Source organism: Neovison vison, chromosome 12 (genome assembly GCF_020171115.1).
Source record: "Neovison vison isolate M4711 chromosome 12, ASM_NN_V1, whole genome shotgun sequence".
NCBI lineage: Eukaryota > Metazoa > Chordata > Mammalia > Carnivora > Mustelidae > Neogale > Neogale vison.
The window spans coordinates 100446354-100698532 of record NC_058102.1 but is presented as its reverse complement, the minus strand read 5'-3'; the positions used below and the strand labels follow the sequence as shown (position 1 = coordinate 100698532).

The window sequence follows — 252179 nt, the reverse complement described above, 5'->3', positions numbered from 1 at the left end:
GGACCCCAGCTTCCAGCCCTGTAAAAATCAGACTCCCTCTTTGGTACTTGCTTACCTTCTCAGCTATATGGCAGCCACTGGCCAACTCTCTTAATCTTTAAGTTCTAAGGTAGGCACCCATGGTGTTCCTCGGGGTGGCTCCCAAGCATTAGTTACCATCCCAGGCAATCATTCATGGCCTCTCCCTCACCCCAAGTTTACTACAGTGAGACCTAACTGAAGAATTCACACTCTTCTCAGGGGAGTAATGAGCAAAAAGTCCCAAAGACGACACCCCAGAAATAAGAGATTACCAAAAGTAATCTCCATTTGATCATGAACTCGTTCTAGCCCCTGCTCATGAAGGGAAGGACAGAGTAAAGCAAAGAGGTGCACTGGATGCCTGTGCCCTTGCTGAACCGTGAAATTGTGAGGTAGATGTGTCACAAGGACAAAAGTTCTGGTACAGGTTTGGAGTAGCTATGGCAGGTAGAAAGAGTGATGGCAAGGGGCAAGAGGGCACCTAACTTTCTCACGAGCGGTCATGTGCGGAGCACCCCTGCTGAGGTCAGCAAAGATCAGAAGGATGACAGCTCACAGGCTGGCCTTGGTGGCTGAAGGAAGACCCTCCTTAAAAAATAGTGGGAGATGAAAGATGAGTAAATACGAGGGCTCTTCTCAAGCTTGGCAGGTAGAACAGAAATCAAGTAGTTGGTCTAAGGAGGACTCAGTGTGAGCAGGCACTAGTTGAACACCTAGCCCTTCCACATCGGCTTTCATAACCCCTACCCTCATCTCTGACGCTGGTTTAGCAGAGCCTGGGGACAAGTTTAGACCTGATCACTGACCTCGGTTTACTGCCACGGGGTAAGATCAACCCATTCCCTGGAGGGTGTAGTGCTGCTGCTCTCCCGGAAGGTGGAGCACGTGCGCAACAGAGCAGCCATGATTCCTTCTCTCCCCGGACCCCTGAAGATTTAACTTGTCAGAGATCCCTGCAACATTACCATTCAGCTCTGCCTCTCAAGTACCTCCTGGTGCAAAACGACAACCCATAATTTGGTAGGCACTGAAGGAGCAGGGAGTGAGCCCCGCTGGCACCAACAGGGTGAATGAACTCACTGACCAGTAAGTGAAGAAAGAGGAATGGAGCTGGGCTGAGGCAGCCCAAGCCAGGAAGGGCTGGAAGAGCAGCAGGTCTAGTCTTCACCCTCCAGGAGTGTCATGTCCTCCTGCCACCTCTACCTACGTATTACTGCCCAGGGCTCTTGCCTCTTCAGAGCTACCAAGCTTCCCAGTCTTGGCAGCTCTTCAAATTCTTTAACAACAGTCTTAAAAAATAACATCTCTTCTTATCATCATTCCCACATCTTCCTTACCCTCTACCCACACCCTCCTCTGAAAAATCTAATCAGCCTATAGGGTTTGAAAATCATCTCACAGCGTGAAGGAACAGTAAGAACACTGACCTGAGACGGGACAGCAGGCTCTGAGCCTCGGAAAGAATTAGATCATCGGAGGAAAGGACTCTGACATACTTTGACTGGAAACAAAAACACCAAGTTTTTGAAGAGTGTAACAAGCATCTGTAATGGGTGGGGGTGAGATGTGACGTGCAGACAGTACGATCTTAGCTCCATGAAGACAATGGAGAAACCGCTAAGCACAGCGTCTCAAGAGCCCCGCCCCAGGCCCCCTACACATCCTCTGGCATTACTGCCACCAGTAGGCTATTTCATGAGAGAAAAAGCATCCCTCATTCCTTTCTCCCCTTTCCCCAATCACTCCCTCATGTTAGCAACTAACTGTTAGACATGAGCTAACAACTAGGGGGAAAACAACATACCCCCCAAAAAAACTAAAAGAAGTTCTACAGTGCCATTAACTACTACTACATAACTTCAGGCTCCCCATCGTGTCCCATGCCCTAACCTGCCCAAACCAGAAACATTCAACAGAACCCCTAGTTAGATTCACATGAGAAGAACACACAAAAGTTAACTCCATTATTTAAAACAAAACAGAGCAAAATCCTGGCCATTTGAACATTTAAAAAAAAAAAAAAAAGGATCAAGAGTTCTGGGGAAAAAAGAAGTTAAAGGGAAAAAAAAAGTTTTGGGAGGCAAAGGAGAGGCAACCGTCATATCAACAATAATTTCCACACTGAGAGGCCCCCATCCTGCTAAACTGCCCACCCAGCAAGGCTCCTCCAAACTAGCGATCAAATGAACAGGATTCTGCATTTGTTTTCTTCTTCAAGGTCACTATGGTATACTTTCCTGGAGCCAGAGACTCGGAAACAAGAGCCACTTACCCAGCCACACCCATCTAGAAAGTGACTGGATTTAGGGCTGCTTTACAAGGGATAAGCCCTTCCTGAGGTTGGAAGTGTCCATGAGAAAATGAATAGTGGGAATTCTGTCCTGCACACTTGACACCCTACCCGTACCCACCTCCCCTACCTCCAGGACTGCCTCCAGGCAGTCTACAGGCAGGGAACAGGGGACTCTCACTTCAGGGGTGGGTGAAGTGAGGGGAAAGCTGGCTGCGAGCTCTACGTCCAAGAACTGCTACCTCAGCTTCTTGTCCCTCCGTATCCTCTCCCTCCTCTCCTGACAGCCAGCCTCCCCAACACCCGTTTCTCCATTGTCTCTCTTTGGCTCTCTGCCTGTCTGGTGAAAAACACCTGACCTTGAGGTGCAGGGGAGCAGGACTGCCAGGGCACGAGGGAGGGATTGGAAGAGGACAGCTGCGGGGAGCTGTCATACTGTCACATACTGTGCTTCCAGGAGATGGGTGAAGGCTTCCTCCTGTCTCCACCCTCACAGTGTCAGGGCTCGAAGGACGAGGAGGAGTTCAAGAGCAAAATACAGGTTTTAAAGGATTGCTGACCTTGTAAATAACAAGATGGGGTTTATTGCCCTTTACTGTCCTAGCTCCCTGTTAGCCTTCCACAAGAAGGAACATTACTTTTGACGTCCTGGTTCCCTGGAAAAGGGATCCAAACACATCAGGGGAGAGCAGGCCACTTGGCCAGTTACAGAGAGCTCCTCTCCTTCCCACCCTGGCACAGCACACAACACAGAACAGTCCCCAACCTTGACCCTGCTGTGTGTGCATGCATGTGTGTGTGTGCGCGCGCGCCCATGGCACAGGCACCACAGCACAAGCCTTTCTAGGACAGCTCAGGCAGTATGCGGAGGTATCCAAGGTCAAAGCCTGGGGAAAATTCAGGACCTCAGTCCTGTCTCTCTCAACCAGTTACACTGAGTATCAAAAGGCACTGGGCGTCCAGGGTTAGGGTGGGAATTTACCAAGACCTCTGGCATCAGAGGACTAACAAAACTGTCTACATCAAGGTTTCGCAACCTTGACACCACCGACATTTGGAGCCAAATAATTCTCTGGGGGGTCAGGGGCGGGGGTTGGGGCTGTCCTGTGCACCTGCAGGATGGTTGGCAGCATCCTTGCTGCTCCACCAGCCACTAGATGCCAGCAGCGCACAGCCCTCACCCCCAAGCAAGACCATCAAAAAAACGCCTCTAGAGATTTCCAAGTGGCCTCTAGGGGAAAAAACCCACCTTCCTGAGAACCACTGGTCTAGATGAAGCAGCTGCTCTTCCACAGTGCCGAAAGAACCTGAGTGAATTCGGCGCGGTCATAACTGCAAAGGCTCCTCTGAGCACAGCAACGTGATGGGGGAGGGCAGGGGCCCTAGGACCCAGGGCAGGAAAGGAGATCCTCCAGGAAACAGGAAAGCGGGGATTCCTGAAAAGCTGTCGCTGGAGAAGACACTTACTCAGATGGTGCTGGCTTCAGCAGTGAGAAAAATTAGTCAGAAGTCAGAAAGTCCACCCTTCTGGAACTTGCCAGGGAAGACCTAATCTTCATCTAAATTTGGCTCAAGGATGGCTTCCAAAGACTGTGGGAGTGTCTCTTTAATGAAGTCTACAGCACAGCTCTGCTTGAAGGCAAAGTCTGGTCTCTTCTCTCAGGATGTGACTAGGCAGAGGGAGGAAAAGCCACTTCCACTGCCTGCTTAGTGTTCTACGTGTTCCTTGCCCAGCCCCCAAAACAGTCTATACAAAATTTCATTCAAAAAAGAAATTCACAAAATTAAAAACTGTAAAAAAGGCAAAGTAGGCAGGCTCTGCTGTATAAAAAGAGAAAAAGAACAGTCCGGATGAGAGAAAGAAGGCATAAAATGTGTAAAGAAGAGATGGGATGTGTGAGCTAAGAGCTTTATAAAACAAAACTTGTAAAATCTGTATATTCTCCTATACACACACACACACATACCCCCCCAAAATAAGCCTATAATTAAACTCCACATAAGGGCCCATAGTAGGACTCCCTCATCAATGTTCTATCACTGCACTTTTTTTTTTTTTAAGAAATAACAAAAAATTTTAAAGCCTCCCCAGATAAATCCAACACATCAAAAACTGTTTTTCATAAAGATGAGAAGAAGCTCAAGGCACTATGTCTCTTTGGGATACAGAAAGAGTATATTGCAGTTAAAAACAAAATATAAAACTTTCTTTGCAAAAGAAAGAAAAAAGTTCTTTTGATCTCCTTGAATGCAGCACACATACAAAGTTACAGTTCCCCCCTCAACCCCCGGCTGCCCCAGGAATGGAGGCAGAAGCAGAGGGCGCAAGTGCAGAGATCTCTTTCTCCAGGACCAGGCCTGTGAAAAATGCTGCCCAAGTGTTAGTCCTTAGCAGGGCCCACAGCGGGGCTGTAATCCCGGTCAGCCCCCAGGAGTTCGGGAGCATCAGCCTTTCCAAGAGTCCATTTGTCCAGGCACATCTCAGAGACATGGCGGGTTCGCTTCCAGACCACTGCAATAGAGCAAATATCACAATAAAGCAAGTCAAATGAAATTTTTGGTTTCCCAGTGCATACAAAAAGTATGTTTACACTCTACTGTAGCCTATTAGGTGTGCAACAGCAATAGGTGTAAAAATATAATATGAAGACCTTAACTCAAAAATACTTCATTGCTGCATCGGGCTCTCTGCTCAATAGGGAGCCTGCTTCAAAAAAAAAAAAAAAATAGGGAGCCTGCTTCCCCCTCTCTCTCTGCCTGCTTCTCTGTCTGCTTATGTTCTCTCTTTCTCTGTCAAATAAATAAATAAAATATTAAAAAAAAATACTTCATTGCTAACACTGTTAACTCACTGATCACAGATCACAATAAAAATGCAATAAAAAAATTGACATTTCTTTAAAAAGATTTTATTTATCTGAGAGAGAGAACAGGATCATGGGGAAGGACAGAGGCAGAGGAAGAAGCAGGCTCCCGGTGAAGCAAGGAGCCCAATGTGGGACTCAATCTCAGGACTCTGGGGTCGTAACAGTTAACCGACTGAGCCACCCAGGTGCCCCCAAATTTAACCGTTTTGAGAATTACCCAAATGTGACACAGAGACACGAAGTGAGTAAATACCAATGGCACTGACAGACTTGCTCAAAGCAGGGAAAGCAGGGTGGCCACAGACCTTCAATTTGTACAAAAAAGAAAAAAAGCAGTATTTGCAAAGCTCAGTAAAGTAAAGCACAAGAAAAAGATGAAGTCTGCAAAGATGGGGAGAGGAACCCTAAAGGAGGCATAAACCAGAGGCTGGCTGCCTCCGTGGGGGGCTCTTACCGCTGCTACTTGTTGAACTGGAAAGAGTAGAGCCCGGGGTCTGAGGGAGCCTCCACCGGCACTTGAGTCTGCTGGCCGCTGCTCTCCTGCAGCACAGCCCAGGCAGGGGAGTCAAGGTGTATGTTCCTTCGGTCTCTTCCCACCCAGGGTGGAGTTTCCTTCCCGACCCATCCCCTCCCCCACGCACACAACATCACCTCCCGGCCACCCAGGGTGCCATCGCCTCTTCCCGAGACACGGTCAGTGCAGCGGGCCTCAAGGAGCAAGGGCCTGGTCCAAGGACGCAGACAAGGTCCTCCCCTCCTACGTTCATCCGCATACCTACCAGCTGCCTGTAGCCCAGAAGCAGCATCACTGGTAGAGGAAGATCTTCAAGTGGCGGAAGGGGGCGTGGGAGAGCTACCTCGGTTCCCTACCCTCCATGCAAAGAGTCGAGAGCTCTTACCTCGGATGCAACACCGGAAGAAGGCGCGGGGGTGTACGGGGAGAGGTAAGCTCCGGGCACGGGGGCGGCCGCCGGCACGTACTAGAAGGAAACCCAGCCACAGGCTTAGAGCAGTGAGGGGACTCCTGGCGACATTTAAAGCACCCGGGAGCTCTAAATCTAGGGATGCCTATGTCTCATCGCCAGAAGAGTCAAACAGCTTTGTCCGGAGCATTCCAGGGGTGTTTAAGATGGGGCGGGGGGGTGCTTGGAGAAACTGCTGCCTCCGGGGCTTCCCTTCCTTCTCCTCCTTCCCCGCGTGCACACCGCGGGGGGGCCAGGGCCACAGACCTAGGAGCAGCCTGCTGAGCGCCCCCCACCACGTTCTTCTTGTCACCATGTTGGGAAGGATTTCTAGGAAATGTGTGTGAGCTCCTGGGTAAACTGCTGTGTAGACAAAGCACTGTTTAGTTTCGTAGGTGCAGATCAGTTAAAAGGAGTGAGCCGGGAGCGGAATGGCTACGTTCTGTGGCTTTCCTACTCTGCGTCTGAATGTGCCTTCCAGGACCCGGACACGGCTGACACCCTCCATCACAGGCATCTCCACTACAGAGCACCGCACAGGTACTCCTTGCTCCGTCAGAGTCTGGAGTCAGAAATTCCGCTTTACCGTGCCTGGGCTGCTGAGGGAGAGGTGCCCCAGCTGCTGGGTGAGGGGTCCCATCATGGAGGCAGGCTGGAGAGGAATGGGGTGATCCATCCCCGGCGGCAGAACGGAACCCTGGAGGCAGCAACAAAGGACAGGGTTCGCTGGCAGCACCAACAGACCTGCAGTGAGTTCTGCCTCTCGGGGCCCCTGAAGACAGACATTTCAAAGTCCTGGGAGAGGACAGGGGAGAAGCAACCCAACTGTGCAATAGAAACAGGTGCTCTAAATCTAAATGACAAACTGACAGGAGTTCAGGTCACTCCGCTGGGCTGCACAAGGGACTGAGCCAGAGCTCACGCCCACATCATCTATCGTCAGATCCCACGTTTTTCTTTACATCACACCGCCCCTTTGGCATCTGCCCATGCCGTGACACTCACTGGAGGCTGCACGAGGTACGACTGGGGATGCATCCAGGACGGGTTAGGTACTTGCAGAGGAGATGTCTGACTTACTCTCTAGTGCAAACAAAAGACAGACAAAAACAATAATTGCCTAGAAACTACTGTTTCTCCCAGTAACCTAATAATGTTCAGCAAAACCCCAAAAAAGTGCCCCCTCACAAAAGAGAAACACGAAGAATAAACTCTTTAAAAAATATTTGCAACCCATACACGTCAACAAATAACCCAATTTAAAAATGGACAAAAGATAGGAATACACTGAAAAGAAATTTTAAAAATTAAAAATTAAAAAAAAAGATAGGAATAGCTTCTTCTCTAAGAAGATACACAAATGGCCAATAAGCACACGAGAGAGGCTTGACATCACGAGTAACCAGGGAAATGAGAATCACAACCATGATGAGATCACTTCACACCCACCAGGATGACTGTAATTAAAAGGACAGAAGAGGGGGGACTGGATGGCTCAATGGGTTGTGTCTGACTCTTGATTTTGATTTCGGTCATGCAGGGTCGGGGGATCAAGCCCTGCATCAGGCTCCTCACTCAGCAGGGAGTCTGCTGGAAATTCTCTCTCTTCCTCTTCTTCCCCCCAATTCTCTCTCTCTTTCCTTGCTCAAAAATAAATACATCTTGTAAAAAAAAAAAAGGACAGAACAAACGTCATACACTGTGGGCAGGAATGTAAAATGGTACGGTGTGCCATTTCCTCAAAAAGTTAGACACAGTTCCTGTGTCACCGAGCAAGTCCACTGGAAGTGTATATCCGAGAGAAGTCAAAACATGTGGGGATACAAAAATCGTACACAAATACTCAAAGCAGCATTATTCTAATAGCCAAAAGGTGGAAACAACTCAAAAGGCCATCAACTACTAAGCGGAAAACAAACAGGTATAGTCACACAGCGGCGGGAGATGGACTCAGTCCTGCTGTGTGCTACAACATGGATAAACCTCGAAAGCATGTCAAGTGAAAGCAGCCCGACCCCAGAGACATCCACTGCACGCTTCCATTTACACAAAGTGGCCAGGGTAGGCAAGTCTACAGCCAGAGTACATATCTCAGTGGGTGCCCCAGGGGTGGGGGTCAGGGAGAATGGGCAGTGATGGCTACTGGGTACACAGCTGCTTCCTGAGCTAACAAATGTTCTGGGATTAGATAATGGTGACAGCTACATAACTTGGCAAAATATGCTTGAAACTACTGACCTGGATACTTTAAGTAGATGAATTTTATGGTATGTGAATCATCTCAATTTTATTTATTTATTATTTTATTTATATGACAGAGAGCGAGAGTACATGCAGGGGGAGCAGCAGAGGGAGAGGGAGAAAGAGAAGCAGACCACTGAGCAGGGAGCCCGATGTGGGACTCCATCCCAAGACCCTGGGATCGTGACCCGAGCCAAAGGCAGACACATAACTGACTGAGCCACCCAGGTGCCCCAGGTGAATTCAATAAAGGAATTAAAAAACTAGTGGAAAAACAGAAATGTTTAACTATATACAAATTTTAAACTTTTGTGAGGTTTTTTTTGTTGGGGAAAACGAGCGATTCCCAAAGTGTGGTCCCGGGACAGGCAGCAGGAATTAGCAGCAGCATCTGGGAAACAGAAATACAAATTCTTGCCTCCTAGCCTAGACTTACTGAGCCAGAAATTCTTTGTGTGGTGCCCAGTAATTTGGGTTTGATAAGCTTTTCAAGTGATTCTGATAGCTCAAGCTTGAGCACCAGCGCACAAAGTCAATGGACAAAAATTAAACCTGGAAAAAGACATTTGTAAGAAAGATAACAGTCAGAAGATTAATACTTTAATAATATGGAAATGGTTTTTGTAAGTTAAGGGAAACGAATAACCAAACAGAAACATGGGCCAAGTGTATGAAGAGCCACCAGAGAAGAGCAAATCAAAATACCACAAACACACACAGACACGCTTCAACTAGGCTGCAGTTAGGGAAGGGCAAATTACAGTAACAATGCACTTTATACCTGCTGAGATTTCAGGAAAAACTTGAAAACACCACTGTCACTTATGGCTGGAGGGAAATGGCCACTCAGACATCACTAGTGGAAATGTGAACTGACGTGGCCTTTGCGGAAAGCGATGGACAACACCTGCAAAACTCAATGGCCAGATACTAGCCAACCTGGCAATCCCATCCTCGGATTCCAGCCCCCAGAAACACCAGTACTCCTATCTAAGAATGTGGGCATGAAGATCTTTACATATGCGTGGTTTTGTTTCTGGGAATTAGAGCCCAAGGAATGGGACTGTGAGTTGAATAATATATGGATGGAAGTAGTATTTGTACCAGAAAAGCCCTGAAATCCAACTGAATGCCCTTCACGGAAGTAGGGTTGAAGAATCCTGATCTCTCTGCTGCATGAAATACAGTGCAATCATTAAAAAAAGAAACAATCAGGGCGCCTGGGTGGCTCAGTGTGTTAAAGCCTCTGCCTTCGGCTCGGGTCGTGATCTCGGGGTCCTGGGATCGAGTCCTGCATTGGACTCTCTGCTCGGCGGGGAGCCTGCTTCCTCCTCTCTCTCTCTTTCTCTCTCTCTCTCTGTCTGCCTTTCTGCCTACTTGTGATCTCTGTCTGTCAAATAAATAAAATCTTTAAAAAAAAAAAAAAAGAAACAATCAGGGGCGCCTGGGTTGCTCAGTGGGTTAAAGCCTCTGCCTTCAGCTCAGGTCATGATCCCAGGGTCCTGGGATGGAGCACTGGAGCTCCTCATTGGGCTCTCTGCCCAGCAGGAAGCCTGTTTCCCTTCCTCTCTTTCTGCCTGCCTCTCTGCCTACCTGTGATCTCTGTCTGTCAAATAAATAAATAAAAATCTTTTTAAAAAAAAGAAAGAAAGAATCTGAACAAAAAATCTCAATATTAGCTACATCAGAATCACCTGGAGGGCCTATTAAAAAAAACTCAGCTGGCTGGGGCAGGGGTGAGGATGGTGAGGGGAGCACGTGGAATACAGGAGGGGATTAAGAGGTACAGAGTAGCAGGTACAAGATACCTGAGTTACAGGGATGGAAAGCACCCCATAGGGAATACAGTCAATAATACTAGAATAACTTTGTATGGTGACAGATGGTGACTGCAAAAAACAGATTGCTGGGACCCATCCCCAGAGTTTCTAATTCAGCAGATCTGGGGTGGAGTCCAGGAATTTGTTTTTTGAAATTCCCAGGTGATACTGTTTGTCCCGGCACCAAACTTTAAGAATCACTGGTTTAAGATACTGTTAAGTGAGAGGAGTAAAGTGTAAAAAATATATTTAATCTGGCCAGATTTTTGTAAAATAAACAATGGCTTCCAAAATCGTATACATATATGTATATGCACATGAAGAAAAATCTGGAATTTTCTGAAATATAAAACTAAAAATCTAATAATATAGGTTTACTTGTGGGGTGGCGGACAGAGTAAAAGGATACTACCACGACAGTCCGTCATGTGATCAGACATTATGCTTTCAAGTAAAATTATTTGTGAGCAATATGGATAAAGGAAAAACTAAAAAATAAGAAGTTTCCAGCCTTCCACTCCTTTACCTAAAGCACAGTGACAGGGGAAAACCCCACACCCTTTTCTGGGCACGAACATACCTGATAGGAAGACACAGGAGATGGAAGGTAGGGGGAGAGGGCGGACTGAGCAAGCATCCTGTTGGGGGTGATGTTATAAGGAGCCGGATAAAACCTGGAGGAAGGAACCTCATCAGTAAGGAGCCACAGGAAACCACAAGGTAAGGGCCCCCCTGATAGACACAGCCACTTGCCACTAACTGCTCTTTAAAAACCAAGACGAAACATCCCAGTGTCTGGACAGGCTGTTGACATTTTTCAGGTACCCCAATTCTATAAAACACTCTTACCCATTCTGAAGAGCTGTGGTGGGGTCATAGGTCAAGGCCATACCACCCTGTAAAGGAAGAACACAGTTCATATTGCGAGCCCTTGGGGAGAACAGGAGGAAGGCCAGAGTGTCAAGACTGGGATGTATCTGACTCAACAGATTAAAGTGAATTATTATTATTATTATTTTTTAAGATTTTGTTTATTTGACAGAGAGAGATCACAAGTAGGCAGAGAGGCAGGCAGAGAGAGAGAAAGGGAAGCAGGCTCCTTGCTGAGCAGAGAGCCCGATGCGGGACTTGATCCCAGGACCCTGGGATCATGACCCGAGCCGAAGGCAGCAGCTTAACCCACTGAGCCACCCAGGCGCCCCAATTAAAGTGAATTAAAGCAGAATTTGTCTGGTTGCGTGGGCTACAAAATCCCATTGAAGACCATGCTAAGCAGCCAGCCGTCTCTCAGTTACTCAGTGTAACTCTCACTCTTGCCACTTAAACTCACAGAAATTGGGCCCTAGTTATTTCCATTCCACATCAGTGTCCTTAGCACTGTCTCCTCAGAGGTCCTCTTACCATATCTCCATTCCTTGGCCAGGCCCGTCCATTTTGCATATATTTCCCTTGGTTCTGTCGTTTCTTTGGACCACCATCAGCAAATTTGCAAAGCAAGGGATCAGATGGGGCTGCCAAGAAAGAAAGCAAAGACACAGCTGAGTCCCACCTCACTTAGTCCACTCACACTCATGCAAAGCGCCTCCAGAATCTTCACTGGAAGTAACAACCTATGGCTCTCTCAGCCTGATTCCCAGAAGCCTCACCTGGTACTCCAGCAGGTGTCTTAATGTATTTTCCATTAAAGTGGGTGATGATGGCTTCACACTTCTCTGTGGACTCCATCCTAAGGAGCACAAGAAGGGTTAGGCTCTAGCTTCTCTAGGATCTGTGCTCCCCCTACATTCAAAGAGAAAACTCTAAGTTCCCAGCCCACAAGTGGTCCAGAAGTTGTGACTATAAAAACACAGTCTCCTCCACACAAATTCAAGATAACTTGAAGAGGCAACCCTAGCTTCTATGCAAGTTCCCTCAACTGGCTCCTGCTGGGCTCCTGAAAGGAAAAATGAAGCTATGCTATTCCAAAGACACTAATGGATGGGCCCACTATTAGGTCTAATTCATTAACAAGAAATTAGAATACATAGTGGTTGTCATCATCATCTTTTTTTTTTTTTAAGATTTTATTTATTTATTTGTTTGACAGAGAGAGAGAGAGAGAGAGAGTTAGTTCACAGCAGACAGAGAGGCAGGCAGAGGGGGAGAGGAGGAAGCAGGATCCCTGCTGAACAAGGAGCCCGATGCGGGGCTCGATCCCAGGACCCTGAGACCAGGACCGGAGCCGAAGGTAGAGGCTTAACCCACTGAGCCACCCCAGCACCCACATCATCATCATTTTTTAAAGTAAGCTCTAGGGATGCCTGGGTGGCTCAGTGGGTTAAGCAGCTGCCTTCGGCTCAGGTCATGATCCCAGCGTCCTGGGATCGAGTCCCGCATCGGGCTCCTTGCTCGGCGGGGAGCCTGCTTCTCCCTCTGCCTCTGCCTGCCATTCTGTCTGCCTGTGCTCGCTCTCTCCCTCTCTCTCTCTGATAAATAAAATCTTTAAAAAAAATAATAAAGTAAGCTCTACACCTAATGTGGGGCTTGAACTCGTGACCCTGAGATCAAATGTCCCATGCTCTACCCACTGAGCCAGCCAGGTGCCTCATGTCACCATTATTTTTTATTTAAAAATTCCTCATGGAAATTGTTCCCTCACTCCAATAAAATTGTACAAGCTAAGAACTTGCCAATGTTTATTTTTTGCTTCTGATTATCATTATCAAGGTCTAATTAGCTACTGAGAATATTAGGATTTCATGAAACTGTAGGAAGAAAGAGTAATAAGATAGAGTTCATGGTCTACAGTGACAGAAACAGCGGAACTATGGAGTTAAAGTATCTTGTTAGAGAAAGACAACTAACTGAGTAAGGAATCAGAAAATCTAGATTCTTGTTCCAGGTCACTAACCCAAATTCTCTGAGTTAGGACCTGCACAAAACCCCATTGGACCCATTTTTCATTTCTGCATTAGACATAACATCCATCTACCTGCTATAAAGCAAATAAGAAAATGTATTTCCATGTGTTCTAAAAATTCTAAGGGTCTATATGACACAAGGCACAGTATCTTCCCCTCCTCCCCTATTTATTATTTATTTATTTTAAAGCTTTTATTTACTTGTGAGAAATAGAGCCCATGAGAGAGAGAGAGAGAAAGAGAGAGAGCGCGCCCGCGCACAAGCTGGGGGGAGGGGCAGGAAGAGAGAGAGAAGCAGGCTTGTGAACTGGGGTGGGGTCCTGGGACCCTGGGATCAAGACCTGAGCCAAAGGCAGACGTCTTCAGTTGGGTTACTTCTACTCCTTAATCTTCCAAGAGCATGAGCAGGCCTGGGGAGTTTTACGAGAAGGGCTCACGGAACCTCTGCTTCCTCATAAGCTCTTTCCTACAACTGAGGAACAGCTGTGTTCCTGCCTGAGGACAGCTCGTCCTCACAGAAGGTCCAGGCCCTCTCACTGAGCCACGGCTTTGCCTTTCCTCCGCATGTATCCCTAAATTCAACAGGAGGCAATGATGCCTGACTTTTTTATTTATTTATTTATTATTTATTTTCAGCATAACAGTATTCATTATTTTTGCACCACACCCAGTGCTCCATGCAATCCGTGCTCTAATACCCACCACCTGGTTCCCCCAACCTCCCACGCCCCCGCCTCTTCAAAACTCTCAGATTGTTTTCCAGAGTCCATAGTCTCTCATGGTTCACCTCCCCTTCCAATTTCCCTCAACTCCCTTCTCCTCTCTAACTCCCCATGTCCTCGATGCTATTTTAAGTCTTTTACTAAGTCAGATGTTTCTAATTCTTTCAGCAAGCTGGACAACTCAGCAGGTTGTTAACTAATGCAGAAAAAAATCAGTCTGTTTTTTTTTTTTAAAGGTTTTGTTTATTTTTTGACAGAAAGAGAGAGATCACAAGTAGGCAGAGAGGCAGGCAGAGATAGAGAGGAAGGGAGGCAGGCTCCCCAGTGAGCAGAGAGCCCGATGCGGGGCTTGATCCCAGGACCCTGGGATCATGACCTGAGCTGAAGGCAGAGGCTTTAACCCACTGAGCCACCCAGGAGCCCGAAAAAAATCAGTTTTGATGGATCGGCCACCTTGGTTCTTGGCTTATAATTGAGTAGGAATTCAAAGAATTCCTATTTTAACAAAACTCTTCTTAGTCCCATTTACTTATTTATATGAACAAGGTTTCTCAGCATGAAAACAAACAACAGATACAGAATTGATATTATAGCAATAAACAATAGTCATTGTTGGCTCCACGACCTAATTAGAAAAACCTAAACATAATGAAACTTATCCATGTCATAGGAGTAAGCTTCTCCAATAAAATTTACTTGATGTGTAGTGTCTCACAACTGCAGGAAAAAGGTCTCATTAATTGTATATACATATTTTTGATGCGGAGAAGTATGACAGGATGATCCATAAAAGACTTACAACTATAAAAATACTCTATACTAGGGGCGCCTGGGTGACTCAGTGGGTTAAAGCCTCTGCCTTTGGCTCAGGTCATGATCTGAGGGTCCTGGGATCAAGCCCTGCACTGGGCTCTCTGCTCAGCAGGCAGCCTGCTTCCTCTTCTCTCTCTGCCTGCCTCTCTGCCTACTTGTGATCTCTGTCTGTCAAATAAATACATAAAATCTTTAAAAAAAAAAAACCTCTATACTAGAATGCAATTCTGTAAGGAAATGGAATGAAAGTTCAAGATTAAGAACAAGGAACACTGTAATAAAAATGACATGAATTATGACTATTATAGAAGAAATGCTCCAAGTATTTTTGTTTTAAAGTAGGCTCCACCCTGAGCCTGCGGCCCTACACAGGGCTTGAACTCACAACCCTGAGATCAAGAGTCAGAGGCTTACCCTCCTGAGCCACTGGGATGCCCTGCCCTAAGTATTTTTATTTTTATTTATTTATTTGTCAGAAAGAGAGAGAGCACAAGCAGGGGTAGTGGCAGCAGAGGGAGAAGCAGGCTCCCCGCTGAGCAAGGAGGTACATGTGGGACTTGATCCCAGGACCCTGGGATCATGACCTGAGCTGAAAGCAGATGCTTAGCTGACAGGTCCCTTAACAGTCCCTGGCCCCAAGTTTGGTTTGTTTCTTTTCTTTTCTTTTTTTTTTTAAAGATTTTATTTATTTATTTGACAGAGAGAGATCACAAGCAGGCAGAGAGGCAGGCAGAGAGAGAGAGAGGGGGAAGCAGGCTCCCTGCTGAGCAGAGAGCCCGATGCGGGACTCGATCCCAGGACCCTGAGATCATGACCTGAGCCGAAGGCAGCGGCTCAACCCACTGAGCCACCCAGGCACCCTGTTTGTTTTCTTTTTTATTTGACAGAGATACAGTGAGAGAGGGAACACAAGCAGGTGGAGGGTCAGAGGGAGAAGCAAGCCCCCTACCGAGAAGCCCCCACCCCTGCCAAGCAGGCAGCCCAATGCGGGGGCTGGATCCCAAGATCCCAGTATCAAGACATGAGCCAAGGCAGCCCCATAAGGACTGAGCCACCCAGGCGCCCCGGCCCTAAGTTGTTTTTTTTTTTTTTTTAAGATTTTATTTATTTATTTGACCGAGATCACAAGCAGGCAGAGAGGCAGACAGAGAGAGGGGGGGAAGCAGGCTCCCCGCCAAGCACAGGGCCAGATGCGGGGCTCAATCCCAGGACCCTGGGATCTTTTTTTAAGTTTTTTTTTTTTTTTTTAAAGATTTTATTTATTTATTTGACAGACAGAGATCACAGGTAGGCAGAGAGGCAAGCAGAGAGAGAGGAGGAAGCAGGCTCCCTGCTGAGCAGAGAGCCCGATGCAATGCGGGGCTCGATCCCAGGACCCTGGGTTCATGACCTGAGACGAAGGCAGAGGCTTTAACCCACTGAGCCACCCAGGTGCCCCAGGACCCTGGAATCTTGACCTGAGCTGAAGGCAGAGGCTTTAACCCACGGTGTCACCCAGGCGCCCCCTGGCCCTAAGTATTTTTAAATGGGATGATTTTGTGAATCAAATTGCTATGACACTTAGATCCATTTGGATGCATTTACAAATGACATGACAGTTTTATTTAAAATGTCAATATTTGTAATTTTCTGGAAATTAGACTTCACAAGATCTAACCGCATGAAGAAAATGTGTAGACTGTAGCATAGGCACATGCAAGAGATTTCGCAGGTTTTCAAGTCTTCGAAGCCAGTTTCCAACCTGGGCTCTGATGTACCTCATGCCACCGTGGTGAGCTCACAGAGACACATGCAGGGGATTTTTTTTTTTAACTTTCTAAGGAAAATATGGCAACATCTATTAGATACTGTGTGGAGTACTAATTCTAAACAGGTCACCATTTTCAACACTGGATCACCCTACGATCCTTTTAATAACATTATTTTTGCAAAGCTGGTTTTTCCATGGTTGCTACGACAAACGCAAATACTGTAGGAAAACCTATGTGTGACAGGAAATGAGAGTGTAAGTGTCCAATCTGATTCCAAGGTTCAAGAAGTTGTGCAGTGTTCAATAGGTTATTGGTACATCCCATTGGTAAATATTAGCATGTTTAAGAATGGAATAAAAAATCTTTTTCTGGGACGCCTGGGTGGCTCAGTTGGTTAAGTGGCTGCCTTCAGCTCAGGTCATGATCCCAGCGTCCTGGGATCGAGTCCCACATCGGGCTCCTTGCTCAGCAGGAAGCCTGCTTCTCCCTCTGCCTCTGCCTGCCACTCTGTCTGCCTGTGCTCGCTCTCTCTGGCCAAAAAAAAAAAAATCTTTTTCTAAGATTTTATTCATTTAAAAGATTTTTTTTTTTTTTTGGCCAGAGAGAGCGAGCACAGGCAGACAGAGTGGCAGGCAGAGGCAGAGGGAGAAGCAGGCTTCCTGCTGAGCAAGGAGCCCGACTGCTGGGCTTGATCCAGGACGCCTGAGATCATGACCTAAGCCGAAATCAAGAGTTGGACGCTTAACCAACTGAGCCACCCTGGCACCCCCCACCTTTTTTTTTTTTAAAGTAAACTCTACTCCCAGTGGGACTCAAACTCATGACTCCAGGATCAAGAGTCACACGCTCTACCAAATGAGCCAGGCAAATGACCCTTAAGTATTTCTTTTGGTTTAGAGCAAAAAAAAAATGCTGACACAACTTAAGGTGCCATGAACTGAAAAGGACTGAGAACCTCTGCTTTAAGAGAGTGTCGGAGCCAAACACAGTGATCCAAAGGGTCGCCTGCACCCCAATGTTTATATAGCAGCAATGACCACAACACCTAAAATGTGGAAAGAGCCCAGATGTCCATTGACAGATGAATGGATAAAGAAGATGTGGTATATATATATATATATATATATACACAATGGAATAATACTCAGCCATCAAAAAAAGAAATCTTGCCATTTGCAATGATGTGGATGGAACTAGAGGGTATTATGCTAAGCGAAATGAGTCAATCAGATGATTTCACTCACATAAGAAATTTAAGAAACAAAACAGGATCATAGGGGAAGGGAGGGAAAAATAAAAAAAGATGAAATCAGAGAGGGAGGCAAACCATAAGAGACTCTTAACAATAGGAAACAAACTGAGGGTTGCTGGAGGGGAGGCAGGGGATGGGGTAGCTGGGGCCTGGGCATTAAGAAAGGCACATGATGTAATGAGCACGGCATATTTAATAATTTTTTAAAAAAGATTTTGTTTATTTATTTGACACAGAGAGAAAGATCACAAGTAGGCAGAGAGAAGGGGGGAAGCAGGCTCCCTGCAGAGCAGAGAGCCCAATACCTAACCCACTGAGCCACCCAGGCACCCAGCACTGGGTATTTACAAGACTGATGAATCACAGAAGTCTATCCCCGGAACTAATAATATACTATATGTTAACTGAATTTCAATTTAAAAAAAAGTGTGGGAGCAAAAACAGTTTGATGAGCACTAGCCTAGGAACTCTCTTTTAGTTATACTTGGGATTGCCAGCAGGTGGTGCTCCCCGGACTGAACTGGCTAGGGAAGAGACCTCCCCATTCCTTGTTAGCAAGACATGGAGAAACACTCCAGAGTAAAGGAGTGCTCCTGGACCAGAAAAGGTATTATAAAACAAAAATGCAACCTTCAGATCACATACTCCAATCGTTTTTCAAACTTTCAAGCTTTCAGAAAAAGCAACAGAATCTCCTTTCAAACAAAATCTTAAAATAAAAGCGAAAACATTTCTTCAATGGGCTGGGAGAAGCCAAAGCCCTGCAGTGACAGGTAAGCTCTGAACTCCAGGGCTCTAGGGAACACCTGAGGAAAACCACTCATCTCTGTCACTCTCCACTTCACAGAGTAAACCAAGGCTTAGGAAAGTCTGATATCACAGGGGCAGTTAGTGGCAGGGTTAGTTCCAGAATCTAAGTCTCAACAGAACTGAAAAGGAAGACCAAATCTCCTACTTCATCCCACTGATCTTGAAGCCAGAGGAATAGGGGCTGTTCTACTACCCACTGCTAGGGGACCCTGGGCAAATCCCTTCACAGTGAAGACTCTGGTTACATAAAAGGATACAGAATTAGTTTATTCTGCTTGGGTTTGGATCAAAGGAACAAATGCTAGAGTTGCAAGAAATGGTGAGGAAAGGATAAAGAACTGAGGGCAAATGGGTCTTTAAGTATTGGGACCTATAGTTTATTTTTTTTTTAATTTTTTTATTTGTTTAAAGATTTTACTTACTTGACAGAAATCACGAGTAGGCGGGGGAGGGGGAGGAGAAGGCTCCCTGCTGAGCAGAGAACCCAATGCAATGCAGGCCTCCATCCCAGGACCTTGAGATCATGACCTGAGCCAAGGCAGAGGCTTTAACCCACTGAGTCACACAGGTACCCCTACTGTTTATTTTTTTAAAAGATTTTATTTATTTATTTGACAGAGAGAGAAAGTGAGAGGGGTAATACTTGCAGGGGGAGCGAGAGAGGGAAAGGGAGAAGCAGGCGGAACATCGAAGAGCTCAATGCAGGGCTCAATCTGAGGACCCTGGGATTACCACCTGAGCTGAAGGCAGAAGCGTGATGATTTAGCCACCCAGGTGCCCCATGACCTACAGTTTAAATGTACTTCTGATTCACTGTCAAGTACTTTAGTTTGGTCCCTTGAGGGAGGGGGCACAGATTTTTTTGGTGACCTTCTAAGGGACTTTTTTTTTAGGGACATTCTTCATTAACCTCATCCTTTCCCATTCTGGCATCCCTCACCTTGCAAAGCCAACCCCTCTGCTGGTCCCACTGGTATCTCGGAGGATTCGAGTGGAGATAACCTGGCCAAAGGGCTTCAGCATCCCCTCCAGTTCTTGCTCATCCATTGAGAGTGGAAGGTTTGATATGTATAAATTTGTAGGGTCCTGCTCCTGTTGCTGTGGGAAAAAAGTGAGAAAATGAAGCTCACATTTCTTATCCCTCCCCCACCCTTGGCAGCCCTCATTTCAGAAAAGACATGGTAGGAAGGGGCCCACATAAACAAAAGGAATATTAACTATTTATAACACCTAGTCCCACTACCATGGGCTGTATGTTGAGTCCAGGCGAAAAAGAAAAAGAGAGAGAAAAAAAGCAGACTTAGTATCTCTAGTGCTTTACAAGCCCACTGATGAAGTCCTGGCTGTCTCTTTAAGAACCAGGCAGACCAGCGCTCCTCCCTCGCCGCCGACAGCCTATTCCGGGGCTGGAGGCTGGATTCTCGCGACTTTGCTGCTCCCCTGCCGGACTGTTTTAAGTAATCCCCCTCCCTCTTCTCCCCGCCACAGCAGAATCCTCTGGGTAGGAATGCCTGTTCGTTCCCCAGTGGAGAGAGAGCAGGAAGAGGGAGAAGGGGAAAGGGAAGGCAACGTGCTGGGGGTGTGCCCGGGGCCAGATGTAGAGTCACTGGGTCGCCGTGCAGGCCGGAGAGCTCTAGTCTCATAGGAACTCTGAAAGCTCCGGCATTCCACTGTCAGAGGGCTCTTCTCCAGAAAGAAAAGCCCCTCTAGGGGGCAGAATGTGCAAAATGGCAGTAACTTCCCAGAGCTGTATTTTTAAAAACTGAAGCAGTCCCTGCCCCAGAGAGTGGGTCACCGGCAACTTCACCCCTCAGGGCTTAGTGTCTCTTCCACCAGACGGCGAAGGGAGGTGGGCAGGCCTGCCTCATCAGCTCTACAGAGTAATCACACTGATTTCCAGAAGGTGATGGGGGCAATCCCACCTCCAAAGAGGGACAGAAAAGCCTCGAGTTTTCTAGTAGTTTGGATTAAAAGAAAAGCTCCAAGGAGATGTGACAAGGAGGGACAGTTTCCTTCCTTGCTGTGGCTTCCCTCTCCCCCACCCCTAACAACTCTCCTACCCTACCTTCCTCCTCCCCCAAAGAGGCAGCCAGAGGCTCTGAACTTCTGAGTTGCACAACTGGCTTCTTCAGAGAATGTTGCAAAACTACCACAAGCTGCCTGGCAGGGAAGTGGGCCAGGGTGGAAATGGGGAAACAGCAAGAGAAAGGGAAGCCTTTTGACCCTCTCACCTGCTTACGTTAAAATATCTGATGAGAGGAACAGAGTCTCCAGAGCTACCACCACAGAGTTTGAAGAACTTCCTCTGGCAGCCAAGGGGTGCTCAGTGGGACCCTGGCCCAGCCTGTCTTTGGCCAGATAGAGTCAAAAAGTACAACAGATAGCCTGTGCCCATCAAATTCATGGCCTTAGGCCCTATGGAAGCCCTAGAACTTGACCTCTGCTAACCAACACCCCTCTGAGGAACAGACGCGGGGCAGAAGGCTCACCTTCGCCATCTGTGCCTGTACACCACTGGCTTTCAGCGCCGCGACAGCTTTCTGCGCTGCTGAAGGACTGTCGAAGTCCACAAAGCCATAGCCTGGAACAGGGAAACAGCATCACTGGGGGGGTGGGGTATGAGGGAGGTGGGAGGCCCAGGCTTTTCAGGAGACAGAGGAAGAGTTAGGATCCATGGAACAGACGTGGTAGGGAGAGAGAGAAATTAAGAGGTTTCAGGTGGTTATCTGTGTGCTCTTCAAACCCTGGGATATTTGGTCTGTTTTACGGCTAAGAATGCCAAGGGCAACAAAGTCCTTGTGAAATTCCTGCCTTTGCCCTTCCCACTAAGAAATGAGAGGTTTCAGAAAAGAGGCTCTTTTAACAGTCCGCAGCCCCCACTCCTAACAGAACGCTTCCCTGCTTTCTAGCCACTTCCCAGGAACGCTAGCGTGTTGGGAATAAGGCCTCTCTGCTGCAGACTAGCCAGCCAGCCGCCTGATAGAAGCCCCACCCCGCCCCAAAGATCTCCTTTCCATCCTTCCTCTCTTCATCCCCACCCAGAGCTGCTCAAAACCTCAAAAAGCTATTCATCTTCACAAAGTAAGACCCATCAGAACACCCCACCACTGTCACCACCACAAGGCATTTACAAGGGTTTACTAAGTAGAAATATCTTACCTACCCACACCCACCCTCCAGTCTGGGGAAGCTTCTTGGAAACAAGAAGTCCAAAATAAGCCCAAGGAACTCACTCTGTGCAGGCTTCTAGCACTGGGTCCCCAGAAGAGCGTTTTCAGCTCCAGCTGTCTGGTCTCCGAACAACCTAAATATCTACTAGTCTTTAAAGTCTTAAAACCTCAGAGACTTCTCCCTGGCACTGGGTCCTAGGAGCACAGAGCAGTAGAGCAGAGGCTAGGCGCAGCCTCTCTCGAAGTCACTCTCCATCACCCAAGACAACTGTTCCCTCACCTTTGCATTTGTTCGTGCTCTTGTCCAGGATGGCCTTAGTGGAGACAATCTTGCCATATCTGAGGGAAAAGAAAAGGCTAAGTGATAATGTAGGGGCAAGGATTTGGAACAGGACAGACACTGAGATATCTGGACGAGTCCATGCCCTTTCTTCACAACTGTTCCCACTTAAACCTTAACAAAAACAAGAAGAAATGAATTTAAAATGTCATACTTATCATACAAAATCTAGTCTCCAAAGGTGCCTACAAGAAATAAGGTAATTATAATTCTTTTTTTTTAAATTTTATTTATTTATTTGACAGAGAGAGAGATCACAAGTAGGAAGAGAGGCAGGCAGAGAGAGAGGAGGAAGCAGGCTCCCTGCTGAGCAGAGAGCCCGATGCGGGACTCGATCCCAGGACCCTGAGATCATGACCTGAGCCAAAGGCAGCGGCTTAACACACTGAGCCACCCAGGTGCCCCGGTAATTATAATTCTTTACGATAACAACACAGTTCTCTCTTCTTCCCCAACTAAGACTCAGGTGTGAGTTGGAAAGAGACTACTATCTTCTGGAACGAAGCTTGGTGGTGTCCACATAGAGTGCGTACGGGCAGAGCTCTGGCCCTGGAGTTCCTTGCAGACTAACTATAATCCTTGATAACTGTTTTCTTTTGGAGAAATACCATTCCTCCTAGGAAAACCTGTAGACATTTCTCTTCTCTGACACCCTGTTCCCCACCCCTGGGCAAAGGTTAACCTGTGTCAAACTGTTCAAACTCTGGTTCTGCTACTTTGTAGCTATCCACCATCCTGGATTCACTTTCCGGGGCCTCAGTCTCGTCATCTGTAGAGACCGGATCATTGGGAATATGAAAAGAATTCATGAATATAAAGCACTAATGTCCACCACTTGGTAAACACTTAGAAGTTCTTAATGTCATTATTATTGTTATTACATATATATAATATATATACATATATATAAATTATTATATTCAAGGAATCTCAACCTTAATGCAAACGGTTCTCTCTCCTGCTTTGCTTTAGTCTAAGACTTCTATTTCTCACTGTCAAGACCTAGGCATGTTAGGGAGATGAATGGGTATAAGACCAGGTACAACAACAGTGTAAGGAAAATTGCCCAAAACGTAACAATAAGACAAAATGAAGATTGTGCATCCTTTCAATGTCATTCTGGAACACTATCTCAAAGGCCTATTTGAAATATATTTCTTTTTTTTTAAAGATTTTATTTATTTGACAGAGAGCTCACAAATAGGCAGACAGGCAGGCAGAGAGAAAGGAGGAAGCAAGCTCCCTGCTGAGCAGAGAGCTGGACATGGGAATCGATCCCAGGACCCTGAGATCTTGACCCGAGCTGAAGTCAGAGGCCTAACCCACTGAGCCACCCAGGTGCCCCATGAAATATATTTCATTATCTAAGGGGAATGTTTCTATATTTACTACCAATAGAATCCAGACCTTGCGAAGATACACATTAACTTGCAGATTTTGTCCAGGAGAAATGCAAGTTTTTTTTTTTAATTCTTAAAGAAGGTTTTATTTATTTGGGGGAGGGGAGCAGAGGGAGAGGGACAGGCAGATTCCATGGTGAGCAAAGAGCCCATTGTGGGCTTGATCCCATGACCCTGAGACCATGACCTGAGCCAAAATCAAGAGTTAGAGAATCAGGGCATCTGGGTGGCTCAGTGGGTTAAAGCCTCTGCCTTCGGCTCAGGTCATGATCTCAGGGTCCTGGGATCTAGCCCTACATTGGACTCTTTCTGCTCCACAGGGAGCCTGCTTCCTCCTCTCTCTCTGCCTGTCTCTCTACCTACTTGTGATCTCTGTCAAATAAATAAATAAAATCTTTAAAAAAAAAAAAAAGAGTTGGAGGATCAACCAACTGAGCCACCCAGTGCTCTGATGCCAATAATTTCCGTCCAGTAGAAAAGAGAATCCCAAAGATTACTGTTTTATAATGTCCTGTAGGAGATGAACCAGTTTTGTATATAACCTAGCAATCCTATTCTAACATTCTTTCTTCAGTACCTACACTCAATCCTTCAAGTGCTCTTTGAACCCATTTTACCATCCTATTGGTTCCCTTATTAAAGAATGAAATAAATCTTGAGCATGTGTTTACCTATATTTGTAGGAATCATGTTTGTCAACTTTCTGAAATGTATACTTTGGCAGCAGAGTCATGTGGAGTTCCCTGAACTTGAGCAGGGCAGTACCACAGGTCAGGACTATACTAGAGGCGTTCCACTAGAAAGAAGTCTCTACATTCTGCTCTAGGAAGGTGAAAATATTAAAGATTCAGGACAGAAATCACTAACAGAATCAGAAGTACAGGATTTAAGTGAAAACAGCTGGCAGGGACTGAATACGAGACCAATACCCCAAACAAGTGTTGTGGGTTTTTTTCCCCCTTTTACCTCTAAAGAACATATGATGATTGATATATTTGTTTTGCTCCTTGGCAGCCTCTCATGAACTTTTTTGGTGGGGCTTCTGTCACCCAACAGATTAGACAGGCTAAGCCAAGCAGTGGTCTGGAGGTTGGGGAAAAAACACATTACAAGAGGGGCACCTGGGTGGCTCAGTGGGTTAGGCCTCCACCTTTGGCTCAGGCATGATCTCAGGGTCCTAGGATGGAACCCCGAATCGAGCCCTGCATCGAGCCCTGCATAGAGCGCTGCACTGGGCTCTCTGCTCAGCAGGGAGCCTGCTTCCTCCTCTCTCTCTGCCTGCCTCACTGCCTACTTGTCAAATGAATATATAAAATCTTAAAAAAAAAAAAAAAAGAACACATTACAAAGGCGGTGGGGATCAATGTGGTGACTCTAGCCCTTCAGGGTCACCTTTTGGATTCTTCCCCGGATGTAGGCAAGAGAAAGGAGGTATGAGAGCAGCGGGAGAACATGCATGCTGCTGCCCTTACCAGGGCACCCAGGTGGAGCTTGATGTGGTCTGAGCAGGGTGAGACTTAGAGCCCAGAGTTTCCATGGCAACTGGCAACAGCTGGGTTGCTGCTACTTCCTCCGCAGAGGAAGGAGCCCCTCCAGAGAATGAGGGGTTCCAGTCCCAGAATCCATGCCTCTCTGGCCTGCCCAGCAGAGTTTAGCATCCAGCAACATTCACTTCCTCTCCAACCTGGAGACACAACTGGGCCCAAACAGGAAGTCCCTCTATGCATGGTAAGAACCTTCTTAGAGAGGTTCCAGTTCCAGGATGCTCAAGAGCAGCCATAAGGGTTCCAGCCTTCTCTCTTCTCAGTCTCCTTTTTTGTCATAGTTCATCTACCACCTAGTCTTTCCCTGCCTCATTTCTACTTCTCTGTAGTCCCCTATCGGGGTCCTGGTTTCTAGCCCACATCATGACCTTGACTACTCTTATCTCTTCAGATAGACTCAAAGGTAAGGCAACTGATGGGAAGAGCAAAATGAAAGTCTAAAAGCATAGTGAAGTAGAAATGAGTTTCTGTCTGTCTCATGGAGTGAGAGAATTTTTGTAGCCCATTATATTTAGTACAAGAAACACAGGGTGTAGAAATCAAGGAACTAGACACATATGAGAGTCTTTTGCCTCATCAACCAACATTTCTGCCAATTTCCATTTCCCTCAAAAATTACCAGTCCTAGACTAAGTCCCCTCACTTCCATTGAAATACTTTTCTAGCAAGGTGAGCTGAGGTAAAGAAACCAATTTTACACTAATGCCTAATGTTTAGAGATGGAGTCTGTACAGCCCAGCACTAGCAAAGTCCATGTGATTTGCATGGACCAAACCTCAGAAGAATAAGGGACTTACAAAATATCTCTGATAACTCCCACAACTACATTTTGGGGGGCAGAATGTTCTGCCTTTCCAGGATTTGGAACAGTTAGAATTTACATATACTGTTGTGGGAGTCTGGATTAGTTTAACCACTTCAGAAAATCATTTAGTAGTATCTACACAAGCTGAACATATGGATATCCTGTGACTCAGCAATCTTATTCCTAAGGATATACCCAACACAAATGTGAACACATATGTACAAGAAGCCATATACAAGTTCATGACAGCATTATTCGTATTGACAATAGTCACAAACTGGAAACAATTAAAATGTCCAGCAACAGAATGGGTAAATAAACTATAGTATATTCCTATTAAGGAATTTTTTTTAAAGATTCTATTTATTTATTTGACAGAGAGAGACATAGCAAGAGAGGGAACACAAAGTGGGAGAAGCAGGCTTCCTGCTGAGCAAGGAGCCTGATGTGGGGCTCGATCCCAGGATGCCAAGGCGCCTAACGATTGAGCTGCTCAGGTGACCTGACCGAATTCTAGAAAGCAGTAAGAATAAACAAAATTTTGTGACGTGCAATGATGTAGAGGAATCTCACAAATAACACTGAGCAAAAAGAAGCCAGACACAGAAGAGCATGTACGCTCTAGCGCTGTCTTTCCATGAAGTACAAGCAAACCACACCAACCAATTATTTAGAATCCAAACGGTAGATTGCTTGGGTGTCGGGGGTAGAAACTGAGAGGTGGGCTTCAGAAGAGCTAGTAATGTTCTATTGCTTGATATGGTTACCAGGGACTCTTAGGAAGGTCTGTTCACTTTGAGACATCACTGCTGTATATACATTTATGATTTGTGCACTTTTTTTAATAAAGATTTTTATTTATTTATTTGACAGAGAGAGATCACAAGTAGGCAGAGAGGCAGGCAGAGAGAGAGGAGGAAGCAGGCTCTCCACGGAGCAGAGAGCCGGATGCGGGGCTCGATCCCAGGACCCTGGGATCATGACCTGAGCGGAAGGCAGAGGCTTTAACCCACTGAGCCACCCAGGTGCCCCTGATTTGTGCACTTTTCTATACGTTTGTTACATATCAATAAAAAGTTTTAAAAGATGGTAATTACACAGTCTAAGGTTTCTATTTCTTTCCACCATTCATTTACCCAAACTCAATTTTCTCCCTCCCCACTCCCAGACTTCTTCCTCTAAGCATCCCCCCAAATGTATCATTCGAAACACGTATTTTTCTGGGGCACCTGGGAGGCTCAGTCATTAGGCAGCTGCCTTCAGTTCAGGTCATGATCCCAGAGTTCTGGGATTGAGTCCCGAATCCCGTTCCCTGCTCAGTGGGAAGCATGCTTCTTCCTCTGCCCATCCCTGCTTGTGTTCCCTCTCTCACTGTCTCTCTCTCTCTGTGTCAAATAAATAAATAAAATCTTAAAAAAGAAACACACACACACACACACACACATCACACATTTTTCTACCCAGTGGAACTGAGCTGGCATCTTTGGACTCTTGCCATTTTTCCACCATTCCCAACGGGACTAATTCCACAGTAATTCTCTCTACCTCATGACTCAAATCTACTGTGAAGAACACCTAGAGGTCTGTAGCGGGGAGATGCTGAGCGACAGCCTCTTCCTCCACCTTCTCCTTTATCCACTAATTCGAGAGCTCCTCTGGGTCACTTGGATTATCTCTATCAGCAGAAACACTCCTCAGTATACAATTCAATTGGCTAGTTCCACTTTCTTCTATCCCTACTGCCTTCTAATCAGTATCTCTAGGGACACTGAGCATTTTTAAAAAGATTTTATTTGTTTGTTTGTTTATCAGAGAGAGCATAAGTAAGGGAAAGGAGCAGCAGGCAGAGGGGGAAGCAGGCTCCCTGCTGAACTAGAAGCCTGATTTGGGACTTGATCCCAGGACCCTTGGGATCATGACCTAAGCCTAAGGCAGACACTTAAGTTACTGAGCTACCCAGGTGTCCCAGGACATTGAGTATTGCTATTTGAGGCATAAGGACAATACTCTTTCCACAAAGACCATCAATTCTGGGAGCACACTGGAAACAGTCACACTAGGCTCCAAAGGCCAGTCCCATCCTGACTTCCCTCAGAGTAACATATAAAGGTTTTATATATTAGTAGCAGGTAGAATTTCTTTAAGAGGGACTGCTAAGAAATCTTGTGACAAATAGGACTGCATTTCAGGACATGAGTATCTGGCAAGAAGCCAGTATCACCAAATCCTTACTAGCACTCGAAGCCTACCCACATGTTCCCCAACTTACGACTGGCACAATTTGACAAGGTCCTGGTCAGTAGTGCCTGGTTGCAATCCCCGGATATAGAGGTTGGTTTTGCTCAACTGGTCATTTCCATTGCTCCCACTGCTGTTGTTCGGGGTACTGTTGCTGGGACTAGGTGGTGCCATCTGCTGAGACAATGACACATATGGCTGCAGAGAGACAGGAGGAATAGAAGGTCAGAAGATTATACCTATAGATACCAGAAAGTGAGGAAGATCCTGGCTTCTTGGAAAGAATGATTCCAAACTTAACAGCAATGAACTCAATAAAGAGTAAAACCAAAACAAACTAAAGGAATTCCTCTCTGCCATAGAATAAGAACACATGTAACTATCTTACCTCTCTTTCATGAATAATGAGAGGCCAAAATCAGCTTGTTAAAAGATTTTGGAAAAAGGCACTTTGTTACAGTAGAATGCTTTTATCCTACTGATACTGGAGAACACAGTGTATGCCTCTTAAGTAACCTATGTAATGAGACAGGGCTAATAAAATCTAAGTTCTATTTAAAAATGATGATGATGAGGGGCGCCTGGGTGGCTCAGTGGGTTAAAGCCTCTGTCTTTGGCTCAGGTCATGATCCCAGGGTCCTGGGATCCAGCCCCATATCATCAGGCTCGCTACTGAGCCTGCTTCTCCCTCTTCTTCTACTGCTCCCCCTGCTTGTGCTCTCTCGCTTTGCCAAATAATAAATGAAATCTTTAAAAATAATAATGCAAATACTAGAGGGCTCAGGCCCCCTCCATTATCATTACTATCCTAATTGCACCACCTGATTTAAAGTACATTCAAGACTGTGACCTGTATTCTAATCATGATTGTTCCCAAGGTCAGAATAAGAAGATTACTGCTAAAGATCATTCAGTAGTATATGTCTTTTCTTGTCTCTAAAGAATTACTATTATTTACCCTTGGCTGAGAAAGCCAAAATTTTCCTCCTGAATAGGAGATTCTAGGCCTGGGGTGATGATGATGATGACAAATGGTCATGATGACATGAACTACAACAGTGGCAGAAAAAGCATCTCCAGTAGCATGAGACCATTTGCCTGAGTTTATCTAGCCCCTTTCCCAGTGTGAGAGAACATCTCTAAGAGAAAGTATCAAAGACGCCAGGACCGTCCAAACAAGAACACAAGCTTTACTGAGGAAAGAGATATACTGAAAAGACATTACTGGTTTGCTACATAGCTATAACCTTGGCTTTAATACTAAGGTCTTAGCTATTAACTTAAAAATTAACTTAGTTGATAATAAACTTATTGCAAGTCCAGAAAAATTCCTAGGAAAAAATATATGATTCAGGGGCACCTGGGTGGCTCAGTGGGTTAAGCCTCTGCCTTCGGCTCGGGTCATGATCCCGGGGTCCTGGGATCGAGCCCCACATTGGGCTTTCTGCTCAGCAGGGAGCCTGCTTCCTCCTCTCTCTCTGCCTGCCTCTCTGCTTACTTGTGATCTTTGTCTGTCAAATAAATAAATAAAATCTTAAAATATATATATATATATGATTCAAAATAACCCCTTCTATCTCTTGATATTCCTATGTATGGCTTCTGCAACTGCCACATAGGTTTGGCTCCAAGGAGAAAGAGTATTAATCAATCAGTCAAGGAAGCCCCTAAGTAAAGCCTATCTGGCTTCACAAAAGAAAGTATTTGGACAGACATAATAACAAATGTAAACTAAAAATCCATGTTTATCTATGTATGTAAGAGAGAAAAGAGGAGTATGTACAATGGTACAGAGAAATGAAATATTCTTATGCGGGGAGGGAAGGATAGGGAAGTATTGTCTTTCTTAGCGCCTACCGAAATGGTTCTCTGAGGTCACTGGTCCTCTGCCAGGGCCTAAAGCTAGAAATTGAAGAGCAAGATATTCCTTTAATCATCCTGTATTATGGTAGATTTCATAAACCAAAGCAGACTCTAAATATTAAAGCTAATAAGCTTTTCATCACTTTGTCCTAAAAAATGTCATTTTCATGTAAGGAACACAGATAGGGTTATTAGAGAAGAGGAAATGGCTGAGTTATTACTACATGAGGTTCTTTTCAGGAAGGGACAGAAATCTATTATGGCATCTATTAGTTAACTACATTCCTTTGAATGACGTGTAGTTTTGTTTTGCTCCTAGAAGAAAAAGAAAAACTGGCAGGATTTTATGTATAACCTTGGCTCATATTCATGTAGGTGGAACCCCTGAAGTCATTTGGATTAGTGGCCATTGAGAACAGGACTGGGAGGGGCACGTGGGTGGCTTAGTTGGTTAAGTATCTGCCTTCAGCTCAGGTCATGATCTCTGGGTCCTGGGATCCAGGCCCGTGTCGGGCTCCCTGCTCAATGTGGAGTCTTCTCCCTTTCTCTTTGCCCTTTCCTTGCTCACGTGTACATAAACGCATGCTCTCTCCCTCTCAAATAAATAAATAAAATCTTAAAAAAAAAAGAGAGAGAGATAGAGAGAGAGAACAGGACTTGGAACTGTCCAATGCCCTGTAATTCCAAGATGTGAACTCTCTAAACAAGGGCCCTCACATTCGGCCTAGAATCTTAGATGCCTGAGATTATTAAATCTGCCTTCAGAAATAAAGGATGATAGCATATTATGGCTCAAAGGGATATGTAAAGTTATCCAGTAGAAGAGTACAGGTATCAGTGTTCTTAGGAAGGAGATTTAATTCTGGAAATGAATGGGAAACATGAGTGGGTTTATGAACAGAGAAAGGATGCCACGGATCTCAGCTACATCATCAAAGCTGGTTCAGAGAGGTGGGAGACCAGAGGTGGTGAGACCATTAGGAGATATGAGACATGAAGGGACAAAGGAAAAAGCCTAAAGATTGGTGGGGGAGTGTTTAAACAATGTGCAGAAAATACACTGTGATACATCCCAGAAGAATGCCTGGGGATAAATACCAGGGGAAGGACTGGTAGGATCCAGATACAGAAATGTGTAACTCCTTCATCTCCATCCAGAAGAAAAAAATCAAACTCCCTTCTTGCTGCAGCAGGAATTTTATGTTTCCTGTCTTGCTGAGTTAGAGGAAACTGGGAGACACGACAGTGTTCTTCCTCTTGTTCTCCTTCAAGAGAGCGTAATGGTAGAGATGATACAATGCCAACTTTCCAATCACTAAGTTTTCATCAGCTCTTTAAAAGAATGATCTAGTCATATAAGCTACTTATTAATTAAATTATAATGTAATAAAACATTATCTTTATTCTGAAAATTAGATTCTGATCAAGTGTTCATTTTACATGGTTTAATAAAATTCAAAAATCCTGGATCCATTCATTTGCCATCAAGGTCATCCCCATCCTGGGCCCTTAGCTTTATTTATTACCATCAGGGCAGGAGAAAACCCCATCCCACGTCTATTTCCGAGCTAGCTAAATTCCTGGTATATAGTATACAGGCATGAAATATATTTGCTAAAACAAACTCAGGGGATTTGCTAATTGTGTATCATTTTAATAAACCCCTAAAAACAATCTCACAAATATAATATCCAGTGGCCTGACATCAAAATTTCTATTGCAACATGAATATGGATGATCTAGGCAACATATTCCTGGAGCCAGTGGTCTCTTGGACATACAACACATTGGAACTTATTTAAGATTTTATTTATTTATTTGACAGAGAGAGAGACAGTGAGAGAGGGAACACAATCAGGGGGAACTGGAGAGGGAGAAGTAGGCTTCCCACCAAGGAGGGAACATGATGTGGGGCTTGATCCCAGGACCCTGGGATCATGACCTGAGCCGAAGGCAGATGCTTAACAACTGAGCTACCCAGCACCCCCATATATGAACTTTTCAAAAAAAATCCTTTTCTTTTTTTTTTTTTTAAGTAAATGTTACTCCACACATGGGTCTCGGACTCACGACTCCAAGATCAAGAGCCACATGCTCTCCCGACTGAGCCAGCCAGGTGTCCCCATATCTGAACATTTTTGTCTAAAATATATTATTCCCCTGGTTTCATCATAATACATCGTAACAAGAGAAAGTCCACTTTCCCTGAGAAATAACAGATCTCTTAATAATCACTCATGAGACCCTTTGCACTATTTGAGTCATTCAGTAAATGTCTGAATACCGGGGCACCTGGGTGGTTTGGTGGGTTAAAGCCTCTGCCTTCGGCTCCAGTCATGATCCCAGAGTCCTGGGATTGAGCCCTGCATCGGGCTTTCTGCTTGGCGGAGAGCCTGTCTCTCTGCCTACTTGTGATCTCTTGTCTGTCAAATAAATAAATAAAATCTTAAAAAAAAAAATGTCTGAACACCAACTATGTGCAAGCCCTATGTGATGCGATGGGGACTCACAAATGCGTAAGAGTAGGAGTGAAATATTTCATAATAAATTCAAACACACACCCACAAGGAGCCATTAAGGAATTCACAAACCAGAGCTTACAATTTAGATAACTACCAGAATGAAATAAGTGTGCTAATGGGGATCCAAGCAAAACTGTATAAGCGTACGAAAGAAAAGACTCTTCATTCCTGAGAGAAAGGTTTCTCCAAAAAACTGGCTATATCTTGAAGGATGTGTAGGATATTAACCTTTTAATGGAGAGCCATAGGGAAAGGCAAATCAAAATCATAATGAGTTACCACTTCATAACCACTAGGATGGGTATAATAAAAACATTATGGTTTTAACCAAAGGTAACCTGGATGTTATCTATAATCAAAAATAACAAGGCTGGCAAGAATGTGAAGAATCTGGAATCCTTCTACACTGCTGGTAGGAACATAAAATGATAACATCTGGTTTGAAAAACAGTTTGACAGTTCCTAAAATTGTTAAACACAGTTATCATAGGACCCAGCAATTCCACTCCTAAGGATGGACCCGGGAGAACTAAAAACCTATGCCCACACAAAACCTGTACAAATTTCTTTTGGCTAATTATAATAGCCCAAAGTGAAATCAATCCAAATATCTATCAACTGATGAATGGATGAAGTGTTGTATATTCATACAGAAAATTACTATTCAGCTATAAGAAGGGATGAAATACCGATACATGCTATAACACTGATGAAACTTCAAAACACACAGTGAAAGAAGTCAGTCACAAAAGAGCACATATTGTATGACTGGATTCACATGAAATGTCTAGAACAGGCAAAGTCTATAGAGACAGAAAGTAGATTAGGGGCGCCTGCGTGGCTCAGTGGGTTGAAGCCTCTGCCTTCAGCTCAGGTCATGATCTCAGAGTCCTGGGATCGAGCCCTGCATCGGGCTCTCTGCTCAGCAGGGAACCTGCTTCCCCTCCTCTCTCTCTCTGCCTGCCTCTCTGCTTACTAGTGATCTCCACCTGTCAAATAAAACAAAACAAAACAAAACAAAAAACCTTAAAAAAAAAAAAAAGGAAAGTAAATTAGTGGGAGCTTGGGTGGCTCAGTTGTTTAATCATCTGCGTTTGGCTCAGGTCATGATCCCAGAGTGCTGGGATCAAGTCCAGAATCAGGCTCCCTGCTTGGCAGGAAGCCCACCTCTCCCTCTCCCACTCCCCTTGCTTGTGTTCCCTCTCTTGCTGTGTCTCTCTCTGTCAAATAAATAAATAGTATCTTTTTAAAAAATGTGATAGGAATGGGTGGAGAGAAGAGGGCATTCCAACCACTAAAAACATCTTAAGATATTAGACAGCCACAGGCTAGCATGAACTAGCACAGAATTCAGCTTACGTGGGCATCAGCCTACTTCATTTCTAGATAGAAAAGTTCTAAGATTAATATATTTTCTTGAAATTCAAGTAGAAATATAGAACAACCATTAATCATATCAGAGCAAGAAAGGGATATTTCCAGGGTGTCTGGCTGGCTCAGTTGAAAGACCATGTGACTTTTGATCTCAGCATTGTGAGTTCAAACCCCATGTTGGGTGTGGAGATTATTAAAAAAAAAAAAAAAAAAAAAGAGCTTTTCCAATCAAGAAGTGGGCAGAAGACATGAAGAGACATTTTTCCAAAGAAGACATATCCAGATGGCCAACACATGAAAAAGTGCTCAGCATCACTCAGCATCAGGGAAATACAAATTAAAACCACAGTGAGATATCACCTCACACCAGTCAGAATGGTGGTGTGCTAAAATTAACAAGTCAGGAAACAACAGGTGCTGACAAGGATACGGAGAAAAGGGAACCCTTCTACACTGTTGGTGGAAATGCAAGCTGGTGCAGCCACTCTGGAAAACAGTATGGAGGTTCCTCAAAAAGTTGAAAATAGAGCTACCCTATGACCCAGCAACTGCACTACTGGGTATTTACTCTAAAGATACAAATGTAGTGATCCAAAAGGGGCACATACACCCCAATGTTTATAGCATCAATGTCCACAACACCTAAAGTATGGAAAGAGCCTAGATGTCCATCAACAGATGAATGGTAAAGAAGTTGTGGTATATATATACAATGGAATATTAAACAGCCATAAAAAAACCAAAATCTTGCCGTTTGCAATGACATGGATGGATCTAGAGGGTAGTATGCTAAGCGAAATAAGTCAATCGGAGAAAGACAATAATCATATGCTCTCACTGATATGAGGAATATGAGAAACAAGACAGAGAATCATAGGGGAAGGGAGGGAAAAATGAAACAAGACCATCCAGAGAAAAAGACAAACCATAAGAGACTCCTAATCTCAGGAAACAAACTGAGGGTTGTAGGAGGGGAGGGGCATGGGAGGGAAAGCACGGCTGGGTGATGGACACTGGGGAGGGTATGTGCTATGGTTGTGATGTGTTGTGATATGCTGTGAATTGTGTAAGACTGATGAATCACAGACCTCTACCCTTGAAACAAATAATATGTATTAATTTTAAAAAGCTTAAAAAAAAGAGGAATATTTCCTACATTCCCCCTTTTCTAGAAAAATAAACATTAACAATATTAACAGCAAAACAAAACAAAAAGGCATTTCTGGAAAATGCAGAGCCTGAACCAGAGAACACATACCATGTGTCTACCATAGCTGGTTTTAAAAGCTGACTCAGCACTTTCTACTATTTCCTCTTAACTCAAGTAAACCTGACGCCATCTCCAGCTCATCTCCTCCTCCTCTTTCATGGCTCTCACCATTAAAACAGCAATCTGTTTCCTGGATCCCTTGAATACCAAGATGGTAACAGTAAAGTGCACAAACCATACGGCCTCCAGGGAGTTATTTATGTTTATACATAATATAAGGTGGTGCTCAGATTGGGTCTCAAGTATACGACTGATATTTAAAAACCCTCAGCCACAGTAACTACAGAATCCACAGTTAAGCATATACCACTGCATGCTGCCCAGGAATCCATTTGCCTTTCCAGATCTACTCACCACTCTTACCAAACTTGCTTTGTGTACCAGGAAGCTGACCATATAGAGTACATGCACAGGCTCCCTTGCCTTCTGGCTTCCAGCTGGATTTGGCTAACCAGATGTACACCAGTAGCAGATCAAAGAGTAGATGGAGAATGAGATCAGAGTATTTATTTCCCTAGCTCTTGCCAAAGCACCATGATTTGGCTACGTACTACTGAAGCCCACAGTACTTTCCATACAGCTACTCTCAGATTCTGAGATAATCTCTCTCAGTATTTTCCTTTATTAGATCTAGAGGTAATGAGGTAATATAGGCTCTGTAATTGTTGGCCATAGGGTACTCTGTTCTCTCTCACTGGTTTCCTTAAACCCCTTTGTAAATAGTCTCTTTATTAAATCTTTCTCAAATTACTCAATTTGGATATGCCATCTATTTCCTTTTGGGACCCTGAATGATGAACCAACCATTCTACCTTGAAGGCTTGGGTGGAAGATTTGTGTCAGAAGCTCTTGAGAAACTCTGCTTTCTTTAAAACTGAATAAAAACCTTCTCACTGTGCAAAAATCCTCAAGACACAATTTAGCACAGAATTCTGTTCTCTATCAATTTGTCTAAACTTTAATAGTGTTTTAAACCCTTTCACACTTAACGATTTCATTTGATCTTCCTGACAATCTATGAGGTAGAACAGGGGATGTGTTATTCTCTTTTGACACTTAGAAACTGAGTCTCAGTCTTATTTCACCACTCCCTCTGTGATATCACTTTGCTTTTCATTTAGCAGAACCAAGGTACAGAAAACCCAAATACTAATAATGAATACTGTTTTTCTGAAAATAAATAAATTGGGGAAAAAAAAAAAAAGAAAACCCAAATTCTAAAAGAATCCAAACCAGTGCAAACAGCTGAGTAAACACATAAAGCTGCCTTTTACATGACCTTATATCCTCTGTTTCTCTCCTTCTGGAATGAGAACAGTTCTAAGTTCCCAGGCAACTCATAATGTCTAGTCAGCGTAGAACATTTAAGGAACAAAGGTATTTGAACTAAGACTCAAATACGCTAGAGGATAATCTCTTATATAGACTGGTGCTTACAGAAACCAACTAGAGCCACAGCCCTCAGCTGAAGTATATGGACGGTTCTGTGGTGGGCAGACCCCTTTAGACACATTGGTTTTAAGGAGCACAAGCCCATGCCTGCAACCCAAGTAATAACCAACCATGTCACCAGTTTGTGGGTACATGTCAGTGTGGCAATACCTCATATGTACCAGGAAACACACAGCAAAGGGTTTAATAACTTCTCAGGATGATAGAGGGATCTTTAAGGGTTAAGCAGCTGAAGTCAGAACATGACAGCCAGCTGCTTGGGGAGAATAGGTGTGGAACACAACTCAGCCCCCACTGAGTGTTATTCTGCATTACCCAACGCCTCCACTATTCAGCTTAGCTGGTGCATCATCTCTGTTCAGGAGAGTATTCAGCCTGGGAAGGAACTGCAAAGTGAGCCAGAATAGCAGCATTGTTGGATCTCTGTGGCTCAAAGAGAAGTGTATCTGGCTCTGCCACAATATGGCTTTTTCAGACAGAGAAAAGACAGGAAAAGAGAATGCCGGCCGATAGTCCGTTTTACCCGACCTCATCATTTGCCATATAGTCATCATTTGACACACAATTTCATTTTAGCCAGAAATAAATCAAATAAACCCACAGGAAATCAGGAAACACCTGCACTCCTCTTTTCCACCCTCACAGTACCTGTTCAAGGAACACCCAGAATACCCAAAGAATACTGGGGATCTGGTCTTACTAAGACTCAAAGTCATGAAAAGATTCTGCTCCTCTGTTCATTATAGAACTTTTTTTTCATTACAGAAATACTTTTGACTCACCAAACAATAAATACTGGCAATACTACACACCTGAAGGAACTGGCCTAACCCAATGATATGAAAGGTACATGTGCCTAGTCTATTTCCAGATCAAAATAAAATGTACATATACAACCAGTCTGTAATACATCAGGTATATCAAGTCCTTAACCTTGTTCTAGCTTGCTTTTTACAAGTCACAAAGATGTCACAAAGTCTAATGTAATATTCATACAAGTATCTCTAAAAAGATAGAAGAGAAACAGTTGATAATTATGGCTACTAGAAAGGAACTAGGTATATGGAGGATGGGGTGAAAACACAGACTTTTTCTGTATTTCTTTAATACCCATTTGAACATTTTGGGTTTTGGGGGGTTTGTTTTATGGGGAGGGTTTTTAAAATAAATTTATTTATTTTTTAAAAAGATTTTTATTTATTTTTTATTTTCAAAGATATTTATTTATTTATTTGACATACAGAGATCACAAGTAGGCAGAGAGCCAGGAAGAGAGAGAGGAAGGGAAGCAAGCTTCCTTGCTGAGTAGAGAGCCCAATGCGGGGATCAATCCCAGGACCTTGAGATCAGGACCTGAGCTGAAGGCAGAGGCTTTAACCCACTGAGCCACCCAGGCACCCCAAGGGAGCTCTTTTCTTTAAGTTGAAATTCAATTAATTAACATATAGTGTATTATTAGTTTCAGAGGTAGAGTTCAGTAATTCATCAGTCTTACATAGTACCCAGGGCTCAGGGGCACCTGGATGTCTCAGTCGTTAAGTGTCTGCCTTTGGCTCAGATCATGATCCTAGAGTCCTGGGATCAAGTCCCGAATCAGGCTTCCTGCTCAGTGGCGAACCTGCTTCCCCTCTCTCTCTGCCTGCAGCTCCTCTTGCTTATGCTCTCTCTTGCTATCTTTCTGTCAAATAAATAAATAAAATCTTAAAAAAAAGAAATACCCAGTGCTCATTCCATCAGTGTCCTCCTTAATGCTCATCACCCAGTTACCCCCATCCCTCCACTCCCAAACCCTTAGTTTGTTTCCTATGATTAAGAGTGTCTTATGGGGGGCGCCTGGGTGGCTCAGTGGGTTAAAGCCTCTGCCTTCAGCTCAGGTCATGATTCCAGGGTCCTGGGATCGAGCCCCACATTGGGCTCTCTGCCCTGCAGGGAGTCTGCTTCCCTCTCTCTCTGCCTACTTGTGATCTCTCTGTCAAATAAATAAATAAAATCTTAAAAAAAAAAAAGAGTGTCTTATGGTTTGTCTCCCTCTCTGGTTTTGTCTTATTTCTCCCGGATTTGTTTCTTTTACCAACCAGAATCATGCCGTATGTATTGTTCTTTAATGTGCCATTTGGAGATGTTCTCAGCCTAGCACACTCCCTTTTATCCATTATATATTCCACAGAATTAGTGTCACTGTTTGGGTTGCTTCATTCCACTGTTATAATTATGCCTACTTTTGTGCACAAACTTGAGAACAGTGGCTGGAATTTGAGAAGAGTGTCAGTTTGAGCCCTTGTCATTCTGAGGTGAGGGCATGCTGACTTGGCATTGAGCAGGTGGCAGGCCGTGCATGCTGACTCGGGCAGGAGAGTGGCTGGACTGTGAACTTGGGACCCACAAGCCAATGGCATCAAGTGTAATAGGGACGTGGCTGGTTTTGTCCCTGGTCATGAATTCCTTTGAATTCTGTTTGTCTGGGAAACTCTCTCTCACCTTATATTCTGAATGAAAGCCTTGCTGAATAGAGTATTCTTGGCTGCAGATTTTTTCCTTTCAGCACTTTGAATATATCATGCTGCTCTCTTCTGGCCTGAAAAATTTCTGCTGAAAAACCCACTGATAGCTTTATGGGGTTTCCCTTGTATCTCATTGCTTTCTTTTCTCTTGCTGCCTTTAAAATTCTCTCTTTCTCACTACTTTTGGCCAGCTTATTTGTATCTTGGTGCAGACCTTTCTGGATTGGTTTTGTTGGGGGCTCTCTGTGCCTCCTGGATCTGGATTTTTCTTTCCTCCCCCAGATTCAGGAAGTTTTCAGCTATTATCTCTTAAAATAAATCTTCTGCCTTCTTGCTCCCTTCTCCTTCTGGGATCCCTATATTATGACTATTATGCTTGACAGTGTCACTGAGTTCCCTGGGCCTATTCTCATTTTGTATTCCCCCCGCCCCATCTGCTGAGCTTGATTACTTTCCATTACTCTGTCCTCTAGGTTGCTGATCTGTTCTTCTACTTCCTCTTGTTTGCTATTTATTCCAGGTGGTCTATTTTTATTTTCATTTAATGAGTTCATTATTTCTAATTGGTTCTTTTTTAGATCTCCTGTTTCTTAGTGAAGGATCTCATGGAGGTCCTATAATCCTTTCTCAATTCTACTGAGTATCTTTATGAGCATTACTTTAAATTCACTATCAGATATATTACTTGTCTCCATTTTGTTTAGGTCTCTTGCTGTGATTTTGTTCTGCTCTTTCATTTGGGACATATCCCTCTGTCTTCTCATTTTGTCTATTGCTGTATCTGTTTCTCTGTGTTAGGAAAGTCAGTTACATCTCCCAACAGTGGCTTTATAAAGAGGTCCTGTAGTGCCCTGCAGTGCAATGTCTCCTTTTCACCAGAAAATGGTGCTTCAGGGTTATCTCTTTATGTGTTTGTGCACACTCCTATTGTGGCTGGGATGTATTTGACTTCGGTTCAGTCTGCAATGGCTCTCTTTGCCTGTTGCAGGCAGAGTCTGGCGCCGGTGGTGTTAGTGGGTTGGTCCCAGGTAGCCTTGGGCTTGAGTTCAGTAAGACCAGGTGTTTGCCAGAGATGAAGTAGCACCAAACTGCAGGCACTTTCCCTGTGTTGTTCTCTGAGAAGCTTTTATTGGTCAGGGGTGGGGGTCCTGCAGTCAGACCAGCTGTCTGCCCCCAACCCACTGCTGGGGTCACAGTCAGACTGGTGTGTGGCTATCTTCCCCTCTCCCTGGAGCAGGACTCACTTTGGAGTGACACTGACCCTTGTCTAGGCTTTGCGCACACCTCCAGGCTTGTGGCACTGCTCTGATGGGATCTTGTCAGGAGCAATCTGAGGGGGTGATCTGTTTCACTATGGCCTCTTCTCTATGTCTGGCTGCAGAGAGTCTATTCTGCCAGACTCTGTTCAGGTCATTTTCTGGGTTATTTATGCCAATGAGTGTGTTCTCTAGGTTGCCACATGGCAGAAGGTGAGCCAGGGTCCTTCTACTCCACCATCTTCCCAGCAGCCTCTGCTGAAACTTTTGTTTTATACCAAGTTCAAACATCTATTATATATTTAAAACCAAATAAAAGTTGGGACACCTGACTGGCTCAGTCAGTAGAGCATCCAGCTCTTTTTTTTTTTTTTTTTAAGATTTTATTATTCATTTGAAAGAAACAGTAAGAGAGGACAAGCAGAGGGGCAGAGGGAAAGGGAAAAGCAGACTCCCCACTGAGCAGGGAGCCTGACAAAGGACTCAATCCCAGGACCCGGAGATCACAACCTGAGCCAAAGGCAGATGCTCAACCAACCGAGACACCCAGGCACCCTAAATATCCAGCTCTTGATCTCAGGTCTTCAGTTTGGGCCCCATTTAGGTGCAGATATTTTCTCTTAAGTTTATATTTTTAGTAATCTCCAAACCCAATGTGGGGCTTGAACCCGAGACATCAAGATCAAGAGTCAGATGCTCTTCTGACTGAGCCAGCCAGATGCCCCACAATTACTTTAAAATAAATAAATTTTTAAAAGTCTCTTAAAAATCTGACATACTAGGGGCGCCTGGGTGGCTCAGTTGGTCAGCTCTGGTCATGATCCCAGAGTTTGGGGATCAAGCCGGTGTCGGGCTCCCTGCTGAGTTGGGAGTCTGCTTCTCCCTCTCTCTCTCTGCAGCTTCCCCTACCTGTCCGCTCTCTCTCCCTGCCCCAAATAAATAAATAAAATCTAAAACATACAAACAAACCCGACATACTATTTTTTAAAGTAGGATAGATTATTGGGGTACCTGGTGGCTCAGTCTGCCTTCCACTCAGCTCAAGATCCCAGGGTCCTGGGGATCCAGCCCTCTGCCAGGCTCCCCCCTCAGTGAGGAGTCTGCCCCTCTCTCCAAACCCTGCTTGTGCTCACTCACTCTCAAGTGAATAAATAAAATCTTAAAAAAAAAAGTAGGATAGAATATTAAAACACTTGAGTCTATATAGCCTAAGTCCTGGATCCATGATCTTCTACTTCCTAAAATACTTTAAATCTCAAAAAGACAGTGATCTGAACAAAACTAATTCTTAGGAAAAGTGTTAACCTACTTTATCAAAATCAAGATCTTAAACTATAATTGGAATGGGGCAGAGATTGGAGATAAGGAGTGAAGGTGAAGACTTGCTGCTAAATTGAGCACTAAATACCAAAAACCAATTACATCTGATCCTTAAACAACGGGTTTGAACTGTGAGGGTCCACTTACATGCCGAGTTTTTTCGATACAGTACAGTACTGTAAATGTATTTTTTCTTCCTTATGATATTCTTTTTTTTTTTTTAAAGATGTATTTATTTGACAGAGAGAGAGAGAGATCACCAGTAGGCAGAGAGGCAGGCAGAGGAGAGGGGAAGCAGGCTCCCAGCAGAGCAGAGAGCCCGATGGGGAGCTCGATCCCAGGACCCTGAGAACATGACTGGAGCGGAATGCAGAGGCTTTAACCCACTGAGCCACCCAGGCGCCCCTCCTTATGATATTCTTAATAACATTTTCTTTTCTCTAACTTTATGGTGAGAATACAGCATATAATACATATAACATACAAAATATGTATTAATCAACTATTTAGGCTATTGGTAAGGCTTCTGGTCAACAGTAGGCTATTAGTAGTTAAGTTTTGGGAGAGTCAAAGGCCATACCTGGACTTCCGAATGCACAGGGGTTCCGTATCCCCAACACTGGCACTGTTCAAGGGTCAACTGTATAAACAAAGGGTAAGGTCTCCAAAAAAGGAGGACAAAATTCTTGTTTAAATTGTTTATTTAAATTCAATTTAGTTAACATAACCGTATTATTAGTTTCAAGGGTAGAATTTAGTGATCATCAGTTACATATAATACCCAGCGCTCATCACGTGCCCTCCTTAATGCCCATCACCCAGTTACCCCATCCCCTCATCTACCTTCCCTCTAGCAACCCTGTTTGTTTCCTAGAGTTAAGAGTCTCTTGGGGCTTGGGGCACCTGGGTGGCTCAGCTGTCAAGCATCTGCCTTCAGCTCAGGTCATGATCCCAAGATCCTGGGATCGACCCCCACATCGGGCTCCCTGCTCAGCAGAAAGTGTGCTTCTCTCTCTCTCCCACTCCCCCTGCGTGTGTTGCTGTGTCTGTCAAATAAATAAATAAAATCTTAAAAAAAAAAAAAGAGTCTCTTGGGGCACCTGGGTGGCTAAGTCGGTTAAGCATCTGCTTTAAGCTCAGGTCATGATCCCAGATCCTGGGATCAAGCCCCACATCGGGCTCCTTGCTTAGAGGGGAGCCTGCTGCTTCTCTTTCTCCCTCTGCCTGCCACTCGCCCTGCTATACTCTCTCTCTGTCAAATAAATACCTCTGTTTGTATGTTATCTTCTTTTCCTTCCCTTCCCTATATTCATCTGGTTTGCTTCTTAAATTCCACATGAGAGAAGTCATATGGTATGTCTTTCTCTGAAGGAGAAAATTCCATCCAGTTCCTGGATAGCAATGTGTAAGATTATGTAGGAATTTCTGCAAGGTCCAGTATCCACTCTCTCATAAATATATACTATATACATAACAGCTATAATATAGTAGCATCTATAAAGAATATAGAAAAAGGGGAAATCCTTACTCGCTTAAGCTGATATATTAAAACAAAAGAGCTATTTTTCTTATAGAACAGAATCTCAGGTTCCTACCTAACTACTAAAGGTATCAGTTAGAGGTGAAATTAGAAAAAAAAAAAAAAAAAAAAAAAAAGAATGAGAGTAAGAGACTTACACTTTAAGGCAAACTTCCACTGTCCCTGACTTCTTTCCTTTTCTCTAGTCTCCCTCTTCTCTCTTACTTATTTCCTTTCTTCCTCCATTTTTCCCCTTCTTTTCTATCTTTGTTTAGGCTTACTCCTGACAGTTTTGTTCAGTGATATTCTTAAGTAATAACTAGTCTGGTTGTGGTAAAGTTGCTCACATCCTACCTATTAAGAAAAGAGGATAGAAAGCAAATTCCGGGCAGAGGATAGAAAGCAAATTTTTTTGTTTTTTAAAGATTTTATTTATTTACCTGACAGAGAGAGAGATCACAAGTAGGCAGAGAGGCAGGCAGAGAGAGAGAGGAGGAAGCAGGCTTCCCGCTGAGCAGAAAGCCCGATGCGGGGACCCGACCCGAGGACCCTGGGATCATGACCTGAGCCTAAGGCAGAGGCCCAACCCACTGAGCCACCCAGGCGCCCTGGAAGCAAATTTTAATAACAAGAACTGTTTTACTTTTTATAATGGAAAACATATACAAAAGTAAACAAAAGAGTATAATGAATCCTTACATACTTCTTACTTAGCTTCAATAATTATTCATGGACAAATTGCTTCATCTGTAACTACCTATTTCTCCACCGCCCACATGATTTCAAAACAAATACTAAATATACCATGTCATTCGAAAATATTCCCACATATAATCCAGAAAAATTCTTTTCTTAAAACGTTATTTATTTATTTATTTGAGCAATCCTAACATTCAATGTGGGGTTCAAACTCCTGACCCTGAGACCAAGAGTTGCACATTCTTCAAACTGAGCCAGCCAGCCCTGAAGAAGAAAATCTTTTTTATAAAACAAAGCACAATGTCACTATATCACCTAAAAAATTAGTATTTCCTGGGGTGCCTGGCTGGCACAGGTGGTTGAACATATGACTCTTGATCTTGGGTTTTCAGTCTGAACCCACATTAAGCAGATGCTTAACCAACTGAGCCACCCAGGCGTCCCTAAATAAAACCTTTAAAAGAAAAGATTGGCCTTCAATGGGCATAAAACGTAATGCAAAAATAGAACAATGACATGAAAAAAAAAAATCCACCACCAAAAACTCACAGTAGCAAAGTAAAAGTGCCCCTGACCTAGTTTTTCAAAAGTAATTACCCAAGATAATATCAAAAACAAACGAACAAAGTAGAAAAGTAAACACAAGATAGTTGCAACTGTCCTATTATTTTATTATCTTTCTGTCAGGAAAAGAGAAGGCAAAATAGCATTTGCTGGCTACCTACCATATTCCAAGTCCTAGAGGAATTTGTTATCTAACATAATCCTTACAAAGAAGATAATAAGACAAGTATCATTTCCATTTTGGTATTGATTCAGAAACTGAGATTCAGAGGAGCCTGCTGCTTTCTCAAGTTCACATAATAAATAAATAAATAGTAGAATCTTACTCTTTTTTTTTAAGATTTTATTTATTTACTGGACAGAGATCACAAGCAGGCAGAGTAGCAGGCAGAGAGAGGAGGAAGCAGGCTCCCTACTGAGCAGAGAGCCCTATTTGGGGCTTGATCCCAGGACCCTGAGGTCATGACCTGAGCCGAAGGCAGAGGCTTTAATCCACTGAGCCACCCAGGCGCCCCTGGAATCTTATTCTTAACTCAGGATCATCTGGCTCCCTCAACGACAGCCTTTCCATTGTTAGTCTTTGAGAAAGCAATGGCTTTCTGTCTACGGCCATACCACCCTGAACGCGCCCGATCTCGTCTGATCTCGGAAGCTAAGCAGGGTCGGGCCTGGTTAGTACTTGGATGGGAGAAAGCAATGGCTTTCATAAACTATAAACAAGGTCAATAATTAATCCCAAGTATTAAAAAAAGAAAAATCAATTTCTAAAACATCTTTAAGGGATGACCTGGTGGCTCAGTGGGTTAAGCGTCTGCCTTCAACTCAAGTCATGATCCCGGAATCCTGGAACCAAGTCCCACATCAGGCTCCTTGCTCAGCAGGGAACTGCTTCTCCCTCTGCCTGTTGCTCCCCTGCTTGTGCTCTCTTTCTCTCTCTCTGACAAATAAATAAAAAAAAACAAAAACAAAAACAAAAAAAACCCTCCCTCCTCCTCTAGGTGTCATTTTTGATTCTTCACTTAAAGACATTTTATTTACTTATTTGAAAGCTTAAAGAGAGGGAGAGAGATGGGGAAGAGCCAATGAAGCAGTCAGATCACACACAACATTTATCAGTTAAGTTCACCGTCTTACATGGGTTCATGGCACCCCAGAACAATTAAAATAGTAACAGCAAAGATCACTGATTACAGATAACCATGAACAATATAACAATTTAAAAATTTTGAAATATTGCAAGGATTACCAAAATGACACGAAATGAGCAAATGCTGTTGGAAAAATGGTGCCAGTTTGCTTAACACATGACTGGCACAAATCTTCAGTTTATAAAAAATACAGTAACTACACAGCACAATAAAGTGAAGCATGATAGGATAAGGTATGCCTATATACATTCAGCACTGCTACTCCACAATGATTAAGTCTTTTGTTTGTTTTAGAGAGAGAAAGAGCGTGCATGGGTGGGGAGAGGGGCAAAGGGAAAGGGGCAAAAGCATTCCAAACAAGGTTCCACTCTCATCGGGGAGCCCGACACGGGGCTTGTTCTCAAGACCCTGAGATCATGGGCTGAGCAGAAACCAAGAGTTAGTCACTTAACCAACTGAGCCACCCAGGTGCCCCTTCAAACTGGTTAAGTTTAAAAGGGTAAGCCACCAGACAGGGAAGTCCATAGCTTTCCATTTGCTTTTTTTTTTAAATCACTGCTATATCTAGGTAGATAAATCTGTCAATTCTGGGGTAGTATTAGAAATCCACTGGCCCGAGATATAAGCTACCTTCTTGACTATTAGTTTTATTAATAATAAATGTTTTGTTTTGATTTCTATCTCTCAAACTCTCTTATTTCTCATGTGGACTGGAGGAAGAGGAATGCTTCAAACTGAAACCCCTCAAACCCCAACATTCTTTAAAGGCAAGGCAAGTATTATCTTTGGTAGTTGAAATGAGGCAGGGGAGGGGTAAAATGTTAGCGTGCCTGGCCCTTTCAGTTTGTAAATCCTATAATTACAAAATAAAATAATGATTTAATAATAATTCAACTTGGGTTAACAACAACAAAAAATCATTTTATTTATTTTACAAATGAAGAAAAATCAGATTCAGTTTTCATTTTTTTATTATTTTTTAAAGATTTTATTTATTTATTTCACAGACAGAAATCACAAGTAGGCAGAGAGGCAGGCAGAGAGGCAGGTGGAGAGAGGAGGAAGCAGTCTCCCTGCTGAGCAGAGAGCCTGATAAGGGGCTGGATCTCAGGACCCTGGGATCATGGACCTGAGTGGAGGGCAGAGGCTTTAACCCACTGAGCCACCCAAGTGCCCCGGATTCAGTTTTTATACAGGCATTCAATTATTCACTACTCGTTTAGGAATTAAGTAGGCAATGAATCAATGTTTACCAAATGTTTCTTCAAAAGTATCTTTCTTGATTACAGATCCTATTAGTTAGCAGAAAGTGGTTAAAACACAGGCTTAAAAAAGAAATAAAGAAACACAGGCTCAATAATTACAAAGACTTAGATTTAATTCTGTCACCATGTACTAGCTGTATGACTCTGGATAAGTTGCCTAACCTTACTTGTAAAATGGGGACAGTAATAGGACCTATGCAATAGAATTATTATGGAGATGAAAATAAATACATGTAAAGCTCTTATAATGGCCCCTGAGATATAAAAAGAGTTCACATCTGTTTATTCAACAAATACTGAATTCTCCTTTAGAGTACCAGACAAGGACAGGTACCAAGAACAAAATCCTAAACTATACGAGAGATAGTCTTGGTCCTAATGAAATTTAGCATTTAGCAGAGATAAAGACATTAATCAAATAATCATAAAGCAATTGCATAATTACCCAAAATGATAAATGGGCTAGAAAGAAAAAACAGGAAGCTGTAACCCACTTTAGTTAGTCTGGTCAAAAAGGTGACATTCATTTATTTATTTATTTATTTATTTATTTGTGTCTAAAGATTTTATTTATTTATTTATTTAAAGATTTTATTTGTTTATTTGACAGAGATCACAAGTAGGCAGAGAGAGAGAGGAAGAGAAGCAGGGGCTCGATCCCAGGACCCTGGGATCATGACCAGAGCCAAAGGCTGATGCTTAACTGACTGAGCCAGCCTCGTGCCCCACAAAGTAGGACTTTCAAATGGATCTAAAAGGAACGGAAGGGCAGTGAAGCTAGAGTGTAATGAAGGAGGGAGAGGGATACAGAAAGTTCCAGCCTGTGTTGAAGTGCTTGGTTTTCATTCTGAACACATTAGACAGTTAATGAATAATTTTATGTAAGAAAGAAGTTGTAAGGTCTGATCAATGTTTTGAAAATATTACTGTGGCTACTAGGGGAAGAACAAATTAGAGTGAGGCAGAAGTTGAATGTGAATATCAATTAGGCAGTCACTATAATACCCAAACAAGACACAATGCAGTCTATAACTGGAGAGATGGCAGTAAAGATCAAAAAACAAAAAAAAAAAAGGGTGGAAAGATCTGAGATTTAGCTTATAAGAATCAACAGGACTAGTTTATTGATTGGACGTAGGAAAGGACAGTGTCTAGCTTGAGTAACTGGGTGGACGTCGCGATATCATTAACAACATTGTAGAGATTAGGGGACTACTAAGCAAGCATTAAATTTTGAATATGTTAAATTTGAGAGGCACCTGGCTGGCTCAGTCATAGAACATTTGACTCTTGATCTCAGGATCACGGACTCAAGCTCCACAATGGGCCTAGAACTTACTAAAACAAAACAAAACAAAACAACCAACCAAACAAATAAAAACAAAACCTTGAATAACCTGTCAGATTTCCAGGGAAAAATACCAATTAGGCAGTTAGATACACAGAGGAGAGGTCTGGCCTAGCAATTATAATGTGTAATCTGTTAGCATAGTAATAACTAAAATTTAGGAAAAAAGTATATTTAGAGAGAAGGTAAAGTAAGAAGACCTAAAGAACTTTAAATAATCAAAAACTGAATAAAGTAGCTGACAAAGAGACCAAAAGAGAAGGGTCAAAAGGGCAAGACTAAAAGTGGTTGTATAACCGGAGACAAGGAGAATATTTCAAGAAATGGAGAATAGTCAACTCTAGCGAATGATGCTAAGACATTACGTAAGATGAAAACTAAACCAAAACCAAAACCAAAACCAAACCTTGTTGGATTTGGCAATTTACAAGTACCTCATGGATTAGATCAAACAAAAGAATCAGTGAGCCTGAGGAGTGATCATTTGAAATTACCCAGTCAGAAGGGAAAAAGAGAATGAAAAGGAAAGAAGAAAGCTTATGGAACTTATGGGACACATTAAGAGAAACAATTTCTGCATCCCTAGAATCCCAGAAGGAGAAGAGAAGTGGTAGAAAGTTTATTCAAAGGAATAATGGTTGAGAACTTCCCAAACCTGGAAAGCGTTTTGGACACCCAATTCATGAAAGTAAATTCCAAAAATTCCAATCCAAAACAATGTTCTCCAAGATACATTATAATAAAAGTATCTAAAAATCAAAGATAAAGAGAGAATTTAAGGGGCACCTGGATGGCTCAGTCAGTTAAGCATCCAACTCTTGATCTCAGGTCTTGACCTCAGGGTCATGAGTTCAAGCCCTGAGCTGGGTTCCACACTGGGCATGGAGTCTACTTTAAAAAAAAAAAAAAAGAGAGAGAGACAGAGAGAATTTAATTTTTATTTATTTATTTTAAATATTTTATTTATTTATTTGACAGACATAGATCACAAGTAGGCAGAGAGGCAGGCAGAGAAAGAGGGGGAAGCAGGCTCCCCACTGAGCAGAGAGCCCGATGTGGGGCCCGATCCCAGGACCCTGGGATCATGCACCTGAGCTGAAGGCAGAGGCTTTAACCCACTGAGACACCCAGGTGCCCTGAGAATTTAATTTTTTTTTAAGTAAACTCTATCCCACTGTCCAGTATGAACTCATGACTCTGAAATCAAGAATTACATACTTCACAGACTGCACCGGCAAGGCATGCTGTAAAGAGAGAATTTTTAAAATCAACAAGAAGGAATGTCTGGCTGGCTCAATGGAAGAGTGTGCAACTTCGATCTCACGGTCATGGTCGAGCCCCACTTTGGATGTAGGGGTTACTTAAATAAATAAAATTTTATTTATGGTTCTTTTTAAGAAGATTTTATCCACCTATTTGAGAGAGAAAGAGAGAACACAAGAAGGGGGAGCAGCAGGTAGAGGGAGAGGGAGAAGGAGGCTCCCACTGAGCAAGGAGCCCAATGCAGGGCTTAATCCCAGAACCCTGGGATCATGACCTGAACTGCAGTCAGATACCCCAACAAACTGAACCACCCAGGCACCCCTTAAATAAATAAATTTTTCAAATCAATTAATTAAATTTAAAAATCAACAAGAAAAAAAATTCTCTCATACAAGAAAACCTCCATCAGGCAATTGTGGACATTTTAGCAAAAACCTTGCAGGGCAGGAGATGATAGAATAATATATTCAAAGTGATGAAAGAAAAAGAAAAATCCCAACCAAGAATAATTTACCCAGAAATTTTGTTTTCAGAAATGAAGGCGAGAAACACTTTCCCTAACAAAGAAAAACTAAGAAAATTCATCACCACTCAAGCTAACTTGTAAGAAATGCTGAAAGGAGTTCACTGAGCTAAAATGAAAGGATGCTAACTGGCAATATGAAAACATGAAAATACATGTCACACTGGTAAAGCTAAACATATAATCAGATTCAGAATATTCTAATAGTGCAATATAGCCATTTAATCACTTAACTCTAGCATAAAGTTTAAAGAACAAAAGTACCAGGACACCTAGCTGGGTCAGTTGATAGAGCATGGTGATTCTTGATCTTAGGGTCCTGAGTTCAAGCCCCACGTTGGGTGTGGAGCCCACTTTACTTTTTGTTGTTATTGTTTGTTTTTAAATTTTATTTATTTATTTGACAGACAGAGATCACAAGTAGACAGAGAGGCAGGCAGTGAGAGTGAGGGGGGAGTAGGCTCCCCGAAGAGCAGAGAGCCTGATGCGGGGCTCAATCCCAGGACCCTAGGATCATGACCTGAGCCAAAGGCAGAGGCTTTAACCCACTAAGCCACCCAGGTGCCCCCGGAGCCCACTTTAAAAAAAAAGTATTAAAAATAGCTATAACTACAATAATTTGTCAATGGATACACAACATAAAAAGATGTAAATTGTAATATAAAAACATAAAATGTCAGGAGGAGGCTAAAAGGATAGGTTTTGTACGTAATCAAAATCAAGTATTATCAGCTTGAAAAAGACTATACTTTAGACCAAATGGCCCTAACAGACACATATAGGACATTCCATCCAAGAGCAGAATACACATTCTTTTCAAGTATACATGGAACATTCTCCAGGATAGAGTATGTATTAAATGATGAAATGCATCCTGACAAATTCAAAAATACTGAAATCATACCATGTATTCTTTTCTGGCCAAAATGGTATGAAACTAGAAATCAGTAACAGGAAGAAAATCAGAAAATTAATGAATATGTGGAAATTAAACAATATACTCCTGAAAAAGCTAATGAGTCAAAGATGAAATTTTTAAAGTCTTGAAGCAAACATAAATGGTAATGCAACATATGAAAATTCATGATATGCAGCAAAACAATGCAAAGAGGGACGTTTATAGCAATAAATGCCCACATAAAGAAAAAAAAAATCCCCCCAAACCTCAAGGAGTTAGAGAAAGAATATGTTAAGCCCAAACTTAACAGAAAAAATGAGAACAAAAATCGGAGCAGAAATAAATAAAATAGAGAAGAGACAAACAAATGCTGGTTTTTTGAAAAGATAAACAAAATTGACAACACAATTTTGAGAACTCAAAATTATACATAAAAGAAGAGACATTACAACTGATACCACAGAAATACAAAAGATCTTAAGAGATTGCCATGAACAATGATATGCCACCAAATTCTATAACCTAGAAGAAGTAGATAAACCTAGAATTCTATAACCTAGAAGAAATAGATAAATTCCTAGTAACATACAACCTACCAAGTCCTAATCATAAACAGAGACAAACAAAATATACAGAAAATCTGAACAGACCAGTAACAACTGAGGAGATTGAATTAGTAATCAAACACCTCCCAATAAAGAAAAGCCCAGGACCACACAGCTCCGGGGAGAATTCTACCAAACACTGAAAGAAGAATTAACATGAGTTCTTCTCAACTCTTCCAAAAACTGAAGAGGAGGAAACATTTCCAAACTCATTTTGTGAGGCCAGCATTACACAGATATCAAAGCCGGACAGGGACACTATGAGAAAACAGCAGACCAAAATCTCTGATGAATAAAGACACAAAAATTCTCAACAAAATAGTAGCAAAATAAATTCAACAGCATGTTAAAAAGTCTATATGCCATGATCAAGTCAGAATTACTCCTGGGATGCTAGGATGTTTCAACATACAGAAAATCAATAAATGTAATAAACCACGTTAACAGAATGAAAGACAAAAATCATACAATCACCTTGACACAGAAGAAGCAACTGACAAGATTCAACATCCTTTCATAATAAAAATGATCAACAAATTGGATATAGAAGAAACATAACTCAACATAATAAAAGCCATATATGAAAAGCCCATAGCTAGTATACTCAAAGCTTTCCCTCAAAGATCAGGAACAAGACAAGGGTGCCCATTCTGACCGTTCGTATTCAATATAGTACTAGAAGTCCTAGCCACAGCAAGTAGGCTAGAAAAAGAAAGGTATCCAGGGTGGCAGCAGGCATACCCTCAACATGCAGAATGATGCCAGCAAATTTATGGAACTGTACATGTCTTGAAACTGCTCCTCCAGCAACCACATCATCAGTGCCAAGGACCACGTGTCCATTCAGAAGAACAAGGTGACCGGGAGGTTCAACGGTCAGTTTAAAGCCTACACTATCCATGGCGTCATTTACAGGATGGGTCAGTCAGATGACTTCATCCTCTGGCCACAGCTGAGAGCATGGCTTCACAGAACTTCTGACTGGGACGCCTGACTGACTCAGTCAGAGGAGCACACGACTCTTGATCTCAGGGTCTTGAGCTCCAGCCCCATGTGGGATGCAGAGATTACTTAAATAAATAAAACTTTTTTTTTTTTAAATTTTATTTATTTGACAGAGAGAGAGAAATCACAAGTAGGCAGAAAGGCAGGCAGAGAGAGAGGAGGAAGCAGGCTCCCTGCGGAGCAGAGACCGACATGGGGCTCGATCCCAGGACTCTGGGATCACGACCTGAGCCCAAGGCAGAGGCTTTAACCCACTGAGCCACCCAGGCGCCCCAAATAAATAAAACTTAAAAAAAAAACCCACAACTTCTGACTGGAGAGGATCATGAATGTGGAATATCTGTCATAAAAAATAGCAATCCCCCCACGAAAAAAAGGAAATACAGGCAGCCAGATCAGAAAGGAGGGCATGTAACTGTTTGCTGATAACATATCTTCTATATAAAAAATCATGGGGTGCCTGGGTGGCTTAGTGGGTTGAGCCTCTGCCTTCGGCTCAGGTCATGATCTTGGGGTCCTGGGATCGAGCCCCACGTCGTGCTCTCTGTTCAGTGGGGAGCCTGCTTCCCTTCCTCTCTCTCTGCCTGCCTCTCGGCCTACTTGTGATCTCTGTCAAATAAATAAATAAAATCTTAAAAAAAAAATCATAAATCTCCACCAAGTGAGATCTAATGAATTCAGTAATGTTTCAGCATTAATCAACAATTAATCAAATCAACATTAAAAAATCAGTTGCATTTCTATATACTATCTAAAAAAAAAGAAAGAAAATAATTCCATTAACAAAAACATCAAAACCAATAAAATGGTAAAAATAAGATAAAGAAGAAGGTGAAAGATCTGTACATTGAAAACTATAAAACCTGTTGAAAGAAACTGAAGGAGACACAAGTGGAAAGATATACCTGTTTATGGATCAGAAGAATTAAGATTGCTGAAATCTGCATCAAAAGCCATCTATAGATTCGGTGCAATCCTTATCAAAATTCCAATGGCACTTTTCACAGAAACAGAAAAAACAATTCTAAAATTCATATGAAACCACAAAAGATCCCAAATAGTCAAAATAATCTTAAGAACAAAGCTAAAGGCATCACACCTCCTGATTTCAAACTATTTAAAAAGCAAATACATACATACATAACTATAGTAGCCAAAACAGTTTGGTACTGGCACAAAATGGACACGCAGATCAGTGGAACAGCAGAGACCAGAAATAAACCCATGCTTATATGGTCAATTAATCTATGACAAAAAAGGCAAGATTATACAGCAGGGGAAAGACAGTCTCTTCAATAAATGGTGCTGGAAAAAATGGACAGCTACATGCAAAAAAAATGAAACTGGATCACTTTCTTAAACCCATACACAAAAATGAATTCAAGGGACACCTGAGTGGCTCAATCGGTTAAGCATCTGCCTTTGGCTCAGGTCATGATCCCAGGATCCTGGGATCCAATCCCACATCAGGATCCTTGCTCAGAGGGGTGCCTGCTTCTCCCTCTGCCTGCTGCTACCCCTGCTTGTGCTCTCTCTCTGACAAATAAATAAATAAGATCTTTGTTTTAAAGGATTTTATTTTTTTTTTAATTTTTTTTTTAAGATTTTATTTATTTATTTGAGAGAGAGACAGTGAGAGAGAGCTGAGCGAGGAGAAGGCCAGAGAGCAAAGCAGACTCCCCATGGAGCTGGGAGCCTGATGCGGGACTCGATCCTGGGACTCCGGGATCATGACCTGAGCCGAAGGCAGTCGTCCAACCAACTGAGCCACCCAGGCGTTATGTGACAGAGAGAAATGCAGCGAGAGAGAACACAAGCAGGGACAGTGGGAGAGGGAGAAGGAGGCTTCCCGCCAAGCCGGGAGCCCAATGCGAGATTCCATCTCAGGACCCTGAGATCATGACCTGAGCCGAAGACAGAGGCTTAACCGACTGAGCCACCCAGGCAACCCTAAATAAAATCTTTAAAACAAAACAAAACAAAACAGGGGCGCCTGGATGGCTCAGTGGATTAAGCCTCTGCCTTCAGCTTGGGTCGTGATCTCAGGGTCCTGGGATTGAGCCCCACATCGGACTCTCTGCTCCGTAGGGAGCCTCCTTCCCCTACTTTCTCTGCCTACCTCTCTGCCTGCTTGTGGTCTCTCTCTCTCTCTGTCAAATAAATAAATAAAATCTTTAAAATATATATATATTAAAAAAACAAAACAACAAAAACAAAAAAAGTAAAAATAAATTCAAAATGGATTAAAGATCTAAGTGCGAGACATGAAATCATAAAACTCCTAGAAGAAAACACAGACAGTAATTTCTTTGATATCAGCCTTAGCAGCATTAAATATATATATATATATATACATATATATGTGTGTATGTATATGTATATATATATCTTCTGCAGCAAGGAAAACAAAAGCAAAAGTAAACAGTTGGGACTACACTAAAATAAAAAGCTTTTACACATAGAAGGAAACCATCAACAAATGAAAAGGCAATCTACTGAATGAAAGAAATATTTGCAAACTATATAGCTGATGAGGAGTTGACATACAAAATGTATAAGGAACTCATACAAATCGAGAGCAAAAAAAAAAATCCAACTTAAAAAATGGGCAGAGGGTGCCTGGGTGGCTCAGTGGGTTAAGCCACTGCCTTCGGCTCAGGTCATGATCTCAGGGTCCTGGGATCGAGTCCCATATCGGGCTCTCTGCTTGGCAGGGAGCCTGCTTCCCTCTCTCTCTCTGCCTGCCTCTCTATCTACTTGTGATCTCTCTCTGTAAAATAAATAAATCTTTTTTTAAAAAAATAATAATAAATAAATAATGGGCAGAAAACTTGAATAGACACTTTTCCAAAGAATACATACAAATGGCCAACAGCTACAGGTGCTCAATGTTACTAATCCTTAGGGAAACATAAATCAAAACCACTACAAGATATCATCTCATACCTGCGGGAATGACTATCATAAAATCAAGAGATAAAAAATGCTAGCAAGAGGGCGCCTGGGTGGCTCAGTTGGTTGAGCAACTGCCTTAGGCTCAGGTCATGATCCCAGAGTCCACGGATCGAGTCCAGAGTCGGGCTCCCAGTTCCATGGGGAGTCTGCTTCTCCTTCTGACGTTCTCCCCTCTCATGCTCTCTCTCTCTCTCTCAAATAAATAAATAAAATATTTTTTAAAAAAAATGCTAGCAAGGATATGGAGAAAAGAGAACTCTGGTGCACCACTGGTAGGAATGTAAATTGGTACAGTCATTACGAAAAACAGTATGGAGATTCCCCAGAAAATTAAAAATAGGGATGGATGCCTGGGTGGCTCAGTTGGTTAAATGTCTGCCTCTGGCTCAAGCCATGATCCCAGAGTCCTGGGATGGAGTCCTGTATTAGGCTTCTTGCTCAGCAGGGACCTTGCTTTCCCCTCTCCCTGCCTGTGCTCTCTCTCTCTCTGATAAATAAATAAATAAATAAAATATTTTAAAAAATAAAAATTAGAAAAAAGAAAGAAAATTAAAAATAGAAATGCACGGGGTATGTGGGTGGCTCGGTGCATTGAGCCTCTGACTCTTAGTTTCAGCTTAGTTCATGAACTCAGGATTGTGAGATCAAGCATCCCATCGGACTCCACGCTCAGTGTGAAGTCTGCTTGAGAGTCTTTCCCTTTCCTTCTCTCTCTGCCCCTCCTCCTGTTCATGTGCGAGCGTGCTCTCTCTCTCTCTCTCTCACACACACACACAAATAAATAAAATCCTAAAAAAAAAAAAAAAGAAAGAAAAGAAAGAAATCCATTAGATCTAGCAATCCCACTTCCAGGTATATATCCAAAGGGGATAAAATCACTCACTTTCTCAAAGAGATATTTGGAGTCCCATGTTCACTGAAACATTATTCACAATAGTCAACATGTGGAAACAATCTAAGCATCCACTGATGGAGGAATAAAAAAACGTCGTATATATACACAAAGGAATATTTTTCAGCCATAAAAATGTAATTTGATTTGTGACAACAGGGACGGACTTATATGGCATTATGCTAAGTGAAGTAAGTCCAACAGAGAAAGACAAATACTATATGATCTCAGTTTATGTGGAATCTAAAAAACATCAAAGAGAGGAGAAGAGAGGAGAAGGGTGGTTGCCAAGGGTTGAGGGGTGGGCAAATAGGGAGATATTGTCAAAGGGTACAAATTCCAGCTATGAGATGAGTAAGTTCTAGGGATCTAATGTACAGCATGGTGATTACAGTTTAACACTACTGTACTGTATATTTCAAAGCTGCTAGGACAGTAGTGTTTTCATGTGCTCACAGTAATAATACAACAAAAAGGTAACTAGGTGAGGTGAAGGATATATTAACCGATCTTAGTTTGGCAAACCTTTTGCAATACAGATCTGTAGCAAATCGGCACATTTTATACATTAAACTTACAGAATGTTATATGTCAATTATATCTCAGTAAAACTGGGGCGGGGGAGAACATGATTACTATGATGACCTATTTTAGTAGGACAAGAGAGACAAAAACCAGACTAGAGGGGGATGAAGCATGAATAGGAGATTCTGAATTGAATATATCTAATTATCTCTATAGCCTCTCAAATCCCAATAAAATTATGATAAAGGTTTAAAAAAGACATAGGTGCCTGGCATCTGAAAAGCATGCGACTCTTTATCTCAGAGTTGTGAGTTCAAGGCCCATGCTGGGTGTAGAGATTACTAAAAAATAAATAAAAACTTTAATTTAAATAAATAAATAGGGGCGCCTGGGTGGCTCAGTGGGTTAAGCCTCTGCCTTCGGCTCGGGTCATGATCCCAGGGTCCTGGGATCGAGTCCCGCATCGGGCTCTCTGCTCAGCAGGGAGCCTGCTTCCCTTCCTCTCTCTCTGCCTGCCTCTCTGCCTGCTTGTGATCTCTGTCTGTCAAATAAATAAATAAAATCTTTTAAAAATAAATAAATAAATAAATAAATTTCAAAAGACATAGATTTCAGAGGATATAGAAAACAGATAACGGATCTCCACAACATTTTTTTTTAAAGATTTTTGATCTCTCTCTCTGTCAAATAAATAAATAAAGTCTTTAAAAAAAAATAAAAAAATAAAGAAAACCTCTGAAGTCAAAGACAAAAACAAAAAAGAAACTCAAAAGAAATAGAGACAAAAGAGGAAAACTTAATGAATAGTCTCAAGAGATTTAAACAAAAATATTTTATCTATGAAGCAAAAACAAAAGTCAATAAAAAAAGGAACATACTCGGGGCACCTGGGTGGCTCAGTGGGTTAAAGACTCTGCCTTCGGCTCAGGTCATGATTCTAGGGTCCTGGGATCGAGCCCAGAATCAGGCTCTCTGCTTGGCGGGGAGCCTGCTTCTCCCTCTCTCTCTGCCTCTCTGCCTACTTGTGATCCCTGTCAAATAAATAAATAAATAATATTAAAAAAAAAAAAAAAGAACATACAGAGATTTAAAAAAAAAAGCTCTTAGAAATTAACGATATGGGGGGCACTGGGTGGCTCAGAGGGCAGCTCAGCTCATGATCTCAGGGCCAGGATCGAGTCCCGCATTGAGCTCTCTGCTCAGGGGGAACCTGCTTCCCCCCTCTCTCTCTGCCTGACTCTCTGCCTACTTGAGATCTGGGTCAAATAAATAAACAAAAATTCTTAAAAAAAAGAAAAATAAATTAGCAATATGACAGCAGATAACAAAAAAATCTATAGAAGGGCTAGAAAATAAACAGAAGATAGAGGAAATATCACAGAAAATAAAACTTTTAAGAAAAGGGAAAATAATAAAGAAAATAGAAGAAAAATACTGATGTGGAAAGTCGGATACAAGGGCTTTAGGGGCACCTGGCTGGCTCAGTTGGTAGAACATGGGACTCTTGATCTTGGTGTCGTGATAGTAAGCCCCATATTATGTGTTGAGATTATATAAAAAAATTTTTTAAATGTTATTCCATATAAAAACAAAACAAAAACAGGACTTCAAAAAGAACACATAGAGAAAAATAAAGGGAATAAATTACAACAAAAACACTACAACCGCAGGATACATATTTCCAGGTTGAAATTGGTATACAACTCTAAATAAAGAAGACCCACAAAAGGTTCATTATCATGAAATTTTTTTAACACTGGGATAAAGATCCTAAAACTCTTGTAAGGGAGAAGAAAAGGCAGGCTTCTAACAACCACAGTAACAAAAAATCAAATCCTTATCTTCCACAGCAGAAAGGCAACATACATCTAAAATTGAAAAACCATGGGATGCCTGCGTAGCTCAGTCCATTAAGCATCTGCCTTTGCCTCAGGTCATGATCCTAGGGTCCTGGGATTGAGTTCCACATTGAGCTCCTTTCTCAGCAGGGAGCCTGCTTCTCCCTCTGCCACTTCCCCGGCTTTTGAGTTCTCCCTGACAAATAAATAAATAAAATCTTAAAGAAGGAAGGAAGGAAGGAAAGAAAGAAACTATTGAATATATGGTCAAATGATTTCAACAAGAGTATCAAGACCATTCAATGTGAAATGGACAGTCTTTTCAATAAATGATATTGGGAAAATAGAATATCCACCTGCAAAAAAAATGAAGGTAGATCATTACTTAATACTATATATAAAGTTAACTCAAAACAGATCAAATACCTAAACACAAGAGTTAAAATTATAAAACTCTTAGAAGAAAACGTAGGAGGGACACCAGGATGGCTCAGTTGGTTAAGCATCTGCCTTCAGCTCAGGTCATGATCTCAGAGTCCTGGGACCCAGACTCCTGTCTGGCTCCCTGCTCAGTGGGGAGCCTGCTGCTCCCTCTGATCCTCCCCCTGCTCATGCTCTCTCTCTCAGTAAATATTTTTTTTTTTAAGATTTTATTTTTTTATTTGACAGACAAAGATCACAAGTAGGCAGAGAGGCAGGCAGAGAGAGGAAGGGAAGCAGGCTCCCTGCTGAGCAGAGAGCCCGATGCAGGGCTCCATCCCAGGACCAGGACCTGAGCCGAAGGCAGGGGCTTTAACCCACTGAGCCACCCAGGCACCCCTAAGTAAATCTTTAAAAAAGAAAGAGGAGGGGCACCTGGGTGGCTCAGTGGGTTAAAGCCTCTGCCTTCGGCTCAGGTCATGACCAGGGTCCTGGGATCAAGCCCCTCATCGGGCTCTCTGCTCAGCAGGGTGCCTGCTTCCTCTCTCTCTCTCTCTCTCTCTGCCTGCCTCTCTGCCTACTTGTGATCTCTGCCTGTCAAATAAATAAATAAAATCTTTAAAAATAAATAAATAAATAAATAAGAAGGAGGAGGCAGAAAAGGAAACAGGAGAAAAGCCTCATGAGATTGGATTAGGCAATTTCTTGCCCAAAGCACAAAAAACCAAACAGAACTAAAGAACAAAAGAAAAAACAGATCAGTTGGACTATATCAAAATTAAAAACTTCTGTGCTTCAAAGGACACAATCAGCAGAGTCAAAAGGCAGCTTACAGAATAAGAGAAAATACTTGCAAATTACATTATCTAATAAGCAGTTAATAACCAAACTATAACGCATCAACAAAAAAATAAACAATCCCATTAAAAAAACAGGCAAAAGATTCAGGCATTTATCCAAAGAAGATATACAAACATCCAATGAGCATGTGACAAGATGTTCAATATCACTAACCATTAAAGAAATGCAAATCAAAACTATTACAAGCAGCACCTGGTTGGCTTGTCCCTAAAGCACGTGAACCTTGACATCCAGGCTCTTGATATCCAGGTCCTGAGTTCAAGCCCACAATGGTTACAGGGCTCACAAAATAACAACAGCAACAACATATTAAGGTACCATCTTACACCCATTAGGATGGCTACTATCAAAAAAACAGGAAGTAGGTGTTGGCAAAAAAAGCTGAACTCAGAATCCTTGTGTACTGTTGGTGGGAATGCAAAACAGTAAAACTGCTATGGAAAACAACATGGTGATTCCTCACAAAATTAAAAAATAGGATTACCATATGCTCCAGCAACTCCACTTCTGGTAATATACCCAAGAAAATTGGAACCAGAGTCTTGAAAAGATCTTTGTACACCCATGTTCACATATATTATCCATAATGGCCAAAAGATGGAAGCAACCAAGTGTCCCTCACTTGGATTGAATGGATAAATGGTTGAACCACAACACATTCTTTTATATATATGATGAAATATTATTCAATCTTAAAAAGCAAAGAAATTCCGACATATGTTTCAACATGGATGAACCTTGAAGATATTATGTTAAGTGAAATAAGCCAATCACAAAAAGATAAATACTGTGTGTTTCCAAATTGTACAAGAGTCTCAAGAGAATTCACAGAGACAGAAAGTAGAAAAATGGTTGCCAAGGTCTGGAAAGAGGAAAGAACTGGAAATTGTTTGTTTGTTTGTTTGTTTGTTTGTTTGTTTTTTAAAGGTTTTATTTATTCATTTAACAAAGAGAGACACAGCAAGAGAGGGAACACAAGCAGTGGAAGTGGGTGAGGGAGAAGCAGGCTTCCCGCCAAGCAGGGAGCCTGATGCAGGGCTCAATCCCAGGACCCTAGGATCATGATCTGAGCAGAAAGCAAATGCTTACGACTGAGCCACCCAGGCACCCCAAGAGTGGGAAATTGTTTAATGGGTATGGACTTTCAGTTCTGCAAGATGAAAAGAATTCTAAAGACTGGTTGCACAACAATGTAATAAATTACTATTACATACTATACAATTAAAAAATAGGTAAGAGGGATGCCTGGGTGGCTCAGTAGGCTAAGCTGCTGCCTTCGGCTCAGGTCATGATCCCAGCGTCCTGGGATCCTTTTTCCGCAGGAGCCTGCTTCTCTCTCTGCCTCTGTCTGCCACTCTGCCTGCTTGTGCTCTCTCCCTTTGACAAATAAGTAAATAAATCTTTAAAAAAAAATAGGTAAGATGGTAAATTTTATGTTATATATATATTTACCACAGTCAAAAATAAAAAATACAGGGGCGCCTGGGTGGCTCAGTGGGTTAAAGCCTCTGCCTTCAGATCAGGTCATGATCTCAGGGTCCCGGGATCAAGCCCCGCATTGGGAATTTCTGCTCAGTGGGGAGCCTGTTTCTCCGTCTCTCTCTGCCTACCTCTCTGGCTACTTGTGATCTCTGTCTGTCAAATAAATAAATAAAATCTTTAAAAAAATAAATAAATAAAATAAAAAATATAGAGTGCCTGGGTGGCTCAGTCATTAAACATCCAACCTTTTGCTCAGGTCCTGATTGGGAAGAAGTCCTGTATAGGGCTTCCTGCTCAGCAGGGAGCCTGCTTCTCCTTATCCCACTTCCCCTGCTTGTGCTCCCTCTCTCGCTGTTTCTCTGTCAAATAAAGTCTTAAGAAAAAATAAAAATACAAAATACAAAAATAAGAAAAGGAGGGAGAGGTAAAGAAATAAAAACTCTACAGGAACTGCTCTTTCAATAAATTTTGGTTTTGTTTTTATTTTTTTTTAATCTCCACACCAAACATGGGGCTTAAACTCACAATCCTGAGATCAAGGGTCACATGCTCTACCTATGGAGCAAGCCAGGCACTCCAGGAAGTTTGATTATGAAAGAGATCAGAGAAATGGGCAGTACTGGCAGGAGACATGGGATCAAAGCAGGATATGGTTGCTTTTATTTGTTTGTTTAAGATGGGAAAATTATAAACTTGTTTATATGCAGATAGGAAGAGGGGCACGTGGCTGGGGTTGTAAATTTGAGTCCCACATTGGATGCAGAAATTACTTTAAAATCTTAAAAAAAAGTAAGTTTTGAACAAACTGAGGGTTGATGGAGGTGAGATGGATGGGGGATAGCCTAAATGAGTTATGGGTATTAAGGAAGGTACTTGTATTGAGCACTGGGTGTTATATACAAGCGAAGAATCACTAAATTCTACTCCTAAATAAAAACTTAGGGGGAGAAAAAATTTTTATATGCAGAGAGGAGTAGAGAAAATGGAATCCTATTTTCACAGGTAGTTTGTTATAACTACTAACCTTAATGATCATCATTTACTGTGTACCAGGTATTAAGTATTAACAGTCCAAACAATACGTATGAGTATTACACTATTAGACATGAGGCTCTATGAGAAAAAGTCAAGTATAAGTCAAACTTTTTTGCCTGAGCACCTGGGAAAATGAAGTTACCATTTACGGAGACAGAGAAGATACTGAAGACAGTTTGGTGGGAAGGTAGAAAACAGGCAGGAGCTCTGTTTTAGCCATGTTAAATTTGAAATGTCCAATAAACATCTAAATGGAGATATTAAGGGTGACAACAGATATACGAATTTGGAATGCCAAAAGGCAGTCTAGGTCAGAAATATAATTTTAGAGTTCCCGTGATATGGGTGATATTTAAAGCTATGAGACTGCATAAAGTTATGAAGGGAGAAGTAAAGAGAGACAAGAAACTCAAGGGGTACCTAGGTGACTCAGCAGATTAAGCATCCCACTCTTTTTTTTTTTTTTAAGATTTTATTTATTTGACAGACAGAGATCACAAGTAGGCAGAGAAGCAGGCAGAGAGAGAGGAGGAAGCAGGCTCCCTGCTGAGCAGAGAGCCCGATACTGGGGCTTGATCCCAGAACCCTGGGATCATGACCTGAGCTGAAGGCAGAGGCTTTAACCCACTGAACAACCAGGCGCCCCTAAGCATCCCACTCTTGATTTCAGCTCAGATCATGATCTCAGGGTTATATGATTGAGCCCTGTGTCAGGACCATGGTGTCTGCTTAAAAGTCTCTCCCTCTACTCTTCCCTGCCACTCCTCCTATGGGCACACATGCACCTGCATGCATACTCTCTCAAAAAAATTAAATTATATATATATATATGAAGATTTTTTATTTATTTGACACAGAGAGAGCAAGAGAGGAAATACAAGCAGAGGGAGAGGGAGAAGGAGAAGCAGATTTCCCATTGAGCAGGAGCCTGACATGGGGCTCAATCTCAGTACCCCAGGATCACGACCCAAGCCTAAGGCAGACACTTAATGACTAAGCCACCCAGGCACCTCTAAATTAATTTTTTAAAAGAGTTTATTTATTCATTTGACAGAGATCACAAGTAGGCAGAGAGGCAGGCAGAGAGAGGGGAAGGAAGCAGCCTCCCCACCGAGCACAGAGTCCAATGCGGGGCCCGATCCCAGGATCCCAAGACCACGACCCAAGCCGAAGGCACAGGCCCTAACCCACTGAGCGACCCAGGCGCTCCTCTAAATTAAAATTTTTTTTTCAATTTACATTTTTAAAAATTTTTTTATTTTTTATAAACATATAATGTATTTTTATCCCCAGGGGTACAGGTCTGTGAATCGCCAGGTTTACACACTTCACAGCACTCACCATAGCACATACCCTCCCCAATGTCCATAACCCCACCCCCCTTCTCCCAACCCCCCTCCCCCCAGCAACCCTCAGTTTGTTTTGTGAGATTAAGAGTCACTTATGAGACTGGGGATAAAAATACATTATATGTTTATAAAAAATAAAAAATTAAAAAAAAAAGAGTCACTTATGGTTTGTCTCCCTCCCAATCCCATCTTGTTTCATTCATTCTTCTCCTACCCCCTTAACCCCCCATGTTCTAAATTAAATTTTAAAAAAAAGAAAAGAAAAGAAATTCAAGGACTGAATCCTGGAGAACTGCAAGATTTAAAGAGGAGGAGAATAAAGAGGAACAAGCAAAGGAGTTTTTTGTTTGTTTTAAAGATTTTATTTATTTATTTGACAGAGATCGTAAGTAGGCAGAGAGGAAGGCAGAGAGAGAGGGAGGGAAGCACGCTCCCTGCTGAGCAGAGAGCCTGATGCAGGGCTCCATCCCAGGACCCTGGGATCATGATCTGAGCTGAAGGCAGAGGCTTTAACCCACTGAACCACCCAGACGCTCCAAGCAAAGGAGTTTTAAGAGGAGAGGCCACAGGTAGTAAAGGGACAGGAGAATGTGGTATTCTTATTTTTTTTTTTTTTTTAGATTTTATTTATTTATGTATCAGAGAGAGAGGGCGAGAGAGCAAGCACAGGCAGACAGAATGGCAGGCAGAGGCAGAGGGAGAAGCAGGCTCCCTGCAGAGCAAGGAGCCCGATGCGGGACTCGATCCCAGGATCCCGGGATCATGACCTGAGCCGAAGGCAGCTGCTTAAACAACTGAGCCACCCAGGCGTCCCGAGAATGTGGTATTCTATAAAACAAACGAAGAAAGTGTTCCGAGGAATAGCATGATCAATTGTATCAAGTGTTTTGACAAGAGATTAAATAAGATGAGGATATGAACTGACCATTCAAGAACATGAAAGTCACTGCAGACCTTTCTAAGAGCAATTCTGGTGGAGTGGTAGGAGTAAAAGCCTAATTAGATTAGGTTTAAGAGAAATGAACAAGTAGAGAGGATGTGAATACACAGTAAATTTTATACAATGTGGAGAGGAAGAAATCTGGTACACTTGGTGGAAAGCAATTTAGTATTACCTCTTTAAGGTGAATATTCACATACCTTATGACTCAGCAATCCAACTAAGTACAAACACAAGAGAAATTCTTACACCAATGTACTACAAATATGAGAATGTTCAGTGCAGCAATGTTAGTAATAGGACACACAAACCTGAAAACAATCCAAAAACCACTGGCAAGAGAATGGATAAATTACAGTATATTCACAAAATGAAATACCATACAGCATTGAAAAATGAATAAACCATAGCTATATAGAACATGGATCATGAAAATATAATACAGAATGGGGGGGGCCAGAAGACTATGTATTGCAATAAGGCAGTATGGTAGTGGTTGAGAACATAGACTAGGAGCCAGACTCTCTGAGTTCAACTCCTAACTGGGCCATTCACTAGTAATGTGATTATTAAACTCTCTATACTTCATTTTTTTCTAATCTGTATAAATAGGGATCATCTATAAATAGGGATGATGATGATTAAATTGTTATAAGGATTAAATGAGATAATATGCATATATTGTACAACCATATACATAAAGCACTTAGGACAATGTAAATAAGCAGATTAACATGATTTTTAACTGTGTTTTTTAAAAAGCAACAGAATGATAAATATAAAATTTAGGAGAGTGGTTACCTCTAGAGGGGAGGTAGGGAAAGGAACAGGGAGAAACTCCTAAGTATATGCAATTTATAGGAAATTATTTTAGTTCTTGAGTTGAAAGGTGGATTTACAGGTATTCCTCTTATTATTATACTTTATAATTGCACGTAATCTTTTGCATTATCAAGTGATATATTAAAGATAATAAAAGAGGGGCGCCTGGGTGGCTCAGTTGGTTAAGTGTCTGCCTTTGGCTCAGGTCATGATCCAAGGGCACTGGGATCTTGCCTTTAACTTCTCCCTCTCCCTTTTCCAGCCGCCCCCCCCATGCTTGTGCGCGCGCTCTCTCTCTCTCTGTCAAATAAATAAATAGAATCTTTTAAATAAATAAATAATGGGGCTCCTGGGTGGCTTCATGGGTTGAGCCTCTGCCTTCCGCTCGGTCATGATCCCAGGGTCTTGGGATCGAGCCCAGTATCAGGCTCTCTGCTTGGCAGGGAGACTGCTTCCCCCTTTCTCTCTGCCTGCTGCTCTGCCTACTTGTGATCTCTGTCAAATAAATAAAATCTTTAAAAATAAATAAGGAAGTAAATAGTAATAAAAGAAAAATGCAAGGAAATAAATGAGAGAAAGTATATACAACTCTTGAATAAACAACTCTTTCAAGATATTTTACTGTAAAGGGAAGAAGAGAAATGGGACAGCAGCTGGGGGAAGAAATGCCATCAAGAAAAAAGAAAAAAGGCTTTTTTTGATAAAAGAAATAACAGTTGGGGCACCTGGCTGGATCAAGTCAGTAGAACATGCGACTCTTAATCTTGGGGTCCTATTCAAGCCCCATGTTAAGTGTAGGGCTTACTTTAAAAATAGAAAGAAAATGGGGCGCCTGGGTGGCTCAGTGGGTTAAGCCGCTGCCTTCGGCTCGGGTCATGATCTCGGGGTCCTGGGATCGAGCCCCGCATCGGGCTCTCTGCTCTGTGGGGAGCCTGCTTCCTCCTCTCTGCCTGCCTCTCTGCCTACTTGTGATCTCTGTCTATCAAATAAATAAATAAATAAATAAATAATAAAATAAAAATAGAAAGAAAAGAAAATAGTCCATTTACACATGCTCATGCATGATTATAAATATTATCAAATATTACTGATTTTCAAAATAACCAATAAAGTATACCTGTACTTTAAGATGAAGAACTCAAGGTCAGAGAGCCTAAGAAACTCGCAACTAGCCACACAGCTCATAATTGACCAAAGTCACAATTAAAATCAGGTCTAACTCCTTATTTCACGTTTTGTATAGAATATACAATGCTGCCTTCCTTCATTTAACTTTAATTTAATGCCTAACATCGGCTTAATTACATTTATTAGAATACATACTTTTCAGTATCTACTAGATACGGTTAAGAAGCTGTTATCAGGTGTTTTGGAGGATAACAAACTGAATGCCATTGTCTTACCTTTACAGAGTTTATATTCCAATGAAAATAAGACAATCACCTGATTCCAAAACAACGCAAAATTATATAAACAGTCATATATAAAATACAAAATATTATAGAGGCTCAGGAAAAGTCTTCTTGAGGGCTGGGAGGTAGAGGAATTAGAAGCTTGATAGAGGTCACATTTCAGCTGAACTTGAGGGTTAGACAGGATCTCCCAAGAGGGTTTGAACTGTGAGCTACTGAACAGCCACAATCGTGCTTTAGCCCCCGAGCTGTTTAATGAATGTGGGTGCAGGGAACAAACAGAAAGGCCATTCCAAAAGGAAGGTATGGCAACAACCACAAAGGATCAGAGAGGCTGAATACTTGAGGCACAACAAAAGCAAAAGGATCAGAGAGAAGAAGGACAAGAATAGGAACATATATATTTGGAAAATAAGTATCAAGTAATTCACCATAATTCTTTTTACATTTTGGCTCCCATTTTCATTAAGAAAATTCTCTCAATATCACCCCATCCTCTTTCTGCCTTTCTCTCACTTCTCTGTTCCCCATCTTTTTTTCCCCCATCTTTTTATTTTTTTTAAAGATTTTATTTATTTGTCAGAGAGAGGGAGAGAGAATGAGCACAGGCAGACAGAATGGCAGGCAGAGACAGAGGGAGAAGCAGGCTCCTTGCCGAGCAAGGAGCCCGATGTGGGACTCGATCCCAGGATGCTGGGATCATGACCTGAGCCGAAGGCAGCTGCTTAACCAACTGAGCCACCCAGGCATCCCATTCCCCATCTTTTTAAAATAACAACTTTATTGATATATAATTTACATACCACATAATTAGCCCACTTAAAGTATAAATTTAGTGGCATTTAGATCACAGTTTCACAGCCATTATCACAATTAATTTTAGAACATTTCCATTACCCCAAAAAGAAACCCAGTACCCATTACAAGTCACTCTCCATTTTCCCCCAACCATCCCCTTCTCCCCCAGACCTAGGCAACCACTAATTTACTATCTCCATAGATTTGTCTATTCCAGACATTTCCTTTTTTTTTTTTTAAGGTTATTTATTTGACAGACAGAGATGACAAGTAGTAGGCAGAGAGGCAGGCTGAGCAGAGAGCCTGATATGGGGCTCAATCCCAGGACCCTGAAATCAGGACCTGAGTCGAAGGCAGAGGCTTAACCCACTGAGCCACCCAGGCGCCCCTACTCCAGACATTTCATATAAATGGAAGCATAAAATATGTGGGCTTCATGAGGGGCATCTTTGACCTAGCATAATGATTTTCAAGGTTCATCCATTTTGTAGAATGTATCAGTATTCTATTCCATCTTATTGATGAATAAAATTCCAAAACTTCCATTATATGGGTACATACATTTTATTTATCCATTCATCAGTTGGTGGGTATCTGGGATGTTTCCACTTATTTGCTATTATTCTACCATAATGTTGCTATAAACACAGGTGCACAGATTTTTGTGTGGGCATGTTTTAATTCCTCTTGGGTATATACCTAGGACCGTTTTTAACCTTTTTTAAAAATTTTAATTTTTTATTTATTTGAGAGAAAGAGAGCAAGAGGAGGAGGAGCAGGGGGGACAAGCAGACTCCCCACTGATCAGGAGCCCGAGGCAGGGCTGAGTCCCAGAACCCCCCTCCCAGACCATGACTTGAGCTGAAGTCAGAAGCTGAACCCCTAGCCCACTGAGCCACCTAGGCGCCCTGACTGGTTTAACCTTTTAAGAACAGCCAAACTGTTTTCCAAAGCAGTCGCATCATTTTACATTCCCACAGTGTATGAAGAGTCCAATTACTCCATGTTATTACCTGTCTTTTTGATCACAGGCAACCTAGTGGGTGTGAAGTGGTATCTCACTGTGGTTTTTTGATTTGCATTTCCTTGATGGCTAATGATGCTGAGCACCTTTTTCATGGATATTTGTAGATCTTCTTAGAAGAAATACTTGTTCATATCTTTTGCCCATTTCTTAATTGGGTTCTACTCTCTCTTTTACCATTCTTAAAAGATCAGTCTTTACATACCATGTATACTTCATTACTTTCTTACAATCATCAACCCACTACAACCTCACTTCTGCTCCCCACTCTGAAATTGCTTGTCAGAAGTGCCAACCACCTCTGCAGTGACAAAAACCAATGGGTACTGGGGTGCCTGGGTGGCTCAGTCAGTTGAGCGTCTGACTCTTGATTTTGGCCCAGGTCATGATCTCGGGGTCATGGGATCAAGCCCCAAATGGGCCTTGTGTTCAGCAGGGAGTCTGTTGGAGATTGTTTCCTTCTTCTCCCTCTGCCCCTTCCCACCCCCCCCCACTCTCTCTCTCTCTCATAAATAAATCTTATAAAAAATAAAATTAAGGGTGCCTGGATGGCTCAGTGGTTTAAGCCTCTGCCTTCGGCTCAGGTCATGATCTCAGGGTCCTGGGATCGAGTCCCGAGTCCAGCTCTGCTCAGCAGGGAGCCTGCTTCCCTCTCTTTCTGCCTGCCTCTCTGCCTACTTGTGATCTCTCTCTCTGTCAAATAAATAAAATCTTTTTTTTAAAGATTTTATTTATTCATTTGACAGAGGGAGAGATCACAAGCAGGTGGAGAGGCAGGCAGAGAGAAAGAGGAGGAAGCAGGCTCCCCGCTGAGCAGAGAGCCCGATGCGGGGCTCAATCCCAGGACTCCAGGATCATGACCTGAGCTGAAGGCAGAGGCCTCAACCCACTGAGCCACCCAGGTACCCCCAAATAAATAAAATCTAAAAAAAAAAAATTAAGAAAAAAAAAAATCAATGGCTACTCTTCAGTCCTCATCTTCCAGGATAAAACTCTATGGTTTGTACATCCACATTATAATTCCATCTGACCTCTTAATCTATACTTTATGTCATCCTGTTTCTTGTCTGTATCCTTCTGTCTTACAGCATATTTTCTTATGGAATTAGAAATGTAAACCAGTAATCCAAGGGTATATCCAGAAAATTGCTGGTAAAAACAACTGCATAAAGCAGAGTGAAGGTAACGGAATCAAGGGCGGCGGGGTGGGGGTAGGTGCGGAAGATAAGGAAAGGCTGGATAGGAGCACCTGGGTGGCTCAGTTGGTTAAGTCTGACTCAATCTCAACTCAGGTCTTGATCTCAGGGTGGTGAGGTCAAGACCTCCAACGGGCTCCATACTGGGCATGGAGCCTACTTTAAAAAAATTGAAAATAAAAATTAAGGGGTACCTACGTGGCTCAGTCAGTTAAACACCTATCTGCCTTTGTCTCAGGTCATGATCCCAGAGTCCTCGGATTGGGCCCCGTATCACATTCAGCTCCCAGCTCATAGGGGAACTTGCTTTTCCCTCTCCCTCTGCCTGCCACTCACCTGCTTGTTCTCTATCTCACTCTCTCTCTCTCTCTCTCTGTGAAATAAATAAAATCTTTTAAAAAATAAAAATAAATATTTTTCAAATTAAAAAAAAGACTGGATAAATAATGGGTATTGGGTTAGGATTTTGGCTTTGTTTAGCAGGTAATAAATAGCCATTAAAGATTTTTATACAATAAATGCTCAGTACTAGACTTACTGCTGGGATGCTGGAAGACTGTCATGGCAGCAAATATAAAGTTACTGGGTGGAGGGGGGAGGAGGGGTTACTAGTTGGCTCAGTCAGTTAAGGGACCAACTCCTGCTTTGGGCTCATATCGTGATCTCAGGATCCGAAGATCCAGCCCCAGGGCAGGCTCCCTGCAAAGCACAGCTAGGCTTGTCTCTCTCCCTCTGCTCCTGCCCCTGCTCTTGTGTGTTTGCTCCTCACTCACTCTCATAAATAAACAAAAAGTCTTTAAAAAAATCCTTTAAAGTTATCTGGGGGTCAGGGGCAAGGCCAGGAGAACCAGGAGGCAAGGAGATCATGTAGGATACTTATTACAGTAGTAAAGATAATCAGTAATGAGTGCATAAATTAGTTTGGTAGGGCTCGAAAGGTAAAAGGAAGGATCAAAGGAAAGATGCTACCACTAAACTTTAACCAACTGAGTCAACTTTATTATGGACAACAAAAGAGCTGCCCCCAGTCAAGAGATGTTGAACCTAAAAGTCCTTAGTCCTCAGTTTTAATAAAGTTTAATTTGATGGAAACTAGCTGGAAGTGTAGTAGACACAGAAAAATCATCCTTCCCTGTTATAAGCATAAAAGCTTATAGCATTGCTTCCCACTTTCTTCTCTCCTAAGTAAATACTAAAAACTTTCAGGTAACTCCTGCTTCTCAGAGTGAAGATCTGACAGTGCCCACCAGTTAGTTCCACTCCCAACCATCACTGCTTCCAACCCCCTCCCTGTACTGCTCTTCAGTCTGTTAAGATCAAGAGGAAATAGAAATTTATGCAAAGTAGGTTAGGCAAGGCAAATTATCCCAAGTTAAACACAATCTCTTTTTTTTTTTCCACAGGAAATAGTTGTTGATGCTCTGAGGAGTTAAATTATAATAACACATGCCAGGAAGATGATGTCAGGGAAGGCGTGGTTAGGCCCTTTACAAGTCTGAGATTCCTTCAGTTCCAAATATTTCCTCTTTCAATTTCACCTTCACTCAAGTCTCTCTACCAAGGCACCTCTTTCAAACACTGAAGTGTTGAGACCCTAGAACTCTGATTCTTTTACTTTTCAATTTTTAAAAAATGAACCAAAGAGTAATTGAAGCCCATTTAAACAGATGTTTTTAAAACATGCACTACATTGTGTTTCAGAATCAGTCTTTGAAATCCATATTCCCCCTTTCTATGACTATTTTTAATTCCAAGAAAAGAATGGATATTCAACACTACATCTTGAGAAAGAATCTGCCTTTATTAGGAATTATATATTCGTTGGTTGTATTCCTGCATTTACCACAATGAAAAACAGTAAGAAAACTATGTCATGGACTCCTCAGGTAACAACTTCCCTGACAAGTGAAGTATACAAATATGCTTCTGAATAAAACAATCCTACTTTTTAAAGTCAAGTAAATAAAATTAACACTTTCAAAAAAGTCACAACACTGGTATACAAATAGTTCTTCTGAGCTCCCTGGCAATTATTTCTACTCCACAAACTAGAAGTGATGACTACAATAAATTATGATGTAAAAATCCTCCTTCAAGAAAGCAGATCTCAGGCGCCTGGGTAGCTCAGTGGGTTAAGCCGCTGCCTTCGGCTTGGGTCATGATCTCGGGGTCCTGGGATTGAGTACCGCATCGGGCTCTCTGCTCAGCAGCGAGCTTGCTTTCCTCTCTCTCTCTCTGCCTGCCTCTCTGTCTACTTGTGATCTCTCTCTCTCTGTCAAATAAATAAATAAATAAAATTTAAAAAAGAAAAAAAAGAAAGCAGATCTCAGGGGTGCCTGGGTGGTTCAGTGGGTATAAAGCCTCTGCCTTGGGCTCAGGTCGTGATCCCAGGGTTCTGGAATCAAGCCCCATGTCGGTCTCTCTGCTGGGCAGGGAGCCTGCTTCCTCCTCTCTCTGCCTGTCTCTCTGCCTACTTGTGATCTCTGTCAAATAAATAAATAAAATTAAAAAAAGAAAAAGAAAACAGATCCACAAATCTATTATACCTAGATTTTTGTAATACATAATGACAGTTAAAGCAGATATTGAGAATTTGTATTTTTTAAAAGTTTAAATTTTGATTGTTCTTTCAGTGTTTTAAACATTTTGGACAGGTCAAAGAACTTCATCACATAGACTTGATCTACTTGGGAAACTGAGTTCTTAATATAAACGACAAGCCAACATCAACGTTAAAACTTAACCTTGTCATAGAAAAGTCTGGTAGGATATATACACCAAATTGCTACCAGTTATTTTCCATGAGGGGTAGGATTTGAGAAAGGAACTTTAGGACAAGAAAGGAAGACTTAACTTTTTATTTTATATACATCTTTATACTTACTTTTTTTTAGTGAGCATGTCTTAAATTTATTACTAAAAACAAAAGTTACTTAAAAATGTAACCTTGGTTGGGGCATCTGGGTGGCTCAGAGGGTTAAGTCTCTGCTGTCAGCTCAGGTCATGATCTCAGGGTCCTGGGATCGAGTCCCACATCAAGCTCTCTGCTCAGCCAGCAGCCTGCTTCCCCCTGTCTCTCTCTACCTGCATCTCTGCCTAACTGTGATCTCTGCCTGTCAAGTAAATAAATGAAATCTTTTTAAAAAAATGTAACCTTGGGGGTGCCTGGGTGGCACAGCTGGTTAGCAGCTCTTAGTTTTGGCTCAGGTCTTGATCTCAGGATAATGGGATCAAGCCCTGCAATGGGCTCCACACTCAGGGCAGAGTCTGCTTGAGACTCTTTCTCCCTCTCGCTCTGTTCCTCTGCCCTCTACAAACGTGCACACCTGCACGCTTGCCTCTCTCTCAAGTATAAAATCTTTTAAAAGAGTGTGAAAAAGTAATCTTGAATGTAAAAATTTACAAATTGCATGAACAAATCCATCTAAACACTCTTCCTAAAAGAGAAACAAACACATTAAGTATTACATGTCAACACAAACACAGAGCAATGTCGTAATCCTTTAAATATACCCAATATTCACCAACCTATATGTACACACACGAGTCATATACACAGCCACAAAGTGATGTTGTCATAACACTGACCTGTAAAAACCCACACGATTCTCGATTGCTTCTCAAACCTTACAAGTTATCAGAAGAGATATGAGATTTGAATCCTAGTCCACAATTATACCTCTTTGTCCCCTACGGTATCCCAGATTTAGAAGCTGGTTAAATGCTTCCTACACTACAAGATGGAAAGGGAGTAAAGTCAGGTAAGAGAAGATTTTAGATAGCACTGAATACGTGAAGCCCTTAAGAGGAAAAAACCCTAACTTTTAGAATTTATTTTTAGTTTATTTTAATGGGTCTGGGTAACGTGAGAGACTTGGAGGAAAAAAACTGGGGAAAGTTTCATATAGTACTATATAAATTTTGAAAAGAATAAAAACAAATGAAATATCCAGTCACCTAGTGCCCGGGTGTTTCAGTTGGTTAAATGTCTGCCTTCGGCTTGGGTCATGATCTCAGGGTCCTAGAAAGGAGCCCCACATCAAGCACCCTATGGAGCACCAATCCCTCTCCCTCAGCGCCCCCCCCTCGTGGGCTCCTTATCTAAAATAAAATCTTAAAAATATATTCTTATATATATATATAATATATATATTCTTCTATATATAATTTCTATATATAATATTCTTCTATATATAATATTCTTTCTATATATATAGATAGATATCTGTATATATTCTTTCTATATATAATATTCTTCTGTTCTTCTATATATAATTTCTTCTATATATAATAATTTTTATATTCTTCTATATATATATTCTTCTATATATAATTTCTATCAAAAGTATATATTCATATATGTTTGTGTATTATTGATAACTAACAATCATATATGGACCCATATTTCTTAAGGATATAAACAGAATGAATACCATTACAAATTGCTACTAAGTGTTTTGGGTCTAAATATTTATCCACTGCCTTGATCAGACACTTGGTTTAAATTACCTATAACAGGGGCGCCTGGGTGGCTCAGTGGGTTAAAGCTGCTGCCTTCGGCTCAGGTCATGATCCCAGGGGCCTGGGATCGAGCCCCGCGTCGGGCTCTCTGCTCCGCGGGAAGCCTGCTTCCTTCCCTCTCTCTGCCTGCCTCTCTGCCTACTTGTGATTCCTCTCTCTCTGTCAAATAAATAAAATCTTTAAAAAAAAAAAAATTTAAAAAAAATTACCTATAACAATATCTTTAGATATATGAGAAAGCACCAGGAATCCTTCCCAAACCCTCCAATGCTCCATCAGATGGGTAAAAGATCCCTACACATCCATGGTATCTTTTTTTCTTCAAAGAACAGCTACATAACAGAAGAGAGGGTAAAGGGTCTTTCTCCTACACCATGAAGTTCTTCCTAATCACCACTGTGTGCCCTGAAATGCCAAGAAACTGCCAAGGATATTCTCTGTTGAATGTGGGCATGACTGTCCACCTCTTGTTAGACTGCCCATGCTTCCAAGCATACCACAATTCTCTGGCATCTGCAGGTTAATCACAAAGACTCTGAGGATCCCTGCTGGGCCTGGCCATCACCAGAGGTCCAAGCACCAGCTCAGCAGCAGAACCCAAAGAATCAGAGACTGCGGCCTTAATTCCAAGGGATGTTCTCTCTTAGGACTCCTTCCCTCGGGGCTGGGTGGGACAGGGTCTCTACCTAGTCTAGAAGAGTATATACCCAGTTCTTGATGAAGCTGTCATGATTTCACAGACTATATAGTTCAGGTACCTGATAATGCTGGTGAAGTGGGTAGAAAGGAAGGGGTGGGGAGCGTAGAAACAGCTTATCAAAAAGATAAAAATAACCTTGGAGGGAGTGAGCAGGAGACCAGGGTTTGAGATGACATATTATCCCAGTGGAGATTGGCTATATCAGCAGGAAGTCAAACTAACTTCATTTCACAAAGATACAAACTTACAAGCTTGATTTGTTTTTAATACCCCTGCCTTCTCCAGCCAAACAGGCAGGGACTATAAACTGCTGGAACTTCAAAACCAGGTGAGAAAAGATGTCTAAAGAAGTGGTGGAAAGGGAGAGGCACTGAGTGGAGAGAGGAATTCCGATCCCCTCTAACTAGGAATGTTAAAGCCAAGGGCACTCCCGGATCCCCAGGAAAGGAAGTCGCTGGATTCCAAAAAGCACTTTTCCCTACCTTCTTGTTGTTCTTGTTATAGCCAAAAGTCGAAATCCCAGGCCTGGAAGTAACTGATAGCAGCATTTTCTCTTTAATATAAGGGAGCTGAGAGAGAGAAGAGGGAGAGGGAAAGGGAGGGGGAAGAGAGGAGGAAAGAGAAAATGAGAGGGAAAAGGGAGGGGGAGGAGAAAGGGGGAGAAAAGGAGCAAGAGAGGGATGGGGGGGCGGGTAGAGAATGAGCTAGGGCTGCTTGTTTACGTCACTGAGAGAAGTTAACCAAGAGTCTGAATGAGGCACTTCCACTGGGTCCTAATGCCCCAGATGTTATTTTATTTTTCACAGTCTTGGTAGTTAAAGCAAAAAGAAAAGTTCTTAGGTCTACCTGTTTCAACTCCATCCCTTTTCCAGTAAGAACAGGTTCTGATTCCCTCCTAAAAGACACTGAGGATTTTTTTTCCTTTTTTTTTTTTTTTTTTTGCCTTAGAGCTATAAGATTTAGAAGCTTGACTTTTAAAGGGACCACTGGGACACACTGCCCCAGAGAACACGTGAGGACAACTATACTAAGAACAAATATGTGAGATGAGCTCAGGACATTTCCCACACTTTGTACTTAGAGTGATCTTCATGCAGGAAGAAAGAACAGACAGAAGAGCGGGCCAAAGAGCAGAGACAAGAGTATGGGAAGTAACTAGTTTCAGATCCTTGGATAGTTCTATTCCTCATTCCTCTTGGGTCATGCTGTTGGGCTCAGCCTCTCACTCCTTTTCAGATTCCCCCAGGCATGATTTCATACTTGAGAAGGAATTATCAGACTGGACTATGTCATGAAATTTGGTGTCTGGTGGTTTCTTTTCTTTCCCCTCAGCTTTACCAGATAAAACTGCCTACCTAGCAGTTTCTTCAACAACTCCAAACTATTTGTTTGACTCTTTATCCCACCATTTTCTGTCATCAAGGTGCATGAAGCTCAAACAATCAAGATTACTCACCAAACGTGGAATTTATGCCCAAACTGAAGTTCAGAGTTGGAATGTTTGCTTCAAGTATCTCTGAGCTGTAGGAAAAAATTACTTTTAAAAGCATATGCTTCACAGAGAAGAAAATACAAAGTTCTTAGGGAAGAAGAATCTAACACAGTTGAGACAACACTCACCTCAAACAGTTTCAAAGTGATGGCTTGTAGAAGTAGCTTTAATAAGAAACTTGTAGGAAACCAAAAATTCAAGAAGGATACCCAGTAATTGCTACCAATCCAAATGGAACAGGGATGTAAAATCAAAGCCTTCAAATCCCTTCTTCAGGTCACCTTGTGCCATCATAGATGTTCTGTCAAAACACAAATTAACCTTGTCTGCAGGGTTGTTGCCCCAACAAACCTTAAGCCAAAACCCTCCCTTAAATGAAGCTCCCTTCTCCCTTCTAGTTTTCAGGCCACCTTTTTGCTAGGATAATGCTACAGACAGGACTAACTATCAGCAGAGTAAATACTCGCATACCACACACAGCCCCCAATCTCTAACTTTCATTTCCAACAGGACAGGAAGTGCCTGCTCAGCTCAAGGGACACAGGAAGGGTGGGAACAGCCTCAATGTGGGAACTATAACACAGACTGGAAGAACAGTGGCCAAATGCAATAAATAAATTACTAAAGGCATCTCTCAGTGCTACTGTATTTTTTTAAAGTCCCTTTTCTGCCCTCAGAGATTCTCATTCATTATATGCCAAAATATCCTTGCCAGTTAGGCCCTTGGTTTTCTTCTTCCTTAGCTTAACAATGTGGTACAAAAATCTTGATCTCTAACACCTGATTTAAAATGGAATTTATAAAGCCAGTCAACCTATTTTAATTTTTTAAAAAATTCTAACATTCTCAATGTGTTTTGTTCTCCTCCTTTATTCCTTAATGCTCAATGATATTTTAGAATTTAAAATAGGGTCCCCTGGGTGACACAGTCAGTTAAGCACCTGACTCTTGGTTTTGGCTCAGGTCATGGCCCAACACCCCCACCTCCAACTTGGGTTCTGAGTATGGAGTCTGCTTGAGATTCTCTCTCCCTCTGCCTCTGATGCTAACTCTCAAATAAAATAAATAAATCTTTAAAAAAATAAAATCTAAAATAGTTAAAACCATGAGTCTTAGAGAGACACAGCCCATGAATTCAAATGCTGACACCATCATTATTACTTATGTGACTTTACATCAAGGTACTTAACATACCTAAATCACTCATTTGCAAAATGGAGATAATACCTACTTCATTAGTCTTTGGAATCAAATCTAAGTTCTAGTTCAGTTCTATCACAAACTAGTGACACAGAAAATCTCTCACAGAAAATCACCTTACATATCTGAATGTTTTCTCACCTATAAAACAGGATAAATAAAGAGTATCTCTTTCCTAAAACTGTAGTGAAATAGGACAATACATATAAAGCCGTGAGAAAAGGGCGCCTGGGTGGCTCAGTAGGGTTAAAGCCTCTGCCTTCGGCTCCGGTCATGATCCCAGGGTCCTGGGATCGAGCCCCACGTCGGGCTCTCTGATCGGCAGCAAGCCTGCTTCTCCCCCCACCTCGCCCACCTGCCTCTCTGCCTACTTGTGATCTCTGTCAAATAAATACATAAAATCTTAAAAAAAAAAAAAAAAAAGAGCCCTGAGGAAAGTCTTCGGCACTTGGTGAACACTCAATAGATATTAGCTCCTTTATGACTAATTACTCTACTATCTCCTAGTGTGTATACTTTGTGGGTACTGTATAGTCCAGATTGGATGATGTGAAGTGAATATTTCAAAAAACTAGTATCTTAATTACATTCAAAAGATACTAGGACTAGGCAGGCTAAACTCTAATGGGAAATACTGGATAAGAAGTTTCAGGAATCAGGGAGCCTGGGTGGCTCAGTGGGTTAAGCCTCTGCCTTTGGCTCAGGTCATGATCTCAGGGTCTTGGGATTGAGCCCTGCATCTGGCTCTCTTCTCAGCAGGGAGCCTGCTTCCCACTCTCTTTGCCTGCCTCTCTGCCTACGTGTGATTTCTCTCTCTGTCAAATAAATAAAATATTTTTTAAAAACCCCACAAACAAACAAACAAGAAGTTTCAGGAATCATCCATCCAACTTTTTTTCTTTCTCTATATTGTATAAGCTAACAATCTGATCATTCAGAAATTCCTAACTTTGATCTGGAAATTGGTAGAACATCTCTTATCCCTACAAAAAATGAAACAAAATAATACAGCATCAAACCTTACTAGATATGACACCCAGCTCCCATTTCTCTAGAGTCTTATTACTCTAAGAAATAGAAATAGATCCAGAAAAAAGAAAAGGGAAAAAAAAAAGGATTTTCAACCATTCTAAGATTTAATACCCTTTCTCTTCTCTAAAAGTAGACCGTATCAGGAGAATGGAAGATGGTGGCAGAGTAAGAAGACCCAAGCCTCAACTCATCCCACAAATGCAACTAGATAATTATCAAATCATCCAAAGTACCCCAGAAATTGTCCTGAAGACTGGCAGAATAAGTTTTACAACTAAGTTCAGTTCTGTCACAAACTAGTGACACAGAAGGGTAGAAAAGGAGCCACATCGAAGAAGCCCCCCCCAAAAAAGGGGGGGGATAAAAAATGGCACTCACATATATTTAGTATTCATAAAAATTTTCAAAAATATAAACTAAATCCAAATGAATTTCATGTTCATATGATCTGGGAAAATATTGGTATTACAATAAATTTGAGGATATTGATTTAATTGACATTTTCAGGGGACGGCTGGATGGCTCAGTGGGATAAGCATCTGCCTTTGGCTCAGGTCATGATCCCTCGGTCCTGGAATCAAGTTCCGCACCAGGCTCCTTGCTCAGCAGGGAGTCTGCTTCTCCCTCTGCTTGTGCTCTCTCATTCTCTGGCAAATACATAAATAAAATCTTTAAAAAAAAAAAAAAAAGAAGTTTTCAGGGATACCTGACTGGTTCAGTCGGTGGAGCATGACTCTTGATACTGGTGTTACAAGTTTGAGCCCCGTGTTGGGTGCAGAGATTACTTAAAAAAAAAAAATACAATCTTGGGGCACTTGGGTGGCTCAGTGGGTTAAAGCTTCTGCTTTCGGCTCGGGTCATGATCCCAGGGTCCTGGGATCGAGTCCCGCATCGGGCTCTCTGCTCAGCAGGGAGCCTGCTTCCCCTCTCTCTCCGCCTACTTGTGATCTCTGTCAAATAAATAAAATAAACATTTAAGACTTTTACTGAAGGGAAGGGAAAAGAAGGGAAAGGAACGGGAGTGGGGGAACCTGGCTGGCTCAGTCAATAGAGCATGCAATTTTTGATCTGGGGGGGTTGTAAATTTAAGCTCCACACCGGGTATAGAGACTACTTAAAAATAAAATCTTTAAAATATATAAAAATAAAGTAAAAGTAGACAATCTATCAAATAGAAGGAAGATAAAGAAGAATCCAATTAAATAAACTCTATTTTATGTGAGCTAATACAAAACCCTAGGTTTTTATAGTCTGTCTTCTCAGGGCCACAGAAGTAAAAATGATGTAGGTTTATGAACTGATGCTAAAGGCTAATTATGTCAAATGGCACTAACAAGACTGTAAACTACATCCTTTACTCTGGTAAGTATTTTTTAAAAGAAGGTTATGGAATTTTGTGGAAGTGATAGAAAATGCAATAACAGAGTTCCATGGTTAGACTCAGGAGACACAGGAGAGGAAGAAGAATCCTATTTCTTCAGTGTGTTTCACACCCATACCCACCTGCTTTGCCAATTATATGGCCCACATTTTCCAAGATCTACTCAATGCCTCTCCACTTCTTGATTCTCATGGGCCCAGCACTCAAAAGTTATTCTGAGGGGAAAAAGTAAAATGGGAGTTATTAGAGATTTGTCTTGGAAAGAGACATTTGCACCTCTGATTCAATATAGCCTCCTTTTTTTATTTCTCCAGAAAAACAAACTTTGAAATAAGTGTCTCAAGTAAAGGATCTAGGGCTAGATCCGATGTGATTCGTATACTGAAATATGTTTGCATGCAACTATCAAGCCCTCCACATCAGGGTAGAGAACTCAAAAGAACCTATCACCTGCAGATGTGCTAGGCCCTGTGAAAGATATTCACCTGGAGCCAGGATGATGGAGAACATGCATATGAAAGCAGGGAGACAGGGACAGTTTGCTAGAAAAACTCTGAGTTTGGTTCAGAAACCTGAACAAGGTATATTAGGGCCAAGGATCCTTTTCCCCCTGTTGCTGTTAGTAGTCTCCTGTGGATTATCTTTCCTCCCCTTGATTAACTTATGTGCTCAGAGACTAGAAAATGGAAAGATACCAAAAAATTTAATTTATTTCATGGTAAAAAGATGAGGTAATACCTCAGGAAGAAGTAAAACAAAGAGTTATTTAACACATCACCTTCCTTTTTTTTTTTTTTTTAAGATTTTTTTTTATTTATTTGATAGAGAGAGACACAATGAGAGAGGGGAACACAAACAGAGTGGGAGAGGAGGAAGCAGGGTTCTGGCCGAGCCGGAAGCCCAATGTGAGGCTTGAGGCTCGATCCCAGGACCTTGGGAACATGACCCCAAGGCAGACGCTTAATGACTAAGCCCCAGGCACCCCAACACAACAGCTGTCTTAAGAAGGAAAACTTAAGGGGCACCTGGGTGGCTCAGTAGGTTAAGCCTCTGCCTTCGGCTCAGGTCATGATCTCAGGGTCCTGGGATCGAGCCCCACATTGGGTGCTTCCCCCTCTCTCTCTGCCTGCCTCTTTGCCTACTTGGGATCTCTCTCTCTCTCTCTGTCAATTAAATAAATTAATTAAATATTTTTTAAAAAAAGAAGGAAAACTTAAGGAGCTGAATCAAACAACAAAGAAAAGTTTACCTCCACCCCCTTCTGACAGAGGATGGAATGACAAAATTGCCTTTAAACTAGAAATTGGGGAAGTCTGGCATCTTAACTCCTTGAGTCAGTCCACTGGAAAACAGGGAAAAAGACAACTTTGAAAAATTATTTACCTCAGATTCAATATCAGTGCCTATAGTATATTCTCCTCTCCTACAGCAACAGGTAGTTTTGGCCAAAAATTACTATAGGGAATATCCTACCAAATTTTCAAGTAGACTTTTCCTTTGCCAGACACTAAATAAATACAGGAGTCAAATCATCTAGAATCACTGGGCCATAAAATTAGCATAATATAGAAAAAATAGACTAGACTGGATTCTATGTGTACCCAGAATGAACTACATTGATTACATGGTAATATTATATCCTCTAAATGTATATTTCCTTTGCACCTGACACATTAATCTTACTTGGCCTCAGCTATCCTTAAAATAAATAACTCAGATGATCCCCACAACTGAATTCAACAATTAGGCTGAACAAATGAAATGGTTGTTTCTTTTTTTTTTTTTTTTAAAGATTTTATTTATTTATTTGACAGAGCGAGATCACAAGTAGGCAGAGAGGCAGGCAGAGAGAGAGGAAGGGAAGCAGGCTCCCTGCCGAGCAGAGAGCCCGATGCGGGACTCGATCCCAGGACCCTGAGATCATGACCTGAGCCGAAGGCAGAGGCTTTAACCCACTGAGCCACCCAGGCGCCCCGAAATGGTTGTTTCTTTAGGTCAAATACGAATGTCTTCAAACAGGTCAATATTGGCAATTTCATATAGTTAAATCTAACACTACAAAAAGTGTGAAACTGTGAGGATGATACAGAGTCAGAATACTAATTAACTGTATAGTTCCTTTCCTTTCTCCTCTCTCAATTTCAGAGGGAAAAAAAAAAAAAAACCTAGAAGGGTGCCAGAGCAGCGCAGTTGAGAGTCTGACTCTTGATTTCAGCTTAGGTCATGATCTCGGGGTCCTGAGATTAAGCACCCAAACAGGCTCCATGCTCATCATGGAGTCTGCTTGCCCTCTCCCTCTGCTGCTCCCCCCTGCTCTCTTTCCTCCCTCTCAAATAAATAAAATCTTAAAAAAAAAAAAAAAAAACTAAAGAGGTAAACTCACTTGCAAAGACCATGGCAGTCAAACAATGGCATAACTGACACCAGAATCCACACTTTCTGTTTCTCAATTCAAATTCCTTTCTAGGGATGCCTGGGTGGCTCAGTGGGTTAAGCCCCTGCCTTCGGCTCGGGTCGTGATCTCAAGGTCCTGGAATCGAGCCCTGCATCAGGCTCTCTCCTTGGCAGGGAGCCTGCTTTCCCCTCTCTCTCTGCCTGCCTCTCTGCCTACTTGTGATCTGTTAAATAAATAAAAATATTTAAAAAAAAAATTCCTTTCTATACCGGGGCACCTGGGTGGCTCAGTAGGTTAAAGCCTCTGCCTTCAGCTCAGGTCATGATCCTCGGGTCCTGGGATCCAGCCCCGCATTGGGCTCTCTGCTCGGTGGGGAGCCTGCTTCCCCCTGCCTCTCTACTTGTGATCTCTCTCTCAAATAAATAAATAAAATCTTTAAAAACAACAACAACAAATTCCTTTCTATACCAATCTGATTTGTCTATAAAATTAAAAATTCTGATGGGGACCCTGGATGGCTCAGTCTGTGGAGCATGAGACTCTTGAACTCAGGGTCATGAATTCAGGTACCCACTTGGGTATGGTGCCTACTTAAAATATATATATTTTTAATTAAAAAATAAAAATAAAAATTCTGATGAAGAATCTAAATAATAAATTTTGGGAGGGTGCCTGGGTGGCTCAGTTGGTTAAGTGCCAGCCTTCAGCTCAGGTCATGATCCCCCGGGTCCTAGGATCAAGCCCCACACTGGGCTCCCTACACAGCAGTGAACATGCTTCTCCTTCAGCCTATTGCTCCCCCTGCTTGTACTCTCCCTCTCTCTCTCTGACAAATAAATAAAATCTTAAAAAAAAACCACACACAACAAAAGAAAAAACCCAGAGATCTATTTTGGGGTCAAAAGTAAAAAAGGAATAATCCTATGGTTCCAGAAGTGAAAGTTCAACTATTCTCCTCAAACCAGCTCTTTATGTCAAGTAGCAGTGATGAAACAATACTTTGGCCTATTATTAAATTGCATAATGGACAATATTTCTAGGACTACACTTATAATGGAAACAACAAGATTTGTAGAAAACTACAGCTGTTGGATAGATACACAAAAAGATGCTCAATATCACTAATCATTAGGAAAATGCAAATCAAAATCACACTGACATATCACCTTCTATCTGTCAGAATGGCTAAAATAAAAAACTCAAGGAATAAGTGTTGATGAGGATGTGAAGAAATAGGAACCCTCGTGCAGTTGGTGGTAATGCAAACTGGTACAGCCACTGTGAAAGAGTATGGATGTTACTCAAAAAGCTAAAAAATAGGGGCGCCTGGGTGGCTCAGTGGGTTAAAGCCTCTGCCTTCAGCTCAGGTCATGATCCCAGGGTCCTGGGATCGAGTACCGCATCGGGTTCTCAGCTCTGCAGGGAGCCTGCTTCCTCCTCTCTCTCTGCCTACCTCTCTGCCTACTTGTGATCTCTGTCTGTCAAATAAATAAATAAAATCTTAAAAAAAAAAAGTTAAAAATTAACTACCCTACAATCTACTAATTGCACTACTGGGTATTTACCCCAAAAATACAAAACACCAATTCAAAGAGATGCATGCACCCCTATGTTTACAGCAGCATTATTCACAATAGTCAAATTATGGAAGAAGCCCTAAGTATCCATAGACTGATGAACGGATAAAGAGAAGATGTGGTGTATGCATATACAATGGAATATTATTCAGCCATAAGAAGAACGAAATTGGGGCGCCTGGGTGGCTCAGTGGGTTAAGCCGCTGCCTTCGGCTCAGGTCATGATCTCAGGGTCCTGGGATCGAGTCCTGCATCGGGCTCTCTGCTCAGCAGGGAGCCTGCTTCCCTCTCTCTCTCTGCCTGCCTCTCCATCTACTTGTAATTTCTCTCTGTCAAATAAATAAATAAAATCTTTAAAAAAAAAAAAAAAGAAGAACGAAATTTTGCCATCTGCAATGACATGGAGAGAGCTAGTGAGTATAATGTTAAGTGAAATAATGGGGCCCCTGGGTGGCTCAGTTGGTTAAGCAACAGTCTGCGGAGTCCTGCGGAGTCCTCCACAATCCTGGAGTCCCAGAATCAAGTCCAGAATCAAATCAGGCTCCCTGCTCAGCAGGGAATCAGCTTTTGCCCCTGACCTACCCTCCTCATGTTCTCTCTCTCAAATAAATAAAATCTTTTTAAAAAATGTTAAAGGAAATAAATCAGTCAGAGAAAGACAAATACTATATGATTTCATTAATATGTCGAATTGAAGAAACAAAGGAGCAAAGTAAAAAAAAAAAAGAAAAGAAAAGAGAGAGAGAGACACATACAAACGAAAATCAGACTCCTTAAGCTATAGAGAACAAACCGATGGCTACCAGAGGGGAGGTGAAAGGAGGGCTGGAGAGAAAAAGGTGCTGTGGATTAAAGAATATACATATGATGAGCACTGAGTAATGTGTAAGAATTGTATAGTCACTATATTATACACCTGAAACTAATATAACACTGTATTTTTTTATAACACTGTATGCTAACTACACTGGAATTAAAATACAGAGCTTAATAATTTAAAAAAAACCTACAGTTGCTGGGAAGTACTGCTAATTAAGTGTTTGAGATTCTACTTAAGGTCTGATTTACTATATATTTGGAAAGTAATTTGCTTGAATTCTTCTTTCCTTCTGGGGATAACTTGTATCATATTTTGAAACTCAGATGAAACGTAAGATTTGAATATAAAAAATTGTTCTTAAAATATCAATCTACATGGGGTGCCTCAGTGGTTCACTGGGTTAAGCCTCTGCCTTCGGCTTGGGTCATGATCTTAGGGTCCTGGGATCCAGCCCTACATTGGGCTCTCTGCTCAGCAGGGAGCCTGCTTCCTCCCCACCCCACCCCCACCTGCCTCTCTGCCTACTTGTGATCTCTGTCAGATAAATAAATAAAGTCTTTTTTTTTAATCAATCTATATTATTTATAAGGACACTAGTCACTTGGAGGTTTTACCAGAAGCATAAGCTTGATGAGGACTGGGACCATTTGGTGTACACTACTATATCCCTAGCATATAACAATATCTGGCTAATTTATTCTTTTTTTTTAATATTTTATTTATTTATTTGACAGACAGAGATCACAAGTAGGCAGAGAAGCAGGCAGAGAGAGAGGAAGGGAAGCAGGGTCCCTGCTGAGCAGATGTGGGGCTTGATCCCAGGACCCTGGGATCATGACCTGAGCCGAAGGCAGAGGCTTTAACCTGCTGAGCCATCCAAGCGCCCCTATTCTTTTTTTTTTTTTTTAAGATTTTATTTATTTATTTGACAGACAGAAATCACAAGTTGGCAGAGAGGCAGGCACAGAGAGAGGGGGAGGTAGGGTCCCTGTCAAGCAAAGAGCCCAGTGCCGGGCTCGACCTGGGATCATGACCTGAGCCTAAGGCAGAGGCTTTAACCCACTGAGCCACCCAGGAACCCCTGGCTAATTTATTCTTTTAAGATTTTATCTATTCGAGAGAGAGAGAAAGAGCAGCAGAGGGGCAGAGGGAGAGAGAGAAGCAGACTCCCCACTGACAGGGACCCCGGTGTTGCAGGGTTCAGTCCCAGGACCCCGAGATCATGACCTCAGCCGAAGTCAGACACTTAACCAACTAATCCACCCAAGCACGCTTATCTGGCTAATTTAAAATTAAAACATAATTTATGTTCAAGAATTAGCTGAAAGACCCCAATGTTTATAGTAGCAATGTCCACAATACCCAAACTATGGAAAGAGCCTGTATGTCCACCTAGAGATGAATGGATAAACAAGATGTGATACACACACACACACATACACACACACTCGGAATATTATGCAGCCATCGAAAAAGTGAAATCTTACCATTTGCAGCAACATGGATGGAACTAAAGGGTATTACACTAAGGAAAATAAGTCAATCAGAGAAAGACAATTATCATATCATCTCACTGATACGGAATTTGAGAAACAAGGCAGAGGATCATGAGGAAAGAGAGGAAAAAATGAAATGGGACGAAACCAGAGAGGGAGACAAACCATGAGAGACTCTTAATCTCAGAAAACAAATTGAGGGTTGCTGGAATGAAGGGGTCAAGGGATGGGGTGGTTCGGTGATGGACACTGGGGAGGGTGTATGCTATGGTGAATGCTGTGAATTATGTAGGACTGATAAATCACAGACCTGTACCCCTGAAACAAACTAATACATTATATGTTAATTAAAAAAATAAAGAATTAGCTGAAAGAATACAATTTCCACTTCATTTAAGTACATCCACTGGGTAAGTGAATTCTCAATGAATACTAAGATAACACTGCCGCCTCCTGGGTAACATAGGTCATGCAACCTCTTGCAAATACAGGGAAAACAAAGCATAGCATTTAGGAAGATCAGAAGTTTGAAATTTAAACCCAGTTCTACCATTTTCTGTATTAAACTGGAAAATCTCAATCATTTTTTAAAAGATTTTATTAATTTATTTGACAGAGAGATCACAAGAAGGCAGAGAGAGAGGGGGAAGCAGGCTCCCTGCTAAGCAGAGAGCCCAATGATGCGATGATGCTGATGTGAGGCTTAATCCCAGGACCCTGAGGTCATGACCTGAACCAAAGGCAGAGGCTTAACCCACTGAGCCACCCAGATGCCCCAAGTATTTTTATTTTAAATAAAAAAATGTGAACCATCAAAAACCCCCACAAACTGCTAGGGTTGTGTCAAAAGATTCAAGAGTCAACTTGATGGAACTTTCAGTATCTAAAGATAAGACAACTTGAGCATTAAAATATTTTTTTAAAAAACTATCAACTATGTAAACACATCAAAATTATTAAAATTTATAAATTTATAAGTTTTTAAAAGTCTAACTGAGCACCTTTAAAGGATATTATGGAACCAACTTACTCTGAAAATTAGCAAGAGAAACAAATCAAATAGCCTATCTTTTCTATATGAACTATTATCCCTAGTTGATAAAGCAAAATCCTTTAAAAGAAGAATTCAAAATAATAAAGAAATAAGGAATGACAGAAGAGCACCACTTACTCTGCAACCCTTTAGTGAAACAATTGATCTAGGCAATGATTGTCAAAGATTACGAAAACCAGGAGTTCCTGGTTGGCTCAGTTGGTCATCAGACTCTCAATCTTAGGGTCATGAGTTTGAGATCCACATTGGGTGTAGATTACTTAAAAAGAAAAAAAAAAAAAAAGAGGGGTGCCTGGGTGGCTCAGTGGGTTAAAGCCTCTGCCTTCGGCTCAGGTCATGATCCCAGGGTCCTGGGATGGAGCCCTGCATCGGGCTCTCTGTTCTGCAGGGAGCCTGCTTCCTCCTCTCTATTTGCCTGCCTCTCTGCCTACTTGTGATCTCTGTGAAATAAATAAATTAATTTTTAAAAAATCAACAATATGCTGGGAAAGGTAACTAGTAAGACAAAAAGGTTAAAGATAGATGAATACTACATGCTAAGAATATAGGGAGAAATAGGTAGAAAACTTAAGAATGGTAAATATTTAGAGTAACTATTGTGGAGACTAAGAGAAAATTCTAGAGTCCTATAGGATTGTTGGAAAATACTAAGAGCCTGCTGAGATTAGAAGATTTGTAGTTTAGACATTTATGCAGAAAATAAATACAATAATTTTATGTGGGAGTGCTATGAAACATTCAAAGAATAGATAACCCCAATTTTATGCACTTTGTTCCAAGAAATTAGAAAAAAAGGGAAACTTCACAACTTGTATTGTTAAATTAGCATAGCTGTTGTTACCTCTACCCTCAACATGGGGTTAGAATTTATGACCCCCGGAGCACCTGGGTGGCTCAGTGGGTTGGGCCGCTGCCTTTGGCTCAGGTCATGATCTCAGAGTCCTGGGATCGAGCCCCGAGTCGGGCTCTCTACTCGGCAGAGAGCCTGCTTCCTCCTCTCTCTCTGCCTGCCTCTCTGCCTGCTTGTGATCTCTGTCTGTCAAATAAATAAATAAATAAAATCTTTAAAAAAAAAAAAAAAAGAATTTATGACCCCAAGATCAAGGGTTGTATGTTCTACTGAGTGAGCCAGCCAGGCACCCCACTTAGTATCACTTTAAAACCAAAAGCACATAAGGATAGTATGAGAAAAAAAAATAACAAAGATACAAATGTAAAAGTCATTAAAACATATATTTATGGGCGCCTGGGTGGCTCAGTGGGTTAAAGCCTCTGCCTTTGGCTGTCATGATCCCAGGGTCGAGCTCGATCCCAGGAATCGAGCCCCGCATCAGGCTCTCTACTCTGCAGGGAGCCTGCTTCCTCCTCTCTCTCTCTGCCTAATTGTGATCTCTGTCAAATAAATAAATAAAATCTTTAAAAAAACAACAACATATATTTATGACCAAGTAGAATATATCTGAAGGATGCTAGAATGTTTTAACGTTGGAAAATATGCATAATTAACCACATCAACAGATTAATAGAGGGAATCTATTTGATGTTCCTGTTCATTGCAGAAAAAGTATCTGATAAAATTAAATGCCTTTTCCTTCCCAAAGCAAAACAGACAAGAAAAGGAACGTGGTCATACACCTGATAAAGAGCTTATCAGGGAGGTTCCTGGCTGGCTCTGTCTGTACAGCCTGGGACTCTTGATATAGCGCTGGTCAGTTCAAGCCCCGCCTTGGCTGTAGAATTGACTTAAAAAAAAAAGTTTATCAGGGAACAGGGCCAATAGGTAACAAGTTCTGTTAACTATTTTATTGGACATCTTATTGCCCAATAAGAAAAAGAAAGAAATGGTATAAGGATTAGAAGAAACAAAAGTGTCATTCACAATGGTATTCATTAGGAAGATGAATGTACAGGTGAATTGTTGGGGCTAAAAAGAGAATTCAGGGGCGCCTGGGTGACTAATTTTTTTTTTTTTAATAAAAACAGGGGCACCTGGGTGGCTCAGTGTTTTAGAGCCTCTGCCTTCGGCTCAGGTCATGATCCCAGGGTCCTGGAATGGAGCCCCGCATCAGGCTCTCTGCTCAGTGGGGAGCCTGCTTCCTCCTCTCCCTCTCTCTGCCTACTTGTGACCTGTCAAATAAATAAAATCTTTTAAAAATAAATATAAAAAACATACATACAAGTAAAACAAACAGAAGCACTCTCCCTGAAATCTAGGTTCTCCTCCAGCTTTTTTTTTTTTTTTAATATTTATTTGAGAGAAAGATGGACAGAGAGCGCACAAGCATGGGGAGGGGCAAAGAGAGAGGGAGAGGGACAAGCAGACTCCCCTCCAAGGGAGGAGCTCAACCGAGGGCTCAATCCCAGGACCCTGAGATCATGACCTGAGCCGAAGTCAGAAGCTTAATCGACTGAGCCACTCAGGTGCCGCAACCTATTCTTGTTCCTTTCATTTTCCCCATAGTTTAGAGCACCTGGCTGGCTCAGTTGGGAGAGCATGTAACTCTTTTTTTTAACATTCAAATCTTGATCTTGAGGTTGTGAGTTCGAGCCCAACATTTGTAGAGATTACTTAAGTAAATAAAACAAAAATAATAATTGTCCTATAGTTAGAGTAATCTACATTTACTAAGTGTCCTCATCTCTCATTGTTTTTCCCCATATGTTTTTGTTTGTTTGTTTTTTACTGTATTTTATGTTATGTTAGAGTTGGGAAATCATTAGTGGGTTATATAAAAATACAACATTTGGGGCAACTGGCTGGCTCAGTCAGAAGTGTGTGTGACTCTTGATCTTGGGGTTGTGAGTTCAAGCCCCGCTTTAGGTGTAGAGATTTCTTCAGTAAATTTTTTTTTTAAGATTTTATTTATTTATTTGACAGAGATCACAAGCAGGCAGAGAGAGAGAAGGGGAAGCAGGCTCCCTGCAGAACAGAGAGCCCAATGCGGGGCTCTCGATCCTAGGACCCTGAGATCATGACCTGAGCCGAAGGCAGAGGCTTTAACCCACTGAGCCACCCAGGCGCCCCAAATATTTTTTTTTTAAAGGGGAAAAAAAAAATCCTTACATGGCAAAAACCACAAAAGGAAAACCAAAAGTCAAATGATAAACCAGGACAAGGAGAGGCATCATCTTATATAAAGCTAATTTCCAAAATATGTTTAGAGTTCTTCTAAATCAATATCAAAGTTTTAATACCCAACAGAAAATGGGGAAATATATAATTCATAAAAAAACAAATAATTCTTAACCTTAGAAAAAGATCCTCAATCTCATAATTTATAAAAAGTTAAAATAAATACAAACACTTAGAAATGATTTAATATGTATTGGAATGGGAAACATTTTTTTTAAGATTTTATTTATTTATTTGACAGAGAGAAATCACAAGTAGACGGAGAGGCAGTCAGAGAGAGAGAGAGGGAAGCAGGCTCCCTGCTGAGCAGAGAGCCCGATGCGGCACTCGATCCCAGGACCCTGAGATCATGACCTGAGCCAAAGGCAGCGGCTTAACCCACTGGGCCACCCAGGCGCCCCCCACGGGAAACATTTTTAAAAAGGTGATAATCACCTGAGATGAGGGCAGAAAAACAAGCATCTCCCACACTGCTGGTGAGACTATAAAATGATATGACCAATAGGAAGCAATTTAGCAACATCAGAATTACGAACATATATACCTTTTGACTCATCAATTCTAATTCTAGGAATTTATCCTCGAGTTATATTTGCAAACCTGCAAAATGACAAGATATTTAGTATTATTCACTGCAGCACTGTAATACCTAGGGTAACCATAAAACATATTGTCCAAATTGGGACACCTTTTTTTAATTTCAAAGAGAGAGAATGCACAAACAGGCAGAGCAGCAGGCACAGGAAGAGGGAGAAGCAGACAGAGGGAGAGGGAGAAGGAGAAGCAGGCTCCCTGCTGAGTAGAGAGCTCCCTATGGGGCTTAATCCTAGGACCCTGAGATCAAGCTGAAGGCAGAGGCTTAATCGAATGAGCCATCCAGGCACCCCCAAATTGGGACACTTTTATAAGAGAAAGGGGGTACTAGACCCTTTTGTACCTTCTAAATTTTGAACCAAAATTCAGATGAGTAAATAAAATCATAAACTAGTCCCAGCAATGAATTTTTTTTTTTTTAAGATTTTATTTATGTGACAGACAGAAATCACAAGCAGGCAGAGAGAGAGGAGGAAGCAGGCTCCCCTCGGAACAGAGAGCCCGATGCAGGGTTCGATCCCAGGACCCGGGGATCATGATCTGAGCTGAAGGCAGAGGCCTTAACCCACTGAGCCACCCAGGCGCCCCTCAGCAATGAATTTTAATTTATAAGTTTTACAATCTGTATTTTCCCCCTGTTTGAGCTGCTATGCTCAATAATAAAAATGCTGTTAAATATTGTGATCCTATAGAGTTTCCTAAGTTTTGTTTTTTTTTTTTTTAAGATTTCATTTACTTGAGAGAGAGAGAGCACGAGAGCATGAGGGTGGGGAGGGTCACAGGGAGAAGCTAACTCCCTAACAAGCTGGGATCTCAATATGGACTCGATTCTAGGACTTCAGGATCATGACCTGAGCCAAAGGGAGTCGCATAACCAACTGAGTCACGCAGCTGCCCTTAGTAACCCAGTTTTTAAATCATTTTAATTCTGCTATAAATAACATGAGAACTGTGCAAAACAAAAATACTTAAGAACAACTTTAAATCAAGTACCACTATTGTCAGTAACTATCACAGAAATATGTATATGTATTACTTTTTTCCAATTTCTGTGTTTAATAATCTCACAATTATATTAATTATTTTCATACATCATAAATTGATTTGGCACCTTTTGCACTTTTTCATCTAAATTAAACTGAAGTAAACTGGAATAATAATAAATGCAAATAAACAAATAAATACACTTTCCCTTGAAAATCTCTTACCTAAGTGGTAGTTACTATATATATTACCTAATAATCTAAAATTGTTTTACGTAAGGGAGGTAGGCAGGGGGATGGGTTAAACAGGTGATAGTAAGGAGGACACTTGTTGAGATGAGCATGGGGTGTTGTTAAGTAAAGAGCCACTAAATTCTACACCTGAAACTAGTAACACACTGTTCGTTAACTAACTGGAATTTAAATAAAAACCTGAAAAACAAAAAAATAAATAAATTAAAATTGTTTCCTCTAAATTTCCCAAAATAAGAGAGTTATAATAGCAGCTTTAGCAAACTGAGAGGCAAAATAGGATAATGTAAAATTTTTCAAATTACATAAAATCTTGAGAAATTATAGTTTACGGAGTGTTAAGTAGACGAATGTGGTTAAAATTAACTTTATGTAGTTTTTTAGAGAATGGTTTTGTTTATTGTGTGGTAACACAAGATTCTGAAAACATCTTTCATGCTCTTTAGGTTAAAAAAACAAGTATTAAAATGTTACCAGGGGCGCCTGGGTGGCTCAGTTGTTAAGCCTCTGCCTCCAGCTCAGGTCATGATCCCGGGGAACTGGGATCAAGCCTCGCTTCGGGCTCCCTGCTCGGCAGGAACCCTGCTTCTCTCTCTCCCACTCTTCCTGCTTCTGTTCCCTATCTTGCTCTCTCTCTCTCTCTCTTTCAAATAAATAAATAAATAATCTTAAAAAAAAAAATGTTACCAACCACAACCATCCACCAAAGGTTTTTTCTTTTTGCTGTTTCAAATTCTTTCAAATTCACTTTCGTCTATTAAGAGGTTTTTTAGGGACGCCTGGGTGGCTCAGTCAGTTAAGCATCTGCCTTTCGCTCAGGTCATGATCCCATCCTGGGATGGATCCCACACTGGGCTCCCTGCTCAGGGGGAGGCTGCCTCTCCCCTTGCTTATGCTCTCTCTCCCTCTCTCTGACAAACAAAATCTTTAAAAAAAAAAAAAAAAAGAGTTTTTAAAAATCTTTACATTCTCTTAGCATATTATAATGATTCACACTTGCTATAATCTATTCTACGGCCATCAAAGAAACCAATTTACAGAGAGATTATTTGGCAAAAGAGACAATATGTATTAGGCATTGTAAATTTGACCCAGTGTGGTGATATTATGATTTTTTTCACATCCTCTTGTGTATATTTTTTCAGTCTTATAAAATTTAGTTCTGTAATTATTAAACTGAACAGGAATTAGAAACATACACTGGGATAGATCATAGATACATCTGAATTTATATGAAATTTCATTTACTCCATGAAGGTTTAACATCAAGTTATTTATGTATTCAAGAGAGAGCAAACCAGCATGTGATTTGGTGGGGGGGGGGGAGGAAAAGAGAGGGAGAGGGACAAGCAGATTCTGCACTGACCTGGACCCTGACCCAGGGCTTGATCCCACAACCCTGAGATCAGGACCTGAGCCAAAATCTAGAGTCAGACCCTCAACTGACTGAGCCACCCAGGTATCCCAAGCACTGCTTTCTCATTTCTTTCAATAGTCAGAAAATGGTTTTGTTTATTTTTGCTTTACATCTGGATTCCCTGGCTCCAGGCCAGCACACAATAGGCCAATGAATAAATACTCAATGAATGGAAGATGATGTTAGAGCCCCCAGGACTTATATTTTAACCAGTATTATTTTATATATGTAATATATATACATACGTATGCTATATATATAAAATATAATATTTAACCAGATTATCTTTTGCAAATGGAAAAACTAAAGCAGGAAGGCATGTGCACCAATAATAACATTAGCAGGACAAAGATTTATGAAAAAAAAGTTTATGTGAAATCTTTCATTTGCACTAATTAATAGCCTAGCTACAATCTAAAGAGAAGAACGAATGAGAATCTCTAAATCATAACAAACACATTCTCCAAACACAAACCAAGTTTCCAATATTGTACCACAGAGGATTTAGCTTTTCTGATTTAGGTTCAAAATCATTAAGACCAATCCTCCCGGGGCGCCTGAGTGGCCCAGTGGGTTAAAGTCTCTGTGTTCTCAGGGTCCTGGGATCGAGCCCCGCATCGGGCTCTCCGCTCAGTGGGGAGCCTACTTCCCCCTCTTTCTCTGCCTGCCTCTCTGCCTACTTGTGATCTCTAGCAAATAAATAAATAAAATCTTTAAAAAAAAAAAAAGACCAATCCTTCCCCATACACCACAAAACTCTGGCAGAACCAGGGACTGACCTAAAAACCTACTATTAGACATGACAGAGGATTTTTTTCATATTATCGAAAGCCTCATTTCTAGCTGGTCATGTCACAGTTGGCTAATACTTCTGTACAGATTTAACTAGAAGGGTCTTTTTCAAATCAAGAACAAAAAAGGGATCTGATACTACCAAGCTTTAACCACCTGGAATGACAAACTTGTTCTTCTTGAATATTTTATACTTTACACAATATTTTGGGTGTCCCAAGTCACTAGTTCATGCTCCATCCTCATATAAATTTAACAATACTGTAGTGGAAGAAGAATCACACCGAAGGTCAAAGGGCAGCTGGAAGCTAGTTCTCTATGCTAAGAACCTCCCTTTCTACAGGTAGATTTACTTCACTGCTCAACAGGTTCCTCTAGTCAGAGAGAACTGGGAAGAAGATTGAGGACCTCATTACTGACTATAATTAAGGCTAATTCATAAAAGCAGGGGGAGGAAATAAAAGGAAGCATATAACTTCTAGGTAATGTTCAGAAATACTAACATATGGTATCACTTTCTTGATAGCTTAAAACGCTTCAGAGAAATTACATTCCTGTGAGAAAAGGATAAGATTAGCTTTATTATATTTGGAAAAACTAATGCTGGCTTGAGTTTATACTACCAGAACTCTCTTTTAAAAAGAAAAATATTTATTTATTGAAGGGGGTGGGAGCACAAGCAAGTGTTGGAGGGAAAAGGGAGAGGGAGAAACAGACACCCTGCTGAGCAAGAAGCCGGAACTCCTGCTCCATCCCAGGACCCTGGGATCATGACCTGAGCTGAAGGCAGACGTTTAACCAACTGAGCCATCCAGGTGCCCCTACCAGAACATTCTTAAAGTCATGGGCAAAGCCACGCAGGAGGCAGCTGAGAGCAAGTTAGAGTTCCTGAGTTAGAGAGAGTCCCAATAGAAGATAGGGCAGATATGGTATGACCGCCAGAGGGAAAAACAAACAAAAGAAAGGTCACTCTATCTGGTTTCAAACCCAAAAAAAACCCTCCATCCCTAACCAAAGCAAAGGAGAACTGCCTTTCTACAAAACACACCAGAAAATGGTTTTGATATTTATTCTCCCAAATGCCCCTGATGCTCATTTTAATCCCTAAATGAAAAGTGAAGGTAGTGTGCAACCTTGATCTCAGGGTTGTAAATTCGAGCCCCACGTTAGATAGAGAAATTACAAATTTTTTAAATTTTTATTTATTTATTTGACAGAGAGAGCACAAACAGGCAGAGCAGCAGGCAGATGGCCAGGGAGAAGCAGGCTCCCTGCTGAGCAAAGAGCCTGACATGGGGCTTGATACCAGGACCCCAGGAGCATGACCCCAGCCAAAGGCAGTTACTTAACCACCTCAGCCACCCAGGGGTCCCTTAAAAAAAAATTTTTTTTTTTTTAAGAAAAGGGTTTGTGATACAGCCTCTAGACAACTCCCAGTTACTTACCATAATGTTTCTTACATAAAACCCTTCCTTTAGGGATAGGATCATTTCCCGGGATAATCCAATTCAATGGGTTAATTTTGGGAAGAGCTTCATGACAAAGAAAGCCTTGTAGTCAGAGACTTACCTGAGTCTGATTCCTGACTGATATTAAATTACAATGATATCTCTGATATTAAATTACAACTGGGTTACCTTATTCAAATAAGTCCTAGTTCTGAGTCTTAGTTTCCTCATCTTCCAAATGGGACTAACTGTAACTACTCTGAAGTCTCTGGTAAGTGGGAGTGATAGACCATATAAAATCCACCATAAGCACTAGATGGTAGCTAATATTTACAGAGTTTCTATTACACACAGATGCTGTGTTAAGCACTGCGAAACCACAGATGAATGTTTTTCTAGTTGCAAATGATAAATTTCCTTAGTTTTCCAAATTTCTTTTCTAGATCACCTCTTTTCCGTAAGGAATACAGGGGCAAGCAATTAAAATACCTAAAATCTTGGGAGCATGTAAAGGTTTATAAAATGTGTTAAGGGCCCAGTCAAGAACATGCAAGTCCTAAACAGCCGCCAAATGACTGTCAGAGTTGAAATGAGAACCCAGGCAACCTAGTAACTAACCATCAGGATGACCTTTTCATCCAGCTCAGGCCCTCCCTGAAGTGCCCAGGGCTGTTTCTGGTCGGGCTATTTTCCGGCAGGCCATCTGAATCCTCACTCACCAATGCCGCGTGCCGGAGACGAGGCGTTCATTTGACCTCCATGCCGCACGCAGCGGGTTACTGTGTTCGGGTCTGGCCTTCGAATGCTGCAGGTCACTAGGCGGCCTCTTGAAAAGGGCTCACTCTTATCCAAGTGTAGACAGGTACTCCTCCCCTCTCTCTCCGAGAGCGCCATCGTTCTAACGCCGCCGGGTCCTCCGGGAGCTCGCCTGGCTTCGCAAAGCCCCAACCCTCGGCTTTCCCGCCCTCAACGTCCGTACGCAAGGCCGCCGCAAGGTGCCGGGGGACGAAGGAATTCACGGAGCTTTCGCGGACGGCCCACCGCCTTGCTCTCATTGGGTAGCCTCCTCTTTTCTCCGCCCCCAAGGTCTTTGCTTCCCCGATGATTGGACCTGGACGTTGTCCTTCCCACCTTCGGGCACCGCCCTTTTTTAACCACCCACTAAACGCCCCTCCACCCCCATTTTCTCTCCTATCTATTGCTCGCCCATCCCCTGTCTAGGGGGGCGTGAGTGCATTTCGCAATGGTCCGAGACACTTAGGGACCGGCCCCTCCCCCTGCTCCGGGACCCCACCCACTGGGCCCCTCCCCACGCCTCCTCTCCACATCCTAGGCTCCGCACTCCAACACCCAGCTCCCCCCACCTTGCGGCGTTCGCGATTCCTCCCGCCCTCCCTCCAACCAGCGCTCAGACTCCTCGGGCGCTCGAGCCGAGCGAGAGACGCGCTGGGGGGATGCGCTCTATGAGGGCTCTGCAGAATGCGCTGAGCGGGGCCGGCAGTCACTGCTGGCTGGGAGGCTGGGGTCACCTGAGCCGGAGCCCTCTCCTTGGCGGGGGCGTCCGGCACCACCTCAGTGAGGCCGCGGCGCTGGGCAGGGAGACGCCGCACAGCCACCAGCCGCAGCGCCAGGATCAGTAAGGCTTGCGGGACAGGGGCAGGGGACAGGCTCGCTCGCTACTCCCACTGTCGTTGTCGCCAGCTCCCGAGTCCCTTTACCCCGAGAGCGCATCTCATCTCCCCTCTCTTCTCCTCGCTCACTAGCCTGCGATGCCTTTTCCTTTAGATTTGGGGCTTTGGGTCCGCCGCGCTCGGGCGGTAACACGCCGTCCGCCCGGGAGGGCGTTTGGGCAGGTCGGTCCTCGGGATGGTGCCTGTCCAAGGTGCGTACTTAACTGGGAACGCAGATGGGCGCGGAGTGTTGCTTGGTGCACGTGTCTGAGTGCAGGGCCGTGTGCGCCCCGCGCATCCTTACCCTCCCTCTCTCTTCCTAGGTCCACGGATGTATTTTAGGGGATGAGTGGGTATGGAACAGCCTCCCGTCTCGTGTCTTGGTGTAGTTGGGTCTGTCCAGCTATATGGTGTGTCTGTGTTCGGCATGTCCTCGGCGTGTAATGTGTGATGCGCGTGTATTATTAGTGCGCAGGTATGTGCGTGTATCGTTTGCTTATGTGTTGGATGTGTGCGTTGTCAGGGCCCTCAAATCTGTAGAATAAGGGTAGTTTCCAATTGGCTGTTGAATGAGGAAAGTCGTAATAGGGAAAAAATCGCAAGATGCAGATTTCTCAAATCAGACCCAGTCAGAGCCGTTGTTTGTGCTGCTCAGGCTCCCCGATTTAAAAGGTTCTCTTACAAGGAAATCATAATAATAAACGGTTTGCTTCCCTTGGGCTATTATTCTGTCCCAGAGGCTGCACCTCTCTCCACCACCAGGAACACTTGGTGGCTGAGCCTCTTTTCTCCGAAATGCAGACAGAGCTGAGCAGGAAATTTTGTCCTTTCCAGAAGCCAACGTAGACACTGCCCAAGTAGCTCTTGCTCTGTTATAGCAGGAACAAAAAATGGACCACCTCCCTGTCATTGACCTGTACTGATGACATTCAGAAAGACATGTACATCATAATTAAAGTAGCCAGACAGACACAGCACTGACTGTGTCACCACCACTGGAGCCTCTGTCCTGACAGGTAACAGACCAGTAAGGTATGATTTACTTATTAATTTTTAAGCTATACGTGCCTCTTCTCAAGGAAACGTGGAACATTGAACTTTCAAAAATTAGCCCTCTCTCTTCCATTCCACTCTCTATTCCAACTTTTCCCAAGTAATCACCATGGGAGAAATGGTGGGATAGCGCAATGCCTTAACCTCCCTCACCTTAAAACTTTCTGCGAGATGGGGAGCGAGGGGTATCCCTGATTCCTTACACACACTCTTCCTTGTCCAGTGGAATCAGGTGATAGACATGTTCTGGCCTCCTTGATCCTCCTGCCTCTGACTCTCTGTGCTCCCAGGGAATTCATGGTAAGGGCCTTGATCTGGTGTTCTCTTGGGCAGAAGGAGTTGAAAGGACTGGGAGGGCATGGGCTCTGGGAGTGTGATACCATAATGGGGAGGGGTTCTTGTGTTTGAGGGGGGAAAGGAAAGGAGAAAAGAGAAAATGCCCTGTTATTCGGGTTCTTGTTTGTTTTTTAATATTTAGCTTTCTTATTTTTTGTTATAAAAGAAAAACAAGATAGAGTATCAAGAAGAAAATAAAGGATCCCAATAATAGAGGTAACCCAATATATATCCATATATACCTTATATATGTATATATAAAATTTAACACAAATAGGATCATAGTATTCATATTTTTGGTAACCTATCTTTTTCATTTACGAACAGCTTTTTTTTTTAAAGAGGGAGAGCTTTTTTTAAACAGGGGAGCTGGAGAGGGAAAAGTGGGCTCCCCACTGAGCAGGGAGCCTGATGAGGGGCTCGATCCCAGGATATGAGCCGAGGGCAGATGCTTGACGACTGAGTCACCCAATAGCTACAAGCAATTTTTAATATTGAATATGTATGTGTGATATCATCATTTTAATGGTGGCTATTTAACCATTTTGAGATTATATTGTATGAGGCATCATAATTTATGTAATCAATTTTCAGTCTGGTTACTGCAAATTCTTGTGCACCTACTCAATTATTTCTTAGAGTAAATTCCTAGGAGATTTTGCTTCCCAAAGACAACTGTCATCAGTATCTTGTATAACCTTTTAGAGATATTTTATGCATATATCAGCAAATACATGTTGATATTATTTTCTGTTCATCATGCTGTACCCATTGTCCTGCACCTTGTCCTCCTCCAATATTATATTATAGATCAATCCATATTTGAGCCAAAGGGTATGCAGTTTACTTAAGGCTTGTGATACCTTAGTGGTATGGCATAATTTCCTGTCTTCCTTCAGCTTCCAGGCACAGAGAGGCCTGCCCTAAAGTGTTCTACATAATAGCCTTCTTGACTTATTCCTCAGATAGCTTTTTCATCCTTTTTCTATCACTGCATGGATCCTGTCCTCCCTAAAGTCACTGGCCTCATGTGACAACTGGATTTCCTCAGAAAAATGCCCCTCTCCTGGTATTCTCCTGGCCCTAAATATGCACATACATCGTCTATGCCAAGTTTCTTGAGAGACTTGTTATTTTTCTAATGCATTGTTTTAATAGATAGTATGCCCATATTCATATATACCATATTCAATAAATACTGTATACATATTCATATGGTTCAAAATTCAAAATATGCAAAAAGATATGTAGTGGACAATATCCCTCCTACTCCTTTTGCCCAGCACCTGCTTCATCACCCTAGAGGAAGGTAAATCAGACTTACAAGTTTCTTTCTTTCTTTCTTTTTTTAAATAGGTTTCTTATATATCCTTCTAGAAATATTTTGTGCCTGAAGAGGGAAGTATATCTTTTTCCTTTTAACATAAATGGTACCATACTATGAACATGGTTCTACAGCTTGCTTATTTGAGTTAAAATGACATCTTATTTTTTTAAAAGATTTTATTTATTTGACAGAGAAAAACAGCAAGAGAGAGAACACAACCTGGAGGAGGGAGCCTGATGTGCAGCAATATGAAATCTTAGATAACATTCCATATCAGTACTTAAGGAACTCTCTCATTTCATTTTTTTATACTGCATAATATGTCATTACATGAATATACCATAATTTACCTAGCTAGTTCCCTGTTGATGCACATTTAGGTCGTTTCCAGTCTTAACTATTACTAACAATACAATAAATGTGAATATGTTACTTTGCAGGTGTGTAAGTATACACTTACAGGATAAATACCCAGAGTCAAATTGTTGGGTCAACGAGTTTTGTTTGTTTTTTTAAAAGATTTTATTTATTTATTTGACAGAGAGAAATCACAAGTAGATGGAGAGGCAGGCAGAGAGAGAGAGAGAGGGAAGCAGGCTCCCTGCTGAGCAGAGAGCCCGATGCGGGACTTGATCCCAGGACCCTGAGATCATGACCTGAGCTGAAGGCAGCGGCTTAACCCACTGAGCCACCCAGGCGCCCCGGGTCAAAGAGTTTTAAAGGGTCTTAATTTCAAAAACCTGTCATGTTTGGAATGATCTGAAAAAATATTTCCTCTAAATCTGTTGGCATATTCATAGCGGAATTCATGAAAACTAAGAAGTCTTCAGTACCTGGAATTTTAAGCACTATAAGCCAGCAAAAGAGAGATTTGGGGAAACAGGAAGCTTCCTAGAAATGTAAATTGGTAATTCTCTATTGAAGACCCACTATGTGTTAGGGACTTTGCTCAATGTTAGGAAGACAAAAATTTATAGAGGGATGTATATCTATATAGATCTATATAGATATATATTTAGATCTATATAGATATATAGATATATATAGAGAGATAAAGATGTATGAAGAGGGAGGGGTGGGAGAATGGGCAAAATGGGTGGGGGTGTGGGAAATAAAGCCTTAAAAAAATTGGGAGAATTGGAATTAGAAATCTTTATATCTTAAAAAAAAGAAAAAGAAATTTTTACGTCCTGGGGCACCTGGCTGGCTCAGTCAGTGGAGCATGCAACTCTTGATCTCCATATCACGAGTTTGAGCCCCACATTGAGTGCAGAGGGTATTTAAAAATAAAATCTTAAAAAAAAAAGGAAATTTTTACATCTTTTCTGAATTTAATCTATAATCCAAAATATCATATCTGTTTAGATTTTGCAATGCACTTCTAATTTAGAAAAATAATGAATGTAGACTCTTTAAAAAAAAAATCACAAAGACCTAACAGTGGAGCAAGGGAGATCCTTCTGTCAATAAGATGGTGGGTTGTGTCATACCAGCAGCATAAACAATATTGGGAGGTTTGAGGAAGTCTTTACGGAATTAGTATATTTGGTCTGGACCTTGAAGGATGAGCAGGACTGTCCCAAGTGAAGGAGAAAAAGGTCATTTCATACAGAAGTTGCAGCATAAGCAAAGGCCAGGAACGCTGACAATGCCTGGCCCATTTGGAAACTTACCTATTATCTGGCATAGCTGGAGTGTCAGGGCATGGTGGAGAATAGGAAAGGAAGGTTGGCAGGCCTGGTTTGTTTTTGTTTGTTTGTTTTTAAGAGTTATTTATTTGAGAGAGTGTGTGTGCATGTGGGGGAGAGGCAGAGGGAGAGACTCTTCTGGAAAACTCCCCACCAAGCACGGTGCCCAACTCAGGGCTCATAACTCATGAGATCACGACCTGAGCCAAAACCAGGAGTCCGACACTTACCCAAATGAGCCACCCAGGTGCCCCTGTTGGCAGGTTTTAAAGAGCCTTGAGTGCCAAACCAAGAAATAAGAACTTAATTTGTAGACACTGGGGAACTATCAAAGGTTTTTGAGTAGATAAATGATATTTGAGTTGTTGTGTTTTTTTAAGATTTTATTTATTTATTTGACAGAGTTCACAAGTAGGCAGAGATAGAGGAAGGGAAACAGGCTCCCTGCTGAGCAGAGAGCCCGATGAGGGGCTCAATCGCAGGACCCTGGGATCACAACCCGAGCTGAAAGCAGAGGCTTTAACCCACTGAGCCACCCAGGCACCCCGATATTTGAGTTTTAGAAAGAACTGGCACATGGTGGAAGATGGGTTGGAAGTCAAGGGAGTGTAGTAACAGTTAGGGAACAGACAATGTGGACTGCTAATAAAGAAACATGGTTTACTGAGCATTTACTTTGTGAAAGACTTTTTCGCAAAATGTTATGTTAATTAAGCCTACTTCACCCATGTGAAGTAGACATTGTTACCCTTATTTTACAGATGAGGAAGGAGGTTCAGCAAGATTAAATAATCTGACTTACTAACCCTATTAAGGTCACACAGCTTCTAAGGGGCAAATTCGGTTCTTTCTACTATACCATGCTGGCATAGGAGAAGAAAAGAGGGTGGATTTGAGAGACATTATGGTGGTTACCATAATGTGGGGGTACCGACTGAACGTGGATGTAAGGTATGGGAATTCTCCAAATGATTTCAAGTTTCCAGCTTGGCACCAGGGTGTGTGATGCCACTATTAAGCCAAATGGGGAGCACAGGAAGAGGAGCAGAGGGAGGGAGGTGAGATAACATCAAGTATGGACATTTTGAGTTGGCAGTGCCTATAGGACATCTAGAAATGGAATTGTCTAGAAGGCAGCTAGAAATAAAGGTCTGAAAGTTAGAAACAAAAGAAAGCTAGAGAGTAAGATTTAAGACCTCCCAGGAAAGATGTGAAAGCTGGAAGTATAGGGAGAGATCAAATGATTCAGGCAGGAGGGTTGAGTGAGGTAGAGTGAGGACACTTACCTATTTATTTGTTTGTTTGTTTATGTATTTATTTATTTTAAAGATTTTATTTATTTCAGACAGAGCAAGTGAGAGAGTGAGCACAAGGGGGAGGGGCAGAGGAAGAAGCAGGCTCCCCACTGAGCAGGGACCTCCCCCCCGCCCATCCCAGGACCTGAGCTGAAGGAAGGCAGATGCTTAACCGACTGAACCACTTTGATGTCCCTAGGACACCTACCTATTTATAAGGCCATGTTTGAGGAGGAGAAGCAGGGAGTTCTCATGTTCCTCTCCTCCTTTCCTATCTCTGCCCCCGAACAGTGACTCATCAGAGAGTGGCATGCTATCCCGCCTGGGTGATCTGCTCTTCTACACTATTGCTGAAGGACAGGAACGAATCCCTATCCACAAGTTCACTACCGTAAGTTCCTCTCTTATCTTCTCAGAATGCTGAGCCCTCAGGATCTCTGCAAAGCAGGAAAAGGAGGACAGGAAGTGTAGGGCAGCTAACACATTGCCTCATGAGGGTGAAAAGTAGGAGATGGCAGTAGATATCAAGGCTCATAAGGCAATCCCATCTCTGCTCCAGGCTGGAAAGATTAAACCCTCTGACTCAATCCATATTCTTAGTTTGAAACTTTGACCCAAGGGGTTCAGAAACCAGCTGCCTTGATGAAAAAGGGCAGGAAACTCTTATCAGCCTTCAACCCTGCACCATTCCTCCTTTCTTAGTCTGCAAACCCATTTAGTCCACTTGTTGTAGTAGCTGGGGTTGAGCTAATTGTTATCCATTGGGAAAGAAGGTTAGGATTGCATTACTGTCCTTGTAGTTGACCTTACCAGGCTTATTCTTTCCCCTAAAGGCACTGAAGGCCACTGGACTGCAGACATCAGATCCCCGGCTCCGGGACTGCATGAGCCAGATGCGTCGCATGGTTCGAGAGTCCAGCAGTGGTGGCCTCTTGGACCGAGATCTCTTCCAAAAGTGAGGGCCCCACAGTCAAGGGCACCATTCTCAGAACTGTTCTGTGGACATAGACTATGACAGCAGGGAGGGCTCCTGGGGACTGGATCAAGTCCAACTCCTCAATGTATTACTTATTTATTATACAAGTAACATATGAACGTTCACATACTCATTATTAAAAGTGCAAACAACATAGAAATACATGTTCTCCCTTCCCTGTCTCCCCAGCCCCAGTCCCTTTTCCTGGAAGGAAACATTGTTGACAGATTAGTGGGTATCTTATAGATAATGTCCTATGTATTTATGTACATATAGGAATATATGTAAATATACTTATATGATTTAGGAATTTTAAAAAATATTAAGGTGACCCACTGTACATATTATTTGGGTACTTATTTTTTTTTTCTCATATCCTAAGACACTGTGTCTTGGGCTATCTTTCCACATCATTGCCACCCCCTCATTTTAGGGGCAAAAGAAACTTGAGACCCCGAAAGATAAAGTAACATGCCAAAGGTCATATAACAGCTGTTGGTCCCAAACCTAATGGCCATTCACACTCTCCTTATTCCTGACTTCCCTGGCTCCGGAGTGAGTCGCAGCTGCATCTCTCCAGCCCCCTAACCCCATCGTGTCTGGGATCCAGGTGTGTGAGCAGCAACATTGTGCTCCTGACCCAGGCATTCCGAAGGAAGTTTGTCATTCCTGATTTTGAGGAGTTCACGAGCCATGTGGATCGCATCTTTGAAGATGCCAAAGAGCTCACTGGAGGCAAAGTGAGGGCCAGGGGACTAAGGGTGGGACAAGGGCTCTGGGCCAGATATACCTTGCTTCTTGGAAATTTCCGGGGGCTGGGAATCCATGATTGAGAGATGAGAAGCAGAATCTCTAAAAATGGGGACAAGGGTTTTATGTATTTCTATACATGTGATTTCTAGAGCAGAGGAGGGAAGCCAAAGTTCCAAAGGGGACAATTGGCATGAAGGATTCAATAGAACTTTGAAGGAGACCTGTAGGGTAATTAAGCCCAAGACCCAAAAAGGGAAGCTGACCCCCAAATTCTCTACTTTTTACCTTCTGTAGGCTTTACTGCCATCTCTATCAGGATAAGGCTACAGAAAGATAAAGCCTTCTTAGACTTAAGACTTGGGTGTCCCTGGGAACAACAGGCAGGAGGGAACCCTGTTGCCCTGCAGAAGACAGAATTCTCACTTTTATCTAAAAGAGTTTCCTGACCCTGAACCTCAGCTCTGTTCCCCTCTCTACATCCATATCCCTGTTCTGTCTGTTTTCTCTCCCCACTCACGCCCAGGTGGCAGCCTATATTCCCCAGCTGGCCAAGTCTAACCCGGACCTGTGGGGTGTCTCCCTGTGCACTGTGGATGGTCAGCGGTGAGATGCCTGGTGAGAGGACGGGGAGGCAGGGCACAGGTGCAGAACATAGGCTGACCCTTTTCGCGGCACCTGTCTGCTGCAGGCACTCCGTGGGCCACACAAAGATTCCCTTCTGCCTGCAGTCCTGTGTGAAGCCCCTCACCTATGCCATTTCCATCAGCACCCTCGGCACTGACTACGTGCACAAGTTTGTGGGCAAGGAGCCCAGTGGCCTACGCTACAACAAGCTCTCTCTCAATGAGGAAGGTGAGTGCCATCAGAGCTCAGGTCAAACTCATAGGTGTCCCCCTTCTTATTCCCACCTACCCCTGCAGCCCTATTTGTTTCCCTGACCTTCCTGGTCAGTTCTGTCGTTTTATCCTCCCCAGCAAAGAAAGATTTGTCTAGCCTGCAGAGTGGGCAGGCTGTAAAGGAGGCTTTGCACAGTGGCTAATAAGACTGGGTGGTTTGTATTTCCCCAGGAATCCCTCATAACCCCATGGTCAATGCTGGTGCCATTGTCGTGAGCTCCCTGATCAAGGTCAGTGCCATCCTAGCCTTCTGGAAGGTACTGTTCTCTAAATCCCCTTGTTTCTATATTCCTCATATCTGCCCAGCTCTTCAGGGGGATTACTGGGTCTTTGATTCCTTTGAGGGTCTCCAGGTGGCAGTGAGGGCACAGCAACGACTACATGTATTGAAGATGTTAGTAAAAGGAACTATACCTCTGCCCCCACCCATGAGTCTGGAGCCCAGAGCTTCCTGGCCCTTAGAGAAGTGAGCAGGTCTTGACCCCTGCCTAGGACCAAGGGCCACATGCCAGATACAGGGGGAGGACAGCACTACTGGGCACTGATTGGCCACTTCTGGGTGAGGGACACAGAAAGAAGGGTGAATGGCCAGGCCAGGGCAGCTATTCACGTCACCTGAAACTGTGAGTTGGCCTTGAGCAAGGGCATCAGGCTGGCCTGTCAGCTGTAGGTCTCCCAGGGCTTGAGCAAGAACCTGAGAACAGCGTGGGCAGCAACATTCCAGAGCCAATCACCGCCCCTCCTGAGGAAGGTGGTGTTAGGAACCCAGGGACTCAGGTGTCAGTGTCCCTATGGTGTTGACACTATAGTTGACATGTGTAGGAAGCAACAGGGTGTGGTGGGGGTGGGGTGGGAGACCAGGCTCAAGCTCTCCCTTGCCCTGGGTTACCTCTGCCTGCAGCCCTATAACCCGCACCTGCCTCATCCTACTTCCCATTGAAGTAGGCCTTATTGGACCTGACTCTTAGCTAAGATCTTCAACTTTATTTTGGTTATCAATATAATCTATATAACAATATTCTGTGCAACACACCTCTTATCCCATTCCTGTTAATCCCATTGGAGATAGCAATGGGAGTCAGGGATATGATAAAGTATGGCGCCAGCCTGGGCTGTAAGGGATGGGGATGGGGATCATAATTGGAGTGGGACTTGGGGACAGGACTGGACTCAGGACAATGGAAGTGAGAGGCCGGGATGAGGCCTGGGATTGAGAATGGAATTGGAAGTGAGACTCAGATGGGTGAGACTCATGGATGGGCTGAAGTTGTCTGTACTCATTACTTGATAATAAATTCTAAATGGTTTGGTTTTTAAGATCACTAGATATGCAGGCATACCCCCCATATATATATATATCAGTCGTAAAAAAAAAATCATCATTGTAAAATGTAAAATATTCCCAGTGGCAAAATCAGTGTAAGACATTATTAAACTCCACTAAGGCCTCCTGACACTCCCCTGTCATCCTAGGCTTGGAATGCTGATCGATCGATCGATCTCTCTCTCTCTCTCTCTCTCTCTCTCTGCAGATGGACTGTAACAAAGCAGAGAAGTTTGATTTTGTAAGTTCCCTTGCTACTCAGCTCCTGGCTGCTTTTCTCCATAGCATGTTGTCCCCTCCACCTACCCCAGTGCTCAGCTCTGACTCCACTCTGATAGTGCACCAGCCCATACTAGAAGCCTTATTTCCAGAGGCGCAGGAATCTATGGCCTCAGAGGGGAAAGCCTCCTGAGTCTCTGCTGGGATAATGACTTAGAAATCCAGAAGGCTTCATCAGGCTAGTATGTGTTCAGTAGGGGTCCTCACCCATGTGATGCCTTTCATGCCCCCTTTCCTCTTTCAGGTGTTGCAGTATCTGAACAAAATGGCTGGGAACGAATACATGGGTTTCAGCAATGCCACGTAAGGCCGTGTTTGCGGGATTGGCTGAATACATTGTGGGATATGTGCACTTGCCATAGAGAAGGGAGATGATAGAATCTTAAGAGGAGGAAATCCAGGAAAATTTTGGCTACCCAGCTTCCTCTGAGCCAATTCATTGATATTTGTTTACCTTGTAAAAGAATTTCTTCCATTTCTATTTAATATTTAGAGAGGCAGTGTGAGGGTTTATTCCCAAGCCCTTCTTGCCAAGCCTCTCCAAGCCAGAAACCTCATCAGTTTCTCCAAACTAGATGACTAGACAATTTGGGGGTTGGGAGTTTCTTTTTCACACTTAACAGTAAAGCTATGTCCAGTGCTTGCTCAGGGTCAGTAGTTTTCTTCATGATTTCTGTGAGGATTTATTTGGGGGCTGATTTAGTTTGACATGTGTGATCTAGTTCTGTCTCTCTCAGGGAAGGTATTTTTTCCCCTTCTCCTAAAACTCACCCCTCAACCATCAAGTACTAAATTGGGTGTTTGCTTCAGATTCCAGTCAGAGAAGGAAACAGGCGATCGGAATTATGCCATCGGCTATTATCTAAAGGAAAAGAAGGTAACTGGGAGAGGCTGGTAAAGAAAGTCCCTGCGAATTCTGCAGCTGGTGGAAGGGCACATGGGGTTGGGGACTTCGATTGAGATCCTGGCAGTGTGACAGGGTTTGCTGATGGCCTGAAAAGAAATGTTCTCCCTTCTTCTTTCTTACAGTGCTTTCCTAAGGGGGTGGACATGATGGCAGCCCTCGACCTCTATTTCCAGGTGAGCACACACTGCTGTTCAGCTCAGGGCCAAAGGAATAGGACAGTCCGCCATCCTTGCTCTGACCCACATGAGGGATGCGTCCTCTCCAGTGGTTCTGGTGTCCTTCAGAAACACCAAGGGAACTTTCTGAAAGATCAGGAGGCCAAGAACGTGGCTCTGTGCTCAAGAACATGGTGTTCATGGTCCACATTGCACCTACCCCTCTGCCTTGTCTCTACAGCTGTGCTCAGTGGAAGTGACCTGTGAGTCAGGCAGTGTCATGGCAGCCACCCTGGCCAATGGCGGGATCTGCCCCATCACAGGAGAGAGCGTCCTGAGTGCTGAAGCAGTGCGCAACACCCTCAGCCTCATGCACTCCTGCGGCATGTATGACTTCTCAGGCCAGTTTGCCTTCCATGTGAGTGCTTCCAGCCCTGCCATCGTTTGCTACCGGTCTGGAGCCAAGAAGTGAGGCCATGGAGTCTCTGAAGGTGGAGGCTGGAAGCTTGTTCCTGCCTCTCCTTCGTAACTCCTAGTCTGGCAGTTGGGCTGAGAGTGCTTAGGCGAGTCTGTCAAACACACCGAGTCCCTCAAACACATTAATACATGATGTTGTGGCTTCTGAACCCCACTTCTGCCACCCACCATGTACCTGGCACTTCTCTAGGCCTCGGTGTAGAGGTCCCTTCCTCAGAGAGGCTTTGCTGACCATCCTGTCTCCAGTAGGCCCCCCTCCCACTGCTTTCTCTATTGCAGCACTCTGCTTCTTTCCTCCTGTGTTATCTCATAAGCTGTGATTCTTTTTGTCTCTTGATCGTCTATTTCCTACCACCAGCATGAAGTCAAGAGACCATCCTAGTTCTAGGGCAGCTTCAGGCACAGCATAGACACTCAACAAGTATTTCCTTACTGAAGCCACGAGTTTAAAGGAGATAGGACAGAGGCGCCTGGGTGGCTCAGTGGATTAAGCCTCTGCCTTCAGCTCAGGTCATGATCTCAGGGTCCTGGGATCGAGCCCCGCATCGGGCTCTCTGCTCAGCAGGGAGCCTGCTTCCCCTCCTCTCTGTCTGCCTCTCTGCCTACTTGTGATCTTTCTCCCTCTGTCAAATAAATAAATAAAATCTTTAAAAAAAATAATAAAGGAGATAGGACAGGAGAGGAGTAAGGAAAGAAGCTAATTAACAAGCCAAGAGGTTGAGGTGGACATGACCTTGCCTGTGCAGTCATTTGGAATAGACGAACTTATTAATCCAGACTTGAGGGCACCACTAGCTTATCCTCAGTCTCAATTTTATCTCCAAGGTGGGCCTGCCGGCCAAGTCAGCTGTATCAGGAGCCATCCTCCTAGTGGTGCCCAATGTCATGGGAATGATGTGTCTGTCACCTCCCTTGGACAAGCTAGGGAACAGCCATAGGGGCATCAGCTTCTGCCAGGTGAGTTATTTTGCCTGAAGATCTTAATGATTTTGAATGAGTAAATGAAACAATTTTGAGCTCCTAGTGAGTGCAGGGAGTAAATAATCGATCTCTTTGGCTTACAATTCTAGAAGCTGGTGTCTCTGTTCAATTTCCACAACTACGACAACCTGAGGCACTGTGCTCGAAAGTTAGACCCACGGCGTGAAGGGGGAGAAGTTCGGGTAAGGAAAACCCTAGGTGGCTTGTAAGACTATTTCAGAATAGAACATTCCATTAGTGGTTTAGCAATACCCTTGGCTAAGCATCTTTGGAGAAGGGTCATAGGGCAGATCTGAGCATGGGTGAACCCAAAGTCACAGTTAATCTCAGGTGGGTATTTGTTTTCCAGAACAAGACTGTGGTGAACCTGTTATTTGCTGCCTATAGTGGAGATGTCTCAGCCCTTCGAAGGTACCAAATAAACACAGTAAAATACTCCTGATCCAAGATCTCATTAGGAGTCAACACCGCAAAATAGCTTTAGAGCCAGATAGAATGGATACAGACTGCATTTAAATGAGATTGTTTTAACTACAGTGACTGCCATGTGATATGAATTTAAATAATGGCAGCCATGTTATGATTAATCTGGGTGCTAAGAGCAGAGTCCTAGGAGGGAAGTAAGCACCCTGCCTCAAGTAGATCACCAACATCAACAAACATGTGCTGGGCACCTACCAAGGGTAGGCAGTGATGTTTCTGGAAGCATCACACCCCTGTCTGATTTGGGAGTAACAGTCTCATCTGGGTATGGAACATGATTATGCAGGGTCTACAGATCTTAGTGAGCCTGTTTTATTTTTTCTGAAACCTATCTAGTCGGAACCCCACTTCAGAAAAGACACTAGTGATTCTAGACTAATTTGGGTAACTCCAGCTGCTTTCCACTACCCTCAGGTTTGCCTTGTCAGCCATGGACATGGAACAGAAAGACTATGACTCCCGCACAGCCCTGCATGTTGCTGCAGCTGAAGGTATCTGAAGGTTAAATAAAAGGGGAATCAGAGCTTAAGATCTTTTTTTTTTTTCCCTCTTTAAAAAATATTTTATACCCCCCCCCTTTTTTTTTAAAGTAAACTCTACTCCCAGTGTGGGGCTCAAACTCACAATCCTGAGATTAAAAGTCATATGCTCTACCGACTGAGCCTGCCAAGCACCCCAAGACCATTTCTTTTCTATGAAGAGTACTCCCTATTGTATATGCCCATAAGGTTACAGGGGCAGCAACTAGTTTTGTCCAGATGCCCTGCAGTCTTCAGGCCAACTATTATTGGCTGCCACAGGGAGCACAATGGGAAGAGGCCTTTCCCCCACCCCTCTTGGTTCAGACTTCAGCTGCCAAAGTCTAATGTGGTTGAGGATCTATACCATCTCATTCTCCTTCTGCTCATATTGCTAGGACACATTGAAGTTGTTAAGTTCCTGATTGAAGCTTGCAAAGTGAATCCTTTCGTCAAGGACAGGTAAGAGTAAGCTAAAATTGGAGGTGGCAGGGGCGGGGGTGGAGTCTGGGCACAGCTTCTCTCCCTGTGCCCTCCAGCCACCCCAGTCATGTAGTGTGACCAGAGCACTGTCACTGTCTTCTTTCCCTGATCCCGACTTTGGTTCCTTTTAGGTGGGGCAACATTCCCCTGGATGATGCGGTGCAGTTCAACCACCTGGAGGTGGTGAAGCTGCTTCAGGATTACCAGGACTCCTACACACCATCGGAGACTCAGGCCGAGGCAGCGGCAGAAGCCCTGTCCAAAGAGAACTTGGAAAGCATGGTGTGAGCCTGGGACATGCACATGGTCCCTGCTCGAAGAAAAGCACGAGCTGGCCACACACTCAATCCATAACCACCAAACATGCTATGGACAGCCACACTGCTTCAGTGGGGACCAAGACTTAGGCCACCGCTTTCTGTGAGAGTGAAAATACCCCAATCCCTCGACAGACAGAGTCTAGAGAAGTGCCTTGGTGGACACATGCAGTACAGCAATCCATGGAGACGATGAGCTTCTTCGAGGTACAGCCTAATGGTTTGGCCCACTCAGAATCATCCCAGGTCCCCTCTCCCTCCCCTAAAGAAACCATCATGAGAGACAGAGATACTCTGGAAAAGGGGCCCTAGCCACCATGCACAGGTATATGTCCAAAGAGGAAGTAGGACAGCCATGTATCAGGTTTTAACAGTCTGGACAGGTCTGCCCTTCTTGGCTCGAAAGTACTGCTGCTACTGCTAATTTTATAGACAGAGAAAGTATTTTGTGCTCAAATAAACTTTAATTACACAAACTATTATTGTTGTTAAACCCAGTTCTTATCCCTCTCCCTTTGGGGTATCCAGCCGCATCACATCAGAAAGTAGGATAAGAAGGAACTGCAAGGTCAGAGCCTGAGAATACCTATTTCACATATATACTCACCCCACCATGTTTTCCTCAACCCTAAATATTACTGTAGGTTAACTGTATTCTCCTGCCAGAGGTCAGGTTGTGGGGGGGCAGGGAGGGAGAGGTGGCAATACATGAGGGTTTGGGACTAAGCAGGCCCCAAAATGGGTTGTGCAAGACCTCAGGCCTCCCTCCTCCCTCTGGAAGTTCCAACTGTGGCAAAAGTATCTTATCTCCTTTGATCACCGTTATAACTGGCCTAGTGATTCTAACAGATTGACCAAATGTCAGAGGTGTGCAGATTAAGGCAGACGGACTCTGGGTGGTGACAGCTGCAGCTGTGTGGGGCTGAGAGTCTGGCACTGAGGTACTGGGGAAGGAGGGCCCTATTTCATTCAGACACAGTAAAGCACTTCCTGAGGGATCCAGAGCCCAGACTCTATGTGCTATAGAGAGAAATGTCCAAGTCACTGACTGCACCACTCCTCCAGCCAGAGGTAGAAAGGATTTACTCTGGAGAGATCCTGTAGTGCCCCAAGGCTTGGGGGGGGGTTATATGGGGCAAAGGGAGGCAGAGGTATCACAGTGATGAATAAATTCAAAGTTCAAAGCTAACACCCCAGGACTGAATGCAATCTGAGAAAGCTCTGGGTACAAGGAAGCAGAGGAGCTGAAGGAAGCCAGTCAGGCAAAGTACACACATGATAGCTTGGGAAATCAGCAGTAATTTGGGGATGGGGAAGGGTGGCTATATGCCCAGTTTTCACAGGGTATGGGAGAGGAAGAAGACATATTGCACAGAGAACCCAACACTGCATTTCCAAAATGAGACACTGTGCGGTGGCAAAATTAAAAGGTTTCAGACACTTTCAGAGAATGATTGAGAGCATGATTAGGGACTCCAGCAATGGACATACTAGAGGCCTTCAGGCACCTCAAGCCCTGACTGGGTCAGCAGCTCTCCATCCCAAAGGGCAAAGGCAGGTACCACTGGACCTCGGAAATCTGTCTGAAGCGTGTGAACCACAGCAACCCTGCTCACATCCACCAGGCTCAGCTTCTGGGCCTCATACTCCAGCAGCAGCCCCACCTTCTCTGGCTGCCCGATGCCTTCAACAGGGGCTTTTTCGTTGGCCAACATGGTGTGCCACTTGCGCTGGGCATAGGTGAACACCCAGGAACGATCGTCAACACCAATGCAACTATCCCGGGACATGTCCACATCTGCCACTCCTATCCGGAACTGGTGGGAGCGCTTCACTGTCACCTCCCAGTAGTGCCTGCCACTGGTGACCGCTGTGTCTGCCAGCACCACAGCCCACTCCCGGAAGCGCTCCACATTCAGGGCCAACTTGGTGGGCTCCAATCCCACTATGCCATATTTGACACCTGTATCACCTCTGAAGAGCGCTAGACTGCTGTGGGCGGTTCTTTCGTCCAGTTTGAAGCTGAAGCCTGTGAGCAGAGCAGAGAGACTGGATGATGACGGGGGTTAGAACCCCACATCTAGAGATACATACACATTACGATCTGAAAGGCAGTCATGAGTTCACGAGTACATGGGAAAGAGAATGTCACGCGAGCAAAAGTGGGGCACTTTAATATGGACCTTCGGACCCCTCAGGATTGAAAAAAAAAAAAAATTGTGCCCCATGTTTGGACTCCAAGACCAACGCAAATGGGGAGGGGAAATGAACCAAAGGAGCTCCTGGGAATAACGGTAACCATTTTGGGGATAAAAGAGAGTAAAAGGAAATAATCTTACCTCTGCGGGCTTCGGCGGCGGCAACCCCCAATCGTTTAGCTCCCCAGCGGCATGAGCAAAACGAACGCGCAAAAGGCAGCGCCATCTTGCGCCAGGGATGAATAGGGCACGCCCCCCGGCCTGAGACCTCGCCATCTGCCTGCCAGCTCCTTTCCGACGTGGTGCGCGAATGGCCGCAGCGCAGTATGATGACGTAAGAGAGCCAGCGCCCGGTAGGGGAGCCATTTTAGTGAATTCTGCTCTAGGTCAGGACCTGGTAGGTACAGTTTGTTTAGTTTTTTGCTGAGGGGCTTGCTGCTCACTTTTTTACCAAGTAGGACCTTTAAAAAGATGGAGTAGCAAGAGATAAAAAGTATAGACTTTAGAATTAAGCAATAATCGGATTCGAACACGGCTTCGCTGTGTGACTTTGGGCAAATCACTTAACTTCTCCGAACCTTAGTGTTTTCATTTGTAAAACAAAAATAATAACCCTTTAGACCTTGGTAAAAATTAAATGAGAGAATAACTTAGACTACAACCTAACAAAAAGCGATTCCTAGGTTAAGTGACAGGTTGTTTTAATAAATAATAATATGTAAGTACTGTAAATGTTGGTTTTGTATTTTAAGGGTTGTTGGAGAAGGACTCAATCTCTACTGTATATTTCGTTCCTCATTGGCAGATTTGTATATTCAACAACCTATTAGATATTTCTACCTGGATGTTCCTGACCCCCACTCCCCCTGCTCCCAGGCAGCTAGTCACCTCAATTTAACATGTCTAAAACTTACTTTGTTCTAAAACTTACTTTGTCTTCCTAAACAAGCTTCCTCCTCTTCTTAGGTTCCCTGACTTCTGTGAAGTACAACCCATAACCAACCAGCTTTCCAGGCTAGACACCTGGAAGTCCTTGACTTCTTTGTCTCCCTCATCTCACATATCTGATTGTCCTTGAACCCCAATCAAATTATTTCTTCCCTGGATTACTGCACTGGCCTTCTAACTGGATTCCCCATTCTCCCCATTGCTGGGAAGAGGGAACATTTAAAGAGGCAGCTAGATAACTCATGTATTTGGTGTTTTGTTTTGTTTTAAGATTTTATTTATTTATTTGAGAGAAATAGAGAGTAGAGAGAGCATGTTGGGGGAGTAGGCAGAGGCAGAGAAAAGCCAACTCCCTACTGAGCAGGGAGCCCTATGCAGGGCTCAATCCCAGAACCCTGCCTTTATGACCTGAGTGCAAGGCAGACCCTTAATCACTGAGCCACCCAGGTAGGTGCCCCTTGCCTGTTAGGGTTGTTGTGTTTTCGTTTGTTGTTGTTTTTATTTGACACAGAGTGCACAAGCAGGGGACAGGCAGTCAGAGGAAAAGAGAGAAGCAAGGAGCCTGATCCAGGACCAGATCCCAGAACTCAGGGATCATGACCCCTGCTGAAAGCAGATGCTTAACCTACTGAGCCACCCAGGTGCTCCACCTGTTAAGTTCTTGGAAATAGGGATTAAAATGGGTTCTTAAGAATTCTTAGGAATTGGAATTAAATCCTTTGTTCTCTGTGCCCTAGGGCCTCAGTATTACCTTTATTTTTTTTTTTAAGATTTTATTTATTTATTTGACAGAGAGAAATCACAAGTAGATGGAGAGGCAGGCAGAGAGAGAGAGGAAGGGAAGCAGGCTCCCTGCTGAGCAGAGAGCCCGATGCGGGGCTCGATCCCAGGACCCTGAGATCATGACCTGAGCCGAAGGCAGCGGCTTAACCCACTGAGCCACCCAGGCACCCCTCAGTATTACCTTTAATACAGAGTAAGTGTACTGTTGTTTTTGAATCAATACATGAATGAGGATGAAGGGAGAAAGTTTTGTGCCCACCTTCTTGGAGTGCAGTGGCTGGCTCATTCTCCACCAGGGGTCAGCCTGGTCCAGCCTTTACATCCTGCCTAATGTGTGAGAAGAGATGTTTCTATTTCTCTTAATTCTAGGAGCAAAGGCATGGAGGACAGATTTCCTTCAGAAAAGTCCTGCTCTGTCAATACTTTGCATCTTGGTAGTAATGAGAGAAGAGTTCCTGGGTTCTGTTTCATAGTTTTTCTCCTTAGGTTCCATCCTAAATGCGAGAGCTAAAGCAATCACTGCATATTCCTCACACTGTCAGTTAGACACACCTTTATTACTTTATTCCTGTTCAGGAAATAGCTTCTTGCTTGTCATCTCTTGTGTTATTTCACTTTTGCACACTGACCTTCCACCCGATAAACTCACCTTATCGTTCAGATGATTTACCTACCTCATTGCTAATATACAATAATTAATTCCCTTTCTAAAAATATTTTATTTATTTTTTTGACAGAAGGAGTCACAGCAAGAGAGGGAACACAAACAGGGTGACTAGGAGAGGGAGAAGTAGGCTTCCTGCTGAGCAGGCTGGAGCCCAATTCAGGGCTCCATCCCAGGACCCTGGGATCACAACCTGAGCCGAAGGCAGCCGCTTAACCACTGAGCCACCCAGGCGCCCCACAAGTAATTAATTCTTAACATTTCCAAGCATAATCATTAAGAAGTGATAGAGTTTCACTGGAGAGAAAAAAAGGGGAAAAGAGATTTAAGGTAGGGGTGCCTGGGTGGCTCAGTCATTAAGCGTCTACCTTCAGCTCAGGTCATAATCCTGGGGTCCTGGGATCAAGCTCCACATGGGGCTCCCTGCTTGGTGGGAGGCCTGCTTCTCTCTCTGCCTGCCTCTCTCCCTGTTTGTGTTCCCTCTCTGTTAAATAAATAAATAAAATCTTTAAAAAAAAAAAAAAGACATTCAAGGTATAGGGAACAGCTTCTGCTAAAGCACTGGGTAATGAAATAGAATGAAGTTTTGAGGAGTGACAAGAAGCACAAAATTGTCAGGGCCTCATGCTGGGGAGATATGCTGAATTATGTTAAATTCAGTTAAAGCTGAATTGTGAAGAGTCACATATTCACAGTAAGAATGTCTTTCAGGCATTCAGGAACAGTTGAAGGGCCACAGGGAGATGACAAATTACAAGTACTTTTTTTTTTTTTGAAGATTTTATTTATTTATTTGACAGAGAGAGATTACAAGTAGACAGAGAGGCAGGCAGAGAGAGAGAGAGAGAGAGGGAAGCAGGCTCCCTGCTGAGCAGAGAGCCAGATGCGGGACTCGATTCCAGGACCCTGAGATCATGACCTGAGCCGAAGGCAGCAGGCTAACCCACTGAGCCACCCAGGCGCCCCTACAAGTACTTCTATTAAAGATTTTATTTGAGAGACAGCATGCACGCGCATGAGTAGGGGGAAGGGCAAAGGAAGAGGGAAAAACAGACTCCACAAGATCATGACCTGAGCTAAAGTCAGGTGCTTAACCAACTGAGCCACCCAGGCACCCCTACAGGCACTTTTATAAAGATAAAACTGGCAGCAACATGGAGAATGAATTGGAGGGAATGAGACCAGAAACAGGGTCAAATGGGGGCACCCATTAACTACTCAGTTGGTTAAGCAACTGCTTCGCCTCAGGTCATGATCCTGGTAGTCCCGGAATCGAGTAGTGCATTGGGCTCCCAGCTCCATGGGGAGTCTGCTTCTCCCTCTGACCTTCTCCCCTCTCATGTTCTCTCTCACTCTCTCTCTCAAATAAATAAAATCTTAAAAAAAAAAAAAAAGAGGGTGGCTGGGTGGCTCAGTGGGTTAAGCCACTGCCTTCGGCTCAAGTCATGATCTCAGGGTCCTGGGATCGAGTCCCACATCAGACTCTCTGCTTGGCGGGAAGCCTGCTTCCCCTTCTCTCTCTCTGTCTGCTTGTGATCTCTCTCTCTCTCTCTGTCAAATAATAAAATATTGGGAAAAAAGAAAGAAAGAAACAGTCAATGGGGTCTAAAGCCACTAGAATCCTCAGGTGAGAGATGGTGTTAGTTAAGCCATGTAAGAGGTAGAATGGGTCGAGTTTTGGTGACTGGTTAGGTGGGAGTGAGAGGATAGGGGAAGGAGTCTAAGCTGATTCATAGGTTTCTGATTTAATGGGAGAATACAAAAGGAAAATCATGTTTGAATGGGGGAAGATAGTTCATTCTGTTTTTTTCGTGGGTTTTTAAAAAAGATTTTATTTATTGGGGCTCAGTTATTAAGTGTCTGCCTTCAGCTCAGGTCATGATCCCAGAGCATGGGGCTCCCTGCTCTCTGGGAAGCCTGCGTCTCCCTCTACCACTTCCCCTGCTTTTATTCCATATCTCCCTCTCTCTGTCAAATAAATAAACGAAATCTTTAAAGAAAAAAAATATTTTGTTTATTTATTCGTGACAGAATGAGTGGGGAATGGGGAGAGCCAGAGGGAGAGGGAAAAGCAGACTTCCTGATAAGCAGGGAGCCCAATGTGGGGCTCCATACCAGGACCCCGAGATCATGACCTGAGCTGAAGGCAGATGCCCAGCCAACTAAGCCACCCAGACATCCCTCATTCTGTTTCAGGAAGGCTGTATTTGAGGTGTCTACAGGACACCCACGTGAAAATGTTCTATAAATATGTGGATATAAATTTTGAGGGAGAGTGGAATAGATGAAGTCATCTAAGGAGAGGCTGTCAACTAGAATAAGAAGGGTATAAACCGATGGTGTAATGCTAGTGAAAACCAGTATCTTAGATAACACATATACTGTTAAGTAAGTACTTAAAACAGGTTCTAACCATAGTGAGCATTAATTTGTCTGGCATGGAGTTATATATGACTCCCTAGGAAGAAAAGGGAAGAAGGAGGCAAGAACAGGATGTGTCAGTCTGTTTTCACCTTATTTCTTAGATTAGGCCATTTTTAACATGTGGGGGTCCTCATCTGACCCACATGCTAATTGGAGCTCTTAGCTATAGACACGAGAGGGATGAGGCACTCAGATGTTGGTGATTGTTCTGGACTTTGCCAGGAGTCAGCAGTCAGCAAAGCATAACCAGAGAAAAAGAGAGAAGGGGGGCCCTCAGGAGCTAGCCAAAGGGGCTGCTAGGCTGGCTTGTGCTATGCTGGGGCCTTTGTCCTATGAAACTGTCCACACAATGGAGCTGGGTTACATGCTGATGTGGCATTCTGAATATGGGTTAGGATAGAGATTCCATGTGGGGGATGCAGAGACAGATGCTCACCCAGCCCCTCAGGACCACATCTCAATTCAATTCACCCTACGTTGTAATTGCCACAGAGGATGTTCAAGACTTGATAACCATAAATTATGTGTATATCTGATAAATTCATGAATCACTTCATTTACATTTGAAGGCAGCTAACTTAACACATGTTTATTGCCTGGGTATATCTCATTTGATCCTCATAAAATCCTTTAAGATCAGCAAGTTAGATACTTCTATTGAACTCAGACCTAGGTTATGCTCTAAGTCTTGATCATACAGACTGTCTGTGCTTTGACTTCAGAGAGGTAGTAAGCTGGTGGATAACATCAGAGGTGGTGGTAATCACATGGGACCCACTGTGGAGAAATGAGACAAGACAAATAGCTCTACCTGCAGATTCCCTGAGATTTATGGATGTACTTACTCCCTAATATTATAGATTATGCTTCCTATGGCACCTTCTAGAGACTGAGAAATGGAGCCTTCTTTATTGAAGGGGGTACAGTAAATTTAGGATACCTAGCCCCAGGAGTATAAAGAGTTTGGAAGGCTGATTGTTAGTAATCAAGAGATAACTCAGTCTAGTTAGTGTAGAGATAGATGAGACTCCAGGATGCTCACTTCTACAAGCAGTTAATACTTAAAATAAGTTTGTAACTACTCCAAGTTTGTTGTTTTACAAATCCTTTTCCTCCACATCCATAGTTCTTAGTAGGAAAAAAAATTCAAAAACATGTGTATGCCTACTCAATGGCAGAAGAAAGAAAGGGAGAGAATCTAGAATTTAAAAATATGGCAACCCCTGGAAAGGACCCCAAATATAACGAAGTGGAGTGATAGAAAAAAAAAGAAAGAAAGAAAGAAAAAGAAAGTGACCAAGCCAACTAGAAGAGATGACAAGGATGAGTTGGGATGTGTCCCGGGTAATCCTAGAAGTGTTCAACCCCAGGAATCCCCTGCAGTCCCAGGCAATTCCTCAGAGGAACTTTGCTTTGCAGATTCTAGTGGCCCAGTTGCCAATTCAGCATTGGTACCTTCTCACTGGCTTGCTCTGTTTCTGGTGAGCAATGGAAATATCCTTACCTTGCCTTCCCTGGAATCCTCATTGTCTTCCAGATCCTTGCTTTAGCTTTCCTCTTCACTTCTCTGGCTCCTGAAACCCAGTTGTATAAAGTTGATTAGGAAGTGGAAGGATGAGTCCTACTTTTACTGTGAGCACTTCTGGTAGACAGAAGCCATTATAAGCTCATGCCCCTCCCATGGTGAGTCTGGGTTGGAGGGCTAAAGAGGAAGAAAGAGATGGATAGGAGAGGGAATGCACAAGGTTGGGGAGACTGAATGTTTAGGTGTGAGTATGAAAGTCTAAGGCTCCATTGGGGAGAGCACTGACTGGGTAGGGGTGGCAGTTTGAGGGATGAGCTTCCTCTCTATTGGCTGAAGGAAGAACACGAAATGTTCTCTAGTCACAGGAGTGGAGCTCTCCCCTGTCTGGCTACCTCCTTCTTCAGAGAAAGCACCTGAGACACTAGCCCCTCATCCCAGCTCCACTCACCTAGACCTAGAAAAGCGGTCTCCAAATCAGAGCAGGATACTCAACAGAGACTCTGAACCAGATTGGCGAAATGGTGTTCTAGAAGATGAGATTCCTGCAGAAAGGAGAAACCACCATCTTTTTCTATAGACTCCTTCCTTCTCCTATTGAAACTGAGACTTTTCCTCTTCTCCGCTGTTAAATCCCAGTAAAAGCAAATGGAGGCTTATTCACTGACTACTCCTTTATTCTGTCCTTCAGTCTTTCTCCCATCCTCTCATGACAGATGCTTCGGGAGCGGGGGGCAGTAGGTGCAGGATGAAGAGGCTGGAGAGTTTATTGAGGGGGAGGGGAACAGAAAGAGGAAGAGGAGGAGAGAGGTGGGAGACCAGTGAGGGAAAGAGTGAAGCAGACACTGCCAGCCCACACAGCCAGCCTGATCTTGCCTACCCCTCCCCGCCCTCTCCCCCAGGACCTATAGTGCCAACGGTTTGGGAGAGACCTGCTGGCTAAAGGCCTAGGCACCCTGGTCTTTGTAGGGGTTGTTTTTAGGGCCTTGTGCCCCAGTGGGAGCTCTGTGCCAGGCACAGTCCCTCAACTCTTGCCTGAAGAGCTGGTGGTGGTGAGTCTGGCACAGATTTTTGATGAGGTCAGTGGGGCCCAGACAAATCCTGCCCTCACTCTGGCACTGCACTGTGCCCACTGGCTTGACTTCCTCCAGGAGGTGTCCTATATCCTTGCCAAGAGCACAGCAGCCATCCTGGCCTAGGTCCTCTTCTACCTAGCACTGACCCAGGTGGCGACAGCCCAGTTACTCATCCAGGTAGGCAGCAGCCCCTCTTCCTGAGTAGGGTGACACTAGGTAGGTAATGAAAGCAGGTGGCTGATAGGACTTCAAGGAATAAACAAAAGAGGAGGGCCCCCTGCTTTGTGCATCCTCTCATTCAGCTACCTTCAGTATGATGCAAATAGGCCAAGGAGTTAGGCTCAGCCACTCAAGAATTTGGGTAACTTGTTGCAGATCCTTTGCTTAAAGCTGCTTGGTAGATAGGTGGTGGGGTCTGGGAGGCTGCCGGGAGCAGGGGGGTAGTTTGTGTCCTCCCACTCTGGTCCTAGCACCTCTGGTCTCATCTAGGTGAGCAGGAAGAGTCATAGGCCAGTCTCTGGGCGTGGAGTGTTTGTCCCTATCCAGCAGGTACTCACCACGTTTGCTGTGGCTCACTACAGTGCCTGGAAGCAGGTGAGCCAGCCAGCCCAGCAGTGGGTTGCTCAGTGACCACTAGAGAACTGGCATTGGTAAGAACCCAACCCATACCAAGCAGGGCCTTGGGGAAGCCTGGGTTCCACTCCTCAAGGGAGACACAGCTTCCCCCCACCCCCCCATTCGCCTTTTTTTTTTTTTTAAAGATTTTATTTATTTACTTGACAGACAGAGATCACAAGTAGGCAGAGAGGCAGGCAGAGAGAGAGGAGGAAGCAGGCTCCCTGCTGAGCAGAGATCCCGATGTGGGGCTTGATCCCAGGACCCTGAGATCATGACCTGAGCCGAAAGCAGAGGCTTAATCCACTGAGACACCCAGGCACCCTGCCTTTTTTTTTTTTTAAGATTTTATTTATTTATTTGACAGACAGAAATCACAAGTAGGCAGAGGGGCAGAGAGAGAGGGGAGGGGAAGCAGGCTCCCTACTGAGCAGAGAGCCTGACTCAGGCCTCAATCCCAGGACCCTGAGATCATGACCCAAGCCTAAGGCAGAGGCTTTAACCCACTGAGCCACCCAGGCGCCCTCCCCATCCACCTTTAAAGAGGCTAGGCTAGGGGTGCCTGGCTGGCTCAGTCAGTTAAGCGGCTGCCTTCATCTCAGTTCATGATCCCAGGATTCTGGGACTGAGCCTATGTGGGGGTTCCCTGCTCAGCGGGGTGTCCTCTTCTCCTTCTCCCTCTGTGTGTATGTAGTCTCTCTCTCTCTCTTTCACTCAAATAAATCATTCTTTAAGGGTACCTGGGTGGTTCAGTCAATTAATCATCTGCCTTTGGCTTGGATCATGATCCCAGAGTCCTTGACATGGAGCCCCACATCAGGCTCCCTGCTCAGCGGGGAGTCTGCTTCTCCCTCTCCCTCTGATCCTGAACCCTCACTAATTAACTAACTAACTAACTAACTAACCAAATCTTTAAAAAAATAAAATCAAGAGTCTAGGGTAATGGAAAATAATAGTTATTCTAGTTCAATGTAAATCTGTGCAAAAACTCAAGTGAGCTTTTGAGAGCTTATATTGAATTTGGAAGTTTGTCATTCAGCTAAGTGGCCAATGCGAAAGGAAATGGGCCAGTATTCAGTTTTCCATGAGATTCTAGTCAATGTTTGGTGAGGAATAAAGAGAAGAGATTTGTGTGTCTGTCTGGTTCAATCGGTGTAGCATATAATTCTTGATCTTAGGGACATGAGTTTGAGCCCCATGTTGGGCATAGAGATTACTTAAAAAAAAAAAAAAGTTGATCGCTTCAAATAAGGAAATCTAATAATTTTATTTGATGTAAACAAGGGGACTGAATTAGATGCACTTTGCTCTTCTGTTCCTTACTACAAGAGGTTATAGAATTGGTGGTTAGGGATAAGCTTTTGCTTTTAATAAAACCCTCATCAAATGGCTCCTATTTATTTTATTAAGTGCTTTATTCTGTACCAAACAGTATGTTAAGACTTTACCTACATTATGTTATTTGATCCAGAAGAAACTGAGGCTTGGAGAGCTTATGTTAATTTATTCAACAAAGATTTATTTGCTTTCTACTGTGTGTTAAGCTTTGGGTTTGCAGTGGTGAACAAGTCAGACACATCCCTGCCCTTCTGAAATTTATATTTAGTAGGGATAACTTCAGCCAGCTGTTTTTTTTTTTGTTTGCTTGTTTGTTTCTGTTGTTTGTTAAGGATTTCAAGGGCTTGGACTATTCCTTTGTTTATGACATCCCCTCCTCATTGGCCTATATATGGCTTCCCCTAATTTTTAAAAAGAATTATTTATTTATTTACCAGAGAGAGAAAAAGCGCCAGTGTGAGCTTGTGGGGGGAGGGGCAGAGAGAACTGGAAACGAGAATTCCAAGCCGACTCCACGCAGAGTGCAGAGCCTGACATGGGGCTTGATCCCAGCACCCTGAGATCATGACCTGAGCCAAAAATCGAGTGGATGTTTAACCAACAGAGCCACCCAGGCACCCTAACTTATTTTTTTAAGTAACAAACTAAGCATCATTTTATTAAGTAATCTCTGCACCCCATGGAGGGCTTGAACTCACGACCCAAAGATCAAGAGCTGGGTGTGCCACTGACTAAGCCACCTAGGCACCCCAATTAAACCAACCATGTAACAGAAAAACTAGAGCCTTGAGAACCACAGAAATCAATAAATATTCCACTCCATCCCCTTGCTCCCCCTGCCTGAGGTAAACACCATCCTGAACCCCATGTTCATCATTCTTTATTTTCTTTTTTGTGTAGTTTCATCTTATCTGTGTTCTGAAAAGCATATTTTTATTTTAGATTCTTTTAAGATTTTTTTTTTTAAGTAATCTCTACACCCAACATGGAACTAGAACTCACAACCCTGAGACTAAGAGTCATGTGCACTACCAACTAAGCCAGCTAGGCACCCCGATTTTTTTTTTCTAATTTTATAAAAAGTTTATCATGCCATGTATAATCTTCTGGGACTCTTTTTTTACTTGATGTTTTATTGCTAAAGTTCCTCCCTGTTATTGCGTATCACTGTGGTGGTTCACTTTGCATTTTATTTTTTTTTTAATTTTTATTTATTTATTTATTTATTTTTAAAAAGATTTTATTTTTATTCATTTGACAGAGAGAGGGATCACAAGTAGGCAGAGAGGCAGGCAGAGAGAGAGAGAGAGAGGGAAGCAGGCTCCCTGCTGATCAGAGAGCCCGATGCAGGACTCGATCCCAGGACCCTGAGATCATGACCCGAGCCGAAGGCAGCGGCTTAACCCACTGAGCCACCCAGGCGCCCTGTATTTTATTTTTTTAAGTAGGCTCCACGTCTAACATGGAACCCAGCACAGGGCATGAACTCACAATCCTGAGAGGAGACCTAAGCTGACATCAAGAGTCAGATGCTTAGCTGACCGAGCCACCCAGGTGCCCCAGGTTCTCTCATTCTGACTGTCAAATAATTTTCCATTGTGTGAACAGTGCTGCTGTCAACATTCTTGTATATGTCTCCTGGTGTAGGTATAGAGAAGTTTCTTTTGGGGGGTGCCTGGGTGGCTCACTTGGTTAAGCATCTGACCAGGCATGGAGCCTGCTTAGGATTCTCTCTCTCCCTCTACCCCTTTCCCTCCCCTCTCTGTCTCCTAAGAAAAAAAAGAGAGAGAGAGAGAGAAATAAGAAAGGGGAAGGGAGGGAGGGAGGAAGGAAGGAAAGAGAGAGAGAAAGAAAAACAGGAAGTAAGGAAGGGAGAGAGGGAAGGAATGAAAGAAAGAAAGAAAGAGAAAGAAGGGGAAAGAAAGAAAGGAAGGAAGGAAGAGAGGAAGGAAGAAAGGAAGGAAAGAAGGAAGAAGTTAGTTTCCCTTGGATATATAAATGAGAAGTGAAATTCCTGGGTCAGAAACTATGTTTGTTCATCTTTATAATATGGTGCTATATACTGCGTTCCAAAGTAATAATCCCAATTTATACTCCCACTATCAGTCTTTTTTTTTAAGATTTTATTTATTTATTTGACAGACAGAGATCACAAGTAGGCAGAGAGGCAGGCAGAGAGAGAGAGGGAAGCAGGCTCCCTGCTGAGCAGAGAACCTGATGTGGGGCTCGATCCCATGACCCTGGGATCATGACCTGAGCTGAAGGCAGAAGCTTTAACCCACTGAGCCACCCAGGCGCCCCTCCCACTATCAGTCTTAACTACTTCTGTCACTTTGTATTCTCATCCACATCTGAACCAAGGTATCTGTTGCCAGAGTCTCTGCTCTTACTACCATGACATACTACTTTCTGTCTTGTCCCAGGTTCCTTTCCCCAGAAGCAGCATGAAACTTGTATCTCCTCGGGGGCCAACAGAGGTGACTGGAAACTGGGAGCATCTCTGGGTGAGATGCAACAAGGGTCCCAGGGCCTGAAGTGAGGATATTGGTGGGCCATCTAAAACCCAAGAGATTCCAAGAATCTCTAATGGATTGTTCCTCTTCCATGAAATTGGGAGCTCCAGTCTCCTTGGGTGCCCTTTGACCTGTTCTCAGCAACTTCCTACATGTGGGTGGGTGTGATGGGCTCTCTGCCTTTGCTATAACTGTTCCTATCCATTCCCAAGCTAGATATTGGAGGATGAGAGGAGAAGAGGCCCGAATCTGTGTTCTTCCTCTCTCTCCATAGATATATTGGATGGGTCCAATGCTGGGAACCAATATTGCAGACCTCTTCTTTAAATTTTTGTTCTCCTCCAGTGCTTCATGGAAAACACTTGTGGCATGTATGACTTGCCATGGGGTAGAGATGGTAGAGCCTTCCAGTGTATCCCATTCTGCCTTCTCTACTACTGCAGAGCCCCCCACTAGGTTCCCCATCAAGCCTGGGCACAACCGAACCTCTTTCCCCATGCTCTTCTACCCCATTTTGTCCTCTTCTCTCTCCTTGACCAGCTTGCTTGTCTAGACACCCCCATCCCCAGACTCTTCCTTAGAGATCAAGATTTAAGGCCCCAGGGTCCTGATTAGGACCACATTAGGAAGCATTAGACCCTCGCATTGCTCCATAGCCATGACTCAGTTTCTTTCTTTTGAGTACTTCCTGCTAGGACTTTGTGAGTTAGGAAAGATGAAGGATAAGCTGATACTGAAATTTAACTACTAAGCCCTTTTCTCCTCCCCAGTCCCCAAGCCCACCCCCACCCTATCCATGGAAGATAGATTCTTCCTCTTATCTTTGTGGTTTACAAGGCCAGGCTGAGGGCTTGGAAAGGGAGGTGCTGGTATGGATTGGGGGTAGGGAACCTGGGTTTGGAGAAAAACAGACACAGCAGAACTATTCTGTCCCAGAGCTGCAGGGTCCACAGATTCCAGACCAAACCAACCAATGGGGAAAGGCCCTCTAATCCCAGAGAACTAAAGAATTCTCTTCAGTTATCCAACTTCCCTGCTGGACCCCACTCCTGACCCCCACCCCCACCCTTACCCCGGGCCAACTCAGAGGAGACTGAAGGCCCCTAGGAGCACAGTCTCATACCCTGTGAAGTGAACTCACTTTGACTGATCTTCCAAGGAGAACTGAGGAATGTTCTAATATAGATGTCAATCAGGACCATGAACTCCAATTTTGACACAGAGAAACAGACTTCGACGGTCCCCCTGTTCTTGATCCTTTTCTCTCAGAGTCTCTCTAGCCCTGGCTCTACCCCTACCCTAATACCCACCCAGGGCTCTGCTCATCTCCCTTGGAAGAGGGAGGGGAAAATCCAGCAACTTTATCAGATGTGTAAAAGTGGGTCCAGCCCTCTGCAGCTCTGAAGGGGTTAAGAGGCTGGACCAGCCACTTCAGCCTGCCCCTCCCAGGGATTAAGAGTCCTCTATAAAGGGGACTGTCCACCCAGATCAGGCCAGGGGGGTATCAGGGACCCAGGCATTGTGCCCATCCCCCCTGCCATGTGGGAACTGAGGTCAGCCTCCTTCTGGAGGGCCATATTTGCTGAGTTCTTTGCCACCCTCTTCTATGTCTTTTTTGGACTGGGGGCCTCACTGCGTTGGACCCCCGGACCCCTGCATGTCCTGCAGGTGGCTCTGGCCTTTGGCCTGGCCCTGGCTACGCTGGTGCAGGCTGTGGGCCACATCAGCGGAGCCCATGTCAATCCTGCAGTCACTTTCGCCTTCCTTGTGGGTTCCCAGATGTCTCTGCTCCGGGCCTTCTGCTATATGGCAGCCCAACTCCTGGGAGCCGTGGCTGGGGCTGCTGTGCTGTACAGTGTCACCCCACCTGCCGTCCGAGGAAACCTAGCACTTAATACGGTAATGGTCAGCTAAGTGGGGCTGGACGAACCTGGTACCCTGACTCCCTTCCTGGCAGAGGCCGATCAGTTCCTCAGGGGTCTGGGACGTTGTGGGGATGGGGGGTGGGGGGGAGTGTATGCTTACGTGCACACTCATGTGTGTCAAGTGTAGTTTGGAGGAGTAAGGAAGGCATAAAGGCCTGGACTGTCAAGAGACCCAAGTTCTGGTTTCAGCTTTCCTTCCAACTCCTTGCAGGTTCTTGAGGAGAATTATTTTACCTGACGGGGCCTCAGCTTCCTCATCTGCCTGAGTGGGTACAATTCTTTCTACCATGTAGGAGTATTATTGGGAGAAATAAGAAGCAAATACAATTACTATGAAGGGGGTTGTATCATCCTCCCTCTCCAGGGAAATGATGCCATACAGGGCTTACCGTGTGGGAAGCCCTGAGGAAGTAACATTGGGACAACCCTAATGAGTTGCCTCCTTTCTTCTTCTTCTGCCCAGTTGCACCCTGGGGTGAGTGTGGGCCAGGCCACCACGGTGGAGATCTTCCTGACGCTCCAGTTTGTGCTCTGCATCTTTGCTACATACGACGAGAGGCGCAATGGCCGCCTGGGATCTGTAGCCCTGGCTGTTGGCTTCTCCCTCACCCTGGGACACCTCTTTGGGGTAAGCAGGAGAGGAGAGAAGCTTCTTGTTTAAGGACTCTATGGCCCTTAGACCTTTCCCAACTTTTTTTTTTTTTTTTAGATTTTTATTTATTTATTTGACAGAGAGAGATTACAAGTAGGCAGAGAGGCAGGCGGAGAGAGAGAGGAGGAAGCAGGCTCCCTGCTGAGCAGAGAGCCCGATGCAGGACTCGATCCCAGGACCCTGAGATCATGACCTGAGCCGAAGGCAGCGGCTTAACCCACTGAGCCACGCAGGCGCCCTCTTTCCCAACTTTTTAAAGTTTTTTTCTGCCCAGCTCATGGTCAAACATGAACATAGTCCTCCTCACTCTGTTTTGGTCGGCACAGAGGAGTTGACCCTGTTCTAGTCCTCTCTTTTGTGATCTCTATATCTGGTCCTTCTTGACCCCAAGGTGGAAGTGTATGCTTCAGCGGTAGATGTGAGCTTTGTTTAGGGATCCATAGTGCCTTTACTCCATTATGGAACACCCACCCTCAGTTCATCCTTCCCTTCTTGCTGCTGGCTGGGGGCAAGGTGCCAGCCCTTGGGGTCATGTGGGTTGTGGGGAGAGAAGCTGGGGTGAAGTAGTGGAAAGTATCTCAGTTATGACTGTGTCTTTTGCAGATCTATTATACTGGTGCAGGCATGAACCCTGCCCGCTCCTTTGCTCCTGCCATTCTCACCAGAAACTTCACCAACCACTGGGTGAGTGAGGGGAGAGGGCCAAGATCCCAAAGCCCTCCTGTATGGGTGTGGGTTGCAGGCTCCATGTTTGGTTCCTGCTTTCCATCTGGATATGTTAACTGCTTTACTAGCACTCAGCTAAAGGGGCTGTCACAGAATCTGGCATGCCTCTGTGAGCACAATTCATTAATTTGCTAGAAAGAGAAGCTCTTGCTCATGTTGTTCCTTCACTGGTTGGTTGGTCAGGGATTTTTTACTAAGTATCCACAGGATTCTAAAACTAACACTATGAGGATAGACAACTGAACAGGAAGTCAAAACCTGCTCCTCTCAGGGCTCAGGATATGTATGTGTACAGATGGGCCTACACCTCAGCCCAGTTCTAGCACATTATTGGCCCGGTGTGTGACCATGGCAAATGACTCTGTCGTTCTTTGTCCCAGTTTCCTTACCATATAATGGGGGTGAGGAGAAGTAAGTGTGAACATTGTATGTGTGAAATATTTAGCACAGAACCTGGTCTGGACTAAGACCTCAATAAAAATGGGCTATGTCTATGTTATTTAGTCATATGCCAGCCAAGCATACAGAAATAATTAAAAAATTTTTTTCAAAGCTGTATCCCCATTTTCAGGGCAGCATTATTCACAGAAGCCAAAAGGTGGAAGCAACCCACGTGTCCCTCACAAGTGAGTGGATAAACAAAAGGTAGTCTCCACATGCACCAGAATAGTATTCAGCCTTACAAAGAAGGAAGTCCTGTCAAAGGCTACAACATGGGATGGACCTTGAGGACATTATGCTATATGAAATACACCGTCACCAAGTGGCAAATACTGTATAACTCCACTTATGTGAAGTGCCTAGAGTAGTCGAATTCACTGAAACAAAGTACAAGGGTACTTGATGGGGGTTCAGGAGAAAGGGCAATGGGGAGCTGTTGTTTAATGGGTACAGAGATTCAGATTGATCAGAAGAAGGAGTTCTGGAGTTTTGTTGTGCAACAGTATGATATACTTAACATACATCTGTACTGTACACTTAGCATTGGTTAAGGTGGTAAATTTTATGTCATGTGTTTTACCACAATCAAACCCTTTTTTTCCCCAAAGCAATCTATAAACTAGTGAAAACTGGTAACAAAAAATAGAATATATATGTGGGATAAAAGACTAATTTGGTGAGTCAGAAAAGAAATGGTAAGTTTTGAGGTACAAGCAGTAAAGCAATTTAGAATTTAAAAACAAACACTGGTTTCTGCTTAAATAGTGCCCAGTTGTATGTGCCAAGTACAGATGTTTGTTTTCTTTTCCCTTTTCCTACAGGTATACTGGGTGGGCCCAATCATTGGAGGGGGACTAGGCAGTCTCCTCTACGACTTTCTCCTCTTTCCCCGGCTCAAGAGTGTTTCTGAGAGACTGTCTATTCTCAAGGGCGCCAGGCCCAGTGACTCCAATGGACAACCAGAGGGCACTGGGGAACCTGTTGAACTGAAGACCCAGGCCCTGTGAAAACTCCAGTTGGCTAGAGGGAGTAGGAAGCTTCTGGGTTTACTCAGAGGGGCTGAGCCAACCCCTGGACGACTGGGGGAGGGACATATACTTCTTTATTTTTTAATTTATGTGTGTTTTTTTTTTTCCCTTTTGCTGTGTGAAATCTTTCAAGTTGCATTCATGAGCTGGTTTGTGCAAACTTCCCTTCCTCCCCATCCCACCTCTCTTCGCCGCTGTGTGTATGATTGTGCGTATGAATGGTATGAATGTGAGTGAATGTGGCTGTGTCTGAGTTTTGGGGCACAGCAGGAGAGGTAGGGAAGGGAAAAAAGGTATCACCCTATACCTTAACCTCCCAACCCACTGTGGTGAGCACAGGGAACCAAGACCTTTCAGCTTCTGGCCTTCACCCTGCTGCCAGTCAAGTTTATTATGGCTCTAGGTTTATGCGGGAGCAGGGAAGCAGGGGGTACTCCTCACAGGAGATAGATGGAGACATGGCATTCCAAGGGTTGGGAGAAGGGGCTGAGGGCAGGGAGAGAGAAAATGAGGCATGAGCCTCATATCAGGTTGCAATTGTACCAAAAAAATTGGGAGAAGTTAATGGAAGAGTGTAGCCAACTTGGGGATGCTTGCCCCAGGGACTTTGGTGGGGAAGTAGCTCTGAGAAAAGTGGCCGGTGGAATTTGAACTGTTGGGTAAAGCCACATAAACTTGTCTACATCCACCAGCTGGGTTTTGTGTTCATTCTGGTATGACGGATCTCTTTGGCAGGCCCTGGGCCAGTGAGCTCCCAATCTAAACAAGGGGTAGGGTGAGCCTAGAACCTAGAAAATTTAAATAGTTTAGCAGTTCTACCAGACATACCCAGAGGCGCCACCAGGCAACTGGTATTTAAGCCAAAGGAGAGCTCCCTAAGGTCAAAACAGGAAATCTGATGCCCAGAGCAAATGCAGAGGTAGGGGTGGGGGGCCCTAGGAGGGAGAGGCTTTGATCCTGAGTTTTAATTTCGTTAGACCGGATCAGAAACACTCTTCAAATGGTATCTTTCTGCTTTTACCCCTAGTTTTATAGTCTTCTTTATTTTCCTTTTTTGTGTGCGTCTTTTCACTTTTCTCTCGTGTGTCCTTTCAGCAAATCTCTTAAAACTCTCTTCATATCCCAGAAACTGACTCCTTCTATTCAAATGCTTAATGATTCAGATTATTATTCGTCTGAGCCCTATCTTCTTTTGTCATCAGCAAAATACACTCATCTCAGCAGAGTCCAGAGGAGATCCTCAACTTACCAATGAATATTTATTGTTGTTCTCTTCCTTTTAGGAGCCCGCTCGCTTCGCAAACTTTAAACTATATCTCTAGCTTGGAAGATCACTCTAGCCCGTAGCTCAACTCTCCACTTCCTCCCAAATAAAGCCTAATTTTTCTAACTAACCATTGAGACTTTGGAATAATCCACTTGACTAGGCGGGGGGTGGATGTTTGCAAATTTACCTCTAATCGGGCTTTGATCCCTATTATCTTAGCAGAAAATTTATAGCGGTGTGGTTCTTAGCTCACCATAGGGTATCAGCTCAGATCAAACAGTACTTGTACTCGATTCCCTTTTCCTTACTTCATTTCATCACCACCACCACCATCCCTCCCCCCCCCCCCGCGGCTCGGTTGGGGTTACATGGACCAGCCCGGCTCGCCCGCCCAACTCCCAGCGCAGGCGGGGACTGGTCCCGCCGGGTCGGGTGGCGGGAAAGGCTGCGGCCGGGCGCCTGAGGGCCGCTGGCTCCGCAGGGATCCTGAGGACCGGCCGGGAACGGTGAGTGTGTGGGAGACAGGGCTCTAGCGGACAACGTCCTTTCCGAGCCGTGGGGGCACCCTCGAGAAGTGCTGCGTCTGGTTTCCCGCCACCGGCTTTCAAGGCAGGGGGCGGGGCTTGCGCGATAGGCGCGCACGCGCAATTCCACCCCGAGTTCCCGTAGGTGCCGCGGCGTTCACCCCGCGCTCAGCTGTACCCCCGGTCCTCGTGCAGTGGTGCGACTGTGATGGGTTGGATGGCGTGGAACCCCTCAGGTAGAACAGAAGGTTCCCGGGCATTTCCACTTTGGAACTATCCATCCTCTTCAGACCCGAAGAAACAAATGCAGCCCGCCAAGCAGGAGGCAGAAATCGGAATTCGCTTGACTTAAATCTTGGGTGTTTATAGAATGGATTTCTCGTTTCTTTAGCTCCTTTCTCTCGGGTGAGAGGCATAAGGAGGATACAGCTCTTGCTTGGGTTTGTGAGCTGGACTGTCATCTACTAATGAAGCTCCTTCCTTCGAGTCTTGGTTCTTTACTCTGCCCTTCGTGCTGCCACTAGTTGCCTTTTTACAAAATCAATCTGGTCATTTCAGATTAAATTTAAAACTCCCCTCTAGCCCCCCACAGTCAGGTTTAAATCCTTTGGTGGCGTCCGTGGCCCTTCACAGTCTGATCCTCTCAGACTAATTTTCTGAAGTGCCCACATTTTTCCTGTGTCATGCACTCAAATCCCAGCTACATGGAAGGGGTGTATCTGCCTTGTGGTCCTTCATGCCTTACGCTCCTGCTGTTCGCTCCACTTGAACTACTTCTTTGCCAAATGAACTTCTCTTTCTGGACTCAGCTCATTTGTCCCTCTGAAAACCTCTATTTCTGGCCCCCCCCTGCCCTGGCCAAAGTAGTCACTTCTTCCTTTGTGTTCTGGAAGTATTGTACCTCCTTCTGTTAGTGTCACTGATACAGCCTAGTAAAAAGTTCTAAGCTGTGCACTGTGCTCAGCGACAGGTAGACAGAGATTAATAGGATAGAGTTCCTGACCTTAAGGAACTCACAGTCTAGATGGAAAAACACATGTAAATGAGTCCTCTGCAGTTACTGGGTGACAAGTCTCCATTGGCTTCCTAACTCCTCTCACTTTGGACCCTCTTGTGTAAGCTTATTTATTGCCACGGTTTCACACACCTTGTATTCTGATGCCTCCAAATCTCCAGTTCCAACACTTCCTCCCTCAATTTCAGGACTTGTCTGCTTCCATTCCAGTTTAAAAACCATTTCTTGATCATTCACATTGTGCTGGTCACAATGATTCCTGATCTCAAGGAGTTTATAATTTAGATCAGTTATTAACAGGAGATTGAGTTAGAATCACCGATGAGCACTTTCAAAACACTCTTGTCCAAGCCCAACCCCATGTAAGTTCGGATTCTGTAACTAGACTCTGAAAATTCAGAGATGAGTAAGAAATACTTCATGTCCTCAGGGAATCTAAGGCTAAGGGAGGGAGACAGACATTTCAAATAATGTTTTAAGTATGACATATAACATGATCTGTAGATATCATGATGGAAGTGTATTTACAGCACAAAGTAGACACACAGGAGAGAGAGGTCTCTTCTGTATGGAAAAGTTGGGAGGAAGAACCATTTGGGCTGAATCTTAAAAGATGAAAGGATAGACTCTAGCGCATTTAGGACAGAAGAGTAACTTGAGAGAGCAACTTAAAAACCAGCAGGGGAGGGACGCCTGGGTGGCTCAGTTGGTTAAGCAGCTGCCTTCGGCTCAGGTCATGATCCCAGCGTCCTGGGATCGAGTCCCACATCGGGCTCCTTGCTCAGCAGGGAGCGTGCTTCTCCCTCTGCCTCTGCCTGCCATTCTGTCTGCCTGTGCTTGCTCTCTCCCCCTCTCTCTCTCTCTGATAAATAAATAAAATCTTTAAAAAAAAAAAAAAAAAACCAGCAGGGGAGATTATGAAGGACCTTGTATTGTAGGCATTTGAAGCTGCTGAAACTTTGGTTTTGTAGTGTATGCTGTGGTAAATAATTCAAATAGTACTAAAGTGAAAGGTAAATATTTCCTTCTGTTGTAGCCCCGCCCCCGTCATTCTCCCCAGAGACAATCACCATGAAGTTTCTTATGTATCCATTGAAGGGTTTTAAGCAGGGTAGTTATAGTTGTATGGCCAAATCTAGTAACCATTCTGTGAATAGATTTAAGGGAACAAGACTGGAAGCAGAAAAGGAGGTTAGGAAGTGATTGAGTAGCCTAAGCTAGAGATATTCAGGGTCTGAACAAAGGCAGTAGCAGTGGGGGTTTCTAGGGGTTGGATAGGAGAGGTTAAGGAAGTAGAATTAGCCCGAGTTAATGACTTGAGGTATCTAGGATGGCGCCTAGCTTTCCTACGTGAATGACCAAGTAGAGAGTGTCAGTCCCTAAAGAGATCCAGAATAGAAGTAGAGACAAATTTAGGGGGAAGATACTCCATTTTGGTCATGTTTAATGTGAGGTATCAGTGAGACATAAAAATGGAGAATGCTATTAATTAGTGGAATGTGAGATTGACACCATGGGACCTCAGTATGGCAAGAGTAGAGATTTGCTGGCTAATGACTCAGAGATGGTAGTTGAAGACGTGGGAATGGATGAGTTTGCCCAAAGAGGCTATGTAGAATAAGACCAGAAGAGAACTGAAGACCAAGGCCTATGACCATCTGTGCTTGAGAAGGAGAGTAGCTTATGGCATTAAGGAAAGGTTTTGTCTTATGTTGGGTTTTTTCCTCCCTGAGATGGAAGGGCTTCGAGCAACTTATATGGGCCAATATAAAGAAGATCGGAAACAAATGAGAAATGAGGAACAACTGGGGCACCTGGCTGGCTCAGTTGATAGACTCTTGATCTCAGTGTGTTGAGTTTGAGTCCCATGTTAGGTGTAAAGATTACTTAAAAAAATAAAAATCTTCCTTCCTACCTATCCACCTTTCTTTCTTCCCTCATTTCTTTCTTTTCTTTCTTTCTTGAGATTTTATTTATTTTTTTCTGACAGAGAGAGACAGTGAGAGAGGGAACACAAGCATGGGGGAGCTGAAGAGGGAGAAGCAGGCTTCCCGATGATCAGGGAGCCTGATGCAGGACCTGATCCCAGATACTGGGATCAGTACCTGAGCTGAAGGCAGACACTTAACGACTGAGCCACCCAGCCACCCGGCAAAAGACAAAATCTTAAAAAAAAAGATATGAGGAACAACCAACTAAGGGACAGGAAGTGATTGATAAATCACAAATGGAGGGCTTAGATTAGAAGCAAAGAAGTCTGGGTGGGCATTTGAAATATGTACGTTTTTAGGCTTGGGTGGAGAAAGTTGAAAGAGTTCTTCTTTGTCTGATGACGTTCTGAGTTCCTCAGAGGAAGGGGGCAGAGACACCAGCTAAAAGGTCTGGGAAGCAGTGGACTTGAGGATAATGGTGAAAGGTAGAAACAGTTGTTCCTTGGGAAAGAGAAGAGGAAGTGGCCTAGGAACACTAAAAAAGATTGGCTGGGCCAGGCTGAGGGCTGTGGTCAGGCTGGAGAGTACACAGTAATTGTGTGTTATTCTGCAGGATTTGGTTTTCTTCAGCAAGTCTGAGTCCAGAACTAAGTTCAGGAGTCTGGGAAGTGGATGGTTGGACTGATCTGAGGTTGGGATCTTTTGCAGGGTTGAATGCAATGAAAGGAAAAAGACTGACCCCTTGCAGAGAATGATATGTAGTGATACACTACCAGGTTATGTGATACTGCCTGTGTGACCCCAGTGTGATCATTTTGTTTTTCAGCTCAAAAATCTTCAATGACTTCTTGGTTTTTGTTTAAATCCTTGAATTGGTAGACAAAGACAAGGTTGTCCCATAAAGTCAGTTCCAACCCCCTTTTCTACTGCTGTCCTGTCAGTTTCAGTTACCCACAGTGGTTCCCTCTTGGCCTTTGCTCTGGTCATTCTCTACCTAAACTCCCCACCTCCTCTCAGCTGCCTGGACACTGTGGAACCTTCGAAGGCCCCAATCCAGTCACACTTCCTCTGACCAAACCTCCTTGACCACTTTTACCTGAAAAGAGCCCTAGTTTTTCAGAAAACTTTTTTCAGTGTCACTTCCTTAGATCTTATCCTGACTTGTCTTTTACATTATTCCTTTTCTATTAGGCGGGCTCTATTTCTGCAACTACATTTCTTAAGTTTCTTTAGCACCTTTTCTCTTTGGAGGCTCATCATAAGCATTTAGTGGCTGATTATAGAGTCCAATAGGCAGAGAGGAAATGAACATTTTGAGAGTTCTACTTTGTGCTCAGCATTCAGTTAAGTGCCTGGTAGCAATCAGTGCTTCTCAAACTATCTTGGTAAAGGACCAAGTAGGTTCCCCACCCCACCTCCACGAAGGTGTTAAAAATTAGTACTTTCTTTCTTTTTTCTCCCACCTCTGCCTTTACTGAGTTAGAATTGACATATAAAGTACTTTTCTAAAAACACTTTTGTAAAACACTGGAACTATTTAATTACTAATGATAATGATAATGATAAACAATTCAAATAGTACTAAAGTGAAAGACAAATGAGATAAATGTTTCTCCTACCCCAGACATCCGCCCCCCAATTTCCCCAGAGATAATCATTATGAAATTTCTTATGTATCCACTGAAGGGTTTTAGGTAGGGTGGTTATATGGTCAAATCCGGTAACCATATTATGAAAAGACTTAACTAAGGCAGGGAAAGAGGTTAGGTTAGGAAGCAGTGGAGTAATCTAATCTAGCGATACTCAGGTCCTGAATTAAATTAAATTACTAGAAAAATAACATGGAAAAAAAATACAGAATTATATAGAGTTTTTAAAATTATTAGATTCAAGGGGAGCCTGGGTGGCGCAGTTGGTTGAGTGGCTGACTCTTGGTTTCAGGTTGGGTCATGGTCTCAGGGTCATGGGATCAAGCCCCATGTTGGGCTCTGTGCTCAGTGCAGTTTGCTTAGGACTCTCCCTCTGCCCATCCCTGCCCTCTCTTTCTCTCTCAAATAAAGAAATGCATCTTTTATTTTATTTATTTATTTATTTGACAGATAGAGATCACAAGTAGGCAGAGAGGCAGGCAGACAGAGAGAGAGAGAGAGAGGAGGAGGAAACAGGCTCCCTGCCGAGCAGAGAGCCAGATGCGGGGCTCCATCCCAGGACCCTGGAATCATGACCCGAGCTGACAGAGGCTTTAACCCACTAAGCCACCCAGGTGCCCCAAGAAATGCATCTTTTAAAAAATTATTAGATTCAACAAACACTAACTCTTATGTGCTGTAAGATGTTCTTTTTATTTATTTATTTATTTGACAGACAGAGATCACAAGCAGGCAGAGAGGCAGGCAGAGAGAGAAGTGGAGAAGCAGGCTCCCCACTGAGCAGAGAGCGCAATGCATCCATCCCAGGACCCTGAGATCATGACTTGACCTAAGTAGAGGCTTAACCCACTGAGCCACCCAGGCGCCCCTGTAAGATGTTCTAAATGCTTATGCTTCATGTCTATACTTGATGCAGACTGTGGACCAGCAGTGGTCCGCATGCCATGCTCTGAGAAGCACTGCTTTCCATGCATGATGGCATTTAAATATCCCTGTTTATCTTCTCGGTAGACTGATAAGGAAACTGAGCTTTAGGTTAAGCCATAAACTCAAGATCACTAATTTACTACTGGTCAGAACTGGAATCCAAAGCCAAGTGTCATTCTGTTCATACTAATGATTCTCAGAGCTGGTTCTTAGAGTTGGTTTGGGGCAGAGTTTTTTGTTTGGCTTTACTTTGTTTTCAAGAAGTGAGTTAATTTTCTATTTTCAATAGTACATGTATTTAATATTTTATCCTTTGCTTCTATTTGGTTCTTGCATTTTGAGGCCTACAAGTATGCAAGTGTGTTTCAGAGGAATAGTGCTTCCTCTGAACCACTTGGTACTTAGGTGAGTGGGAAAAGTAACTAACATCCCTTTAAACGTCCAGGTCTGCTGGCTCTAAGGTGTTTGACAAGGTTCCCATCTGTCTCTGGTGAACTGTGAAAGTAAAATATAGTTAGTTTTTTCACAAATTCTAGTTTATCAAATTTAATGGACTGTATTTTTCTTAAGATTTTATTTATTTATTTGAGAGAGAGAGTGAGAGAGAGAGACCGTAAGAGAGGAGAAGGTCAGAGAGGGAAGCAGACTCTCCGTGGAGCTAGGAGCCAGATGTGAGCCTCCATCCCGGGATTCCTGGATCATGACCTGAGCTGAAGGTAGTTGTAACCAACTGAGCCACCCAGGCACCCAATGGACTGTATTTTATTCTGAGATTTTATTCTTAGTTGTTGTTGTTTTAATGTTTAAATGGAAAATAGGATATATAGTAATTGCATGGGATTTTCTCATAACAGCTTTATTGGGATATAATTTACAGACCATAAAATTCACCGGTGCAGAGGGTACAGTTCACAGAGTTGTAGAACCAATAGCACTAACATTAGAGTGTTTTCATCACCCCCTAAAGAAACTTTGTACCAGCTGTATTCCATCTCTCCTTCTCCCAGGCGCTGGCAACCACTAATCTACTTTGTGTCTCTATGCTTTTGCCTATTCTGGACATTTCATATAAATGGGACATAAAGTATGTAACCTTTTGTGTTTGTCTTCTTTCACCGAAAATAATGCTCTCCAGTTTCATCACTGTTATACCATGTATCAGCTCTTTGTTTCTTTTTGTTGCCAAATATCTACTGTATACATATGCCACTTCTTGTTTATCCCTGCATTTCACAAAATCTATTCATTAGCTGATGGACTTTTGGGTTCTTCCCCACATTGTGACTAGTATAAATAATGCTGCTATGAACCTTCATGTACACGTTTTTGTGCGGACGTACTTTTTATTTCTCTCAGATAAATACCTAAGAGTGGAATTGCTGGGTCTTAGGATAACTCTGTGTTTAACATGTTGAGGAATTGCCTATTTTCCACAGCAGCTGAACCATTTTAGAGTAAGCAATATGTGTGTAAGTGTCCTTAAGTTACAAAATGTGAAGTATGCAACCTTATGTTAGTCACCCTAAAAAAAAAAAAAAATTAAAGACCCATCTATGAAATCCAACAGTTCAGAAACCGCTGCATTTCACAAAACAAACAAACAAACAAACAAAACCTATCCAAGAGTTTATTAATGGGGAAAAAAAAAAGGAATTTCTTCCTTTTCTATTGGTTCTTTGGCAAACGAGAATGGACGGTTTTCCCGTTTTGCCTCTGTTGTGAGTGAAAGGGGCAACATGGAGGAATTGCTTTCAAAGCAGAAAATCCAGGAAGTGTAATCAAATGCTCTTATTTTAGAACAAAGAGAAATTACAGACTTCTGTTTATTCTATCCAAGCCTGGAAATAGCTCATGTGGTTTCTCCTTTTCCTTCTTTGTAGGAGGAAAGGATTTGGGGGGGTGGGTAACTATAGGAAATCCCACTCTCTCGTCTGTGCATCAGAATTAAGCCCCCCCCCCTTTTTTTTTAAGATTTTATTTATTGGGACACCTGTGTGGCTCAGTTGGTTAAGCATCTGCCTTCAGCTCAGGTCATGATCCCAGGGTCCTGGGATTGAGTCCTGCATCAGGTTCCTTGCTCAGCAAGGAGCCTACTTCTCCCTCTGTTGGTCGCTCCCCCTGCTTGTGCTTGCTCTCTTTCTCTGTCTCACAAATAAATAAATAAAATCTTAAAAAAGGGGGGGGGATTTTGTTTATTAGAGAGAGCACACGTGAGCACAAGTGGGTTGAATGAGTGGGGCGCAGAGAGAGAGGGAGAATCACAAGCAGACTCCCCACTGAGCAGGGAGCATGACACATGGCTCAATCCCAAGACCCCAAGATCATGACTTGACCCAAAATCAAGAGTCAGCCCCTCGCCCCCGAGGCAGCCCCTATGTGCCATTTTTTAATATAAACTTTTGAATTTTAGTGTGCAATTAGTTTTTATTTACAGGACATATTGTTTATTGAAATTATCAAGTTTTCCTAGCTGTTCCTCAGGGTTAGGATACCTGACTTGTTTCCAAGCCTTCACCATTAAAGATAACTCATCCATAAACATCTTGCTGAAATGTTCATTCTCTCTGAGCCTGTTTCTTCATCTGTAAAATGGAAATGATTGTATCTATCACTTAGGACTGTTGTGAGGTTCAAAGTGTAATAAAGCTATGAAAACATTTTATAAACTAAAATGTTCTAGGAAGAGGTATTATTTTTGTTTTCTTCTCTTTTTTGAATTGTTTTCTTGGGTTATAATCTCCAAAAAGGGCCCACTGGTTCAGAGGTTATGACCCAGGATAATCCGTTAATTCAAAATTAATTCATTCAGCAAATATGTCACATGCTCTCTATAGGCATGTTCTAGGCTCTGAGGGGTACAGCAATAAACAGTAAAATGAAACCTTGTCCTCGGGGAACTTTCCTTTTGTTGGGCTGGTTTATGACTTTTATTTTATTTTAGTTTTAAAGATTTTATTTATTTATTTGAGAGAGAGCATGAGAGGGGAGAAGGTCAGAGGGAGAAGCAGACTCCCCACAGAGTTGAGAGCCCGATGCAGGGGACCCAGTCTCAGGACTCCGGGATCACGACCTGAGCCAAAGCCGTGCCTTAACCAACTGAGCCACTTGGGTGCCCTGTCTTTTATTATATAAATATATAAATCAATGATTCCTAAGTGCCAGTGAGCAGAACACTACTGGTCTGTAATAACATTTCTATCAGTCTGAAGTCAAATGAGAAAAAGAAGGACAATGTGTGGAGTTTTTCATAAAGACTTGTTTACGTACCTTAAAGGAAAGGGCATAGCTGAGATTATATAATATCTACTTTTTGTGTGTGTGTTAAGCTGTTTTTCTTTTATGAAACACTGGTGTTAATAGATGTTAGTGGGGCTTTTAAAAAGTATTTGTGGGGCGCCTGGGTGGCTCAGTGGGTTAAGCCTCTGCCTTCGGCTCAGGTCATGATCCCAGGGTCCTGGGATCGAGGCCCGCATCGGGCTCTCTGCTCGGCAGGGAGCCTGCTTCCTCCTCTCTCTCTGCCTGCCTCTCATCTCTCTCTGTCAAATAAATAAATAAAATCTTTAAAAAAAAAATTAAAAAAAAAGTATTTGTGTGTGTGTGTTTTTTTTTTTTTTTTTTTTTAATATCCCTATCTTTATTATCTTTACCAGTGAAGATGGGTTCTCCAGTTTGCGGGGGACATACACTGGTACATGAAATCATGAGGCTTGGGAACCACTGATTTTTATTTTAACTTTGTATTCATCTGCGTTTACAACGTGCAATGATATAACTTAACAAACTTCTCACAATACAGTAACCATGGAATGGAAGTGTGGTAGGTGTCTGTCAGTTCAGCGCCTCTGGGGAGCAGGCGCTGAGTGGAGTGAGGAGTGCTGTGATGGATCGAGGCGGGAGCAAGTTGGAGGGCAGCAAGAGGCTCAGCCCACAGAGCTGATTGGCCAGTCTTGGCCAAGCCAGGGAGAAACTCAGAAGCAAGGGCTGACTGGTAGAGGGGTCCTTGTTGGGCCTGAGGACCCCTGTGCTTATCATTCGCTTAGGGGCTGCCAGGAAGCGCAGAGCTGGGGTGGGGAGGTGCTGTCAGCAAGCCACGTTCTTTGCAGCTGAATGATAAGCTCTCTCTCTCTCTCTTTTTTTTAAGGTTCTATCTCTTTGTCAGAGAGAGAGAGAGAGAAGGAAGCAGGGTGAGTGGCAGGCAAATGGAGAAGCAGGCTCCCTATTGAGCAAGGAGCCAGATGTGGGGCTGGATCCCAGAACCCTGGGATCATGACCTGAGCCGAAGGCAGATGCTTAGTGATTGAGCCACCCAGGCGTCCTAACAAGCTCTTTCTTGATGAGAAATCTCCCAGCGGGCACCTCCATGGCTGTCACAGCATCCTTTCTGTGACTCTGCCTTGGTGAAGAACAGAGAAGGAGGAAGAGAAGCCAGGACCCTGACCCTACCCTGTGACCCTTGTACTGTTCTTTGTGTTAGTTTTTACCCAATTATTTTTTTTTTAGGATTTTATTTATTTATTTATCAGAGAGAGAGAGAGAGCACACAAACAGGCAGAATGGCAGGCAGAGGCAGAGAGAGAAGCAGGCTCCCTGCTGAGCAAGGAGCCCAATGCGGGACTCAATCCCAAGACCCTGGGATCATGACCTGAGCCGAAGATAGCAGCTTAACTGACTAAGCCACCCCGGCGTCCCTACCCATCATTCTTAAATGAAAGACATTGAGTGCATTCAGAAATCCATAAGCCAACATTTAGTAAAAGAGAATAAGACAATCAGAGTATAAGTGGTCTAGGAGAGGAAGATGAGACCATACAGTTAAAGTGAGTAGTTTCTAGTTAAATGAATGAAGAGTGAACTATTTAAGTTTTCTGTCTCTGGATGATTTTCTTTTCTTTTCTTTTCTTTTTTTTTAAGATTTTATTTATTTATTTGACAGAGAGAGATCACAAGTAGGCAGAGAGGCAGGCAGAGAGAGAGAGGATGAAGCAGGCTCCCCGCTGAGCAGAGAGCCCAATGCGGGACTCCATCCCAGGACCTTGAGATCATGACCTGAGCCGAAGGCAGAGGCTTAACCCACTGAGCCACCCAGGTGCCCTCTGGATGATTTTCTAATAGCGCATTTCCACCCAGAATGGCTGAAATGCGTAAGAGAGCTGTTTGATTCCAGTGCTAATGGACAGGCCCAACATTGCTTGCTTCATGACCTGAGAGCTTTCCATTAGGTCATCTGACCCATTTCTTCCTCTGCTTTGCCTGTTGCTCTCTGGTTTTGTCAGAACTGCAAGGGGGGGATAAAAACAAACCTGCAGGGGATTAGAATCTGCAGTCCTGGGTCTCTTACATAACCTCTTCCCATCTCAAGTCTGCAAGGACCGCTCCTTTCCCATCTCCTTTCCCCTTCCCTTCTTAGTTCGATAGCCAAGTAGCAGGTAGCTGTTACTAGCTCACCTTTTTTGCCTTTCAGGTAAAGTGTTGAAAGCAGACGTCTGAGTACTCTGTTAGGGCCAATTTTACAAATACTGAATCTTTACATCACATTGGTCTACAGTCTACAAAGATATAGGGGAAGGGGAGCTAGGACTGTATGAGGTTATGTCTTAGAGGCCGCCCCCAGTCATGGCTTTGTCTCTGTTGTTAGAAGGCTTTATCCTGTCACACCTTTCAGTACCAGAGTGTGATGCTGGCTCTTATTTCGAGGAGGATGTGCTGACTCAGCATCTTTATAGACTGTTCTATTTGTTTTTGTCAGCTCCCTAGGCTGCCACTTAGAGAGAGCAGACAGGGAAGTATGCAGTCTGTGTGTGTGTGTGTGCGCGTGTGCATGTGTCCGTGTGTGTACGTATGTAAACACGCCAGTGACCTATCTGAAAAAGCTGGATGTGTCTCGGGAGAATCAGAGATCCAACACACGGCACCTACCACACTAGAGTCCAGGTCTGAGGAACTACAGGTCCCATGAGAGAAGGCACTGAACAGAAGTCTCCCTTCAGACTTCTAGTCCTTCAGTGTTTTATAGGCTCACTCTTGCTGGGCTGAGAATTCAGAAAGTAGATTAGCACTGTGTGTGGGTAGAAGGGTAGCATGTAGCCTAGAGAAGCAGACCAATTACATAAATGCAAGGAGATAACATCAGGCATTAAACCTTAGTCCTTTGGACACTACCCAGTTACTCTTGGGGAACAGGGGTGGAGTCAGGGTCTAGAGATGGCTATATGGAACAGGGAAAGGTCTTTTCAGAGGAAGCTGCCAAGGCCTGAGAACAGTGTAGCTGAATATGCCAAGGGGACAAGACTGAGGACATTCCCAGTTTTCCACAGGAACAGGTTAGTGAATATGTGTGCGCGTGTATCTGCATTATTAGGGTCAGGTTCTGAAACATCCAAGATTCAGGATCTCCACCTACTTGATTACCTGATGAGGGTTTAGGGATCTTAATCAAAAGGGACAAGCTTTAGAAAAGGAAGATGGTTCTTCTGAGAACCGGTTTCTATTTAGCTCTTTTCCATACCTATTCTGTTAGACACTAGCTTCTACTAAGATCCCCAAAATTTAAGAGTAACTTTGGGGAGGATGGTGAAGGAACTTTCTGCATCTCCAGTGCTTCAGAAGCCTCTGGACTCCTAGGAATGTCAGATCCTAAGTAGAATCATTGTGTTTCTTAGCTCTTGTGGTACACAGAGCTGTGACAGGGTGTGTGGAGGGGCTGTGGTAGGTGGAGGGGCCTTAAAGGAGAGGGAAGCTCATCCCACTCTGCCCCACCCTTCCTCCAGAAGGCTACGGAGCTCTCTGAGGTTGACAGTGTCAGGGTTGATGCCTTTCTCTGACCAGCCCTTCTTTCTATGTATTACCTTGACTCTGAAACAGGCTGTTTCCATAGTTTTAGATCCAAGTTAGAGTATGGAGCAGATGCTTAATTCTTAGGCTTGGGGTCTCCTTGGTTTTGATGAGTTAGAAGCCTTCGTTTAAGCTTTCCCTGGAACTAGGCATAAGACTTTTGGTACTTTTGACAAAAGGGAAGCATTTGAGGACCTTGTTTAGAATACTCTGAGCATTAGGGTCCTCTTCTGTTCCCCTCTCCCTTTCGTGGAGAGGACCCTCCATGTGTTACCTTTCCCTGTCTCTATAGGCCTCCTCCTTGCTGAGTCCTGTCTCCACCTACCATCTGTCTCTCTCGGCTGCTCCACTGGTGTATGGACTTGTACATGATGAATTGTGAACTTCTAGCCACGTGTAGTGCCCTTGGGTACTTAGAGGGAGACACTTACCACAAGGAACCAGATTGCTTAGGTGAGTACCTTTTTGAGGAAACAGGTAAAAAAAACTTGCTTGAATTGCAGAGGTCTATAGAATTTCTCCAGTTGTGGGTATGGGTAGCCTGGGGGCCAGGATGGAGCTTCTTCCAGGGTTCTTATAAGTGTTTATTCTGTCCCTGAAGAGAGTGTGAAGGATTTGATCCGATACTTGAGGCATGAGGATGATACTCGCGACGTGCGGCGACAGCTGGGGGCAGCCCAGATCCTGCAGAGTGATCTTCTACCCATGCTTACCCAGCACCTCCAGGACAAGCCTCTTTTTGATGCTGTTATCAGGTTGGTTCCCCAGCTTTTTCCATTTTACGATGTGCCAGCCTTTGGCGTTTGAGCTGATAGATTTCAGCGTTTGACCCCAGTGAGGAAACTGAACAACGTCTCCTTCCTTCATGGTCTCCCCAGGCTGATGGTGAACTTGACACAACCAGCCTTGCTCTGTTTTGGCAGTGTGCCCAAGGAGCCTAGCTTCCGGCGCCATTTTCTGCAAGTGCTAGCTTACTTGCAGGCCTACAAAGAGGTGAGGTTCTCCTTCAGGGCCCCCTGGGGCCAAAGTTGGGGGCAGTAGGAAAAGGGAGGGTGGGTAACACTTAAGGTCCATTCCCCTATTTTATAGGCCTTTGCCAGTGAGAAGGCTTTTGGAGTCCTCAGTGAAACTTTGTATAAGCTGCTGCAGCTGGTGAGTGAGGGTCCACCTCCCAGGATCCCAGGAGACTCTTAGTGCCTTGCTCCTCCTCTAGGCAGAGCACCAGGCTGGCTGGTCACTGTCAGGACAGTGGAGTTTGGAGATACGGTCCTAGTCCTGGGCAATACATGGTCCTGTCCATTGTCTCTGGCTGCCTCAGGACTGCTTGTACTATTTTATCCGCCCCCCCTTTTTTTTAAGATTTTATTTATTTATTTATTTGACACAGAGAGACAGATCACAAGTAGGCAGAGAAACAGGCAGAAAGAGTGGGGGAAGGAGGCTCCCTGCTGAGCAGAGAGCCTGATGCGGGTCTTAATCCCAGGACCCTGAGACCATGACCTGAGTCAAAGGCAGAGGCTTAACCCACTGAGCCACCCAGGCACCCCTCTTTTCTCCCTTAATCCTGGTTCTTCTCTGGGCTTCTGCCCTTTAGCGAGGGTAGATGCTGGCTGCCTTCCACAGGGAGTCTTTGCCTCTAACCATCCATTTGACTAGGGCTGGGAGGAGCGGCAAGAGGAAGATAACTTGCTGATTGAACGGATCCTGCTGCTGGTCAGAAATATTCTCCATGTTCCTACTGACCTCGATCAGGAGAAGGTGAGAGGGTCTTGGGTTGTATGCCTTCTTATGCTTGGTTAAGGTGAGCTGCCCTTTTCTGCTTTTCTGCCCTCTGACAAGTTGGGGGGAACCTTGGTCAATAAATGAGTTGGAGAACCTCTAGGCAGGGCAGTGAAACCAAATGACTTGTCTTTCTCTCCTTATTACTCACTCCCCAGAGAATCGACGATGACGCCAGTGTCCATGACCAGCTTCTCTGGGCAATTCACCTCAGTGGTCTGGATGACCTGCTTCTCTTTCTGGCCAGCTCACCTGCTGAGCAACAGTGGAGCCTGCATGTGCTAGAGATTGTCTCCCTTATGTTTCGTGACCAGGTGAGAACCTGGCGTATTTCCCTAGTCCCCTCACCCATGTACTTTCTGCTGTGTAGCCAGACTTACTCTTGAAACAGTGACTGAATTATCTGGGAGCAGGTGGGTGACAGGTGACCATGTCCTGAGTATGGGTTACCTTCAACAGTTCTATTTCATTCATCTCTTCTGTTCCCAGCAGGACTGAACCTAGAATAAGGAATGACTGTCCTTCTGACTCTTCCTTTCTGTTCTGAATCTAGAACCCTGAACAGCTGGCGGGAGTAGGACAGGGACGCTTAGCGCAGGAGCGAAGCACGGACGTGGCAGAACTGGAAGTGTTACGCCAGCGAGAGATGGCAGAAAAGAAGACTCGAGCCCTTCAACGAGGCAACAGGTGAGTGACAGGGAGGTGCCCTCCCTCTGTCCCCAGCCCTTCAGAGTAGAAGGCTGAGGGCTTGGGCCAAAGGCTAAGACAGTGGTGACCAGATAACATGTTGGAGTCATAATATGCTCTGATGTGCTGATGAGAGAGAATGGGGATAAAGCTTCCAGAGAATTGAGGAATCATCCTGGACTATTGTTTTTACTGCAGGCATTCTCGATTTGGGGGCTCCTACATTGTCCAAGGCTTGAAATCCATTGGGGAGAGGGACCTCATCTTTCACAAAGGTCTCCACAACGTGAGTATGTTCCTTATCTGGGGTGGGAACACTGTGGAGTTGAGGGTGAGAGTTGAAGGAAGGTAAGCGAGGGAGCGCCTGGCTGCCTCCATCGGTGGAGCATGCAGCTCTTGATCTCAGGGCTGTGAGTTCGAGGCCCATGTTGGTGTAGAGATTACTTAAAAATAAAATCATACAAAACAAATAAAGGTAAGCAAGCATCTCTGGTAGTAAACTGTCTTTGTTCTTGGGCTTAGAAAGTTGGAGACAGGCATGCCTGGGTGGTTCAGTCAGTGAAACTTCTGCCTTTGGCTCAGGTCATGATCTCAGGGTCTTGAGATCAAGTGCTTCATTGGGTTCCCCGATCAGTGTGGAGTCTGCTTCTCCCCTTCCCTCTGGCCCTCCTCCCTGTTTGTTCACATGTGTACTCTTTCTTTCTTTCTCTGTCTCCAAAAAAAAAAAGTTTGGGGGGCATCTGGGTGGCTCAGTCTGTTAAGTGTCAGGTCATGATCCCAGGGGTCCCACTTGTCCAGTTCCCTCTGCTCCTCTCCCTGCTCTTGCGCGTGTGCTCTCTTTCTCTCTCTCTCTTTTTTAAAATTATTTTGTTTTTATTTATTATTTATTTGACAGAGAGACACAGTGAGAGAGGGAACACAAGCAAACACAGAGAAGCAGGCTTCCCAATGAGCGGGGAGCCCGATGTGGGACTCGATCCCATGAGCCTGGGATCATGACCTGAGCCAAAGGCAGATGCTTAACAACTGAGCCATGCGGGCACCCCTCTCTTTCTCTCAAATAAATAAAATCTTTAAAACAAAGAAAGAAAGGAGGGAGGAAGGAAGGAAAGAGAAAGAATCTTAAAAAATAAAAAGAAAGTTAGAGACAATAGGAGAAAAATTTTTGAGCCTCCGGCATTATTGCCTTTATCTATGTCTTCACTTAGTACCAGAGGGAGAGAACCTTCTAAGAGTTTCTTTCTTTCTTTCTTTCTTTTTTTTAAACGATTTTATTTATTTATTTATTTGACAGAGGGAGAGACGGCTAGAGAGGAAACACAAGCAAGGGGAGTGAGAGAGGGAGAAGCAGGCTATCCACCAAGCAGGGAGCCTGATGCAGGGTTTGGTCTCAGGACCCCGGGACTATGACCGGAGCTGAAGCCAGACACTTAACAACTGAGCCACCCAGGCACCTCTAAGAGCTTCTTCTGAGGAAATTGTAGGAATGTGGAAAAAACTGCAGGGGGAAGGTGGTGGTGGGAAGTAATTCTGACCTCCCCACCCTACACCTCTAGCTCCGAAACTACAGTTCAGATTTGGGAAAGCAGCCCCGAAGGGTGCCTAAACGTCGCCAAGCTGCCCGGGAGCTGTCCATTCAGCGCCGCTCTGCCCTCAATGTGAGACTCTTCCTCAGAGACTTCTGCTCTGAGTTCCTAGAGAACTGTTATAACCGGCTCATGGGCTCAGTGAAGGTGAGAGCCTGGGAAGGGTGGAACAGAGAGGTGATGGGGCCGGTGGTGGGTAAGAAGGGGACCTGGGGAAGAGCCTATGGGAGGCTGATCCCAGAGTGTAGACTAGTAGTCAGGCAGGGTATAGGGTGCCCTTGAGAGATGGTAAGGATGCTGGGAGGGAGTGGGTTATTGGGGCGGTTTTAAAAAGGCTTAGACACTGGGTGTGGTACATAAACAATGAATTTTGGAACACTGAAAAGAAATTTTAAAAATAAATAAAAAATTTTAAAAAGAGGCTTAGAGAAATTCCCAGAGGAAGAGGAAAGACCGGGAGAGAACAAGAGAGGGCTGGAAATTCCAAATCCTGGAATCAATATTACAATGGTATCCAGGATCTATCCCATCATCCTGTAAGATGAGGAGAAAGTTGGAAGCCCTGGAATCATGATGTGGTCTTTTTTTCCTGGACATCAGGATCACCTGCTGCGGGAGAAGGCTCAGCAGCATGATGAGACCTACTACATGTGGTCCTTGGCTTTCTTCATGGCCTTCAACCGAGCTGCCTCCTTCCGGCCAGGCCTGGTTTCTGAGACCCTCAGTGTCCGTACCTTCCACTTCATTGAGCAGAACCTCACCAACTACTATGAGATGATGCTGACTGACCGCAAGGAAGCTGCCTCCTGGGCACGTCGGTGAGTGGGACAAGAATTGGGGTCAAAGTGGGCATCTTGGCTAGGCTGGGAATCTGAGTGCCTGAATTCTGAGTGGTACTTTCCTTGCTGTTTCAGGATTAAGGTGATTAGGCTGGGGAGCAGGGACAGGCTGGGTTACTGTTTTTGATGGAAATATTTTTTGGGGGGCGCCTGGGTGGCTCAGTGGGTTAGGCCGCTGCCTTCAGCTCAGGTCATGATCTCAGGGTCCTGGGATCGAGTCCCGCATCAGGCTCTCTGCTCAGCAGGGAGCCTGCTTCCCCTCTCTCTCTCTCTGCCTGCCTCTCCATCTACTTGTGATTTCTCTCTGTGAAATAAATAAATAAATAAATCTTTTTAAAAAAAAAAAAAAGAAATATTTTTTGGAACGGGTAGAAGTGGTACTGTTTCCACGGGCCAGCTTCCTAAATTGTCCTCTGGGTTTCCTCTTCACCTCATCTCCCAGGATGCACCTGGCACTGAAGGCCTATCAGGAACTACTGGCCACAGTGAATGAGATGGACATGTCCCCAGACGAGGCTGTGAGGGAGAGCAGCCGCATCATCAAGAGTAAGGCCCTGGCCTGGTCTCTAATCCTGGCCTTGCCCATCTCTTGACTATATTCTCATTCTTTCCAGTTCCAGCTTCATCCGTCTCTCTCTTTCCCAAAGTTTCCAAACCAGTCCTTCCATTCCTTTCTCTTCCCCATTCCTAGACAACATCTTCTATGTGATGGAGTACCGAGAACTCTTCCTGGCACTCTTCCGAAAATTTGATGAGAGATGCCAGCCACGTTCTTTCCTTCGTGACCTGGTGGAAACCACTCACCTCTTCCTCAAGATGTTGGAGCGGTTCTGTCGGAGCCGTGGGAACCTGGTTGTGCAGGTACTGGACAGCCCCGGGATGTGGAAAGAGTCACAGGGAGGGGCAGGGAACAGGGAACTCTCCTCGTATTTCTGTAGCTTGAGCTGACCTGTGAGAACTACTCTGAACTAAGGAGGGCAAGGGATTTGCTGATCTTGCCTCTGTGAGTCTAATACAGTTTCCTGCTTTCATTAAATTAATCTCCAATGTAACATAAATATCTTAATTCACAGGAAATATTTATGAAACACCTATTATGTGCAAAGCATGTAAATCCTGGGGATTCATAATTTTAGAGTTTAGTAATTATGCTGTGATCTTTCCTGGTTATACTTCAGAAGCATTGTAGTGACATGGAAGGAGCCCTAAGTTAAAACTCAGGAGGTCTGGGGGTACCTGGGTGGCTCATTTGGTTGGGTGTCTACCTTCTACTCAGGTCATGATCCCAGGGTCCTGGTTCCTGGGATCGAGGCCAGCATTGGACTCCCTGCTCAGTGGGGAAGCCTCTCCTCTGCCTACAGTTCCCCCTGCTTGTGCTGTCCCCTGCCAACCCATCAAATAAATAAATAAAATCTTTAAAAAAAAAAAAAAAAGCCAGGAGGTCTAGAATCTCATTCTGTATTAGTAACTGTTAGACTAACTCAAGCTGTTCATGTCATTGCCCAGATCCCTAAGATGGTATTATAATATAAGCCTGAAACCCAGGGACACCTGGGTGGCTCAGTGGGTTAAGCCTCTGCCTTCGGCTCGATTCGTGATCTCAGGGTCCTGGGATTGAGCCCCATGAGGATCTCTGCTCAGCAGGGAGCCTACTTCCCCCCTCTCTCTCTCTGCTTGCCTCTCAAATAAATAAATAAAATCTTTAAAAAAAAAAAAAAGAAGAAGCCTGAAATTAAATAAAAAATTAAAAGCCTTAGACAAAGGGCGCCTTCCTGGCTCAGTCAGTGGAGCATGTGACTGGTTTTTTTTTCCCTTTTTTTAAAGATTCATTTATTTATTTATTTGACAGAGCACACACATGGGTGAGCACAGGCGTGAGGAGTGACAGAGAGAGAGGGAGAACCAGGCTCCCCACTGAGCGGGGGTGTGTGTATATATATAAATATTATTCAGCTATTGAAAAAAAAGAATGAAATCGGGGTGCCTGGGTGGCTCAGTTGGTTGAGCAACTACCTTCGGCTCGGATCATGATCCTGGAGTCCTGGGATTGAGTCCCACATCGGGCTCCCTGCTCGGCGGGGAGTCTGCTCTTCCTCTGACCTCTCCACTCTCACACACTCTCTCTCAAATAAATAAATAAAATTTAAAAAAAAAAAGAATAAAATCACCATTTGCAACAACATGAAAGGAGCTAGAGAGTATAATGCTAAGTGAAATAATTCAGCAGAGAAAGACAAATACCATGTGATCTCACTTATATGTGGAATTCAAGAAACAAAACAAATTAGCAAAGGAAAAAAGAGAGAGACTGACAAACTAAGAATCAGACTCTTAACTACAGAGAACAAGCCGATGGTCGCCAGAGAGGAGGTGGGGGAGGTGGGGAAATGAAGGATGAGGATTAAAGAATACACTTACCGTGATTGAAAAAAATGATAAAGTCTAAGACAAGAAGAAAACTCAATGAATTTGTATCCTGCAGACTCAGGCACTCTGCTTTGTAAAAATTTTCCTGTAATTCTATTTGCTATGGCTTAAAATTTGGTCAGAACTGGACTTAAAAGGGCCAGTAGTACCAGTGAGACCTTGAGAAAAGATATTTTTACATTCAGGGCTCTATTGCATTATCAGAAATGCTAGGTGCTATTGTTTTTTTTGGTTATTTTTTTCAAGATTTTATTTATTTGATAGAGAGATCACAAGTAGGCAGAGAGGCAGGCAGAGAGAGAGGGGGGAAGCACGTTCCCTGCTGAGTGGAGAGTCCGATGCAGGGCTTGATCCCAGGACCCCGGGATCATGACCTGAGCCGAAGGCAGAGCCTTAATCCACTGAGCCACCCAGGCGCCCTGGTGTTACTGTTTATTGAGTATTTACTGTGTATCAGACACTGTGCTAAGGCTTTCATGTCTTCCTTGCAGTCTTGCCAGGACACATGCACACCGTGGTGAAGCAGCTTGTTCGAGGTCTTGCTAGTGGCTAGTGTCAGTACTTAGGTCCCCATCTGTCCGGCTCCGAAGCTCATGTTCCTAACCTTTGGTGTGTTATGAGTTTCTTGAATAGAGCGTGAACCTTGAGTGCCTTCTAGTCCTTCTATTTGTGTCCCAAACTGGTTCACAGCTTTGATTTGGGGGAGCAGGGGTGGGGTGTTGACTCTCATTTTCCTGCTTTTCAGGAGAAAAAAACACAGTTTATGTTTCCATAGGGCTTTGCATTTTACAAAGCCTTTTCATATACAATTTCATATCCTCGTAGCAAATCCGTTCATTCTGTAAACTTGCTTAAGATATCACTGCTTTGGGGAAATCTCTGACCCCAAGAAATAAGTCAAGTACTATTCCTATGTTTTGCTGTGGCATTTTATGCCCAGCCATACTCTAGGTCTTATCCATACTGTAGTATACTTTACCTGTCTACACACCTGTCTCCTCCACTAGACTGTGTGCTCCTCAAGGGCAAGGAAGTAGACCACTCACTCTTGCTTCCCTATTGCTTATGAATAGCACATGGTCAGTATGTGACTATTGAATTAATTAATTCAGACCTGAATGAATGAATGAATGAATAGAGAAGACATTGACAGGAAAACATCTCCTTAGCTTTCCAGCCATCCTAACAACAGTTCTTTCTCCATAGAACAAACGAAAGAAGAGAAAGAAGAAAAAGAAGGTCCTAGATCGGCCTCTGGCATCTGGAGATTTCCCCTCTGGTGCAGGGGAACTAGAGGCTATGTGGCTGTCCCTGGCCGAGCAGCTTCAGAGCTGTACCCAGGTGGGTAGTTGCAGAAACCCTGCCTTTCCCTAGGGTAGTGTGCTGGTAGGCTGTCTGGGTTTCCCTCCTCTGTTCCCATAGCCTTAATCCCACTCTAGGATCCAGAGCTCAGTTTGGACTCCGTGGTTCCCTTTGACGCGGCCTCAGAGGTGCCAGTGGAAGAGCAGCGGGCAGAAGCCATGGTGCGGATCCAAGACTGTCTCCTGGCTGGCCAGGCCCCACAGGCCCTCGCCCTTCTTAGGTCTGCCCGGTAAGAGCCCTGCCCCCACATCCTTCTGGATCCAACTCCTGGGCTTTTGGGGGCAGAGGGAGGCTTTCATTGTGGTCCAAGGTTCTTTGTCTTCCAAAGAGAGAAGTCCCATGAGAAGCACAGGGGCTCTGTACTGAGCGCTGAGTCCTGAACAATTTCATTTGGCTTATTGGGGGGTCTGTTTTTAGTTTTTATTTTATTTTTGAGAAATATCAGCGAGCACAGTTAATTGGGGAGAAAATACAGATAATTCTATTGGCTGAAGGTAATCATCTTTAACATTTTGATGAGTCGTCTTTTTCCCCTCTGTGTTATCTATAGACATACAGAGTTGCCTTGACAAGAATGAAATATTGTATGTACTGTTTTATAGTGTTTTTTTACTTCTCAGTATTATCGTGAGCATCGTTTCTCATGAGACATATTGCCATAATTGTTAATGGCAGTGTGAAATGTACATTTGTTCAACGGATTGTGACACATTTAGATTGCTTGCGTTTTGTTCTTATGGTGTGGATTGCAGTGTGGCTGATTTCCCTAGAGTCTTTGTTTCATCCTTGAGGTAACAGTTAGCATTCTCTTTCTGGCTGACAGATGAGAGCGGAGTCCAAATTTCTTCACCCACTTCAAATTATAACTCCAACTCCCCCCTGACGAAGGTCTTTTTTCTTTCTCTGTGCTTCAGGGAGGTATGGCCAGAAGGAGATGTGTTTGGCTCTCAAGACATTTCCGCAGAGGAAGAGATCGAGCTGCTGAAACAAATTCTTGGTGCCCCGCTCCCCCGTGAGTCTCCACTTTCTTCACATCCCCTTCCTTCCAGCTCTTCTCCAGAACCAGCATCACAGAGACCTGATAAGTCTCGCTTTTTCTATAGGGCAGCAGGGGCCAGAGGAACAAGGGGCAGAGGAAGAGGAGGAGGAGGAAGAGGAGGAGGAAGAGCTGCAAGCGGTCCAGGTGTCAGAGAAAGAATTTAATTTCCTGGACTACCTCAAACGGTGCGGGCCGAGTAGACAGAGTTGGGCCCCAGGGTGGAGATTGTAGAGCTGGGGGGAGGGTGAGTGACACCCCTCTCGTGCTGATGCCCGCTCTACCTCCCCGTCTCGGTGTAGTTTTGCAAGCTCAGCTGTCGTGCGAGCCTATGTGCTGCTGCTTCGGAGCTACCGACAGAACAGCGCCCACACTAACCACTGCCTGGTCAAGATGCTGCACCGCTTGGCCCATGACCTCAAGATGGAAGCCCTGCTTTTCCAGCTCTCGCTCTTCTGCCTCTTCAACCGTGTGCTTAGTGACCCAGCCGCTGGGGCCTACCAAGTGAGGACACACCAAGCAGTGGGGACCGAGAGGCTTAGGGCAGTTCTAGGGTCACAAAGGATAGTCTTCGGGAGAGAAAGTGTGCTGAGAGGTGACAGAACGGTGAGGAGGTAGGCAGACAGATTGAGGGAGGCTGGAAGATAGTCTGAGGGAGGAGGGGCAGCTGGGGACAGGTAGAGAGAAAATACCTAGAAGGTCTGGTTGATGTGTACATTGAGGCCAGAGATCTCAGAGCGGCCTCCTTCTTCCCCAGGAGCTGGTGACTTTCGCCAAGTACATCCTGGGCAAGTTTTTTGCATTGGCTGCCGTCAACCAGAAAGCCTTTGTGGAGCTGCTGTTCTGGAAAAACACAGCTGTGGTTCGAGAGATGGCCGAGGGCTATGGCTCTCTGGATGGCGGGTGAGCTTGAAGATGAGGAAGGATGGGCAATGGTGGGCGACACGGGCACAGAGTGTCAAAGCTGGAGGAGCTCGCAGATCAGCTAGTAGGACTTCCCCTCTCATAGGTGGAAAAACAAGCCCCCAAGTTTTCCCTGAGATCATCAAGAGAGGAAATGGGACTGGATCCTAAGTCTCCTTTCTACTCTGGTTTCCTTCCTTCACCCGCCTTCGTGGGGTGCAGTCAGTTGTCAGTGGGGTTTGGCTCTTTGGAGAAAGTCCCTATATGCCCTGTCCCAAAATGTGCTGGGCAGCGATGAGGGTTCGTGGAACTGTTTGCCCTCTTTTCCTGTAACTCAGCTCCTCTCCTTTTTCCATATCCGCTCAGCCCCTGCAGTGTCTGCTTCACAGGCCCAACTCAGGAAGACTCTTCATTTGACTTTTGGGTTCATTAAGTGGAAGGACAATGAGGGAAAGGAAGCACACTGAGACATCCACTAGCTGGCTTCTCTGAGTTCCCTGCATTGCCCTTCTTGTTCCTTTTAGAGCTGACCGGAGAGGGCCTTTGGTCTCCTTTTTCGGGGCCAACATCCTACATGCTCACTTTCTCCTTGCCCCATTTAGATCTTCCAGTCGCAGACCCCCTATTTGGAGCCCAGAGGAGGAGGCCCAGCTTCAGGAATTGTACCTTGCTCATCGGGATGTGGAAGGTATGAGTCCTTGAGATCTGAAGATTTCTGCAGTGAGCAGCAGGAGCTCTAGGACCCCTCTTTACTGCTTCACTCCCCCTCCACCTTAGGTCAGGATGTGGTGGACGTCATCTTGGCCCAGCTGAAAACGCCCCGAACACGCAAGCAGGTCATCCACCATCTGGTACGGCTGGGATTGGCTGACAGCGTCAAGGACTTCCAGAGGTAGAGGCTAATATGCTCTGGGGGGCATTGAGATAAGGAGTCCTCCGTTTGCTTCAGGGGCCCACTCTTCCACTGACACCTCCTTAAGCAGGAAAGGAACCCATATTGTACTGTGGACGGAAGATCAGGAGCTAGAGCTGCAGCGGCTTTTTGAGGAGTTCCAGGACTCAGATGGTAAGTGATGGGGCGGGTTCCGAGCCTCTGAAATGGGAGCCGAGCTGTCCCTGTCTTGCCCTTGCCTCCTAGTCCCGAGGAAGGCTTATCCCATCCCTCCTTTCCCTTTACTCTATTTGTGGTGTCATTTGTGAGTAATTCACTCAGTTTGCCTCTTTCCAAAGGCCTCTGCTCTCCTTCACTACTCCCTTCCCCCTGCCGCTCTACACGCTTTCCCTCTTTGTAGATGTGCTGGGTCATATCATGAAGAATATCACTGCCAGACGCTCACGGGCCCGGATCGTGGATAAGCTGCTGGCTCTGGGAGTGGTAGCCGAGCGGCGGGAGCTGTATAAGAAACGCCGCAAGAAGTTGGCGCCCTCCAGCCTGGTAATGCTCCTTCCCTGGCTCTGCAGGCCCTCCCTCTCCACCGCCCCCGCCCCCCAAGTGCTCCTCACTGGCTGCTGGGTTGCTCGCCTGCATGCTTCCTGCCTGAGGCTCCTCTGGCCGGGTACCCTCAGTTTCCAGATGACTCTGCTCGATCCCCACCCCCCCTGAATTTTAGCCTAATGGAGAGGAGTCCCGGAAAGATGTTTGCCAGGAGGATCTGGAAGAAGGAAACCTGCCAGAGGAAGAAAGTGACGAGGGTGAAGAGAAAGAGGAGGACTCAGAAGCAGGGCAAGCCCAGGGTAGCTCAGTCCTTTCAACCGAAGCCCTTGGGCAAAGCCTGTCTCAGGAAGGTGAGCGCTTGGGCTGGAGACGTGTCCCAGTGGAGGGGTTAGCAGCATGAGCCAATGTTAAGTTTCCCTCCTTGCCGTAGGCTTCTCTGCTCCCCTTCTGTGGCTCCAGAACTGTCTGATTCGAGCAGCAGACGATCGAGAAGAGGATGGTGAGTGGATAGAGGACGGTTTTCGGGGCTGAGGGTACTGGAGGCTGCCAGAGACCTGGCCCTGGGGTGGACGACCGGTTCTAGCTTCTGATTCTCACCACATGACTACTCCCCCCATCCTAGGCTGCTCCCAGGCAGTGCCTTTGGTGCCGCTGACAGAAGAAAACGAGGAAGCGATGGAAAATGAGCAGTTTCAACGGCTATTGCACAAGCTAGGGGTTCGGCCTCCTGCCTCTGGGCAGGTAAAAACACCAGTTCCACTTCCAGCCACGGAGCGTGTTGCTGCTACTGTACATCTCTCTCTCTCTCTCTCTCTTTTTTTTTAACTGTACATCTCTTCCTCCTTGTTGCAGTTGCCGTCTCTGACCTCCTTACTGGTCACCTCTGACTAAGGCTCCTGCACAAGGCGTCCTGTTCATGTTTTCTGATCCCCTAGTCCCCTGTTCCACCTTACATGCTGCCCCCCAAGTTATCTTTCTAAAGTACGGTTTTGATTACATCACTCCCCTGTCCAGAGCACTGGGTGGTTCTGTGCTGTTGGCGGGACACAGTCCACAGCCTCTGGGGGGCATGCTGAGCCTGGGCCAGCCTTCACAGCCTCAAACCCATGCCACCCACACACCTTATTTCACCATCGTTGTTCTGTCCATACCTCCAAACAGCTGATCACGCCGGCCCCTCCACTGGAGGTCTCCAACCACAGGTACAAGGCGACACTCACCTATCACCCATCTTCCGGCTGAACCTCCACTCAGCCTTCAACAGTCAGTTCAGTTGTCCCCTCAGAGAAGCAGTCCCTACCACTCCTTCCCCCACTGAGGTGAAAGTAGGACCTTTGGCAGCGGGGATTTGCTCATTCCCTCGATGTAGCCCCAATCCCGTGATGTTACAGTATGTTGGTTCTTTCTTCCACTACATCGTGGGTTTCTTGAAAGCAGGGATCGTATCTCATTCACCTTTAGATCCCTGATATTTGTTTGTTGATTTATTTAACAACTGAATTTACTGGGAACCTTCTGATGTCTCCAGCATTGTGTTAGACTTTGTGCATACATTGGATAAATAAGTGAGAAGTAGAATTGACAACCGTTGTGGATCTCCACCAATGTGGGGTCATATTTACTCATGAAAAATGTCAAGATCTGGTGAACTAAAGATTGCTCCTTCCATGTCACTCCCATTTTCAACTTTTTTGCTCCTGTAGGAAACCTTCTGGAGAATTCCAGCTAAGCTTAGTCCTACCCAGCTCCGGAAGATAGCAGCTTCTTTGAGTCAGCCAGAGGAGGAAGGAAAACTTCAGTCAAGACTGGAACCTACTGTCCCTGAAGAGCAAGGCCCTGAAGAAGAACACCAAAAGGAGTACCATGCACAGGCCCTACGGGCCCTCCTGTTAGCCAGAAGAAAGAAAGCCGGCCTGGAGTCCCCAGAGGGTAAGACCATTTACCTGTGGGGTATTATGGACCAGCCATGTTGACCACAAAGGCTGATAGGGTATTTTGAGACTATTTGGGGACCCGGTTCCCTAATTCCAGACCTCTTACGGTCATTTCAGGGGAAGGGCCTGCTGGCGAAAAAGAACAGCTGAAAATGGCACCCAGGAAGCGTCAGCTGCTAGACAGTGATGAGGAAAAGGAGGAAGACGAGGGCAGGAGCAAAGGTAGGGTGTCTGATTGGGATCTGCTTTTTCTTCTCACCCTTAGCACTCTTCTCCTCAGTCCTGAAGACTGACACTACCCGCCTTCTTCCCCCTTAACGTATTTAGATACTCTCTCTTCTCTCCCCTGTCATTCCCCTAGGCCCAGAGTCGAGAGCTCCAGAAATCCAAAAGAAGAGACGGTTCCAGATTGAGGATGAAGATGAGAGCGACTGAGGAGCCAGAAGCTTCGGGGAAGGGCAGACCATTTTTAAGTCAGAGTTCAGAGAGTCACACAGGACCCAGAAACTTCTCTTACCAGACAGAAGCAGATCTGAGGTTCAGGAAGCTTAGGCAACAGCACTGGACAACTCTGCAGTCATTCCTTGCTTCTCCCAGTTTTAACAGTCTGACTCAGTAGCTCTCCAGAGACTTACTCCTCTTCTTTTAGGGTCCATTTCTTTGGGTTAGCAGCGCCCCTTAGCAAATGGGAGAAGTGAGTAACATATAGAAGGCACCTTGGAACACTTTTGGCTTTCTGCTAGAGGTGGGTCATAACACCAGATGGGGAGCTTTGTGACATGATGGGGGGCAGGGGGTTACACCAGTTTTAAAAGGCACCAGATGCTCCCATCCTCATTTCTTTCCTGTGATCACCCCGTAGACACCAGATTGAACCTAATTCCAGCAGTTGAGGTAGGGTTAGGATGCAGTACTCTCTAGATGACGAATGTGTTTGGTATTAAATTAAACATGTTTAATTAAATTAAAAGTCACCAGCATTGATCTAATGTGCCGATCTGTCTAAGTATCCCAGCCTTCCACCTATGTTCTTGGAAGAACTTTTAACTCTTTGGGTTAAAAGAAACCATCACCCATCCCTTTTCTCCTGCCTTCCCTACAGAAGACACAAAAACATTCTCCCCTCTGTAGGTGTACCCTACCCTTTGTCTAGGGTAAATCTTCAGTGTGACAAGTGTATCTAGCAGGAAGAAGCAAGAGCCAGTCTGCCAGCTTGGGGCAGAGTAAAGGATAATGTCTGGGCAAGAAAGAGATGGATAAATATTGCAAATGTCATGTCCTTCCCAGTTCTTGGAAACTGTCAGCTTTCTGGCTCTGTGTTTCTGGCTAAGGTAGGGTGAAGGAGAGATTCAGGAAATAACCATTCAGATCAGGGAGAGCCCTAGGTAAAGGATGCATTTGTACTGCCTTGTTCCTTCAACTTGCTGGGGGGGTTTTTTGTTTTATTTTGTTTTGTTTTTTTGTTTTCCCTCCCACAGCCTCTAAAGGTAGGGGTGAAGCTACCTCCAGGGTAATTGAAATTTCCAAGGGTTAAGACGCTTCCCAGCTAGGATCGGTCTTGGTATATCTTTATGCCAAGCCTTTCCCCACTTCCCAACCCGAGCATTGCTTCTTTTCAGCAGAGATGTTCCTGCTCCTCTTCTGTGCCTTGCTGTCCCCATTGGCTGTCCTTCCAAGAAATGCCCTGAAAGGGGCCCTGACCTGCCAGCCTTCTTTGAAACTTCCAGTCCCAATTTCTTCTACCAGTTTCTCTTATTAAGTATAGACCATTTACTATGATTGGGTACAGAAGTATTGCTGTCCTTTTCCATTTATTTACTCCATAGTTTTAAATTTTGTTTTTTTTTTGTTTTTTGGGTTTTTTTTTTTAATTTTTTTTATAAACATATAATGTATTATTAGCCCCAGGGGTACAGGTCTGTGAATCACCAGGTTACACACTTCACAGCACTCACCATAGCACATACCCTCCCCAATGTCCATAACCCCACCACCCTTTCCCTACCCTCCTCCCCCTGGCCCCCTCAGTTTGTTTTGTGACATTAAGAGTCTCTTATGGTTTGTCTCCCTCCCAATCCCATCTTGTTTCATTTATTCTCTTCCTATTTCCCAAACCCCCTTAAATATTGTTTTTATTTATTTATTTTTAAGATTTTATTTATTTATTTGACAGAGAGAGATCACAAGTAGGCAGAGAGGCAGACAGACAGAGAGAGAGGAGGAAGCAGGTTCCCCGCTGAGCAGACAGCCCGATGCGGGACTCGATCCCAGGACCCTGAGATCATGACCCGAGCTGAAGGCAGCGGCTTAACCCACTGAGCCACCCAGGCGCCCCTTAAATATTGTTTTTAAAGATTTTATTTATTAGAGAGAGAGCATAAGCAGGGAAGTGGCAGGGGGAGAAGCAGACTCCCCACTGAGCAAGGAGCCTGACTCTGGGCTCCATCCCAGGACCCCAGGATCCTGACCTGAGCCAAAACCAAGATTCAGACGCCCAACCAACTGAGCCACCCAGACACCGCCATTGTGGCAATTTCTTAAAATAAGACAACAGTGAAGTTTAGTGCACTGATTGACTCTTTCCTTTCGTGAATGATTTCCCTATAGCGTGTGATGCTGTTCAGTAGCATTTTACCCACAGTAGAACTTCCACCACTGGAGTCCATCCTCTCAAACCCTGCCGCTGCTTTATCAACTAAGTTCATGTAACCTTCTAAATTCTCTGCTGTCATTTCAACAATCTTCACAGCATCTTCACCAGAAGGAGATTCCATTTCAAGAAATCACTTTCTTTGCTCATCTGTAAGAAGCACCTGCTCATGTGAGAAAGTTTTATCATGGCGTTGCAGCCACTGAATCCCATCTTCAGGCTCCACTTCTAATTCTAGTTCTCTTGCTATTTCTATCACATCTGCAGAAACTTCCTCCACTAAAGTCTTGAACCCCTCAAAGTCATCCTTGAGAGTTGGAATCAGCTTCTCCCAAACCTCCTGTTCATGTTGATATTTTGGCTTCTTCCCATGAATCATGATTTTTTTTTTTTTTAAGATTTATACTTATTTGTGGGAGAGAGAGTACAAGCTGGGGGAATAGCAGAGGGAGGGGGAAAAAAGCAGATTCCATGTGGAGCCCAGAGCCTGACGCAGGGCTCCACGTGGGGCTGGAGTGTCATGACCCTGAGATCATGACCCGAGTCAAAATCGAGTTGGATGCTCAACCAACGGAGCTACTCAGGTGCCCTGACTCACAAATGTTCTTTTTTTTTTTTTAAATTTATTTTTATTTTATTTAAAGATTTTATTTATTTGACATAGTGAGAGAGCACAAGCAGGGGGAGCAGTAGAGACAGAGGGAGAAGCTGACTCCCCACTGAGCAGGGAGCCCGATGCAGGACTCGATCCCAGGACCCCGGGATCGTGACCTGAGGTCAGAGCAGTTGCTTAGCCTACTGAGCCACCCAGCCGTCCCATGAATGTTCTTGATGGCATCTCACATGGTGATTGCATTCCAAAAGATTTTCAATTTACTTGGTGCAGATCCACCAGAGGAATCACTGTCTATGGGAGCCTTACAAACTGTATTTCTCAAATAATAAGACTTGAAAGCCCAAATGACTCCTTGATCCATGGGCTGCAGAGTATACGTTGTGTTAGCAGGTGTGAAAACATTAACTTCATTGGGCTCTTGGGTGACCAGGTGCATTGTCAATGAGCAGTAATATTTTGAAAGGAATCTTTTTTTCTGAGCAGTAAGTCTCAACAGTGAGCTTAAAATATTCAATACACCATGTTATAAATAGATGTGCTGTGGGGCGCCTAGGTGGCTCAGTAATTTAAGCTTCTGCCTTCAGCTCAAGTCGTGATCTCAGGATCCTGGAATCAAACCCCACATGGGGCTCCCTGCTCAGTGGGGTGTCTGCTTTTCTCTCTTCTTCCTGCTTGTGCTCTTTCCCACTATATCTCTCTCAAATAAATAACCTGGGGCACCTGGATGGCTCAGTTGTTAAGCATCTGCCTTCTGCTCAGGTCATGGTCCCAGGGTCCTGGGATCCAGCCCCGCATTGTGCTTCCTCCTCAGCATGGAGTCTGCTATCCCCTCTGCCTCTGCCTCTCTCCCCTGATCATGCTCTCTCTCTCTCTCAAATGAATACATAAAATCTACTGGGACTTCTGGCTCAGTCAGTTAAGTGTCTGCTTTTGGCTCAGGTAGTGGCCCCAGGACCCTGGGATGAAGTCCCACTTTGGGCTCCTTGCTCAGTGGGGAGCCTACTACTCCCTCTGCCTGCTGCTCCCCCTGCTTGTGCTCCCCTCCTCAAATAAAATATTTAAAAAATAATAATAAATAGATAAATACTTTCAAAAATACTCCACTTGGGGTGCCTTGGTGGCTCAGTGGGTTGAGCCTCTGCCTTCGGCTCAGGTCATGATCTCGGGGTCTTCAGATCAAGCCCCGCGTCAGGCTCTCTGCTCAGTGAGGAGCCTGTTCCCGCTCCCTGCCTGCCTCTCTACCTACTTGTGATCTCTCTCTCTCTCTCTCTCTCTCTCTCTCATTCTGTCAAATAAATACATAAAGTCTTTAAAAAAAATACTCTACTAATTGAAACAACAATGAAAACAATTCAGCTGACAACTGATGGGAATTAATGAGGAACAGGTGGAAGACCAGGACAGGACCAAAGTTAGGGAGCTGGATTGGGTGAGGGGGTCTGCTTTTGGCCTCCTCCTCCTGTCATTTTGCTCCTTGATCCTGGAGACAAACTCATCACCACTTTTCCTCCCCCTGCCATATTTACACATTCTTTTCTCTAGGGTCACTCCCAAGACACTAGAGTTGGAAATTGGAGGAATTTCAACCAGAAGCCACTTAAGGGGGGTGGTAATGCTGACTGACAAACTGGATGTGAAGATGGGCCCTGCTATGGATGGCCAACTCCAGTCAGAAATGGGAGAATCGGGTGCCTGGGTGGCTCAGTGAGTTAAGCCTCTGCCTTCAGCTCAGGTCATGATCTCAAGAGGTCCTGGGATCAAGCCCTGCACTGGGCTCTCTGCTCATCAGAGAGCCTGCTTCTCCCCCACCCCCGCCTGCCTCTTTGCCTACTTGTGATCTCTGTCTGTCAAATAAATAAATAAAATATTTTAAAAAAGAAAAGAAATGGGAGAATCTGACAGGATCCCCAAACTTCCCTGAACTGTTGAGAAGCAGCAGAGCCTTGAGACGCTCCATGGATTTGGACTCCAGGAATTTCAAGCAGCTGGGCTGGATGCCTCTAGATCCAGTTCATCCTTCTCCCAGTTGTAGGATTGTGTCCCACTAGCTTTCTGAAGATTTATTCCTCTTGTTCTAGAAAACTTTTTCTCCCCTCCAATTTCCTTTTGCTACTTAGGGCCCCTCCTGGGACTGAGAGGGGTGAGTAAGATAGGAGAAGGGACCTGGGATTTGTTCATTAGCCTAATGCATTTGGCTGTCTGCCAGAGTTAGATATTACCAGCGAGGAACCTGTATGGTAAAATGATGGGATTTTTGTACCAGTTTTTAGGAGGCACCTTATGCCATTGTTCCCTATTTTCCAGACTATAGTTTTTCATCTAGACCCTCAGAAATGAGCAATGAAGGTCAATTCCTACACTAATGCAAGCTCAGAAAGAGGTACTATCAGGGTAATGCAAGTGTTTAATTAGGGTATTGTGCTGGGATAATGAGATAAAACAAAAGTTGCTGGGGTGCCTGGGTGGCTCAGTGGTTTAAGCCTCTGCCTTCAGCTCAGGTCATTATCTCAGGGTCCTGGGATCGAGCCCCACATCGGGCTCTCTGCTCAGCAGGGAGCCTGCTTCCCCCTCTCTCTCTGCCTACTTGTGATCTCTCTCTGTCTATCAAATAAATAAATAAAAATCTTTAAAAAAAAAAAGTTGCTCTGCTTTGATCTGACTTGCCAGTAGGTTGTATTTTCTCATTTTTTTACCTGGTAAGTCCATTGAAATCCATTTTGGGGTCTCCTGCCCAGAAATCATTGGCATCCCTGCCTTTTGCCTCCCTGCTTCTCCAGAAGGGATAAGGCATTTTTACTGATCTAGGTTTAGGTCTAGAGAAATCCTTACGGTGACAGGGATATGAGGCAGGAAAAGCAGTAGCCACAAAGAGCAATGGCCCTTTGTCAGCATGGGGCAAAGGTGAGGGGGAAAAGCCTGAGCCAGGAAGAGGTGGATAAATATTTGTAAGCATATGTCCTTCACTGTTTTCAGAAGGGCCAACTTTTTTTGACTGTGGTGTAGAGAAGGTTAGCATTCGGATTAGAGAAGCACTGAGGAAAGGACGTGTTTGGATCGTATTATCGTCTTGTTCCTCTGGCTTGTTTCCTTCTGGAGCAGGTGAGGACTGCCCACAGCTTGCAAGGGTGGGGGTAAAGCTATGTCCAGGTGTAACTGAAGTTCCCAAGGGAAAAGCCACTTCTTAGCCCTGACTAGTCTTGGTTTTTCTTTGTTCCAAGACTTTCCCCACTTCTCACCTCGACCGCTACTTCTCTCCTGTTTCCTGTGGGCTGTTCCTCCTGACCACTATGATCCAGGCTGTGCTGCTCCTTTGCTGTCTTTTTTTTTTTTTAAGATTTTATTTTTAATTAATCTCTACACCCAACATAGGGCTCAAACTTACAACCCCAAGATCAATAGTCTCATGCTCTACCAACTGGGCCAGCCAGGTGCCCCTTTGCTGTGTTTTGTTGTCCCCGTTGGCTGTCTTTCCAAGAAATGCCCAGAAAGGAGCCCTGACCTTCCAGCCATTTTTGACAAAAAATTGGCCATCCTCTGAACACACTCTCCAGCCAGATCCCTCTCCCAGATCCCAAGACCTGCATGGATCTCTTGCACACCGGCTCCTCCTTAGCCCCTCTGCCTGAGTGCCTATCCAACTTAGCTCTGGGGGTGACCCTGGAGGAGGCTGGCTGCCCGACTGAGGCCCACATTCTGCAGCATAAGTTTGTTAGGATGGGAGGAAAGGCCATCACAGAAACTCTCCTCCATGAGAGGAGAGCACAATGAGAAGGAAAACACTGACAGTACTCAGGTCACTGAGGAATCTGGGGGGACCTGCAGGGAAGCTTGGAGAACCTAACACTCAGCTATTTTGCCTGAGGAATGTCTTGCTGGTGGCAAATACACCCCCCGGCATGGTAGGTCTACCAGCTATCTGCCTCATTACTGGTGACACAGTTCAAAAAGTGTCTGCCTTTGGCTCAGGTCATGATCCCAGAGTCCTGGGATCCAGCCCCATATCTGACTCCCTGCTCAGCGGAGAGCCTGCTGCTCCCCCTGCTTGTGCTTTCTCTCTCTCTCTGACAAATAAATTAAAAAATATTTTTTAAAGGCTTTATTTATTTATTTGAGAGAGAGAGAGCATGAGAGGGGAGAGGATCAGAGGGAGAAGCCGACTACCCACTGAGCAGAGAACCTGATGCAGGACTTGATCCCAGAACTCCAGGATCATGACCTGAGCCAAAGGCATTCGCCCAACCAATTGAGCCACCCAGGTGTCCCCCAAATATTTTTATTTATTTATTTTAAAATACTATTTTAAATATTTTATTTATTTATTTGACATAGAGAGAGAGCCCAAGCAAAGGGAGCAGTAGGCAGAGAGAGAGGGAGAAGCAGGCTTCCCACCAGGCAGGAAGCCCTGACATGGTGCTGGATCCCAGGACCCTAAGATCATGACCCGAAGTGAAGGCAGATACTTAACCAACTGAGTCACCCAGATTCCCCCTCAAAAATATGAAAAAAGAAAAAAGAAAGGTAGACAACCACTCAACAGACGTACTTTATTTCATGCCAGAGCTAAATCATACATGTGACTGGGATTAGTCTTGACCCTCTCCCAGTAGTTCCCAGCCCCTAGTTCTTATTCCATTTTGCTCTTTTCTTTTCTTTCAGTCATCATATACTGTGCATGTAATATATACTATGCATGAGAGGTAATTTAACCTTTTTATTATTCATCCACCCTGTACTAAATCCCCAACTAGATGCTGTAGCTCACTGATTTAATTCTTAAACTGAAAAGAGATACAGTAAGAGCGAATCATAGATATCTAATCTCTCCTGACTCTGGATCTCCCAGCTCACATCATGAGCTAGAGTGGAAAAGTGATAGGGATGTGTAGGAAATGCCAAAGAAAAGGGTCTTAGGTGTTGAGGTCAATGTGGGACAAGGGAACAAGGTTTGAGCAGCCAATACAAATGGACAAATATTTGCAGAGATTGCATCTCTTACTGATTATGGGGGAAAGCAAATATCTCCTTTATTCATGGGGCAGAGAAGTGGGCAGAACTGGATCGAGGAGTAACCAAACCTATCAAGACAGTCTCAGTTCTTGCCTGAACTTTGTGGTAATTTTGCGCCCCGTATAAATGGGTGGAAATAAAGCAGAGGAAGTCTCTGGTGACTTGAAAATGGAGAAGGCCAAGTGGGAACAATTGGGCTGCGCTTCTTGATTCTTGGGCTTTTGCCTAAAAATAACAGAACTTTGGAGATGATGGATGAGGTGTGCCCTGTGTCATGGGCTCCTTTCAGACCACAGCCCTTAGGGAAACGGTTTGTGTGTTTCTGGTTTCTCCCCTCTCCAGCATATTCTGTTTCAGACATGTTTGGCCTCAGATTCATCACAATACAAGTGGAGTTGCTTCTTTGCTACCTCCTGCTGTACCCTGTGGATGTTATTTCATATGGAAACTGGACAAATATTCCCTCATCCTTGAGATCCTGGCCACCTTCCTCAGACCTCTTGTCCTGCCAGACTCTGCTCCCAAAGTCCTTGCCTGGCTTTACTCACATGCCTCCTCTACCCAAGCTCCTGGTAGCTCTGCCACTGGTGATCGCCCTGGAGAAAGCTGGTTGCCAGGCTGATGTCTGGACACTGCAACTTCAGCTGTACCGCCAGGGGGGTGTAAAAGCAACACAGAAACTCATCCACCATCTTCAAGAACTCCAGAAAAGCAGAAGCACCGTGAGGGCGGTTTCAGGGGATGCCCTATTCTCTGCTCTACAGTTTTTGGCCAGGGAGCGAACAGGCCCACCAAGGGCCCGACGCTCCCCCCCTATCAATAACTGTGAGCAGAAGCAGGAGCAAGGTGTGTACAATATAGTCCGATTGTTGCCACAAGTGGGAACCTTCTACAATCTCGGCACAGCTTTGTATTATGCTGCTCAGAATTGTCCAGACAAGGCCAAGGAACGAGGCCAAGATGGAGTCATAGATATGGGTTATGACCTTCTGATGACCATGGCTGGATTGTCCGGGGGACCCACAGGACTACTAATCAGTGCTGCACTTAAACCTGCAGTGAAGGCTGGGATTGAACAGTTGATCCAGTATTTCGAAATGAAAGAGGCAAACACGGCTCTACCAGCGATCAGCAGGGAGGTCTTGGGGGGGCCCTCGGGTGTGAGTGACCTGGAAGAAACAACCACCCCGGGCCCTTTGGTCTTAGTTCAGCGGCCCGACTAGTACAGGACTTATTTAATGGCTATGACTTAGATCCTGGGAATGGCAGTCTTGGGATATAAAAGCTGGTGATCACAGAATGAATAAATCTAATATTTTGACAAGCTGTAATGTGTATATGTTTAAAATCCAAATCTCTGGCTGTTATCAAGGAGGAAGGCAATGCTTTCAAATGCAGGAATTTTTAAGTTTGGGGTTTGGAGTCCGAGGATTTAGATTTGAATCCAGGCTCCCCTTGTAAGAACCTCAGTAATCACTGACAGTAACAACTTTTCTCCAAGCTAAATTTTCAAAATGTCTGTGATTATCATTTTCACCTGTATGGGTTTTGTGGTAATTAAAAACCAAACAATGAACCTCAAGTTCTTAGCAAGGTACTATCAATAAATATGACTACAGGGGTGCCTGGGTGGCTCAGTGGGTTAAAGCCTCTGCCTTCGGCTCAGGTCATCATCCCAGGGTCCTGGGATCGAGCCCCACATCAGGCTCTCTGCTTAGCAGGGAGCCTGCTTCCTCCTCTCTCTCTGCCTGCCTCTCCACCTATTTGTGATCTCTGCCTGTCAAATAAATAAATAAAATTTAAAAAAAAATAAAAATAAATAAATATGACTACAGTTCGTCCCTTCCTATCCCAAAGTGTCGAAATTCCGGTCCCACCTCTCCAGGCGCTCTCAGAGACTGTAGGGCCCCGTGCAACTCTCGGTTTCGTTCCAGTAGCGAGGGTTCTCGGAAATCAGCTGTTTCACTCCCAGGCTATTCCATTAATTGGACTCCTCCCTCCGTGGGCACGGGGTGGGGCGTAGTTGAGCTAGCCCACCAATCGTTCGAGATGGAAGTGTGGTTTCGGCGCCTCCTGTCCCGCCCCCCGGGGGGGAGGAGTTGTGGCGGCGCCAATGAACTTAGGAAGGTTTAGCTGAATGGCAGCTAGCGTCACGGTTGCCAGGCAGCGAATGGCCGGCTCCCGGGTTCAGCCTTCCGCTCCAGAGTCAGCTACAAGGGGGCGGACCCGAGGGGCGGGACGAAGCCGAGGGCGGAGCGCTAGCCCGGGCGCTGGAGCTCTTGCGGCCGGAAGCCTTGCCCTGAGCCGCTAGGGAGAGACGGGATTGAGACCCTTATCAGGTACGGGCCCAGAGGGGGCGCGCGGGGGTCGGGTGCAGGCGCGAGTTCCTGCGTGGGAAACGCAGCAGGCCCCGGGCGTACGCCCGGAAGTAACTGTCTCCTGCTGCATAACCGAATCTCCCCATCCAGCCCAGCTCTCCAGCCCTAACACCCATCTTCCCAAACTCCCTGGCAGCCTCCAATACCCTTAGCCAATGCCTTTACCTTCCGGTTTGCCTTAATTTTGATTCTCACCAAAAAAAAAAACAACCCCGGGACGCCTGGGTGGCTCAGTTGGTTGGACGACTGCCTTCGGCTCAGGGCGTGATCCTGGAGTCCTGGGATCGAGTCCCACATCGGGCTCCCAGCTCCATGGGGAGTCGCTCTCTGACCTTCTCCTCGCTCATGCTCTCTCTCACTGTCTCTCTCTCAAATAAATAAATAAAATCTTTAAAAAAAAAAAAAAACCCCAAAACAAACCGATGTCTGAAGGTAGATACGATTTCACTTCCTTCATTGTTATGTTAAGAAGTGTAAGGTACAGTGGTGCCTGGGTGCCTCAGTGGGTTAAGGCTCTGCCTTCGGCTCAGGTCATGATCCCAAGATCCTGGAATCGAGCCCTGCATGGGGCTCTCTGCTCCGCGGAGAGACTGCTTCCTCCTCTGTCTCTGCCTGCCTCTCTGCCTACTTGCGATCTGTCAAATAAATAAATAAATAAAAAGAAGTGTAAGGTACAGAGAGGTGAAACGATTTGCCTGAGGTCACATACAAAATGCAATTCTTTTCCCAAAAGCTGTTGAGCACAAAATATATGCCTAAGAGAATGGGAGATGCTAGAAAAAAACTTAAGCGTTAACAGCCTTTAACCCTCGTGTTTGCGATCTATTTTGGGAAGACCATGGGTTTTTGTTGTTTTGTTTTTTCATATTTAAACCTCAGGGTTAACTTGCCACCTTGCTCTTTTAATAATAGCTGAGATTCGTTCCTGGAGAAGGGGGGCCTCTCCATTTTTTTGTTTTTGTTTTTTATTTGTTTGTTTGTTTTAAAGCAGTACAGGTGCATAGTTTAAAAAGCTAAGCACTAGTAAAAGGTTTAAAATGAAAAATAGGAACTCCTGACCAGTCCTTTCCTCCCCGTGTTTCTACTTCAAAGACATTAAAAAGCATCTCATGATTATTCATACTGGTGGAAGAGAATCTCTCCCACCGCAGAGATTTTTCTTTCATTTGTAATAAGATCATGTGACCTTTTTTAGAACACAGATGTATGTAAATACCTTTTTCTGTTAGGTTCAGGCTGCAGCAAGAGTAAGTTTTGATTTCCTAAACAGACAGATGGCAGGGGCCGGGAAAGAGAGGAAGAAAGATTCTTAGCCTAGCCTACTTGGTGACATAAGAACCAGTTTTGAGTGAAATTTCACTGTGGAAAAAACAAACACCTCTGCTTTCTTTGCCTGACCCCACCCTGGTTGGGGGGGGTGGAGGGAAAGTTATCACAAAGTTGATAATCTATAAGAAGAATCAGAGGTCGATAGAGGTCTTAGAAGTATCACAGTCTTAAAAAAAAAAAAAAAAGAAAGAAGTATCACAGTCTTAGGGGTTAAGTGACCCCTTGGGCAGTATTTAAATATCTGGAATGGAGTTCCTCCTTCCTGTATGGAGAGCAGATTATAAGTTATACCTATCTCTAAAGAGGTTTCAGCCCTTGATAAAGTTTTGGGACCAGCAGGGGTCATGCTGAAATAAATATCTACGATGTAAGTGAATACAAACACAAGCAAATAAATCTAAAATAAATTCATTGAGGGTGATAGATGAAATAAAGATGTTGTAAATATTGTTTAGTGAAGCTGAATGATGGATACATGGATGGTTCTTGTCCTGTTCACTCTTCTTGGTGTGTGTTTGAAAATTATCTTTTTTTTTTTAAGATTTTATTTATTTGACAGAGAGATCACAAGTAGGCAGAGAGGCAAGCAGAGAGAGAAGGAAGCAGGATCTCTGCTGAGCAGAGAGCCCGATGCAGGGCTCGATCCCAGGACCCTGGGATCAGGACCTGAGTCGAAGGCAGAGGCTTTAACCCACTGAGCCACCCAGGCACCCCTGAAAATTATCTTTAAAGAGGCCCCCATATTAGAGCTCTTAAATAGTACTCTCTGGAAGAATGTGAACCAAACTGATAATACTGGTTATGTGTGAAGACAAGAGGGAAAGGGACCAAGATTAGGAGCGGGGTCAATGTAGCTTTAATTGTATGTGTGTGTGCGCATTTTTTTCTTACCTCTGTAATTAAAAATCTTTATTGTAGTGATAAGCAGTCATGAGACTGTGGCTGATTTAGTCTAGCAAAATTTCCGGTTGGAACCTGCATCCTTCAGACACAGACCCCAAATGGCGCAGTGGGAGATGTTGCAGAATCTCAACAACCCATTTCAGGATCAGCTGCACCAGCTGTACTCAGATAGCCTCCTGCCCGTGGACATTCGACAGTACTTAGCTGTCTGGATTGAAGACCAGAACTGGTGAGTGCCTCAAGAAGTTGGATGTGGGTAGGATGAAGACAGTGTTCTTCTGAGCACCAGGATCCTGGAGACACCAAAAGCAGGATGGGGTTAGAAGGCCTCAAAAGACGGTAGCAACCCTGCAGTGATACTAATCCTTGTCATTTCTGATCCCCAGGCAAGAGGCTGCACTGGGCAATGATGATTCCAAGGCTATCGTGCTGTTCTTCAACTTCTTGGACCAACTGAACAATGAGTGTGGCCGCTGCAGTCAGGACCCTGAGCTCCTGTTACTACAGCACAACTTGCGAAAATTCTCTCGGGACATTCAGGTACTTAGAGGAGCCAGGAAGAGCCAAAAAGCTGAATAGAAAAGTATAGAGGAGTATAGAGGAGTATGGTTTAGGGTATGGAACAGGACCTGGAGATGTGAAAGGATGGGGGCAAAGGTCTGGACTTGGGGGAATCACTGGCAGAGAGAAAGGCAGAGTCTAGATGACCCTGTTGGGAAGAGGCTAGGTTTTAGGGTACCAGTGGTGAAGAGGGGGAGGGCTAAGGACCCTGGAGGAGGGGGACTTACTGGGATCAGTGGTGGGGCAGGTCTGGAGGGCTAGATCATTGAAGACAGTTGAATTCAGCCAATTGTTTATCTTCCTACTGCAGGGTCTTCCCCAGGGCCCTACCCAGTTGGCTGAGATGATCTTTAATCTCCTTCTGGAAGAAAAAAGAATTCTGATCCAGGCTCAGAGGGCTCAGTTGGTAAGAACAATTTGTAGTGATTTTGAAAGCTCCTGGAGTAGAGAGTGACTGTGGAAAGGACTCAGAAGTTTGTCTTAGAACAAGATCCTCCCCCACATTCCATGATATATATAATTGCAGGGTGGATTTTGGGGATGAAAGATCGGAATTAAAATGTGCTCAGAGTCTCTTATTTCAGGAGCAAGGAGAGCCAGTTCTCCAAGCACCCGCAGAGAGCCAGCAGCATGAGATTGAATCCCGGATCCTGGAATTAAAGGCTATGATGGAGGTGAGTGGATGTGGGAAAGGTTAGGGTCAGTAGGGCTCAGCCTGCCACCTCCCACAGAAGCAGCCTCCTCTGGGTCTTATCTCGTCTCCAGACACTGAAGAAATCCATCTGCCACCTGAAAGACCAGCAGGATGTCTTCTGCTTCCGATATAAGATCCAGGCCCAAGGTAGGAAGCAAGCACACTGAGGGGTGGTCGAAACCCCAGTGCCTGCTGGGAGGCCAGGGGTGTAAGAGGGGAGAAGTGAACAGTCCCAGGAAGCAGTAATCTCTGGCTACTGCACCAACCGCACTGGGTGCAGCCCCACTGCCAGGCAGAGCTACAAGGGCCAGCCAGCGCTCTGGAGGTTAGGCTGGAGGTGTGGCTGAGGGCCAGCGGGTGGGCGCTGGGGGAGACGCATGACAAACTGCCTCAGCAGATCGAGTGGGCTTTTGGTTCCGGCATAACCCTTCAGAGTCTGCCCAAGGGCCCAAAGGTGCCTCTGCTTTGCTTGGGCCCCCTTCTTCTCCCTTCAAAATGCCCCCTGCTCCCTGCCCCCAAATCTGCCCAAGGTCCTGGGCAGGATGGAGAGGGGAAGGAGCCCTAGGTCTGAGCATCTGTCTCACTCCCGCTCCTATCATCCAGTGAAGACACTCTCTTTAGACCCCCATCAGACGAGACAGCAGCAGCTTCTGCAGGAGACTCTCAATGAACTGGACAAAAGGAGAAAGGTGGGAGGCAGACAGAGGGAGTGGGCAACAGAGAATGGGGAAAATGAGGGATGTGGGAGGCCTGGCCTCTTAGCCTTGGCTTCTTTGTCTCTTCCTCCCCAGTTGGGTGGTGCAGGGCGATCGTGAGAAGTGCTCACTACTTACTTTATGTCTTTCTTAGGAAGTGCTGGATGCCATCAAAGCATTGCTAGGCCAGTTAACGACCCTCGTGGAGCTACTACTGCCCAAGTTGGAGGAATGGAAAGTCCAACAGCAGAAAGCCTGCATCGGAGCCCCTTCAGATGGAGGGTTGGAACAGCTGGAGAAGTGGTGAGAGGCCCGCCCAGCCCTTGTCCCAACCACGCCGCTGTGCTTTGTAAATTGTAAACCATGAATTGTAATGAATTTTCTTGTTCATGTAATGAATGATCTATCTAGGCAGGAGATACTGCTGTCCTTACTCTCTGCTCCCCAAAATGATCCCAGCTCCCTTGTCTGACCACAGTGAACCTCTCTTCATTCTCACCACGCAGAGAACCCAGAGCCTGGTCTTTGCTTTGGTGAAAGGAATGGTTTAAGCCATAGCTGGTTTTTCCTTCCTTTTTAATCACCTAAGAAATAGGTTTTTAACTTTTTTTTTAAAGATGTATTTACCTATGTTAGAAGAGAGAGAATAAAAGCAGGGCGGGGGAGGAGAGAGGGACAGAGGGAGAGAGAGAATCCTTAAGCAGATTCCCTACTGAGTGCGGAGCCTGATACAAGGCCTGATCCCAGGACTGTGAGATCATGATCAGAGCCAAGATCACAAGCCAGCTGCTTAACCAGCTGAGCTACCCAGGTGCCCCACTACTTTTTTTTTTTTTTTTAAACTGTAGTGACTATAATGTGGGAAAAAAAGAAAGACCATTACCTATTATCTTATTGCCCAGATGTAGCTACTGTAATACTATACAAAAATTGAATCGTATTTTTGTATTGTTTTGAGAACTGTGGTTTTTGCTTTTTATCTTAGCAGTGTATTACAGTATTTACCTGTGTTATTTATTTATTTTTTTAAAATAAGACAAGCTGATGTTTCTTTTTTTCTAAGATTTTATTTATTTTTTAAGTAAACTCTGCACCCAACGTGGGACTCAAACCTACTACCCTGAGATTGAGAGTTGCATGCCCTACTAACTGAGCCAGCCAGGCACCCCTTAACCATGTTTTTGGGTCTGTTTGTTTGTTTGCTTAAGTAGACTCCACGCACAGCATGGAACCCAACGTGGGGCTTGAACTCACGACCCTGAGATCAAGACCTGAGCTGAGGGCGCCTGGGTGGCTCAGTGGGTTAAGCCGCTGCCTTCGGCTCAGGTCATGATCTCAGGGTCCTGGGATCGAGTCCCGCATCGGGCTCTCTGCTCAGCAGGGAGCCTGCTTCCCCTCTCTCTCTCTGCCTGCCTCTCCGTCTGCTTGTGATTTCTCTCTGTCAAATAAATAAATAAAATCTTAAAAAAAAAAAAAAAAAAAAGATTTAAAGACCTGAGCTGAGATCAAGAGTCACATGACTAACTGACTGAACCACCCAGGTGCCCGACATCCATTTTATTTTTAATGGTTGCATCATAGTTCCCTGTATGGAGGTAACATAATTTAGTTAATGAACTCCTATTTTTGGACATTTAGATTTTTTACTTTCTTGCTATTTTTCTTTATTTATTTGACAGAGATCACAAGTAGGCAAAGAGGCAGGCAGAGGGAGAGGGAGAAGCAGGCTCCCCGCTGAGCAGAGAGCCCAATGCGGGCTCGATCCCAGGACCCTGGGATCATGACCTGAGCCAAAGGCAGAGGCTTTAACCCACTGAGCCACCCAGGTACCCCATTCTTGCTATTTTTTTTAAGTAAGCTCTTTTATATTAATTTTTTGTGATGGGGAAAAAAACTAGTATGTCTTTCAATATACTTAAAACACCTACTGTTTTAAGTATTTTCTAATGAGAAAATTCATTTTTATTTATTAAAAATGGGGGTGCCTGGCTGGCTCAGTTGGTAGAATATGCAACTCTTAATCTTGGGGTCATGAGTTCAAGCCCCATATTAGGGGTAGAGTTTACTTTAAAAAAATTAAATAATATTTTAAAAAGTAAAGTATTGGGGCATCTGGGTGGATCAGTCAGTTAAGTGTTTGCCTTCAGCTCAGATCATGATCCCAAGTTCCTGGGATCAAGCCCTGGGTTGGGCTCCCTGCTTGGTGGGGAGCCTGCTTCTCCCTCTCCCTTTGCCTGCTGCTCCCACTGCTTGTTCTCTCTCTCTCTCTCTCCCTCTATCAAATAAATAAATAAATAAATAAATAAATAAAAAGTGAACTATTAAGAATGAATCACAACAATGTTCAGGTAAATTGAAAACAGATATATAGGGCTTAGTATAAAGAATCACTGCTTAAACTACAATTGCAAACATAGCCATCGTTTGTATAGGGTATGGTAAACTCTGACCTACTAGTGATATCTTGCTCTTTTTAATTTTTAAATTTTTTCAAAAAATTTTTTTTAATTCCAGGTTAGTCACCATAGTTTCAGGAATAGAATTTAGGTATTCATCACTTACATACAATGTCCAGTGCTCATCACAAGTGTCCCCCTTAAGCCCACTTCCCCTGCAGCAACCCTCTATGGTTTAAGAGTCAGTTCAATAGTTTGCCTCTTTTTATCCTCACTATGTTCATCTGTTTCGTTTCTTAAATTCCACATATGAATGAAATCATATGGTATTTGTTTTTCTCTGACTGACTTACTCACTTAGCATAATGCACACTAGCTCCATCCAGGTCATTGCAAATGGCAAGACTTTATTCTTTTTATGAGTGAGTAATATTCCATTATATATATTCAACAAATATTTTGGGGTTTTTTTTTCCAAGCTTTTTCTTCCTTCCCTACCCTCATTTTCTTCCTTCTTCCCTCTGCCTCCCTCCCTCTCTTTCTTTTTCCCTCCCTCCCTCCCTCTCTCTCTCTCTCTTTCTTTCGTTCTTTCTTTCTCCATCCCTCCCTCCCTCCTCTCTCTTCTCTTTCCTTCCCTTCCCTTTCCTTTTCTTTCTTTCTTTTTTTTAATCTGGAAATGGGTCAGTTTTTAGATTCTTTGTAAAAAAAAAAAAATGTACCCAGTTTGTGAGGGTAAACTCCATTCATGGGAGAAAACACAGAGCAGAGGTAGTCCTGGAGCTGAAGATCAGCTTTGAGTTTTGGCACAATTTGCATTTCCACAGCTTTCTGGTCAACCTTACACTGCTCTGTAACCTCACATTTTTCTGTTGAAGATCTCACCTTCCTGGTGTCTGGGTTTATGCAACTTCTTCTTGAAGTAAGCATCAGTGAGTTGCTTGGGAATTTTCACACTGCTGATAGCAATCTTGGTGGAGGTGGCAATGACAGATTTGTAGTATGTTCTACGCAGAGGAACTTGATTGAGGGCCAGAGGCCCAGTCACAAGTAGCAAGCCACATTGTTCTAATGCTTCAGGAAAACCACCCTCTTGCCTCTGTGGAGCCCAGGGAGGATGATCACAGTAGTGCCTGGAGGGGCACCTGGGTGGCTCAGTCAGTTAAGTATCTGCCTTCCTCTCAGATCATGATCTCAGGGTCCTGGGATCAAGCCCTGAATGGGATTCCCTGCTCAACAGGGAGTCTGCTTCTCCTTCTTCCTCTCCCTCTGCCCTTCCCCCCACCTCATTCTCTCTCTCTTTCTCTCTCTCTCAAATAAATAAATAAAATCTTAAAAAAAAAAAAAAAGTGGTGACACTAGCTTGCAGTTTTCTCACATGCTGCCTGAAAGGTTTTTTTGCCATGGCTCAACAGCTTTCAAGCCCCATCTCCGGTAGGATAATAGCTAGGCATTTGGGGAAGTTTAACTATCCCGGTACCACCAATCTTGTCACCACCAACTGGTTTTGTGACAGTAGCAGGAACCTTCTTTTTCTTTTCAACTCTGGATTTAGCTGCTGAATACTTCCTGTTGTACATGGCCTTTCTGGAATACATAGCCGATGGGAACTACATGCCAATTCCTCTGACTAGGACAGGTTTTGGGCTGCAGTGGGGCTCCCATTTCTTTGGCATTTCAACCTTGAGGTTACCCTCCTTCATCCTGCTACCAGCTTCAGCCTTCTTGGCTCCAGGTTTCTTTTTCTTAGGATCTGGCTTCTCATCTTTTTCACCCACCATTTTGTAAGATGAAAAAGGATTTTTTTTTTTTTTTTGAGAAAGGATTTTTTTTTAAGTTTATTTATTTATTTAAACAATCTCTACACCCAGTGTGAGGCTCACACTCACAACCCTGAGATCAAGAGTTGTGTGCTTCTCCAACGGAATCAGCTGGGCACCCCAGTTTCTTGCTATTTTAAACAGTGCTGCAGTAAACATCCTCATAGCTTTATCTTTATATCCCTAATTATTTCTGTACTATAAATTCTCAAAAGTGGTATTCCTGGGTTAAAAGATACACCTTTCTTTTGGTGGTGTTATTGTGTTGATCCTTTGTTTCATTTTTTAAGATTTTATTGGGGCGCCTGGGTGGCTCAGTTGTTTAAGCATTTGCCTTTGGTCCAGGTCATGATTCCAGGGTGCTGAGATCGAGCCCTGCATTGGGCTCCCTGCTCAGCGAAGAGCCTGCTTCTCTCTTCCCTCTGGTGCTCTCCCTGCTTGCTCTCTTTCTGTCAAATAAATAAAATCTTTTTTATTTTTTATTATTATTACTTTTTTAAAGATTTTATTTGGTTATTTGACAGGCAGAGATCACAAGTAGGCAGAGAGAGAGAAGGGGGAAGCAGGCCCCCTGCTGAGCAGAAATTCCTAATGTGGGGCTCCATCCCAGATCATGACCTGAGCTGATGGCAGAGGCTTTAACCCACTGAGCCACCCAGATGCCCCTTTCATTATTATTTTTAAAGATCTTATTTATTTGACAGAGAGAGACAGAGAGAGCACAAGCAGGGGAAGCAGCAGAGGGAGAGGGAGAAACAAGCTCTCTGCTGAGCAGGGAGCCCAATGCGGGGCTCCATCCCTGGCCCCTGGGATCATGACCTGAGCTAAAGGCAGATGCTTAACAACTGAGCCACCCAGATGCCCCAAATAAAATCTTTTTTCATCTTTTTATTTAAAAAAATTTTTTTTAATTTATTTGTCAGAGAGAGAGCGTGCACACAAGCAGACAGAGTGGCAGGCAGAGGCAGATAGAGAAGCAGGCTCCCTGCCGAGCAAGGAGCCCCATGCGGGACTCGATCCCAGAACCCTGGGATCATGACCTGAGCTGAAGGCAGCGGCTTAACTGACTAAGCCACCCAGGCATCCCTTTTTATTTTTTTTTATTTAAAAATTTTTAAAAGATTTTATTTATGTATTTGACAGAGAGAGATACAGTGAGAGAGGGAATACATTGAGAGAGGGAACACAAACAAGCAGGGAGAGTAGAAAAGGGAGAACCAGGCCTCCTGCTGAGCAGGGAGCTGGATGCAGGGCTCCATCCTAGGACCCTGGGGATTATGACCTGAACCGAGGGCAGACACTAACGACTGAGCCACCCAGGTGCCCCATAAAATCTTTTTTTAAAAAAGAAATAACAATAAAGATTTTATTTATTTATTTGTCAGAGAGAGAGAGAGAGAGAGAGCAAGCAAGTATAAGCAGGGGGAGTGGCAGGCAGGGGGAGTGGCAGCCAGAGGGAGAGGCAGGCTCCCTGCAGAGCAAGGAGCCTTATGCAGGACTTGATCCCAGGACCCTGGGATCATGACTTGAGCTGAAAGTAGATGCTTAATTAACTGAGCCACCCAGGCATCCCTTGTTTTGTTTTTCAATATTTTATTTATTTATTTATTTATTTATTTGGCGGGGGGCCGAGGGAGAGAGTGAGAAGCCAACTCCCCACTGAGCACAGAGCCCAACATGGGGCTCGATCCCAGGACTCCAGGATCATGACCCAAGCTGAAAGCAGGTCCTTAACTGACTGAACCACCCAGGTACCCCTGTATATTTATTTTAAATAGGAGTCATATCATATATGTACTATCTTGTGATTTTTAACAATTTAGTATTTTTGGATACTTTTTGCAAGTTAAAAATTTGAGCCTGGGGCACCTGGCTGGCTCAGTTTCTGGAGGGTGTGACTCTTGATCTTGGGGTTGTGAGTTCAGGCCCCACATTGGGCATAGAGATGACTTAAATTAATAAACTTAAAAGCAATTGAACCTATATGATTAATAGTTGCTGTCTGATTATTTCCTTAGGATACAGCTTAGAAATGGAAGACTGCAGGGGCACGTAGGTGACTCAGTAGGTTAAGTCTTGATCTCAGTTCAGGTCTTGATCTCAGGGTTGTGAGTTCAAGCCCTGTATTGGGCTCCACGCTGGGCACAAAACTACAAAAAAAAAAAAAAAGAAGAGAGAGAGAGAAAAGAAATACTGCAAATGGTGTGCATGTTTTTTGAGTCTTTTTAGACGTTAGTTCCAAATTGCTATCCTAGTCTATTTGCTCATATGTAGTGTATAATTGACTTCCTGTCACCACATTGCCTATTTTTATCTTTTGTTATAGAGATAGTAAAGTACAGAAGTTGAAGTATTATGGCTGACTTGGTAGGTAGGGCATGTGACTCTTGATCTTGGGGTGGTGAGTTTGAGCCCCACTTTGGGGATGGAGCCTACTTTAAAAAGTCTGGATTATGCAGCCAGACTGCCTGGATCATCCACTCATTCCATACTAGTTCTATGACCTTGAGCAAGTCACTTAGCCTTTCTCTACTACAGTTCAATTATCTGTAAAATGGAACTAATAATAGTAGCCACCTCATCGAGTTGTGATAAGGATTAAATACATGAAGTACTTAGAATAATAGTACATATCAAGCATCATGTGAAAATAGCTTCATTATAGAAATAAATCAGCAGTTTCATATGTGAAAGTGGCTTTGATTTTAATCCCTCGGATTATTAGTCATATTGCATCATCTTTCATATGCTTCTGGGTTCTTTTTTTGTCCCACTCAGTTTCTTGCTTTCTATCTAGTTAAAGGAGAGCTTCTGGAGCCTGTCTGGGGGCACCAGGACACTCATCAGTTCTCTCTCCCTCTCTGGAATCCCATCACCCAGGTTCACAGCTGGAGCCAAGCTGTTGTTTCACCTGCGCCAGCTGTTGAAGGAACTGAAGGGATTGAGATGCCTGGTTAGCTATCAAAATGACCCTCTGACCAGAGGGGTGGACCTGCGGGAGGCTCAGGTCATGGAGTTGCTGCACCACCTTCTCCAAAGGTCTAGAGGCCAGTGCGGGAGCTCCTGGGAGGGCAGAAAGAGCAAGAGGAGCCATCCTTATAGAGACTGAGCTCTATTCTCTCCTCCATCTCTCTCTGCAGAGCCTTTGTGGTAGAAATCCAGCCCTGCATGCCCCAAACTCCCCATCGACCCCTCATCCTCAAGACTGGGACCAAGTTCACTGTCCAAACAAGGTTGGCATTTCAGAACTCATTCCTGTTTCCTTTTTCCAGCCCTGGTACTACTGTTTACTTTCTGGCTTTACAGATCTTTCTGCTCTTCTCTTCTCTCTTTTCTCCTCAATCCACCTACCACCACCACTACCACCTCCCCCTCCTCCCCCCCTTCTCCTCCTCTTTTCCTTCTTCTTCTCCTTCTCCTCCTCCTCTTCCTCCTCCTCCTCCTCCTCCTTCTTCTTCCTTCTTCTTCTTCTTTTCTTCCTGTCACCTAGGTCTTCTAATCTCTTACCTTGTCTTCTTCAAACATCTGATCTCTCCAGGAGATGGAGACTGACTGCTTTTCCCTATCCAACTCCTTTTTCCCTAGGCTGCTGGTGAGACTCCAGGAAGGCAATGAGTCACTGACTGCAGAAGTCTCCATTGACAGGTCCGGTGGGGCACATGGACCATGGGGAGGCTGGGACATAGGCTGCTGGGGCAGAGGAGACACGCAGTCTCCATCATAAGGTCCTGGGGTTGTGTTCTTACCCTGTCCATGCCTACTCAGAAATGAACTCCTCACTTTTGTCGAGCACTACATAACCTGCAGCTTGTCAAGTCCTTGTTCATCACAGGGACCCCATGAGTTAGGTATTATCAGTGCACCATTCAAATGAAGAAACAAGCCTGGAGAGGGTATGTCTCCTGTGCAAGGCTATGTAGCTAGTGAGCACAGATCTGGGTTTGAACCCAGGTCTATCTATTCCTAAAGACTAAATTCCTAACTTCTACACTGATTTTGCTTCCCAGTGATTTTTTTTTTTTTTTTTTTTTTCCTTTTCAGGAATCCTCCTCAATCACAAAGGTAGGTGTCTGACAAGGATGCTGCAAACATCTGGGCGCTGTACGACCTGCACAACCACATGGGGGCGCAGGCAAAGAGGAGGTTGATTTGGTTGGGGTATGGACAAAGGGAGAAGGGAGAACCGACATGAGGTGGAATATGTGTTGTTTTTCCTGCTGAGGTTTTAGAGTAACTCTGCTTCTGTTCTCCATATATCTTCTTCCCCCGAAATAGCTTCCGGAAGTTCAACATTCTAACCTCAAACCAGAAAACTTTGACTCCCGAGAAAGGGCAGAGTCAGGGCTTAATTTGGGACTTCCGCTACCTGGTAAGAAGGGCTAGTAGCTTAAGTGTCTGGTCCAGTGGAACAGGCTGAAGGAAGTTCCCAGGCCTTGGGAAGTCTTGAGACAAAACAGGGGTTCCAGGGACCTTGGACATCCCCACTCTGGCATTTTTCTCTCCTTCTCTCAACTCACAGACTCTGGTGGAGCAACGTTCAGGTGGTTCAGGAAAGGGCTGCAATAAGGTGAGGCCTGGACAGAGAGAATGGGGGGATGGGAGGAACTTGCCAAAGGGCCCTCTGATGGTTGTGTCTTCGGCTGTCCTAGGGAATGGTGGGTGTGACAGAGGAACTGCACATTATAAGCATTACCGTCAAATACACTTACCAGGGTCTGCAGGAGGAGCTGAAGGTGAGTGAAAATGGAGGGCAGGGAGAAATGAAGCAGATTTGGCTGAAGGCATTAAGAAGGGGTTAAATAGAAGCCTTGGGGGGGCGTCTGGGTGGCTCAGTGGTTTAAGCCTCTGCCTTCAACTCAGGTCATGAAGTCAGGGTCCTGGGATCGAGCCCCACATCAGGCTCTCTGCTCAGCGGGGAGCCTGCTTCCCCCTCTCTCTCTGCCTGCCTTCTGTCTACTTGTGATCTCTCTCTGTCTATCAAATAAATAAATAAAAATCTTTTTTAAAAATAAATAAATAAAATAGAAGCCTTGGGAGATTCTCCCCCTTTGCCCCTGTCAAAGCTAGAAACATTTCATCCCTCCACTGACTCCTGTTTTCTCTTCAGACGGACACCCTCCCTGTGGTGATTATTTCTAACATGAACCAAGTCTCCATTGCCTGGGCCTCAGTTCTTTGGTTCAATCTGCTTAGCTCAAACCCCCAGGTAGGAGGTGGGGCCAACAGTGAGGGATGGCCAGGAGGGGTGTGGAAGCTTGGCATGAGGGCGCTTCTTCTGAGCCATTCTTCCCACCCGTGCAGAATCAGCAATTCTTCTCCAGCCCCCCCAAGGCCCCCTGGAGCTTGCTGGGTCCTGCTCTCAGTTGGCAGTTCTCCTCCTACGTTGGCCGAGGCCTTGACCCAGACCAGCTGAGCATGCTGAAGAACAAGCTGTTTGGTACAGACCTCCTTTTCCCTCAGCCTTTCCCTCGTTGTTAAACCCAGCCCTCCATCCGTTCTGTTCCAGGGACCCTGGCCTTGCCTCCTCCATTATCTGAACTGCCTGTCTTCCCTCAGGGCAGAACTGTAGGACGGAGGGCGCATTGTTATCCTGGGCTGACTTCACTAAGGTAACTCCCTGCATCCCATGCGGCCAGATCAAGCTTCTACGCAAACCCTAGTCCTTCCCTTCCTCACACGTTCTGCTCACTGCGGACACCTTCACGTCTCTTCCTGCTTTCCCATTCCTCCTGCAGCGAGAGAGCCCTCCTGGCAAGCTACCATTCTGGACATGGTTGGACAAAATTCTGGAGCTCGTGCATGACCACCTGAAGGATCTCTGGAATGATGGGTAAGGCCTAGGTCAGCCTGCCTCTCCCCGCCACTCCCTTTCTGGTTTTCTGGGCTTGAGAGCGGACCGTTGCGCCCTCCTGTGGTGGAAAGGGAGAGAGCAAACACTGGTGTAAGATTGCAAGGTCACATACACTCCGGTGTGCAAAAATAGTCACAGCCAGCGCACGCCCAGTGTCCACTGAGCCCTGGGAGCCTGACGAGCGCTCTTTATGAGTTCTTTCGTGTACTCCTTGGAACGACGCGGGGTCGCAGAGATGTTCAAGAATTCACCCAACGGGCGTAGTTGGGATTCAAACCCAGGCCTGTCTGCAAGCCCACGCGCTTTGTACGACACTGCCTTGCTCATTTGTGCAACATTTTGCCTCTTACAAGATGCTTTTCGTCTCTGTGACTTCGCGGAAGTCTTGTACCTCCTCCAACCATGGAAGGCGGATACCAATACTGTCAGTAAGATGAAGTGACTTGGCCAAGAGCAAGGCCCCAGAACCTGGCCCTCTCTCCCCAGACAGGGAGAGCGGGGGAGCAGGGAGGCGCGTCGGCCTCACAGCAGCCTTTCTGTGTTTTCAGATGCATCATGGGCTTCGTGAGCCGGAGCCAGGAGCGCAAGCTGCTCAAGAAGACCATGTCCGGCACCTTTTTACTGCGCTTCAGCGAAACATCGGAAGGGGGCATTACTTGTTCGTGGGTGGAACATCAGGATGACGGTCAGCAGCTTTGCCCTCGAGGTCCCCAGAGCTGGTCCACTCTGCCCCTCGGCTGCCCTGGACTTCCCTGGCTCTGTCCGCCATCTCTCAGCAGGCTTGGGGTTGGACGGGCAGGGTGGGGTCGTCCCAGGCCCAACCTCCTCTTTCATGCCTGCCTGTTCCCACGTCCCTTCTGCAGACAGGGTGCTCATCTACTCCGTGCAGCCTTTCACCAAGGACGTGCTGCAGTCTCTCCCACTGACTAAAATCATTCGCCACTACCAGCTGCTCACCGAGGAGAACATCCCGGAGAACCCACTGCGCTTCCTCTACCCCCGAATCCCCCGGGATGAGGCTTTCGGCCGCTACTACCAAGAGAAAGGTGAGAAGTGTTGACACACGTCCCTGGAAGGTGGCAGGGGTTCTCAGACATCTACAATCCCAACACCTTTCCTCCAGACGTGGAAAAATGGATAGCCAGAGAAGTGAAAGGCTTTGTGCCCAGGATGCCACTTGTTAGTGGGGAGACATGGTTATCAGGACCATTTGCGTGAGGGGTCCTTGGGCTATGCATCCAGCCCCCTGACGTCCCTATCCTCCTGCATATGTGCCCCACAGTTAATATTGAAGAACGGAGGAAATACCTGAAACATAAGCTCATCGTGGTCTCTAACAGGTGAGAGATGCGTTTCTCTACCCGTCCTCCCTAACCCTTATTGGCTGATGGAGTGACCCAGATCTGCCCAGTTCACCTCGCTGACCTTCTCTCCTACTAACCCATACTCTTGAGCCTCTAGGGTTTTTTTCTGGTTCTGCCATCCTCATTCCTCTCTAGTGTTCTGCTGCCATCCTTAGGTTGTTTCTCCAGGCCTTCCCTGCTAATACCCGCCATCACCACTGATGTTCCTGGGAAGCTACTTGAAGCATGGTACCAAATACTTTTTTAACAACAGGGTTGGTTGTTTTTTTTGTTGTTGTTGTTTGTTTTTGTTTTTTCATTTTATTGAATCCTTTTGAGAATCCACCCAAGTATGTGATAACAGCCACATTTAAGGAAAATTTATCATGGCAGATATGGGACTAAATGTCTGTGTTTAGTTTCTGATTTATTGAATCTTCGTACTAGGCCCATGAGGTGGCTGTGGGTATGAACCTCTGTAGCCAAAGAACATGAGGTTTACTGTGGCATGCTTCCGGTACCTAGCTAATAAATGATCCAGGTCTGCCAGATTCCAAAGTCCTGCTTTTTTTTTTTTTTTTTCATCTTAAAACAACACCCATCTATTTATTTTTCTTTAAAGACTTCATTTATTTATTTGACAGAGAGATCACAAGTAGGCAGAGAGGCAGGCAGAGGGAGAGGGGAAAGCAGGATCCCTGCTGAGCAGAGTCCGATGCAGGGCTCCATCCCAGAACCCTGAGATCATGACCTGGGCCGAAGACAGAGGCTTAACCCACTGAGCCACCTAGGCACCCCAACAACACCCATTTATTATCTCACATTTTCCATGGATCAAGAGTCTGGTCATGGCTTAGCTGAGTTCTTTGCTCAGGGCCTCACGAGGCTGCAGTTCAGAGTTTCGGTTAGGACTTCGGTCTCATCTGAGGCTTGTGGTTCTTTTCAAAGCTCAAGTGATTGTTGGCTGAATTAATTTTCTCGGAGCTGTAGGACTCCTGGCGGCTTGCGTCTTCAAAGCCGACAGGAGAATCTCCAAAGTCCTGCGTTTAACCATCCTACTGCCTCTTGTATTCTATTAGGCAGCGGTGGTCCCATTTTATTGACGATATCTGAAGCTCAGAAAGCTAAAGATCACCCATCCAATAAATAATAGGGCTCAAACTCTGGCAAGCCTGATTCCAAAGCCTGTGCTTTTAAGCCCTCTGCTCTGTTGCTCTGTTGCCTTCTTCTTCTTTTTTATTTTTTAAGATTGTATTTATTTATTTGAGAGAGAGAAAGCGGGTGAGCAGTGGGGTAGGGTGGGGTGGTAGAGGGAGAGGCTGAGAGAGAATCTCAAGCAGATTCTGCCACACTGAGCATGGAGCCTGACCTGGGGCTTGATCTCACAATCCTGAGATCATGACCTGAGCTGAAATCAAGAGTCAGACGCTTAACTCACTGAGCCACCCAGGCACTGCCCACCCCCCTCCCCGCCTTCTTAGCCTAGAGAGATAGTCTCTGCTTGCTCTGCCATTCCCCACTTCCCCTAAACAACCAGCCCTGCACCTTTGTCTGTGTTGTGGTATCCAGACAGGTCGATGAGCTACAGCAACTGCCAGACCTTAAGCTGGAGCCAGAGGCGGAGTCATCTGAGCTGGAGTCGGGCCTGGCACCATTGCTAGGGCAAGAAACAGGCCTGGAGTTAGGGCCACTGCTAGAGGCAGGCCTGGACCTGGGGCCAGCCCTCGAGCCCCTGCCAGAGCCTACACTAGACGTGGTACCAGGAATGCCGGAGCCAAACGTGGGACCAGAGCTGAAGCTGGAGCCTCTTCTAGACCCTGTATCCCAGGCAGTGCCAGAGCCAGATTTGCCCCATGACCTGAGACACTTGAACACTGACGAAATGGAAAGTAAGTGATGAGATGGAGCTCGGGAAGAGGGGACACATTCCCTTTACTGATTGCCCTCCCTTACCCATTATAGAAAAAGCTGAGCTCTAAGCTCCTCTTTGGAGGGAGGCTCATTTCTTTGTGATTCCTTTTATTAGGAAATGTACATGCCCCCTCTTTCCCCAACCTAAGTACCTCCTTGGGCCTTGTTCAGACCTCTGCTGTCATCCTCCCTCATTTTCCCTGCTGGGTTGGGAACTCCTTACCTAAGATCAGGGCCTGATTTCTTTCTTTGGACTACCTTAGTCTTCAGAAACACTATGAAGATTGAAGAAATCATGACAAATGGTGACCCTCTGTTTGCTGGACAGAACACCGTGGACGAGGCTTACGTTTTCCACCCCAGCCATTTCCACACGGATGGGCCCTTGATACCTTCTGACTACTAGGAACAACATTTCCTCTGTTCTTCCTGTATCTTTTGTCCCTTCTACCCCGCACATCACAGTGTTGCTCTCCAAGGATGGAAAACCTGTTCCAAGCTGGTTAACTCTGGCATTGGGAGTGGGAAGTAAAGGCAGACTATGGATAAGGAAGGGGCACCAAGGAACCAGAAGAGATGTTAGCTATGGCTCTAACTAGGATCTTTGAGGCCAGCTGCTGTTTGGGGAGGTACCGGAGTTCTGAGGGTAGGCCAGCACAGTTAGGTGGTGTTGAGGAGGCTCAGGCACTTGGAGTGGCTTCTTTCCAGTAAAGGAGGATGTCAACATTTGAATAGTTGGTAAGGCTAATGTGGTGGTGCCCACTAGCATTGGCCATCCTTAGGGAACAGAGACATGTGATAGGATTCCATTTCTCTCTTCTGGTTCTTTCATATCTAGAATAACCTTTTTCTTCCTTCTCCCCCTCACTCCTGATTCAAGGCCTAAATTCCTTTGTTTTCTGCCGTGACTGAGAGCTTCCTGCTTCAGCCCACCATGCAAAGCTCCCCTCAGCAGAAGGGAATAGGAGATAAACGTCCCCTGCGTACCAGTGTCTTCCCCTGCCCCCTAAGCTGGCCACACCCGTTCCTTCCCCTAAAATGATCCTGCCAATCTAATATTCTGTGAAGCTTTGCACAATAATTTACTCCGTTTAGTCTCCACTTCCTCAGTGCTTAGGAGACATATCACTCTTGGAGGCCAGGGATGGTAGGGTGGCTGAGAATTTAGGGATCACTTTTTATAGTATTAGATAGAATTTGGTATTTTTACAGAGGAAGAGAAGCCCTGGGTCTTAGATATTTCTCTGTTAAGATAACCATTTGTTCCTTTGTACAATATATTGCTTATCTGAAAGGAGAGTTTCTATTCCTTGGGTGTGGACCTGGGCAAAAACCACGTTTCCCGAACTTAGAACTTTGAATGTTTATCATTGGCTTCCAGACAGTCTCACACGTTAGTCATTCCCAGGGAATCCCAGGACAATTGCTGTTTTTTTTTTCTAGTATGACTTGAGATGGAATGAAAGTGAGGCCCTGTACGTATGGCTGTTTTCTGGCTGGTATGTTAGAGTAATCAGCCTCTTCAGAAAGAGGCCCTTCTTAGCAGAAATGGCTAATAAACTTTGTGCTGACCTACAAGTGTTTCCTCTCTGAACTTCTTTACTTCTCTGCTCACAAAGACTGATGTCCTTGGAGACACCGGCAGGCCATGTAGGATCGAGGTCAGCAAATCACAACCTGTCTTCCAGCCACCCAAGTAGGCACCCTCTTGTGATGTTTTTCTTCTTACCCCTCTGTTTATGTATTATTTTTCAAAGATTTTATTTATTTATTTGACAGAGACACAGTGAGAGAGGGAACACAAGCAGGAGGATGGGGAGAGGGAGAAGCAGGTTTCCCACTGAGCAGGGAGCCTGATGCGGGGCTCAATCCCAAGACCCTGGGATCATGACCTGAGCTGAAGGCAGAATCTTAATGACTGAGCCACCCAGGCACTCCTTACCCCCCTATTTAGAACAGGTCTTCCTGTCCCTTAGATTCTTCCGGGGGGTTGGGAGCCATCTGTGAGTTGGGGTATATGATGAGCAGTTCTATAACTAGCCCATTGTCACTCAGCTGGTTGGTGACAAAGCCAAGATACAAGACGGGGTCTGTTTGATTCCAAAGCCCATGTGTTTTTAATCTTGTGACTATGGAGAAAAGGACGGGGAATGACCACAGTAGCCTTCCCCTTTTCTTTGTTTCCAAAGGTAGCTGGCCTCCCTTTGGGTAGTCAAACCCTCTAATGGGGCTCACAGAGAGATTCCATTAATTTGGGGGATTTACCACCATCTTTCTGGAATGCCCTTCCTGCTCAAAAAGCTCTTTTGATCCTGCAGTGATTGGGATTCCTGTGTTTGGCCAAATACACTCTTGGCCAAGAAAGTAAGGAAGCACAGGGTCAGGCAGCAATAGCAGTCACATTTACTGGTCCAATTTCCTAGTCTTAATCCTTGGTAATCCCATTCAGCTTGCTTAGCTGTACAGGGATCTAGACCAAAAGGATCCCTGCTACTTTATGCGTATACCAGAAGATCATGAGGATATAGCCCCTCCACTGGAGCCCTGCAGAACAGAAAGATGCATACTATAGTCCTTTGGCCCTGTTTTTCCTTTTCCCAACCAAGGCTAGAAATCACACTCAGATATCCACATAAATAAGTCTTTATTGAAAAAAGTACATAATTCAGAATAAATATAATAAATAATCCTCCCCAAGCTGCTGTCCTGAGGATAAATAATCTCAAGTTTTCCCTTCCTATTTAATAAATACTCAACTTGGTCCTAGATCAGCAGCATAAGTTAGTATTGGTAATTTTCAACATATGCAAGTCTCATTAGAATTAATGGACTAATTAACTTGTTGGCTCCCAGGTGCCTGGGCTGATTGATTTCAGCCCTCCTGAGCCATGGAGATCTGGGTGCCATCCTTAAGCCGTTGGCCTTAGGGGCTCAGGGTGGCTGCTCCATGGGCAAAGACCCGAGCAGCTATAGCCACAAAGGCCTGGAGGCTGCGAAGGATCTTGAAGCGGAGAAGGAGGCGCTGCCATGGCTGGCTGGGACTGGGGCTTGGAGTTTGCTCAGTCTCCCAGTGGTGACCCTCAGGCTGAAAGGACACAGGACACAATCAGAGAGAACTTGAGATCCTTCACCCTCCAGTCCTCATCTGTGGTACCTGCAGGCCCCCATTCTCCAGGCCCCTGGTTCATACCTGCAAGAGTTGCCTCAGGCCCAGGAGGGAGGCGTGAAGCTGGCCCACAGGGCCGTCAGGGAGTGGAGAAGGCTCCCCTGTGAAAATGTCTGAGCCCAGCAGCTTCTCATAAAAAACCAGGCCCTGGTGGATCCTTTGTAGGCAGAACTGGGGTGGGGGTAGGGGGAAGAAAGCAGTGAAAAAACAGATCCCTTCCTCCTACTCCATTCTCCAAAGACCCACCCAGTTTTTGCCATTCTTAGACACTGCTATGGGCTAAATGTGTCCCCACAAAATTCATATGTCGAATTGTAACTCCCCAATATAATGGTACTAGGAGGGAGGGCTTTCAAGAAGTGATGAAGTCATGAGAGTGGGACCCTCTTGAACGCAGAACGTCTCTTCTAAAAGAGACCCACGGAACTCCCAAGGCCCTTTTGCCAGATACAATGAGAGGTCTGGAGTCTGGAAGAGGGCCCTGACCGTGCCAGCACCCTGATCTCCAACTTCCAGCCTCCAGAACAGTGAGAACTAAATTATTTCTGATGTTTATAAGCCACCCGGTCTATGGTATTTGTTATATAGCAAGCTGAATGGACAAGGACAGAACTTTTGCTAGTTCACCATGATACCCAACGATGTCCCAGTCCCTCTTCCTTGTGGTCCAGCCTCCTCTTACTACCTGACTGTTGTCTTCAAGTCCTTGGGGATCACAGCCATCCCCACACTGGATACGGGGGACCTCCTGTGTAGTCTCATCATCTTCCTCTTCTCTTGGTAAGTCCTGGAACGGAGGAGGCGTGGGAAGAGTGAAGATATAAGAGAAATACTTTCAAACTCCACTGGGACCCTCAGGCCCACACCTTTCCCAGGAACACCACTCCTCACCCCACCTCCCTTCCACTCTTACTCTGTGATGACCCTCGACCCTCCAGCTTCCATCCAAAGCCACAGAGTCTTCCACCGCAGCCTCGGAGAGCTTGGAGAGTCTCCTGTTTGGCACCAGAGCCCGTGACTTACCACATGCCCCATCGGAGGATGTGTGTCCCAGGCCAGCGTGCAGAGCTGCTGTGAGAGCTGCTGGCCCTGGACCCAGGCAGGGCGACTGCCCTCAGGCACGGCCCGGGTCTCAGCCAGCCAGGTCAGTGGCGGCAGCATCAGCGGCAACAGCAGCATCAGCACCCTGCTCCCCAGCATCCCGTCGCCTGCTTCTCAAATCTGGCTGGCTGTGTGCCTTGCGCCTGTCCTTGTGGAATTTCTGCCCACTTCCCTCTCTTCTGAGCCTGATGCTGTCTGTTCTGCGTGCCTCTGCTTTGGTTCCTTCTATTGTTCACTGAGTTTCTGAGCTGCTTCCTGCTGTTTTTCTCCCCTTGTCTCTGAGTCTCTTTTTAAGGTCCCTGCATTGTAAGGCCCGCCCTTTATAGCAGCAGGTGACTCACAGCAGGTGGGATTCCCCTCCCTGCATCATTCCCCTCCGTGGGGAGCCCAGGTATGCAGCCTCAGCTCCAAGGGAAATGAGACGTGTGGTTGCTGTGGCTGGAGGCCTGGGATGGGGTATGTATGTAATGCTCTCCATGAATCGTGGTGGCTGTGGAGGGGGTGGGGGTAGGAGGAATGAATATTTAAATGAATCTAGTCTCAAGTTCCTTCCTGTTTAACCTTTCCCTCATCTTTTTGCCTCGCAAGGCTATATTCTTCCCACCACCACCCCTCCTCCCAGCACCTAATTTCCTTACCTCCTGCCTGAGGAAAAACCAAAAACAGAAGCATTTGTTTATTTCCCCGTAGAATAGCCAGCTCAGTTTGGAATGAAGTGTGATTCCCACCTGGTGCCCTCTATCTAAGACGCAGGGGGCTTCTTTTTCTCCCTTGGGAGCAGTCATTTTCACTGGAAGAGAGTCCACGATTCGAGGGGACTTTGTGAACTGGGAAGCTATATAATGCCATATAAGGTATAACTGTTCCTTCTTCAGGGCTCACTGTGGAGGCTAGGAGGGTTCTTGAAGAGGGAGAGAGTTGTTGCTAAGAACCGTCTGATTCCTCAGCCTTAGTGGCCGAAAGTTTCATAGGACCTGTGGGGTTCAGGTGTTGGTTCTTTTGGGATACTGGCGTAAGCAAGGGCTAGGAGTCAAATTTAGATCTTCCAGCACCCAGCCCCTATCCCACAACTAGGAAGTCCAGGAGTTCTGGGGAGTTGAAGGTGTACCATGTTAGTGACCCTGACCCGTCCTTCAGCCTGTTGCATCCATGGGTAAAATCCACGGACACTGATTTCATCACCCTCCCTGATGCAACATCCAGTGAAACAGCTGAGAATGTGAGGTTGGGCGTGGGAGTGGGGAGTGGTCCAAATCTGGGACTGCCCCAACCCAGTGGAGGGTCCCAGAATGATTTGGACGTCAGAATGAGGACATGGCTGACCACACAGATGGTCCTGAAAGCCTCCCCAAGAGGCTGACCCTTCTCTGAGAAAGTTACCCTTGACAGAATTCTCCCTTCCCTTAGAACGATTCAAAACTGCCCAATGAAACTTTTGTCTCTGTGGTAAATCTATCCTTCAGATGGAACGTTCCCAGCATCAGGACCGATTATTTCAGTTTGAGTGGGAAACAGTTTGGCTCTTTCTACACATGGTAGACAGAAATGGAATAAGGAAATGGGGGTGGGAGGAAGGAGGGGAAGCTCACCTCACTTGTGTTTAATATCTCCTGTCTTCTTCCCAAATGTGGCCCCATTCTGGGAGGCCTAAAGGATAGGAGATGAAAGGTAAAAGAGGGAAGAGGAAGTAGACTCTTGGGGGTTGGGATGACAGAGACAAGGGTGAGCTGGAGGCACGGGGCTCTGCTGCTTTGTTTCACTTCCTGGTGCTTCGAGAGTTGGGTAGGAAGCAAGGTAGGTGGGGTTGTTGTGGGACTGTTCTGTGGCAGGAGCTACTTCCAGGACTAGATCTGACCTGGAGCTGTAGTGACCCCTTGACGTCAGCAGGGCCTCAACCGTTATGCAAATCACATTCACAAGACACTCCTAAGCAGGCCTTTCCAGTTGGATGCTCAGACTCCAAATCCAGTTGAGGTACCCCTAGGGAGTTAGTAATGATGGCTAATATATATGCAACTCTCATGTTATACCAAGTCCTTGGTCTAAGCACTTTTCATGTATTAACCCATTTCATTCTCACAACCACCCACTTAAGTAGTTACTATTATTATCCCTGTATTACAGATGAAGAAACAGAGATAAGTAATTTACCCAAGATCACAGAGCTGAGTGTCCAGAAGTCCAGTGCAATCTGGTTTCAGATCCTGCATTCTCATTCTATTACACTGGACACTACTGTGAGAAGACACAAAATATCTTTATAAAGTAGCTTATTTAGCCCAGGTATCTCTGAGTATCTCGGGCCCTGTAATTCCCATGGGTCTGTGAAGTTTTTCTCAATCTGAGACCTCAATATGGAAATCTCTCAAAGTGTACAAACTGTCTAGGTCTCTCAGCACCCATCTTTCCCCCAAGATTTTAAATCTAGGGAGCTGTGAAGCCAGATCAGTTTGAGAGACCCTCTGAATTAAGGTGTTTTTCTCTCCATCTTTGACTTCTGCTGATTCTAGGACCCGGTGAATCCTGGAAGTCTAAATTACGAAGTCCTTTTCTTTTTAAAAAGATTTTACTTGAGAGAGAGATTGAGTGGGAGCGAGCCATAGAGAGCATGAGTGGGGGAAAGGGTAAAGGGAGAGGGAGCAGCAGGCTCCCCGCTGAGCAGGGAGCCCCAGGTGGGATGATCACGACCTGAGCCAAAGGCAGATGCTTTACTGACTGAGCCACCCAGGCACCCCTGGAATCCTTTTATTACAGTGTATTTAGCAGCCTTTATTGAGAGAGAAGTCCTTTAACATTCTATCCTTGGTGAGAAGTTCCTTCCATCAGGGAGGCCCTCTCTGCGGCCTTTAGAAACTGCGCTAAAGCGCCCTGGAGACATCTCACAACCTGGCCCCATTCCACAGCAGTTCAAGCTCAGAATCAAACCCCAAGAATCCCTGAAAATAACCGTTGGTGCCAAATCTCTAAGAGTTTGCGGTAAGCAAATGTCCCAATTTGCTGTGCTCATCCCTCTCTGAGGGAGAATACCCAGCTTCAAGAGGTAGGGAAATTTGATGGCTGAGGGGTCTTGCTCCCTGGGACTATCATTGGAGCATGTGGGGAAGGGATCATCACAGATGGGTGTTTCAGACGGATGCTTACAGAATCGTAAAAGCCACGGCTATCTGGACCGTCTTAAGAGCCCGGCTCCCGCTTCCTTTTTTCTCTCCCATGCCTGAAAATGACAGGAAATGCCGGCGAGTTTCGGGGGCAACAGGGTGAAAGGTGGCGCAGTAGCTCACAAGAGCACTGCGGACAGAGGGGGTGGACTGGACCATGCTGGGAATACCCAGCAGACGATTCCCAGTACTTTACCTTGGACGTTCCTAATTCTAGAGTTTCTAAAGTTCTAGGGAGTATGAAAGGTCGGTTTCCAAGCGAGTTCTCTAGTTTTGCTCAAAGAAAACTTAAACGAGAAAAAGCTACGTTTCACGACACCAAATACGGCCAGGGTCTGACACCGTTTGTCCCCACCGGGGGCCCGTAACCTTGTCTTTGCCCAGCCCTTACGTCGCGCGTCCTCTCGCGGAGCCGTCTGTACCTGGATCCTTCTGATTGGCTTAGGTGAGCCCCACGCCCTTCCTGATTGGAAGCTCTGACTGGGAGAGCGACGTCCTTTCCGCCTTAGGGTTTGGTTGAGCGTCAGGCGCGGGGGAGAATTGGGGAAACTGGAATTTCCCGCGGAGGTGACGGCGCTTTCTCTCCCCCTACTCGTTTTAATTCCACGCGCTCCAAAATATCCGCCATGGAGAAATCTTGGTAATGACCCAATCCCCATAAGCATCCCAAGAACACATCTGACCCCTGCCCTAATCCCTCCCCTCCCCGCTGCCTGGGAAGAATTCTGGGTAATTGATTTCTCTGGTTCCCCTAGAGAATTGTGGGTAACTAGGCATTTTCATCATGTCCCCCCACCCCCGCCCCAATTGTGGGTAACTGGACATTCTTATTTTTCTCTGGAGAATCCTGGGTAACATACAGAGGATTCTGGGAAACTGACTTCTTTCGTTCTCACCTACCAACCCCCTACCCCTCATCCCTAATTTGGGAAACAAGCACCTTAGCCCCTGTGCCTAACTCCTGTCCCGCAGTTGCTGCTCTTTCCACTGATGGTTCTGGGGTGAACCAGGCAAGTGAGCAGGCCTGAAGGGAGATGGAAAGGAAGTCAAGTATTAGGTTAGATAGTGGGGGTGGTGGGGAGTACAGAGGGCCTAGAGGAGAAAAAGGGACAAGACTTCCACCTCTACCCCTGCTGCCCTTTCCCTTCCTGCCTGCTTCATCCCCTACCTGGCCTTCTCACCTCTGCCTGCCTCATCTCCCTCCTGCCCAGATAATCGAGAACACATTAAATACATATACTTGGGCCTGCCACTGACTCAGCTGCCTCTTTCCCTTTGCAGGCCAGGATGTCCATTCTAGGCCCACTGGTGCTGTTCTGCTGAAGGTTGGGTCAGGCCTCTTAAGGGGCTGTTGCAAGGGAGGGTGTGACAAGGGTCTAATCTGCCATCGTCGTCATGAACTTCGAGGGTCTGGATCCTGGACTGGCAGAGTATGCCCCAGCCATGCATTCAGCCCTGGACCCTGTCCTGGATGCCCATCTGAACCCAAGTCTGCTACAGAATGTGGAGCTGGATCCGGAGGGGGTGGCCTTGGAGGCTCTTCCTGTCCAGGAGTCAGTGCACATAATGGAAGGTGTCTACTCTGAATTGCACAGTGTGGTGGCTGAAGTGGGTGTGCCTGTCTCCGTCTCCCACTTTGACTTGCACGAGGAGATGCTATGGGTGGGAAGCCACGGGGTAAGAACTGTACCCCTTTGTAAGGGATGAAAGGAGTTGTTGGAGGTCTTTTATCTGGTTTTAGCCCAAGGGCAGCTGTTTTACTGGGAACCAGACTGAGTTGAGGTGATGAGAGTTAGTTAGGTCTCTAAGTTAGGAGGAAGGGAATGAAAGGAACCATAGGATCCACAGAGAAGTTACATAGGCGGTCTTTTCCAAAGAAAAAGGAATCGTCCTATTTCTACTATTATTTGCCCCTTCCAAGCTTTGATTAATCTTAACTAACTCTACCCATCAGTTAGTCTGTAATCAAATCCAGTCTCCAATACCCCTCCTTTGTTTTCCATTTTTTTTTAAAGATTTTATTTATTTATTTGAGAGAGAGAGAGACAGTGAGAGAGAGCATGAGCGAGGAGAAGGTCAGAGAGCGAAGCAGACTCCCCCATGGAGCTGGGAGCCTGATGTGGGACTCGCTCCCGGGACTCCGGGATCACGCCCTGAGCAGAAGGCAGTCGTCCAACCAACTGAGCCACCCAGGCGTCCCTGTTTTCCATTTTTAATTATTTGACAGAGATCGCAAGTAAGCAGAGAGAGGGGGAAGCAGGCTCCCCACCGAGCAGAGAGCCTGATGCAGGGCTGGATCCCAAGACCCTGAGACCATGACCTTAGTCAAAGGCAGGAGCTTAACCCACTGAGCTGCCCAGGCACCCCCCATTTTTTAAATTATAGAATGTTTAACACGTGTTTCTGCTACCTTACGTGGAATCATTTTGTTTTCTCTGGCTGATTTTAGTCTCTGCGAGAGCAGTTATCAATGTTAATTTTTTTTTTAATTTTTTTAAGATTTTATTTATTTATTTGACAGAGAGAAATCACAAGTAGACGGAGAGGCAGGCAGAGAGAGAGAGAGGGAAGCAGGCTCCCTGCTGAGCAGAGAGCCCGATATGGGACTCGATCCCAGGACCCTGAGATCATGACCTGAGCCGAAGGCAGCGGCTTAACCCACTGAGCCACCCAGGCGCCCAATGTTAATTTTTTTTTAATGTGTATCTATATTGCCAATATGCTAGGGAGCCCAAGACACTGTAAGAAATAACATGTTATCCTTGGTTTACTAATTTACCTTCCCTAGAGCATGAATTTTGCTTTTCCCATTAGAAAGAATGAGGATTTTTTTTTTATAAAGATTTTATTTATTTATTTGACACAGAGAGAGAGAGATCACAAGCAGGCAGGCAGGCAGTGGGGGGGATGGGGGGTGGGAAGCAGACTCCCTGCTGATCAGAGAGCCCGATGCAGGGCTCGATCCCAGGACCCTGAGATCATGACCTGAGCCAAAGGCAGAGGCTTAATCGACTGAGCCACCCAGGCACCCCTAGATGAGCTTTTTTGATAATACATTGATTTCAGTAGGCAGTCTTTACTGCTATGCTAGGCCCACGGAATAAAGCTGAATAAAACATAATCCTGGCCCTCAAGGAATGAGGGAACATGAGGAAACAATGAGGAAAAAAGGATACATAAACAGATAACTTCATGATACTTAAGAAGAAACTAAACTGTTTCACTTATTAGTGAATTAATTAAAATACAAGAAATAAGATACAGGAAATAAGCTATAAACTACTAAGTGCCAGTATAAATATATGTACTGGGTGGAGAAGGGTCAGAGGGCCTTCAGAAGGAAATGACACCTGAAGTGAGTTTTGAGAGGTGAGTAGGAGTCAGGCAAAGAAGAGGGGAAAATGCTGTCTTGGCCAAAGCAACAGGATAAAGATTTCCAAGATACTATACAATGTGATTGCAGAGTACAGGAACTATAAGCAATGAGGATTTACCGCACTGGGAGAGAAAGGTGAAGAGATAGACATGACTTCATTTAACTAGTGTTTTTTGAGCACCTACTAAGTGCTAGACCTTGCTCTGTGGTCTAGGTTTAGAATCAACTTTTAATAAGGCATCAAAAATACATTTATAATACATTAAGTGTTGTTGAGTATCTCTAAGGAAAATAAAGTAGAGTAAGGGGGTTGAGGTGATGAGGTGTTACTGTTTCAGATAGTTGGTCAGGGAAAGGTCTCTCTGATGAAGCCACATTTGAATAGGGACCTGAATATAGGCCACACTGTCCATTCTAAGTCCCCTAGAAGGGAGAGAGGAAGCCATGTAGCTATTTGGGGAAAAACATTCTAGAAAAACCTTGTATGCCGTGTTGAGAGAGCTTGGACTTGATCCTTCACACCACTGAAGATTTTTTATCCAGAATGATAAGGTTAGGTTTGTATCTTAGAGTGCCAAGGTAGAAGTAGAGACTTTGTTACTGTAGCAGTTCACATAGAATATGAAGGCCTGAATGAAGCACTGTAGCGATACATACATTGGAACAGATTTGGGAAATATTTAGGAAGTAAACAAGACTTAAACTGACTACCAGTGACTTAGTCCATTACATGGGTCATGGTACCATAAGGAATATAGTTAAGAATTGAGATGAGATAAAAATAACGAATTTAACTGGGAATGTAAAGAGTTTAGGGTTCTTATGGAATTATCTGAAAAGAGATGTTTAATAGGTATTTGGATGTGTAAGTCTGAAGCTTGCGGCAGTGGTCTAGGCTAGGGAAGGGAGTTAGGATCCATCAGTTTAAAAACATGGATAGTGAAAACCTTGAGAGTGGATGAGATTACCTAGGAGGACTAATGAGAAAGTAGTGGACTAGGAATAGCCATGTTTCAAGAGTGGTCTGAAGTGAAGCACATAAGGAGAAGGTATGAGTTAAGAGTCAGGAGAGAAACCAGTAATGAATGATGTCATAGGAGCTAAGCGTGGAATGAGTTTCACATTCTCTCTGTTCCAGCCTGTGACCCATAGTACACATTTCCCAGATGGCTGGCGGAGATTTAGACTTGACTCTGGAATGTCAGAAAGCCAGTGGAGGATCCGAGGGACCCACGTCCTTGACCTGAAACTATTCTAACCAACAGAGCCATTACCTATTCAGCAGGGTTACTGTGAGGATAAAATGAGGTAGAATTTACAAAAGTACTTTGTAAAGCATTAAGCGAACATAGATAGTATCATCAATGTCTTTATCACTTAGGTTGGTCCCCAGGCTTATGCCTTGGGGGCTGCTAACCAGAAAGGCCAAGCAAGAATGGAAGAAAGCTGAATGACGACTGTCTAGTTCCTGACCTATATCTGGGATGGCCCTGCCCATCCATTCAGGGTGTGTCTCATCTGTTTTCCCCCAACAGGGCCATGCTACTTCATTTTTCGGCCCAGCCTTGGAGCGTTACTCATCCTTTCAGGTCAATGGCAGTGATGACATTCGACAGATCCAGAGCCTAGAAAATGGTATCCTTTTTCTCACCAAGAACAACCTCAAGTATATGGCCCGTGGGGGCCTCATTATATTTGATTACCTGTAAGTGGCTTCTCAGCTCTGGACTGGGAAAGAGGGTCCCTCCTAGAACTGGAAGGCTAAAGGATTGGAAGCTTTCGAGGGCCTGGTCCCTTAGCCTTTTCTCTCTGCCACAGGCTAGATGAGAGTGAGGATATGCACAGTCTCCTGCTGACTGACAGTAGCACTCTGCTTGTCGGTGGACTGCAGAACCACATACTAGAGATTGACCTTAACACTGTCCAGGAGACTCAGAAGGTACAAGCCTGGGGCAGGAAAGACCCAAGCAGGGTCTGAGACTTTGGGAGGCTGGGGATATGCCTGAGCTGGGAACATGACTAAGTGTATGTGCGACCTTTCTGTTCCTTTGGTCTGTGGGAAGAATTATTCTCACTGGTTTTTCCTGCTTTCCTCCCCAGTATGCGGTTGAGACACCTGGAGTCACTATTATGAGACAGACAAATCGTTTCTTCTTCTGTGGCCACACGTCTGGCAAGGTGACTCGGTTCTGTGTTTCCTCCTTCCACAAGGCCCTGTTTCATCAGACATGTGCTTGGGATCTTCCTTTCTCTCAAAGCTGGGGCTATAGTTGGGGCGGGGTTGGGGGGGGAACTGGAGGAATGAACAGAGTTCCTCCTCAGCCACAATGTACTAGATTATCTTTCAGTCTGATGGTTTCTATTGTAACTAGATACCTTCAAGGCACAAAAATAAACAAGAGTTCTCTTGGGGGTGCCTTCCAGCTCCTGGCTTCTCTTTCTGCCTTTTCTGTGCTTTGATTGCCCATAACCTAGAGCCTTAGTTCTTTGGGCAAGGGCCTCACAGGGTGAGGTAGGTGGCAGGTACCTTTCATGATGCCAGTGTTGGAGGATAACCAAGTCCTCTCTTCTTCAGGTTTCCCTGCGAGACCTCCGTACTTTTAAGGTGGAACATGAGTTCGATGCTTTCTCAGGGAGTCTGTCAGATTTTGATGTACATGGCAACCTGCTGGCCGCCTGCGGCTTCTCCAGCCGCCTCACCGGCCTGGCCTGTGACCGTTTCCTCAAGGTGTATGATCTGCGCATGATGCGTGCCATCACACCCCTTCAAGTACACGTGGATCCTGCCTTCTTGCGCTTCATCCCCACCTATACTTCTCGACTTGCTATCATCTCCCAGTCAGGTAGGAAGGGATGTAGGGAGGGATAGGGGTCAGGGGACGTTGATGAGTGAAGGAGAACTAGGCGCCGGAAGGCCTGTACTCCCAGGAACCTCCCGGAAACAGTAACCTCTCAGTGGGCTGTCAGGATCATACTTAGGTTTGGCCAGAGATTAGGACTTCCATTTTCTACCTCCGCGTGAAGAGCACAGAACAAGATAAAGGTGGAGCAGGCAAATCAACTGTAGAACTGCCTATACTGGTATGGGACTTGCCTGTGGTTTATGGGAAGGCATCAGGTGGTCGTCTTTGTATCTCTAGGCATGAACTTAGGCGCCATCTTTCCTTGATACCAGGGCATAAGACGAGGGCCCCCTTTCAACTTCCAGGGCTCATTGAGCTTCCTCCTCTTTTCTAGGGCAGTGCCAGTTTTGTGAGCCCACAGGCCTTGCCAACCCAGCAGACATCTTTCATGTGAATCCTGTGGGGCCTCTGCTAATGACGTTTGACGTATCAGCCAGCAAGCAGGCCCTGGCCTTTGGGGATTCTGAGGGCTGTGTGCACCTCTGGACTGATTCCCCTGAACCTTCCTTCAACCCTTACTCCCGTGAGACCGAGTTTGCTTTGCCCTGTCTCGTGGACTCACTGCCTCCTCTGGACTGGAGCCAAGACCTGCTGCCTCTTTCCCTCATCCCTGTCCCGCTCACCACTGACACACTTCTCTCTGACTGGCCTGCTGCCAACTCCGCTCCAGCTCCCAGGTTGTACCTTACATCTGGGCCAAAAGGAGGGAGTGGGGAAGGGCCAGGATACCAGGATTCTCAGCAAGCCCTGTAGGAGTAGCCATCTTTCCTATTTTTGACTGCCTTCATTATCTTTTTTTCTGGCTCCTTGGGGGTTGGGGATTTGATGGGCAGACCCCACAACCTTCAGGCCTAGAACTGTACTGCATTACAGGCGAGCGCCCCCTGTGGATGCAGAGATTCTCCGCACCATGAAGAAGGTGGGCTTCATTGGCTATGCACCCAACCCCCGCACCCGGTTGCGCAATCAGGTATGTTCAGAGGGAGAGGGTCAGCCCTAACCCTGGCATTTCTCCTGTCTTGGTTCTTTACTAGTCCTCAGCAGTTTTCAGTTTTAGGTCAGTCAGTGAAGGTTTTTTGAGGCCTACTGAATTGAAGGTACCATGCCAGGTGTTAGGGACGATTCAGAGACACAGAAGATAGTCTTTGCCATTAAGAAGTTTAGTACTTGGTTGGTAAAGATAAGACCTGTCTGTAACAAGTTATTTATATTCTCTGGTGAAATTCAGAAGGAATGTTAGTTCAGTGCCAGGGGCCGTCTGGAGGAAAAGTGTTACTCTGGGCCAGAGTGGTCAGGGAAGACATACCGAAAAAGGTGGATATATTGAGCTGGAAAGGTGAAAGATGGGGAAGTAGAAAATAATATGGGAGCATGTTCAAGATGAGAGATCAGTGTTAGCAAAGGTCTCAAGAAGCATAACTGTGAAAGGCATGTCTGATGGGGACTGTGCTGGGACCAGTATGCCTACAGTTGTGGCTTGTTTTGGGAAAGCACAAGGCATTAAGGTTAAAAAGGGCCCAGTTGTGAAGCCTTGATACACTGGTGTATAGTGGGAGAACTGATGCACTGAAATAGGCATTTTTGGGACAGTTTAGTAGTGGGATGTTGGACAGAGTGAATGTGCAGAGCCCGGCGTGGGAGCCATCATCGTTGTTGGGCTGTGACGAGGTCAGGTGGTGGCAGTGGGAAAAAAGGGAAGCAGTGGCTGCTGAAAACCCCATGAAATCAGAAAGTTCTGTGTTGGGATCAAAGTGGGGGGATACCAAAGATAATTAAGACATCCACGGGTGCCTGGGTGGCTCAGTCATTAGGCGTCTGCCTTTGGCTCAGGTCTGGGATCAAGCCCTGAGTCAGGCTCCCTGCTCAGCAGGGAGTCTGCTCTTCCCTGCCCCACTCCCCCTGCTTGTGTTCCCTTAATCGCTCTCTCTGTCAAATAAATAAATAAAATCTTAACCAAAAAAAAAAAAGACATCCAATAAAATTACCTCTTCTTAAATATTCTAGATTCCTTACCGACTCAAGGAGTCAGACAGTGAATTTGACAGCTTCAGCCAGGTCACTGAGTCACCGATAGGGCGGGAAGAGGAGCCACATCTCCACATGGTCTCTAAAAAATACCGCAAGGTGCTGGGGATACCAAGGAAGGAGCCCTCTGGGACATGGGGAAAGGTTCCCTGGGAAGGGGGGTGGTCATACGAGAAAGGGCTCAGTCAAGATGCCTTCACCTGGGGCGCCTGGGTGGCTCAGTGGGTTAAAGCCTCTGCCTTCGGCTCAGGTCATGATCCCAGGGTCCTGGGATAGAGCCCCGCATCGGGCTCTCTGCTCAGCGGGGAGCCTGCTTCCTCCTCTCTCTCTGCCTTCCTCTCAGCCTACTTGTAATCTCTACCTGTCAAACAAATAAATAAATAAAATCTTTAAAAAAAAAAAAATGCCTTCACCTACCACCTAGACTCAGGAGGGAGGTTCTGGGGAAGGTTCTGACTACTCAGAAGATATGGGGAACTCTGAGGATATCTTCATCTTGCTTAGACTGTTTCTGCCTCAGGTAACCATCAAATACTCCAAGCTAGGGCTGGAGGACTTTGACTTCAAACACTACAATAAGACCCTGTTTGCTGGCTTGGAGCCCCACATCCCCAATGCCTACTGTAACTGCATGATCCAGGTAAGGGTGGGTCCGCCTGCGATTAACACGCCTACTGCCTTTCTCCTCTGTGGTCCCACACCCACTACTCTTTCTCCAGGCCTCTCCAGCCAAGCCCACTTGACTGTGGCCTCCGCCACTATTCTTTCTTGCTCCACAGCCTTCAGGTCTCCTCTGTGTACTCCATTTTTCAATGGCCTCCTGCTCTGTATTCTTTACCAGCTTGCTTAACCTTCCCATTTCTCTTCCTTCCTGTACTGGTTGCCTGCATCAATTCTCTTGCTCTCTCCACCACCTCCCTCCAGGTGCTCTACTTCCTGGAACCTGTTCGCTGTCTAATCCAGAACCATCTTTGCCAGAAGGAGTTCTGCTTGGCATGTGAGCTGGGCTTCCTCTTCCACATGTTGGACCTCTCTCGGGGTGACCCTTGTCAGGTCAGTGTCTGGAGACCTGAGACCATAAAAGGGGAAGGAAAGTTGCCGGTAGGCATCTACATTGCTGTGCAAACAGCCACAAAAGAGAAAATTGCCCCATTTTACCAACACACTTCCTGGATTCCAGGGCAGTAATTTTCTTCGGGCATTCCGCACCATCCCTGAGGCGTCGGCCCTTGGTCTGATCCTGGCGGACTCAGATGAGGCTTCAGGCAAAGGCAATCTGGCCAGGCTTATTCAGAGGTGGAATCGCTTTATTCTCACTCAACTGCATCAGGACATGCAGGAGCTCGAAGTACCTCAGGCTTATCGAGGTGCTGGAGGCAGGTATGAAATCGGGCCTTGAACAGTGAAGGCCCCCCTGTGACTTCAGGGATCTCCTCACTGGCTCCATGTGCATGCACTGCCTTCCCCACTCTTAGCAGCTTTTGCTCATCGGGGGACTCAGTCATTGGGCAGCTGTTCAGCTGTGAGATGGAGAACTGTAGCCTGTGCCGCTGTGGCAGCGAGACCGTGCGGGCCTCCTCCACCCTGCTCTTCACACTCTCCTACCCCGAAGGTATCACCAGTGGAATACCCTGCAGCTGGGCTGGGAAGCCTCCCCCAGATGTCCCGTAACATCAAGGAGAGGGTGTTGGGGGGCTGACTGTAGGCCAAAGGAAGAATGTAGAGCGAAGCATCCGGTTTCCCCTCAGATAAAACCGGGAAGAACTGTGACTTTGCTCAGGTGCTGAAGCGAAGCATCTGCCTAGAGCAGAATACACAGGCCTGGTGTGACAACTGTGAAAAGTACCAGCCCACGGTGAGTCCTCCTGCCTTGGGGACATGGCTGGGGTCTCGTCTGGGACGAGCTGTCAGCACTGCCATCCAGAGATCTATAGGGAGTGGGAAGAACCTCAGTTAGGAAGTGCAGGTCCAGGTTTTACTGTTCCTACCCAGGTTCCTTTCCTGTAGGCTCCCTGCCATTCCTTGTTTGTCTTGTCCTCTCAGATTCAGACCCGCAACATCCGCCATCTGCCAGATATTCTCGTCATCAACTGTGAGGTGAACAGTCTGAAAGAAGCTGATTTCTGGAGAATGCAGGCCGAGGTAAGGACCGGGTCTGGAAGCAGGGCTTTACATGTACTTTTCAGTTTTCTCTCCCTTCTGTGCTCCGTTTATGACTAATGTTCCTGGGGAGTCCGATTTTTTTTTAAAGATTTTATTTATTTATTTGACAGGGAGAGACAGCGAGAGAGGGAACACAAGCAAGGGAAGTGGGAGAGGGAGAAGCAGGCTTCTGAACATTGGGATCATGACCTGAGCCAAAGGCAGATGCTTAAGGACTGAACCACCCAGGCATCCCTAATTGTTGTTGTTTTTAAGATTTTATTTATCCATTTGAAAGAGCAAGCAAGCACAGGGGGAGGAGCAAAGGGAGAGGGACAAACAGACTCTGTGCTGAGTGCAGAGTCTCACTCAGGGCTTGATTCTATGACCATGAGATCATCACCTGAGCTGAAACCAAGAGTCGGACATTTAACCAACTGAACCAGCCAAGCGCCCTGGGAATCAGATATTTTTTCTTTTGTGTTCAGGTTGCCTTCAAGATGGCAATAAAGAAGCATGGTGGGGAAATCTCCAAGAACAAGGAGTTTGCTTTGGCTGATTGGTAGGTGTGGCCGGAGGCAGCAGTCAAAGAATTGAGCTACCCCATGGCTTCTCTTGTCACTGGTTAGATTTTAGAACAAACCTAATTTTCTTGTCCTGACAGGAAAGAACTAGGGAGTCCAGAGGGCATGCTGATGTGTTCCTCCATTGAGGAGCTGAAGAATGTCTGGCTTCCTTTCTCCATTCGCATGAAGATAACCAAGAACAAAGGGCTGGACGTTTGCAATTGGACTGATGGGGATGAGATACAGGTTGTTGAACAACTGGGAGGAGAAAGGGGAATAAGGGAGAGAAGGTTGGGACAGAAGCAGGGCAAGGGGAAGATGGAATTTAGTATAGGGAAAAGAAAGGGAATAAAGCCGAGTATTTACCAGTTGTGGGCTTTTCCAGAGTGACTCAGTTCAGTATTAAAAGTCATAGATGGGCTAGAATGGAGATAACCCACCCTGGTCCCCCATCCCCATACCCCAAACTCCCTGTCCTCTATCCCCATTCCCCTTCCTTCCCCATCCTTAAACTTAGCTTAGCAGCCTGGGTACCCCCCTCACAGTGGGGCCCAGCCAGGGCAGAGGAGGAGCATGGTGTCTCTGTGTATGACCTGATGGCTACTGTGGTACACATCCTGGACTCACGCACAGGGGGCAGCCTGGTGGCTCACATCAAAGTCGGAGAGACCTACCACCAGCGTAAGGAGGTGAGTGAGATTCTACAAGGTGGGGACACTCCTGGCGGTAGCCACAGTGGAGTCCCAGGTCTGCCCCATCTTAAGTCTGAGCCAGAGTGGTCCAGCTGTCACTTTAGTGTCAGTCTTTTTTCTCTTATCTCCACAGGGTGTTACCCACCAGCAGTGGTATCTCTTCAATGACTTTCTTATTGAACCTATTGATAAGGTTAGTTGTAACACATTCCGTTCTCCCTTTCTCTCCCCTTCTACGGTTCTCATCCTTCTCCTAGAGAATGCCATGCAGATTGCAGATTCGGGAGGGAGAGAGGGATCCTTAAAAATAAAAAGTGTTGGGTACCTGGGTGGCTCAGTGGGTTAAAGCCTCTGCCTTTGGCTCAGGTCATGATCCCAGAGTCCTGGGATGCAGGCCCAAGTTGGGCTCTCTGCTCAGCAGGGAGCCTACTTCCCTCTCTCTCTGCCTGCCTCTCCCCCTACTGGTGATCTCTCTCTGTCAAATAAATAAGTAAAATCTTAAAAAAAATAAAAATAAAAAGCATTAGCAGAATTAAAAAATAGCACCTAGTTCTGTCTTCTCTCTGGCTAGGGAAAAAGGAAAAAGGGGTATATATGTAGGCCATTAAGTGCTTTTTCTTTTATAGCACGAAGCTGTGCAGTTTGACATGAATTGGAAAGTGCCTGCTATCCTTTATTACGTCAAAAGGAATCTTAATTCCAAATACAACTTGAACAGTAAGTGGTACAGAGTAGACCAAAGGGTGTGGGCCATTAAGATTGGTCTTTAGGAAGAGATCATGTTAAGATTAGGATAGGTAACAGTGTTAACATTTCTAGGGATACTAAAGAGAGTCCTGTTCATCAGGCCTTAAATTTAGAACTTGGAAATCCTGAGGTGTAATGGGGGAAGAGTTGATGGGGAGAAATCTGATCAAAATGGCCAAGGTTATGATTTTCAGTCTAATCATTCTTTTCCCATAAAAGAAGAAGAAGAAGCTTTCTTCTTTTAGAGGTTAACTCCTTACTAAGGCCCTTTTTGGTGTCTTTAACCATAGTTTCCCTGCAGCTTTATTTTTCTGGATTTTTTAAGCTAAAGTCTTACTCTTTCTTCTCTGCTTTTTTGTTTTTTTCATAACATATTCCTTAATAGTTTTCTGATTTGATCTGTTCCATCCATCTGTTCATCAGCCGTGATTTTTTTACTCACATGCTTTGATTATTGAGGGATCACAGCATAGAGCCCAGTCTCTGGTCGGCCATCTGGGTTTCCCTCCTCTGGTTACTTCTCTTTCCCAAGCCATCTGTCTTCTGGACTTTTCCTTCCAGTCAAGAACCCTATTGAGGCAAGTGTCCTGCTGGCTGAAGCCTCACTAGCACGGAAGCAGCGGAAAACACATACTACCTTTATTCCACTGATGCTGAATGAGATGCCACAGGTTGGGGACCTGGTGGGCCTGGATGCTGAGTTTGTCACTCTTAATGAGGTAACAAAGTCCAAAAGGGTGTGGTGTTGGAACAGAACTCTGGAGAGATATTAGGAGTCATAATTTTCTTATCAATTCTCGTCACACAGGAGGAAGCAGAGTTACGCAGTGATGGCACTAAGTCTACCATCAAACCAAGCCAGATGTCAGTAGCAAGGATCACCTGTGTTCGGGGCCAGGGACCCAATGAGGGTATTCCCTTCATTGATGACTACATCTCTACTCAGGAGCAGGTATTAGGATATGGAGGTGCAAGTGAGACAGACCTTGTGCATATGTAGAGTGCTCTAGACCCTCAGGAAGAGTGGTTGAGGGAGACTCTGCACCTCACTTCCTGAGCGGCTTATCCTTTTTTTTATGCCCAGGTGGTGGATTACTTGACTCAGTATTCGGGGATAAAGCCAGGAGACCTAGATGCCAAGATTTCCTCTAAGCACCTCACAACTCTCAAGTCTACCTACTTAAAGCTTCGTTTTCTTATAGACATTGGAGTCAAGTTTGTGGGTCATGGTCTGCAGAAGGACTTCCGGGTCATCAACCTCATGGTTCGGGCAGGGCTCTTTTTTTTTTTTTTTTTTTTAAGATTTTTATTTATTTATTTGTCAGAGAGAGAGGGAGAGAGAGTGGGTGAGCATAGGCAGAGGCAGAGGGAGAAGCCGGCTCCCTGCCGAGCAAGGAGCCCGATGTGGGACTTGATCCCACGCTGCTGGATCATGACCTGAGCTGAAGGCAGCCGCTTAACCAACTGAGCCACCCAGGCGTCCTGGGCAGTGCTCTTTTAAGAGTCTTTGAGTGTGGGCCTTTGAGGGTATACATTTTGCTTTCGGAAAATGGGAAATTACAGATCACCTGCCTTCAGTCTCTCACTCTTTTATCTCTGCCAGGTGCCCAAGGACCAAGTCCTTGACACTGTCTATCTGTTTCACATGCCCCGAAAACGAATGATATCCCTGCGATTCCTTGCTTGGTACTTTCTGGGTGAGTTGGTATTGGTGTACCTTGTAGGCCCCTGTGGTGCTCATCAGAGGAGTAGGGAGAACCCTGAGTTAGTAGTGAGAGTTACTCATGGATTTAAGAAGCTCCAGTATCTCTGCACTAGGGGTGGTATTTGGCTCTTTCCCTTGGGGGAAGTCAAGTTTTTTATTGTTTAATGGGAGTTGGAGATGTGAGTAGGGGACATGGTCTTACCTTCCTTTGCTAGGTCCCAAACTGTTCACTTCTAATTCCCACAGACTTGAAGATTCAAGGGGAAACCCATGACAGTATTGAGGATGCCCGCACAGCCCTTCAGCTCTACCGAAAATATCTGGAGCTAAGCAAAAATGGCACTGAGCCTGAGTCCTTCCACAAAGTGCTCAAGGGTCTTTATGAGAAGGGCCGAAAGATGGACTGGAAGGTGCCTGAACCTGAGGGCCAAACAAGTCCCAAGAGTAAGACCTGGGATGGGACAAGGGAAACTGGACAGGGCGGGTTTTGACCGTATGAAAAGATTATACCCAGGGTGATAATAATAATCATGGTGATGTCAGCAACACTACCCCCCCCCAACCTTGTATTTGTAAAGCACTCAGTAGTTTACAAAGCACTTAATCTTCCCAACATTCAGTTGGGAAGTAGATTTGATTACTGAAACTCTCCATTGATCCTAACCTCATTTCCCGGTTCTAAAATGTTTGGGGCAAGTTTGCCCTCTTTTCTCTTGCTTTTTCTACACACCTTAAGAGTCAATGCTCTTGGTTTTGTCTCTGATAGATGCAGCTGTCTTTTCCTCAGTGTTGGCACTCTGACCTCACCCTCTTCCAGCGAACTGCCCCCTCTCCCTTCAGTGTTCTGTGGCCCCAGAACTGGGAGATGGCTTCCCAAGCTGGCTATACCTTATCCGCTTCCGGAATTGGACCTGCTCAGGGTCTACAGATGGTGCTATTAATAGAACTGGAATGCAGCAGAGTTGTTGCAAAGAGAAGAGGAGCCAGATTCCTTTTTTGTCCTTTGCAAAATAGAAGTCCAGAAACAGAGTCTAGAAATGACCCAAATGAAAAGTAATTGGTATTCTCTATTAATATCCTGGGTAATTAATATCCAGGCCACACAAAAACAAAAACAAAACCCCACATAGAACAAAACAAATGCTCCTGGAACCAGTACTCTCAGTTCCTAGTTGGCTAAGGACTGAAGTCCTGGACAGTGACAGGCTTACAACAGTAGCTCAGGACAGCTCAAGTCTCTGACTGCTTGAGGGATGCCTGGAGGGGCCAGGACATCGAGTATTGGTGTTCCTAGTAAACCAGTGTTGCCAACACCATCGTTGCCAAAAGGGCCTTTGGGTCCTAGACAAAGCTTGGCTGCTGGCTTCACTCCTGCTGACGGCTGAGAAGCATCTGTCTTCCATCCACTCTCCTGTCCCATGTTTTGTTATTTTTTTAAATTTTGTTTTAAACTGCATGTTTTATAAAATAAAAACAAAACTATTATTGGCTGTTATCTATGTCATTAGAGACCTGGGAGTGTGGGATGCTCTGACTTAAGCCCTTCTTCTGCTTTCTTTGTATTGGCTTTCTAAAACTGGGAGAAAAACCAAAGCTTTCAAATTCCCACCTAGAAATGAAGGTGAAGCTCTGGAGCCCAAAGTTAAAGATGTTGGAGGAATACAATTCTGTCTTTCCTCCACAATGTTAGGTCTTTGCTGTAGGTGCTCAGTGCCCTAAGGTCGGATTCTTTTGAGATTTAAGGTATGGTTTCCTCGTTAACATTGCAAAAGGAAAGTTGGGGAAGCTGACAAACTACAGGTTTCAGGTTATCTTGAGATTACTGTAGATACTAACAGGATCCGTGTAGTGCTGCGGTGCTTCCTGGGAGTTGTAGTTTCCTGACTTGAAACCAGGGCTTCTCACCCGCCAGCAGTGCACCTTTCCTTTGGAAGGTACTAGCCCACCTAGACTGACAGACGCGCGCGTCAGACGGCCTCCTTAGGCCACGCCACGCTCTGTCCTTGCTTCAGGCCACTCCTATTCTTCGGCTGACCCCTGGTGGTCACGTGGAGCTGCTCGCCACGCAAGTTTGGGTCCTTCTGCGATCCACCGGGGTCCTAGCTGCCTGGAAGCCCCTCCTGAGCTGCCTGTTCGCGCGAGAGTTTGGAGGGGCGGGTTTGGGGTCGGTCACCGGTGTGGGGCTCGCACTGCCGCGCATCGGAGCCCCGCTTAGGCGCCCGCGTAGAGTGCGGGGAGCTGGGTCAGGCAGTCGCTGGGGCACCCTGCCTGGAAAGTGCTGGAGCGCTCTGGAGAAGCCTGGACAGCCCCGCTCCCCAGCAGCCAGGTGCTAGGGTCCGGAGCTACAGTGAGAGTCCGGCCGTATTCGAGCGCCTGGGCCACGGCGGCGGCCCTGGGAGCAGAGGTGGGACGGGTGCAAGTGGCACTAAGTGTCGGGGATGGACTGAAGCGAAGGCAATGGCGGCGTCCTTAGAAAGGGGGCTGGTCCGCACGGGGAATAGCTTATGGGCTGGAGGTGGGGATGCAGTAATCTAAGGTGGTGGGTCCATATAGGCCCGTTGTTGAGTGCTCTTCTCCCAACCTCCACCTCGCTGCCTCCCGGCCTGAATCAGCCGCCTCTCTTGGCGGTAGGTCCTCTGTGCCTGCTGTCCTCGCTTAATCGCCAGCCTCCGTTCCGCAGCTGCCACATAACCCTGTAAGTCCTAGGCAGCCGACGCTGAAGTACCAACATCTGGGGACTCACCTGTCGACGTAGAGTCTGGGGCTGAGCCCCAAGTCCCTAGCTCGCGCTCTCACTCACGGCCGGGGGAATCCGAGTTCTCAGGCGCTGGGAACAGAGGAGCCCCTTTGTGTCCTGGCCATTTCCTGAAAAGTAGAGCCACAGTCACAGTGAGGCCTTTGTAGGCCTTGGGATGAGGGATGGGGGTTGGGTAATGGAGCCGGCTGCTCACACCTATGTTTTATTCCAACCAAAACCCAGGTGGAGCAACCCCGTTACGCTAAAGATGAAAGGCTGGGGTTGTCTGGCCCTGCTTCTGGGGGCCCTGCTGGGAACTGCCTGGGCTCGAAGAAGCCAGGATCTACACTGTGGAGGTAAGGGGACAAAGAGAAAAAGTGAGAGAAGGAGGGTGGGGAAGACAGAGCCTTGGGAGAGCATGAGATCCAGGGCCTGGGAGAAAGACGAATGGAAATCCCTGGTGATTCCTTTCTCCTTTCCTTCCTTCTCCTTTCTCTCCCCTCCCACCAGCTTGCAGGGCTCTGGTGGATGAACTAGAGTGGGAAATTGCCCAGGTGGATCCCAAGAAGACCATTCAGATGGGCTCTTTCCGAATTAATCCAGATGGCAGCCAGTCAGTGGTGGAGGTAACTGTTACTCTTCCCCCAAATAAAGTAGCTCACTCGGACTTTGAATGAGAACTCGACTAATTAAGAACCTTGGTTTAATAGAAGTGAAGAAAACATTGACCCAGAGAGGTAGCTAAAAGATAAGGCTGCACGTGTTTCCTGGTCCCAAACCTTTAGACTTTATTTCTGCTGTGGTTTGTTGTTAGCAAACCCAGATCAGCACCCTTCTCCACATCCTTCATTCATGTCACTCATGTTTTCACTATGGCATAATCGTATATGTACATTCATTCAAAATAGAATGTCTTTATAGAGAATCGAGAAGGTCTTATCCTCGTATTTAGGAAATCTGTGTTTTAGTTGAAAACATAACACAAATACGCAAAGCTGTATCTAATGAGCAGTATATAAAGAAAACTTAAGGCTACAATGTCTGTGAGATGCTTTAATAATTGTTATCCTCAAAGCCTATACCACCTCTCTAATGCTTCTGTTGAGGATAGGTATTAGTCTCATTTAATACAAAGAAATAAAACCATTAGTTTGCATCTAGTATATGAGGTAAAATAAGATCATATATTTGAAAGCACTTTGGAACTATACAGATGAATTCTGTTGTTTTTAATTAAGGAAGGCATTCTAGGATAAGTTGATCGAACTAGATTTGGAAGGAAAAGTAAGGATATAAATTACTAATGTACAGACGTAGAAGAATGTGACCCAAGGCTGAGGACATTTCTAGGTGCCTTATGCTCGCTCAGAGGCCCACCTCACAGAGCTGCTAGAGGAGGTATGTGACCGGATGAAGGAGTATGGGGAGCAGATTGACCCTTCCACCCACCGCAAGAACTATGTACGTGTAGTGGGCCGGAATGGAGAATCCAATGAACTGGACCTACAGGGCATCCGAATTGATTCAGACATCAGTGGCACTCTCAAGTTTGCGGTGAGCTTTGGGAGTGGGTAGCTGGTTTTTGAAGATTCGGGGAGTTACTGGAGAGCCCAAGTGGCAAGCTGTGCTAACATCCTCCTCCTCTCTGGAGGCTTCTTCTTGCTGCCCTCTCTCACTCATTTCTCCCTTGGGTTGACAGTGTGAGAGCATTGTGGAGGAATATGAGGATGAACTCATTGAATTCTTTTCCCGAGAGGCTGACAATGTTAAAGACAAACTTTGTAGTAAGCGAACAGGTAAACTACTCTTATTTTACTGCCAGTCTTCACAGCCCTTTGGAACCCGGCACATTCCCTAGCATGTTCCTCCACCTCCCGCCCCCATGCCCCATTCTCTGATAGTAGCTCCAGACATGGCTTCTATTACTTATGACTTAGGGACTTGGGTTCTTCCTCTCCATTCTCTTCCTGTCAGCTTTCAGAATTTGTGGCTCCCTCGCCTGGGCTACAGGTGAGAGGATAGTGGGAATGTTTTGTCATTGAAAAGGATATGCTCTGAGAAATGATGGTTGGTGTGTGCTAGTTTGGTTTTGGGTATTTTCTCGATAGTGGCATATATTGGTATGAGAGTGGCATTTTCCTTCAAATTGTTATGTGCTATTTGCAGATCTTTGTGACCATGCCCTGCACATATCGCATGATGAGCTTTGAACTACTGGAGCGGCCCAGACTGACAGGCTTGATGGATCACCCCCAGGAGGGGAAGAGGGTGGCAATGCCTTTTATATTATGTTTTTACTGAAATGAACTGAAAAATTGTGAAACCAAAAGTATGAACTGTGTTGTCTTTTCATACCCAGCATTAATCCTTATATTAGGTTTAAAGATAGGGGATTCCCAATAGGAAAGGGAAGGGAAGGAGGAGCTTTGGAAATGGTGAAGTATTTGAAAAGCATGGAGGTAGGAGGAGTCTGAGGCTTTCTTTGTTTGGCCATCTGAGATGCCTGCTGGACTCACAAACTAGATAAGCACTTACCAGTGCTTACTCAGTACCATGTGTTTAGAGACTAATCGTGGCGAGAAGAGGAGCTTCTGTGAATAAGCAAGGGAACATAGGTAAGTGTGTGATAGTATAGGATTCTAGAAATTACTTGTATTTATACCGATGAAACATAAAGTAAGACAGAGCTTGGTCTTGAAATAACGGACATGCATTATTCTCCCCTCCCTGCCCTTCCAGACGGAGGGATCAGCAGTAGCAGACAGAGGGCTCTATCAGATAGGGAGAGATGAGGTAAGGAGTGTTATTTAATGAAGGCCCTTGCTTACTGACCTGAGCTTTTAGATCTTGATGCCAACTGCAACATTAAAAAGTATACCTTTATCATCTCCATCTGTCACCCTGGACTGTAAGTCTGTCCCCACTTTTTATGTGTAGAGATTCTGTACTGCATAGGGATGAAAACTTATAGGGATGATACCTTCTATAAGGAGCTTCTAAACACCTCTGATCCAGAGGTGTGTCTGTCTCAGGGTTTGGAATGGAACATTTCTATCCCAGGAATGCCTCAGGGAAAGAACACCTGAATAAACATTTTGAAGACTTTTTAAATTACGCGTTTTAGAATCTAAGAGACTTCGCAGGTCATCTAGTTCACCTCTGCCCATTTTACAGATGAAGAAGCTGAAGCCCAGAAATACCACCAGTCTTGAAGTTCTGTAGTGGCAAAATTGGATCAATAAGCTAATGTTCCCAAGTGTCAGTCTGATCAAATAGAGGTGTAAAGTAGCTTCTATTTTAAATCTTTTTTTCTCTTAATACCTTGCACTAAGCCTGGCACACAAAGTGAACAGGTTCAACGAAGCTTTTTTGTACCACAAATCCCTATGAAATCTAACACATGAACTAGTTCAGAGCAAGTATCCTGATATTAGTTGACAACGAAACTCTGGGTCTAGTGTTAATTCCTTCTTCTCTCATCAGACACAAGAAATGCTATATCCTGTCAAGTCCATTTTTCAGACCAGCTGTCACTAACCATTTTTTTCTCCTATGTTGCATGTGAATAATGTTCACATGCTTCATACCCCTGTAGTATAACCAGGATTCTGTCCATTGTTTTGTGTCTGAAAACTTACTCTTCTATCAGAAAGCTTATCAGAAGTCTGAGAGTACTCTTATAGGAAACTCGAAATTGTTTTAATGTACAAAAAAGCGAATTATTTACAAGTTTTAATAAAATACTGTTAGTTGACAATTAATTAATAGTGATACACCTCACTAGTCTGTCAAGACACAGCTATTAAGAACTCTCCTGCCCAAGAATCCTTGCCATTGCTGCACAGGGGTGTGTCCTACATAGGGAAGAGTGGACATAATGTCCTTGACTTGATCCTCAGTTAGGAGTTTGCACAGTTCTTTATTCATTTCACAGGTTACCACAAGGAATCCACCAATTTATCTGAACCCTTCTGCAGGTTCCCTACAACAAATTATTCTAGCTCATTATGTGGTAGATCAAATAGTAACTTTGCATACCTGATTACACCTTAAGCTTTAGATATCTTCTAAATGAGTTTATCAGTAAAATGTTAGAACTTAAAGAAACATCCTCAGACATAGTATTAAATGAGGTCTGGATGTGACTAAGCAAATTTATTATGTGAAAATCTAGTCCTTTAAAAGTTTTAGGGGCTACTGTGTGGCTCAGTCTGTTAAGCGTCTGTCTTCGGCTCAGGTCATGATCCCAGGGTCCTGCATTGAGCCCCGCATCAGGCCCCTGCTCAGTGGGGATCCTGCTTCTCCCTCCCTCCCTGTTCATTCTCTCCCTTTCAATCACTCAAATAAATCAAAATCTTTAAAAATTAAAAAAAAAAAGGTTTAGAGGGCTTTTATGCTATTAAAAAGGATTCAGAGCAGGGATAAGATTATCCTTTAAATATAGGACACGGATGAATAGCAAGGGTAAAAGAACTAGTATATGGTGAATCCTCCTATAACAAGCGCATACACCTTATTTAATCTTTACAATTCTAAGAAATAAATGTTACTCCCATTTTACAGATGAAGAAACTAAGCTCAAAGGGATTGTGTCTTGGGGAGCCAAGACTTCAGTCTTAGTGATCGTCTTACCCCTGGGCCAGTGGTCTTTCTGCTGTATTTCACTCCCTATATTTGACTCTCCATGTAGTCCCCAGTGCCTGTGTACACCAGTACTTTTATTTGTTTGAAAACTACCTCCCAAGTTTGAACACATGCCCTCTGACTCTAATAATCAACACGGAAAAGGCATCATACCTCCTGCAAGCTATTTCTCCAGACTGATTATTCCTTGTAATAAGAAGCCATTCTACCCCTGGTCACTTTAGGTGCTGTTTGTTTTTCCTACCTGTATGTATTCTGGGAGGGTCATGATTTATCATCTATTTCCAGGTATTAATGTACAAAAGTTTTATAGATAAGTAAGACTATAGTTCTTATTTTGTAAAATACTTCATAGAACACATTGTGCTGGCGTGCCCAGGAGACAGTTAACAATGACTCAGAGTTGCAGCTGATAATTCACAGTCATTACCATATAAACAATACAGCTTAGTAGTTAAGATACAGCTTTAGGCCAATCACAAACTATGATCCTCAGCAGGATACTTTATCTAAACCTTGGTTTTCTGCTCGGTGGAGATCCTATTATCTACATCCCTTAGAGTTGTTGTTGTGAAGATTAATTAAGATAAGGCGTGTACCACGTTTAGATAGTACCTAGAAATTTTAAGTATTCAATAAATTTAAGGTATTACCTGTTAAATACAGGAGACCGACTGAAATAGGCAGTTTCAGTTCAAGTTTAGATTGCATTTTCCCACTTATCCTTAGCCACCAGGGGGCACCATTGCCCCTGTCCATTTTAAAAAGAGGTCCTGCCAAGGTCAAGATGACCTCAATTGTCAGCCTTCTCTGCATTGCCCCTCTCCTCGGGCACTTAGGTGCATTTGGACCCAAAGCTCATTTGGCTGCTTTAGTTGAGCCAATCCTGCCTTAACTTTATTCTCTCCTCCCCAGGTCCCACTCACATTTAGAAACTGATTCTAAGCTAGATTCTGGGAGGTAGCATTTAGTCCTTCTCATCCCTGGCCTTTCCCACTGGCTTTATGTTAGTGGATGTCTGGACTAAACAACTTCAAAACAAGTCCATAAAGCCTTTGTAAGACTAGGCTGCAAAACACAGTGTCAAGAGGCTTAGAGCATTGCTGTTTCCCACCCTCCCTCCAATCATTAGAGCTCCAAAGTAGGTTACCCTTAAAGACACTCAATGATTATCTCTTTGGGGTAGGGGCAGGTGTGGCGGGACACCTGTCTGGTTCACTAGGTAAAGTGAGACTCTTGATCTCCGGGTTCTGAGTTCGAGCCCCACATTGGGCATATATATTACTTAAAAATAAAATCTCTAATGATAATATATAGAATAACAATTATTATTATTATCACTTTGGTCGCCTCACCCTGAGAATGCCTCCTGTCTTTTCGGGGCACTGGAGTTCAAGCTTCTGGTCAGCTGGTTAGTCTCTGTGGATGATTAACCAGAGAGCAGAAATCAGGTCAGACTATTCTAGGGTTAGGAGGAAATCCTCTGTGAGATGCTAAATTGGGAGCAAATATTGATCAGTGGCGCTTTGAAGTCACCGAGAAGGTAGTTGAGGTCAGTGTTCCTTTGGGGCTCTGCTTGGCTTCTCTTTTTGAAGTTCTTTCCTAAGACCTACCTATCTGATCCCCAAGCCAAAGGAGTATTGGTTGGTAGGTGTGAAGCTAGGTCCAAGGTAACTTGGGAAGAGAAAATGGTGGTTTCCCTTCTCTTACCCCAACTCCAAAATATAAACTAGTTTCCTTATAAAGTAGGTCTATCTAAACCTGGTTAAATGGCACTGAGACTTCTGAATATTATTACCGCTATGTGAAGAGATAAAAGGACTGTTCATTTGGGGCCTGGATTATAGATAAGGTGTCCTGGTCCTTGGGTCAGTTCTCTGCCCCTTGGTCAATGACAATGATATTCTTGGGCAGTAGAAAGGTTCTGAGGTCCTTCTTGTCTAGCTAGAGGAGTTAGTCAAGAGTGATGTGGAAGGTCACTTTAGTACTGTGGTTCATTTAATGGTCTCTGGGAAGCATATGATAAGGGTGTATAGAAGACAGCCAAGTAAGAGAAGGGGTCCAGAGGCCCAGTGGGAGTGATGTGACAAAAAGAGAGGGTGCTTAATGCCTGATTTTGAATGTGGGGTAGTCTGCAGCTTTTGATCTTATGGCTAGATGGGTGGGCTGGCTGCATGGGTTCATGTGACTGGAGTGGCAATGAGAATAATGCCCAGGACCTAGAGGTTCTAGCCTGTGATGGAAACCCATGTTTTGTTTTATTTATTTTTTATTATTATTTTTTTTAATGATTTTAAGTAATTTCTACACCCAAGATAAGGCTCCAACCTACAACCCCGATATCAATAGTGGCATGATCCACCGACTGAGCCAGCCAGGTGCCCTTGGCATTTGTAAGACTTCGATTTCCCTACACTGGACGCCGAACTGACAGCCCATAAAGAGCACTGGATACTCAGGCTCCTGCCTTTGCTTTCATTTCATTCTCCACATATTGGGGTCTGTTCATACCTATTAATACCATGGCCTCTGCTGACCTCAAATTGTCACCAGGCAGCCAACTCTGGCATCATAGCTTCTGTCCACATGACGTCACCTCTATGGCCATTAAGTCATTGACCAAAGACATTCATCACGAAATCGTGCCAATGGGTAGGAGGAGCAGTAAATGATCAGTAGCTGTGATAGAATATTAAGGGATTGGCTTCCGAGGGCCTTCTAAGGTCGGAGTCCTTGGGACCTTTTTCTCTCATATTCACCTCAGAACAAACCCCAAATGTATTAAAGGCAAGAAGGGAAGCCTAAGAAGGAAGTTAACTGACTTATCAGGCACTTATTTAGTCACCTACACGTCCCCCCCACCCCGCGCGCCCATCCCTAATTAGCCTAACCCAGGCGATCCAATCCTGCCCTCCACAACTGCTGTCAACGGCTCAGGTCCCGCCCCCACATACACCGGACCAATGGCCGAGCCCGAGGCGAGTCCCCTGAGAGGGGCGGGAGCGAGTTCGGGCAGTGGGCGGGGCCTCACTGAGGACCCCGGGCTGGGCGCCGCCGCCGGTTGTCTACCCTTTCCCTCAGCCACCTCCTTTCAACCTTGTCCACCCGTCGGCGCGGCCTTTGGTGCAGCGGCTGCAGCTCCCATTCCTGCCGCAGCGCTTTCCCCTCCTTCCCTCCCCGCCAGATCCCCGAGTTCGCCCGTCATGGCTTTACTCACTGCGGCCGCCCGGCTCTTGGGAGCCAAGGTGAGCAACTATGGGAGGGAGCGCGCGGCCCCAGGGTGGGGCTGAGGCGACTGCAGGCCCTCCAGCGCGGGGTCTCCCTCCCCTACCCAGACGCACCCCCGCGAGCCTTAAAGGGGCCCTGCGCTTGGCTGGTCGCCAGCCCTCTGTGGGGCTCTCAGGACCATGTGCTACACTGGCCTTCTGCGCCTGGGGGTGAAGAGAGCCCTGCCCGCCCCCGGCGTGCGGTCTTGGGCGGGTGGAGAGCTCGGATCCTACAGACACCCGCATGTCTAGAGTGGAAGAGCCATGTAAAAAAAGGGAGCTGCCAGTGGAGGACATAGGTGTTCTGTTCCATTGGAGTTAGGGAAGAGGCCTGCTTGGAGGAGGGGGTGCGGGGTTAGGAGAAGTGGCAGGAGTGAACAGATGTGCTCACTGTCCCAGGGCCAGAGATGGAGCAGTGACTAATTTCGGCTTCCGCCTTGTAGAGAGGGCCTTGTCGGTTTCTAAACTGCCTTTTTCCGTTTCACCAACCCAGTTTTTGAAGCTTTCAGTGACCAAGCTTTAGTAGTTCCTGCTAGTGGAGTGGGACTCAGGTCCTCTTTGTCCTTGGGACTCTTGCACTTACTCTTCACATAGGAGGAGCTTGGGTAGGGTGGAGCCCTTCTGTAAAACCTTCTGCATGGTTATCACATATGATTGGAGAAAGAACCAGAAAGATTGTTCCTTCAAACTGCAGGCCAATTAAGTGAAGATACTGGGCAGGATACAGTACTGCTAAAGTCACATGACCAGGCCTACTACTTGCTCACTCAGGTTTAGCTATTGCTTTTAAGTCTACGCAGGAGAGAGTCCTTTCATTCTTAAGGCCCTAATTTATTTGAATTTTGTTTCCTTTGGATCATAGGAATCTTGTTGCAGGTAATGGTGCTTTAAATTTCAGATTGCCAGGACTTTTGTCTCTGGGTAACTTATCTCTTTAAATAGAGAAACTTCTCTGTTAAGGGGGGAGTCCCAGTCCTCTCATCCAGGCAGGGACAGTCCCACAAGTGACCTTGACTTCTGCAAAGAGTTTATACTTTCTCTTCTGCAGATTAAAGCTGCCAGCACCTGAAGGAAAGGAAAATCTTAGAATGGTTTTGCTGTGTGTTATATTGCATGGTTGACAGATAAGGTGAAGCCTGTAGAATTTACACTGGGGTTCTTCCAGGTACCCAGCAGCAAGGTGGAGGCTGATCATTTGGGAGACACTTGTCTTACTTGACTGTTGCTTCTTCTGCTGCCAGGGAACAGGGTAAGGAAGCCTCTTGGGAAATGAAGCAAGTTCTAGATAGTGTTTTGGCAGAATAGGGGACATGACACTATAATTAGCTCATTCCAGAGCTCCTAACCCAGACCAAATAGATAATCTAACTCTTCAGTGAATTTGAAAAAGCTTTTAGAATTTACCTTTTGAATTTACTTTATCTTGTAAGCCTCTGGGGAAGTGCAGAAAGCTTTTGGGGTGACTACATAATTGTAGAATCATTATTGTTTTGTTTACTTCACTGTTATAAATGAACCTGAGGATCCCAGTAACTTGGAAGCTATTTGAAGGCTTTGGCCCTTAAAACGAGCAAAGCCCAAAAAATGCAGGAGTGGAAATTTCCTGAGATCTAAGTAGAATGACCAGGATACCAGGAAGCCTGTTCAGTTTGTCAGCATTGTTAGTATCTGCCTGTGTTTTCCAGATTTGCAGCTTAAGTGGTACTCAGTTTTACTTTTGCTGTTAAGGTAGGCTTTGAAAGGCAAAAATAAATGGTTTTCTGATCTGGAAGAACTGACGCCTACCACTTTGATTCTCAAGGTCAGATATAGTTTCACTTTTCTCAGAAGACTTTTTTTTAACCTTGCTAGGTGACACAAATGCCAGTCATTGTTGTGTTGTTCCACCTAACTTACTTTTAGGTAATTCAATGAACACCTGAATTGGAAAGAGACAAATTCAGAGCTTCCAGATTATTTGATTTCTTGTTTACCCAAGTGAACTTATACTTAGCAGTGACCTTAGTATCAGCTGTGGGTGCCTTAGCTTTGTGATGTATTACTTTTTCACATGTGATCTGGGTTTGGATTTGGGTTGGGAGTTAGAGTATGGCTACCAATTCACTTCTGGACTCTTAACACCAGTGTGACTTAACAAATTCTAGTTACTTCCTGTACCATTGAGAATTGCTCTTCCAAGCTAGGATGTTCAATGATTTTGAGAAAATCAAGACAAAAATATTTTTATGTTATTTCTAGACCTTTTCACGACACTTAAATGAATACCCATTAATTCCTTTACAGTAGACCTACACCACTGAGCATCTAGATAAATCGTAGTCTGAGGGGCGCCTGGGTGGCTCAGTGGGTTAAGCCACTGCCTTCAGCTTGGGTCATGATCTCAGGTCCTGGGATTGAGCCCCACATTGGGCTCTCTGTTAAGCGGGGAACCTGCTTCCCCCTCTCTGTCCGCCTGCCTCTCTGCCTACTTGTGATCTCTCTGTCAAATAAATAAATAAAAATCTTAAAAAAAAAATCCTATTCTGAAATTGGGTTCAACAAAACTAAGTCAGTTTTTTCTGTGAAATGTTAGTTAGGCTTACAGTCCAGAACTTTTATTTTTATTTTTATTTTTTAAACATTTTTTTAAAGTTTATTTATTTAAGTAATCTCTACACCCAACATAGGGCTTGAACCCATGACCCCAAGATCAAAAGAGTCATATGCTCTTCCAACTAAGCCAGCCACGCACCCTTTACAGACTAGAACTTTTAAAAGGCAGGTGCCCAAATCTGTATACCTTAACTTTGATTATTAGCCTACCCAAAGTGATGTCAGTTCCTTGATGCTTACTAGGTGGGCTAAAGATAAAAAATGGAAAGTAAAGCCTCCTCATGTGCTAATGGTGAGATGATTGCATTTGTCCTTCCTAGTGGCCTTGAGATTGGTAACAGATGAATACATGGGTATGAGGAAGCAGTGAGGTGAGCAGTGCTGAAGGAGATCATTAGATGGGAAGGCTGGCATTTCTGTTTCTTAGAATCCAAGTGGGCAGAAGGCAGGAAGCCAGATGTGGTACATCTCTCTAAAGCTACTCCGTAATTCTTTTTGCCCTGTTTCAGTGCTTTATGCAATAGAGTTGAGTAGGTCGTGAAGTTTGAAACAGTGAAGCAAAGCTAACAATGGGTTTCTGAGTATTTGAGGGGCTTTCAGTTTTTCCCTCAACTGCCCAAATTCTTTTTTTTTTTTTCCCTTCAGTTTTTGTTTTTAAGCAATCTCTATGTGGGGCGTGAATTCATGACCCCAAGATCAAGAGTTGCACACCCATGACTGAGCCAGTGCTCCTGAACTGCCCAAATTCTTTAGGTCCCTGTATTTCTTTCTTTCTTTTTTATTTTTTTAAGATCTTATTTATTAATTTGAGAGCGAGCGAGCATGAGAGAGAGCAGGGTGAGGGGCAGAAGGAGAAGTAGACTGCTCACTGAGCAAGGAGCCTGACGTGGGGCCTGATCTAGGGACTCCAGGATCATGACCTGAGCTGAAAGCAGATGCCCATCCTCTGGAGCCACCCAGGCACCCCTAGATCCCTGTATTTCTTTTCTTTTCTTTTTTTTTTTTTTTTTTTTTAAGATTTTATTTATTTATTTGACAGAGATCACAAGTAGGCAGAGAGAGAGGGAGGGAAGCAGGCTCCCCAGCGAGCAGAGAGCTGGATGCGGGGCTCAATCCCAGACTCTGGGATCATGACCTGAGCCAGAGGCAGAGGCTTTAACCCACTGAGCCACCCAGGCACCCCATAGATCCCTGTATTTCTTTTAACACATTATCATTTTGAAAGTTCTTGGGCTGCCTGGGTGGCTAAGTTGTTTAATCACCTGATTCTTGATTTTGACTCAGGTCATGATCTCAGGGTTATGAGATCAAGCCCCAAGTTGGGCTCAGTGCTGGACATGGAGCCTGCTTGAGATTCTTTCTCTCTCCTTCACCCCCACTAAAAAAAAGGAATGAAAAATAATAAATAGGGGCACCTGCGTGGCTCAGTTGGTTGAGCATCTCCCTTGGGCTCAGGTCATGATCCTGGGATCCCAGGTTTGAGCCCTATGTTGGGCTCCATGCTAAGTGGGGAGTGTGCTTCTCCCTCTGCCCTTCATCCCACTTGTGCTCTCTCTCTCGCTGTCTCTGTCCCTCTTTTGTATAAATAAGTAAATAAATAAATCTAAAAAATATATTAAAAGAAGAAAAATAATAATTAAAAAATGAAAGTTCTGTAAGTTCACAGTGGGCATCATCATGTGGGTTACCTGTTCGCATTGCACATTCATGAATCCTGTCTTCAGATTCTTGTTCAGCAAAATTGAGATGGGATCTGGAAAGTTGTTTGTTGTTTTGTTTTGTTTTCCAAGGACTTCTGTTGACTGATAGTGCCTTGTGGTCCCCTTCTGTTGGGCCAGTAAAGCCACATGCAGGACTTTTTATTTGCAACTTGGAGAATGTATATATGAAATTTTTGAGTATTTGGGCTTTTTTTGTGATTATTATTATTATTATTATTTTTAAAGATTTTATTTATTTGACAGAAAGAGATCACAAGCAGGCAGAGAGGCAGGCAGAGAGAGAGAGAGGAGGAAGCAGGCTCCCCGCTAAGCAGAGAGCCCGATGTGGGGCTCGATCCCAGGACCCTGGGACCATGACCTGAGCCAAAGGCAGAGGCTTTAACCCACTGAGCCACCCAGGCGCCCCTTTGTGATTATTTTTAAAATGGACTTCAAAAGTGACTATTTTAAGCAATAGTTCATTAGGCTATTTTCTCTAGGTTTGTTTTCCTAGGCCTTTTTTTCAAATGCCTTTAGAAAAGTTTCTTGGGATGCCCGGATGGCTCAGTCGGTTCATGTCCAACTCAGTTGTACGATCCCAAACTCCTGGGATCAAGTCCTGCATTGGGCTTCTTGCTTAGCAAAGAGCCTGCTTCTCTCTCTGCCTGCCACTCCCCCTGCTTGTGTGTGCTCTCTCTTTCTCTCTCTGATAAATAAAATCTTAGAAAGAAAGGGAAGTTTCTTGTAAATTTCTGAACCAAAGTGCTAGGCACTAAAACTTGTTAAGTACTCCTGGTAGAAGTGAGAGCAGTGTCTCATTCCCCAAAAACTAGTAGGACAGCAGATCCTGTAGACTTTATTCAGTAGTATATATGTAATGTGTATAGAATAAGTAGATGTTCAGAAAATATTTGTTAAAGAACGGTAAGGATTTCTTTTCTTTTTTTTTTTTTTTAAGATTTTATTTATTTATTCAACAGAGAGATAGCACAAGTAAGCAGACAGAGGGAAAAGGAGAAGCAGGCTCTCCGCTGAGCAGGGAGCCCGATGCGGGGCTCGATCCCAGGACCCTGGGATCATGACCAGAGCCAAAGGCAGACGGTTAACCGACTGAGCCACCCAGGCACCCCAAGGATTTCTATTGAAAGGAAAATTAGGACTCTTGATTCTTTTCTGAGGTCTTTGGTGGTCTTCCTTGGAGTAAATCTTTAGGGAAGAGTCTGTTAGAAAATGACAGTTATGTAGAATCATTAAGGAAACTACTGTGAGTATGAAGGGGATCAAAGTATGAAATCTGAAGATTGCTGTGCTCGGGCTATTAAGTGGGCTGACCAAGTAGTGCAGGCCACCTTCCAGTATCACCATAGTGAAACATAGATGTTAAAAGGCTTTAGTTCTCTGACCTGGTTTTGGGGAGAGAGGAGCCTTTGTCCTATGTGTGTTCTTTTTCCCTTAATGCAAGTTGTTCCTTCTGCATTGGAAGCCTTTGCAGCACAAGATTTTTCCTGCCAGTTATTAGTGCATTATGTTTGCTTCATCAACTAAGCCAGTTCTGGCTTGGCAAGTTCTGATCTTTTTTTTTTTTTATGAAGGACAAGGGCTCTATTAAAATCAGGAGCATCTTTCTCAGGCTTCTAATGTTGGAGCTCTTAAATATCTTGCAGGACACGTTCTAAATGTGCCTGGGATGGAGGACCAAAGAAAATTTGGCTCTTCCCCTTTGAAGTAAAGGCCCTAGGTGTGGATCAATGATGGTAGTAGCATGAGAGAGAAAGAACCACTTTTTAAAGTACTTATTCAAATAGGATTCCTTGGGCGCCTGGGTGGCTCAGTGGGTTAAGCCGCTTCCTTCGGCTCAGGTCATGATCCCAGGGTCCTGGGATCGAGTCCCACATCGCTGAGCGGAGAGCCTGCTTTCCTCTCTCTCTCTCTCTCTCTCTCTGCCTACTTGTGATCTCTCTCTGTCAAATAAATAAATAAAATCTTCAAATAGGATTCCTTTGTTCCTAGAATTTTAGGGCAGAGGAAGTAGTTTCAGATGATTTTTGGTGATTCGGCTAATCCTATTCCAGAAATACCCTAAGGTTTTTTTTTTTTGTTTTTTTTTTTTAAGATTTTATTTATTTATTTGACAGGCAGAGAGAGAGGAGGAAGCAGGCCCCCTGCTGAGCAGAGAGCCAGATGCGGGGCTTGATCCCAGCACCCTGGGATCATGACCTGAGCCGAAGGCAGCGGCTTTAACCCACTGAGCCACCCAGGCGCCCCCAGAAATACCCTAAGTTTTATAGGCAAGGCAAGTCTTTGGCATGGCAGAATTTCCTGCATATACTACTAGTCCTTTCTTCTCTTGGCCCTTTGTGATAGTGCATTTCCATCAATAATAGCAAACTCACTACGAGAGTTCTTGCAAGGGTTGGCAGCATTTGAGGTTTGACAAAGCCTCTTTTTTTTTTTTTTTTAAAGATTTTATTTATTTATTTGACAGACAGAGATCACAAGTAGGCAGAGGCAGGCAGAGATAGAAGAGGAAGCAGGCTCCCTGCTGAGCAGAGAGCCCGATGCGGGACTCGATCCCAGGACCCTGAGATCATGACCTGAGCCGAAGGCAGCGGCTTAACCCACTGAGCCACCCAGGCGCCCCTTGATAAAGCCTCTTAGTGGTTATAATACCCCCACCCTCACCCTGCAGAGAATCCTGGCTGTTAGGCACGTGAGCCAGGCCCTTGTCTTTGGAAGCAGCTGTCTCCCTCTCTCCTCATGAAGGAGCTGACCTATTGAATGAGGTGACTCCCTGATTCACCTGACAGCTGCTGTTCCAGTAGGGTGACTCTACACGTGGCATGCCTCCAGAAGGCAAAAGCCTAGTTGCCACACCTCGGAGTTAGGGGGCGGAGCTGGTAGGTGAAAGTTCAGGGATGACTCAGAAGTTTGTATCTGCCTGTCCCATCAGTGAGTATAGTCTGAACGCCCTATACAAAGCTATTCAGCAGGTTTCTGTGGCAGCTAGGAGATAGAGAACTGAAGTGTGTAGCCTTGGGTAGAACAGTCCTCCAGTATCTCCTTTCTAGTTGTCTGTTCTGCTGGGTAGTTAAATTTGTTTTCTTTCCTTGAGACGCCTCCCCTCTTGATCGGGAGGCCTTTAAAGCCCTTAAAAAGGAAATCAGGGCTTTATTTCCTGTTCTACAGGTAGAGGGAATTATCCATTTACCCCTTGCTCAGGTCTGACTGCCTCTTTCCTGGAATCCAACTACAGGAGAGGATAGTGACACTTGACATGGTAGGTAATAGGCCAACACTTTTCTGACACACATATTTATTTTATTTCATTTCATTTCATTTTTTATTTTTAAAAGATTTTATCCATGTATTTGACAGAGAGAGAGCACAAGCAGGCAGAGGCAGGCAGAGGGAGAGAGAGAAGCAGGCTCCCCACTGAGCAGGGAGCCCGACGCGGGGCCCAATCCCAGAACCCCAGGATCCTAACCTGAGCTGAAGGCAGCCACCCAACTATCTAAGCCACCCAGGCACCCAAGAGACACATATTTATTGGAACTTACTTATGTATAAGGCACTGTTCTAGATGCTTTCATGCAGATTGTTTTGTACAGTCTACTTATCTACCCCAGAATTGGCTTTATTATTATCAATTTAGAGGTGTGAAACCTGAGACCTAGAAGTTAGGTCATATAGCCAAGGTAACACAGCAAGGTAGTGGCAGAACCTGGACTTAAGACTGATCCTTAGTAATTGTACATCCTAGGGTCTACATTTTATCCTTCTGTTCCATTGCTTAACACTTTAGACCATGTATGTATCTCAAACTTTATTGTTCATATAGATCACCTTTTGAGCTTATTAAACTGCAGATTTGGATGCAGTAGGTCTGAGGTGAGGCCCAAGATTCTGCATTTCTGACAAGCTCCAGGTAATGCTAATGCTACCAGCTGGGCAGTCATATTTTAAAGACTTTTTTTTTTTTTTTTTTTTTTTAATTTATTTGACAGAGACCCCAAGTAGGCAGAGAGGCAGGCAGGGAGAGAGAGGAGAAAGCAGGCTCCCCGGTGAGCAGAGAGCCCGATGTGGGGCTCGATCCCAGGACTCTGGGATCATGACCTGGGCCGAAGACAAAGGCTTTAACCCACTGAGCCACCCAGGCTCCCCTAGGCAGTTGTATTTTAAATAGCAAGGCTTTTGAGTACCTTTACATATGTCCTTATTAGACTTATCAGACTTTGAGCTAAGTAGCTTGAGTGTTATTCTAAATATGGAGAAGGAAAGGAAAACAATACAGTTTACCCTTGAGCAACATAGTTTGAACTGTGCTGGTCCACTTACATGTGGCTTTTTTACAGTACAGTACTGCAAATATGTTTTTTTCCTTATGATTTTCTTAGTAACATTTTCTCTAGCTTTTTTGTAAGAATACAGTATATAATATATGTAACATACAAGATAGGTATGAATAGACTTTATATTATCAATAAAGCTTCTCAACAGTAGGCTATTAGTAGTTAAATTTTGGGAGAGTCAAGAGTTATATCCAGATTTTTTTTTTTTAAAGAATTTATTTATTTATTTGACAGAGAGAGAGGAGGAAGCAGGCTCCCCGCTGAGTAGAGATCCTGATGTGGGACTCGATCCCAGGACCCTGGGATCATGACCTGAGCCGAAGGCAGTGGCTTAACCCACTGAGCCACCCAGGCGCCCTATATCCAGATTTTTGACTGCATGGGGGCGGGTTGGGGGAAGGTCTGTATCACTAATTCCTGTATTGTTCAAGAGTCAACGGTAGTTACTTGTTTTGCTTTGGATGTCTGTTATTTCATAATGGAGCTGTAGCTAAAACCCAGGTTTCCTTTCCAAATTCCAAGTTATGTGCTCTGTCTTCTACATCATTAGATAAAATTGTTCTAACTTGAATTTTTCCTATTCTACCCTTTTGAGTGGTTAAGTCAATGAATTGCTGCCTTTAAGATTTTTTTTTTTTTTTAATTTATTTGAGAGAGAGAGACAGTGAGAGAGAGAATGAGCAAGGAGAAGGTCAGAGAGCGAAGCAGACTCCCCATGGAGCTGGGAGCCTGATGTGGGACTCGATCCCGGGACTCCAGGATCACGCCCTGAGCCGGAGGCAGTCGTTTAACCAACTGCGCCACCCAGGCGTCCCGAATTGCTGCCTTTAAAATCCTTTTAATTTCTTTAGTTTTCTTGGTTAGCTAAAAATATGACTAATCCTGATGCTGAAGGGTGTGAGAAAATTGACATACTGTTTAATTTTATAATTACCTTTTTTAAGGATTTTATTATTTATTTGATAGACAGAGATCACAAGTAGGCAGAGAGGCAGGCAGAGAGAGAGGGATCAGGTTCCCCACGGAGCAGAGAGCCCATTGCGGGGCTCGATCCCAGGACGCTGGGATCATGACCTGAGCCGAAGGCAGAGGCTTTAACCCACTGAGCTACCCAGGCACCCCTAATTTTATAATTATTTTATAACAAATGCAGAATATTTGCTTTAGGCCAGATGTCATTTTAAGTGCTTTTTAAGGGACGCCTGGGTGGCTCAGTTGGTTAAGCAGCTGCCTTCGGCTCAGGTCATGATCTCAGCGTCCTGGGATCGAGCCCCGCAATGGGCTCTCTGCTCCGTGGGGAACCTGATCCCTCTCTCTCTGCCTGCCTCTCTGTCTGCCTGTGCTCGCTCTCTCTCCCTCCCTCTCTGACAAATAAATAAATAAAATCTTTAAGTGCTTTTTAAGTGTTGACTTAATTAATCCTCACCGCAGTCCTTTGAAATAGTTACTATTATTGTTCCCATTTTACAGATAAGGAAATCGAGGCATAGAAACATTAAATGACTTGGCTGGAATCACACAGGTGATAAGTGGCAAAAAAGGGCTTTAGAAATAGAATATACTGGCTTTATTCTATAGTTACATAGCCACGCTATCCACAAACTAGTGTTGCTTTGCAAATTGGAGTTCTGGCTAAGAAGTGTTGCAGATCTCAGAGATCAGGAATAGTAGAGATCATCCCTCTAAGTTACTCCTGAAGCTCCTCACATGAAATGGCAAAGATACTCCGTATAAATAAAGGTAATGAAGACTTCACTGATGTTGGAAGTGGGGTGATAGTTTAGTTCTCAGTTTCTCTTCCTATGCATTCTCCTAAAGTAGCATTCATATAAATATATCTGAGAAATGAATATAACAAAGCAGCAGTCATGACCCATCTGATTCCTTTGAATGGTGTCTCATCTCCCAGTCTTGTTAGGTGATCTGCCTTCCTTTTCTTTCTGATTTCCTCATTTTTTGCTGCTTTTTGTTTGTTTTATCTTGAAGTAAAAGAAGAGGGCAGCTCATTAATTCTAGCAGTTCTCTCACAAGGAGGAAAGAAACTATTTTTGTTCTGTTTTACGTTCATATTCGTGGAAGAAAGGACTTCAGCCTGAGGGAATTCCATTTTCCTCTTTTTTTTTTTCTAAGATTTTATTTATTTGAGAGAGCATGAACAGGGGACAGGGTCCGAGGGAGAAGGACAAGCAGATTTCCTGCTGAGTGCAGAGCCCAGTGTGGGGCTCGATCCCAGAACCCTGAGATCATGACCTGAGCTGAAGTCAGATGCTTAACTGAGTGAACCATCCAGGCACCCCTCCATTTTCATCTAAATTAAGATGTGGACAGTCACTCTTTGTTGACCTTGGATAGGTTTTTTTTTTTTACCCCCGTAAGATTTAACCTTAAAATACAGCCAGCCAGCTATTGTAGAAACTTTTTTCTTTTAAGATTTTTTTTTTTTTACTTTTTTTTCAAGATTTTATTTATTTATTCGACAGAGAGCATAAGCAGGGGGAGCTGCAGAGGGAGAGGGAGAAGCAGGCTCCCCAAGGAGCAGGGAACCCGACGCAGGGCTCAATCCCAGGACCCTGGGATCACGACCCAAGCTGAAGGCAGATGCCTAACCAATTGAGCCACACCAGGTGTCCCTAAATATTTTATTTATTTTATTTTTAAAATATTTTATTTATTTGTATGACAGAGAGAGAGACAGCGAGAGCAGGAACATAAGCAGGGGGAGTGGGAGAGGGAAAGCAGGCTTCCCACTGAGTAGGAAGTCCGATGTGGGGCTCCATCCCAGGACTCTGGGATCATGACCTGAGCCGAAGGCAGATGTTTTACCATCTGAGCCACCCAGGCGCCCCAAAGATTTTACTTTTAAGTAATCTCTACACCCAACATGGAGCAGAACTCACAATGCCCCAGATCAAGAGTCAGATCTCAGAGTCCTGGGATCAAGCCCCACACTGGGCTCTCTGCTCAGCAGGGAGCCTGCTTCCTCCTCTCTCTCTCTGCCTGCCTCTCTGCCTACTTGTAATCTCTGTCTGTCAAATAAATAAATAAAATCTTTTTTAAAAAAAGAGTCAGATGCTCTACCAACTGAGCCAGCAGGGTACCCTGCCATTATAGAAACTTAAAGATGATTTAAAAGTGGAAAAATTGGGCGCCTGGGTGGCTCAGTGGGTTAAAGCCTCTGCCTTCGGCTCAGGTCATGATCTCAGGGTCCTGGGATCGAGTTCCGCATCGGGCTCTCTGCTCAGCAGGGAGCCCGCTTCCTCCTCTCTCTCTCTCTGCCTTCCTCTCTGCCTACTTGTGATCTCTCTCTGTCAAATAAATAAATAAAATCTTGAAAAAAAAAAGTGGAAAAATTATTTATGAGGAGATTTTAACATCTTTCTTCTCTAAGATGATATGTGCCCATGTAGCCTTTTTAGAACCAAACTGCCACACCAACCAACCACCCACAGTTGAAAGGTCTGCTGCAGGGCTGATGTAGTCTCTGGGAGGTGGCCCTTCTATAACAGGGGAACTGTGGGACCACAGAGCGTGGAATAGAACTTACTCTCATGTTTTCTCTTGTTCACTTTTTGGTGACTAGTAAGAAAAGGTAAAATTATTTCTTAGGTGCTAGGTCAAATTCCCATTTGCCCCATGTAGGGTGAAGAGACTAAAGGCCTATTTGTGCCACCTACTTTTGCCCAGATGGTCTTCAGTGAACCAGAAGAGACTCTTTAGGAAGTTAATGAAAGGAGTTAAAGACAGTCCTGGTTAACAAAGCTGAGGCAGCCCCCTTTACTTTAGGGGCATAGTAACTTACCTTGTACTCTCTGAATTTAGCTTTGAATTCGTTTGTTTGTTTGTTTTAAATTTTTTAAATTTTTTTAATCTTGTTAGTTTTTGAAGATTTTATTTATTTTAGAGGGAGGCTGCATGTGTGGAAGATGGGAGGCGGGCAGAGGGAGAGACAATCTCAAGTAGTCTCCACACTCTTGATTTTGGCTCAGGTCATGATCTCAGGGTGGTGGGATCAAGCCCCAGTTGGCTCTGTACTTGGCGCATAATCTGCTTAAGATTCTCTCTCCCTTGGGGCGCCTGGGTGGCTCAGTGGGTTAAAGCCTCTGCCTTCAGCTCAGGTCATGATCCCAGGGTCCTGGGATTGAGCCCCGCATCGGGCTCTCTGCCCAGCAGGGAGCCTGCTTCCCTTCCTCTCTCTGCCTGCCTCTCTGCCTACCTGTGATCTCTGTCTGTCAAATAAATAAATAAAATCTTTAAAAAAAAAAAAAGCCTCTGCCTTCAGTTCAGGTCATGATCCCAGGGTCCCGGTATCGAGCCCCACGTTGGGCTCTCTGCTCGGCAGGGAGCCTGCTTCGCCCTCTCTCTGACTGCCTCTCTGCCTATTTGTGATCTCTCTCTATGTGTCAAATAAATAAATAAAATCTTAAAAAAAAGAAAAAATTCTCTCTCCCTCACCCTTTTCCCCTCCCCCTTCTCTAAAACAAAACAAAACAACACAAACAAAAAACACAGCTTTTCTGAAGGATCTCTTCCCTTTTCAGCTCTCCCTGATGCCCCAACAGAAGGTGAAATACTAAATTCTAAAAAATCTCCAGCCTTTCTGAACTCTCACTTTAGGCGTGTAGTGTTTTAGAACTTACACAGTACTATGGCTTCAAATGATTTTCAACACAATCAAACAACAGTGCAGTAGTTACTACAAGAAAAGGTGTATCTGGCCTTTTGGCAAAAAGAAGAAAGGTTTGATCTTGCTACTGGATTAGTTTATCTGTGTATGTAATTTTTTTAGTTTGCAAAGTGCTTTCACAATACTGTAATTCAATTATCACAAGACAACCTGTGAGATATGTGGTGCGTATTTAACACCAGTTAAATAGGCTTAGTTTGACTTTCTCATTTTATATTCAAAATAATCTTGTGCAGAAAAGTTAATCTTGTCAAACTTTATAGCTGGTTAGTAGTATAATTGTTGTCTTTTTCAAAGGCAGTGTTGAACTTTCTGTTGCAAATCAGCAGTCTTCTCATAGAAAGTAACTTTTCTTTTGGGGGGAAAAAACCTATCTCTAAACAGAAAACATAGGTTAGCTATACTATTCATCTTTGTAGTAAAGAATAGCCTTGAATCTCAGACCTGTCTTTACGGTTCTGAAGTATATCTTTAAAAATTCCTTTAGTACAGTTGTGTCACTGATAAACTCAGCTTTTGTTTTTCTGAAATGTCTTTTTTTTTGCCCTCTTTTGAGACTTTTTCCTTACCTGGATATACAACTTTAGCTTAATTATTTTTTCTCAGCACTTAAAATGTAATTTTCCAGTTTTCTAGTTTCCCAATGCTGTTTTTGAGTGGTCTGTCCATTGTTACATTGTAGGTATTCTGTTTTCACTGTGCATTTTCCAGAAATCTGTGAAAGGCGGCCTCTGCCTGTGGGCTGCCCTAGACTGGAGGGGTTGAAGTGCTGCCAAAAGACTAGATTCAGGAGAGGTCTTACCAGCAGGGTGAGGTAGTTGATCAGTTTCCTCATTTGCTCTTCTGAGGCCTACCCAGAACAATTGACAGCTAGAGTGGGATGGCCTGGGTACTCCCAACAATTGCCCCTCTGACCTTTTCTGTGCCTAACAAAGCCCAGGCAGAAACCCAGATGATGGGAAGGAGCCTCTCCTCAGGGAATGCTATTAAAGCTATGGATGCAAGACACAGAGTTAGGTCTGCCATTGCTCCAGACTGGGAACTCCTTCAAAGCTGTTTAGGGCCTTTCACAGCTCTTTTTTATGTCAGACTGTCCTTGGAGGCTAAGATGAAAAGAGATGAGTCACTATAACTCCTTTTTAATATTATAGGAGGGAAGAGTAACTGTTGCATAAGGTTTTGTGTTTTCTCTGCAGAATGCATCTTGTCTTGTTCTTGCTGCTCGGCATGCCAGCGCTTCCTCTACGGTAAGGTTTGGAAAGGAGAATCACTGAGGCAATCTGATCCTGGGATTGTGGGGTGGGGAGCAGCAGTTGGTTACCACCTAGCCTCTCATCATTATCCTAAATAACTCTAAGAGGTGTCCCTTGTTACTGTTGTTATAAATTATTAGTATTATTACTATTTTAAGAAATAATTCAGTAGTAAAGTGAGATGGAAATATCAAATATTTTTGCCTAATTTTTTAAGTTGTAGTAAAATATGCATAACAGAAAGTTTTCCATTTTAATATGTACAGTTTAGTGACAGTAAGTACAGTCATGTTATTGTACAACTGTCACCACTGTCCATCTCCAGAACTTTTCATCTTCCCAAATTGAAGTAGCCATTAAATAATAAGCTCTCCCATTCCCTCCCTCTCTACTTCTTTTACCTTCATCTGTGCACAGTAGTTGACTGATTTTCTCTGGCAGATTGAGAAAGCCAGATTTTAAAAAACAGTCTCAACATACCTACTTTGTAGGAAAAATATAATCAACACTTTGATCATCACTTAACTTCTCTATTTCTCTTTTTAGAATTTGAAAGATATATTGGCTGACCTGATACCTAAGGAGCAGGCCAGAATAAAGACCTTCAGGCAGCAACATGGCAAGACGGTAGTGGGCCAGATCACTGTGGACATGGTAAAGATTATGGGGTTTTGGCTGGAAAAAGTAGCTCTGTAATGTGCCTCAACAAAAAATACCATTCTCTTCACAGGCTATTCAGAAGCATCCAAGCATCCTGTCCCAAATATGGAAATGTTGGCACTTATGATGTTTGTTAGAAATTAGACTATTCTTTTCTGTGAATTTAATAGTTGAGCCTAACCTAATTTATCTATGGGAGGGATGAATAAAGTTTCTATTCTTCTTCCAACCCCTCAGCTTTTGGGGCCAGGACTATTAGAATTAATGCTGTGATTTATACCACAGATTTAGCAGACCAATGAGAACAGTTTTAGGATGGCTTCTTCTCCAGCCCGACGAGTCTGAGCAGCTCAGATGATGATTCCCCAGCACTGTTTAGCCTGTGGTCTCTATCTCCTTTTCCTGTTATAGATCACATTTTTGTTTTTGTTTTTGTTTTCTCTTAAGATTTTAATTACTTATTGGACAGAGAGCACAAGCAGAGGAGTGGGGCAGGCAGAGGGAGAGGGAGAAGCAGGCTCCCTGCTGAGTAGAGATTCCCAAAGTGGAGCTCAATCCCAGGGCTCTGGGACCATGACTAGAGCCTAAGGCAAATGCTTAACCTAAGTCTGAGCCACCCAAGCGCTCCAATAGATCCCATTCTGTTGACTTTGGTTGGTGGGAATGAGAGGTAAGACTGGATAGTTAAATAAAGATAATGATTTTTCAGCTTAAACTTTTCATTTCCAATGTTAGTGGTCTTCCTTGCAAAGTTTTTAGTTAACTCAGAAATCTTTCCAAAATGAAGTGTTGTAAGTCAGAGAATACATTTCATCTCTCAGATCTCGAGAAACATTAACAAGCTCTAGTCTGAGTTATTCTGACTACTGGTTACATCTTGTCTTTTTCTTTTAGATGTATGGTGGCATGAGAGGCATGAAGGGATTAGTATATGAAACATCAGTTCTTGATCCTGATGAGGTAAGAGAGACCCTTATGTCAACACTAATAATCACTGAGTTTACTGACTGTTTGCACACCCTGGATTAGACTGGTGAGGGTAAGGAAAACAAAGCATCTGCCTTCATGTTTTGGAAGATGGAAAATAGGTACATATGGAATAACTGAAGAATATACTTTTTCAGTATATCAATGAGTAAAACTAAAAGTACCAAACAGAATTAAGTCATGTGAAGATTTAAGCTTTTAAAAACAATTTTTTTTAAGCTTTAGAAATTCTAACTTGTTGAAAGGTCTGATAAGAGTGAGAGTAGTCAATTATGTGACTTCTAGGCTGATACATTTAAGATTTGCACCTCTTACTCTTCTGTCTCAAGGGCATCCGTTTCCGAGGCTACAGTATCCCTGAATGCCAGAAACTGCTGCCCAAGGCTAAAGGGGGTGAAGAACCACTGCCGGAGGGCTTATTTTGGTTGCTGGTAACTGGACAAGTCCCAACAGAGGAACAGGTAAAGCAGAAAGCTATTGGCCCTTCTCATTCTCTTCCTCCTTTGCCTTTCTCTAATCTCAGACACTTAATCCTGATCTGGCTCTGGGTGGTGGTTTATAGGGATGTGTAGTGAGGGGAAGGAATCACAGCAGAGTTCTGTATAAGTGGACTGGGTTGAATTCTCTTGGACTTTCTTTACTCAGATGTCACTCTCTTTTTATTTCTCCTCTTTTCCTTTGCCTAGTGTCCTGAGCAATGTCTCCCTTTCCACAGGTGTCTTGGCTCTCAAAAGAATGGGCAAAGAGGGCAGCTCTACCTTCCCATGTGGTCACCATGCTGGACAACTTCCCCACCAATCTACACCCCATGTCTCAGCTCAGTGCTGCTATTACAGCCCTCAACAGTGAAAGTAACTTTGCCCGAGCATACGCAGAGGGTATCCATCGAACCAAGTACTGGGAGGTAGGAAATTTTGATGGCAATGATTGATGTGTGGTGGAGATTCAAAGAACTTGAGCGTGAAGGAAGAAAAAGGAATGTAGAATCTTCAGGAGAACTACTTCTCTGAGTTATGCCAGAAGCTCATTTAACACATTTTTATTTTAGGCTTGCTTTCTTTCAGTCCTTAGGATTACACAGATAAATAGAACATGCTTTCTATCACCAAGTTTATTGATTTGGTTAGGGTGATATACGTGTAAAAAAAATTACAGTTCAGTAGTCTTGCTGTAATAGAGGTATTAAACAGGGCTTTTGGAACACTGGAAAGGACATAACTTAACTGGAGGGTCCCAGAGGAAGATTTTGCAGAGCAGTCTCACCCTAGCCCCCAAAAGTCCCTTCTTCTTCTTCTTCTTCTTCTTCTTCTTCTTCTTCAAATATGGAGAACCTTGAGAACGTTAGGTGAATGGCACTAAGGCAGTTCTAGAGTCTAGGAGGACTAATGCCAATCAGCCAGTGTTCTGTACTGTCCCATTCAAGATACCTCTCAGGAGCAGAAGGATGGTTAGTATCCTGGAAGTGGGATCCAGACACAAATGAGCTTTATTTTCTGAAAATGAAATGTGATTTTAATAGTTCGAACTGGTCTGAGTATGTGAAGACTATTGTGCCTTGTCCCAATGCATAGTACATAATTGCTTCCGTTCTCTTTCCAGTACCCCACATGGTACCCACAAACACTGGGTAAAGGACAAGTTATCTGGCTAGGTTTACAGCAAGACATCTCATTTTCTTTCCTTGTTTGGAGACAGATAATACAGAACAGATCAGTTCCTTTTTGCAAAGCAGGTACATTAGATGATTTGACCAGGAGAAAGCCCCCAAAGAGTTCACTTGATGCCTGGCACAGAAGAGCATGCATCGCCCACTGGTCTGATGCAATGCTCTTGGGGTTTTGGCAAATCCTCCTTCATTTGATTGGTCAATATTTACTCAGTGCCAACTGTGTGTAAAGAATTGTGTTTGCTATTGGGGGAAAGAGGGAGAGTGGGTTTGAAATTAGTCTGGTTGGCATTGAGAAGGAAGGTATAGGAATGATGGAAAATACACACTTTCACAAGTACTTAAAGTGTATTTAAAGCCATATATCAGCAGGCTCAGAAGTTTGTAGAATCTGAATATATTGCTTTCCATTTTCTTTTTTGCTATTCAAGCTTGTTATTTTTATGGGTCACCATAACAGAAAAGGTTAAATTGAGATGAGCAGTTCTGCTATTGTAAAACTTGTCTTTTAGAAATTTACCATGTAGATGTGGCTGTTAACTGCTTATAATGCCGTTGTCTTGACTGTCATGAGACGGGGAGAAAACAGCTTCTTCATGCTTTACAATAGATGTTTGTAAGATATTTCCTAGGCATCCAAACATGCTTCATTACTTTATACTGTTCTTTACTGAATTGTTAAAATGAATCCTGTTTCAACGTACATCATTGCTTGTTCTGCCATTATCTCTTCATGAGATGTCAGGTGAGTGTGGTTGTCTTGAGGTGAATGTGTTATATTCCACGACTTTGCCGATCTTTTGGAGAGTATTTATAAGCAGTACTGATGTATTTGTCAGCCGTAGGGTATGTGTCTGATGAGTTTACACTGCACAAACACTAGCACTGGTAACTGCTTTAGTTCAGTAGAGCTTCATGCTCTTTTGGTATTACATGTTGTACATGTAGATTACATGTATATTACATGTGGTCAGACACACTATTTCTGTTCAATGCTCTGCCTTGGTTAACCATAGGTTACTTAAGTAGAAATGCATGACATCATTAGGCTGGTTATTTCTGTTTGAAAATTTATGTCGAGGGGTGCCTGGGTGGCTCAGTAGGTTAAGCCTCTGTCTTTGGCTCAGGTCATGATCTCAGGGTCCTGGGATCGAGTCCCGCATCAGACTCTCTGCTCAGCAGGGAGCCTGTTTCCCCCTCTCTGCCTGCCTCTCTGCCTACTTGTGATCTGTCAAATAAATAAATAAAATCTAATAAATAAATAAAAATTAAAAAAATAAAAATTTATGTCAAGGAGTTTATGTATGACCTGAGTTTTTACTAGAGCCATCAGTCAGTTCATACTTTTTTTTTTTTTTTCTTTTTAATGTATACCTTAAGAGGATGATTTTTAGAATGTAACATTTCTTCCATAACAGAGATCAATAGTATAGTATAATCTATTGAGTTGAAAAAGTTAGGTCTCTTGCTGAATGACCTCACTTCACTCATGACCAGGAGATTGCTATGATGCAACCAGGTGTTTATTATCAAATAACCTTAAGATGTTGAATACAGGGGCACCTGGGTGACTCAGTTGTTAAGCGTCTGCCTTTGGCTCAGGTCATGATCCCAGAGTCCTGGGATCAAGTCCTGCATTGGGCTCCCTGCTCAGTGGGAAGCCTGCTTCTCCCTCTCCCATTCCCCCTGCTTATGTTCCCTCTCTCACTGTGTCTCTGTCATATAAATAAATAAAATCTTTAAAAAAAAATGTTGAATTCAGTAAAATTTGCTAAGTAGCTGGCAGATCAAGTTTTCCTGATAATGCCACCTTTATAAAGCCTATGACTGGTATACATAGGTTTTGAAGTTTTATAATAAAATCACCATCCAAACCCCTGAAAACTTTTGAATACATGTCTGATATTGTGCTTAAATTCTTTTTAATCATTATCTGATTTAATCCTCAGAACAACCCTATGAGGTAGATGTTATTTGTTATTCTCATTTTACTGAATGGGAAAACTCAGGATTAGAGGAGTAGCCCAAGGTCTTGCAGCTAAAAGTGATAGAGACCAGATTCAAACTTGAGTTTCCCTCACTCTGGGGGCTCTTCACAATTAATACTAGCTTTCTTCTTTCTCTTTGTCTCCTTAAAAATGATTGAAAGCTAACTACCTGGCCAGGATTTTGGTAGCCATGGAGGTGCTGGCTCACGTTGATGATTATAGTCAGCTTTGTAACCTTTATTCCAGATAGTTGTGATGTTGACATGTCTTAATTGTCTTTTTAATTCCAAGGCTTGATGAAGAATGTGTTGGTGCAAATAGCTAATAGCACCTCAGTGTTAGCTTATTAAAAAATAAATAGGAGTTTTTTGTCATTTTTGCTTTGTTTTGTTTTGTGTTGATCTCTTCTTGACTATACAGCATTGACCATAGTAAGGATCCCACATTGTCATACCTGGTCTGATACATGTTGGTTTATAAACTTCATTCTCAGTAGTGGAAATTGACACACAATCTCCTTTATATGTCTTCTTTTTGATGTGGCCATCCATACTTTCCAAATAGTTTTGCAAGTTAGTATATTTACCACAGATAACAATTTGTCTAGCCAGGATTCTGTTCTTGGCATTGTGATAATCAATCCAGGTTTCTTAGAACTGCATATACTTGATGCAGACTTCTGGAAGTAACCTACTTCCTTGGGGGATATATAAAGGAAGTATAGTTAGTAGTATGATTGTCATATAAGTAATCTCCTGAGAACTTGTAAGTGTTAGGCTGAGTATTTCTTGCTTCAAGTAGCTTTTTAACTTACTGAATCCAGCGGCACTGACAAAATTCACTATTTGATACTTTTTAAAGTTATTTTATTTTATTATTTTTTTTTTTAAGATTTTATTTATTTATTTGACAGAGAGAGATGACAAGCAGGCAGAGAGGCAGGCAGAGAGAGAGGAGGAAGCAGGCTCCCTGCTGAGTGGAGAGCCCGATGCGGGGCTCCATCCCAGGACCCTGAGATCATGACCTGAACCAAAGGCAGCGGCTTTACCCACTGAGCCACCCAGGTGCCCCTTTAAAGTTATTTTAAAAAAGAAAATGCCAAAATCCTGTCTTGTCCCTAAGGAACTTAAAATCCCTTTGAGAAGATAGAATTGAGACATAAAAGTTGAGTAAGCTATTAGTATCACAGGTGGCTAGATTATATGTTTCTGTCTTTTTTAAAAAGATTTTATTTGGGGCACCTGATAGCTCAGTTGGTTAAGCAACTGCCTTTGGCTCAGGTCATGATCCCAGGGTCCTGGGATGGAGCCCCATGTCAGGCTCCTTGCTCAGCAGGGAGCCTGCTTCTCCCTCTTCCTCTACCTGCTACTCTGCTGGCTTGTGCTCTCTCTCTCTCTCTGTCAAGTAATTAAATAAAATAAAATTTTAAAAATATTTTATTTATTTAATTTTAAAGATTTTATTTTTATTTATTTGACAGAGAGAGATCACAAGTAGGCAGAGAGGCAGGCAGGGTGGAGGGGAAAGCAGGCTCCCTGCTGAGCAGAGAGCCCGACATGGGTCTTGATCCCAGGACCCTGAGATCATGACCTGAGCTGAAGGCAGAGGCTTAACCCATTGAGCCACTCAGGCGCCCCAAAAGATTTTATTTTTAAGTAATCTCTACAACCAGTGTGGGGCTCGAACTTATAACCCCAAGATTAAGAGTCTTAAGCTCTACCAACTGTGTTTCTCTTTTTTCTTTTTCTATGTTTCTCTTAATAAATGAACACAATGCTATTTATCAGGTAGTCTTTTTTTAAGTTTAAATTTCAGTTAGTTAACATACAGTGTAGTATTAGTTTCAGCTTACAATATAGTGGTTCAGTACTTCTATATATCACCAGCTGCTCATTCGGGTAGTCTTCCTAAAAAAACTTGAACCTGAATCTACTCAAGCCTTTAGATCTCTCAGTTTGTAGAAAATACAGTAGACAGAGGAACACGTTAAATGATATCACAGGTATATAACCAGCAAAATCTAAACTGGGAAGTTCTCCAGAATGAGTGATCCAGTTTTCCATAAATAAATTGCAAAGTTTAAAAAGGGAGACAGGGGCACGTGGGTGGCTCAGTCGTTGGAGGTCTGCCTTCAGCTCAGGTCAGGATCCCAGGGTCCTGGATTTGGGCCCTGCATCGGGCTCCCTGCTCGGCAGGAACCCTGCTTCTTCTCTCCCATTTCCCCTGCTTGTGTTCCCTCTCTCGCTGTGTCTCTGTCAAATGAATAAAATCTTAAAAAAAAAAAAAAAAGGGAAAGAAAGAGCACAAGAGGGAGCTTAACATTGATTAAAAAAAAAGAGAGACTTCAGAGGAGCACCTGGGTGGCTCAGTGGGTTAAGCCTCTGCCTTCAGCTCAGGTCATGATCCCAGGGTCCTGGGATCGAGTCCCACATTGGGCTCTCTGCTCAGCGGGGAGCCTGCTTCCCTTCCTCTCTCTCTCTGCCTGCCTCTCTGCCTACTTGTGATCTCTGTCTGTCAAATAAATAAATAAAATCTTAAAAAAGAGAGAGAGAGAGAGACTTCAGAGAAGCATGAGATGATTGCAATGTGGGCTGTTATCAGTCCTGAATCAAATAAATGAGGTGGAGGGCTTTATAATCAGGGAAACTTAAATACGGAGTAGATACTTAATGATATTGAGGATCTAATTTTTTTACTGTGGGATAAGGGTTTTGTGATTTTTATTTATCAATAGCCTTTATCTTTTAGAGATAATATGCTTAAATATTTATGTGTTGGAATATATAATGTCTGGAATTTACTCAGAGTAATTTGGGAGGGGAAAGTAAAGGTGTGATGAAACAAAAATGTCTATGAGTTAATTGTTTAAGCTACATGATGCTTATTAGCTGAGTGGGTAACTTTGGGCAAGTTACTTGACCTGGCTAAGCCCCAATTTCTTCCATTTATAAAATGAAGGATGTACTACCTTACAGGACTATTGTGAGAAAAGAAAAAAAAAAAAAAAGCAAATAACATACCACAGTGCCTATTATATAATAAGTGCTTTAAAAATGGAAGCCTTTGTTATTAACTAACAATTGAATGCCACTGTTTGACCCTTGGCATATATGGTGAATTTTCTTTGTAAGGTGGAACATAGAATTAATTGTTAAAACCTAGTGTCTTAGCTCATTCATTGAGTCATGTACTGGGAAGGATCATGATTACACATAAAAGGCTTCAAAATCTGACTTTGAGGGCACTTGGGTAGCTTAGTCAGTTAAGTATCCAACTCTGGTTTTGGCGCAGGTGTCCTGATCTCAGGGTCATGAGATCGACCCCTGTATGGGATTTCATGCTCAGTGGAGAGTCTGCTTGAGATTCTCTCTCCCTCTCCCTTTGCCCATCCCCACCAATAAATAAATAACCCTTTTTTAAAAATCTGACTTTGGCATTTAACTGAATGCTCTGAGCTTTAGTTCCCTCACCTTTAAAATAGAGGTGACTTGGGGCGCCTGGGTGGCTCAGTGGTTTAAGCCTCTGCCTTCAGCTCAGGTCATGATCTCAGGGTCCTGGGATCGAGCCCCACGTCGGGCTCTCTGCTCAGCAGGGAGCCTGCTTCCCCCTCTCTCTCTGCCTGCCTCTCTGCCTACTTGTGATCTCTCTCTCTGTCTATCAAATAAATAAATACAAAATCTATAAAAAAAATCATTAAAAAAAAACTTGCTCTTTAAAAAAAAATAAAATAAAATAGAGGTCACTATGTGGTAAAAATTGGAAAATTTATTTAAGATTTTACTTGGGTATTTTTTTAAGATTTGGGTATTATTATTTTAAGATTTGGGTATTTTAAGATTTATTTAGGGACGCCTGGGTGGCTCAGTTGGTTAAGCAGCTGCCTTCAGCTCAGGTCATGATCCCAGCGTCCTGGGATCGAGTCCCACATCGGGCTCCTTGCTCGGCAGGGAGCCTGCTTCTCCCTCTGCCTCTGCCTGCCATTCTGTCTGCCTGTGCTCGCTCTCTCCCCTCCCCCCCGATAAATAAATAAAAATCTTTAAAAATAAAAAATAAATAAATAAATAAATAAGATTTATTTATTTGGGGGTAGCTTAAGCAGGGGGAGCAGCAGAGGGAGACGGAGAAGCAGGCTCTCCGCTGAGCAGGGAGCCCAATATGGGGCTTAATCGCAGGACTCATGGACCATGACCTGAGTCTAAGTCAGACACTTAAGTGATTGAGCCACCCAGGCACCCCAGAAATAATGTGGTTTATTTATTTATTTGTTTATTTATTTATTTATTTAATATATTTATCTGACAGATAGAACACAAGCAGGGGGAGAGGGAGAGGGAGAAGCAGGCTTCTTAACGGAGCAGGGAGCCTGACAGAGAGCCTGACATGGGGCTTGATCCCAGGACCCTGGGATCATGACCTGAGCTGAAGATAGATGGTTAATGACTGAGCCACCCAGGTGTCCCCATAAATAATGTTTTAATATACACAAGACATACATGAGATCCTGTGTGTGAATCCCTTAGTGCAGAGCCTGGATCATAAAATTATTTGATTAAATAGTTATTGTTGTTAGCCTCCATATATAATCGCAGAGCATAACACCATCAACCAATCCATGGGGGACAAAGAGCATCCTTGCCTAATTCTTTTTTTGTTGATAAATACTTTTCTTTTTTCTCCATTGTCCTCCTCTCCTCAGTTGATTTATGAAGATTGTATGGATCTGATCGCAAAGCTACCTTGTGTTGCAGCAAAGATTTACCGGAATCTTTACCGGGAGGGCAGCAGTATTGGGGCCATTGACTCTAAGCTGGACTGGTCCCACAATTTCACCAACATGTTAGGCTATACCGATGCTCAGTTCACTGAGCTCATGCGCTTGTACCTCACCATCCACAGGTAAGCTAGACCCAGGAACCACAGCTACCAGATGCCTGGGTTGGTAGAAAATTTTAAGAAAAGCTCCTTAACATTCTCATCTTATGGGAACAGTGGCAGGCAACATGGAGATGGAAACATGGCGTAGGATCACACAAGGCAAAAAAGGAGTCTAGTAAAGGAAGTCCAGAGGTGTGGGGAAATTACCATAACCACTATAAGAACAAAGTAATGCTTCTAAGAAGCTTGGGAAAGGTGCTAGTTGCTGCAGTAGGTGATCTTTCAGCTTTCCAGGAGCTCCCTCTTCTGGCCATTGCTGTTAAAGCTGGAGTGAGAGTGTGGGAGCTTGGCACACAGGCATCATCAACCAGTGACCTCTCCAGCTCTGTGGATTAGTGAACAAAGGCTGGTAATGAGATTGGGACTTCTCTTACCAGAGCTTTTCTCCTTTCTTACTTCCCCCACAGTGACCATGAGGGAGGCAATGTAAGTGCCCATACTAGCCACCTGGTGGGCAGTGCGCTTTCAGACCCCTACCTGTCCTTTGCAGCAGCCATGAATGGGCTAGCAGGGCCCCTGCATGGTTTGGCAAATCAGGTAAGACTCCTTTTCTTTTCCTGCTCCCTGTTTTTCTTACTCCCATGCTTCTGATCTTGGCATTCTCTCCTGGCATATGTATTGATACTATCTTATTCCCTAAACCTTACCCACAGGAAGTACTTGTTTGGTTGACACAACTACAGAAAGAAGTTGGCAAAGATGTGTCAGATGAGAAGTTACGAGACTACATATGGAACACACTGAACTCAGGACGGGTAAGCAGAGATGCTTAGCAGCTAGGAAAGAAGCCAAGACCCAAATTCTACAATTTGGAAGAATAAAGAATAGAATGAAAGAGGTCCCCTAAGTTAGAGAAGACTTCCCCCTGCCCCCATATTTGTCTATCCTGAAGAATTTAGAAAAGACAAGAACTTCTACTTGAGAGTACAACTGGCTTTTTACCCTTGCTCTTTGCAGGTTGTCCCAGGCTATGGCCATGCGGTACTAAGGAAGACTGATCCACGATATACCTGTCAGCGAGAGTTTGCTTTGAAACACCTGCCTCATGACTCCATGTTTAAGCTGGTTGCTCAGCTGTACAAGATTGTGCCTAATGTCCTGTTAGAGCAGGGCAAGGCCAAAAATCCTTGGCCCAATGTAGATGCTCACAGTGGAGTGCTGCTCCAGGTGAGTCTTCCCTTCCCTGCATTCCCTTTAATTTGTGCCAAATGTTAATGTTCTCTGCCATGCAGAAAATCAGAGCAAGGATTAGTCAGAGCAAGGACTCATGCCTTCTTCCGTATTCTTTTGATAAACTTGCATATGGCGGAGGGCAGGTGCAGACAAGAGGAACGGCTGTTCTCTTTTCAGAATCCTAGTTACTGTACTTTCCCTAGTGTCATTTCTGTTGAAGGCTGAGTTGGTTAAGGTTACTATCACCTGGGACTTGTGCATGCCATTATACCAGGGCCTTTAACAAAACTTTTTTCTCTCTTATCTTACAGTACTATGGCATGACAGAGATGAATTACTACACAGTCCTGTTTGGGGTGTCACGGGCACTGGGTGTACTGGCACAACTCATCTGGAGCCGAGCCCTAGGCTTCCCACTAGAGAGGCCCAAGTCCATGAGCACGGATGGTCTGATGAAGTTTGTGGACTCTAAGTCAGGGTAAAACTGAAGACTGGGGTAAACTATCAGAAAGTGAGGGAGCTTTAAAAAAAGTATAATTTTGTTTTGTTTCAGGGGGCTTTTTAAGACTTAAGATTAAATTGTATCTGAGGCACTGATAATAAGTTTGAGGTTAAAATATAAATTAAGACTTTAAAAGATAAAAAGTAACCCCTTCTTCCCCAGCCAGTTCCTTTCTCCTGCCTGGTGAGTTGCCCATCAACTGTAGGGTGACCAGGACTAGTGCATGTGGTATGGGTTAGGTTTGGGCCCCCCACCAAATCTAGAATGAGAATCTCGCTCTCCTTTGCCTGGGTTGAAGCTGCAGATTCTCTGCAACCACTTCAGAGCTTTTGGTTCTACTCTCTCCAGCCCTCCAGAGGCCAGCAAATCAGGACTCTGGCCTCTTCTGTTTCCATAGGAATCATGTTGGATTGTCAGCTCTATCAAACCCCATTGGTCTCTCCCATGCACACAGACACTTCTAGCAAGACCTGTGGTTAGTCGAACATCTTTGGCACTTTTATGCTACCAGGTGACCATAAAGGCCATGGGATTCATTGTGACGGGCACCCGGTATTTGATTTTTTTTAATTATCCCATGAAAATTAAGATCTAAAGTGTTCTTTCCCCTCTACTTTTATACGACCCTCCTTGTAGATTTTCTCTACCTGCTGCACCTCAAGCTGAAGGTGCTCCGGACCTTCCCTTCTTGGTCCTCACTAGAGACCTCTTTCAGCAGGTTGTATATGCCACTGTCTGAGTTGTGGTCCTTCCCAGTCATTTGGCTTTATCAGTGCTTATCATGAACTGAGTTTTCACTTCCGTGGAACACAAGCCACTATCTTCTGACTTTTTTCCCCCTTTATTTTAATATGCTGTGGGCCATTGAGTAAGGACCTGGGAATGACTGGCATGGTATCTTCATAGTCTGGTTCCAGGGATATGGGTACTTCTTTCTGAGCAGGGAAATTTAAGATTGGTGGTGGTTTCCTTTGAATATCAGGTCCTGGGGCTGAGAACATTAATAATAGGCTTCCCTTCTCTTTCCCTGCTACCAGGAAATATCCCTTTATTTATCAAGTTCCTTATCCAGCCCCTTCCCCAAGAGCTCACAGTACAGTGTTTGTTTTTTAGAAGCCCCATTTGCACAGGTTTTCAGTGACTCAGAATGCTCTACTGCCTTTTCTTTAAGAAAGGATTGAAATACACTCCTACTGTGCCCCCTTCCTCTCTTGCAACTCCTGCCTGTGTTTGTGTGGATCCCTAATCCCTAGAACCACGCTGAGATGGACACATTGTCTGTATACCCCTGGGTAACTGTCAAGTCATGATCCAGACTTCAGGTTGTTCTGTATAAAATGCAAAATAAATGTTTTTATTAACAATGCTTGAGCCTGCTATTAAATAAGGCCTGTAAGAATCTCTATTATAAAGTAAGGAATCTGGCTAGCAAGATCCTAGACTAAGTGGGTTCTAAGTTATCCTATACATCCTTTATCTTTACGTGGATTTGACATTCATTTACCCTAATAAGACAGGGTCCCTGTGAAATTTCCAAAGAAGAGTTCTGTTTTTCCTCAGGGTTAAATGTCCTTGACCTTAAGCCTTAAGTCCTTTAGCCCCCCATCCTTCCTAATTTTGTTGTAAGATAGAACACTCGAGGACCGTAGCTGAGACCTCACAACTGCATATGTGACTAATCCAAGGAAACTGGTGCAGCCCACTGGGTGAAAAGAACAAAACCATACCAAGGGCAGAGGAGGACTGCTAGCTCTGGATCTGAGCCACTAGAGGGCTCTGGTACTGTGTGGAATGCCTCCTCTTTGCAGTCTCTTAAGGGAAGTCCTCAGATAAGAGGTGGTCCTAAGACCATCAGCTAGATGGTAGATCTGATGCCAGATTATTCTGTCCTGAGCCTCCTGCTACAACTGACCTTCTGAAAAAGTCTATAAATAGCCAAGGGAGTGGGTACTAGGTCCTGGCTTGTAGAATGTGCTACTATAGTTAGCAGGGACACTATGTCCAAGAGGCCTTCTTGCACCTTTATTCCCCTGAGGAAGGAACCCATGACTTCTACTCTGGTATATCCACATCATTCCCCCAAGACAGTATAAAAAAGCTAAATTCATACTGTCACATTTAATTTATTGAAATTTTATAAAAATTCAGCCAAGTAGAAGAAAAAGATACAATCCAAGAGTACAATTCTCTTCAGTGCTTTTTTTCTCCTTGCCCCTGGGCACTGATGTTAAGAAAGCCCCTCACTCTCCACTAACCAGGAAGCATGGAAATATTCTTAAAGTGAGGTCATATGGATTTCAAGCTGGGGCCAGATCTCAGGCATTTCCTGAGGCGTCTTGGGCAGGCAACAGTTATCGACCACTCAATACCTCTGTCAGAGGAAAAAGCTCAGTTTATTCATTCCCTAGAAAGTTGCTATCTTCCCCTGGTCAGATACTAAAAACACCTTGACAGGGTCCAGAGACAACCAACTGTCCTGATTATAATTCATTGTAGGTAGGCTGCAGACATCTGGCATATGGGGCTCTCAAGGTGAGCCTGACCATTTCCTTGGCATGTCTCCTTTCCATAACCTCCTGCCTTTCTGCCCCAGCATTTCCAGCCAGCTTATAACCCAATTTCTGGGGAAGTGAGAGGGAGAACATCAGTATGAACACAGACTCTTCCCTTAGATTGGAGAAGGAGCCAAATGAAATAAATAAGAGAATTGGTTTGGAGGGAAAATAGAGGAGAGGCCAGGGAACAATCCTGCCTCAAGTCTGGTGCACCTCATGGAACATCAGTTCACGGGGGATGGCTGTTTCTGGACCAAACTTGGTAGCTGCCCGACGCTCAAAGGCAGCAACATTCTGCTTGACAACCTCGTCAAAAAACATGGTAGCCAGCTGAGAGTGCAGCAGAGAACGAAATTCAAAGGAAATCTGGAATAGGTAAGAGACAGACAGAAACTACTCAGGACCATGTTGGATAGTTCCTGGCCAAACACAAGGATACCTACTATTCAGTGTGTTTTCTTTCCCTTCCCCCTCCAGTTCCTTAGATCCCTTCAAAAGCCCTTACTTAGGACTGAGCACAAAGTATAAGTCTGATATAATCTCAGACCTGTAGAAAGTGTCACTGACTTGGGAAATGCTAAGTGCTAGCTATACCCAATAACTTTCATAGTACCTCTGCTCAACTCTCACAAACCAGTTGTAGCGCTCTGCTACACAGCCTCTTGACTCACCGAAAAGTCCACAGTGCAAGTTCGGGGGTAGGCAGGAATACCAGGGCTGAATCGCCAAATGGTCTCTAAGTGGTTGAAGAGCTTGGCATCAGTGCAAACAGCCTAGAAGAGGGCAGTCAGGTAAATAATATTACAGTGGGATAAAACCTATAGTAGGTAGAGGAGGGTATAAGAAAGAAATGTTTTCTTTCCCTTCTAATGTTTTTTTAGGAGAGTATTTGACACATGGAGATACAATCATTACAAAGAAGGCCAAAATAGCCCTTACATGTAAAAACGCAAGAGAACACAAAAACTTTGCTAATTAATCCCTCCCAGAGCCTCACCTTGACCATGTGAGGTTTGACCATGGAAACAGCAGAGGTATAACGTTCCACAATAGGTGGAAAGCCAACCTCTAACTGGGCCTTCAGGTGACCTTTACGGCTAGATACCACCAAGGACTTCTTACACCAGGGCACAAACTCACGATACTCCTGGACATTGGACACCACTTCAAACATCTCCTGCATTGAGTACCTAATGGAAGGAATCAGAGAGAGGCCAAGGGATTGCCACCTGGGTCAGGTTCCTCCTTGCCCTAATTGCCCTCCCCTTACCCATGCCTTTGCCCATCAACCATTCACCTTCAAGAACTAGAGATCCCAAAGAAGCCCGGATGAATGACTTCCCAAAAACAAACATGGAAATTTCCATGATGTTAAAATTATGTTTTGCAGTTCACAGAATGCTTTTGTATTTATTATCTATTTTGATCCTAACAGGGATCATTTAGGAGGAACAGAGGCTATCAATTTTACTGGTGATCACACAAGAACTCAGAACCTAGCTCTACAACTTTCCAAAAATGTAGCCCTAAGTAAACTACCTGTGCCTCTGTTTTCTCATCCCTAAATCAGAGTTAATAATAGTACCTGATTCATGGGTCTTTTGAGAGGATCAAATGAGAAAACCTACCTAAAACATTGGAGTAGTCTAACTACTAGCAGTAGCAAGTGCTCAATTAAGTGTTAGTATTATATCTTGCCCACAAATACATTTAAAAGGTAGGCAGAGAAATAATACTCTGTTGTCTTATATTGTCCAAATCTAATCCCGTTTCACTTAATGCCTATGCAGGACAACCAAGAAGAGGGAAATTAAGGTTGGAAGGCTGGCAGAGAAGGATAAAGGATCAGTAATAATAGCTTGGGAAAGAGGTGGCCAGGGATGAATCTTGCCCACTATTGCTATCTTTACACTCTAGCTTGGATTTAATCATTTGTCTGGGGAGGAAGGGAATATGGAAGAATGTTGGACAGGGGAGGATGCTCACCCCATGATCCTACGCTCAGAGTAAGCTTTTCGCTTGTTGGTGAAGGGGGCAGCAAAGCCCATGAAGGAGCGCGTAGGAGGTAAGCCAACCTCGGCCCCCAAGACCTGGGCAGCCCGGGGCAAGAAAAGGCTGCAAGACATCAGAAATCTACGGACAAAAGGAAAGGAGAGAGGACGTCAAGCTTCTTTGTATTCTTCAACCATTCCCAAGGGAAGGGGAAAGGGGCTGGGGGTACATCCCAGAGGAAGGTCATACGAACAAACAAGCGTTTTCCCCAGCACCTGCTGCAGCCCGACAGGCTCCCTTGCCAGGCAGTCACGAGTGCGAAAGGTCGAGGGCGGTTGAGGACAGTGCCGGGGGAGGAGATGGGGAAAAGTGGGGTGCATGCGAAGCGTAGTTGCCTTGGAGTGTGGGCTACGATACTGTTAAAAGCTAGGACTCAGAAAGTATCCCAGTCTCTGGGGCCTTGCCAAGCCGGGCGTTGCCAGGGCGCCCGCGAGGGGCACGTAGTGATCGGGCACCCATCCCGGGTACTTCCCCTTGCGAATCACTTGCAAAAGCATTCCCCAAAGCTCTATATGATACCCATAGGTAAGACCGCTGCCGCCTCACGCCGCGCCCGCACCCCAGGGTTGCAAGCCTCCGCGGTGGAACTTGGGGCCTCGGGGCGACCCCCTTGCCAGACGCGCAGACGCTCGCACCTCCCTCTCACCTCATTGGTCGCGGCGGTCGCGGAGGGCCCGGGGGAGGAGCCGGGCGCGTGCCCGGGGGGAGCGTGAAGCCGCCGCAACGCTGGGCCGCTGCGCGCGTCCCGGCTGGGAGCCGCCGCGCACCCGCCGAGGCCATGCGCGGGACCGAACCTCCCTTGCCCTCTGGGCTCTGACCCCGGCTGCGCCCTCCTCACTCTGGAGGAAAAGAGGCAGGAAGCCGCCGCCGGGCGGGCTCGGGGTCCCCGAGAACAGGAGCGCCTCGGGGCTGCAGCTCCTCTCGCCCTGCTCCCGCCCGGGCGGCGGGGTAGCCTAGAACTGAAGCCGCGACCGCTGCTCCCACAGCTCCCAGTACCCCCACGTCACGCCGTTGCCATGGCTCGGAACTGGGAGAGGGAGGAAGGAAGGGGACAACGCGGCCTTTCGGGAGATGTAGTTTCACACACCTCTAGCGATAAAGGGCGCAGGAGTGAGTGTATGAGAAGCTGCAGAGATGACCAGGAGGAACGGAGTCGCGTGGCAAACTGCTTGGCGAGTCTGTGGTCACGGAATTGATACATAAGCAGAACAGAGGCGACTTCGTGGGCGCGTCATCGTCAGACATCTGTTGATCTTCTGAACGTCTCTTTTAGAGCCATTATTATTATTATTTTAGATTTTATTTATTTATTTATTTCAAAGACAGAGATTACAAGTAGGCCGAGAGGCAGGCAGAGAGAGGAGGAAGCAGGCTCCTTGCTGAGCAGACAGCCTGATGCGAGTCTCGATCCCATGACCCTGGGATCATGACCTGATCCGAAGGCAGAGGCTTTAACCCACTGAGCCACCCAGGCTCCCCTAGAGCCGTTATTATATTCTTCCTCGTTCATGAGTAGAATTTCTGTTAATCTTTGTAGCCTCTATAATGCCTGGTACTATGCTGTACATCTTTGTGAAAGGAAATTAATCTTCCGACCTCTGGGCTAAGGTTTTGCACAATTTTT

The 252179-nt window shown here is 44.5% G+C and overlaps 12 protein-coding genes and 1 pseudogene across 33 annotated transcripts; 9 read left to right on the top strand and 4 right to left on the bottom strand.

Annotated features, from left to right (window-relative positions):
* Positions 1-4464: 4464 nt before the first annotated feature.
* On the bottom strand, positions 4465-77034 carry RBMS2 (RNA binding motif single stranded interacting protein 2). 7 transcript variants are annotated; one of them, XM_044227030.1, is made up of 15 exons: positions 76732-77034; positions 76568-76632; positions 27978-28144; positions 21900-21958; positions 20939-21030; positions 19390-19547; positions 11848-11927; positions 11603-11712; positions 11051-11097; positions 10782-10875; positions 7146-7223; positions 6732-6837; positions 6078-6158; positions 5633-5718; positions 4465-4823 (listed from the first exon to the last, which is right to left on the bottom strand). In XM_044227030.1, exons 3-15 carry the CDS (start codon positions 28118-28120, stop codon positions 4593-4595), a joined length of 1365 nt encoding a protein of 454 aa, XP_044082965.1. In that variant the 5' UTR covers positions 28121-28144; positions 76568-76632; positions 76732-77034; the 3' UTR covers positions 4465-4592. The 7 variants fall into 7 exon arrangements, with proteins under 7 accessions (XP_044082965.1, XP_044082966.1, XP_044082964.1 ...); XM_044227031.1 differs by lacking the exon at positions 76568-76632; XM_044227029.1 differs by lacking the exons at positions 76568-76632; positions 76732-77034 and adding an exon at positions 75594-75766.
* On the top strand, positions 52085-52317 carry LOC122891411 (annotated as a pseudogene).
* Positions 77035-97394: 20360 nt separating the features above from the next.
* Positions 97395-112574, top strand: GLS2 (glutaminase 2). Of its 4 annotated transcripts, none has more exons than XM_044227041.1 (18): positions 97395-97813; positions 103838-103937; positions 104380-104501; positions 105133-105262; positions 105799-105878; positions 105964-106127; positions 106343-106401; positions 107704-107736; positions 108019-108077; positions 108585-108651; positions 108804-108854; positions 109078-109254; positions 110139-110270; positions 110384-110476; positions 110644-110705; positions 111192-111268; positions 111694-111757; positions 111910-112574. In XM_044227041.1, the coding sequence occupies exons 1-18, from the start codon at positions 97632-97634 to the stop codon at positions 112064-112066; spliced, it is 1809 nt and encodes a 602-aa protein (XP_044082976.1). In that variant the 5' UTR covers positions 97395-97631; the 3' UTR covers positions 112067-112574. The 4 variants fall into 4 exon arrangements, with proteins under 4 accessions (XP_044082976.1, XP_044082977.1, XP_044082978.1 ...); XM_044227042.1 differs by lacking the exon at positions 97395-97813 and adding an exon at positions 97843-98059; XM_044227043.1 differs by lacking the exon at positions 97395-97813 and adding an exon at positions 98178-98200.
* A 519-nt stretch (positions 112575-113093) lies between these two features.
* Positions 113094-114575, bottom strand: SPRYD4 (SPRY domain containing 4). Its single transcript, XM_044227045.1, has 2 exons — positions 114435-114575; positions 113094-114124 (listed from the first exon to the last, which is right to left on the bottom strand). Exons 1-2 carry the CDS (start codon positions 114517-114519, stop codon positions 113586-113588), a joined length of 624 nt encoding a protein of 207 aa, XP_044082980.1. The 5' UTR covers positions 114520-114575; the 3' UTR covers positions 113094-113585.
* Positions 114576-127715: 13140 nt separating this feature from the next.
* On the top strand, positions 127716-130927 carry LOC122891520 (major intrinsic protein of lens fiber). The gene is made up of 4 exons (XM_044227239.1): positions 127716-128075; positions 128565-128729; positions 129357-129437; positions 130742-130927. Exons 1-4 carry the CDS (start codon positions 127716-127718, stop codon positions 130925-130927), a joined length of 792 nt encoding a protein of 263 aa, XP_044083174.1.
* Positions 130928-132629: 1702 nt separating this feature from the next.
* Positions 132630-160064, top strand: TIMELESS (timeless circadian regulator). 2 transcript variants are annotated; one of them, XM_044227309.1, is made up of 29 exons: positions 132630-132721; positions 145385-145545; positions 145694-145847; positions 145971-146085; positions 146182-146244; positions 146749-146850; positions 147030-147185; positions 147425-147558; positions 147757-147844; positions 149115-149291; positions 149745-149962; positions 150426-150529; positions 150675-150844; positions 153617-153751; positions 153850-154001; positions 154687-154784; positions 154876-154996; positions 155111-155312; positions 155566-155711; positions 156314-156399; positions 156489-156603; positions 156695-156777; positions 157004-157146; positions 157322-157496; positions 157577-157645; positions 157769-157887; positions 158850-159075; positions 159198-159302; positions 159442-160064. In XM_044227309.1, the coding sequence occupies exons 2-29, from the start codon at positions 145449-145451 to the stop codon at positions 159513-159515; spliced, it is 3627 nt and encodes a 1208-aa protein (XP_044083244.1). In that variant the 5' UTR covers positions 132630-132721; positions 145385-145448; the 3' UTR covers positions 159516-160064. The 2 variants fall into 2 exon arrangements, with proteins under 2 accessions (XP_044083244.1, XP_044083243.1); XM_044227308.1 differs by having other exon boundaries at positions 156692-156777.
* A 7573-nt stretch (positions 160065-167637) lies between these two features.
* Positions 167638-168622, top strand: APOF (apolipoprotein F). Its single transcript, XM_044228428.1, has one exon. It carries the CDS (start codon positions 167713-167715, stop codon positions 168574-168576), a length of 864 nt encoding a protein of 287 aa, XP_044084363.1. The 5' UTR covers positions 167638-167712; the 3' UTR covers positions 168577-168622.
* Positions 168623-169584: 962 nt separating this feature from the next.
* On the top strand, positions 169585-188809 carry STAT2 (signal transducer and activator of transcription 2). 2 transcript variants are annotated; one of them, XM_044226627.1, is made up of 24 exons: positions 169585-169692; positions 171979-172192; positions 172350-172503; positions 172835-172930; positions 173109-173198; positions 173290-173365; positions 173840-173907; positions 174068-174216; positions 181007-181165; positions 181267-181359; positions 181712-181771; positions 182168-182188; positions 182402-182495; positions 182646-182693; positions 182776-182859; positions 183234-183332; positions 183428-183563; positions 183683-183735; positions 183862-183956; positions 184526-184662; positions 184841-185023; positions 185260-185317; positions 186890-187209; positions 187495-188809. In XM_044226627.1, the coding sequence occupies exons 2-24, from the start codon at positions 172062-172064 to the stop codon at positions 187635-187637; spliced, it is 2547 nt and encodes an 848-aa protein (XP_044082562.1). In that variant the 5' UTR covers positions 169585-169692; positions 171979-172061; the 3' UTR covers positions 187638-188809. The 2 variants fall into 2 exon arrangements, with proteins under 2 accessions (XP_044082562.1, XP_044082561.1); XM_044226626.1 differs by having other exon boundaries at positions 173822-173907.
* Positions 188810-189858: 1049 nt separating this feature from the next.
* On the bottom strand, positions 189859-195172 carry IL23A (interleukin 23 subunit alpha). Of its 6 annotated transcripts, none has more exons than XM_044228573.1 (7): positions 195079-195172; positions 194640-194712; positions 193650-193733; positions 193088-193145; positions 191083-191184; positions 190422-190568; positions 189859-190316 (listed from the first exon to the last, which is right to left on the bottom strand). In XM_044228573.1, the coding sequence occupies exons 2-7, from the start codon at positions 194708-194710 to the stop codon at positions 190155-190157; spliced, it is 624 nt and encodes a 207-aa protein (XP_044084508.1). In that variant the 5' UTR covers positions 194711-194712; positions 195079-195172; the 3' UTR covers positions 189859-190154. The 6 variants fall into 6 exon arrangements, with proteins under 6 accessions (XP_044084508.1, XP_044084507.1, XP_044084510.1 ...); XM_044228572.1 differs by lacking the exon at positions 195079-195172 and adding an exon at positions 194853-195041; XM_044228575.1 differs by lacking the exon at positions 194640-194712.
* Positions 195173-195208: 36 nt separating this feature from the next.
* Positions 195209-210297, top strand: PAN2 (poly(A) specific ribonuclease subunit PAN2). Of its 3 annotated transcripts, none has more exons than XM_044228566.1 (26): positions 195209-195296; positions 195938-196333; positions 199568-199737; positions 199851-199971; positions 200133-200210; positions 200608-200875; positions 201270-201612; positions 201809-201905; positions 202940-203059; positions 203481-203600; positions 203885-204013; positions 204141-204340; positions 204439-204572; positions 204709-204815; positions 205004-205102; positions 205591-205664; positions 205767-205914; positions 206214-206357; positions 206494-206553; positions 206987-207077; positions 207669-207826; positions 207916-208059; positions 208192-208371; positions 208711-208804; positions 209059-209256; positions 209579-210297. In XM_044228566.1, exons 2-26 carry the CDS (start codon positions 196052-196054, stop codon positions 209611-209613), a joined length of 3594 nt encoding a protein of 1197 aa, XP_044084501.1. In that variant the 5' UTR covers positions 195209-195296; positions 195938-196051; the 3' UTR covers positions 209614-210297. The 3 variants fall into 3 exon arrangements, with proteins under 3 accessions (XP_044084501.1, XP_044084500.1, XP_044084499.1); XM_044228565.1 differs by having other exon boundaries at positions 204436-204572; XM_044228564.1 differs by lacking the exon at positions 209579-210297 and having other exon boundaries at positions 204436-204572; positions 209059-209561.
* Positions 210298-210702: 405 nt separating this feature from the next.
* On the top strand, positions 210703-213878 carry CNPY2 (canopy FGF signaling regulator 2). 3 transcript variants are annotated; one of them, XM_044228570.1, is made up of 6 exons: positions 210703-210746; positions 211793-211905; positions 212060-212175; positions 212900-213103; positions 213249-213345; positions 213716-213878. In XM_044228570.1, exons 2-6 carry the CDS (start codon positions 211818-211820, stop codon positions 213757-213759), a joined length of 549 nt encoding a protein of 182 aa, XP_044084505.1. In that variant the 5' UTR covers positions 210703-210746; positions 211793-211817; the 3' UTR covers positions 213760-213878. The 3 variants fall into 3 exon arrangements, with proteins under 3 accessions (XP_044084505.1, XP_044084504.1, XP_044084502.1); XM_044228569.1 differs by lacking the exon at positions 210703-210746 and adding an exon at positions 210864-211216; XM_044228567.1 differs by lacking the exon at positions 210703-210746 and adding an exon at positions 211277-211507.
* Positions 213879-219229: 5351 nt separating this feature from the next.
* On the top strand, positions 219230-247314 carry CS (citrate synthase). The gene is made up of 11 exons (XM_044229164.1): positions 219230-219438; positions 233981-234031; positions 234584-234691; positions 235592-235657; positions 236014-236145; positions 236400-236588; positions 244035-244234; positions 244681-244810; positions 244927-245028; positions 245231-245440; positions 245758-247314. Exons 1-11 carry the CDS (start codon positions 219397-219399, stop codon positions 245926-245928), a joined length of 1401 nt encoding a protein of 466 aa, XP_044085099.1. The 5' UTR covers positions 219230-219396; the 3' UTR covers positions 245929-247314.
* A 737-nt stretch (positions 247315-248051) lies between these two features.
* On the bottom strand, positions 248052-251480 carry COQ10A (coenzyme Q10A). 2 transcript variants are annotated; one of them, XM_044229165.1, is made up of 5 exons: positions 251202-251480; positions 250490-250636; positions 249501-249693; positions 249175-249276; positions 248052-248869 (listed from the first exon to the last, which is right to left on the bottom strand). In XM_044229165.1, exons 1-5 carry the CDS (start codon positions 251333-251335, stop codon positions 248702-248704), a joined length of 744 nt encoding a protein of 247 aa, XP_044085100.1. In that variant the 5' UTR covers positions 251336-251480; the 3' UTR covers positions 248052-248701. The 2 variants fall into 2 exon arrangements, with proteins under 2 accessions (XP_044085100.1, XP_044085101.1); XM_044229166.1 differs by lacking the exon at positions 251202-251480 and adding an exon at positions 251075-251166.
* Between the last annotated feature and the right edge of the window lie 699 nt (positions 251481-252179).

Excerpts from the sequence above, each read along its gene's own strand:
- APOF (XM_044228428.1), top strand. The coding sequence starts at position 167,713 with ATGTTTGGCCTCAGATTCATCACAATACAAGTGGAGTTGCTTCTTTGC.
- GLS2 (XM_044227041.1), top strand. The coding sequence starts at position 97,632 with ATGCGCTCTATGAGGGCTCTGCAGAATGCGCTGAGCGGGGCCGGCAGT. Across the intron at positions 103,938-104,379 it reads CTATCCACAAGTTCACTACC|GCACTGAAGGCCACTGGACT; the intron begins GTAAGTTCCTCT and ends TTTCCCCTAAAG. Across the intron at positions 108,078-108,584 it reads ATGGGTTTCAGCAATGCCAC|ATTCCAGTCAGAGAAGGAAA; the intron begins GTAAGGCCGTGT and ends TGTTTGCTTCAG.
- CNPY2 (XM_044228567.1), top strand. The coding sequence starts at position 211,317 with ATGGGCTGGAGGTGGGGATGCAGTAATCTAAGGTGGTGGGTCCATATA. Across the intron at positions 212,176-212,899 it reads GCAGCCAGTCAGTGGTGGAG|GTGCCTTATGCTCGCTCAGA; the intron begins GTAACTGTTACT and ends GGACATTTCTAG. Across the intron at positions 213,346-213,715 it reads ACTTTGTAGTAAGCGAACAG|ATCTTTGTGACCATGCCCTG; the intron begins GTAAACTACTCT and ends TGCTATTTGCAG.
- PAN2 (XM_044228564.1), top strand. The coding sequence starts at position 196,052 with ATGAACTTCGAGGGTCTGGATCCTGGACTGGCAGAGTATGCCCCAGCC. Across the intron at positions 204,816-205,003 it reads GTGAAAAGTACCAGCCCACG|ATTCAGACCCGCAACATCCG; the intron begins GTGAGTCCTCCT and ends TTGTCCTCTCAG. Across the intron at positions 208,805-209,058 it reads CCTTGCTTGGTACTTTCTGG|ACTTGAAGATTCAAGGGGAA; the intron begins GTGAGTTGGTAT and ends TAATTCCCACAG.
- STAT2 (XM_044226626.1), top strand. The coding sequence starts at position 172,062 with ATGGCGCAGTGGGAGATGTTGCAGAATCTCAACAACCCATTTCAGGAT. Across the intron at positions 181,772-182,167 it reads GCAGAAGTCTCCATTGACAG|GAATCCTCCTCAATCACAAA; the intron begins GTCCGGTGGGGC and ends TTTCCTTTTCAG. Across the intron at positions 183,564-183,682 it reads GCTGAAGAACAAGCTGTTTG|GGCAGAACTGTAGGACGGAG; the intron begins GTACAGACCTCC and ends GTCTTCCCTCAG.
- LOC122891520 (XM_044227239.1), top strand. The coding sequence starts at position 127,716 with ATGTGGGAACTGAGGTCAGCCTCCTTCTGGAGGGCCATATTTGCTGAG. Across the intron at positions 128,076-128,564 it reads GAAACCTAGCACTTAATACG|TTGCACCCTGGGGTGAGTGT; the intron begins GTAATGGTCAGC and ends TCTTCTGCCCAG. Across the intron at positions 129,438-130,741 it reads GAAACTTCACCAACCACTGG|GTATACTGGGTGGGCCCAAT; the intron begins GTGAGTGAGGGG and ends CTTTTCCTACAG.
- TIMELESS (XM_044227308.1), top strand. The coding sequence starts at position 145,449 with ATGGACTTGTACATGATGAATTGTGAACTTCTAGCCACGTGTAGTGCC. Across the intron at positions 157,497-157,576 it reads GCAAAGCCTGTCTCAGGAAG|GCTTCTCTGCTCCCCTTCTG; the intron begins GTGAGCGCTTGG and ends TCCTTGCCGTAG. Across the intron at positions 157,888-158,849 it reads GGCCTCCTGCCTCTGGGCAG|GAAACCTTCTGGAGAATTCC; the intron begins GTAAAAACACCA and ends TTGCTCCTGTAG.
- CS (XM_044229164.1), top strand. The coding sequence starts at position 219,397 with ATGGCTTTACTCACTGCGGCCGCCCGGCTCTTGGGAGCCAAG. Across the intron at positions 234,032-234,583 it reads ATGCCAGCGCTTCCTCTACG|AATTTGAAAGATATATTGGC; the intron begins GTAAGGTTTGGA and ends TTCTCTTTTTAG. Across the intron at positions 234,692-235,591 it reads GCCAGATCACTGTGGACATG|ATGTATGGTGGCATGAGAGG; the intron begins GTAAAGATTATG and ends TTTTTCTTTTAG.
- IL23A (XM_044228571.1), bottom strand. The coding sequence starts at position 194,815 with ATGGTCCAGTCCACCCCCTCTGTCCGCAGTGCTCTTGTGAGCTACTGC. Across the intron at positions 193,734-194,639 it reads GCCGTGGCTTTTACGATTCT|TAGTGTCCAGTGTAATAGAA; the intron begins GTAAGCATCCGT and ends GTCTTCTCACAG. Across the intron at positions 193,146-193,649 it reads ACTCAGCTCTGTGATCTTGG|GCCTCCCAGAATGGGGCCAC; the intron begins GTAAATTACTTA and ends CCTATCCTTTAG.
- SPRYD4 (XM_044227045.1), bottom strand. The coding sequence starts at position 114,519 with ATGGCGCTGCCTTTTGCGCGTTCGTTTTGCTCATGCCGCTGGGGAGCT. Across the intron at positions 114,125-114,434 it reads CGCCGCCGAAGCCCGCAGAG|GCTTCAGCTTCAAACTGGAC; the intron begins GTAAGATTATTT and ends CTCTGCTCACAG.
- RBMS2 (XM_044227029.1), bottom strand. The coding sequence starts at position 75,659 with ATGCTGCTATCAGTTACTTCCAGGCCTGGGATTTCGACTTTTGGCTAT. Across the intron at positions 11,713-11,847 it reads GACACCTGCTGGAGTACCAG|CCCCATCTGATCCCTTGCTT; the intron begins GTGAGGCTTCTG and ends CTTTCTTGGCAG. Across the intron at positions 7,224-10,781 it reads CTCCTGTGTCTTCCTATCAG|AGAGTAAGTCAGACATCTCC; the intron begins GTATGTTCGTGC and ends TGTTTGCACTAG.
- COQ10A (XM_044229165.1), bottom strand. The coding sequence starts at position 251,335 with ATGGCCTCGGCGGGTGCGCGGCGGCTCCCAGCCGGGACGCGCGCAGCG. Across the intron at positions 250,637-251,201 it reads CGACCGCCGCGACCAATGAG|ATTTCTGATGTCTTGCAGCC; the intron begins GTGAGAGGGAGG and ends TTTTGTCCGTAG. Across the intron at positions 249,694-250,489 it reads TCTGAGCGTAGGATCATGGG|GTACTCAATGCAGGAGATGT; the intron begins GTGAGCATCCTC and ends TCCTTCCATTAG.